This window comes from Ischnura elegans, chromosome 9 (assembly GCF_921293095.1).
Source record: "Ischnura elegans chromosome 9, ioIscEleg1.1, whole genome shotgun sequence".
In the NCBI taxonomy this organism is placed as follows: Eukaryota; Metazoa; Arthropoda; class Insecta; order Odonata; family Coenagrionidae; genus Ischnura; species Ischnura elegans.
The window spans coordinates 55,735,702-56,000,927 of record NC_060254.1 but is presented as its reverse complement, the minus strand read 5'-3'; the positions used below and the strand labels follow the sequence as shown (position 1 = coordinate 56,000,927).

Below are 265,226 nucleotides of genomic sequence, written 5' to 3'. Positions count from 1 at the left end.
AGCCAGGGGAAGGTCCGGGGGATCCAGGACCTCCCGTCCCCCAAAAAATAAAAACAATTAATTTTCTTCAGAAAATATAACAAAATATTGAAAAATCATGAATTTACAAAATACAATAGATTTTTTTGAAAAATGAACTTTTTCCCATTGTGAAAAGTGTTAAAATGAGTAAAACCCTCTACTTAGTACCCTGTCTTTAAAAATTTCCCCCCTAGTCTTGGACCCCACCAAACAAAATTCTTGGCTACCCCACTGCTTTCTCGGTACCCTAGGTCCAGGGTTTTATTTGGTATACCACAGAAGTTCATTTTTCGGTATATCTTATCAGATCATACCAAAACTCTTCTAATGGAGGGGCAACTTTTTTTATCTTTACAATCAAATAAACTCTGACCATTTACATCCATAATTATGAAAATTTTGTAGTAAAACCACTTCACACAAAATTTTGACATCTGCCTATAGCCTTGAAAATAGCTCAAGGGAAAGTAAGCTATGGATTGAAAAACACAAAAACCTCAGTCTCTTGTCCACAAAGATTTTCATAGACTATGATTGAACTTAAAAGGATATGGCTATGTATATATGTAAATTAATTAACCAAAGCATAAGGTTTAAATGCTGAAATAGCATCATTAAGCAAACACGTACAAAAATTGCATTAATTACATAATCATTCAATATTATTCAAGTCAAAACATGATAAACGGCATCCTGTTAATTGCCAGATAGTCTTAATTTGGTATTTTAGCCTCCAAAACACCATCATAAACAATGGATATCTTTTTGCCACATCCTGGGGAATAGCATCTGATGCGACGTCTCTGAAGATTTCGTTTGATTCGGCACCTATCCTCTTTTACCTTGTAGTTTTCCTATCTGGATAACATCCTAAAGAATTGAAATAATATTTTTTGTACTGAATTTTTATTTCTCGAAAAGCTGCCTCATGCCAGGGCTGGATTGAGGATGTGGGTGGCCCAGGAACCATTTCGGTGGGCGGCCCACTGTTTCAAGGTGTAATAATTTCTAACGTAATTACAGGAAATGCAAGTAACACAATTTTGATCAGAATGTATTAAATATAGTTGCTATAAACTCGATGAAAAATGATTGCTAAGATATGAAAATTAGAAAATATAACACAAATGGGAAAATGCATGTGATAACATCGGTATTAGTGCGCAGGATATATGCAAAATGATTATAAACTAACGAAAATTCTTGATGTAAACGAGAATTTTTTTTATAGGAAGATGAAAAAATATTTGATATTAACTCGAATATGATGCACGTGAACAAATCTATATAAAAATGCAGAAGTGAAAATTCGAGGAAAAAGCGGTATAATTATACCGCTTTTTACTCGAATTTCGAATTAAAATACAGAAGTAAAAATTCTTGTTGTGAATCCATTTTCATTGCTAAGATAGGAAAATGACAAAGTGTAGCATAAAGGGAAAATTTTAGTTATAGACTCGATGCTACGCATGAAGAAAATTGCGTAATGATAATGCAGAAGTAAAAAAAAAATTTATAAATGCGAATTAATTGCTAAGATAAGAAGATGACAAAGATGAGCACTAATGCGAAAATTCATGTGATAACCTCGGTTTTAATGTACAGTCGATTCATGTATGCGTAGCGATTAAAATGAAAAGAAAATTCTTCACATACGAGGATTTATTTTTTTGATGGAAAAATGGAAAAAAAATGTAACACGAAAGAATTAAATTTATTTGTTATAAACTACATCGATGAAATAACATCACTTTTAGTGGACTGGAATATATAATCGGAATGATAATATATGGAGGCAAAAATTCTTGTTGTATACTTGACTTATTTATATGACACGAAAATTTAAAAAATTGAAACAAAAAGAAAAATATCACGATAAACAGGATTTTAGTGCCCGCGAGAAAAAAATGCGATGTAAAATACGGAAGTGAGAATTTTTGTTATGAACCCGAAGTCGTTGCTAAGATTGGAAAATGAAAAGTGTAGCATAAATGGAAAATTTTTACTGTAACTCGAATTTAATAGGCGCGATGAAAACTGCGAAATAATAATTCAAAAGTGAAAATTCTTGTTATGAATGCGAATTCATCGCTAAGATATAAAGATGACAAAGTGTATCAGGAATGCGAAAGTTCGTGAGATAACCACGATTTTTATGCTCTGGAAAATACAGGGTTTGTATAAAAAGTAACCGGACTGAGCTCAGAAAACATATTTATTGGAAAAATGTCCACAATTTTCCTCTGGAAATCTTCGAAGTAGTCCCTAACGGAGTCGATAACCCTTAGGTACCGGATTATCCAGTGCTCCCTGGAAGTCGACAACCTATAAGGCGTCTAGAGCCATCGTTGTAGCGAGTTGAGCGGCTTCCACAGTCCCGAACCACGTCCCCTTCAGTACTTTCTTGATCTTGGGGAAAGAAGTCCGGTGGTGCCGTATCCGAGTTGTTTTCAGTGTTCCGAGTGCTTGGTAGGTTTTGGCACCAGCTTCGCACAGATCTTCCTCATGCCCAGATCGTTCTTAACAATATCGTGAAAGGTCGTCTTATAAATCCCGACGTCTTCTGCGATTGCTCAGATGATCAGACGACGGTAAGTGTTCAATACACATTGCACTTTTAGAACATTTGGGTCCATGTGACTGGTTGATGGACGTCCGGCACGCTGCTCGTCGTTGACGTCATCGCGGCCCTCTCGGAAATTCTCGTGTCTTGAGAAGAAAACTGTGAAATGATAACACCATTGAAAATTCTTGTTATTAGAGAAATATTAATTGCTAAGATGTGAAAATGAAAAAATATGACAAAAATGTGAAACTCCACGTTTATATTTATGTGTACAGGAAGATGCATGCGAAATGAGAATACTGAAGAGAAAATTTTTGTTATGAACGCGAATTCATCGCTAAGGTAGGAGGAAGTGTGGCACATATGCGAAATTTCATGTGATAACCTCTATTTGAGTGCACAGGAAGATGTATACTGAATGATAATAAGGAAGCAAATATATTGTAATACATTCGAAATTATTTTTATGATAGGAAATTGACAAAAAAATGAAACACATAAAAATATATGTTATAAACTTGATATTTGGGATAAAATGTGCGATATAAAAATACAAGTGAAAATATTTGTTCTGAACATGTATCCATCGCTAGGATAGGAAAGTGACAAAGTAAAACATAAAGGAAAATATTTGTTGGGAAGTCGATTTGACTACGCCAATTGATAAGATGCGAAATGATAAAATAATAGTGAAAACTATTTCTGTAAACGCGAATTCGTTGCAAAGTTATGAAAATGAGATAATATAACACAAATGCGAATATTCATGTGATACATTCGATTTTAGTGCACAGGAATACATAATCGGAATAATAATATGGAAGCAAAAATTCTTGTTGCATACTCGATTTTATTTTTATGATACGAAAATGAAAAAAATGAACGCATCCAAAAATAATATTATAAACAGGATTTTAGTGCACGCAAGAAAACAATGCGATATTAAAACACGGAAGTGAAATTTCTTGTTATGTACGCGATTGTTTTTATAATAGTAAATTTCAACAAAAGTGTAAAAACAATGAAAAAATATTTGTTATAAACTCAATTTCACTGTACGCAAGAAAAAAATGCAGTATAAGATTGAAGATGTGAAAATTCGTGTGTTGAACCCAAATTCATTGCTAAGATACGAAAATTACGGGACATAAAGGGGATATTTTTATTATAAAATCAATTTTACTACGCGTGAAGAAACAGCAAAATGATGTTATATAAATGTGAAAATCCTTGTTTAAAATGCTAAGATATAAAAATGGGAAAATGTAACACAAATGCGAAAATTCATAGCCTCGATTTTTATGCGTAGGTATATGCAAAATGAGGATACTGAAGTGAAAAAGCGAAAATAGTTGTTGCATCAGCGAATTAATTAAATTCATTTTAATGATAGGAAAATGAAAAAATGTACACAAATGAAAAAATATTGAAAATTCTTGTTATAAGCCCGAAATCATTGCTAAGAAAGAAAAATGTCAAAATGTAGCACAAGGAGAAAATTTTTGTATTAGACACGAGTTTAATACGCGTGAAGAAAACTGCGAATTTAATGTAAAAAAAATGAAAATTGTTGTTATAAATACGAGTATATTGCTAAAATAGGAAGATTACAAAGTGTAGCACAAATACGAAAATTCATGTGATAACCTAGATTTCAATGCACCTACAGATTTAGATAAATGCGTAGTAATTAAAATAAACGAAAATCCTTGTTATATACGCGGAATTATTTTCATGATAAGGAAATGAAAAAAGTTATCACAAATTGATAAATATTTGTTATTAAATAATTAAAAAGTAAAAAATGCGAAAATTCATGTTTCACACATGACCATTATTCCCGAGATAGGAAGATGAAAAGTGTAGCACAATAGCAGAAATTCATTTTGATATATCATTATAACTTCGATTTTAGTTCACAGGAAAATATATGCGGAATGATAATGAAGAAGCAAAAATTCTTGATATATACCCGAAGATATTTCTATGATAGGAAAATAAAAAAGTGAAATTAATTTAAAAAAGTTTGTTATAAACTCGTTTTTTAGTGTGAGAAAATATATTAATATAAAAATGCATACGTGAAAATTCTCTTTGTGAAGCAGGATTCATTGCTAGGATACGTATATGACAAATTTTGGCAAAAATGGAAAATTTTTGTTATTCTCTATTCTTTTGTTATAACTCTATTTTACTACTCGTGATGAAAACTGCGAAATAATAATAGAAAAATGAAAATATTTGTTATAAATAAGCATTCATTGCTAAGACAAAAATATGATGAAGTATGGCACAAATGGAAAATTCATGAGATAACCTCGATTTAATGCACTGGAGGATACATACGGCATGATATTAAAGAAGCAAAAATTCTTGTTATAAACGATAAATTCATTGCTAAGATATGAAAATGAGAATATATAACAAAAGTGCGAAAATACAGGTGGCAACATCGTTTTGGTGCACAGGAAGAAGTTGCGGAGTGATAATGAAGAAGCGAAAACTCTTGTTTTACAAGCGAATTTATTTTTGTAATAGGAAAATGAAAAGAAGTAACAAATGAAAATATATTATTTATTAACTCGATTCTTGTGCACACCAGAGAATAATACGAGTATATATAAGTGTAGCATAAAGGGAAATTTTTGTTACAAACTCGATTTTATTACGCGTGATGAAACTACGAAATATTGATACAAAAAGAGAAAACTCTTCTTGTAAATACGAATTAATTGCTAAGATAGGAAGATGACAAAACGTAGCACAAATGAGAAAATTCAATGGATAACCTCGAATTTAGTGCACGGGAAGATTTACGCGGATTTAATAAAGAAGCAATTTTTTTTAATAAACAGAAATTCTTCACTAAGATATGTAAAAATGAAAAAACTAATTTGAAAAATCATTTTTTTTTATTTGAAAATGTAACGCAAATGTGAGAATAAAAGTGATCACCTAGGCATTAGTGCAAAGGATTACCTATATTTGCGAAATGATTATAAAGAAGCGAAATTTCTAGTAATTTACACTATTCTTTTTATAATAGGGAAATGAAAAAAATGTAACACAAATGAAAAAATATTTGCTATTAACTCGATGATAGTGTATTCGAGAATAAAATGCGTTACGAAAACAGAGAATTGAATATCCCTATTATAAACGCCAAATCATTGCTAAATTTAGGAAATGAAAAAGAGTAGCATAAAGGAAAAATATTTGTTATAAACTCAATTTTACTATGCGTTAAGAAAACTGCTAAACGATAATAAAAAATAAATATTCTTGTAATAAAGAAGTTATAAGGGAGTATCTTGTTATAAAGGAGTAAATAAGATGGGATAATGGCAAAGTTTAGCAGAAATGCGAAACTTCATGTGATAACATAGATGCCTAAATTAACCTAATATGCGAGATGAGGATACTGAAGTGAAAGTTCTTGCTATAAATACGAAATCTTCTTGCATACGCGAATTCACTTTTATGATAGGAAAAAGACAAAAAACACAAATGGAAAAATGTCTTATTAACTCGATTTCTGTGCTCGCGAAAAAAAATGCGACATAAAAATGCGGAATTGAAAATCGTGTTATAAACCTAAATTCATTGCTAAAACAAAAATATGATGAAGTAAGGCACAAATGGAAAATTCATGAGATAGCCTCGATTTAACGCACTGAAGGATATATACGGAATGATATTAAAGAAGCAAAAATTCTTGTTATAAACGATAAATTCATTGCTAAGATATGAAAATGAGAATATATATAACAAAAGTGCGAAAATACAGGTGGCAACATCGTCTTGGTGCACAGGAAGAAGTTGCGGAATGATAATGAAGAAGCAAAAACTCTTGTTTTACAAGCGAATTTATTTTTGCAATAGGAAAATGAAAATAAGTAACAAAAATTAAAATATATTATTTATTAACTCGGTTCTTGTGCACACCAGAGAATAATACGAGTACATATAAGTGTAGCATAAAGGGAAATTTTTGTTACAAACTCGATTTTATAACGCGTGATGAAACTACGAAATGATAATACAAAAAGAGAAAACTCTTCTTGTAAATACGAATTAATTCTAAGATAGGAAGATGACAAAACACATACCACAAATGCGAAAATTCAATGGATAACCTCGATTTTAGTGCACTGGAATATTTACGCGGAATGATAATAAAGAAGCGATTTTTTTTAATAAACAGAAATTCTTTACTAAGATACGTAAAAATGAAAAAAACTTAGTTAAAAAATCATTTTTTTTTATTTGAAAATGTAATGCAAATGTGAGAATAAGTGTGATCACCTGGGCTTTAGTGCAAAGGATGATATTTGCGAAATGATTATAAAGAAGCGAAATTTCAAGTAATTTACACGATATTTTTATAATAGGGAAATGAAAAAAATGTAACACAAATGAAAAAATATTTGCTGTTAACTCGATTGTAGTGCATTTGAGAAAAAAAATGCGTTACGAAATCAGAGAATTGAATATCCCTATCATAAACGCCAAATCATTGCTAAATTAAGGAAATGAAAAAGAGTAGCATAAAGGTAAAAGAGAAAACTCTTCTTGTAAATATGAATTCATTGCTAAGATAGGATGATTTCAAAACGTAGCACAAATGCGAAAATTTAATGGATGACCGAAGTGCGAAATTTAATAACTCGATTCTACTATGCGTGAAGAAAACTGCTAAATGATAACAAAAAATGAGTATACTTATAATAAAGGAGTTATAAGGGAGTATCTTGTTATAAAGGAGTAAATAAGATGGGATAATGGCAAAGTTTACCAGAAATGCGAAACTTCATGTGATAACATAGATGCCTAGATTAACCTAATATGCGAGATGAGGATACTGAAGTGAAAGTTCTTGCTATAAATACAAAATCTTATTAAATACGCGAATTCACTTTTATGATAGGCAAAAGAAAAAAATAACACGAATGGAAAAATATGTCTTATTTACTCGATTAAGTGCACGCGATAAAATTAGCAAAGATATATGCAAATTATTTGCGAAATGATAATGAAGACGCGAAATTTCACGTAATATACTTGTATTTATTATTTTAATATGGAAATGAAAATAACGAAACGCTAATGAAAAAATACTTGTTATTAATTCGATTTTAGTGCACTCGAGAAAAGAATGCCTTTCAAAAACACGGAATAGACAATCCTTTTTATAAACGCAATATCATTGCTAAATTAAGGAAATTGCGGGATTTTAATATGGAAAATGACCAAGTCTGGAATTAAGGAATTTGTTTTTGTTATTATCTCGATTTTACTACCCTTAAAGAAAACTGCGAATTGAGAATACTAATGAGAAAATCCGTTATGGATAAAATGTTATGGATACGAATTCATTGCTAGGATTGGAAGATAACGAAGTGCCGCATAAAGGATAAAATTCATGTGGTAATCTCTATTTTAGTGCAGAGGAACTTATATGCGGAATGATAATGAAGGAGCAATAATTCTTTTCATATATGTGTGATTTTATTTTTATGATTGTAATATTTAAAAAATTTAATGCAAATGAATAAATATCATTTATTAACCAGATTTCTGTGCTCGCGAATAAAATGCGATATAAAAATACGGAATTGAAAATTCGTGTTATAAAACTAAATTCATTGCTAAGACAAAAATATGATGAAGTAAGGCACAAATGGAAAATTCATGAGATAACCTCGATTTAATGCACTGAAGGATAAATACGGAATTATATTAGTGAATCAAACATTCTTGTTATAAACGATAAATTCATTGCTAAGATATGAACCTGAGAATATATAACAAAAGTGCGAAAATACAGGTGGCAACATCGTCTTGGTGCACAGGAAGAAGTTGCGGAATGATAATGAAGAAGCGAAAACTCTTGTTTTGCAAGCGAATTTATTTTTGCAGTAGGAAAATGAAAAAAAGTAACACAAATGAAAATATATTATTTATTTACTCGATTCTTATGCACACCAGAGAATAATATTAGTATATATAAGTGTAGCATAAAGGGAAATGTTTGTTACAAACTCGATTTTATTACGCGTGATGAAACTACGAAATGATAATACAAAAAGAGAAAACTCTTCTTGTAAATACGAATTCATTGCTTAGATAGGAAGATGACAAAACGTAGCAGAAAAAAGGAAAATTCAATGGATAACCTCGATTTTAGTGCACTGGAAGATTTACGCGGAATGACAATAAAGAAGCGATTTTTTTAATAAACAGAAATTCTTTACTAAGATATGTAAAAATGAAAAAAAACTTAGTTAAAAAATCATTTTTTTTAAATTTGAAAATGTAATGCAAATGTGAGAATAAGTGTGATCACCTGGGTTATAGTGCAAAGGATGATATTTGCGAAATGATTATAAAGAAGCGAAATTTCAAGTAATTTACACGATTTTTTTATAATAGGGAAATGAAAAAAATGTAACACAAATGAAAAAATATTTGCTATTAACTCGATTATAGTGCATTTGAGAAAAAAAATGCGTAACGAAATCAGAGAATTGAATATCCCTATCATAAATGCCCAATCATTGCTAAATTAAGGAAATGAAAAAGAGTAGCATAAAGGTAAAAGAGAAAACTCTTCTTGTAAATATGAATTCATTGCTAAGATAGGATGATTTCAAAACGTAGCACAAATGCGAAAATTTAATGGATGACCGAAGTGCGAAATTTAATAACTCGATTCTACTATGCGTGAAGAAAACTGCTAAATGATAACAAAAAATGAGTATACTTGTAATAAAGGAGTTATAAGGCAGTAGCTTGTTATAAAGGAGCAAATAAGATGGGATAATGGCAAAGTTTAGCAGAAATGCGAAACTTCATGTGATAACATATATCCCTGGATTATCCGAATACGCGAAATGAGGATACTGAAGTGAAAGTTCTTGCTATAAATACGAAATCTTCTTGCATACGCGAATTCACTTATATGATAGGAAAAAGACAAAAAACACAAATGGAAAAATATGTCTTATTAACTCGATTTCTGTGCTCGCGAAAAAAAATGCGACATAAAAATGCGGAATTGAAAATCGTGTTATAAACCTAAATTCATTGCTAAAACAAAAATATGATGAAGTAAGGCACAAATGGAAAATTCAAGAGATAGCCTTGATTTAATGCACTGAAGGATATATACGGAATGAAATTAAAGAAGCAAAAATTCTTGTTATAAACGATAAATTCATCGCTAAGATATGAAAATGAGAATATATATAACAAAAGTGCGAAAATACAGGTGGCAACATCGTCTTGGTGCACAGGAAGAAGTTGCGGAATGATAATGAAGAAGCGAAAACTCTTGTTTTACAAGCGAATTTATTTTTGCAATAGGAAAATGAAAATATAAGTAACAAAAATTAAAATATATTATTTATTAACTCGGTTCTTGTGCACACAAGAGAATAATACGAGTACATATAAGTGTAGCATAAAGGGAAATTTTTGTTACAAACTCGATTTTATAACGCGTGATGAAACTGCGAAATGATAATACAAAAAGAGAAAACTCTTCTTGTAAATACGAATTAATTCTAAGATAGGAAGATGACAAAACACATACCACAAATGCGAAAATTCAATGGATAACCTCGATTTTAGTGCACTGGAATATTTACGCGGAATGATAATAAAGAAGCGATTTTTTTTAATAAACAGAAATTCTTTACTAAGATACGTAAAAATGAAAAAAACTTAGTTAAAAAATCATTTTTTTTTAATTTGAAAATGTAATGCAAATGTGAGAATAAGTGTGATCACCTGGGCTTTAGTGCAAAGGATGATATTTGCGAAATGATTATAAAGAAGCGAAATTTCAAGTAATTTACACGATATTTTTATAATAGGGAAATGAAAAAAATGTAACACAAATGAAAAAATATTTGCTGTTAACTCGATTGTAGTGCATTTGAGAAAAAAAATGCGTTACGAAATCAGAGAATTGAATATCCCTATCATAAATGCCCAATCATTGCTAAATTAAGGAAATGAAAAGAGTAGCATAAAGGTAAAAGAGAAAACTCTTCTTGTAAATATGAATTCATTGCTAAGATAGGATGATGACAAAACGTAGCACAAATGCGAAAATTTAATGGATGACCGAAGTGCGAAATTTAATAACTCGATTCTACTATGCGTGAAGAAAACTGCTAAATGATAACAAAAAATGAGTATACTTTTAATAAAGGAGTAATAAGGGAGTATCTTGTTATAAAGGAGTAAATAAGATGGGATAATGGCAAAGTTTAGCAGAAATGCGAAACTTCATGTGATAACATAGATGCCTAGATTAACCTAATATGCGAGATGAGGATACTGAAGTGAAAGTTCTTGCTATAAATACGAAATCTTCTTGCATACGCGAATTCAATTTTATGATAGGGAAAAGAAAAAAATAACACGAATGGAAAAATGTCTTATTTACTCGATTTAAGTGCACGCGATAAAATAAGCAAATATATATGCAAATTATTTGCGAAATGATAGTAAAGACGCGAAATTACACGTAATATACTTGAATTTAATTTTTTTAATAGGGAAATGGAAAAAACGAAACGCTAATGTAAAAAGATTTGTTATTGACTCGATTTTAGTGCACTCGAGAAAAGAATGCCTTTCAAAAACACGGAATAGACAATCCTTATTATAAACGCAAAATCATAGCTAAATTAAGGAAATTGCGGGATTTTAATATGCAAAATGACGAAGTCTAGAATTAAGGAAATTTTTCTTGTTATAATCTCGATTGAGAATACTAATGAGAAAAACCCCTATGGATAAAATGTTATGGATACGAATTCATTGCTAGGATTGGAAGATAACGAAGTGCTTCATAAAGGATAAAATTTAATATATTTATATAAATTTAATAATCTCTATTTTAGTTCAGAGGAACTTATATGCGGAATGATAACGAAGGAGCAATAATGCTTGTTATATGCGTGATTTTATTTTTATGATTTTAATATTTAAAAAATGTAATGCAAATGAATAAATATTTTTTATGAGCTCGATTTCTGTGCTCGTGAAAAAAAATGCGATATAAAAATACGGAATTGAAAATTCGTGTTATAAACCATTCATTGCTAAGACAAAAATATGATGAAGTAAGGCACAAATGGAAAATTCATGAGATAACCTCCATTTAATGCACTGAAGGATATATACGGAATGATATTAAAGAAGCGAAAATTCCTGTTATAAACGATAAATTCATGGAGGATATAGTAAAAAATTTCGCTTTTACGTAATACATAGTCATTGTCATATCCTAGCAATTTATTCGTGTTAATAACAATAATTTTCCCTTTTTGATTTTGTGGCAGCATTGTACATTGTGAAGGGCATGGATCTTTGTGAATGTCAATCAAGTTAATTATGAGAGAGGACCGTGCTGTCCTAAATTTGCTTGAAAAATAAAGACAAAATTATTATTATTATTATTATTCAATGGAAAGGAAAGGAAAACACGAAATAATAATATAGGAAAAATGATTTTTTATGAACGCGAATTCATTGTTAAAATAGGAAGATAATAAAAAATAATACAAAAGCAAAAACTCTTAATAGTTACCACTCAAAGTCAAGAACGCGCAAAAATAGGTCATTTCAATACAAAAGTTAATATTCTTGTTATAACACGAATTTATTGGTAAGACAGTAAAATGATAAAATTTCACACAAAAGCAAAAATAAATATTAAGACCTCCATTTTAGTGCACGGAAAGAAGAAAGCAAAATTATAATGCAACTATGAATATCTGGTTAGGAACGGTTATTTATTACTTCGATAGGAAAATGACAAGGTGTAAAACAAATGCGATAATTCTTACTACAGTATAACCTCCATTTAATGGCACAGGATAAAAATGCTAAATGGTTATACAAAATTTCATTTTCTTATTTTGAACCCGAATTCATTGAATGGGAAAGCAAAAAATATAACACAAAAGCAAAATTCATATTACAATCGACATTTTAGTGCACAGGAAGATAAGTACGAAATTAAAAAATTATATTATAGACTATAATATACTATATGTATACTATATTCTTGTTGTAAACGCGAATTCATTTCAAAGATAATTATATGACAAATTGAAAAAAAGGACAGCCTCGAAATTTTTGCACAGAAACAAAAACATTTGAAATGATATACACTGGAAAACATTCTTGCTAAGAAAGCGAATTAATTCTTAATGGGGAAACAGGAAAACGGAAATGACAAATTTTGACACAATTTCTAATATTCTTCTTTTAATATTCATTTAAGTGCGCTGAATGAAAAATGTAAAATGATAGTAAATGGAAAAAATATTGTTATGAACACGAATTGATTATTAATATTAAATAATGACAAAGTGTTACATAAAAGAAAAATTCTTGTCATAATAATCCATTTCATGTACAGGAAGAAAAATTAGAAATGGTGACGTAAAATTAAATTTCTTAATATGAAAAGAGAATTCATTGCTTTGATTGGAAAATGAAAAAATATAACACAATAGCAAAAATATTATATTCAAATCAAATGCTGGGAACAATAACAGGACTTCCTAATAAAAAATTAAATTATTGTTATAAACACTAATTCATTGCCATGATGGGAAAATGACACAAAATATTACTCAAAATCAAATATCCTAAAATAACATAATGAGGAATTAAAATTCATTTTATACTGTAGGCCCTATTTCATAGCTAAGGTAATTAGGTGAGAAAATAATGACACGAATACGAAAATTCTTATTATAATCTCGATGATGGTGCAAAGAAAAATAAGTGGGAAAAGATACTACAAAATTAAATTTTCCTGTCATAAAGACAAATTAATTTCATACAAATGGAAAATGGCAAAATGTAACACCTAAGCGAAAAATCTTTTTTTAACCTCCATTAAAATTCAGAGACACAAAATTCGGAAATAATACAACAAAATTTAATTTTTCATGTATTGACGAGATTTAATTCCTTGCAATACGAAAATGACGAAAAGAAACTCAGTTACGAAAATTCTTATTAAAGCCTCCCTACTGTTGAAAGGAAACAAAGTGAAAGTGACACTAACAGTTGAAATTTCCTGTCATTGACGCGAATTAACTGCTACCAATAGGAAAATAACAATACCTATATAACATGAATGCGACAATTAATAATATGACCTCCATTTTAATGAAATGATACGAAAATAGAAAAAATGCTACAAATTTTATAATTAATGTTATATACGCGAACGCTTACAATTAGAAAATGGCAAAATAAAAAACTAAAGTAAAATTCTTACTTTACTCTCGATTTCAATAAAGAGAAACAAAAATGGGAAGTGATACTTAATAATAGGGTGGTTTCCTATTATTTTTTTATTGCCTAAATCGAAAGATTATTACACCTGGAGTACGTATTTCACGCATTTAGATTTTTAAATGACGATATCTATTTTTCGCGATTAAATGAAAAGTGAAAATTTTCAAGCGCGCGAAAACGCGACGCGTAAGTATGAATGCCGGGAAATCTCTCCGTGAGACTTATTTCTGGTTCCCGCTGCCCCCCTGTGAGGTGACCTTGAGGCGAGGCTTAGCGCTGATACGACGCAGGCTGCTAGTGGGTAGCTGAGTATCCTGCTGGCTGGTAGCGCTTGTCTTAAATAAGGATTATTAATACCTTATCAAATGAAGAAAACTTTCCGACGTTAGCCAGTTTTAATAAGTGATTATTAAGACATGTTTCCCTGAGCTCTACGCCTCATGCATGCATTGGTAACCTTAGACGATGCATAACTCCTATCCTCTCGTGTAGAAACTAGGTCCCTGTGACGTCACGTGGAGTGGTAACGCATGGGCGCCAATTTGGCCCTTTTCAAATGAGGATAAAAATGGACCATTGCCATTCGTCTAAACCGCTATTTCTAAAACGAAATAATTTGTATATTATGAATACACTAATGGTGGGTAACCAATTGCAATCAATGCTTTTCGTTTTCTTTGATGAAGGAAACTACCCTATTCTAATTTTCTTTTCATGAAGCGAATGAATTGCTTAAATAAGAAAAAGACAAAATCTAACACAAATACAAATTTTCTTATTATAATCTTAAGTACATTAAAAGGTAGCAGGTACGGGAAATGATGAAATAAATTGAATTTTCCTCTTGTTGACGCCAATCAACTACTCTCAATAGGAAAATGACAATTTCAGTGCAAAGGAAGAAACTGGGAAATGATGCTACGGAATTAAATTTTTCCATTATTCACGCTAATTAATTGCTTACCATAAGAAAATGAAAAATGGTAACACGATTGCTTAAATACTTAGCATAACCTCCATATCAATGCAGAGGAAAAAAGCAAAATGATACTACAATATTTTATTTTTCATTAATTGACGCAATTTATTTGCTTGCAACAATCAATGATAAAATGTAACACATATACCAAATTCTTATTAATAGAGCCTCTATTTTAGTGAAAGGAAAAAAATGGGAAAAGATATTAAGTTTAAAATTGAATAATACAGTCATTGACGCGAATTAACTTCTTACAACAGGCAAATGACAAAATATAACACGAATGCAAAAATTCACAATACAACCTCCATTTTGATGAAAAGATACGAAAATGGAAAAACATACTAAAATTTAAACATTAATGTTATACACGCGAATTATATACTTACAATAAGAAAATGTCAAAATAAAAAAGATAGCAAAATTAATTTACTCTCCATTTCAATAAAGAGAAACTAAAATTGGAAATGATACTTAATAATTCATATTCTCTTTTCTTGAAGTGAATTAATTGCTTACAATGAGAATATGACAAAATGTAATACAAATGCGAAAATTCTTATTTTAACTCTCATTTCAGTGCAGAGAATCAAAAAAGAGAAATGATACTACAAAATTTCATTTTTCATTTATTGACGCGATTTCATTAATACAAATGTCAAAAAGTAACACAGGTGCCAAAATTCTAATTAAAGCCTCCATTCTAATGTAAGTAAACAAAAATTACAAAGGATACTTAGTAATTGAAATTTTATGACCTTGACGCGAATTGACTGCTAACAATAGGAAAAAGACAAAATGTAACACGAATGCGAAAAATCATAACATTACCTCCATTTTAATGCAAAGAAACAGAAATGGAAAATGATACTAAATTTTTAATATTGACGTTATTTACTCGAAATACTTGCTTACAATAAGAAAATGACAAAATAATAAATTAAATTAATTAATTAAATAAAGCAAAATTCTTATTTTAATCCCCTTTCCAATAAAGAGAAACAAAAATGGGAAATGATAATTTCAGATGGAATTTTCCTGTTGTTGAGGCAATTAAAATTTTTACAATAGGAAAAAGACAAAATGTAACACGACTGCGAAAATAATTCTTGTTGTAAACGCACTTTTGATCAAAGAATCAGGAATGGAAATCGTCGTACAAAATTAGATATTCCTTTTATTTACGCGATTTAATTGATTAAATAAAGAAATTTCAAAATGCAATTCGAAAGCAAAAATTCTTATTTTAACCTTCATGTTAGTGCAAGAAACAAAATATGGAAATGGTACTACAAAATACAATTTTCATTTATTGACGAGAATTAATTACTACTGATATAAAAATGCAAAATAATAAACCAAAGCAAAATTCTTATTTTTATCCCCTGCACAAAAGTTACAATTCTTATTATAACCTCAATAGTAGTGTAGGAAAAAAGAAAAAAGGTTTTATATTATAAAATTGAATATTCCTGTAATCGATGAAAATTAATTGCTTACAATGGGAATATGACAAAGTGTAATACGATTGCGTAAATACTTTTTACAACCTCCGTTAAAATGTAGAAAAACAAAAATGGGAAATGTTACTACAGAATTAAATTTTTCTTTTATTGACGCGAAGTAATTACTCACAAAAAGAAAATGGCAAATTGTTTCACGAATGAAAAAATTCTTAATACAACCTGCTTTTTAGTGCAAAGAAACAAAAATTTGAAAAGATACTACAATATTGATTTTTCCAGTAAATTGACAGGAATTCGTTGCTTAAAAAAGAAAATGACAAAGTGTAATACAAAATCCAAAATTCCTTTTATTACCTCCATTACAATGCAGAGAAATAAAAACTGGGAAACGATACAAAAAAAAATTTTCTATTATTGCCTCGAAGTAATTGCTTACAATGTAGTATGAATGCTCAAATTTTGAATATAACCTGCATTTTATTGCAAAGTAACGAAAATTGTAAAAGATACTACAAAATTGAGTTCCTATTTATTCAATTCCATTACCCCCGAAAACAGTACATAGAGAACTTTACATCGGGATATATTTAAACAGTCAACAGAGGACTATCACACATACCCATGTCCTGGAAGAGGTAACCTATCTAGGCGGGACTCGAACCCGCGATCTTCGGTGTGGTAGGCGAGGAATTATCCCCGCCGCCACGGAAGCCTACGTTTTGTAATTGACACGAATTTATTGCTAACAATGAAAAAAATGACGAAAATAAACATAAAAGAAAAATTTCTTATCATAAATTCCATTTCAATGCAGTGAAACAAAATTGGAAAATTATACTGAAACATTCTAATTTTAATTTATTTACGCGATTGAATTGCATACAATAGGAAAATGACAATTTAAAACAGGAATACGAAAATTCTTATTTAAACCTGCACAAGGGTTTGATACAAAAATGGAATTTGATTTAAAAAAATTTGAATTTCCCTGTCATTGACGCGATTTAATTGCTTAAAATTATAGATTGATAAAATGAAACACGAAAGCGAAAATTCTTCTTTTTATCTCCATTTCAGTGTAAAAGAAAGCAAAATGAGAAATGATACTATAAAATTAAATTTTTCTTTTATTGCCGCGAGTTACTTGGTTCTAATGGGAAAATGAAAAAATGTAACACAAAAGCGAGTGTTCGTATTATGACCCCATTTTAGTGCAAAAAAGCAAAAATGGAAATCATTCTATAAAATTGATTATTCGTGATATTTGCGCTAATTATTGCTATCAATAGGGAATGGCAAATTGCAAAAAGTAATCTTAGTTCTTATATTAACCTCCATTTTAGTGGATTAGAGTAAAACATGAGAATCGCACTCAAAAATTGAATATTCCGGTTTTCACGCGAAATAATAAATTAATAAAATGACAAAATGTTTTTCAAAAGAAAAATTCTTGTACAAGAATGACCATGAGAAAAAATTCACCTGGACCGGAAAAGGGAACCACGGACCTTTTGGCTTTCCGGGCCGATAGGATTGGGGAACATGCACAATTTTTTATAACCAGATGAATCGGAAGACCACTATCTAAAATGAATTTGGTAAAAATTTCACAGGTGACCTGCGGTTTTTTACTGAGATATCACTCTTTAAAAATAATTCTTTTTCGGCAGCCTGAAAACACTGCGTCATGGGGCAATGGACGCGTGACGTCACAGAACGATATCGCTAGAGACCATTGTTTATATTTAGACAAGAAAGTAAGTGGATGAATGATGGAACGACATTTCGAGTAAATTATTCCTTTTGCTTCTTAATTAGTGATTTTCACTAATATTAATTGATTATTTCATTCAAGCATAACAAGCATAATGGATGTAAACGAGAAAAAAGAAAGTTTTACAAATCTTGCGTCGTGCCCTGTTGCTCAAATACCTCAAATTCCACGCCGAAGAAGGTTTTCATTTATGTCCCGAAAGATTCGAAGAAGAGATTAAAATGGTTGAGAGCCTGCAGAAGAGACGTAAATTCTATCTCGAAATTATCAACAGCTTTCTGTTGTGAGGATCATTTCAGCGTACGTGCCAGTAAGGTTGCAAATCTTATTTTTGTGAGCTAAAAAAGATTGAATTGAGCCAAAGGATGTTATTGCCACGTAATATAAATTGAAAAGTTACAAACAATCACATCAAAGGAAAAACTTAATTATGTACGGAAAAAGTGTTATTATATTTCAAGAAAAGTATTATTATAAGATTTTTCTACCGTGTTGATGGAGACTTTCGCGGGGTGGTGCAGCATGCGCAGCAAGGTTTTCGGGTTGACCTTGCTGAGCATTTTTCTACCGGTTTAAGTGCGTGTGCATGGAGCTTTGATACTTGCATTTATATAATTGAGCACAGGTTCCAGTGGCAATGAAGCTGACAAACTACGTGAACTGAAGCTGAGTCAGAGGATGACCGGGAGAGTAGTTCAGGTATTTCCTCTCAAGTGTCATCAAGTGTTGGGGTTCAAGTACGCACTAAATTCAGGAGCAAACAAACGCAAATAAAGACATGTGTTTCTGATAGGGCGACATCACCAAAAAAATAAAATATGTAAATACCCAGACCCCCCATTCAAAGTTTGAAGAGAAGGAAAGTCAGTGAAACTTGTGAGGAGTCGAGCTCTGAGGAGGATGTGAGTGAAGAAGATGAGTACAGTTTTTCTGATAATTCATCTAATGACTCAGAAGCTGAATTTCTTAATGAAAATGACTCAGTTGAACGAAAGCAAGTAGCAATTGCACGAATAAATTTAGTTAATAGAAACCCTAAGCTATACATGGGTGTACCTGAAAACTGTTGCTTCATTCTGGGCACTCTTCAGAGAAACACAGATTTACATATGTCCATGATCATGCTAAATCTAAAAAAGATTAGACTTAATGAATGCATTACTATTCTCTCTGATGACTTTAGCATATCATTCAGCACAGCTAGGAGGGTGTTTCAAGATGCTGTTCCAAAAATATCCCAATGTATGAAACAGCTCATTATATGACCAGCCAAGAAAAAGATATTAGAGTTACTGCCCATACCATTTCGATCAAGGTATAGCCATGTACAATTAATTATTGATTGCTTAGAAGTAGAGATAGAAAAACCATCGGACCCTGTAAAACAAGCTCTAACATGGTCGGAATACAAGTCTGCAAATACTCTGAAGTACTCGGTGTCTAGCTCACCTGATGGATTAATAAATTAAATATCTAAGGGCTTTGGAGGTCGGATATCTGATTCACTGCTTCTAGAGCAATTTGATTACTTTAACTACTTGCCTTCTCATTGTGCTGTGATGGCTGATCGGGGTTTCAAATACATTGATAGCTTTCTTGGCACAAAAGGCTGCACATTAATTCCACCCCCCAGTGTTAAGTCTCAAGTGAAGAGCACCAAAAAGGAAGTAATGGAGACGAAAATATTGCCAGCTTGAGGATTCATGTTGAGCGTGTTATCAGACGCATTAAGGAATTTAAAATGTTAGTTCCTCATGCCTGTATAGATCACAATCTTATTACCTTGATGGATGATATCTTGTGGCTTAATTAATCTTCAGGCTCCATTAATAAAGTAGCATACTTGAATACAAAATGCCGACAATGAAAGGGAGTGCAAAATAAATTTATTACAAAAATATAGCAAGAAGGATATGGGGCCAGTTCTGGGGTAACTAAAAAAACTAATCATGTTTACAGCTGTTGAAAAGAATAGGAAAACTATTTTTCTCCCAAAACCTTGTGGCGGCAGCCACAACATTCATTACAAAATCATGGTCATGCTCAATCCATAGACAAGAAATATTCTTTGTCTTCTCACAATCAGGAGCAGCAACACAAAGTGCAGCTCCTTTTTTCTTTTTTTCAGAGATAGTGTTATATTATGAGACACATTTAGTTTGCTAAATGCCGATTCATTTTTTTGGTGAGTGAAGATGTTGTAATAATTCAGAATTATTAGGCATTAATCATACCTGAAACATATTTGTACATTAGTCTATTATTTCATTACTTATATTCTAACGACTATGGAGCTGATAAAAGAGAACCGCATGATAAGTTTGGTATTAAAATTATAGGCAACTAATAAACCGCTGATGAAGGATAGTTTATTTGATTTCAAAAATAAGTATTTATAAACCGGAAACAATGTTAAAACTTAAAATTTTTCCTATGCATTAAATAGCTTGCTTACCTGCTTGCTTTCACTCCACGCATCTCGGCGGCGACGAAAGAATCACTGTTTTTAAGGAAGGCAGCCACAATAAAGGAGTCAACCATAGGTAAATTGTCTGACTGCGCCTTCTTAAATCCCACTTCAGTCATTTTGTCAATCAGTTTTCTTTTCACCTCATTCCTCCAACAATCCCCCTCTTTTTCCATCAACAACTCCCTAACGACATTAAAGATCTGTATTCATTGAAAAACAGCAGTATTTAGACATCGAATTTAACGGAGAACTGAGGCCACTGAGACTGAATATTGTTCGGTGACGTCAAGCCAATGAGAAAGCGTTCCGGGTCACGTGACTTTCGTCGATTTTTTTTTAGAATTTCATTAGCATTTTACAGCATTTGTGATTGACGTAGACAACTTTGGCTTATATATTCGGATTGGTGAGAAAATTCTCTATAAGATAGGCTACAATAACGGGAGAAACAAAGTTCATGCATGTTCCCCATTCATATGCAGATAGTATCCATTGACAAAAAGCGACGGAGCGGTAGTCAATGGATACTATCTTACGGATAACGGATATTACGGATCTTACGGATACTATCTTAAGCGACGGAGCGGTAGTCAATGCATACGAATTAGATACGGAGGATTCTGTGCCGTCTGGGTACGCTATCCAGGTTCTTCAGTTTCTTTGGCAATTATACCGAGGCTAACGGTACTAGGGGTTCGTTGCTCGTGGTTCGATTACCGGTCCAGGGGGATTTTTTCCCATGGCAATTCTTGTATATTTTACCGCCGTTCACGCGGCAGGATTAGATAGCCTCAATATTTAACAGATTAGATATTCTTATTTTAACCTCCATTTCAATGCAGTGAAACAAAAATGGGAAAAGATGCTAAAAAATTCTACTTTTCTGTTATTGGCGCGAAACAATTGCTTCCAATGGGGACTCAGGCAAAAAAATCTGTACTCTAAATAAGCTAAAGCTATACTCTAACTGCACTTAATATCTGGACTGGGAATGCACTTAAGACTGCACTTAATTGAAACAATACAGCACAGTTGCCATAGTACAGTAAAGTACAGTTACCAAAGCAGTCAGAGTGCAGTGGCCATAGCACAGTCAGAGTGCAGTGGCCATAGCACAGTCAGAGTGCAGTGGTCACAGCACAGTCAGAGTGCAGTGGCCATAGCACGGTCAGAGTGCAGTGGCCACAGCACAGTCAGAGTGCAGTGGCCATAGCACGGTCAGAGTGCAGTCGCCTCAGCACAGTCAGAGTGCAGTCACCACAGTACAGTCTAAGTGATTTCTTTGGGTCTTCTTCCGTTTTATCCATGGCTCTATGAAAAATCACCAACATTCCAGCTGGCTTCATCAGATCCACTGAAGTAGCGATGCAGATTTGGCCAGACTGATATTTATGTCCAACCGAATCCTCTTTGACACTTCAATGAACACAAAGAAGCTGACTGGAAGTTTGACTAAATTTCATCCAAAGCCATGGATAAACTCTGAAGAAGACCCAAAAAACTAGCTGGAAAAGGGAATGATCTAAACCCTGTTTTGATATTGGATACAAATGACATGAAAGCCAATTCAGATATAAAATCATTTAATATAAAATGTAATATCTTACAATGAAATTCAATAATACATGGTGAATTTTACATGGTGTTTCATTTTACATAAATTCATGGTGTTACATTTCGCGGAGGTTTTCCGTAGTGGCCGAGTGGGACTTTAACGTATCATCCTCTGTTGGCTTAAGGGCCTGCAGTGTCTCTCACCTGCCTACACCGTCTTTAGCTCACCGGTGCACTGTCGTGCGTGGGGTGAGGTAGTGTCCTTCAATCTGGTACGCTATGGTGAGCAAAAACAAGTCACCAGCAACGGGGTCGGACGGGAGTCGATTCGCGGGTTCTGAGTAGTGAGGACGGAGGTCCACAGCAGCAAGTTCAACTCAAAAATCACTAAAATTTGAAAAATGATTTGTCGGCCTCCTAATAAACACAGAACGTTCGGAATAACACCAGGACCTTGACAATCCGATCCGGAACACAATTTTTGGGTTCTAAAGGGAGGTTATAAGGAGACACCAGTCGACAAAAACAAAGGACGATCGCCTTCACTACGAAAAACATCAAAAAATAACCCCAGATTTTCACTTTTCGAGATAAAAGGCACACAGAATAGTATAATTAGACAATATTGATATTCTACACTGGATATAAACACTTGGAAATGCACTGATAAGAAATAATAACGTATTATTGGAACACGATCGACAAATCGTCACATGTTCAAGCGTGAAACACAAAACTTCAAAAATAACCAAAAATAAGGCATAGAATGTCACTGAAGGGGTGAAATATAAAGGAAAAGTAACTCCGAAACACTGATTAACCTCAATCAGGACGGATTTTCAATTACACAGGGAATTATAACACAAAAACCAACTCGGTATAACTGAAAACTTAAGACACTTGTAATTGAAAGAAAAATGCACGTAGGGATACGAAACTTTCACAGGAGCAGTAGAATAAATGGCACTAGAAGCACATAGAATCACAAGGTAGGCAAAGCCACCCCCTAAGATTGGTGGGACTTTGAAATTTCTCGGCAGCGGCTAGATTGAGGCAAACACTAAAAACGCCACAAAAAAGCCAAAATTGGTTGGATCTTGAATATTTTCACAGTAGGCGGCAGCGGGAACATTTACGGACGTTACTGACATAATCAGCGTCAGTTAATCAATGATTTAGCCACTAAAACTGAGGTTATACGGGAGCGGCACATAGACACGTGTCCTGCTGTGGACCCCCGTCCTCACTCCACTAAATCTCTAAATGATGACTAGTTTAAGTCCAGCCCTGTCAGAGTGCAGTTTGAGCCATAGTACAGTTCCAGTCCAGTTACCCAGCCCAGTAACAGTCCACTTTTAGCCACAGTACACTTCCAGTCATGTTTTCTAGCCCTGTCACAGTCCAGTTTGAGCTATAGTACAGTTCCAGTCCAGTTACCCAGCCCAGTCACAGTCCACTTTTTGCCACAGTACACTTCCAGTCATGTTTTCTAGCCCTGTCACAGTCCAGTTTGAGCTATAGTACAGTTCCAGTCATGTTACCCAGCCCAGTCACAGTGCAGTCTGAGCTCTAGCACAGTTCAAGCACAGTGATCCAGCACTGTTACAGTAGAGTTCTTCTCAAATTCTAGCTGCCATAGTACAGTCTAGTACAGAAGAGTGTGCTGTGACTGTGATAAACGCATAGTTTAGTCCAGTTACAGTGCAGATTTAGTGCAATCACAGCACAGATTTTTTTGCCTGAGGAATGACGAAATTTACAAGAAAGCGAAAATTCTTATTAATACCTCTATTTTAGTAAGAAGAAACTTAAATGGAAAATCATGCTACAAAAGTTCTCATTATAAATACCATTATAGTGCAAAGATACAAATATTGAAATTAATACTGAAAAGTAGAAAATTCCTGCTATTGACGTAAATTAGTTGTTAACATAGGTAAATGACAATATGTTTTATAGAGCGGAAATACTTGTTATAACCTATTTCTTTGATAATCAATGGAGATGACAATATATTACACACAAACGAAAATTCTTATTACAACCTCAGTATAATGGTACCGAGAGAAAAATGGGAAATAATATTAAAAAATGAATTTTCTTGTTAAGAACGCGGATTCATTTCTTATATGGAAAAATAACTCCATATATTAAAAAAAAACAAAAATTCTGATACCTTCTTGATTTAACTGCACTTAATGAAAAAGTATAAATGATATCACCAAGGTGATTCATTCATCTTGTTATGATCACGACCCAGACGGCACAGGAAGTTTTCGTACCTAAATACGAGGGTGGACAATCAAGATACAAAAATCGCGCTTAGGAAGTTACTTAGAAGGTTTTGTTTCTTTATTTCCTTTAATGACGAAAAAAGATGCAAGAGGACTGGCAAATTCATATGCATCGATAAAATTGTATCTCATCGATAAAACTGTATTCGTTCTGGGACTATTTTCTTTCGCGGGTGGTGCCATCTGGTGCCATCGTGCCATATCCTCCTAGAAAGATCACATGTCTTCACAAGCCGTTGGAGCTGGCATGGTTTACGTCACGTCTCACCACATTTCAGGGATTTTTGTTGTTAAGTTTGTGAAAAATAGAGTGTCTGGTAATGGTGAAGTTTCCCTTATTCTTTAATTTCATTCTCTGGGCTTCAGAAACGTGTTTGTGAGATATTTTTGTTAAAAATGCCTTTCGTGTGTTTATTGTCGGGATGACGTAATGGAAACTCCGGGACATGGTTCAAGATTTTAGCTTTCCAAAAGATCCTGAGTTGAAGAAGAAGTGCATTTGGGCGATAAGAAGAAAACATTTCACCCCTACGAAAAACTGTGAGGTATGTACTCTTTCTCGCTGTAATTATTTGGATGTAATTTTAAGTTAGAAGTTGCTTCGGGATGTTGATGCATCAACATCCCGAAATATTCAGTACTGAAGTACTATAGTACTATTCAGTACTAAAAATGGTGATTCAAAATATTGTAGCAGCAATTCTTTTGAAAATTCTTGCATTTTAGTTGTCTTTTTTGTATTAATTCATTCGGTAAACGTGTGGATAAAGGAGAAACTAGGAATAAGCTGCCAAGTTTATAGGATCGAATATTGCTTCTTAGCTTGCCCTATGGTGTATTACACGTCGGCTTTCATCATTTCAAATTATCTTATGCTATAGTTTAAAACAATAAAAATATCAGGCATACAAATATTTACTATATTTACGAGCCTAGTAATTTGATTTCTCATGCAGAAATACCAAAAATTGGAAATGATTTGACCTAATAAGTTACATGGTATTTTATTATTTATTAATTTTAGGTGTGTGAGCTTCACATCGCACCTTGTGATATCAGAAAATAATCTGTGGCCTTGGACGAGAGGACGAGGAGAAAATTCTTGCTGAATTGAAGGTGCCCAGATTGGAGGAAGGTACCATTGCTTCACTGTTACCTGTCGCCAAGAAGACAGACATTGTGGCAGAAGTGACATATTTGTGGATGTGGATTTGATTTGTGCAAGTTGGTGCAGTGATAGTGAACGTTCATCGGAGAAAGTATTGACGATAGTTTGTATGTATCGACCAGTCCTCTTTTAAATAATTTTGTATTCGAAAGAGAATAAGAGTAATTGTTTCGCCATATTAGATGTGGGATAGAAGAGAAAATTGGAAATATTATTGTGGTTGACAATAGAAAATACATAATTTATGTATTGTATTTCTGTGGGTTTTTTCTTTCCTGCCTCTTTAAAATTTCTTGCGGTGGTGACTTCATGCAAAGTAAGTATAAAATCGGAGGTGTGATCTAAGAGATAACATGTTTTATTTTACAAGTGTTTATGCTGGTGATTTGGCAGGACTTTCATATTTTTAATAGGTTGATACATTTACTGCAGTGACCTAGGGACTTTTACTCATCCCAAATAATTTTTCAAATACTTTAGCGCCTGATATGCGTAAGTTTTAGTAGCTGAGACTGAACTATACGTTAATTTTTGCTTGCATTTTGATGAATTCGATCATACTAATAGCAGATGTGTCAGCAATCCTGTTTCATCGGCAATTTTTATTTAAAAATTTTATTTCGTCAGGCTTTAGGGTAAGCTTTTTAATGCTCGTGAGCTATGTGATGTCTTATTTAGTGTCAAAATTAATAAGAATTTACTCTCATTAACATCTCAAGGTTTCCAAGTAAGTACGAGCCACTTATCAATGCTGGATGCTGGGGGTGCGTGAATTAGCCATGAGAATCTCATTTTTCGCAGAGTTATTTAAGTGGCCGAGTAAGTTTTGTAAGTTCTCAATGGGTAAATAATACTATATCATGAATTCTAATTACCATGAAAAACTCACAACCGACAAAAACTTTGTCGGTCGTGAGTCTTTCATGGTAATTAGAATTCATGATATGGTGTTATTTACCTATTGAGAACTTACAATTCATAATGATTCGTATCAAGGTTCTCGCTACGGTCGGTAGTTATCGATTGTGTTGCGTTCGATACATTTTTCGATCGTGCGAGTTACGATATAACTAATTTCGACCTAATCGATTGAGATTAGCCTGAGTGCCGTGTTCCTGCGCGCTTTGTATCCAATCGTACGTGCTTAGTAGCGGACATTCACATGCTGCGTACGCGCTTCGTCGACAGGCCGCGAATGGAATGTATCCATTGACGAAAAGCGACGGAGCGGCATAGTATCCCCTTAGTCAATGGGTACTATGTACATACGAATTAGATACGGAGGGTTCTGTGCCGTCTGGGGAATTTCTTTTTATTGTAGGTAAATGCCAAAAACTAACAAAAGGCGAAGTTTTTTGCTTGAATTTCGATTTTACTGTACGAGAAGAAAAATTCCCAATGATAATAAAGAAGTGAAAATTCTTGTTATAAACGCGAATTCATGCCTTCTAAGTATAGTAATAGTGCTAAGTACAACACTAAAGTGAAATTTCTTCTTGTAACTAGATTTCAGTGCACAGAAAGAATAATTTGAAGTTATAATATTTCAGTGAAAATTCCTCATTAAAAAAACAAATTTATTGTTCTGTTAGGAAATAACCACGTGCAACATGAAAGCGTAAATTCTTATTATAACCTCGATTAAAGTGCACAGAAAGGAAAATACGACTTGATATTACAGAGGTGAAATTTCTTAATATAAACTGTATTAAAATAAAAATTATAAAAATGCGAAATGGTGATAGAAAATTTAATTTTCTCATTATGAACATTGCTTGGAATGAAAAATGAAAAAAATGTAACAAAATCGTGATAATACTTACAACAACCTCAACTTCAATGCTAGGGAACAAAAATGCGAATTCCTAATGAAAATGTAAAATTCTTGTTATAGACGCGAACTAATTGCTAAGAAATAATTATGAAAATAATCGTAATATGACCTTCATGATGTACCTGGTGTAAAAATGCTAAATGGCGATAAAAATTTAATTTTCTCATTATTGAAACAAAGTCATTGTTTGGATCGGATAGTGAAAAACTGTTACACAAAAGTGAAAATTCTTATTGCAACTCTATTTTCTTATTAAAAATTCTCATTAAAACTAGGGAACAAGAAGGCAAAATCCTAACACAAAAGAAATCTTGCCATAAATGCGTACTAATTGCTAAGAAATGATACTTAATGAAAAAATTATTATTATGACCTACATTTTATTACCTGATATAAAAAATGAAAATGGCGATAAACATTTAATTTTTTCATTATTAAAACGAATTCATTGTTTGGATCGGAAAATGAAAAACTGTAACACAAAAGTGAAAATTCTTATTGCAACTCTAACTAGGGAACAAGAAGGCAAAATCCTAACACAAAAGAAACCTTGTTATAAACGCGAATGTTTTACTAATATGTGAAAATGAAAAAAAAAATAATTTTCGTTTAATAACCTTCAACTCAGGAAACAGTTATAAAAATTGCGAAATAGCGATACAAAGTTTAATTTTCTTATTATGAACGCGAATTTTCGAATTATGAACGCATGCATTGGAAAATGAAAAAATGTAACAAAAGCGAAAATGCTTACTTTAACTTCAATTTTAATGCTAGTGAACAAGAATGCAATATCGTAATACAAGAGAAATCTTTTATCTACTCAAATTCATTACTAATATATGATAATGAAAAAACAGTTAATTTTATAACCTCCTATGTAGAGAACAGTTAAAAAATACGAAATGGACAGAAAAAATTTAATTTTCTCATTATGAACGCGAATTCATTAATTGTATTGGAAAATGAAAAAATATAATACAAAAGAAAAATACTTACCACAACCTCAATTTAATTCTATGGAACAAAAATGCGAAATCCTAATAAATAAGAATTAATTACTATGATATAAACTAAATGCAATACTATTATATGATAATGAAAAAAAGAAGAAAAATCTTATTATAGCCTTAATTTAGTGGCGCAGGTAAAAAAAATGGGAAACTGTAATACAAAATTTAATTATCTTATCATAAACGCGAATTCATTGCTGGATATGAATATAGGAAATAGAAAAATTCTTATTATAACCTTCACTTTAGTGCACATGTATGAAAATGCGAAATTTTTATGCAAAATTTAAGTATCTTATTACGAACTCGAATTTATTGCTTTCGTTGGAAAATGAAAGTACGTAACACGAAAGCGAAAATACTTAGACAACCTCAATTTTAATGGTAGTGAACAAGAATGAAAGAACCTAATGCAAAAGAAAATTTTTTGTATACGCAATTTCATTTTAAAAATATGATATTGAATTAGCAATAAAAATTTTTGCTTTTTAATTTTCATTTTAGAGTAGAGTTTTAAAAAATGCGAAATGAGGATAAAAAGTTTAATTTTCTTAATATGGACGCAAATTCATTGCTTGGATTGAAAAATAAAATGTGTAAAACAAAAGCTAAAGTATTTACTACGTCCTCAATTTTAATGCTAGGAAAAAAGTGCTTAATCTAAATGATCAATAAAATTCTATTTTAAACGCGAATTAATTGCCTGGATTGGAAAATGAATAATATGTAACACAAAAGAGTAAATACTTACTACAACTTCAATTTTAATGCTAGGGAACAAGAACTCAAAATCCTAACACAAAATAAATCTTGTTATAAACGCGAATTGTTTACTAATATGTGATAATGAAAAACTATAAATGTTCGCTTTTTAACCTTCATTTTTGGGCACAGTTAAAAAATGCATGATGGTGACACAAAATTTAGTTTTATTATAAAGGCCGTTTTTCACGGTACACGGAATTACGCAATCTGACGTACGTGCGAAGGCGCAATCAAAATGTCGTCGTGTAAAGCGGTGAATTGCTAGAACACATGCGAGAATGCGTGGATGCGAGACGGCAAAATAGCCCCTGTTCTAATTTCGTTCATGCATTCGCGCAATTCCACGCCATTTTAGAAATTAATGCAGCTCTAACCTTCGCAATTCCGTGTCACATGTAAAACGGCCTTTATGAATGCAAATTCATTACTTGGATGGAAAAATATAAAAATGAAATAAAAAAGCGAAAATATGTACTACAACCTCAATGCTAATTCTAGGGTAGAAAAATGTGAAATCCTAATACAAAAAATTTTCTATTTTAAACGCGAATTAATTACTTGGGTTGGAAAATACGTCACACAAAAGATTACACCAACTTCTTTGTAAACGCTAGGTAATAAGAATGAAAAATCCTAATACAAAGGAAATCTTGTTATAAATGTGAAATCTAAAACATTATAATGAAAAAAAATAAATGGTCTCTTTATAAACTCCATTAAATAGCACACTTTAAAAAAATGCGCAATGGATACACAAAATTCAATTTTCTTATTATGAACGCAAATTCATTGCTTGGATTGGAAAATGAAAAAATATAAAACATAAATGAAAATACTTAAAACAACCTTAATTTTAAGTATATTGAACAAAATTGCGAAACCCTAATGCAAAAAAAATCTATTATACATGTAAACGCGAATTCGTTGCTTGGAACGGAAAATGAAAAATGTAACACAAAAGCGAGAATACTCAATACAACTTTAATTTTAACGATAGGGATTAAGATGTAATATACAAGAAGCTTTCATGTAAACGTGAAATTATATCTTAGATATAATAATGAAAAGACAAAAAATGCTCTCTATAAGCTTCATTTTATGGGAAAGTTACAAAAAAATGCGAAATAGAGCCTCATTTGCAACCTAAATTTTAATGCTAAGGAAAAAATGCGAATTCTATGAAAAGACAATTAATGGTCTGTTTATAACCTTCATTTTAAAGCACAGTGTAAAAAAAATGCAAAAAAGAGGTAAAAATTTAATATTCCTATTATGAACGAGAAATGAATGGTAAAAAGTGAAAATACTTATTAAAACCTAAAATTTAATGATAAAGAAAAAATGCAATATCCTAATACAAAAGATATCTTGTCATAAAACCGAATTCATAGCTAAGATATGATGATAAAAAAATAAAATTTCTTCTTGTAACCTTCATTTAAGTGCACAGGTAGAAAAAATCGAAATGGTGATACAAAATTTAAGTTAATCATTATGAACGCAAATTCATTACTTGGATTGGAAAATGAAAAAATGTAACACAAAAGCGAATATATTATATATACTTACTGCAAATCTAATTCTAATACTGGAGAATACTGGAGAATAAGAATGAAAAATCCTAACACACAAGACTTGTTATAAACGCGATACTTGCTATATAAGATAATGAAAAAATGAAAATGTTCGCTTTAGGGAACAGTTTTTTTTAATCCGTAATGGAGATACAAAATTTAATTTTCTTATTATGAACTCGAATTCATGGCTTGAATTGGAAAATGTAACAACAAAGAGAAAATATTTACTACAACTTCAATTTTAATCATAGGGCACAAGAATGCAAAATCGTAATATATAAGAAATCTTGTTATCAATGCGAAATTATTTCTAAGATGTTCCCTTTGTAAGATTCATTTATTAGGACTTACAAAAAAATGCGAGATACAGGCACAAATTTTCTTTTTTCTTATTATGAACTCGAATTCATTGTTTAAATTAGAAACTTTAACACAAAAGTGAAAATACTAACAACCTCCATTTTAATGCCCAGGAAAAAATGAGTACAGTACCTAGTACAAAAGTAAAATTCTAGTTATTAACACAAATTCATTGCTAAGACATGATAATGAGAAACAATAGAATTTCAAATTATAACCTTCATTAAAAGGCAATGGCAAAAACTACGCGAAACGGTAATACAAATTTAATTACCTCCTTACGAACGCGAATTCATTGCTAAATTGGAAATTGAAGAAATGTATCACAATACTGAAAATACTTCCAACAATTTCACCTCTAGTGCTAGGGAACAAAAATAACAAATGTAACAAAAAAATGTCACAAAAAAGCGAAAATATGTACAACAACCTCAATTTTAATGCTAGGGAACACAAATGCGAAATAGTAATACAAAAAAAAATTATTTTAAACGTGAGTTCGTTGTTTGGATTGGATAATGAAAATATGTAACACAAAAGAGAAATTACTTACTACAACTTCATTTTAATGATGGGGATAAAGAATAAAAATCCTGGTACAAAAGAAATCTTGTTCTGAACGCGATTTTCATTGCTAAAATATGACAATGAAAAACTAATAAATGTTCGCTTAATAACTTTCATTTTAGGTCCCAGTTAGAATAAATGCGAAATGGAGATACAAATTTTAATTCTCTTATTATGAATGCAAATTAATTGGTTCGATTGGGAAATAAAAAAAATTTAACACGAAAGGGAAACTACGTACTACAACCTCAATTTTAATGTTAGAGTACAAAATTACGAAATCCTAATACAACGAAAACGTTCTTGTTATGAACGCTAATCCATTGTCAAGATATTATTATGGCAACATTTTTTTTATTCTAATAAAACTTTCACAGTAAATTCTAATAAAACTTTCACATAAACATCTAACAATATGTATTTCAACAGCAATAATACTTGCTTCAACCTCAATTTTAATACTGAGGAACAAAAATGGGAAATCCTCCAAGTCCAAGTATATTTCTCGTTGTTGTTTTCCGCAGTTCCCAGCTTTGCAGCTGTCTCCTGGGCGTTTCGTTTAGTAATGTTGCAGGCAGATTAGTTGATCACGTTTTACAGATTAAAAGAGTCATGGCATAATAATACTAGACAGGGAATTAGGAGATAGGGATATGGGAAGGGTTGAGGGCACATTTGGGGAGGCGGTGTTTTGGTTTCAGTGGAGGTTCGTAGTCCCAAAGATTTTTTAACAGTGCATTATTTGTTTTATCAAATGTAAGGGCAAATTTTTCTAGAGCAGATTTTAGTTTCGCTAGAATAGGAGTAATTTTGAGATCCTTTCTGATGTTTTGGTTCCGGATAAACCAAGGCGCGCCAATGATTTTTCTGATGATTTTATTTTCTGTGGTTTGTATTTTCTTCAAGTGAGTTGCCGCTGCATGCAGCCAAACCGGTGATGCGTAGCTTAATAATGGTTTTATCGTAGCATTATGGGAAATCCTAATACAGCAATATAATTCTAGTTATAAACATGAATTAATTGCTAAACTATGATAATGGCAAAAAAAATGAATATTCATATTTTAACCTTCATTTTAGTGCATAGGTAAAATAAATGTGAAATATTGATACAAAAAATGTATTATCTAATTATGAACTCGAATTCATTGCTTTGATTGCAAAATTAAAAATGTAACACAAAAGCGAATAAAATTACTACAGCCTCAATTTTAATGCCAGGAACAAAAATTCGAAATCCTTATGCAACAAAAAAATTCTTGTTATAAGCGCGAGTTTACTGCTAAGATATGATAAGGAAAAAAATCAAAATTCTTACTATAACCTTCATTTTATTGCAGAGGTAAAAAAAGTGAAAATTTGATACAAAATTTAATTTTCTTATTATGAATGCGAACTCATCGCTAACAAATAACAACTTCAATTTTAATGCCTGGGAACAAAATTGCGAAATCCTAATACAAAAATAAAATTCTTGTAATAACATTTATTTTAGTGACATTTAAAAAAATGTAAAATGGTGATATAGAATTTAATTTTCCTATAATGAACGCAAAAACATTTCTAGCATAGAAAAATTGAAAATTGTAACACAAAAGCGACAGTACTTACTACAACCATAATTTTAATTCTAAGGAAAAAATGCGAAATTCTTGAACAAAAAAATCATGTTATAATCGCGAATTCATAGCTAAGATATGATAACGGTAAAAAATATGAAAATTCTTATTATAACCTTCAATTTAATGCACAAGTAAAAATGCGAAATGATGGAAAAAATTAAATTATCTTATTATGAACGCGAATTTATAACTAACAAAAGAAAATGAAAAATTAGAACACAAAAGCGAATATACTTACTTCAACCCCATTTTAATGCTACAGAACAAAAATGCGAAATCCTTGTACAACAAAAAAAATTGTCCCTATAAACGCGAATTCATTGCCAAGATAATGACACAAAAATATAAATTCTTATTATAACCTTCATTTTTGGGCACAGGTAAAAAAAATAAAATGGTGATATAAATTTTATTTTCTTGTTATGAATGTGAATTCATTGCTAACATAGGTAAACGACAAAGTGTAACACAAAAGGGAACATTCGTGCTATTACTTCGATTTTATTGTGTAGGAAGAAAAATACGACATGATAAAACAGAGAAGAAAATTCTTAATATATTCAGAAATTCATTTCTAAGACATGAATTTTTTTTTGATGACACGAGAGCAAAAATTCGTATTACATATAACCTCCATTTTAGTTCTGAGGAAGAAATTTGTGAAATGATAATGCACAGGTAAAATTTATATTACAGAAGTAAAAATTCTTGTATTAAACGCGAATTCATTGCTAAGATAATAAAAATTGTAATAGGAGAACTGAAATTTTAAAATCGAAAATTTTAGGGCGTGGGAAAAAACGTGAAATGATATACATAAGTTTATATTCATGTTATAAACAGGTGTCTACACCAGCTGAGACTCTTACACCTTCTTTACTCTTTCTGTAGGCCTTTGTATGTGTCCCAGGAAAAAAACTAACTTTTTCGAGATTAGAACGCTTTTAATAGAAGCATGGTCTTCGGTCGTATCCAAAGAAAACTAAATGAACTTCAATGAAACGTGCACTTACCTCGGCTGAAAAACCTCCAACGTCTTCACCATAGACCATTTGAGAATCGGTGTCTTGTAGCAAAACATAATAACGGTGAATGCTGAGCGTTAAAACCTATAAAGCTTCTATAACCTTACCGCGTCGCGGCTAATCCTTCTCCCGACGCGCGGTGACGAACCCTGCCGCGCGATCGAAAAATCGATGTAACTTCCGGCGACGCAAACTCATTTCAAAGATAACTGCATAAGCACCTCAAGAAATCTTCAGAAAACGCTCTCATATAAGTTACTCCGCGTGACTTTGCCGAAAACTCATTTGAAACTCTACCTAAATGTAAAACTTTATCGAAAAACAGTGTCCGCCATTTTGAAACTGCACGGTAACAATTTATCGATGATATTCTTTAACATTACGGAAAATTAAAGAAAACACCCTATGCCAACAGATTATATGGTTTTTTATTCCGCAAGAATCCACCCATAACTTCACCATCTACTTACTTTGGAAGATTTTCAGAGAAAATTGAAGACGGGCGTTTTCATGGAAATTTGTTCACGTTTGAGCCTTTGTATCTCAGTAACGGGTGGGATCTATGTCAAATGAAGTACATATCCATAAATTTCAATCATTTTTTAGCATAATTGCAAAGTTTCAAGTTTATAACTAAAAAAAAAACCATTTTGTAATTTTGTCCGGCTTTTTCCGATTTCCGCCCACTGTGCGTCGATGGATCTCCAAGAATGTTGTTTAAAACGCAAATCATGATCTTTGGAAGCAATTGAACTCTTGATTGTGGACATTGTTTTGTTCCCTAACTCAGTTGATTTTCGGACTTAAGTTTTTGGCACCTTCTTTGAAATGCTGTATACAAATTGCATACAGTTTATATACATTTTATATATACTGTATACAGCAAGTGACTTTATATAGTTTATACAATTTGTATACAAAATGTTTACTTTGTATACAAATTGTATATAACCTGTATGAGTTGCATAGACATTTTATACGGGTTTTATAAAATTTTGTCATAGGGGTTGCTTTAAAAGCGAATTCTTTAAAAGATAGGAAAATTCCATGTAATATTAAAGCCATTACTATTTTATTAACTCGATTTTTACTCGCATTAAGACAAATTTGAAATGATAATATAGAGGTAAAAATTCTTGTTATAAACCTGAATTTCATTCCTAGAATTGTAAAATGACAACGTGTAACACAGAAGTGTAATACCTCGATTTTTTCATTGCCGCAAGGAAAATGTAAAATGATTATACGAAAGTAAAAATGCTTTATATCGCGAATGCATTCCAAGAATAGGAAAATGATAAAGTGTACTAAAAGCACTATTTTTTTATTAACTCGCTATTAATATATCTAAAACTTTTATTTCCTATCGCAAAGAGAGGAAAAGAACACGAAAATGAAATATCTTCTTGTAATCTAAATTTTTATGCCACCGAAAGGAAAATGAGAAATGATAACACAGAAGTGAAAATTCATGCCATATTCGCGAATTCATTCAAGATGGGAAAACGACGAAGGGTAACACTAATAAGAATTTTTTTTTTAAAAAAGCTAATATGTTTTTATGATAGGAAAATGAAGTAGCGTAAAATCGAAGCCATTATTTTGTTATTAACTCGATTTTTACTTGCGTTAAGAAAAATACTATGTAGACAGCCACGGGTCCCATTTAACAGACGGGGCCGGTCGGTCAAAAATTGAAACGTTGGTACATGCGGCAAGTTGCATTCCTTTGCCTTGACGCCACGACCGACGTCGAGTACCGAGCCGACGAGGACGGATGCGAACAGTGGCGTCGACTCCATGGGGGCCCGAGCCCCCTTAAAAATTTGTTAAGAGCGTGAGGAAAAAATGTGTCAGGCTTGGGGATTTTCCACGGAGTGTCCAGATATGGAGATTCGAGTTATCGGAGTTCTAATGTTGATCATATGACTCTTCGAAAATTCTTAAAAAACTCAAAACTCACTACTAATAAAATGTCACGGGGAAAGATCTCCGGCTTGGGCCCCCCCAATATTTTTTGTAAGTCGGCACCCATGGATGCGGACTCCACCGTGTACCGTACCCCCGTGAAACGGTAGTCGAGCTCCAGGGGCAAGAGCGGATGGAATGCACTGAGGACACTCACGTCCACGCACACGTTTGGCCGTCCAAGTTTCGTCTTATGGGCTCCGTGGCGAGGTTTTTCCTCTCTTTAGATTCATATTTGACTCACCGTTTTTGCCTTAAAATAGGTTAATTCCAAGCGAGGTAATTGCGGTGTAGTTCTGGGGGGGGGAGGAGTTGAATCCGAAATAATACTCTTTCCAATCAATGTAAAAGATGCATCCTTCACTTCAACACAATCAATACAGATGACTCAAGAAAAAGCTAATACATACTGAATTATTTCAAACGACCATATTTATTAAAATAATGACTCTATTTCTACGTTACGGCATTTATTTCCAAGCAGATTCATAAGCAGTGGAAGCGGCAGTAGCTTAGCCAGGGGGATTTACCGGTGATTTCGTGGATATGGAAAACACCCCAGGGCAAAGGGGGGTCCGAAGTTCCTTTCCCGGAAAATTTTAGGATTTTTGAAGTTGAAAACGTGATTTTTGGAAATCAAAATCAGTACATGTATATATTATCTCCCTGAAATTCTCTTTCTTATTGACATAATATTTAATGGGTTGGTTGGAGGCTTTTTATATCCAAGATTACCCTCATTATTGATTGAAATAACATGAAAATTTGGTTGATCAACAAAGCATCCCATAATTACCCATAATGCAAACATTTCACTGCTATAATGTCCTCTTTTTGAGAAGTAGTCTTAGGGGTGAATTTGTGCATTTGAGCTTTATTGCGGGAGCCTACGAAAATGAAGATTTGCCTTTTACCTTGCTATTACAAACCTTTTACCTTTTTTTAAAAATTTTACCTTTGCACTACTGACTATGATGCAAGATGACTGTTTCCTGTTTACTAGCAGCATGAGTTGACAGCAATGATGGCCCAATAACTCTGCTTTCCACCCATAATGTCACAATCAACTTCACTTCACATTTGACTCAACTGGAAACACGTTCATAATGAACATCTCACTTTACAGATCTCTGTACTCTTTAAATCTCTCTATACAACTCTCTTCAATCTGTGGATAAAAGTCGTTTTTCTGGGGAGCAGAGTCCATAATGTTCCGAGGTACCCTGGTGGTGTGCAACAACTCTCAGTGATAATGTGTTTCAGATCTAATATGCATAGCCATGCGGCTAAAAAATATTCATAAATTATTTTCAAATATTTTGTATTTCCTTGTTTCTACTTTATATTTATTTTATATTTTCTTTTTAAGCTGATGAAAGAAAATGTTAAATTGGTGAGCGACCTTAAAGATTGCCATCTTTTCAGTTTTTCCAGGAAATTCTGGGGAAGACCCCCTCTCCTCCAACCCTGCCTTAATCTGCCACTGTCTTCACTTCACTTACTTATAGGATGAGTGGAGTGTTGGATATAAATAATTTATCTATGAAATCTTCTGCTTCTGAAGTATAGAAAGTTCTCACAAAGATGACTTCTAGTTATTTTCTAATAATAGCGGTAACCCACAATTTTGTAGGGTGAAAGGAATTCTTAGAAAATATAGAATGCTAAAAATTAATGGAAAGCTTAGTAAAAGAAATGCTTCGTTAGAAGACAATCTCTTTATTACATCAATACTGTAAGCACCCAGTTTTTCCATGTAGCAAAGTGTTAAAAATTTTAGCCTAAATAGCTCCTCATCAAGTATGTTTGTAGTGATTGCTTACTGAGCCCAATAGGCAGGAAAAACTGTTTCTTTTTGGGCAGGAAAATCTCTTATAGAGAGATTGCTATGTCCTCTATTTCTTGTATAAAATCTAGATATAAAATTAACTGAAGTGTGGTAAACTATCTTGAGCCTCGTAGGGGATTTTTCATGGACTATATAAGGATTTCATAGTTTGGATTTTCTAGGAGTGTGTTACAGTACTTTTTTTTATTGAATTTTAATAATGCAGCCATTGTATTAAGATTGATGTAATATTATGGTAGCTTCCACAAGGGTAAGATTCCCTTAACATCATTATAAGGGCTTTTAAATATCACCCCACCATCCAGCCACCACCCCTGAAATTATGACAAAAACTAAGTAGGTACAATGGAGTGAATTAGTTTAATGAATTACCGGCAGAAGCACGGCTAAGGCATGCTGAGGTACCCTGTCACACGTATAATTATTATCAGAAAAATTTGTACGTGAAATATCATAGTGCATCTTTATCAAAATTATTTAACTTCAAAACAACTTGGCCCCCCACTAATCATCCATCCATCATCTAAAGTCATTTGTAAGATGGCTATTAGAGAGAGATAAGACAGCGGCAAACCCGAAAGGCTTAACCAAAAAATTCACTTAGGAGAGGGTTTGGTCCGAGGGCCCCTAAATGACTATATACATATTCAGTAGCACCAGAAGTCCCAGTGTGTGTTTTTATCATAATTCAAACATAGGTCCAAAAAAATTTAACTGCGTTCAGTTACTTTAATGGCTTATCATAATTAATAATTTTGAACATAACTGATTAAAGTAACTGAGTTTTTTGTATTTTTAAAAATTTGTCATCAATTACAACCTCCTAAAGCAATGAGCATAATGCAAATAATAGCTGATTTTTTTTAGATGAAGCTCCTATAGCAATGATTATTTCACATGTAATACTAGCTAATTTCTTAGATGAACCTCATGCTCATAGGATTTTTTTCAATTAAAATCTAACTTTTGAGTAAATGTCAAAATTTCTCTCTTCAATGCAATGTAGTGATTGTTAAGCATTTGCTTGGGAAACTTGGAGTGTTATACCCCTTGGAAGGAGATGGCTTGGAGCTAAGTAATATACCTAACTTATAATTTGGAGATCTAGGTTCCAATCACAGCCAAGTAAAATGAATTTTTGAATGGCAACTTTCACTCTTACATGCAGATTACTTAACCATAGCCTAAACTTGGCAACAAAATTTTCTTATGTATACATTTTATGACTTATATAGGAAACCTTGACAGCATCTAAATGATGACCACAGGTTGACCCCACAGAGACATATGTCAGCTGTCAGTCATCTCAACAGTGGCAGCCAACGTCAGTCAACAGTCATCATGATAATATTTAGCAACAACTTATATCAGCATCAAACAGACATCTAAAGAGCTGGAAATCCAGAAACCATGTATTCATGACCAGTGCCATATCCAGGATAAGGACTACATGGAGGGTAAATCTTCCAGCAGTAGAGGGGGTCTGAGCAAAATTACCATTCTATCTAGTGTAAATTGAATACCAAAGGGGGAAGCTATAGCCCCCTCTACCCCCTCTCTGGATCTGACACTGGATTGCAATATATCAAAAGTGTTTAAAACAGGCCCTAAGTTTAGAGCTAATTTGTATTTCAATTTTTTAAAGTAGGTTAATATATTGGAAAATATAATTAAATACTTTTATACGACATGGCAACCTCCAAAAAATTCGATTTTATCTGGTGTGTTTTGACCCAATGTGGGGGCAATAGCCCAGTGAGAAATGGGTGGTGGAATCCACGTGGAACCCACGTGGAATCCACGTTGAGTGGTGGATATTTGGTGGTGGTGGATATTGAGTGGTTGGACCCACGTGGAATCCACGTTGATTCCAAGTGGATTTGTGGTGATTAGCATAAAATGGTAAACAGAATTTCTAATTTGTGGAACTTAACTCTCTGGTGACATTGCGTCATTTATCATCCTGAAACCACGCTAGTTAGGTGAAAATGTATCGCACATTCTATTTTTATATAATTCGTGGAAAGGCAGCCATGAGAGCACATGAAAAATCGTAGACACATACATAGAAGGTTTAGCTATAGAGTGGTTGAGGTTTTAATGGTTTTAGGACAGCACCTACTGCTGTTTTAATTTTTCCACCATATTTCCACGTGGGTTCCACGTTGATTCCACGACCAAAAACACGTGGTATCCACGTTACATTTCCACGTGGGTTCCACGTGGATTCCACCACCCATTTCTCACTGGGAGCCCCCTTAGATCTACTAGATCCTCCACTGCCCACTGCCCGATCTACCGATTTGATCGATAGATTTTTCTTCCTCATAGAAAAATCTACTAAAATTGGTAGCATATTAATTGCGTAAGCTTGGTTTCGCTGATGGTAGGACCTGCCCGCCTTGTGACGGTGCAGGATTCCTCGTCCCCTCCCTTCCTTCCCCGTCCTTCCCCTGGAGGCGTCGCCAGGCTCTCATCGCGGCGGCGCCTCTTTCCTTATTCCTTCCCGTCCTTCCCCTTCTGGTGGCAGAGGAAAAAAGCTGATCACTTATAGTCCCTGCTCCAGGAGTGTATCCCGCGAGCCCGTCCTAAGGGTTTCGTTCCCACTGCCCACTGCCCGCTGAGTAATGCATGATATGCACCAACATGAGCTCAGGTCTGGGAAAGCGGTTCACAAAGATGCAACAAAACACTGAGAAACATCAGAAATTACAATTTCAAACACATTTCCATCTGTCACATCATACATATGATATGCACATACAGCACATTCCCGATTATCCAGGCTAATGCTGGGGAGAGAAGGCACGAATAATCGAAAAACAAGGATAACCCAAGCTTTCACTCAAATGTCTTGTAATATTCATAATTTATGTAAGGCAAACAATATATTATTACTTATGCAGTTATTCTGCCATTTTACAGTGCTTCCCAGACTCATTGAGAGCTTTCTTTGCCAGTTCTCGATCTTTTAAGCGGTGATAACATGGTTGTACTCGTATTATTAATGCTCCATGAAAGGCCTGGTTTCAAAAACCACACATCCGTGACTTAGTGAGCACAGATACAGGAAAGTATTTGCACGAATACTTCAAAACCACAACTCGACGTCGGAAACTACACTGTTAAGTACCACACCACCTAGTCGCCTCTAGCACAAGTTGCCCAGGTGGCAATTGTTCAATAGGCCAGCCCTTATTTTTCAGAATTGCGAAAAGTTATGTTTTCCTGGTCTCAAAATGGTCCAAATGAGGTTTATATTCACGTGTTAAAATTTGGTTACTTTAAAATAACGGCAACCCGTGCCCCAAGGGCCCTAAGTACTAAGGACCCTCAATTGAGTTTTTTGGGGCCAAAAAAGCGCTATTCCTATGTAAAACATAAAAGTAAATCCCTATAGAACCGATTTTCTGTTCATTTTAACCTATCTTAAAGCGTTTAGGAGATATCGTCCGTCGTAATGCAATCCCCCCCCTAGGGCACCACCCCGCACCGCAGCACCGCTGAGGTATGTCCCGCACCACTTACTAGAGACTTCCCCTCCACCCCCTCTCCTCCCTCGGCAAAGACTTTGCTCCTGATTGATGCCGTAATTCCGGTGATTTTGCATCCAATTTTTTTTTTTTATAAAGATCGCGGAAAATATCGAGGGAGAGTAAAAATCATCCATGGATAATCCCCAACACGGATATACCGCAGCCGGATAATTGGGAGTTTGCTGTATGTGATTGGGAGTATGTGATATGGTGTTGGAGGAAGCAACAGACAGCTGAAATCATTTGTGTCATGAGGGAGAGTTCGGAAGGGAAAGGTTAAGGGAAACCCAGCATCGTCATTAGCCGGCTCTCAAAGCAAGGCACCAAAGGGACCACAGCATAACGTCCCGCATGACGGACAGAAAACTGCACTTGAAGCACACTCCACAAAGCACTTAAGCAGGGATCAGGCAGCCTCTGAAAGATCTCTACAATCATCTCGGAGATTCGGAAGCTGTGCACTAGGCTTAGATTGCTTGAATTATTGAGAATGGGGAATTATCATCATTATCATTATGAATCTTTAGGAGTGACAGGGAGAACATCATATTAGAGCCCCACTATATTTCCAGGTCCGACAGAAGAGATAAATTAAGAGAAATATTTTGCCAAACAGATAGATATGGGTATTAATTTTTCCCCCAACCACAAAGGACTTTAATGAATGCTAGTCGTAATTTTGTTTGAGCACTTGCTTTATAAGTTAACGGCTGGTGTCCTAACATCCCCTGCCAAACATCTTTTCAGGTGGCATGCATGGTAGAATGTGGATGTAAATGAATCACTGGAATTTGAACCCAGATCCACAGCGTGGGAGGCCAAAACTCAAGCCTCCCCACAAAACCTGTTCCCCAGGCAGCTATTTCTTGAATATGGTACCTATAAATTGTGTACCCTGAAAATCTCAAAATGATATTTTATGTTTGAAAGAATAAATGCGACAGAAAAAAAGATATGGTGTGATCCTGTCACAATTTCAATGCTGACCAGGGTCAACTCTCTATACCCTGAAAATTTTAAGATGTTAGTACAATTTTTAAACAAATAATACGCCACAAAATACAAAATATGACTGGTAGTAATGGGGCCTCTTAAATTCTAAAACCTAGGGCATCCAAACCATGCAATACTTATATCGTCCAGCCATGTGTTCTAATGAAAGAAATTTTCTCGGGAATGTTAATTTCCTCCAAGTGACCTTCCACTGAAATATACACTCATACATATTCACAAAATTCCTGAAGAGAAAAACCATTCACAGCAAGGCAGTCATGAGGATTAAAAACAGCATAAATGTACAGATGAAATTTTACTAATTGTTCTGTATAATTGTGCATATATAAAATACAAACATTAACACAACTACGATGATAATTATGCATGAATATGCTTTAGAATCCCACAAGAGTTGAACCACTAACTGAAGTGGCCAAATTTTAAATGAAAAGTTTTTTTTTGTTCAGTAAATAATGAGAATATAAAAAGGATGTAGACATTACTATATCATTTTTATCATGTAACTCCATTGATTTCCATTTAGATAACTATGTCAACAAATTAGAAGTGAATTCTCATTCCAATACCTGGCAAGCTCTTTCTTAGGCAATTAATGGTGAAGTGCACACTTTAACATTTATCATGAATAATATTAATTGCTTTGGTTTAAAGTTTATGGAGGATCTGTAATTGATATTCTTTAACATTGCAACGAAGTGACATATCTGTACCTGAGCTCTCTACATTTTATTTCATGAATATTATTGCTGCAAGAAAAAATAATGATACCATCGCACACCAATGACTTGTATCAAGAGATGCATTGAATATATTCCTACATGCTGCCTAAAATGTATGGCCTAAAAGGAGAATATTTATTTACCAAGGTTCATACTTCACCATTTTGCAAATCAAACCATCCAAAGCTATTGTCCTGCCAATGGAATGATTTAGGGAAATATACACAGTTCTCACATCGACAAGGCGATAGAGACTAGATGGGTTCTCTCCTCACCGAGCCAAAATATAAAAAGAGTCATAATTTGAAAGAGTTCAAGCCACCAACATGACTCTTGATCAAAAAACACTCAACAAAGCTTAAAAGTGTTACAAAGTCTTTCTATAAAATGGCGAAGTTCTATAGGAAATCTCATTCCCGAGGTTTCCATCCTCTTTAAGAGAAAATGTCATAAAATTTAGGCTTCAAAATAACTTCTCGTATGCAATAGACAGTGTATTCACACCAACTGAGCTACTCATCCATTCAATCAATCCAGTACTTAACCATACTCGCGACCTTCGTCACGCATTCACCACTCGGAGAAGTCCCCATGTCAGCGATCCCACACCCATCCAACCCAACCAGAACACAAACCCATCGTGCACAAGCGTCGCTCAGCACAACGGCAACCCGATCTCCTCTTCAGCTGGCACAGATGGCGAGTGGGTGTCGTCCGATGAGGGCCCTTCAGGCGGGATCCTTGGTTGCAAAGCCGTACTGCCCGTAGTGGCCAAGGGAGACGAAGTGAGGGTTGTCCGAGGGTGCGCCGCACGGCACGCCGCTGCCCTGCCCTCCTGCGCCCTTGCTTCCCTTCTTCTTGCTGCGTGCAGGTCGGGTGGAACCGCGGCACCTCAGCGCCATCTTCAGCTCCGAGGCCATTTCTGAGCATAGAGAGGTGGACTATGGGAGACCAAGGAAAGAGGGCGTACAGAGTAAGGGAGTCCCTTTCGAAACCCAAAATTCCAAAGACAAACCATGATAGATACAAGCACTTGCATCATAAGCAGTGCCAGTTTGACACAGTCAATGAAAAGCATGGTTATTAAGAGGACACAACAATCAACCGATCAATTTTCAAGACATAAGTATTGGTTATTTAAAATTCATACTATCACCTTGAAATTTTCAGATTATAAAGAGATGACCACTTACTAGTGGTGTAACTATGTTGGGGGGGGATGAAGGGATGTATCCATGTATACCCCCCAAAGCCTCTGAGATATGAAAAATTTTTATGAAAATCTTGTCTGGATTTGATACATAAAAACTGCATCTACTAAAAGTTAAATTTCAAGTGCCAAAATGATGTAAAATGTATTTTCAGGCATGTTATTTTTTTAAACTTTTCCTGAAATCGCCGTTTCCTGGGGGGGTAGCCCCCACCAACCCCCCTCATCCCCCTACAAAGCCCCCACATCCCCCCCCCCCAAAGTATATCCCTGCCAGTTACAATACATGCATGTATCTCAACTAATGGGCCAATCAATTTTCAAGACATAAGTATTGGTTATTTAAAACTTATGCTATCACCTTGAAATTTTCAGATCATAAAGAGATGACCAGTTTCAATACATGCATGTATCTCAACTGGTGGTGGATTAGGGAGAGATAACAGGGGTCACAATACACCTCCAATTTTTATAGAATTTTTTAAATTTTTATTTGTGTGATAGTTTTTGTGTGCTTGTAAAAGGAGCAAAGTGAATGTGTATGCAAAAGCATGACTACAGGCCCGAAACGTGTGTGAATACAGAGTTGTAACTCTAAAATATTTTACACGGGGGAACACTCCTCTCTCCCATGGGGTGCTCCATGCTCCCCAGACCTAGGTCATTTGAATTTGATGCTTAATCCCTGATCTCAACTTAGAAAATTATACCTTTGTATTTTCTCACGTTTATAATGGGGCTGTTCTCTCAGTTCCAAAATTGAAATTCGTATAAATAATTCGATAGATAGAAAGTTATGATGAAAAATAAATCATCCAAAGTCAGCCATTCTCTTGAAACTTAAAATTTTAAAAATGTGAAAGTTGTCAACCACTTTTCATGAGCTGGCAGTGGCATAGCGATGGGGTGCAGTGGATCCGGAACCCCCCCAAAATATAAAAACACATTTACTTTGTTTCATGAAAGAAAACAAAATATTTGAAAAATCATGAATTTACAAAAGATTTCTTTGAAAAGTGAAGTTTTTTCGATAATGAATAGTGTTAAAATTAGTTTAAAACCCTCTTCTTTTTACCGTTTTTAAAAAATTTTCTCCCCTCAACCCGCCCCCCCCCCCCAACAAAATTCCTGGCTACGCCGCTGTGAGCTGGTAATGTCATTAGAGTTCTGCCTAAGTTTCTCACACAGAGACTCCATTGAGGGAGGGAATCACTTCGAAGAGAGTCAAAGACAATGAGCCACGTAAGACTGATACACAAGGCCAGGGAGTAACTGAGACATGGTGAACTTCTCAACATTAGCTTGTGATGTCATCAACTTATCTTAAGGCCATTTTACATGGGGCAACATAATTTTGCAGGTTAAACACTGCATTAATTTTTCATTATGCACGAATGCAAAAACGAAATTAGAATGGGCTATTTTTGCCATTGTACACATGTCAGATTGGGCAATTATTTGGCAATTGGGCCTCATGTAGAATATTCTTTAAAAAGGGTTAAAGCCTTTGATTTTCAATGTGAGTTACTCGAGAAGTAGGCAATGGATACAAAAATGAAAAATTATGGGTTCCTTTAATTTTCAAACTGCAGCCCAGTTTTTAAATTTCAGAAAGAAAAACAAAGTTACCATTTTCTATTAACACATTAAGGCCCGCTCACGTAAAACTTAATATTCCCACATCCAGCATTAGCAGTTTACATTGGGATTAGTATTTTGCATTGCGATTAGTGACTCCCCTCTACTGCATTATTTTGGACTAAGTTCTTGTTTTTGCAAAAAATAAGGAAAAAATTATTGTACATTTAAAATATATGTTAAAAATAAAAATTTATTTTCAAAAACATGTCTTAGTTCAGGCATTGCGCGAGTTTAATTATATATGTATTTAATTATATAGGTAGTTGATATAGTTTACCCACAAAAATTTAAAAAATTGCTGGCCTCAAGTCAAATGGAGCAAGTGGCACCGGACCAAGATGTGTTGATTGTCTCGAGTGTGACTTCATGGAACTGACTTAGCAAAGTAAAATGTAAAAACTTTTTAATTCCATGTAAATTTAATTCTGTATGACCTACGTTTCTAGTCATCGCCAAGAAACTCATAGCCGTCAGATGATTGTACAGTATTAACTTTATGTGGAATTACAAAGTTCTTACATTTCATTATATAAGAAGTGTTAACAGAGTGACCATATTTATAGAGAATATCTCAAGAAGTTTGTGATGGCTTGATAAATGTAAAAGTAAGGTCATGGTGTATCACAAAAGACAGTTAAAAATATGGTAAATTCGTCCATCTCTATACTTGACAAAGGCCTACTACACCTAAAAAAATTTCAAGATAACAGCAAAAGTTTCAGAAAAGATATACATTAAATAAAAGAGAAAATACAATGCCTTGAGATGGGATAATGTGTCCTTTTAAACCCCTCTTTACATTTGGTCAAACTTTTTTCTCACGTCAGATACAGTTCTGCAACTGCATCTGAAATGAGCTGCACAGCACAGCATAATGAAGAAGCGCTGGATGAAAGGCTGAGCATAAACATTTAAGTTGACTGCTATTTTAGCGGCTCAAAAATGATATCATACCATTATTAACAACACAGACAAGTCTCAAAAGATAAAAAAATTCTTGAATATGGCAGAAGTTGTAAAAAGGCTTGCCAGAGAGGAAAAAAAAATATTTCCATAACGTCTGGTTTGTGAAAAAATTTACTAGTAATATTACAGACAAATGCCACCACATTATTAAGAAATTGAAAATTAGGTAGATATAGTAGCATTTTCTATATGCACAATTATATGAGTTTTGCAACTAGCACTGTATAAGTTATCATCAATTCTTACAGCAGCCAAGGTTGAACTGCTAATAGATCAAATCAAAATTGAACACATAGTAAACCAATTTGAACTATCACACTTTGCAATGCTTGGTAGTCACTGTCCATAAATATGAGGCAAGCTGAATAGCTGTTTACAGTACACCACTAAAGCAGTAAACATTAATGGTTAAACCCAGATTTTCAGCCGACTAAGGAATTGCCTAAGAAGTATTTGGGGTGCACAGAATGGAGGGAGCAAAAGCATGCCGGGGGAACAACCACATCAAATGACAATACATATGTTGAATTGGACCTTGTCAATTGATGTGATCTGCACTGAATGTGATAACACACATTTCTCAATGACCAAAATAGAAAACTAATGCTAGCAAAATCAAAACATAGTATACAGAAAACAGAACTGTTTATCCTACTAACCAGTTATCTAATTTGAGGATCATCAACAACTACTTTCATCACAGTTTAAAATAAAACATTAAGAAGATTCATGCCTTCCTCTGAAACAGTCGTATTTCACCTTTGTTGGTGTCTTTTGAGGGATTGCATTTGAAATTATTTTATATTTTTCTGTTTCTCTAATGTAAAAAAAAATTATCCAAGAAAATACAGAGGCAAAAGTTTCAATTTAGGGATATAGGCAAATGTTGGCCTGTTATTAACTCAAATACCTTGAAGATATCAGGATGATAGGATAAGCTTTAAGTGAGTAATTTATCACCAAAAGAAACTGGTTAAGAGGGAGATATGCATCCTCATACCTACAAGATAATAAAACTATTTTGCAAGACAGGAGAACCATAAACACTGGTAAAATTCAAGCAAAAATAAATGTTTCTACTTTACTTAGCATAGAATTTTTTTCTTAAAAGAATAATATTTTCCAGGTATAGCTTTACCTACTTTGGCCCAGCTTTTTTCTGATTCAAACAGGGCACAACTTTTGTTGCTTGTTTATTTAATCAGATACTATCCACTCCCAAATTTAATACCCAAACGCATTTTTACTTTAAACGGCTGATCAATAATTTGAAAGTAATCAGTGTAGTAACGTTTAACAGATTAATAATGAAACTGACCCAGAAAGACTTCCAAGCCTAGAACTGCACCCAAAAACACAAATGTGTAGCCGTAAGAGGCCAATCCAAATCATTCCATATTCTCCCATTTATCACTGCATCTCAAAGCACTAACTGCCCTCACATCATACTTTATTCTGTTCACTTAATATGTGGGTGAGATAGTAGCAATAAATTTTTTTTAAGTCTGGGAGAGAATTGTGGAGTTCAATTTTATCATCCTCTAGTTAAAAGTCTGGTGCAAGTACAGTCGTTTTACATTCCGAATGGTCTTAAATTTGGATGGTAATGGGTCTGAGCTTGATCAAATAGTGCAAAAAATCCACAGAGAAAAATATCATTCACCTTGACCAGGATTCGAACCCTGATTCCCCGATTTCTGGTCAAGTGCTTTCGCCAGTCAAGCTACCAAGACATCATTCTCCCCTGAGGAAATTTGACATGAAAAAATGACACCTCAATAGTTTAACTGTCTAAAGCACTTCACCGGAAATTGAAGGACCCGGTTCCAATCCCGGTCAAAGCAAATGATTTTTTCTCTGTAGATTTTTCGCACAATTTTTCACATTGCAGGTGACTCCATAAAGTTATCACCGTGGCTACTCCCAATATACTTAAATTGAACAATAAGAATGATTCCAAAAGATAAAAATGCGAAGTAAGATTTAAGCGTTCTCAATGCACTAATTTATTAGCAGAATACTTTACAAGTTATGTGCACCTCCTAACTTATGAGACTTACCTCCTAAGTAGTCCATGAGTGAAAGCATTGTGAGGGAGAGATAGGGGGGAAAGAACTAAGAAACATATATGCCTCAAATGCACGAAATGCAACTCAAAATCAAGACAGACACAGAATAGCTGGAGGTAGTCACAGTAGTATAAGACTAACATATACATTCTCAAAATTCATTGATCAATATATTATAGAAGAGCACTTTAAAATGAAATGTAGGTGGTTATCAATTGTAGCACAGAAATTTCCAAAATTACAGAACCAGCTAGATGATGATTAGAGATTAAATATAGCAAAGGTAATAATAGAATAATTTTAAGCTATACGCACTCTGCTCTGATGTATTTATTACCACAGCTTTGCATTAAAACCTATACATGATGGCCAAAAATTTCCCTAGATTGATACCTGCAGAAAGTATTGTATTGCTGACTGATGAAACTATAGACTGAAGTGGCCTTGATCGATGATATAGAGGTACCACATCAAAGGATTTTCAACACAATAGCTTAACTGGCGTTACTGTATGACGGGAATCATGCATGAAGTTTTTCTATCAAGTTGTTTTGCGCCACAATTGTCATACCTCATGTGTAAGAAGAGAAAATTTATCACTTTTCAATTCAAAGATAAATTTTTTGAAAAAAACTCACTGGGCTATTTAACGATAAACTTTATTACATAACATGAAATTTGTATAAAATTTTGAGCATAAAAATCATTGTATGCAAATGGTTCACTTTCAGCTGAATGATTGTCAATTCACTTTCTAAAAACCCTGTAAAAGACATCAAAGGTAGACCACGACACGAGAAAACAAAACATTCTCACCATTTAAAATTCAGTCAATCAATGCGCTGAACAAATTTTAAGCTATAAACTGTTTAAATGTTTCCCTTTTAAAAATAAATAAAAAAACAGAGCAGATTCAATGAATAGTATACGCTTTCATTCAACTTGTATAAGTCAATCCGCTTGTTGCTTGATCGCTCACGGCTCACCACATATTCTGTGGCTCAGTTAAGATCCTATTCCCCACATTAAATACAACAGTGAGAACATGGCACACAATAATTATGGAAGAGGACAAGGTTTTCACTATGTAAGGGGGACGAAGAACATTCATTGATACCTACTATATTTATGGGGTTTTATATGATAAGTATATGCATATTATGTAAATTGAGTATAAAAGCACTTGGAATGTACAAAAGATACAGTAAATTAAGTCTTAAAAATATGATAAAATGTACCCATCAAAGAGTGATAATGGAGAGATGAATTTCCTACATTACTTGCGTCCATTATGCTACTGACTAAATTGAAAACATGAAATAGTTCACAAAGCACCGCTTAGGGTAGTGACTATTTACATAACCACCCGCACATATAAAAATATATGAAATACCTATGGGTTCTTTGGCGCTTACATCTTTTCATATGTGCATGAGACTATGTACAAAGTCACTTTGCAGAGCTTTAAATATGTCCATCATCACATTACTACCACATGAGGTGGGCCTTGTCAGTTTGCATTGTTTACAAGAACTCTCTCAATTTTATCAGTATAAACAGTACGTTTCTATATTCAGTTAAGAATAGATCTAGCTTCTTCATATTGTCAGTTATTGGAACAAATACTTCAAGGATAGCAAACACTCAAAGTTGGACAGAATTTTGCACGCAAGAAATGGGTACTCTTTAAAGAGAAAACTAGAAAAAAAGAGGCCAAGGATTTTTAAGCACCCTATCAAATGCAGAAATGAACTGTTATGCTTTTCGCTGCACGGCAACGAGTTTCTTCTTTTGGGCATAGATTGTTGCTCAAACTCTTTGTCTCGCCTTTTTCAGAAAGTAGTCATGTTTGAGTTTCCAATTAGTCCTTTGGTGCAACACATTCTGCTGCTGAGAATAGAGCGAATCGTCATCGTAGAGAAGAAATTGATAGCCCAAATAATATTAACTGTAATAATTCCCATACGTACCCTGATGCATGCCAATCATGCACCCTTGATTTTTCTGCATCTTTCAATATCCATGCATGCACGCATGGATATTGAAAGCTGCAGAAAAATCAAGGGTGGAGGGCATTCTAAATGTGGTTGGACAGAATTTTGCACGCAAGAAATGGGTACTCCTTAAAGAGAAAACTAGAAAAAAAGAGGCCAAGGATTTTTAAGCACCCTATCAAAGAATGTTGAAAATCAAATCGATCAACCAAGTAAGCAATGACGAAGTGATAACAAAAGTAGGAAAGAAAGGGAGCCTTTTGGAAATTCAAAGAAGAAAACAGAACAACTTAACCAGCAAGGCAAGATGGTCTGATGAAGACAATCATCAAGGGACAAGAGGATGCCAAGAATGGAAAAAGAATCTTCTGATAAAATTAACTGAAATGATGATGTGGAACAGAAGAAATACTTGAGAGTGAAAACATAAAATGGAAAGTGAATTGAGTTTGAGAGCAGTGTCAAACCAATCTTAGGTTTGTTCACCACTTATTATAGTGATGCCCAGAAATTCAAGAATATTAATGCAAAATTCCCAGTTCTGAGAACTCAAGAATATTTCCTGGGAATCCGGTTTTCAAGGGGAAACCCTGTATAAATGTCTCATGCTTTCAATTCACAGGTTATGAGGCAAATGGAATTGCCAAACTTAGTAAGCTTGCAGCCTTGCTTGCCCAAGGTTTTACCCTACATGATCCCCACATGATGTCCATAGGACATGCGCAACGACCTACCTAATGCAGTGGTAATATGCATCGGTCATTCATAATTTATGACAAAGGAGGCTCGATCCCCAGATTACTCAAGCCACTAATTAATCAGCTGAGTACCTTTATGAGATCACCTGCACATGTGTGTACTGTGCCAAAATCCCACATAGGAAAAATCATCTGCTTAGACAGGAATTTGAACCTGGATCTCCAAACTTTGTACCAGGTGATCTAAACTTTAAGCCACCAAAGCAACTTCTTCCTCTTTGGAATAAGAATAGTTTCAGAGCAGACAATTAAAGCCAGCAAAGCTGAGGGCTTGCTTTTTACTCTGTTGTTTGTTTTGGCTTTCAATAACAACTCTAAAGTCGACATAAATCTGCAGAGGAAGAAGGTACCTTGGTAGCTGAAACAGTAGAACACTATGCACAAACTTCAGAGATCCAGATTCGAATACTAGTAAAAGTAAATGATTTTTCCTCATTGGAATTTTCGCACATCTATTCCTTCAACAATAAACGTAAATCCATCAACAGTGCCATAACATGGACTTGCGATGCTAACAACCCGTAGAGTTTACCCCCTCAGAAATGCACTCTGAAGAGAATGACGGGATGATTGGAGGTGTAAGTGACTGTTATCATTCCTGACCCCGCAGTAGGGAGAGGGAACTTATATTTCGAATCCCTGTCGAATCGATAATGACTTCCACACTGCAATTCATCATTTCTTCCTCTTAAAGAGAGTGTTCACACACAGCGTGAGCGGGAGGGGGGGCACATTCTCACAGGAGGCCGTCGGTCATCGACCCCTCGCTGCCCGACTCCCTGACGTCCCGAACTGCCGCTGCTGCACACCCCCCTCCGCCCTTGTTGTGCTGCACGGCGTGGCAGTCCACCGAGGCCACCACCCGCACCTCCCCTCCCTCCCCCCTCCCCTTCCCCCTCCCCCCACGCCTCCTCCTCCGCCTCCTCACCCTGTCTTCCACGGCCACCTTCCGAGACTTCCACACGAACTCGCAGACCGCAATGACGCACGCCACTCCCATGCCTCCCATCAGCACCACGAACACACCGCCCACGTTGGCCAGGCCGAGCTCGTTGGCCGCACTGCTGCTCTTGGTCGTGTCATCCTGAGCAAGTGGAGAGAGAGAAGGGGAATAAGCACACCATAAGTAAAATCTTAGGTTTATATTAAGGATGAGTCGGTTCTTAAATTTTTTCGGTTCTCCCCCATCGGTTCTCGATACTTGGTTCCAAGGATGAACTCTTATTATCTGAATTATTGGCAAATATAAATGAAAAACTGCAAGAAGTGAATGAAAATAATTTCATTGAAGATGTAAATTAGCAAGAAAGCTCTGTAAAAAAAACTTAAGATTGTTTTGTTTTTTTACAGAGCCATTTGATTGTCCATAATTTTATTTGCCGAGCAAAAAAGTTTAAATAACATATGTTGTTAAAGAATGCATGATCGACCAATATGTTACATTACATCAGGCAGCCACTAGTTCTTTTTCCAGTTTTTGATTCAACATTCAATATTTTTACCCTATCTGGGTCTAATCTAAACTTTTTTTGGCAGAAATATTGCCATGAACAGACGTTCACTGAAAACAGTAGTGGCCGATGCTGATTTTGAAGGACCGTGCAGAATATGCTTGGAGCACAGTATACATACTACATATCATTAGGATCAATAGGGAAACTCCCTCAACTTCTGACGAAATCATCCGTTAATTTGTTGTAACTTGTGAGTGAGTTCAAAATATATTCTGTATTCTGCAATGTAGTTTAAATTATTACTGAAATTGACAACTCATTCACATGCTTCACTGTCACAGTACTTATAACCTCAATTATAAACTGCTTGACACACCGATACAGCAACACCGTGGATAAACTGGGCGGCCATGAGTTAATGCAAAATTGTACTGCAGTGTTTCATTCTGCAGGATAACCACACCTTTCGATGCCTAGCATAAGTTTATCAACTTACGGACAAAGTCTCAAGACCTATGCTAGTTGATAAAGTTCCAATTGGAACGCATCTTGCTTGTATGTCGAAGAATTACTGTATATCGATGGCTAAGTTCTAACAACACGTATCTCAAAAATAGCAACTTTTCAGGAGAGCAAAAAAACAATTAAAGTTTTTTTACTTGTACACTGAAATTAAGACCAAAAGTTCATAAAACTGAAAAAGAAGCATTCATTTGCAAACAAAGAGATGTTTTTTGCTTGTATTTTATTTTTTTATGTTATTACACTTTGTTTAAGATACCTGTCTCAAACCAGCCGAATTTGAGATAGATGTTGTTAGAACTTAGTCATCGATAAGTAAAATCTTAGGTTTATATAAAATTACTAATCATTGAAATATTTAGCTGTCTATTAATTATGATAGGATGCAATCAGTGCTGTAGTTGGGAAAAAAATGCAGGTGGTCCTCACCAAAATTTGGCAAAAGCTGAACATGTATCATACATCCGGCCGTGATTGAAATGTCAAATTCCAACTCTTATATTAGTTCCAAGTTGTGCCATGAGATATCTATTAACAAGTAAATAATCATTTCCAATTTTCCTTTCAGAAATCCACAGGACAATTTACAGTAGGGCTATTTTTTTACAGATTTAAAAAGGTAGTTTGACTGGTAACCTTATAACGAGTTTGGATTTTAGGGGGTACGCCGCACCGGCCCAACTACAGCACTGGATACAATAAAACTCACTTATAATGATCATGCATGTAGCGAAATCCCATCGGTAATGAAGTGAGTTCCTGGTTCCTTGGACTTTCCTATGATAGCCAATGTTCAGTTCCCTGCATGTAACGAGTACAGATAATACAGAATCCCCACTATTACATACATACAATTCTTTGGTCCCTTGGGAAATTTTTCCGGACCTGTTGCTTGAATACATACGATTTGTGGAATATTAGCCAGGAATCCTGTGATTTATATAGCAAAATCCTTCATTATGGATATAATGAAATCCCGTCTATAATAAAATAAGACGATGGTCCGCGGAAATTCATTCAAGCAAGGTTTACTGAATTTTTACTTTCTGTGATGCCAATAACCCCCTAAAGATTTGTAAACATTGTGCAAATGTAATGAACAAACCCATGAGCTGTCTCCCACATAAAAAGAATTCCTTATTTCCATTATCCTTCACCCTAACCAGTTGACCCTTGAGTCTCTTAATGGGACTAGTCACTTGGAAAAAGATGACAGCCCTCATTATTACATTAATTGCGATAGGAAATACATGCAGACGATGGTAGTGGAAATGACAAAATTATGGAGTGCAAGGGACACGTTTCTTACAATCGGCATACATGTAAAAAATGCAAGACTACTACACTGACAGCAAGTCAAGGGACCACTGAGCTCCTGCATAGCAAGGATCAGGGACATTATCCTTGAGTCAAATATAAAGCACCTTCATACAGGAATGAGGTGGCATACCTGGCTTGTTGACATTGTGCTGTCATACCAGAGAATTCGCCACACGTGCATTTTTAGTGGTGTGTTTAATGATGGTAATGAAAAGTCATACATGCAATTTTTTGAAGTAAATGTGACATAAATGCTATTTTTTGATGAAAAGGAATAAATCCTAATTTGTGCCATACATATTTTCAAGTTTCTCCAGTAAAATTTTAAACTCGAACCAATACTCAAAATGGCCCTCACGATGGCCAATGGTGCAAGGCCTTTTTAAAATTGACACACTTACCCTGCAGGATCCTCCACCTCGTTTCTCCTTCCACCATCTTGTCTTCAGAATGTGCAGCTTGCCTTCTTCCTGGAGCTTGAGAACAGCACCGCTGATTGCAGTGCGATATGGCGAATCTGGGGGGGAAACAAGATGCAATTTGAAATTCGAGTGGGTTCGTAAAAAGAAACCCTTTCTGGTAAAATGAAATACAGTGAAATTTCTTTAAAACGAACGCCAGTTTAACGAAATATTCAGTATAACGAAGTTATTTACCATCCCGTATAACGAACCTTCAGTTCAACGAACACATTTCGGAGGTTCGTAGGATTTCATTACACAGACATTTCACTGTAAACTCATGCTCCACAAAATATCTCCTGATAATTACAAGCAATGGTTGAAACTGGTGGAGTCTTACTAAGGGAGATCACTATGTAGAGGGAAAGCATAACTTGAGCTAACAAGCAAAAGTGGACAATAGTCAAAATTTGCCTGTACATCAAGCGTCAATTTTTGCTAAATATTTTCTTACATGCAAATGCATATTTTATACTTGAAAAACCTTAATATATTGACAAATTTTGACTCAATACACCATGAAATTTCAAGATGATTGCCAAGATTTAAAGGAGTAACCCATTACCAAAAAAGATTAAATATGATCTTTCACGTGAGAGCGATAAGCTTCATGAGCTGCCATTTTTTCTTAATGTATATATGATAACAGAGTGAAGCACAACATTTATCTACATACATACTGAAAGACTCCAAGACAGAAGTACAGGTTTATCTACATACAAACTGAAAGATTGGAATACATGTCAAAATGCAAAATTCTATAGCTGGAATACAGGTGCTGTCCAATTCATGTGCCCCCAAGTCATGCAAAGACACATGAATGGGACAACACCTCTATTCCAGCTATAGCATTTCGTGCACTGCCAATAACTAGGCAAGCATTTCCTCTAAGCCTGGACAGTTAAACATAGTACCGCAGACAACACTCACTAGGGGGCATGGCAATGCCATATCCTTTGGAGTCCAAGAGTCCTCCGACTTGGGTGAGCTCACAGTTGCGCTCAATCACGTATTCAATGGACGTCGACTCCATGAGGAAGGCATAACTGCCCTTCCCCTTCACCACACGATCAACTCCTTCAACATTTGAACTTGCAAACACACTCGGACGTGCTGACTCCATGAAAGACCACATCCTCTGATAAGTCGAAAAATTTGAGTCCTGAAAGAAAGAATAAAGTAAACAATGCTCAGAATAATTTAAATATACCTATTGTTAATGAATCCCTTAAAATTCATCATAGAAACTAAGAAATTGCTTGATTGATTTCCTCATCTGATGCACTAGCAGTGGCAGCGCGTGCGTATACGCATGTTAGCAAGTGCACACCCAAAGATGAATGAATTATAAAAGAAAACTATTCCTTTGCAACGAGAAGGATAAAAATCCTGTCTCCATATACAAGAAACATGAAGCTCTGAACGCTACAGCTATCTCCTTTTCGAATTCACCGCTCTGTAAGTGTGTGATCCCGTGGCATCGCGCCGGGCGCATTTTCGGTCTATGCGATCGCTTGAGGGTGCTCTGGCGGGACGAAGTAAGCGGGGGGGCATGTGCTGTTCAAATGGGTGATGGGAGCAGACTCAAAACGATGCGAGTGCGCACGCGCATAGTTTTGGTGAGTGACTCGCAGGTAGTGTAGTGGTGTAGCCGCCACCTACACTACCTGCGCCCAGGATCCTAGTCCGTCTACAGAGTCATCTGTATGGCCGTTTTCTACACCACTTCCTCAAAGAGTGTAAGGAAAGGAGAATGAATTTCACCTACCGTCAGTTGTAAAGGTGTGTTTAGAATAATTATTTGCATGCATGCTAAAATTATTTCTGTTCATGCAATTTTAAGGGAATATACCAGTGATATGTTTTGCTTGCTATGTATTCTATTACGACGAAATATGATGCTCAAGGATTAGTTTTAACATAATATAATTAAATCATCCTATATCTGCTCTAATGCACACCCTAGATAAATTACCACCAGCCGCCACTGTGCACTAGTCAAATCATTTTGATGTGTCACTCTCGGCGGTGATAAAAAAATAAAAAACTGCTCATGTATGTATAGCAATTCAAAGAAAAAACTTCTACATATTAAATTTCAGGCATCATATTGTGTGAAAACAATCAATATAGAATACATGAAAAGTATTTTAATAGGAAAATCGATAACCATGGCACAATTCCACCATTAAGTATTTTCTCCTAAATATACTGAGTGTATCATGGTCTTATTTATGTTTGTGCATGTCAAATGTAACTGATCCCTTGCTACAGAAGACCTCATCAGGGCTTATGATTCACATCACAAAATTTTCTGTCAATGCAGGCTAATTTACTACTACTGTCCTCGCAAAAGTCAAAATACCCTATTTTTAAGTGAAGTATCTCAGTAATTACCCAAGTGGTTGTAATGAAATGAACTATAAGGAACTTAATCCCTATGTTTCCTCAAAATTTTCAGCTATTCATCGCAGCAATAATGATTTTTTTTCATTTGGATTTATGTGAAAAATGCACAATTTATTAACCCATTACGAACGGATGGCAAGAATTCTCCTCATTAAGGTGCGTCAACTTAAACAATTTTAAAACATATTTGGTAGTATGTTTTCAGTTGTTGTTTGTTAATTATTATGAATGGACTTATTGTAGTGCATATTTGATTAAATACATAAAATTTTATTTTAAAGAGTATACATATTTCTAACCATACATAAACATAAGGTACTTCGCCCAAATTGGCACTTATTTTCAATCTCAACACCTCTACCCACAGGGATGTCGTTCCTACTCCATTAAAATACCCCGGTACACAACATGTTAAAATGGTAGCTCCACTTTGAACAGTATTATTATAAAAACTTCCCCACGCATTGCTAAAAGAGCCCATACAATGGAATAAAGAGCTTTTATAAATGCAATTATAAGATAAGTTTGTCATAATTGTATTAGTACCAAACTTGTGACCATGGCCCTTATATACTGGTAACTAATCTCCGGCTCGGAGTTTGTTGCCTGAGATTCCGCTTTCACCCCTCAAACCCCTCACATGCCTTCCCTCAAACACAACTATGGGCACAGTGCGCTGTCACTAGGGGAAATATGGAACTAACTGCGCTGTCGAAAGCATATACCGCCGCCGACAGTGCAGTTAGTTCCATATTTCCCCTAGTGACAGCGCACTGTGCCCATAGTTGTATTTGAGGGGAGGCGTGTGAGGGGTTTGAGGGGTGGAAGCGGAATCTCAGGCAACACTCCCGAGCCGGAATATGTCGGGAGATTAGCAACCAGTATATAAGGACCATGCTTGTGACAATGGCACAGAAGTGTTGAAACCGGTAGGGTAATAAATTAATTGTGAAATAGTACAAGTCTATTTTTTTTAGATACTTCTAGTCTTTTCTTGCCCTTGCTGTCACCACAGCTTGACTCACCCTGAAGAAGGCAGCTGTGGATCCTCCCCTGAGAGCACCATACTTGATCTTAGTCTGCTTGGCAAGATCCTCGGCTGATTCAATGGGTGAGTCCATTCGCTCGACCGTGAGGAAGGCAGCCAAGTTGGCAGTGTACGAGGAGATCATGATGAGCGTGAAGAACCACCACATGCCAGCCACCATCCTCGTGGACACGGCCCTTGCAAGGCACAAAACAATTGGAAGGAGAGAGGGTCCATTAGAGGAGAAAAAAACCTCTTGCGTGCAACAAGACATCACAATGATCACTTGGGAGCATCCATTCTACCACCTCATTCATGGACTGAATAGCAACATCTCACTACTCCACTATCAATCTGTAATTATACTATACTTGGTTCCAAATATCTTTGTAGCTGAGGGGGAAGAGCTCAAGTAAGTGGGGGAGGGGGAGGTTGCCCTTCGTTCCAGCCCAGACACTGACGGCAAGCTAAGTAAATAAGGGAGTACCGAGAGTGAGGCATATTTTAAGTTGCATATTATTATGTTGGTATTCTGTATCATCCTTGAATTGACAGCAGAGATTGTCTTGTGTTCTGTTTTATTACCCATAGTTCAACTTTGGCTGTGCATCTGCGTTTCCCTTGCATAATGTGAGTTATGTTGCTACACCATGCATATACATGACATAGTACCACATCAATGATAAGATATTGAGTGCACTTAGTGTTGCCAAATGTGCGTGCTTGCACCAACGTGTTATAGGTCTGGTTCTGAAACAAGAACAATGGTCCTCATTAGAAGAGGGATGAGGATTAGGCCTCCTCAGTAGCCGAAAAAGGGATGGCCAAACCACTGAAAACAGTTCCTAGGTGGGTAACAGGGTAGCCTCCACTATAGGTGTAGTTGGGAAAATGGCTAAGGTGAGGGCACAGATGAAAATTTTAGATTTGACAGCACAGCTAATACACTTACCAGATTAGTACAACTGAAGTAAGGAAGGGACTGGATTTCTGAGGCCCTATAAGTCACATCTTGTGTCATCTGATGGGTTACAATAAAACCACGTGCTGAGAAACTTCAGCTTACCGCCAATTGCTGTAGTCACACATCCTCACCCACAAGGATATTTAGAACCAAGAACATACAGAGATGTAATTTTTTTCTCCCTCATTAGTTGATATCTTTTCGTATGAAAATTTTGACAAAAAGCAAAATTGTCATCATTTAAGGACATGACCCCAGACTAGCCAACCGCTCACCAATAATTTCATCAAATGTAAACTCTAAATATTCCTCTAAAAGATAAAATTTATTTTGAATACCAGAGAAATAAGGAAAATATTACAGGAGAATCAAAATACAAAGAGTTGAGTCTTCATGGAAAACTGCTTTCAAACTGGGCACAAGAAAATTGTACAGAAAATTTTGCTCCTTATGCTTATTTTTATAAGGGATTGCTCCTTTATATTTGATAATTATCAAATGTTGAATATGAGACTCTCAAATGAATCCTCACTGATGCACTTCGCCTATGCTCAGACAAAAATAATAGTAGACATAATTCTTGAGGCAAACTTTATGGAGCAATAAGCAAGCAAAATCTACTTTTCAAGCAAACAAAAACTTATATTGTAGTCAACTACACCTGGATAATAAATCATAACAATTGTATATTTTTTTCATGGTGCCATCTAATAAAAATATTTCTCCACATCCATGATTAATCAGTAATTAAGAGATTTAAATTTTAAAGATGAGTAAAAATACTAAAGTTATAGAGAAATAACTAATAATCATAATTTTTCCTAAAAACTCAGTCGCCCAAATTACAATAAAATCCAATTGCCACTAAGCAGATAGTATAAAGCCAAGGCTTAATTTTTTACGTGTCCATTCCTTCAACTCAAATGCAATGATTTCACTAACTTGTTTTACCACTCAAAACTTTTAATAACGTGCAAGCACTATTTTCCAGCCAAAAGATTTAACTGCACGAACAGCAGCAACAGTTCACAACATCAAGTAAAAAATAATTACAACATCCTTAGAGGTTTCTTCAAAATGCATACCCAACTATGCGACTATGCAGCAGGGATGACTATCAAAACAAAATTAGAGACAAAACCAGAAGATGTTCAAAATTTTTGTCCTGGGAATAAAATTTATAGACCAAATGAAAAAGAACTTCATATAGACCAAATGAAAATCAACTTCAACTTGGGGAGCTAAGTGGTATATGTACTCCAAGCCCGAATGGTGGTGGAATTTACATAAATTGCCATTGGAAAATATTCTTCTTGCTTTAGAAGCCACTTCTTACACTTATGTTCCTAGCAACCATGTACAGATCTCAGGGCATGCAGTAAGAGATTACATGTGACACATAATGAATAATACAAATTCGTAATATTCTCACGCATGAGTGGGGACAGATCTTACTTGGGAGCGATATCGGATCCTTGCTGCATAAGCGAACCAATGGTGAACCAGAGAGAGTTGAGCAGCGAGAACTGGTTCTCGAGGACGTCGGGCACTTCATTGCAAGGGTGCGGATTATCCCACTCATACGGACTGAACCTGAGTCGAACAACAGCGTTGCATGCGCACCGCAAGCAATCCATCAGCAGTAATTCTCAAGACAACAATTGATTTGAATCCCAGCCAGCACAAAAGACATTTCTCACAGAAATCAAAGTGAAATATGTTATATATATGTGAAATGCGTTATAGGAAAAATTGCAAGAAAGATATTTTGCAACATCCCACGCAGCACACATGCCGATGTATAAATGAAATATTCATATAAATAGTACATTCCAAGTGCATCAGAACACTGTACATGATTGATATGTAATATTTTTACATATATTTCATGTGTACTGTAGAATGTGTGCTGTAAGGTATATCATGGTTTGATCCCTCATCAGTTTGGTCTAATGTGAATCATTTACTGGTACTATTTATTCACCGAATGTGATTAAAATATGATCATGCAAATGTGATTCTTATTTTAAGCAAAAAGCATCATAAGGTGTCCTTAAATGGAAGTGCTTAATCTAATATTACATTTATCCCGGACCTACTCCTTTCATCCCTAAAGATGTACATAATTTGTACTCACCACTGCTACCTTATTATACACTTAATAATTCAAGAGATTATGTGTTGTCTCTGACATGTGCATTACTTTTGATTAAATCAGTCATTTCTACACAGCGTAAAAGTATCTCATAATTTTGAATCAATAAGGAAAAGCAATAGATAGTCAACATAAGATGTAAACTGATCCTGAATGGCAGTCAGCAAACCAATGATGTGAGGAATATCTTACCTTCGAGATTTCCCAAGCAATATATTTACCCTATTTTTTCCCTTTGTTTTCTTTGAGAAATAATCACTGAGCAGGCTGGGCTGAGAACCAAATGAGTGATGATTAAGAGTGGAAAATTATTCTTAAAGTTCAAAGAAGTCTTCCACTGATTGAAAAAATGAACTTAAAACAGAGCTGAAAAAAATAACCACTAAGGTGAAGCAAATCGCTAAAGTCTTACATCCATCATGGATGTGGATCTCCAAAAATTATCCACCATAGTGATAAAATGGAGACACATATGAAAAAGAATGAAGCCTATTTCAGATAAAAAAAAGTTTTTCTTTAGCCGCAAAAAAGCATATTTATTTTAAAAAGGTAATTATGCTAGAACAATTCTAATGGGTACATATGAATTTCATCAATAAAACTGTAATAAGATAAAAACTCAAACACCTTAGCCTCTATTGCTCTATAAAACATAACAATAAAAAATAAATGTGCGCAGATGGTAATTGCCATCACCGCCACTGTTGTTTGTAGCAATGGGAGAGAGTGAGAGAGATTTGCACGATGTGCTCCTGACATCATTTTTCCCTGATGACACCAGCCAATCCTCAGAGACCTTGTTTGGATACAACTCAAAAGATCCAACTCTCAGTTCTGCTCTGATAAATACTCTCTGCGCAAGCACTAAACGACACATAATAAGAGCTAAGGATAGGTGGCAGCACAATCATGGTAAGGGAACGCCAATTAAGACAACTGGAAATGTGAAAACCTTCAATCATGAACATAAATGCATAGACATGCCCCTTCGTACACATCACCATTGAGGCAGATGGCCCCAACATCAATCTAGACCACATGTGTCGCAACATTTCCACCTGAGAATCCCACTTAATATATTATTTCTTCAAATTGCACATATGCAGTGCAACTCAGAATGTATGTGGTCTATGCTCAAGAGGTTGGTAGTATGTGCTGGTGATCCACTGAGAGGTGCACATGATTTGCAAAATTTTGTAGATCCATCCCTGTTAATGTTGGCAGGTGAAGCCAGGGGGTGTGGGATTTCATCCCATATCCTAAGTTGTTCTAACTCAGATGAAGCATAAATAATAACGGCTCTTGCGATAAATATGCCAAAGAAAATTCTAGGCAGGCTTCGGCTGCCTTCACGTTAAAGCACTTGTTTGCACCATAGGGAGTCTTATACTATAATCACCACTCACTTGGTTTGTTATTTGTTGTGCACCCTTTGGGCAAGAGTGTAATTGTTTAAAGTTATTGTTTTCGTGGTTGTTGGCCGTGAATGTGGGAGTTGTGAATGTGTTGCAGTGTAGGAAAGGTCTTGAGCCGATGTTCCTGGAGGAAGCCATCGACGGGAGCCCGACATTCAGGTGAGTGGTGATTGGGATAGTGTAGGACTCCTGGTGCATATACAAAATACAGTCCACTATTAATACTGTCGTATCGCGTGCACAACACTAAAGGCCTGTTTACACGGTACATTAACACGTACGGGTTAATGTCTAAATGTACGAAAGCGAGAATGAATGCCAAAATGCACCGTGTAACCACCCAACTTGTGCAAATGCAAGCACAGAAAATAGAACCTGTTCTAATTTGGTTCATGCATTCGTACATGTTCCGTTCAGGTCCACAAAAATCATTCACGCAAACGTACATTAACTCGTACGTGTTAATGTATCGTGTAAACAGGCCTTAATACCCTCTTTAGGAACCTCTGTGGTTGGAATCTATGCTATAAACTAATAGTAATCGTTTTCATGATTGAAGGTAAAAATGAAGCAGGGGGCAAGGAAAAGCAAAGCATGTATGAGAACTAAACAAAAATTGGGCCATGAGAGTGGGTTGCGCTCACATAGAACAAACATTCAGCATTCTTGGATTGGATTGATGCACACACACACACAGACAGAAAGTACATAGAGAAGGAACAACGAGAGAGAGAGAGAGAGAGACATAGGGTAGAGGGGGGAGGTGGTCAGGAAGTAGAGCTGATGAATATCAGTCCTTTGGTGGCAAGAGGCATTTTCATTCACATTGCACTAATAGATCTCAACAAGTGATGATAATATCACGGAAACATGTTGTTCAAATTTTTTCTTTAATACAGGGAATCAATACACACTAATTTTAGTGTATTGAGGGGTCATTCACTCCAAGTTCCAATTCATCAAAAGAATTTGGTAAATGGTGTTGTTTTTTCATTTGTTCTTTGAGTCAATCCCGCCGAAACTATTTAGTACCTATGTATGTCTTTTGTTTGTCTTACATGTATGTATTTTGAATTGTGGGTAAACCTGGAAAAGAAGAAATTTTCACTTCCTGTGTGTTTTTCAAGATGTCGAGTTGATTCTTTAGCGTGGTGATAAATATCATATGTGATTTGAGTTCTGGTTTATTTACTCACTCAGTGTAGGCTTTTCAATGAGGGAAGAAATAGCTCACAGGAGTTTGTAAAGAACAACAAACTACATAAATCCAATGGGCATGGCCGGGGAGTAGTACAAAAGTGATGAACCATTCTAAATGAGCTCAAGACCCTATTGACTTATCTGCAAAAAGGTTAACGCCATCATTTTTTGTGGAAAATGCATGTTATGCAAAAGAGACTATCGATTGAAAAATGGAAAAAATACAGGTCTCATTCAACCATGGTCCAGCATTGCTTAACTTTGGTGATCCTATGAGAACTCATGTGTCGATGAGGTTGGGTCCTTGCATTTTTAGCAACCACTAGGAAATGACTAACAGGACAGCATATAGGAGGTCCCAGCCAATCCTGTAGGAGCTTGATAAATGTTGCCGTTAAGAGCTCATTTCATTTGCGTTTCAAAAACGTTTTCAGCGGGGCAATGACTGAAGGGCAATCCCGTTATTCTCAAATTTGCCATAGAGTATTAGAAACCTTGATGAATATCATTGAAAAGTTATGAATTTTTATAGACTTTATGTTCAAAATATAAATTTCAGCCATGTGAGTGGTTACTTTTGAAAATGCACAAAAAATGTTCGGTGTGTGACAAGGCTGGACCTGGATCCTATTATTGTAATATTCGTGGAAATGACAGTAAATGTAGTCCTAGGAGTAATCTGAGTCATCAGTGCAATGTGAACGAGGGCATGCGAGGTCTAGGGTTCAGAGGACGGAGGAGGGAGGAGTCGCAATCCTTCCTTACTTGGGCAGGAAATCGCATCCCTGTTGCATGAGGGATCCAATGGTGAACCACATGCAGTTGAGGAGCGTGAATTGGTTGACGAGATGTTTTTCCGTGCCAGGGTCACAAGGGTGAGCTCTCTGCCACTCGTACGGGGTGAACCTGAAGGGGGGAGCCAAAGGTCTTTGCTTTGCGCATTGGTGTGCATTGTTGCTGAGACAGAGTGGAAGGGGATGATAGGCCAGAGTGATATGATATGAAATGTCACAACATTCAAATTTATCAGCTAGCTTTGAAAATTGGCAATAAATGATAGTCCAACATACTAGGCCAGATAAAACTACATGGCCCAAGTTTTAATAAGGTTCGATTTATTGTGAGGTCCAATTTTTTGTCGGATTCATTTTTTTATTAGGTCTGACTTTTTTAAAGCATCCAATTTTTTATTGGGTCCAATACTATTATCAGGCACGTTATCTATCACCAATTATCAGTTGGTTATCATTAACACGAATTACTGATGTTAAAAAATTTTTGCAATCTAGTGTTGAACTTTCAATATCACCCAGGCCTAGGCAGAGATGTATCTTGCACAGCAATAAATGCCTATCTCACTATGATCTTGAACATTGCGGGCACCATTAATGCCTCTGAGACATACTATTCAAGCTACAATTGATTTCTACACAGGAAATTAAACCAAATTAATACCTCTCACCCAATAAACTCAACACTATAACCCCCTCGGTGGCAATTTTCTTGTTCATTATAATTTCAAACTTATGAGATAAAGGATGAAAGTGAATTTTTTAGTCATCACTAATCTTTTATAGAGATATTTCAGTCAGTGGCTGACCCAATGAGAGGTTAAGGGGGGCTGTTGTCAGACTTTATTCCCTGGGTATCCAATTTAACTAGATAAAATAGTATTTTGTTCAGTTGTCGAATATTTACAGGAGAGAAGAGCCCCGTAGCCTTGTCCCTATCCTGGATCCAGTGCTGATTCCAGTAGTATATCAACTACTACATTCATGAGAAATCATTTGAGTGATTTCAATTATGTCAAAGAGGTATGTATTATTGCTATGCAAGGCTTGTTTCTTGAATTTTATGCTTCAAAAACATTTCAGAATTGTTGAAAAACATCTTTGAGATATCCGATGTAACTTCTCAGAGGCCTTAATGCAGGACAACTTATTGAGGTCTAAAAAAAAAATAATCTAAAGTAATCCGGTATACCTCTTAGACCCCATATATGATGCTCAATATATCACAGGTATGTACCTGAGAGGTATTTTTACTTTGTGGGAGGCTCAGGACAATGAGATGACCTTGGCGGCCACCACATTCACATATCTACACATCTCAACGGAAGATGCTGGAGGTAACAAGCTGACATGTTGACCCATTCACATCCACAAGTGTACTAGTACACGGCCTGAAGCTTGTCGCAAATACCACAAGTGTACCGGTATGCAGAATGCATAGTAATCAGTTGATCCTGCTGCTATCTTACGAGTTTTTTTTTGTAAGTTTTTGGCCAGATAGTGTACCTGAATAGTAGCTGCCTTCTGGTGGCTGTGTATTTAGAAAATTTATTCCATTGTTTATTGCCTTAGAAATATATATACTTCAACCAAATATAAGAGCAGCTAACTCTTAACAATATATCTAAATTTGGCCAAAATTAGTCAACAAATATGTACTCCCTTCAATGCCTTGCTTATTCACTACAAATGTGTTCAAATTCTTAAAAGTCAGCGGTGTTTGAGGTCGATTAAAATCACAAGGGATGCATGAGAATGGGTTAAGACTCTGCAAACATATCAACAACCTATTTCAGTTTTTTTGGTGACACTTTCTCCTTTTCTCCTAGTTAGAAGTATTAGTTAATGGGGAAAAAAAATGCTAAATCTAAAAATGAGGACAACAGTGAAGCCTATCTAAATACAGTAAAACCTCTATGCAGTGAACCTCTTTACATCATAAACCTCCGTACTTCATACCACCCCTACGGTCCCGTCAGATTTACATGTAAATTTATAGGCAAACCTCTTAGTAGTGAACCTCTTTATCTCATAAAACCTCCGCTTATCATACCAAGGAGACACCCCCAAGGCTACCTAACTACCACTGCAAATTGTACCGAGACAAATAGAGACCATTAATGCAGCTGTGGAATGGCATTTTCAGCGATAAATGTTTCACGCCTTTTTTTTTCTTATACACCTTTAATATGCTGTAATTTTCATGTTAACCATTATTTATGGCCATTTTGTTACATATGAGAGCATACCTAATAGTAAATAAGAAAAAAAGGTATCCAAACATCCTAATAATTTTAAGTAACTGTTGAATTAAGAGAGCTCACATCGTTTTCTCTCCAATCGTGGTAAAAATCACGATAGCGCTGGCCTTGTGTTATTTTTAAATAATAAATATGTGCTCACTAATGCATGCATGTTTGTTTAAACACATAAATATAATGGTTTAAAAGACAGTAGTGCCTTCCATTTCCAAAGGATATGAAAAAACGGTGCCTATCACTAAAACCTCTCTATAGTGAACCTCCATACATCAAATTGCCCAAATTTTGGTCCCCTCCATTACGACGTAAAGAGGTTTTACTGTAGTGGCCTCTCATCCTGCCGCTTCAGCAGCCACCTCCAGTATCATTCACTTATTCTCTATCCGAACATACAACTCTTTTCCACTGACTTTACTCCAACCTGTAGGTCATAAACCACCAGGTGCAGGTCCAAAATTTCTTTTTTGAGTCTGAAAGCAGATATTTAATGGGCAGTGGAAGAGGGGAGCTAGCGAAAGCCAGTAGCTGATCTAAGTTCAGTTTGAAGGGGAAAAATCAGGAATTCAGAGGTACACAGGGGATTCGTAGGTGCCTCCCCAAAAATTTTTAGATGTACAAGACTCAAAAACATCAGTCTAAGGCAAATAATTTCCACTTCTGGCATAAAATATGGAAGTCGTGTAAGATAGGCCCCCAGTTTAAAATTAGTTTCTGTTTTAATCCTTTTCTGTGCTATGTTAATGCACTAGAATATGTAGCTAAAGAGAAAGAGATAGGCTCAAAAAAAAAATTTTTTTTAACAGTAAGCTTCGTACAATGGGGGGAAGGGCTCTTCCCATACATATATCACTACCTGAGGGCCTCGCCCATGATTGGGACACAGCTGAGAGTGTTTCTCAGATACAAAGAATAGCACAAGCAAAAAGTCACTACGTTAAAAGAGTTACAAATAAAAAATGAGCTCTAACTTCACTGTACACTTCAAATGAATACCATAGAGCAAATTTTAAATAAAAACATCACAAATAATCCCCAAGACTTTTTTAGTGTACACATGTATATGAGAAAGGCAGGGATTAAAAGGAAAGGTTAATATAACATTAGATAAGCCAAAAGGTATGACAATATATCACTAAATAACATTGGATTTTATCTCCAATCGAGTAAAATACAGGAATAATTATTATTATGCACTTTTATCAACTTGATTATACATGCAGGTACATATATGATACCCAGATACCTACAGCTAGGTACCTATAGATACCTAGGAACTACAGTGATTCAGATTTGTCTTCTAAAAATCCACCGTAGAGGTATAAAAATACAATAAAATAGAACAGAAATGGAAAGAAAAAATCCAAATAAATAAGATAAAGTAATGATGAACACCAACTTAGAAAATAATTACAAAACGAAAAATGATAATAAAAATTATAGGATAACTATGTTACTCTTGAATGCAATCTCACTCTCTCCCATCACTAAACAATTAATTTTTTAATCAATAAAATCCCTGGAAAAAATAACAGCCCTAAACAAATAATTATTATATCTACAAAAACTAAAGGAGCACGTGTTATATCTAAGTGAACTAAAACTTCAAGCCTGAAATAAATGAGGCATTGATCTAATATTGATGTCAGCTCATTGTGCTACTAATTATATCATTCTTATATACCCATTAGAAATGTAGAATTTAAATCAACAAAAAAATATGTATAAAGGTGTATATGATCACAGAAGGATTAGAACCAGCACTCATTTGACGAAAACATCAACAAAACACTAACATAACGAACTCTCAAATTTAAAAGACTAATAGACAAATTCACAGCATTTATATATAATACTATTGAATAGCTCAGGAAATTTATGAAAAATCAATCAAATGCAGGCCCCTAATCAATATTGGCCATTGATTTATTAATTGCCAGTTTCAACATAATTCAATCAATGTAAAGTTCAAAGATTTGACTTAGTATCTGGTTGAATGCTAATTTTTAATCACTTAAGTTAAGCCTGGTTTAACCAGCACATAAAGTTAAACAATTTGAACTAACAAGACACATAATTAATGGTGCATAATTAGAGCAAAATTTGAAAGAGCGTAAATAAATGGGAGGCCAACTTCATACAAGTATCAAAATTTTCTTCCATTTTAAATTAAATTTGGTTAAAAATATACCTGAGCTTAAATTAAATGTATCGTGTAACCAGGCTTTCATATTGATCATAATTCAAACTCAAAAGGGATAGGAAATTGGATCCCTTTGATGATAAAATCTAGCTTTTGATAAAGTTGCAGCCATGAATTAAGACACAAAACAAAGACACCAATCCAACAAATATCAATATTAATGATGCAAATTTTTGGCCCCTTCAGCTACTTTTAAACAGCCACCTCCACAAATTAAAGAGCAAACTGAAAATAAAAAAGTATCCAATCTAATTTCAAGAATTAAAATGAAAGAGTCATACATAAAAACTGAAAATTTAATTTTTTTAAACTATTGGCCAATTTTTGAGAGGAGATTTTATTTGACTGGATGAACATATCATCTCTTGCTGAAATACTGCGGCAAAAGCCTTCCCGGGAGAAATGAAACCGCATACCTTGCCAAGATGAATAGAAGTACAGAGACCCCCAAGTAAGCAGTGGCCATGTAGATCCAAACATCCAGCGAAAGCGGGGAGAGGAAGGAAAACAGATTTGGTGGCTGCTTTATCGGCTTGCGATAGAGGATGCTGATACCTGAAATTACAGTAAAAGACGATTAGCTTGACAGAATATAATAAAAAGCCGATCATTTTTTTTCAGATTAAAAAAAAATTTTGGTTGTGAGCTCTTATTTTTGCAGACACCCTCAATTTCACTGAATGAAGTCCTCTCAGATTTCTAGCTCGGTGAGAGATGGAGGGAGGTATTATTATGGAAATATAAATATAGCACCATTGAGACCAGATTAAAGGAACACAGCCATGACCTACATCAAGCCCAACTGAGGCCAAGTCAGCGATTGCAAAGAATTTGATGGCATGTAAAAATAACATAACATCACCTTCACCCAAAAGAATAGCTGCAATTCCAATGACTGAAACTGAATTTCCAAGGATGCCATAGAAATGCAATTGGAAAACTGACATTTCAATCAATACTCATCTCATGGGAATCAATACTGAAGACTATGATAACATTGGAGAACAAAAATAAGAAGCAACCAAATGGAAGATGCCAAAACTACGTCACTAGTATATACCTATACAGGCAAAGTTCGTGAAACAAACATAATTCCCTGAGGATGAGGAATGTGACCAATATTGGAACATTGGACAAGATGAATTGCCTCATTCGGCTGAAATATTTCCCTCATAAATAATTCACTTCCTTCGGGACCAAAAAAATTAAATCTTCTCTACACCTTCTAATTGTATTTTTCTTCGCCTGAGTGTCCTTTCACCTATTGACACACAGCTTATTTTACAAATGGAGTGAGGGTTGGAAGAGCAAGGATGGCATTTACATTCCAGAAAAGTTAAACTACTTGAACTGGAGGGTAGGGGAACACCCACTTGCATGCAGTGCCATCTTTGGAAAGTAATGCCATGTTTATATTCATAGATGTGACTCTTAGCCTAGCCTTCATTTAAAACATGATTGTACAGAGGAAATTTCATGTTTTAATATAATGAAGCTGTTTTAGATATCTCTGATTATGGTAAAGAAAATCAGAAATCATTCACACCATTATCAATATGTTAATTCAAGTGATTTATTCAGCAAAAATTAATGTGCAGAAGGTACAGTATTTTATTAGGAGGATGAGACTAACAACTGAAATCATTTGTGCAAATGGGCAAGGGTGGGGAGGGTAAGTGGAAGGAAACCCAGCATCAGCATTAGTCCACTAAAGAAAAGGCACCAAGGGGACCACGGCTAAACATGACATCCAATGGATTGAGCGTTGTGCATGAAGTAAATCTCTACCACCATTGAGATTTGAACCTGGACCCACAAGGTAAGAAGCCAACACTCTAGCCACCACACCAACCCAACACCCTCAATCTAAAGAAGTATCTTTTCAAAGTTCTAAGGTGTTTAAGAAGCGTGCAAAAAAATGGTCACAATAAGGTATTTCAGAGGGATACGTCTTCAAAAGTCCCCATTTCCAATCTAAATTTCCTTATTTCAAGAAGAGTAGACATGGCAAGAGTGCCTATAAATTAGGTCATTTAAATATTTTATGCAACAATTTTTGTGGACCATACATGACTTATTCATGTTTATAAGGTTACTCAATTGCTCTATTTATATTTATATCAACATATGTTTCTTCTCCCTTACCAGGCTACCTCTTCAGGGCTGAGGGAAGGGAAAAGATAGCCCAATTTTTACACCAAAACGCGGTAACTCCAAAAGCATTAACATTTATTTATGCTCTCTTTAGTATCTCAGAGTAATTATTCTTTCACAAAGTTATAACATGTTACCCAACCCCACATACCAAAAACCATAATAGCAATAAATAAAATGAGCTGCAAAGCTGTACATAAAAGTTCACCATTTTTTTTATAACTTCCATACCTAAATTCATGAAAGGCATTGTGAAATCAACGGCCTGCTCTCGGTCATAGGTGATAGTCAGGTCAGCAATGGCCAAGTCAGCTTTCTGAAAGAAAAAATGAATCCCATATTACAGGTAATATCCACATAAGTACACAACAATCTAATTGTACTACTAAGCCTGTACATATGTACCTGTAGCCATTCTGCCATGGATGCAACTGGTGTTTTTTAATACATATAATAAATTCATGGTTTTTGCAATGCAAATGCAAACTAAAGAAAAAGATTTTTAAAAACGTATCTACAATTTTTTTTATAATACGTGTCCAGATGCACAAAGTTTTTACTTATAAACCTTGTTCATGCAATTTTTTTGTAACCAGAATAAAAACAAAAGTTAGAGATTTTCACAGAAGCTAAATAATATTCATCGAAAATTAAACAAAAAATTATTAAAATGATTGATTGAAAATGGCAAAAATCTGAAAAAAATTGACTAAACAATGGTCTTAGTTGTACTTCCCCAACATACCAGAGGAGGAATAATAAATGATCTAGCACATCTACCATGTACTCCAACCACAATACACAGAGGTTAGAAATAAATCAGGATCAGTACCCATAAGGTTGCCACAACGCATTGTGATATATGACGAGGGTCATTTGACCAGAAACTTATTTTTATTCAAAAGGAAAGAGAAAAAAAAATACTATCACTGAAAATTTGGTGACCATGAAAAATGATATTTTTGAAGACCATCAACAAAGGCTAAAAACCCATACCACAGAGTAGGGATATACAGAGAGGACAAAAAGGCGGTAATCAGCTCATTGCGCATTTCACCATGTTCTAAATAAGGAAACGTGGCTTGAGTTGCTATTTGGTTGCTATCGTTGCTATCATTTGCGCTTGGCGTGGAGTGTTGTCGCACAAATTTTTTTTTATTCCTCCACTCTTCAATGCTTTCACGTAGTGTGCTAGTGTTTTAAAGAACCATGGAAAATGAAGGAAGTGGAAAATAAGACGAGAAGAAAAGGTTTTGCTTGGTGTTCAGCCATTAACTGCAAAAACAATGCGGGCATGACGGTAGCAAAGTTGAGTTTCTTCAGTTTCCCTAAAGACCCTGTGAGGTTAGTAATTTCATATTTTTTCTGAGTTACATTGCTGATCGAAGAAACTAAACTTATATTCGAGTATTATTTTGCATGCGAAATAAAATTGTCGAAAAAGTTTAATAAGAACTTGTGGTGTTGGCGCAGGTCCAAGGAATGGGTGATTCGATGTTGTCGGTCGGATTTAGAAAACAAGACTCAGTTATATAAATAATAACTGCCGGATTTGTGCGTGCGATTTGGCGTTCCTTAATCTAACTTTATTAGTAAAGAAATAATTAGGCTACTTTGAATTTTAAACCCTCTTTTTTCAGTGGATGGTAAGTCGTTAGCACTATTTGGTTTGAATTTACCGCATAATTTTACTTATTTTCAATATGACCGCCGTGCGATTTTTCATTACAGAGAAACCTATGGTACAGCCACCTAATGTCCCCTCTGTATATATCTACTCTGTGCCCATACCAATATTATCCAACCCTCTGCAACATTATCAGCAATTCCTGACCTCAATCAATGCACCCTAGCATACATTACACCAATTCAGTACATAAAAGTTGATTCCTACCGCAGAAACTTTAAGGGTGACATAAGATAAATGATTTAAAAAATGAAAAAGTTAAACTCTTTGAATGGTGTGCCATCTGTTTGGGAATGAAGGAAGTACATGAGGTATTACAATGAAAAAATCGGATCACCTGATCAAGAAGCTCTTTCATCATGCCATCCCACTCTTTGGTTTCTCGGTTGAGGGAGCCATACCGTCCATCCGGCACCAACTTGAAGGTGTAATTGAAGCCTAGGATGCGGGATATTTCCTCCACCAAATCAACCCCATACCCCTCAAACTGGTCATTACCCGACAATTTCTCACTAGAATCCTTCCTCATGCAATATGGAGAGCTCTGAAACAAAAAGTATTTGAATGATAAAATTTAAACACAAATGGTAATTCACATACTTTAATATCTGACTCTGACTACTAATATAATATAATACTCTGACCAACTGATACATAATAATATTAATATATAATATACCAACCATGGTTTTGACATTCTAGGTCATTTTTAAGGTTCTTCTCCTCCTTGAAAATGACATAGCTCTTTCACAACAAGGCTTCTGGAGAAAATTTTTCTAATGGGTTAGTAATTTATAATAGGTATACAGTAGAACAGTGATTATTGGTCATTCTTTTTACCATTCACTAGATTATCTACAGAGAAATTCCCTTGGCAGCCCTCAATAAAACTCTCTCAATATTTTCAACCATTTGCTCCTCAAATTCACTAATTTTTCAAAGGAATAGGTGCAAAAGATGGAAAGAAAACATTGCAAAGGTACCAAGATAAAAATTACTGCAAAAATGATCAATATTTCATTTCCTTCAATAATTTGCTCTGGCCTTTCACTCCATTAGGTTGGATAATAAACCATACACACAGTATATGAATATTTTTTTGCATATTACTGTTATGTGCTATGTGCATAACATTACCCACCAGTATTGTGGTGACAACAAAAGTCTTGTTCTGCAGAGATTCCACGATTTGCGTGTACGCCTCTCCGTAGGTGCGCGTGAAGTTGACACCAGCCGTGGAGTTCCACGTGCCAATGCGCTGCAGACCTTCCCTTGTCAGTTCCACGACATCCAACATGAAGTTGCTGCGGAACCCCTGGTTGTCAAACTTGATCACGCCCGTCAAGCCCTTCATCTCCACCTAAACAGGGAGGGTGAAAAGCAAATGACTATCATAAGAACACCACTCAATCACTACAACCCTGGTTTGTCACAAGTCTCTGAAGAAGGCTTAGTATTTGCCAAATGTGTTGTGATCAATGAGCCCATAAATAAATTGTTTTCTCTGAGATTTAATACTACAATAGCTTAACACTTACGGAGATGATATAAGTACTGTAGATCTGTCCCTAAGTGCTGGTCATTTTCATGTAGGTGGAAAGAAAACATTAAAAAGGTACCAAGATAAAAATTACTGCAAAAATGATCAATATTTCATTTCCTTCAATAATTTGCTCTGGCCTTTCACTCCATTAGGTTGGATAATAAACCATACACACAGTATATGAATATTTTTTTTGCATATTACTGTTATGTGCTATGTGCATAACATTCCCCACCAGTTATTTCTTAACAACCAACCTTTGATGCAAGGAATAGGTGTTTGATATCATTTTAAAGAATGAATTTTTCTTTTGCGTTTTCATTTGTTTATTTAGGAGTTAGTACCACTTTGTTAAAAAATTGGCAAACTACGATTTTTGAAAAGACATATGGCATAATAAAATGCCCATAGCAAAACTCAAAGGGTTTCACATGGCATGTTATTACAACTAGAGATGTGCGAATAGTATCCGCGAATACTCGAATACCTCGAATATTAGAAAGTATTCGATATTCGAGGTTTCGAATAGTTATGCGAAAAGTACCGCCTCGAATACCTCGAATACTTTGAATTTCGCGTCATACACTGTCGCTCGCACGTCGTTGGTAGTTGATTCGGAAAAATGAAGAGAACTCTAGTCGTTTAGTGCTCGCTGCGCCGTTTTATGCAAGTTGACGAATTGCATCAAATTCGTGGATTTTAGCGGAGAAAAGAGTTCGACGAGGGGAACCGAAAATGGTCGGGTGAAAAAATCCGAAAATCCCCGATTCCCCCCACCAGGAGAACCTCAGTGCCGTGGGATAGCAACCTTAGGGCATTTCCCACGATCCGCTATCCCCCTCCATTCAGCACTTGCCTCACCCACCCTGACGCTTTCCTCTTCTCCGAAATCAAACAAAAGGCCCCAGATCGCGCAGGGATCGCATTACGAAGACCCCTGCTTCGAAAAAAATATCGAGCTACGAGAACAATAAAAACGTGTCTCACGCCCTCCCCCCTTTTCTCACCCACTGACCTTTTTCTGGCTACCTGCTTCGAAGTTCCCCATTTCTGGAGGTCAACAGCTGTGTGAGTAACGTGGGATACTTACATTAGCGCATTTCCCAAGATCCGGTATCCCTCTCCATTCAGCACTAGCCCCCCCTCTGAGGCTTTCCTCTTCTTCGAAATAAAAAAAAGATCGCAGCTCGCGCAGGGATCATATTACGAAGACCTTAGCTTCGAAAAAATACCAAGTTACACGAGAACAATAGAAACGTCTTTCGGGCCCTCCCTTTTCTCCCCCACTGACCTTTTTTTTCCTACCAGCTTGGAAGTTCCCCATTTCTGCGGAGGTCAACCGCTGCATGAGTCATCTATTAGCACAAAAGGTGTCTAAGAATGACTTTCGTCAATTGATGTTACACCTTTATTGAATTGAAATATTAGTAATGTGCGCGTAATTTCAAAAAGAATAAGACCAAACACGACGTATTTCTGAGTTTATTTAAGCATTTTACGCAAAGAAATAAATGTCAAAATACGACGGAGACTTAGCATTCTGGCGAAACTCGATATGAGCAGCAGAGCTTCTCGGGAGTTGATGCCGTATTTTTTTCCGAAAACATATACTATCAAGTTACAATTTATGAGTGGTGCTATAAATCTTTATATTGTTACAGTCCCAGACTAAGGGATATTTTCTCAGAATATTTGGTTTCTCCCTGATAGCAATTCCAATTCATCTTCTTATCTCGTGAGAACTCCCAAAGATGGACTAATAATAATAACTAACAAAAAAAACTAACAAAATAATTGAAGAAAATCCGGTGGAAAAGAGCTTGTATTTTGCAAAATGCCTCAGATTGTCAGCTAGCACTTGGCAGCAGGAGTGAGGGTAAAGCGATGTTAGTTGAATTAATTATATGCCAAATTGTTTCCATAAAATTAAAATATTCATTAATCAGCTAAATTCCTGTTCGAATCATTTAAAGGAAATCAAAATTACTCCCCAAAATCTTGTGTTTCCTGCTGCATAGGCAACCGAGTCAAACATACCAGCATTCATCATTTAGTATTCGAGGTATTCGAAATTCGAGGTATTCGAATATTCGAGCAATGATTTAATATTCGAATTCGATATTCGAATTCGAGAAATCTGCTATTCGACCCATCTCTAATTACAACCATAGCACACAAAGTGCTGAAAAGAATTTACTTAATGCTGGAATTTTAAGAAATGAAGAATGAGATATACAAAATCAGGACCAATTGTATTGCACTTACAATTTTCATGTAGTTGATGAGGCTGTATCCATGTGGCCAGGTGTCGGCGGCATCACAACTCAAAGGCTTAACGTCAATCCTCTGACTGCTGTCCAGGTCATGCAGAGCTTTTGCAAACAGGTGCACAGCATCGTACATGAGGGCAGTCTCCGTCTGAATGGGGGAGAGAAACAATGACTTAAGACCGATTTGTAAAGAAAGTTAGGGAAAAATTAAATCACACATTATGTTTTGATGGGCCCTTGCTGTGGTCCATGACAAACTGATAAAATACTGTGCCACACTTCAAATTTAAATATTAGCAATAGTAAGTGCTACCAATTGAAACATCAAGAACTTGAATATCAAGCTAATATTTCATGCTAATTAAAAATCAGGTCAACCTAACACTAATTATCAATTAAATTACACATTTGCTCAATTTCTTTTTCATTTGCTTAATACGCTAATTCAATATAATCAATATATATTCAATCTGTATTTTATTCTGACAAATCTTTGCCTTTTCTCTCTCAGTATGTTCACATCCTTAATGAAATACAATGCTTAGTTGACAAACTGCCATGAAAGAGAGCATGAGAGAGCTATCTCCGTAGTAAAATGATTTCTCAGTGAATGTAAAATCCACAAATGAAAAACTAGATTAGTCTACTTTCATTAAAGCATAAAAAAGATAATTTGATTTCATTTAATAAGTACCTTTATGAATGTGAGGTTTTCCTTCTTGATTCCAAGCAATGTTGGAGACACATGAAACACAAAAGTAAATATATCATTAGTGAGGAGATAAAGATAAAATTTAACCTTAACCTCCATTGCGTTGAAGTGTTTTGGGAGTCTTAATACTGGTGTAAGACTTCAAAATGAATGGATAGCGCATATACAAATGAACATCTGCTGTTGTGCGCTCGAATCTTAAATGATAGTCATATAAGAATAGTCACTTGAATGATTCTCAGTTGTGTTGATGCCCCAGAGAGGATGAGAAAAAGTGGAGAAAAAAATAGAGGCTGATTCCAGAACTAGTAGTAGAAAAAGTATCACTGATAGCGAACTGATTAATTAGTAATTACCTTATAATTATCATCATAGGTCCATTATTTAACACAAATCCTTATCAATTACATGCATGATTTTTAAAAAGTCAACAGGCTTGAATACACAATTCTTTAATCGCTGCCGCTGCTTCATGGGACCTCAGCATTGAGAGTAAGGTCAATGATAAATTTTCAATGATGAAAGATCATTTTGACAATACGTGTATGATCATTTTCAATTTTTAATCAATAACAAGTGGTTTAAGCCTCAATTTTTGGGTTTCGCAGAGCAACAACAACATTTTCTATAGAGGCCATATAATGACGGCAAAAATACAGCATCAAGTTCTTCAGTCTGAAGATGCCAGCTGGAATTCCAAGAATACAGGGGAAACAGTAGTCTCTTACGCAACCATGACACTATGAAACGCAAATTATGCATCCTACAATTAAAAATAGTGATGCGCAGCCTGTGCCTTGGAATCCTTCACATCAATCAGAAAAAGTATCCTAGATTGATGTTAGACAACTAAGGCATTTACTCTAATATAGCAGGTAATGTTTATTAAAAAAAACTTACAAGAAATAAAAGGAAAATGTAGTCATGAAAGAGAGCCGAAAAGGTCTCCGTAATCAAATGATTTCTCAATCAGAAAAGGTGTTAATGAAACTTGAAAGTGGAAAAGATGGACAATCCTAAAAGCTGCTAACCAGTACATCAGAGGACACATACAGAGTGCTACCACAACAGATGTGGAATTTAACCGCTACCTAGTAGTGTGATCACTTAGGGCCACTACTTGCTGGGCCACTCATCCCTGATTGGAGGACGCTTAAATGTAAGTTTTTGGTGGCCAATGGTGTGATGCTAAACAATTCAAAAGCTCCTAAATAGCACTCTTAACATTTTTTATTTAGGGAGGCTAAGGATATGCTACTTATTGCTAAATATTGTTGGGAATGAAATCAGCAATACTGACATTTTTACTCATTTTCTTCTCTGTGTTGATTAAAATCACAGCTTTTTTTTGGTAAAAAAATGAGAGTATTCACAGTGAAATAAATTTTTTCCTTTTTATTGAAAAGCAAATTAACTACATTCGATAGTCTGCTTAGACACTATCGATATATCGATGGTTGGTTGTAGCATGCTGTGCGATTCACACCATGTGCTCAGTTGAAGTCAATTCTGTTTCGTGTGAAGAAGAAGTTCTCATTGTATTTGTGTTTGATATTAAAATAACGTTACCACTATCTAGACGTCAATAATTTCAACAGGTTATGGACCCAGACTGCTTAATCACCGGAAATGTGCGGTCAGTTTTAGTGAGAACGTTATTTTTTGTGAACTCCAATCGCAACTTTGTTCTTCGGTTCTATGTTCCAAACGGACTATAAAATGGATTTCCGAGCCAATATTGAAAAACTGAAGGGTGCGGAAAATTGGAGTAGATGGAAACGGCAAATAGAATTATTCTTGAAGCATCACGAAGTGGCCGATGTAGTTCACGGAGGAAGACATCCCGGTATGCTTGCTACGGCTGCTTCTGAAGGTGAAATTACTGCGCATAGACTTGCTGTGCGAGAGTATGAAAAAGCCGACTCTCTGGCACAAATTATACTCGTGAGTAGCATGGGTGATGCTGATGTTGAATTGACGGCGACATGTGCCACTGCTGAAGAAATTTGGAAGAAGCTGCTGTCAGTATATGAGCAAAGTTCGGGCCAAAGAGTGGATCGGTTGATGGAGAAATTTTTCTCGTCGGAGAAAAAGGAATCCGAAGACATCGCAGCGTACGTTGCTCGTCTCCAGAAGGACTTCACGGACCTGAATGACGAGCTGAAGCGATTGACCGATGCTGTGCTCCCTGAATTGCTCTTGATGAGCAGAATTATGTCGACTTTACCCAGGGAATACTTTGAATTCAAAAGTGTGTGGGAGAGTATACCCATTCCTGATCGTTCTATCAATCTTCTGATTGAGAGACTTCGATTAATTGAGATGAGGCTTCCGGAAAAGGAAATAGACTCATCTGCTTTTGCTGTGAAAGCCGAATCGAAGAAAGGTAAAGAAGAGACTAGAAAATGTTTTAAATGCCATCAGCGTGGTCATCTAGCGAACAAGTGCCCTGAACAAGGTAAAAAGAGGAACAAACATTTTTCAGGCAAGGGTGCAAGTTTTTTATCTTTCTTAGTTGAGGGTAATAATGTGCCTAGAGAAGCATGGCTTGCAGACACTGGTGCCTCTCAGCATATGTCTAATAATAAGGGTTACTTCATGGACTACACTCCTTTTACTAAGCCTGTGAATATCACGATAGGAAATAGTGAAGTAATTAAGGCGCATGGCTGTGGGACTGTGAGTGTGAAGGCGTCAATAGACAAAAACCTTGTTTCATGTGATATTAGAGATGTTTGGTATGTTCCAGAATTGGGAAGGAATTTACTCTCTGTAGGAAGGACTGTAGAAAAGGGATTTAAATTTAGTGCGGATGCGAGAAAGTGCATCTTCAAAAGAAATGGGCTAGTGAAACTTGTGGGAGTGAAGACGGAGACTGGGTTGTACGAATTAAAAATGACTGTCCAACGTCCAAAGGACTCTGATGAAGTCAACGTTACAGCAGTCGATGCTAGTCTTCAATTATGGCATGAAAGGCTCTGTCATCAAAGTAAACAGCACGTAAAGAAGGTACTGAAAAGTAGGGGTATTGAAGTTCAAGCAAAAGAAGAATTCTGCGTTGGATGTGTGATGGGAAAGCAGCACCGTGATAGTTACAAAACTCGAGACTGCAGACCTGATACCGTTGGTGAGATCATCCACGCTGATCTCTGTGGGCCGATGGAGACCTCATCGTTTGGAGGAAGTAGGTACTTCTTACTGCTAAAGGATGATTTTTCCAGTTACCGCCGAGTATTCTTTTTGAAGACAAAAGATATGGTTCCTCATTACCTTGAAATATTTTTGAATGAGGCAGACAATGAAGGTAACAAGATAAAAACTTTTATGAGTGATGGTGGACTTGAATTTAACAATGCACATGTTAGAAGAATCCTTCAAAAGAAAGGTATTAAGATACGGATGTCCATGCCCTACACTCCAGAACAGAATGGAGTGGCAGAACGTGAAAATAGAACTTTAGTGGAGAGTGCAAGATCTATGTTGCATGCACAAAATCTTCCTAAAGGACTATGGGCGGAAGCTGTGAATACAGCATGCTTTGTCTTGAATCGTACGGGTCCGTCAAAGGTATATGGAAAATCCCCTCTGGAAGTATGGCTGAAAAAAGGTCCTGTTAATGTAGAGCACTTGAAAGTGTTTGGTGCAGAATGCTATGTACATGTTCCTAAGCAACGCCGGAGGAAGTGGGACAAGAAATCAACATATGCCAGATTTGTAGGATACTGCGATGAAAGGGATGGATATAGGTGCTGGCTGCCAAACTCAAAAAGAGTAATAATGAGCCAAGATGTTTTGTTTAAACCAATAGAAGTTTTGCCCAATAAGTCAGAGTTTAGAATCAGTAATCATCCTGAGAAGAGAAATGTGGATGAGAATAATACTGAACCACACAATAATCAGGAGGTAGGAGATCTTGAATCCGTGGACGACTCAGAAGTAGAGGAAGAACCATCTGAAGATGAAGAGATGCCCCAGCTGCGTCCCAAAAGGCAAGTAAAGCAGCCTGCATATCTGAAGGACTATGTCATGGCAGCAGAGTCAACATCTCCATCATCTTTTAGTGAAGCGATAAATTCAAAAGATGGAGACTTGTGGAAGAGTGCCATGGAAGATGAGATGAACTCCTTGAAAGAGAATGAAGTGTGGACTCTAGTTGATTTACCAAATGGAAAAAAGGTCATTAATAATCGGTGGGTTTTTCGTGTGAAAACTCATTCAGTCAATGGGGCAGTCCAGTGCTACAAAGCACGTTTGGTAGCGAAAGGTTGTACTCAACGCCTAGGTATTGACTACGAAGAAACTTTTAGTCCAGTGGCAAGATTCGAGACTGTACGATCGGTTCTTAGTGTGGCTGCTGAGGAAAGATTGAAGCTTCAACAATTTGATGTGAAAACAGCTTTTCTTTATGGAAAACTTAAAGAAGAAGTGTACATGCAGCAACCAAAGGGGTATGAGGATGGTACAAACCGAGTTTGTCGCTTAAATCGAAGCATATATGGACTGAAACAGGCGCCTCGCTGCTGGAATAACAGACTGGTTGCATTTTTAGCAAAACAGGGGATGAAGAGGAGCTCTGCTGACCATTGCCTATTTGTGAGGAATAGGATGGACAAAAAACTGTTAATTGTAATCTATGTGGATGATGGGCTGATTGCTGGAACAGATGAAGAGGAAATGAGTGAGTTTTTAGAGCATCTAAAGATGGAGTTTAAAATCACTATGGGCCCTCTTAGTTCTTTCCTTGGGATGGGAATTCAGCAGCTAAGCAATGGTTCAATTTTTGTGAGCCAAGGTTCATACACGAAGAAGGTTCTGGAGCGGTTCCAGTTTGCTGATGCAAATGCTGTCTCGACACCCGCCGAACCTGGTGCCTCTGGTGGTGACGATGGCACTGAGGATCAACCCTTGGATGCCAGTATACCGTATCGTGAGGCTGTAGGGAGCCTTATGTTCCTAATGGTGGCTACACGCCCTGATATAGCCTATGCCGTGAGTATTGTCTCCCAATCCCTTGAGAGCCCCTCAAACAAAGACTGGAAAAATGTGAAAAGATTATTCAGGTATTTGCGCGGCACAGCTGACTATGGATTGTTGTATAAAGTTGATTCCCCAGAGCAAGTGTTGCATGGATTCAGTGATGCAGACTATGCTGGTGATATAAAAACTAGACATTCACGGACTGGGGTGGTTTGTATGTACTCAGGGGGTGCCATTTCTTGGTTTAGTCAAAAGCAAAGAAGTGTTGTATTATCCACCACTGAAGCTGAGTATGTGGCAGCAAGTGAAGCAGCTAAAGAACTGGTATGGTTGAAAAGATTATTTTCTGAAGTGACATGTTTAAAAGACACACCAAAGTTACTAGTTGATAATATGAGCGCTGTAAAACTTGCAAATAACCCAGAGTTTCATAAGAGATCAAAACATATAGATGTTAAATACCATTTTGTACGGGAAAAGTGCAGTGATGGAACATTGAACATGTCGAGGGTTTGAAACAAGTGGCTGACATTCTCACTAAGCCATTGGCAGGGCCACGATTTAAGACTTTGTGTGAAATGCTGGGTCTAGTTGATGCAATAAATTTAACTTGTGTGTAGTTAGTTTGAGAGGAAGTATTGAAAAGCAAATTAACTACATTCGATAGTCTGCTTAGACACTATCGATATATCGATGGTTGGTTGTAGCATGCTGTGCGATTCACACCATGTGCTCAGTTGAAGTCAATTCTGTTTCGTGTGAAGAAGAAGTTCTCATTGTATTTGTGTTTGATATTAAAATAACGTTACCACTATCTAGACGTCAATAATTTCAACACTTTTAAATAATTAAAGGAGCCCATTTAGTTGAGGAAATAAGTTACAAATATAGTCTACCTTTCAATTCTCTGTGCAGAGAACTCTGAGTACTCACTCCCTCTGAATGCCCCCAGTTACTTTTTGTGCTAGGGTATATACTACAGAATGGCCATTCACACAATAGGGTGGTTTCCTATTATTTTTTATTGCCTAAACCGACAGATTATTACTCCTAGAGTACTTATTTCACACTTTTAGATTTTTAAATGACGATATCTATTTTTAGCGATTAAATGAAAAGTGAAAATTTTCCAGCTCGCAAAAATGCGACGGCTAAGTATGAATGCTGGGAAAACCCCGTGTGACGTCATGCTGGTTCCCGCTGTCGGCATGTGAGATGGCCTTGGGGTGAGGCTTTGAGCGCTGAATACGATGCAGGCTGCTAGCAGGTAGCAGAGTACCCTGCTAGCAGATAGCGCTTAGCTTAAATAAGGATTATTAATACCCTATCAAACGAAGGAAACTTTCCAACCTTAGGCAGTTTTAATAGGTGATTATTAAGACATGTTTCCCTGAGCTCTGTGCCTCATGCTTCTTGCATTGGTAATCTCAGATGATGTAGAACTCCTATTTACTCATATAGAAACTAGGTCCCTGTGACGTCACGTGGAGTGGCATCGCATGGGTGCCAATCTAGCCTTTTTCAAATGCGGCTAAAATGACCATTGCCATTCGTATGAACTGGGATTTCTAAAACCAAATAATTTGTATGTTATGAATACACAAATGTTGGGTAACGAATTGCAATCAATGCCATTCGTTTTCTTTGTTGAAGGAAACTACCCTATTCAATATATTAAATAATGCAAAATATGTATTCACTAACCTTGGGATTATGAGGTGCTATTTCAGGCTTTCGACCATATCGTTGCTCCCCATACATCCAATCCCTCACCACCTTCTGGACCTCTGGTTTCTCCGGATCCACCAGCCTGAATGCCGTAATATTGGTTCCTCCATACTTGAATTCCTCGAGATCCACAGTGTGCAGGTCCTGGGAACAGAGTGAAAAATAGCGACTCACTCACTACTGCAAATGATGAAAAAATAAACAATGGCAACTGCTGACACAAAATATTTAATCACTCTATTGCCTAAGATTTTGGCACTTTGTGCCTTCTTATGTGTGATGCATTTATGACAGTATTAGGTTCCAAAACCATGTTTTTTTCAGTGATTAAATACTTTTTGGACATTTACTGTGCATGAAACTTGTTGTTTCAGGTGAGATGTGGTGGATCCGTTCTATCATAAATGAATCTTGCTAGTTCCACTTTAAACCTTTATTTTAATTTACTACAAGGAACATTTTGATGCTTTTACATCATTTCTAAGTGCCCATTGATTTTTATTTTTGACATGGATTTGTGTTCAATGGTTATGTCAAATGTGCTTACATAAATATTTAGTACTTCAGGAAAGTAATAAAATTTTTCATTAAGCCTACAGCAAATAAATTGTTTCCATTCCTATTTGGTGGAGTACCTTCATTAGATCAGTAGAAAGGCTATCACATGGGCACGAAGAGTTGGATTATAAAAATTGTTAAAAATAAACCAGTTAGTTCCAAGGGCTAATTCAAAATTGACCCAAAAACAGGGGTCTGGTATATACTAAATGAGATATTTGGTTATAAAAGCCTTGACTGATACATCAGCTACTTGAGAATCCAAAGGTTAACATTAAAAATTAAAAAATATGAAACTAACTTCCTCAATTGATCTTGAGCAGATACAGATAACTATGTAGTCCAACAGGAGGGTTATGCACATTTTAATCAAACCTACCACACATGAATTTTTTTTATTCACACAGCAATATTTAGTGATCTGGCTTCATTTGTTGAGCAAAATTGAACCAAGAGTAGGGTCATATATCCATTTTAAAAAACTTAGTTAATATCAGGAGTAAAATAGAGACTTCATTGATGACTAATTGAGCCAAGGATAAGTGAAATTGACTCACGGTACCCACACAATCACCAAATTGAAGCAACATTTTGGGCTCCGACTAAAGTTGGATGGGCTAACTTAAGCACAGTGCAAAGCAGCAACCTTTGAGTGTTGATCAAAAGTACCCTCTTCATTAGGAAAGTGAAAAGAAAGAATTGAGTTTGCCCAGATGGATACTCACTAGTGAGGTGATCAGGTAGGAATGGTAGTCACTCATCATTCCAATCTGCTGAGCTTGCTTCAGAACGTCATATATTCTCTCCGTGGAGCAGTCCAAGACAATGTGTGACTCAGCAGAGTTCTTGATCTGCTTCAGAAGGGGCCTTTCAGTAAAAAGAACAAAGCATCAACAAAATCTTATTTTAATAAGTTATTTTATTTCCATTTTTATGTAGCAAATGATGCACCACCCTAATAGAATGAATTGACAATTTGCAGGAAAATTTTGAATAAATTAATAAAAACGAGTTGAAGGAATGAACCGCAGAGGACTTGGTGTAATTGATTAGGAAGAGTAGTCTTCAAAAACTCTTCTGTAATTACTACATTTTTTTTAAGGATCAAATATAAGTGCTGAAACTGAATGGAGTTTTCCAAATAAAAAGTTGTGTGGAATTTATACAGCTATAATCTATTTAATCCATGAAATAAAGGCTCCACAAACAGTGGCATAGCCAAGAATTTTGTTCAGGAGGGGGTCCAAAATCAGGGGAGGGGAATTTTTTAAAAATAGGGTACTAAGTAGAAGGTTTTAAACTAATTTTAACACTTTCCATAATCGAAAAAACTTCATTTTTCAAAGGAATCGTTTATAAATCCATGATTTTTCAATAGTTGGTTTTCTTTTGTGATGCAAATTAAGTGTGCTTTTATATTTCGGGGGTTCCGCACCCCCCAGACTCCCCCTCACTACGTCACTGTCCACAAAGCTATATTGCAAACTACTGAAGACATAGAAAGGCTACAATCTGAGCCAGGTCAGGAAAGCCTTTCCTCATTCTCCTTATGGATATAGCAAGAAAAGGAGCAGACCATGGAGCAAAATTATTACCACGCAGTATTTCCCAAAATGAAAGGCCTTTACATGCTTTGATAAATCTGATCAGTATCACATCCTAGTCAACAGAGAATGGGGGGGGGAGGGTTTGGAGACCTACCTGTAGTCAGAGCCCTCTCCCAGCTGACGAACTGCAATCGGGAATTCAGACGGCCCATGGGCCTTGAGGAGCTCTTGCAATCTCACCAGACCCTCGTTGCTCTCGTACACGATTGTGAATGACTTCCAACCCCAGGCTCGCACTACATCCACGTAAGCCTAGAATAAAAAAAACGATATAAATGTAGCAGTCAATGCATTGGATGCTAGTGTGGGAGGCCAAAAAATTTTTTATCGATAAATAGACTCTTCCATGAAATTCATAAACTATAAAATTAAAAAAAATGTAATTTTACCATAGCACACTAAGGCCAAGGCCCTTTTAGATCAAAACAGCGACAACAATAAAATTATGCATCATTCAAAGGAAATTTATTGCCTATTAAATGAAATATTACGGTTTTAGGAGGCGTGCGAAATTGACAACAAATGTAGGCAATCCCGCACACCACCCAAGCACATCCCCGAAACAAATTTCAAGTACGATCTATGTGATTTCATTGCTGCACTGAACGATTAAAAGTCCTTTTAGTTTATTCTAGAAGTTCAGTTTATCACGACAGTGACAAAGTTTCAAAATAAAAGTGGCTAAATGCTGAGACCAATATTGAAGCCACGTGACTTCACGGTGAATGACGGTAATAATGTGTACTGAATGAGATAGTTGCAATAAATTACTTACCCTCGAGAGGGCGGTGGGGTGTGGGTAAAGGTTGACGAGGCAGCTCTCCCTTCGTAGCCTGAAGTCCCATCGCGTCTCCAAATGTGGGATCTCCATTGTGTCGCAGATGGACTGCACGTGCGACGCCGTCTGACCAGATTGCGGACCAAAGATGGCTGCCACGCCGGCACGAAGAAGATGGCACACTTGAAAGGGAAAGAAAAATGTTAAAATTATCAAGCGCATCTTCAAATGTGATTTGCCTACGCTAGAAAGTTCATCTCACCGTTTGGATTAATATACTTTCGTAGAAAGTTGAAGCCAAAAATTTTTCCCAAACCTTAAGCCTGAATCGCAGACGGCACAGAATCCTCCGTATCTAATTCGTATGCAGATAGTATCCATTGACTACCGCTCCGTCGCTTTTTGTCAATGGATACTATCTGCATGAATTAGATATGGAGGATTCTGTGCTGTCTGAGATCACACGATCATTTTTTGCGTCCATCAGAATGACATGATCTGATCTCATCAGAATAAAATGATCACATCATTCTGAGGGACAGATAGAGAGATCACTTGACCCATCATTTTCTGAATCACACGGTCATTCCCACCGTCCTTTTTTCCATTGCTTTTTCCCTCGCTTTCCGAATTTACAACTGTCATTCAATTGAAAGCGTGGCGCAACAATCGCTGTTAGCGCCCGTGCGTCCTGATTGGTTAAAGGACGGTGCCAGCGATGGTTTCAGCGATGGAAAAAGGGACGTGCCGAGTGATGAAAAAAGGGATGAGATTTTCATCCCTCTAGCCATCGCGGAAAGTGATCGCGTGAAATAGTAATGTTTTCCGCCATCATTGGAGCGATCGCTGGAGCTGTCCCTCGAAAGGGATGTAAAAAATGATCGTGTGAATCAATCTTTACTGGATGTGCCTGCTCTGAGCATGAAAGGAGGTCTGTTTTGCGAAACCATGGTATGAGTCGAAACTTCGGTGATGTGTAATTTTATCGCTGCTTTGAACGATTAAATGCCCTTTTAGTGCAACGAGATTTTCAGTTTTTCACTACAGTGACAAAGTTTAAAAATAATTGTTAATACTTTGTTATTTATTAAACAGAATTAACAGAAAATTGCCTCCGAAATAGATGAGAATAGTAAAAATCTTTCGGCAAGAACAGATTTTTAGTAATGCTACGTTTAAAAATGTAGTTTAAAAGAAGTAGATACGTCATCACTGTTTTTTTAATTTATCAAAACGTGCTTTTCGGAGACAGCAAAACTTCAGAAAGACGGAAGGCGCCAGGAGAGCCTTTTAATATAGACGAAGCTTCTATATTAACTAAATATGAGCGAATACATTTTATTACAATTTTTCCGTACTTGCATAATACCAATGTATATTTACATATCACAAATGTATACTTAAAATATTTTTTCATAATTTCATACAGGAGTGGGTACATTTTATTTCGAATTTTTCCCGTATTTAGCGGAATATTACGAATATTGTTCCACCAAAGTAGATAATTTCGTCTCGCATGAGTTAAATGTGAGGTTCATATAATTTATTGGCCCAGATACGTATTAATTCCGTGTATTTCCTCGTGAGAAGTGGAAATCCATGACTGGTAGCGCCGCGAGTGGCGATTTTGAAATCTGATTTAAATGCGCGCGGAGCGACAACTATTTCAACGGCGGACTTAAAAATCCTCAAATGTAATACTCGTAGTTGTGACTTACCTCTTTTAGATGCGTGGAAACTGTCCTGCGGTGAGATACGCTCGATCTGAGCCGAGAGTCGAGACCTTGGCAGAAGACCGCGGTCCGAGTTGATCCTCTCGACGGCATAGCGGAACGCCACCTCCTGGCGATCGTCAGCCGGATGGAAGAGACCGCCTGCGAAGGAAAGAGCCCAATTAATCGAATGCAAATGAAGAATCTTCTTTCTGATGAGAATGGTAAAATAATTCTCGGAGTATCATCAAAAAAATGTTGACACAAAAAGGGTGAAAAATAATGTATATCATTGTATTTTATATTGTTCTTATGTTTTCTTTCATAGCCCTGAGGATAGTTCAAAATAAACAGAAACGTTGGCTGAAAATTTTTTGCATCGCATACATTGGCCTATACTCCGAGAACTATTTTACCATGAATTAAACGATGTCAAGATAAGAAGAAAAAAATAATTACATATGAGAATGCAAGAATAGAAGCAAGGGAACAATCCATCAGATGTTACATCTGGATCATGTTTCTCTATGGGAGATGGTCTTGGACGCTGACAGCAGCAAATTCTAGGCTGAATTTCTTCAGCATTTTCTGATTAAGATATTAGTATGCAGCAAAATAGAGGAGATTAGGACAAATATTAACATAGAAAAGCAAAATCTTGAAGAGAAGGATGAGGCTTTGCTAATAGATAGTTGAATTACCAACTATGGACGAAGCAAGGAAAAAAAAGTCAGTAGAATAGCGCAGGCAAAGACGGCCTTCTATAAAAATAAGTCTTCTTACAGTTGAGAATAAAATAATGGAAGTAAGGAAACAATTCATCAGATGCCACAGGTTGCCATCAGATACCACAGGCCAACAATTCATCAGATGGAGCATTTTTCCTTATGGGAGCGAGGCTTGGACGTTGACAGCAGCAGAAAAGTGAAGATTGGAAGCATTCAAAACGTGGTGCCGAAATTGAAGAATGATGAAGATAAAATGGATCAACAGTGTAAGTAACGAGGAAGTGCTAAAAAGAGAGGGAGAAAAGAGAAGTCTTCTAAGAAGCCTTCTAAGGTGAAAGGGAAGAAGGGTAAGGGTCGGCCCCGAATGATTTACTAATGGCAGGTTGTAAAGAATGTAAAAGGAAAGAAATACATCGGCATGAAAAGGCAAGCGGATAACAGAGCGGAAAGGAAAACTGCATCAAACCAATTCTAGGATTGTTTATTGACGACAATGATGACCTACACAAATAATGGAATTGTTATTAAAACTAATGGAGTATTTTCAATGGTCAAAGATAGTAGAATCTATAAACAAGAGAATAAAATATGGCTTCGAGGAAACCAAAAACCGAGACCATCGTTGAAATTCCAGCTTTCGCATTATTAATACAAATGGAAACAGTTAGCAAAGTAATTTCTTATAGATATATTGCATTGAAATCATGGTACTTTTCCGCCTTCGCGAACATTAATGCATATTGTACTGTCCACCTAATTTTAATTTCACAAAATCTACAGGTGAAATTCAAAATTAAGTGGACTGTACGATATCATTCCCAATAGAAGTAACACAAATGAAAACAAACGCTATTGTATCAGTCAGCCAATTAGAATAATCCGATTTATCACTTCATCTAGGTTTTTGCCGTTATGTTATCCTTATGCGCAGAAACCGATGCGAGCTCAAGTTTGTATTTACTCTGAGGGCTAGATTGGGGCAATGAGTGACTTTTCAGCGAAAATTTCTCCCTTAAGAGAGTCACTCCATGCGAAAAAGTTTTTTTTTAACATATTGTACATAAAATAAGTCATTAGAGATGTATTCGAATCGTTATTGAAGGAACGTCTTCGGCTTAAAAAAAAAGCCACATACATTCGCCGATATTCTGTCCTCGGCTCTTACCCAGCTAAAAGCCGAGTAGAAAGCAGGAGAACCCTACGCTAGACCCTTTTTACATCGAATACATAACGCCTGCAGCGTCGGCTTTTCCTTTGAACAAATGAGGTGTGCGGGCGATGGAACTTCACGGCGCTCATTCCTGTTATTTCGTTGCTCATTCATTTGGTTCATTTTGGCGTTCATTCTCACGTTCGTGCATTTAGACCTTAAATTGCACGAGCTAATGTACCGTTTAAACAGGGCTCAAGACAGTGCATGACGTACAGCAACTTTTGCAAGGGATGCCAGTAATTACTTTTCCTATTTGCAACCTCTTCAGAAATTTTTGAGCTGAAGATTAAAAAAAAATAAATTAGGATTAAGTCAGCATTTTCGGGACGGACCTGCAGGCGAAGCTGTTAAAATATGCGGACAAAGCCCGAAAATACTGACTTTATCCGATTCAACACCGCATAAACCCGCGAACGAACATCAAAACCAAATTGAATAATTTTCTACCGATTTAAATGGAGCGGAATTCTAGAAGTCCTTCTCAAGATGACCAGATGCGCAATTTCTTGGCTCCGCTTGGGAAGGGAGTATGGACACTACATTGTTTACATTATTGTGATGTCAGAAGTAGAAAAACAAAAGAAATATTGGCAGCGAAAGAGGAACATTTTCTTCCCTTCTTATTGAAGAATACATTACATTCTTTGGGATTATCGTCATAACATTGTTTACATATTGTGATGCCAGAAGTATAAAAATTAAAGAAATGTAGGCAGAGAAATAGAAATATTTCCATCCCCTCTTATGAAAATTACATTAAATTTTGATAGACCTTTAATTCCTCATAAGTAATAAATTGAAAAATCAGGCATTTGCATTGTTGCGTAAAGAGGATTCAGTGGCTTAGTATTCGCTGTCCACTTGTACGAGTCGTTACAGTTGACAGTCAACAGCAGTCAACTCCTACGGGTAAACAAGGCTTAAGAATCGCATCTGCTGTTTATACGATTCAGCATTCGATCTGGTTGTTTGGGCCTTCGTGGGGGGGGGCGAAATGGGGGGGAGCGAAAGGGGGTCGGCCCCCTCTAATATCTCCCTGCCCCCAAAATCATTCCTTCTGCCAGTTGACAGCTCCAGATTTATTTCCACTTTAGCCTTCGCAGCAAGACGCTGGGAGTCGTAACATGATTGATGGGCTCTCTCCATCAAAAGTTTCCCAGAAGATCGTATTTCTCCACTTCGACAATCTTCTTACGATCTGCCACTCAAATACACTCCAGTTATCAAAGCACTTTTCCAATGCTGAAAAAATGCTATGCTGACTCGATTAAGATGAGAAGGTAAAATTTCGGGGCAAGAGTACCGAAAGATTAAAAAGCAATCAGTAAATAACTCTCTCGTACTGCGACGAGCATTCTTCCTTTTTTTAAGCATACAAAGAACTTCCATTAGTAGACCGTGGTGAGTAAATAATTAAATTTTCGGAAAAACCTCACTAGGATGTATTGAATTATAAAAATACGTTAGAAAGTTTTAGGCATTTGTTACTAGCAAAGAGAATTCAACGACTTCATCTTATTTAACAGTCCAAACGCAATTTTTTTCCTAAAATAAAACATACTCGTCTACTTTCTATGAGCTCTTCAAGTAAATTTTGAACAAACGATATCTAAATGGACTAATGATTCCATTTTATTATGTTTATGAATTATTAGAAGTTGAACATCCAACCATCAAATAGAAGTAATTTGTGTGTTTTCACACATATAAATAACAATAAGATGACATAGATGTCGACAAGGATGGCCTACGGGTCATCCAAGATTTTCTGGAGTGGTCTGGCATCAAAATCAACACGGTAAGGCGATTCTTCGCCAGTTTCAACAGAAAAACCCCCCACCGCCTCCAGTGACGCGTCAAAAACGCAACGGTGATTTTACCAAAGGCTGAATATCGCACGATACTTGACCTCTTATAAGAAGGTGTATACTTGAAATCACAGGATTTTCAGTATGGCGCAATGCAAAGCTATCATTCTGGATTTTTCGCATCATCGCTGTCATTCTACCTCATATTGTGTTCTCATAATAGGTCCTAGTTTCATTCTTTTACCCAGAGGAACCTGGTAGCCGAAGACCAATCAAGTTTACTCTTTATTGAGTATGCACCCGGAATTGTCAATTGTTAAAAAAATGTGCCCATGCGGTTCTGTGAAAAGCAAAGCTTACTGTAGCAACGTAAAAAAAACAAATAAACCTTGTTTCAGTTAAAGGTGGGCTTAACGATTACTTTACGGAATTAATAATCCGTTAATGACAGCAGTGAATTTCAATACCAAGTACTGCATAGCAATTACGTAACAGAAGTAGTCTCCTACCAGTATCTACTTCCACGCACAATACCTTACACTCGCGAAGCCTCCTATACACACTAACACTGACGATTACTTGTACTAGCAATTCCAGTTGTATCCACGAACAAGCAGTATACTGGAGGTAACCGCGAGGACTTTGTACTCGATACTTCATTTATGAAAAATCTAGGTAAGTTTATAAAGGCGAATACCTATTCCTCTGCAGATATTGCGGATAACTCGACACATCTAGAGTATGTACAAGTTACAATATCGTGTGATTCAAGCAAGAACGGTTTCGAGAATCTAAGTTAGGCCCAGGAAATTCTGTACTCTCAACAATCCTCGGACGCAACAAGATCAAGTACATAGGGTGATAATAAGGCTTACGAAGTTTTGTTACCTATGGTTCACTCGACTTTTTTGTTGCTGTGTTTGGGGTCGTTTCACGCTTCAATACGAGAGTACTATCGCTCGTCTAAGTAAGAATGAAAATTACAGCCTACACTTTCATTGACGGGTGTTGTTTGTAAATGCAGACTACCGCCCCAGGTGACGTCACGTCAATTCGACGGCAGTTTAAAAACGGGATGTCCGCAGGAAGATTCGCAGAGATGACGAAAGGGATGGAAAGGGAATGGCAGGGTGAGAGGGGAGAAGGGGAGGGTGAGGTTCATATTGATTTCTGAGAGGCGGCCCTTTTGGGGGTAGGGGATATGGGCCGGAGGGTGGAAGGGGGCGTGCCTCGCGCCCTCTTCCGGCAAGAGAAAGGAACAACCCTCCTCCGGCTAATCATTCTCACAACAATGATGCTCGCCGCTGTTTTAAGCCGGTTTAAACGGAATCATTAGGGAATAATTAAGGAGAAATCTTCAATACTCCAGTAGGTGTAAGGGGAGACAATTTTCACGCCTCCAGTCCCATCGTATTTTATACGAGTGGGTGAGAAGCTAAGGGTTACGAGTGATTTCTTTTTTCTACCATGAGTTAGGTACATAAATTAGGCAAAGAAAACAAACGAGATCAATTAGATATTTAATAGTGCATTTGATTTTCCACTCGATGTCAGCGTAGAACAGAGACTCACTCGTGCCCCTTGGCAAACAAGTTTATGTGTATTTCTTCCAACAATAAACTATATCAAACTCTGTTGAGAAAAAAATCACTTGTATCCCTTGGCTTTTCAACCCCTTATATTGTTGAATTCTTAGTTATTTAAGTTTATATTATTTGAGAGAAAATAAAAACACCTTATTTCAATGAGTTAAGCAGGACAACAATGGACCTTACATTTTTTTGCTTAAACCAAAACATGTCTCCATGTAAAGAATCACATGTCAACCACAATAACATATGAAAACTGTCTAAATTTAATAACATCTTCCAACATATGAGTTTCTTTCATTTCCCGATCTAAGATTGTCTCCAAGTGCTGAGCGTCGCTTGTATCGCATTCTTTACATTCTGCACTTGAGCATAATAAGCTATTTCCCATCTTTCTCTTGAATGTCAGGCGTGGTTGATGACGAAAGATTCTAGTTTTGGTGTTATTCTACAATGAGTGGCATTTAGAAAGGGGAGTACCATTTATTGACACTATTTTACTATTTATTGATATTATTTCAATAACATGAACTTATATAACATCAATACTCTGCATGGAAAGGGAAGGGTATTTTATCAAAAAACCCTTTTCTTGTGATTTTTGCATTATTTTTACGTGTCATGGGTGATACAAGGGGTAACTATCACAAATATTACAATTTTTTAAGCTGCTAAATACTTTTAAGTTCTATTTATGTAGAAAAATGAGGCAAACGCAAATTTTCTTCGGAAAATGCATTCTTAGGTATGAAGAGGTTAAGCATTTTGAAGCCTAAAAATCTAACAAAAATTATTGTAGAGACAAAAAATTAAAAAGCAAATTCCAACAATGTAGGGTCAGGAAGGCGTCGCGACGCGCCGGCGCTGTTACAAAATATCATCAGGTGCGAAGCCCGCGAAACAGTTATAGCTTTTATCAGCATAGTAAAAATAGTGATCATAGCAGAGATGAATCATTGTAGTCCCTTTCTTGTCCGCTGAGTCACTCATATGAAATTTCAAGAGGAATCGGCAATACTTCAGGAGATGGTAGGGGAGACAATTTTAAGCATTTTTTGTCCATTTACATGGGGTCGCAACTCCTTAGTTACCTAGCCAAGGCAACGTAAACATTTTTTGGATGCACTTTGCAGTTTTCATGAATACGATTTTTCTTGTTTATCCAGCCTTTTCGACATTTTATTTAATACTCTGGATTTTTATGGCTATGGTATAATTAAGGTTGGACGAAGATTTGCGATTTTAATTGTCTGAAATTAAAATTGTCTGAAATTGAAATTAGTCTTTGGGTTTAGTTCAACGAGAGTTTTGAGCGAGTATCGACAATACGATTGCGCAATCTCACCCATTTTCGAGATGAATTATTTCAGATAATTATAGTCGCACATTTTCGACCGACCTTAATTATTTAATGTCCTTAGAGATCCAGAGTATAAAATAAAGTGTCGAAAAGGCTGGATACGTAAGAAAAACTGTTTTCATGGCAACTGCATAGTGCATCCAAAAATTGTTTGCGTTGCCATAGCTCAGTAACTAAAAAGTTACGACCCCATGCTTTTTATGGGCCAAAAATCCTTGAAACAGTCTCCCCTATCACCACCTGAAGTATTGCAGATTCCTCTTGAAACACTTTATATGAGATTAATCAAAATATTAGCTACTTGAACACAAATCCTTGGTTGTCGTGTGAATGGCCTACCTATCTAGTATTCTTGTTTGCACGAATAGAGACGGACATAGTTACTACTATGGCTTTTCCCTGCTCACCAGTGGACTCATTCATTATTTTTCTATTTTTGCGATTGTGATCGAGTTTGAAAAATAAATGTTCCCGATTATTTTTCTTTTTTCGAACCGTTAACCACCTCTCCAGCTAATCCCGGTGAAAAATGGACGGTCTTGATTCTACAGCAGATACGTTGATTACGTCACCAGCTCATGCTGATTGGTCACCGCTTCCCAGATACTCCCCGGCCTTGTGCATGGGCCTCGCGAGGTTCGTTGTTGTCCACACCATCGCAAAAGATTCCATCCCTTAATGAAACGTTCAGCATGAAAGAGTTAATGAACTCTTATGACGTCACCAATTCATGAAAAGTGGGTGGAAACTTTTTTCTCGTAATTTTCAACTTACGAGTGAGTAGCTGAATGGGGAGGATTTTTTTTTCGTCGTAACTTTACTATCCCTTTCATCTATCGAACTCTTTCATTGAATTTCGACGTGGAGTCGGAACGAAAACACTGCGACTAACAGACGCGCATGCGCACAAGATCACATACAGGTGATGGCGGCCATTTTGGATGCACGGATTACCTCAACCTCCAAGTATTATATTCAATATTTTACGTACGTAGCATAAAATACAATTATTTTGATATTAATTGGAAACGAAGTAGTGAGGGACATAGTTTTTATAAAATTGACTAATTAAAATTGATTTTTGACCGACTTGCTCGCTTATTATAAATATCGGGTAATTGTCAGATTCCTTGGATACGCCAAGAATATAATAAGCATCGTCATAGTCTAGATACACGGCATTTTTGTGCATGAACGCTCATTACTAGCTGGCAACTTTCCCGTAGTATTGCCACTCAAGTATATGCGACCCCAGAGACTACATTGAACAATATATAGCTTGAAAATGATCACGTAAATAGCTGAAGTTCACACAATGGAAGGCTGACGACCCCAAACTAAGAAAAGTCAAGAAATTGCGCATCTGGCCATCTTGGGAAGGACCTCTAGATAGCGCCCTTTCTAAACGTTTCGGAAATCACACAACTTTGTAAAATTTTTCTCATCATCTATAGTTTGCCCGAAATGTCGTCTTAGGAACATAAATTACTTGGATCTTAAACAATATTCTTCTCACTTCAAAAGTCAAAATCCTCAAAAATGATTTTCAACAATTTTCCCATTTAAAATACTTAGTTGTCGGTTATCATAAGAGGTCCAGTGCTGACTGCAGCTTCGCTACAACTGATTCTATACGCATGCCTAGCGACCAATGGTTTTGAATTCATAGGCCACAGCCAGGTTGAATACTTGATTAAACGCAAGTCGATCGCGTTAAGCCACCATTAACCTGCATATCAGTTGACAAAATTAGCGGAATTTTACGTTTCACGCCGATAATAAAAAAGCAAAACGAGAGACCCTGGTTCCCATCCCGTCTCAACCTCCGCTGGCCTTAGATGACCTTCCAGAACAGGCGGCAGTTCTTTTGCAGATGCTTTTTCTCAACTTACTTTGTCTCTTTGTCTGTTTCATCGATGGAATCTTGAAATTTATTTACAATGCACTTCCCATTGTGGGATCGGCATGAGATTTTGCTCACTTGCTTTCTCCTGACGACAATATAATATTCAATAATTAGACATTTGACATTTTGTTCCATTGTGATCTTATTAATTAACTAAATTTCCAAATGGAAAAATAGTTTTAAGTTTCTCAATAGAAAGCATCAGTTATACATATTTGGCAGAGATTTCATAGATAGCTTTGGCTTAATCGACTACATGATTCACCACTAAAAGTATACAGGAAAAAATAAAATAGATAAAAAACACGCTTTTTCCACAAACAGTGTTGAAGGCACTGAAAATAAAAGTAAGCTTTTCATCACTCGGGGACTGAAGAATGGGCGCTGATTGGGCTTGGATATTAATCCTGCGTGCCAATCCTTACCCATCTATCGCGCTTTTTCATACTTATTTCTAATAGACTTATTAATCACCCATGCTTTACCCTCCGAGCAATGAAAAGCTAATTTTGTTACTTTTTAGTGCATTTTCACCACTTTTTAGGAAAATCGTGTATTTTATCTTTTTTACTTTATTTTTAATCATTTAGTGTACCCCCCAAGCCGTCTCGATAGGATCGTGGAGGTGTGATAGGATGGTGTAAGGACATCTATCGTTAAAGAAAAAGGGAAAAGAAAAGCAGGTGTATATTGGAGTGCTTTCAATAATGAGTTCCACCATGCATTTATTCTTTCGCCTTCACAGTTTTAGGGGAAAAAAGGAATACCTGAATCTATCCGTTCGGTAAAGTATCTATCTTTTTTATCGCTTCTGCCAGACATGGAAGTATAGTGAGGCTCTAAGATTCTCACTGCTCACTGTTTCCCTCGGAATATATCTCTTCTTAATTGTTCAAGCAATCTTAGGCTAGAACGTCGTAGTCTTAGTCTCAAGCAGCCTCCAGCCCAGGGGTATCCAATTTACTAGGCCACGAGGGCCACATTCCAAGTTCCGAATCGCCCCGCGGGCTAGATAGCAAATTTGACGATGACTTAAGTATTTTATACCAATGTCTACTGAAGTATCCGGTGGCGTATTTCTTATTTAAGAACAGTTGAAGGCGACATTGACGTGTAGTACCTCAGAGTAAGGATAGGTGGGATAGGTGTAGTACAGCGTCTCACACAGTTAAACGAGCGAGAATCGCGTGCTACTTGAAACGAGTGCGGAGGGCCTAACGAAAGCCCCCTGCGGGCCGGATCCGACACGCGGGCCGTATTTTGGAGACCCCTGCTCCAGCCTAATTTGATTAAAAGCTGGCTAACGCTCTCTGTTAGCTAATGGTAGTTTTTATTAATCGCGCATTTTCCATTTGTACTCTATTTAGTTCACGAATTAAATCTTTCGGATGCTCTCTGAATATATTTAGTTTTTATTATTTTTTAAAAATGAAATGGACCCCAGATTATTACTTTGATTACTCAAAATATGAGACCATACTACATACATGTCACCGCTATTACAATGAAAAGGTGATTTCAACATTCCTTTTCCCAAAATTATGCTCGCCCTGAAGTTTTTTATCATCTGCATCAAACAATCTTAGGATTATCAACAACTGATTATACCACTATCGCACTGAAAAGGTGATTTTAGGATTCCTTTTTCCAAAATTATGCTTTCCCTGAAATTTTATCGTTTTTATTGAGACCACTGATATACAGCGAAGAATTTTTAATTTTCAGCCCGCAGTAGATACAACTCCTGATCATTCTCAGCAAATAGTTTAATGTGTCACCAAAAAAATTCAGCAAAATTACTGAAGATGACTTTTTCGAGTAAAATTTCAAAATATCGTCCAAAATCACAATCCAAAAGTTACCAGTGAGGTTAAAGGTCTTTGAGCCTCGTGTGAATGGGAGTCGATCTTCCCCTTTCGACATCGAAGAGCGCTCCTTATGTGTGTCAAGGGGTTTGCACCCAGTGGGTGGGGGATAAAGGGCATCGTGGGGTGGGGGTATGTGACACCCCTCCCTCCCTCTTTCCAAGCATCCGGGGAAGGGGAGGGGCGGTCAATACGATGCCGCCGACGCACTCAAGCACCAGTGGCGATCCCCCTACACCTGATGATAGTGCACTTACTTATATTAAATTGTACACCTATGAAAAATTATCTTCGCCCCTCTAGCGCGTTTATGAAATAATTAAAAGCGTCATGGAAGCCATCTATAACTCATCGTCAGTAGAATAGTTCGGGCGAAGAGATCTTTCCGAAAGAAGTTAAATTATACACCTGAAAATTGCCAAGTCAATAGAAAAACCTTTTTATGATGATTATGCACTTATTTATGTTAAATTATACCATACCTGTGAAGCAATATCTCCGCTTCTCTAGTGCGTTTATGAAATAGTATACAGCTTCATGAAAGCTGCAAAACATGATTATGCAAAAAATTCACCATTACGTAGAATAAGTAAGACATATAATACATATTGTAGTGAACTTAATTTGTTTCAACTAAGAAATGAGTACTGTAAGGCTTTAATATTGTTGATTGAACTATGACGACTAAATTTGATGTGTTATATTCTAAAAAACTGGGATTTATTTTTGTATTGTACTTATATACTTTCCATCAATTGTGTTTTTCCTGCAGTTATGTTGTTGGGAAAACAATAAAAACCAATAACTCAATAAATAAAAGCTATCTATCACTCAGTAGAATAGTTCGGGCGTATAGACCTTTCCAAAAAATGTTAAATTACATACCTAAAAGTTGCCAAGTCAATAGAAAAACTGTTTTCTGAGGATGATGCACTTACTTATGTTAAACGATAACGCATATTAACAATTATATCCGCTCCTCTAGTGCGTTTATGAAGCAATATACAGCGTCATGGAAGCTATCTATCGCTCAGTAGAATAGCTCAGGCGAAGAGATCATTCCACATAAAGTTAAATTATACACCTACAAGTTTCCAAGTCAATAGAAAAACCGTTTTCTGATGATGATGCACTTACTTATGTTAAACGATAACGCATATTAACAATTATATCCGCTCCTCTAGTGCGTTTATGAAGCAATATACAGCGTCATGGAAGCTATCTATCGCTCAGTAGAATAGCTCAGGCGAAGAGATCATTCCACATAAAGTTAAATTATACACCTACAAGTTTCCAAGTCAATAGAAAAACCGTTTTCTGATGATGATGCACTTACTTATGTTAAACGATAACGCATATTAACAATTATATCCGCTCCTCTAGTGCGTTTATGAAGCAATATACAGCGTCATGGAAGCTATCTATCGCTCAGTAGAATAGCTCAGGCGAAGAGATCATTCCACATAAAGTTAAATTATACACCTACAAGTTTCCAAGTCAATAGAAAAACCGTTTTCTGATGATGATGCACTTACTTATGTTAAACGATAACGCATATTAACAATTATATCCGCTCCTCTAGTGCGTTTATGAAGCAATATACAGCGTCATGGAAGCTATCTATCGCTCAGTAGAATAGCTCAGGCGAAGAGATCATTCCACATAAAGTTAAATTATACACCTACAAGTTTCCAAGTCAATAGAAAAACCGTTTTCTGATGATGATGCACTTACTTATGTTAAACGATAACGCATATTAACAATTATATCCGCTCCTCTAGTGCGTTTATGAAGCAATATACAGCGTCATGGAAGCTGTCTATCGCTCAGTAGAATAGCTCAGGCGAAGAGATCATTCCACATAAAGTTAAATTATACACCTACAAGTTTCCAAGTTAATCGGAAAACCGTTTTCTGATATATATACTTTTTTTTAACTTCAATTGGCATTCCGATATTATTCTCTTCGGATATTTTCATCAAGTCCAGTCGCTGAAAACCTGGTGACGGATGGTTGAGAACGGCCAGTGGACTCCAATCAATTGGGCTTTCTTTGTACTAGCAAATATACTACTATGACCCTAAGCACGAAATCGATGGAATTTTTACTTTTTTGTCATACAATTTAACTTTTTGTGGAATGCTCTTTTGCCTGAGCTATTTTCAGATGATTCCGAAACACACTAGCTATTAGCGTTTAGGATCGTCCCCAAATCTCCTGCTCAGTAGAAACTCACATGCAAAAGCTAAATCACGCGTGGTAGCGACCATTCGCGATGTAAGACGCTGCTCAACTTATTTCAACTTATCAAAATTATCAACTTATCAGCTGTGATTAAATTCTTGATAAATTTAAATTAAATTACTCCAATTATGATATTTATTTGTCTCCATACGTACACTGATTCATTTATTTGTCAGATTGACAATCGAATACTTATTCTTTCGTCTGATTGATTAATTGCAAATACAGAGTTGTCACTCCTTGGATACGCCAAATAACAGTTTTTCCAATAGAATTTGCACTGCGTTACCGTGGTAATACCACTCGTGTACGCTTAGCTCTTCAGCTGCGACGTTACACGATTATCAATAGAATTTGCACTGCGTTACCGTGGTAATACCACTCGTGTACGCTTAGCTCTTCAGCTGCGACGTTACACGATTATTATTAGAGTATAAACGTATATATTCAGCTTTTCCAAGTGGACAAAATCCCTATATCGTCAGCCCAAAGCTCCATTCTGACAGTTTTCAACACAGAATTCCCGAATACATCCATAACGCCTAGAGGGTTCGGAGAGAAACGAGGGTTAATCTTTTTCAGAGATCTTCATCCCTTTGGCAATTCGCACGGATTGCGGTCGCTTTTTAGCAATAATGCGCGCGCGGTATTTATTACGCGATTAAACGGGATTGCGCTGTCACATTAGCGTCACAGGGCTATCGTCCTCTGCGTTTTTTTGACAAATGAAAGGCGGAGCGCGAGTCCCGGGCTTAAAACCTGTATGATAGCATGGATTTGTGGGGCTTTCATTTTCACTTCAGCGGCCGCGCCCGCGTTCGTCTGACGCTCAACGACGGGAATACTCATTCAGTGAAATGACCGCGGACTAGGCATCTTCGCACCTTTGCGAAGTCACCCGCAAGTGGACTTAGAGCCACTTTTATAATGTATGTTCAACCCTAACCATAACATGGCACAGCTTTAAAATTTACCTGGCGGTGGCTGAATGTTCTGTTTAGATTAAAATCTGATATTATGCAGAAGCTGACCAGAACTTTCAACCACATCTAGAAAAATTTAAAGGATCTTATGGTTAGCAATAACCAGAGATTAAATAACCGTCCCTTGAAGCGCAAAAATTAGAAAGAGGAAAATATTTCGCCTTGACCGGGATTAGAGCTTGGACCTCTTGAATTCACCCAAGGTGTACCACCACTAGAATTACAAAGCCATCTTCTCCGTTTGCGACTTTACCCTTGGGACTTAAACGCTATCCGCGCAAAACTGCTGCCCTGTGGCTTCTTATTTTCGGCAGCATTAACCATCTTGTCCTCTTAAGCCAGCATAACTACACGGATAAACAAGATACCACGGTAGGTCAAGAATCCCGGTCAAGGCAATGATTTCTCCTCGGAGGAATTTTTACAATTTCACTGGAATACCTGTTGGTTGCACCAAAGATTGAAATTAATCCATCGAAAATTATATGGTTCCGCCGAGAATTGAATCCGGACACTCTAATACCTACTCTGGTACACACCAGCAAGCCATCTTTCTTCAACGTGAATGTCAGAGTTAGTTTTCGAGAGGAAGATTTTGAGTCTCAAGCCAACATTGCGGCGCAATAGACGGTGTTTGCGCTTACTAAGTGACTGAGAATTAGAAAAAAACCTACTTGGTTGATATTCCACGATGGATATTTCCCGAAGCACTGCACATAACAAGCACCTTTTTCAATAACGCAAAAAGGTGCAAAGTCAGCTGTAAAATCGGTAACTTTGATTCCTAGCGCGTGAATGCGTATAAAGACACTTGTCACATGCAGTAGCACTGGAAAACTGTTCAAATGGAATCATTGGACGACAAAATTATATTCCGCTTTTACGTTTCCAGGAACAGTAATTTACCAATTTCGTGCGAGGAAAACATCATAAAAAATGTATGCATTGTTAAGTTGGATTTCACATGTAGAAAATCAATGCCAGAAACATAGTAACTTGCCAATTTTATGCAAGTAAAATATTTTTTTTAAATTCCATTATTTATTTCAAAATTATTATCTAATATGATTAAAATCAAAGCCAGGAACATAGTAATTTACTAATGTCGTACGAGACACGTACCATTATTAAGTTGAAAGTAATTATTTAATATGAAGAATATTAACGCAACACTAAAACGCCCATTTAGATGTGACGTTCAATTCGGCACGGGTTAGCGACCAACTGACTTAAAATATCGCATTCGAGCTCAGATGTTCTGAAGGAAAGAGAAGGGTGATAGGAAGCATTTTCAAGAAAAAAAGTATTAGCCGAATAGGCTCCAACACTATCTCTATTTTATGGTCCGATGTGATAGAGTTTGAAAAATAAACACAAGTTTTTTTTCGTTTATCGATCCGTCGCTTACTCCTCGAGCCACTCGCAAAAAATCTAAGGCCTTGACCCTCTCACAGATAAGTTGATGGCCACATGATCCCACATCAAACGGGTCGCCGATTCTCAGCTACTCCCCAGCCTTGTGCATGGGCTCAGTATTGTTCTTTGTTTTGGCTACGACGGTTTCCGCGGTGTTGAGTTTCCAATTTCTCAATCTTCCGGTTGCTATCACTTTGGTTGCAATTCGGTTGCTACGACAACAGTCTCCGACACGAAGACACTGACAGAAGTGCCAGTGCAAACGTTGTCGTTACATAGCAACCGACGCGGAAGCTACTGGAAGATGGATAATTGAATTATTCTGTTTTGTTGTTTACACTGTTGCGAGCGATTACTTCACTCAATGAAAGGTTCTCCCAGAAGGAGTAAATAAATGACGACTCTAGTTACGTCATCAACTCATGAAAAGAGTGCGGCAAATTTCGCGTTACCATATTTAAACTTACGAAAAAAGGCTGAAGGATGAAATTATCTTTCCCTTCCACCTTACGAATTCTTTTGATTGATTGCGATTTCGGTTCTGTATAAAAGACTCCATCCACACCTTAGTACTCATACTTTCTACTGACTCTGATATATAAAATGGGAGCAACAGGGAAATCGGAGTCTACTGACCGATTCGGATGACGTCCGGCAGTCCCGAGGCTGAAGAGATGAGGAGCACGGCGGCCACGAGGCTGAAGGATGTCATGGCGGCGGGTGTCATGGCGTTGGGCGCAATTTTTACGGCACGAAGGTCTCCTCCGGCCGTACAATAGGGCTAGGGATGGTTCAGCTGAATGGGCGCCTTAGGCGCGGGGCGGGCCCGGAGCGGACTTCGGGGCTATGGTCATCGCCACTGCGCCTGAAATCAAGAAAAATCTATGACAACATCGACAGAAAAAAAACACAAAAATATTGACCCAACATGAAACAATTCCTACGAACAGGGGCGCAGCTAGGAATTAAGGCTAGGGGAGGTTTTAGGCACAAGTAATACTGGGGTGTCTGGGGGTGTGGAATACCCGCCAGGGTAAGCGGGGAGGTGCGGGGGCACTCCTTCAGAAACATTTCAAGATAAATAGTTCAAAATTGTGAGTTTTACGGCTTTCGGAGGGATATTTTATTAATATTTACACTATTCTGTAAGTAATATTAATCCAATTAAGTAAAACGGATTGAACTTAAAAACGTTTCTGAGCCCTGGGGGGGTTTTATCCCCCCTCCGCTGCGCCACTGCCTGCGAATGAAATAATAGGTTAGAATCCCAGCAGAAACAAAATTATATTTCTGCACTCTTTGTGTAAATAACTTTGCACCATTGTTCGTGACTGCATAGAAAATCTCTTGTTGAATTTCGCCAAGAAAAAATCATTTTGCTAAGCGGGATTCGAAACCTGATCATCGCTATAGTCGGTCAGATATACTGGTCGCTATCCACTGCGCACGGGATAAGTTGAAGCCAGGACGAAAACTGTCCGTACCCAACAAATATGGCTGTATATGGCCGACCATTTTAAATTGAAAATGCGCTAATTCTGTTGAAATGAAAGAGTATTTTGAGGTGTAAAAAAATTTTCGAATGGGATTCAAGTAATTTATCCTGCAAGCCGCATTAATTAGTGATGGAAAAATCGATTGCGATTAAAATCGAAAATCGAATTTAAAATGCAAAATATCGGGAGAATCGAGATCGAGCTTTGATCTTCGAGTTTCGATCCAAACTCGATTTATCAACATCTTGATCATTTCGCATGATATCAGCAGCGTCACTATAACGTCAGAACGTCACGCCACTAATACCAATGTACTATAACGTTGTCTTTCTGGCATGTAAAAAATTCTCTAAGGCCGGTAAAATTGAAAAGGCATGCCATCCATTATCAAGAAAGTACCTCAAGTTGATCCTTCGTAAAACTTTTAGCGACGACGAATCAATCTGTTTCTATCGGTGATCCCAAAACTTTAATGTGCGAGTATATGTAAATTTTATAAATAATGATTCTATTTTCTCAGTATATTTTTTCTACTGCTCAAATGTGTAGGTATTTTAATTGTTTTCAAATTAATACCAAACATGTTTTTTGATAAAACTGTTTTTCAAAGAACCGTCAATTTTTTTCAATTTATCAATCTTTCTCTCCAAATTTCGATTTCTGTTGAAAATTCGATCTTTTCATTTCGATTAAAAATCGATTCCTCGAAAAATCGATTTAGACAATTTTATCATCACTAGACGCAATCTCATCCCAATTACGTGTACTAAGAAAAATTCCAAACTGCGCGATTTCCAATGCATTTAAATGGAGCGCAATCATAGAGGTCGTTCTCAACATGCACGATTCTTTGGCTTCGCTTGGTAATGACGTATCAGCAAGTTTTATAGTTTCAACATTACATTATTTACATTTCAATACAACATATCGAACTAATTTACATGAAAATTCTTTCCTCATTTCTTCCTCCAAATTAACAAACTCATCTCCAGAGTATATTATCACTTAATAACCCTAGGGTATTCAAAGCAAGAATACCAGAAACTTTTGTAAATTTATATTCTATTTTTGATTATGTATTGTAAATATTACTTCTTCTGTTAATTGTTTTCTATCATTTTGCTGTCCGTATCATACACTGTACCGTTTTATGAATTTATGCGATTGGATACGCTCTGCAACAGAACCGATTTGTTAATGCTTAGCTTCAATGTCTTTTTTGTATACAAGAACGTAGGATGGAGTATTAAATTGGACAGTGTAACAAATGTATTCATAAGTTGTGTAAGCTTCTTCTGCTCTAAGGGTAAGGAATTATGCCCAGCGCTAACAAAGTTAATTATTTATAATTATTTACTACAGTCCAGTGTACCTGACCAAGAATCGAGAGATTTAGGTTCGAACCCCAGCTACACCAAATATTTTTTTTTGCGTGGCCAATTTCACGCTTTGTGTAGTAAATAACTTTACACCAGTGCTCGTGACTGCGTAAAAATTCATCGTAAAATATTAACTGGTTAGAGCTTAGGACATCCTCCTAGCTCAAGCATGGGTAAATGGGAAGTAGAAGAAGAAAAAGTAATGGACTGATGCCGCACGTGATGGGAGCTATGTGCAGACAAAAAGGCAAATGGCACAGGATAAAGAACGTTAAGGATACCCTGACATCTGGTTTAGGGCAGTTTTGATATGGATAGTACTTGAAAAAACACCTTCGTTATCAAGCCTAAACGTAACTTTAAAAAAAAACGTAAACAAATCTTTCACCATCCTCCACACTCGATTTTACAGTAATGACTTTCGTTTTTTATCACTTACCGCATTCATTTTTCGGTCTGTGAATTACGCGCATTGCGCATTCTTGCCGTCAAAGTTCCCATCAGATAACCCTCGGTAGGATTTGCATAATAGAACTCAACCTATCGTTAAACTCTTCGTCATCGTGATATCCACGTTATCGTGGGAGTTGAAGGAATAAAATATTGGCTTTTTCCACATGGTGATTTATTTTTGGACCATTTTTATCGTCACAGCGTAACATTTGGGAAAAGCTAATTTTTATGACCTTGAAAATGTTGTAACGAAACCATGGTGGGAAAAAATAAATCACCATGTGAAAAAAGACAAGTTTTTATTCACATTGAAAATGTTACGCTGTAACGAAACCATAGTTGGACAAAATAAATCACCACGTGAAAAAGGACGAGTTTTAATTCCTGCGATATAGGATTTACGTCAAGTTACGCCCGCTACCATTAATTTTATCCTTTTAGTTGACGGGAGGTCTAACCAGACTTTATAAAACTGGGCCTAAGACCATTAAAAACCGCTTTAACAGCTATATCCCTTCCAACTTTGATGGGTTGGCATTTGGACTTCCTGTCTTCAAACTTGAGCAAGGTGGTATTCAGGCTAAAAGGGTGGTTCTGCCGCGAAGAAGATGTAGATGGGAGGGGAAGAACTGGATGAGGGAAGAACAGGGTAGGGATGGGGTGGCTGATCGGGCTAATCCTAGGATGAGCCAAGGAGAGCCAAGATCGATCGGCAGGCAATTTCCTCCCGTTCAGCGAAAGAGGCACAGATTCCGACTACTTCCCATGCCCACTCACCTCCCACCCTCACGGCACCTTGAGTGTAAGTAAGTAGACGGAGTCATGGCGTCATCAAAAAGAATAAGAGATATGGGTCACGTGACGGGGTCAGATCCCAACGGTCAGGAAGTGACTTTTTTTAAATATAAAAACTGAATTTTCTTCGTTGAAATGCATATTATTTTTACCCCACCTGTGGCTGTTTATGCCTACGTGTTGCAAATTAACTATCAATTTTTCCTAAATGAAAATATATTAATACAACTGCATCAGAAAGTTTTCAAATCACTAATGCCGACTTGGACATTATTTTTAATTATTCCTATATAGCTCTGTTTTTTATACTTTGCAGATTGTAACTGTATTTAATTTTAAAAAAATAGTGATTTAGAAATATTTTTAATCCGCTGAAGACGATTTGATGTGATTTATACTATATCTTTCGCTAGCATTGGGAATCGCGTCGACTAGCTTGGGTTGCCATCAATCGAACAAAATGATTTCGTGACGCATTACGAATTAAAAATTAAGTACATGTATCGCATTGAAATTTTCCGCTTGCATGGAGTAAATTACAACGGATATTTCAGTGAGGACATCAGGAAGAGAATTGCGTTAGCAAAGGAGGCGAGGAGTTTATGAGGGAATGGTCATTCTGGAGTTTAAAGAAAAGGTTAGTGAAGAGTCTGATCTAGAGTGTAGCGGACACACGGGCAGGAGGACGAGAAAAGGCTGGATGGCGTTCAAGGCGTGGGTGTGGCAAAGAATGGAGAAGGTGAAGTGGACGAGGAAGTCCGAGTGGCTGGACATGGTGGGTGAGGAGAGGAAGCTTCTAGATGAGATTCGGAAGAGACAGAGGGCTCGGATTGAGGGAGAATTGAGGGGGGAGGGGATGTTCAAAACAGCGTTAAGGCCGTTTTACACGGTACACGGAATTGCGCAGTCTGACGTACGTGTGAAGGCGCAATCAAAATTGCGTCGTGTAAAGCGGTGAATTGCTAGAACACATGCGAGAATGCGTGGATGCGAGACCGCAAAATAGCCCCTGTTCTAATTTCGTTCATGCATTCGCGCAATTCCACGCCATTTTAGAAATTAATGCAGCTCTAACCTGCGCAATTCCGTGTACCGTGTAAAACGGCCTTTAGAAGGAAAACGTTTGGAGGGGAGTCAAGCTTGGATAACCAGCAAAGGGATCCGTGTTAACCTACCTAGTGATGGCAAAATGTCTATTGAAATCGATTTTTAATCGAAAAGAAGAGTTCGACTTTTCAACAAAAATCGAAATTTGAACCAAAATATTCATTAACACAAAAATATCAACGGTTCTATAAAAAAGCTGCTTTAACAAAAAACACGTTTGATATTCATTCTAAAAATGCTCAAAATACACATTTGAACGGCATAAAAAATTCTATAGATATGAATTGAAACACTTTGCACTTTTCAGATAAAAATTTATTAAACTACAGTCGACATGTTTCGCTCCACTGCAGCATTATCAAGACGAAACAAGTCGACTGTAGTTTAATAATTTTTTTGTCGAAAGTGCAAAGTGTTTCACTTCATATCTCATAATGGATCTCCACAAATTATCTGCCTCATCCATCCAATTCATGCAAAAAAATCTATTCGGAAATCCTGCACGAATTATTAGTAATAAAATTTACAAATTCACGCACATTAAATTTTTGGAATCACCGTTTGGAACCATTCGGCTTCATTAAAATTATTACGAAAGATCAACTGATTGAGATGCTTTCTTGATGATGGAGGGCATGGCTTTCCAATTTTAACGGTCGTGGAGATATTTTTCACGTGGGACGGATGAATTTATCACAGGCTCGTAGTGACGCTGCTGAGATCAAACGAAATGATCACGATCGATGTTGAAAAATCGAGTTTTTGATCGAAACTCGAAGTTCGTGGCTCGATCCCAATTTCCTCTATGTTTGACTATTAAAACTCGATTTTTTATTTAAATGGAAATCGATTTTCCCTCGCAAAACCTACCTTAACCGATATATTGCTTTAATAATAGTGCAGAAACTTGTCAACACTAGCCTGAATATAAAAATCGAAAATTTGACATGGTGTTTTTTTATAAAGTTTGTATTTACTTTTTATTACATAACAATAGGGGGGCTGAAAAGGTTTTCATTCCGAGATATCTTCCGTGATCCACTAATTGATTGAATAAACACATCATAAAAGTAAAAAAACAAACGACAACGAAATTTGATAAAATATATTATTATTATTTTTTTTCTCCTTTTTCTTGACCTTATTTTAATATATAAAATGATGTTTCCTGGAGTTTAGGTCAATAAATTAAAAGTTAGCAGCCAACGTTTCGTTTTATTTTAAAAACGAAACGTTGGCTCATTTTGGTTTTCTCATTTTTTTTTTCGTTTTATTTTCATCAAAATTAATGGTAACCTAGGTTGTGGCAATACCGTAGAAACCAAATATCAATAAATGTATTCAAAGTTTAGAGGTATGTCAAAATTTTTTGTATAATCCATTCTGTTCATGTATATATGTTTATATATATTTCTATAAATTATATTGTTTATAAAAAAAACCGATTGCTCCTTTTTTATGTATATATATTGTATATTGCCTAATTCTCTGCATTTTATATTGTTTCACATTTTTTTTTCTAACATAGCCCTGAAGAATATTTTAAAATAAAACGAAACGTTGGCTGCTAACTTTTAATTTATTGACCTAAACTCCAGGAAACATCATTTTATATAAAATATATTAGAAAATAAATAATAAAATAAGTAAAAATAAACCCCAATATTTCCCAAATGACCAAAAAACTGGGATATAATGGGGTTGGTAAATATTATCAAATATCGTAGCATTTGTTTCTTTCACTTTTTTATGTGCTTTTCAAATCAAAACACTGGATCATAGAAGATATATCGAGATGAAAAATAAAACATTAACTTCACATAGAATGGAGAAGAAAAATCCGGATAAAAAATCGAAAAACACTTGAATCATTTTCGCTACCTATTCTACAGTTGCGCATTAAGTTACGGATTTGAATGACACATTGCATACGATACGCGTTATTTTTTTGTAAAAGTCTCATAGGAATCAATCTGATTTTTATTCAAACTGTTTTTTTTTAGTTTCTCGCAATTTATTTCTCTAAACCGGCGTTAGTATTCATCTAAAAATACTTTCATGTTAGTGAACTAAAATTTTCAAGTTGAGGATATGAATGTTAATGAAGGATTTTTAAATTAAGAACTCGACCAAAAAGACAGAAGAGAAGGTGACAGAAGACAGGTTTGAAATTATTTTTTCTTTTCGTATGTAAGGTCAGAAAATTGCCGCAGAAGAGAAATTTTACGTAAAGGGTAAAATTTGATTAGGGCATGTTCATTTCATTTTGCAATCACGATTTTTTTAAGGAGACTAAAGGGTGAAGTTTTGAAAAGAATTTTTCACCTTCCCAATTGCTACGTTTGGCAGTGTGTTCATACATAAAATGATAAATAAGTATGGGTATTAATATATCCAAATTTTTGAAGGTGGTGATGGTTTTTTTTAAGTAAGACATAAACAAGGGGCAATGCTTTCATTTTAGCGTTTCCTCAGCGAATCAACCTCCTATTTTTCTATCCGCCGCGTCGCCTCTTTTTCGAGCAATTCGCGGCCGCCTTAATCCATACGCAAATACGCTGATGACATCACCGACTCCTGACGGGAAGGTCACAGCGTCTCAGCTACTTCTCGGCCTCGCGCATTGCCCTAGCGTGGAAAGTTGATTTAAGCATTCGTGTGAAGGATGCCTTCTTTCACCACTAATAAGCGGTTCTGTCCAAACAATTTAATGACGCCTTATCCCTTTTGTATTCACCAGCTCTTAAAAGCAAGGGCGACACCATGAACGATTTCTTATTTTAAACTTACAAAATAATGACTTATTGGAGATTATTTTTTGTCGTGACATATCTCCCTCTTCCAACTGCCGAATTATTTAAAAAACTGCGATTTCGAGTTTTTGCGAACGCTAGAGATTAGGATATATATACCTGGAACAGAGATATTTCAGAGCGTCAGCGACAACATCACCTTGGAACCTCTCTATTTTTATAGGTATGACAAGAACGATAAAATAAGAGATATATTTTTCCGAATGGATAGGAATGAGAATTGGTTATTTCCAGACAAAAAAGGAGCATAGAAAGTAGTTGCATATCTTCAAGGAGCATCTCTTTTTCCTTTTCTTTCGTAAACACCTGGTGACACAATCTGACGCACGCTTAATAGTATGCAGTACATAGATTTATGTAGTATATACATATATGTAGTATGCATAGTAAGTAGGATAGTACGTGGATAGTGCTCGTGATTTAACAACGTTTTTATTAAATCGCTTTGTTGTTTGTCATCGTGTCCGGGTCAAATCAAATAATTCAATTTTTAACTACATTCCGCAAAGTTATCAAGCTGAAATTTTCAGGATAACTCAAAACCAGATGACAATTTAATATTCTTACACTTCTATCATGATTGGAACTGTATCTCGATTTTAATTCAGAATTTAAAATAACACATTAAGATTATCTCAAAAAGGGGCCACCAAAATACGATAACGGCGCTGCGATCATTGAAAGGAAGGAGAATGGTGGCAAATCATAACGACGACTTTGTTTACATCAAAGTTTATTGAAAAATTGTCGCGAGACAAACGTTGTTTTTTATAAAAAAAACTATTTTTATAAAGTTATATTATTGGATGTTTTGTAAAAAAAAATCTGTCACATTTTAAGGGGGAATACTGTGTCAGTTCTTACGCCATTAACGCAGCAAAAAAAATATGTCACGAATGGGGAAGCGACCGGAAAACACGAGAGGGTTGGCAGCATAAATTTCCACAGGGTCTGACGGGTACGGGCATAAATTTTGAGTGGGGTTGGGAACTTCCGGTGGGGGAAAAGGGAATCCATACGCATTTACATAATTAGGACCCTTAATGAAGCGTTTTAGGTCCCTTGGGCGACAAATTTTGTGACTTCAAGTTAATCTTTTATTTTTCCCCCCTAACTCAGGGACTCTAAACGAGAGAATTTTCAGTGTGTCACCAACATAAATGATCCACGATTTCACTGAGTTACATACGGTGGCCTCGGTTGAGGACAATATTTCTCCTTGCTTTTGAAGGGGGCATGATTTCTTCTCCCTCCCATCTCTCATGAATACTCGCCGAGTTTGTCGTAATTTTTTTTACAATCCCTTGAGATAAAATACTAAATAAAAAAAGAGAAAATTGTGGGTTGAAAGGCTTGAAGCGCATTTTCTGAAGAAAATCTTATCTTTGAAGATAAGATTTTGAAGCAAATCTTATCTGAATTATTCCGAAGAAAATCTTATCTTCATAGATAAGATTTTCTTCAGAAAATGCGCTTCAAGCCTTTCAACCCACAATTTTCTCTTTTTTATTTAGTATTTTATCTCAAAGGATTGTAAAAAAAATTACAACAAACTCGGCGAGTATTCACGAGAGATGGGAGGGAGAAGAAATCATGCCCCCTTCAAAAGCAGGGAGAAATATTGTCCTCAAAAGAGGCCACCGTATGTAACTCGGTGAAATCGTGGATCATTTATCTTGGTGACACTCTGAACAACGAAAGAAAAAACTGCTTGCCATTAAATTTTAGAGGAAATTTTTGTATAACAGATTTGCAGATCCGGCAGAAAATAATATAAGAGCAGCTGCGTAGCCACTGCTCTTGAGTGGGATTTCCGGGTTATTATAACCCCAAACACCCCGGAAGGACACCAAAATCCCCTCCCCCATTTTAAAATCCTGGCTACGCCACAGAATAAGAGAGGGATACATTGCCGAACGTATTGGTAGAGCAATTCGTTTTTTCCTCAAGCAATACAAAACTTGCCCATAATCCATACAGAACGCACATCCGAATTATTCTCGCAGGTTATCGGCAAAAATTTACGTAGCTAAAACCAGGATCCCGTGAAGGGTCTGATTGGTTAACTTCGGCCATAGCTTTTCCTTCCCAATTGCTCTTCAGTATTAAAAAAATATGCTTGAAAGATCATGATTTACCATTTCAATTACCGATTGCAATAAGGAAGAAAGGTTATTTGACATCAGCATATGGTTACTTGAGTAGGTGGTTCAGTTCAACAATTTAGGCAGCAAATGATTGGAAAACGAATACATCAGTTGGGAGATAAGGAAGAGAATTGCGTTAGGGAAATTACGAGTCTGAAGAGCATGCAGGTGAAAACATCAAATCAATAACAGTATTAATTGAACATAAATATAAATATTAAACGTCACACAACATTAACTTTGAGGAGAGAGAACGAAAAAGAGACTATAAGTGTTCGAAATGTGGGTGTGGAGAAGAATGAAGAGGGTGAAGTGGACGGAGAGAAGGTAGAATGACGAAGTACTGGACATGGTGGGTGAGGAAAGAGAGATTTTTTGATAAGATTCGAGGGAGGCATAGGGTTTGGATGGAACGATTACTGAGCGAGGAGAGGGCGCTAAAAATCGTGCAAAAGGGAAGAGTGATTGGGAGGCGGGGGAGAGGGAGGAAAAGAATAGGAATTATAGGCAGAATCAATATGCCTTCTTGTGAATGGAAGACGGAAGTTCACGATGAGAAGGGAGATTAATGGAATCATTTGTAAATGTTCCGAGCAAACCAACCTTAACCGGCTGAATCAATATACAGGATGCTTCAGGACGAATCTGCAATAGTTGATGAGGTGGTAGGGGAGACAATTCAAAGCATTTTTTTCCATAAACATGGTATCGCAACTTCTTAGTTACTGAGCTATGGCAACGCAGATATTTTTAGATGTACTTTACAGTTATCACGGTACTAAAATGTGGTATTATAATATTTTTGAAACAATCTCAAAATGGGTGAGATTGCGCAATCGTATTGTTGATACAAGCTCAAAGCTCTCGATTAATTAAGCTCAAAGATTAATTGTTTCAGTAAACTATAATCTCATATTTTCTTTTAACTTAATTATTTTAGGTCCTTAAAAATCCATATTATTAAATAAAATGTCGAAAAGGCTGTATAGTGTATGCTCAAGAAAAACCGTGTTCATGGTAACTGCAACGTGCATCCAAAAAAAGCTTGGTTGCCATAGCGCAGTAGCTAAGGAGTTGCGACCCTATGTTTATTGACAAAAAAAAGCTTAAAATTGTCTCACCTCCTGAAGTATAGCAGATTCCTCCCGAAACACCCTATATATGAAAGAGGATGTCTGTTTCTTAGTTTGCCTGTTCGCTATTCGTGTCCATAAAGCTGCTCGTATTGCAACCAAAGCTTGTACATAGGTACACCTCAAAGTCCCAAAGCCCGTGGTGCTGCTTTCAGTAGCATCATTTTGCGTCATCTGCCCATTATTGTTTGTCATATCACGTCATGCAACTACTGCGCTTGGACATCCTGCCTGGTAGGCACACATATTGACACGCTCAAAGGAAAAACATAACTCAAAGGATACTACACTCTCCAATTAATCTTCTCGGTGCAAACCTTTTGGCTAGGAAATGCGTTAACACGACGTTTATGGCCTATGCAAGTACGGATGCACGCACCGATCAATTTTATGGAGCAGGGTATTAGCTGATCCCGTGCGCAGCATACGGAAACCGTTATTGCTATTGTTTGCTGTCTATCGTATTCTGCCCAACGTCTTATTTCAATTTTGAGTCAACCGTAAGATATATACTAAGGGCGGACGTCGAGATTATCACACATATACATAATGTCGCCATACCTGCTTTGTTCTTTTGCCTAAAAATCCCGCTATGTGACCATGAATTTCCTTTCCGGCCTCCTGATTATTCAGTTTTTATTACTTTTGATAAATAAATGTCAAAGTCAAACTAAATACAAAAATAAAAAAATTCCCTTTGGGTATTAATTACCAAAAATGAAATTATATTTTGGAAAAAGAAAATTTTTAAGTTTCCCATTTCTCTGGTGCCTACTTACCTTCCCGAGCAACGCCGGGTGGCCTGCTGGTATTTTAATAATAATTTGGTTACTGAGTCTATCTTGAGCGTTATGAACATATTTGTTCAAGTTTATAGCTTATATTCAACTTACTTAGGCTTGCAGAGTTTTATGTGGATGTAATATCGGCTTGTTTACAAACACGGAAAGAGAGTTTCGATATTGAGGTATCAATCTCGAGAGATACCCGAAGACCAACCGCCATGGAAGTATACCAATGAAACTATTCTGTTGACATTTTTTGTATTACAGAGCCCATACACTTCACTCGTACATGAAGAAGCAAATAATAAATTTGAATTGATGAAGGTGGATTTTATATGGTGTTTACATTCCTGCGTAATCAAATGGGCCAATATAATTTCCAATATAACAAAAACCAATCCTATTTGCTGCAACTATGCGGAAAAATAAGACATTACGGAAGTACGTCAGTATAAGTACGTCAAGTACTTCTAATCAAATAATAGAAACAATTTTAAAATGACTATGCCAAGGAAAACAAGCTATCGAAGAAATATTCGTTTCTTGTTCTCTTTCTCAATGCGTAACCTTATATATTAATGCCATTATTCACGATTACGGAGATAACTTATCCGCCACCGCATAGCTGTTAAGATACGAACCTATCGAAGCCTATAAGAACACCTTCTGACATGCCCTTTACCTCTTGCCTTTATTGATCTACTATCCATCACGCAGAGACTTTTCCCATTTGATCGGTGTTCGGCAACGGCATTTGTAACAGAATCTTACGAGTCAGTATTATTTATGCAACATCTGGGGTCGTGTTCAGCAGTGTAGAACCCCAAATATGCATTTTTACAGATTGCATTTTACACCATGCAACTCGTATGCGAGGAAAAAATATGAGATACGGATTGCAAAGATTTAATCAGCTTAAAAAAAGAAAATTCAAAGGAAAGCAATGTGATTCGACTAAAACTGATACGAGCAAACAGAGTTCACACAACTTTTCCACGGATTAGGTTGGAAGCCACTCAAGAGGCAAAGTGCAAGGCTGAGTTAGATTTCTTGAACGAAGAACGTTTGATAGAATTATAAACATTTTCGTCAATCTTTCAGAGTGACACACCTCAAAAGAACAAAAGAAAAAGACACATCTTGTGAGAAATGAGAGTCGAACATCATCTTACAACAGCGCTTCATTCGTAGGTGCAACATATATTATGAAATAAAAGAGCATTTGTGCCGAACAGAAAGGCGTAGGAATTCGTTTTTTGCCGAATAACAAAGCACTTGATAAATGTTGGGCCGCAATTCAAGCGCCTAAAGAACGAACACATTATGTTTTAGAAAATCCAAGGACGTTAGAAGCGAAGGGATGGAAGTGCAATATTTATAATTTCGGAGAGAACTGCAAATAATGGTTGGCGGGGTACACAATATTGTTGAGGCTTAGGGATACCAATGAATCACTGATAGGTTATAGATTCAATGATTCACTCGTATCACTTTCCCACCGTCATTTTGTGCACCTCACCAAGCATTATCTGACCTTACCTCCAAAATTATAAAAATTTCACTTGTACGCCATGGCTTCTAAGGTTATCATGTACAGATGACTGCATTCCTGACGCCCACGCTTTTACCACACGCGCATTGAAGCGGTATGTAAGTACGTAGATGTAGATTTTGAATGATATGGCCTGAGTACAAGTATGTTTTTATTTTTCTTAGATAAGGGTCAATGGATATACGTACTCATTCCTCAAAAACGTTGCTACAGCTATTCTGCCACCTTCTGGGATGGGAATTAATTTTAGAAGCAATAAAAAATCAATTATTTATTACTGAAACGATAAATGGCTGTTTTCTGCTTCCTGGAAAAATAAAACCACACACATACAAATTAGCAGTCGAGATATTAATTATTTTTTGAGTTCCAGCCCCCTTAAAATAACTTATGTTACTCTTTCCCAATGGTAAACAAAAGAAGTGCGATGAACCCTACACTCCGGCAGCCACGGATCGATTTGAGATGTTTGTAGGCCGGTGCACGGGAAAGGGGCCGATTTGGCTCGCGCTATTCCCAGATATCGGTCGGCCTAGGCCACTGTTGCGTTATTTACTTCAAAAAGCCGAGTAAGCCAGGTCGAACTGAGATCAATCGGTATATTTCCTAGCAATGATTACAGTTATTAGAAGTCAAGAATTAATAACCGAGAGGCGAAGTGCTTGGCTTTTCAAAATCATAAAATACTGTCTATGCTAATCAATCACTAACGAATCTTTCCGGCCAAATGCATTTTCAGTTTTTATTAAATCAAAGTCAAACTAAATAGGAAAAGAAATATTTATACTCATTGGGCGATGAATAACCAAAAAATGAAATAATATTGGGAAAAAGGGCTGCAGCTGGAATTTCGTGAAAAGGGGTTCACAAGAAACTCGTGCAAAAAATCTACTTGTCTACTCTAATCGTCTACTTTATTAATAAAATTACTCCATATTAAATGAAATTATACTCCCTCTCTCTCCAAGGGAGTGTCACGTCTAGTCCTCAAACGTTTTCAAAATAAAATTGAATTCCATTTTTATTTTCCTTGTAAAGTGATGACAAGGATATGCTTAGACTTTGAATCAGTATTCACAATCCCAAAAATGTCAAATATAACGAATATTTAACCATCCCAAAAATGTCAAATATAACGAATATTTATTATTATCCCATCACCTTATATTCGCGTTAAACTATTAAGATAATAATTGTAATTTCGCAATGCTTGGTAAGATGGAGATGACATGCATTAAATGAGCTATTGAACTTTGTGCAATGAACGAAAAATGTATGATCACAGATATATGTTACTATTCTTTGTTTCTGTTTGCAATTTTGATGGTGGCTACTTTTAAAATGTTAAAATTATGACTACGTACCTTGAATTGTCGAATGTTGGGTTAAAATGGAGAGGCTGTTTAAAAGACTTGTCACTCCGCTCGTGCGGTCTTTATTGTGTTATGTTATTCATCGAAAACATACAATAGCCTTAAAACTTTCCATTTTTATTGGATAAACCCTTGTCTATATTGAATTTGATCTAAAATACATAAAATCTATCTCAGTCTAAGGCTATATTTTCATATTTGAGATACAAGTAAATATTGATAAGCGTCTTCTTTATAGATCCTGAAGATTTCGAGATGATTGCGTTCGTTTTAAACGAGTGGCATAGTAAGGAAAAAGACAAGACATGACTGGCCAGGCGGGAGTGATGAGAGATAAATAGTGCTTGGAGATAACAGACAACTATTGTTAAAAATAAAATATACTGTATTAGTTAATCAATCAGTTTTTCCTTTGTCTTTCCGGCCTAATGCCGCTTCAGGTTTTATTATTGGTCTAAACCCATTGTCAAACTATACAAAAAGAAAAAAATATACTTCTTTGGGCAATGAATCGCAAAAATAATATAATAAGTAAAATAATATTGGGAAAAGAAACAGAAAAATTAAAAGTTTCTTATCCATCTGAAAATTGCAATATATGTTTAAAAAATCAAGTAATTACTTGACCAAATTGTATCCGCATGCTTTCTCATTTCAAAAAGCAATTCCATCACAGAAACAATGGAAAAAAATGCGCTATTTTCAATGAATTTTGTCAAACGGCAGGCTGGGGTGAGTTTTGAACTCACGGAAACAGCTCCGAATCGGTGCATTCGGTACATGCTTGAGTGGATTTCTTATTGATTGAGGATTCGGAAACAACAAAGAACGGAAGAAAAGGAGATTTAGAAATTTTTTAATAAAAACGACATTTAAAAGATAAGGAAATACTTAGAATACAAGGGCTAAGACATCATTGGGGTATGCCACCCACCACTACGGGGGACGTCAACACTCTGAGAGAAAAAAACATAAACAACCCTCTAAGGGAAGGTGTATTATTCAAGAGGCGAAGCGAATTTACAGTGCATGCGATCTGAAAACTGCAGATCTTAGAAACCGACGATATTTTCATAAATCAACCGATAGGACCACATAGAACAAGGACTCAGAAATAATGCACTTTAATCGAGGGAAATTTGATAATACGAAATTTCTCAAGCATGAGTGATAAGTTTGCCACTTTAATCTCTGCGCTCTTTGTTAGTGTGACAGATAAACTGCTAATAACAGACTGCGAGCATGAAAACGCCGATACATTAATTTAAAAGGAACTCCTAAACTGTTATAAATATTTTATATGATACGCGAATTGGTAATGTCAGTAAGAGGAGGCGACCGAAAGCTAAAGCCATTTGTGCGTGACTTAATGATAAGAAAGGAAGGGTCGAGAGAAACCCGTCGTCGACTTAAACCTTATCTTAATGAAAGGCGCCAAGGGGACAAAAGATTAACGTCCCATCCGACGGATGGAGAGGTTAACATGAGGTCTACTCTACACAGCACCCTAATCAGACATTAGGGCAGCCGATTAAAAATCTAGATTCGAAACAGGACCCACGGGGTTAAATGCCTTCGCACTAGCAACCACACCAACTAGATCTCATAGACATGTAGACCTTTATTAATGCATTTTTAATATGGTACAACCCTACATTCAAAGGGACATTGCATAGGTATGACAGCAGGAATTACGTAAGTCGTACATCTAACAAAAGGCCTAGAGGAGGCCAAAAAAAAATAGATGCATAAACTCACCATTTTGGGGTTCCCTCGCCATGGATGATTAACGGGCCCCTGATGGGGCCGGGGGGCGGCCCAACCGATCACCTACTCCTTCAAAAGTTTTCTATGAAAACCACCGTAGCACTTTAGTCAAACAATGAGAGAATTATGGGACAACAATCCGTGTATACGAGTCGGTTAGTCCGCATACGAGCCGCGCACTCACTCAGCGGAATATCACTGGACTGGAGGTTAGCGGATCGCCTTTGTATGCGGGGAGGAAAGGGGTTCTTCCGCGCTCCTGCACCCGGAGCCGCGCCCGGGAAGACAGACGGCGCAGCCTCCGCGCACCCTGGACCACCGCCGCCCGTTTCCATAGAAATCCGATCGCGTCGGCCGACGGTGGCGCCGAGCGAAGGGACGTGCGGCGAGCGGGTGAACCACGAACTGTCCCGCGAGAGCTTAAATCACTAGCGATTTTGTAATTACCTGATGGATTGTATTTATGAATTTATCTCCGGATTTACATAATTTCAATGAGAATTTAACATGAACATATCTGTGTCCAGGTCCGCTACCGTCTTCAATGCACAAACGTACATTTAAAACAGCTAGTTTCTGTTTATTAACTAAATTCAATTTCATCACCGTTATTTTTTTTGCAGTAGTCTCTGCGTCTTTTTTACCTTGTTGTTCCGTTAAGTTGCGTTGTTCGCCAATGAGCTTCTCATGGAAACCTATCCACCACTTATCTAAGGATGGGAGACGAATGGCAAGAATTAACGTGCACAGCAAAGGTCAGAAAACTGAATGTAATTTTTTAATGTCAATTTTTGACGGCGGAGGACTCAGTCCCAGAAACGAGGGCAGTTATAAAATCATTGGTGTTGAAATCCGAGTCGACTCCATTGATAGATTAAACAATTTTTTCACGTTACACAACTCCTAAAAACGATGGTTGCTACGGACTGTTTCAACTAAACAAATCTCTACTGCGATCAGAGGATGATGAGTAATAATCTGCCTAGCATTCCAGTGATGCAAAAACACCGTAATCAGTTGGTCTTTTTAAGAAATAAGCATAGAATGGTTAGAAATGTCGAAATAAAAATCTTGTGCCAATGTGAAAAAGCATGTTAAGGAGCCATATTAAAGTAAAATCGTCGTCTAGGAGAAGTGGTAAAAATAAAAGTGTCTATTCTTCTAAGTAATTGTGTTTAAAATCGGCACTGATACTGTTAAAAGTAAAAATCCGAGATAATTGGAGAAGCTTAGATGCTAAAAAAGTTATTCCTATGATTAATAGACATAAACACTAGCATTCAAACCACTACCTTTCGTAATAACCACCAACTACACCAACCTAAATTCCGTCTTCCTCACTGCCAGAGATCAATGTTTTTATACTTCCTACCTTGTTCAACACCATTTCGTATACCTACCCTTTCCAGGATCTCTCAACGCCCCACGCATCATTCCATTGGCATATTCGAAAACCCATCTTCTCCTTAATTTTTATGTTTTATTCTTTTTTAAAATGTCTTTATAGTATATATTTGTTGAAGATGCAGAGTATAAGTTTTATATTCACTAGCAGGCCACTAGGCGTCGCTTGGGCAGGATAGTTCCAAAAGAAATGGGAAACATGGAACTAGGAATTCATGGTCACATGCAAGATTCTAGGTAAGAGAACAGAGCAGGTATGATGACGGTGTACATATGAAACAGCAAATAATGGAAAAAATGATTTCCGTACACCGCTCATGGGATCAGCTTATACCCCGCTCCACAACATTCATCATTATGTGTGTCCGTACGTGTAAAGACCAAAGACGTCGAGTGAACGCATATCCCAGCGAAAAGGTTTGCACCGAGAGGATTAATGGTTAAGTGTAGAATCCTTCTCTAAAAGTTTTAAGCTGTGTGCCTACCCGGCAGTATGTCCAACTGCAGAAGTCGTATCTAACATCTATATCTACATACTACTCCGCGAGCCGCATAAAAGGCGTGTGGCAGGGGATGTTAGAGCACCAACCGTTTACACATAAAAATAAATTGCTCTAAGGAAATTACGACTGGCATTTATTAAAGTCCTTCATGGTTCTGCGGAAAAACGATACATTCCCATATCTATCCGTTCAGCAAAACATCTCTCTTAATTCATCGCTTCTGTCGGACCTGGAAATATAGTGGGGTTCTTGTATTATATTCATCGTGTCGCTCTTAAAGATATCCATTCTCATATGTTCAAGCAATCTAAGCCTAGCGCGCAGCCTCCGAGTAACCAGCGACGTGACGCAACAAACGGTAATGAGAAAACGACGAAAAGGACAAGTCGGACGCAATCAAAAATGGCACTACAAAATTTGAGAGCATCAGCTAACTCTGGTCGCAATCCGTGCAGCCGTATGGAAAATCAAACCGGACAAACAAACAGACACCATCTGCTATATATGTAGAAGGTAGATTTAAAGGCCCTACATTAAATATATTATATTAACACAACTTTCTTCGCCATAAACAGCTTAATAATGACTGCAGAGCCGTCAAAAAACACGTGAGGATGAATTGGGAGGGAATTTGTCTCGTTACCTAGCGTTGGGCTCCGCTATGGGGAAAAAGGCGGTTGCGCGCGCCGGATAAGATGAAGATAGGACGAAACTAAAAAAAACGTCGTGCATTTAAGACAGCAAATTTACGTGCTAACCCTTATAAGACCCATTTTGAAGCGAAAATCCCCGTTTTTTATCAGACTCCATGCTCTTAATACCTCGGTGTTAAGAACATTGTACGTTAAAATTTTTATATGTTTTTCTCTCATTAGAATTAACGTCTAGGCGGGTGGGACTTCTTTATTTTCGAAAACAAAGCTTCATCCTAATGATTATTCATTGCCTAGACGGGCCTTAATCAGCATCCATCATCATCATCATCATAATCATTTGATCCGCAGAAATAAAGGTGCAAACTTAGCAGTATTGCATTTGTATGTCGAATGCGTTTTGCGAGTTGGTATCTTTCCAAAACGATGTTCGCCCGGGTCAATGTGTAAACCCATCTATTCCAATACAGTTGCGCATATAACAGGTGGGTATTTGAAAAAGTTGAGCGAAAACTAACGTCATTGGCGCCATGAGGGTAGGATGGGTGGAGAGAAACCTGGCGTCGGCATTGGCCTTAACCCATTAGTGCACAGCGTCCGATATATAGGACGCACGTATTTAATTTTTTTCTGGGCTCTAATTGACTTGCGCTACATTTTCATACTATATTAAGTTCAAATGGATATCTGTCTTCACCGCCCCGCTAATATTTTAGTTGACTCCTTGAATTTATCGACTGGAGAAGCATTTATGCGAGACATGGCATTGAAAGAATTTTCAGCCACCCGCAAGGGTTAACTAAATTATTTTTTATTGTAGTATTTTTCTCAGTATGTTGATAACTTTTATCTCATTTTTCTTCTAAAGGTTGATCTTTTTTTTCTATATTATCAAGTTTTTCCGTAATATTTTGAATCTGTAATCGACACTGAAAAGTGACAGTCCGATGTATCATTTAAAAATTTATTTTAAAAATTGCAGAAATAATTTAAAATGAACCTTATTAACCAGAATAATTACTTTTGAAATGAATATTTGACAAAAACAACTTTATGCACTAATGGGTTTACGTAAATCAACAACAGGACCGCGATTTAATCTAACGTGCGGAGTGCTGAAATTGAGAAACCATTCACAAGGCGCTCGAGCAGAGACCTCACTTATCTCCGCACCGACTAGGATTTAAACCAGGGCCAAGGGGGCTGGCTGTCAACATTAAATCATCATCACATCGGATCCTCTAAAAATAACTGGTATATGGATAGGAATATAAGCCAATATCCGTCGTCACTCTCTCTAAAAGTACGGTCACTCTATTAACCCATTATAGCCCAGTGTTGCTTCTAAGCAACATAAAAAATTTATAAATTTCCTTCTCTATGCAGGAAATATCTTAACCAAGGATTACTTTGTGGTGTAATTTGTAATGACGAAATATTTAGCTGTCGCAATAATCATGGTTGAGTGCAAAATTTTGAAGTTTTCAAAATGAAAAAACTTGAAATTCGATTTCTCCCAGAAACAGCTCTGGGTTAGAAAGGGTTGAGAGAAAATGGTGACTTGAGTTTTTCTCGCCGAAATTGCGACACTTGATCACTAATGTCCGAGAGAAAATGAATATCCATTCATAGATAAAAATAAATTTGAAAAGATTTGAGAAACTTAACTTTTCCAATACCAGTTTAAAATGCACAAAATAATTGAATAAGCTTTTCATCCCTCGGAGAATAATGCGTTTCTGGCTAGCCGGAGGGCTTCAAAGAATAAAACATTCACGCTAAGGACATTCACGCTTAGGGCATTTGCGCTAAGTCCGCAAGGTAAGATTGCAGCGGAGGGTAGATAGTTCGCGGAGGGTATATTTCTAAGGGAAAATTTCTACTTAAAAAGGACAGCACACCGTCGCTGAAAACTCCCTCCACGCCCACAAAAATCACCATCATCAAATGACGAAGAACTCACACGAAAACACGCATACCTTAGAAAGCACATACACCATCTCAATTTCGTCTAGCAGCATCAGTTGATCGTTGATCATAAAACGCATAAGCAAAGTTCAACCGGAAACGAAAGATAAATGTTTTGAATTCCCGCCTTTTCGGAAGTGCCCTCCCGGAGAAAAAGGGAGGGTGTGATAGGTTGGCAGCCCTGTCTGGCCATCGCCCTTACCCCTTCCCCCCACCTGCCCCAGGATCGAAATCTCAACCCCTCCCCTCACCCTCGACTTCAATCCACTCCAGGAAAACGACCCTTAACTCAAAAGATTCCCTCCCATGCGAGAAAGACGGAAATCGCGAACAGGGATGACCTACAACACGAAGAGCCCGTGTTCAAACCTCGGATATTTCAGAGGACGCGCCATTCCTACTTGATCGATTGAATTTTTTTAATTAATTTGAGGTATTTCTAGTTTAAACTTTATCTCTCATAAAATTAATGAGCAGGCGAGATGCAGTGGAGAGGTATATTGACTTAAAAATAAAGAGATGTTACTTTTACACACATTTATTCAGTGACGCACGACGCGTTCCGACCGTTAGGTCATTTTCAAGTAAAATGTGTACTTGAGAATTAGCTAAACGTACGACGCGTCTTGATTGTTGGGTCTTTTTCAAGTACGGAGTTTACTTGAGAATGACCTAAACGCGTTGGATTGTCTTCTCGGTCCGAAACTTCTCGGTTCGGTCTGGTTTACATCCAGACGCATTAGGAACAATAAATATTTAAAAAATAAAAATAAACAAAAATCATAAACAGTTGAAATATTAATAATCCTAATTCTATATTATTATCCATTAAAATGTTATTTTTTCAGGAATGGTTTCTTAAATTTTATATTCACTTGCTAATAATTTTAAGTTTCTCTTTCTCAAAAATAACAGTACAAACAATTCCATTTAAAACAAAAGTCGTTTTGTTAATCGTTTATATCATCCTCAAGAAAATTGTTTTTGAAAATGACCTAACGGAAACACGCCGTACGTTACTGAATATGAAGAAGCGCCATCTATTTATTATTAAGTTAAGTTTAGCTCATCGTAGTTTTAAATTTGAGTTGTAGAAAAATGCTAACGAAAAGGTTTATTCTGGAGACTATGAAAATTTCAATACTATATCTAAAGTTTGAAATTAGTTTAACGTAAAAACAATAAGATCAGTAGAGGGCCAAACGCTTCTTATTTAGGATGGGATGGGATTTAACTCGTTTTAGGGACATGCGTTTACTTAATACATTGATTTATTTTCAGACGCTTATGCACTGTCGTTTACCTGTATAATTGGGCGCGAATAGGATTTTTTCGTGTGGGTTCCTGATGTGTTCATGAGCGCCTTCTTCCTTAAGTCATCAAATACATATAAAATTGAATAAAAATGTGCATAAATTTATATATAATTTATACATAAATGGGACCAAAATTTTATTTTATGTATTAATTACATAAAATATATTTTCGGTTTCATTCGGGCCCAACTGCTGGAGATTTATCAAAAAATTATTCAATTTTATTAACCAACGACTACCCTTAAAACAGAATCCTTTACTAAATCATATTTGTAAAACTACAATGATAATATTCCAACTACATATCTACTGTCTAAACACATCCCTCGTCCATGAGTCTTTCCCACGTTTTTCCATCTTATGTTGTATAAAAAGATTGAAAATTATGAAAGGCGGAAAAAAGGAATATATATAGTTAAAAAACACAAATACTAAACAATATACTGCCAAATCAACAAATTAATGAAAAACAAAAGGCTGGAATATTAATAAAATATTCCTATTCTGATAAACTGTTTTCTTTTTTAGGAATAATGTCTTAAATTCTAACTTGCCAGAAAAAGAAGTTTTATTCTCTTTTTTTCACAAAAAACGCACTAGAAAAGGCAATTTTTTAACTTAAGTCTTTATTTAACGCAGTCAACACACTAAAAGCGATGGCATAAAGCAACCGGAACGGTTTTACACGAACCTTAGCATAAATTTTTCCCGAGATTTTTCTGCGGTTGCCGCATCAAACCAAGAAAATTTCTTTTATCTTGAGTTCCAAAAAATGAAACATTTCCGCATTCACATTATTCCCTTCATAGTTAGGGTTTTCCAGGCTAATTTTGCGCTCACAGTAAAGCGCACGCGGTTGCCACGATAACCACAACAGAAACGCCAACACTAAAACACTCAATTTATACTTAACACCACAACATAATGAGACTACATAATGCAATTGATTTTACGTGTATATTGAGAGTTATAATGGAACATGTGCTCGGCGTTTTTTTCGTTGTACAAGAAGAAAATAATTTAGCGACTCTTTTAGACTCATTGAAAATTTATTTTATTCTTTCCAGTTCCGTAGAGAAACTTTACTTATCGTCATCGAGTTTAAAGTTATTATAACAACATTTTTTTAATTCCCAATTAGGTTACCGCGGAGATTATGACGGTAAGCAGAAATTTCTACATCGACACTTCAGTGGATCTGAGGAAGCCAACTGGAACGCTGGCGACATATTGTCCAGTAAATGCGTAAGGAAACCCGGAAGAATCCCTGCCTACAAACAAATTTTTTGCTTTGTCTTTTCCAAAATTACATGGAAAATTTCCTACCTTTTCTTTCTCGTCTTTTCGTTTCAGCTCCTCCTTCTTCTTTTCCATTTTTCCTAATTCACTTGTTTCTTTTGTTCGTAAAAACGAACTTGTTACGGTTTTCTATCATCCTCATTCCTTTTAATGATCGCAGCGCCGCCATTGGATTGTGGTTGCCATTATATGAACTAATTCACAATTTAATATTTTAATTCTAAATAATCTAGATAATAATCTAGATATAGTTCCATATATTTTTACGTTGTCATCTGGTCATTTCATACGTTGATCTAAATTATCCTGTATAAAAATGGGTATATTCAAATGCTATTTCAAGGTATAATAACTTGAAAAGCCGTTTTTTGCAACCATAATTCGATAAAGCAAAACTAGATAAATACATTTGTAATTGTTGTTGAAATCATATATATTTTTCTCCTGGAAAATCAGAAAATAAAAATCCGCCAACCACTTTAAGGAGGCTTGGTGTTAATTTGATACCCAGATTTGCGAGATACTTCGCACACGATTTTCATTTGGCAATAACCGAGGACGTGAAAAAAATTTTTACACCCTATCAGCCACGCCATATTGCTCTATTAAGTTGAAAAACTTAAAATCCAAATTTTCTATCACCTAATTATACCATGCCCTGCTCTATGTATAATAGTATTGGTGATATCCCGCGTACAACTTATACATATTGGTGAACACCCAGGAATTACGACTATTTTCAGCAACGTATAGCGTTGAAAATAAACCATCAATCATTATGCGTCGAAAAAAGAACATCCACCAGGATCATCATCGATAAAAATTTTACATATTTTTTCTGATAATTCATGAATGAGATACCGTTTTATAAAAGACTGACGGATTCTAGGGACACGGCTCTTCGCTATTTATTGCTTTGATTTAATTTTGATTGCATTTATTTTTTCGCTATGCCACATTATTTAGTTCGGGAATTTAGCAAACAATCCAGAAAAATATTTTTTTTTCGATAAAAAAGAATAAATAACATGAAATCGTAAAATTTTAAATTTACATAATAAAATATTATAATGATTCTATAAATTATATTTTTCCAAAACCTATAGTTTATGACCCCGATTTCCAAAAATAAACACCCCTTGAATTTCACAAAAAGTTTTTTTTAAACAGAAATCAAATGGTCTGAAAATAAATCTGGTGTTGACATTTGAGGAACTTCCCTTGTAAGACCATAACAAAAATTTCGAAATGAGAGCGTGAATTGAACTGAGGGCACAGGGATTGCAAGCCGGAATACGCCGGTCTAAAGCCAATGATACCTATTGCAACGGAAACAACTTAAAACTTGGCATTAACACACAAAAAAGTCACAGATTACAGACGTAAGCACTTACGTACATTACAGCCTTCTAAATCTCTCCGATAAAAAAACGTTTTTAAGCTTCCGGACAGCTATTTTCGACGTAAGCTCACAATGAGAAATCTCATTGCGACATAATCTCTATGAACAAGTTGTAATGCCACGCATAATTTGCCTGCTCACAACGAATTTATGGCGAAACGTTTTCGAAACGTATTAGAGAATAACGTACGCACAGTCGACAACAAGAACTCTTTCCACCTGTCCGTTACACAAATGAGGGAAAGCTCAAAAAAAGAATAACAATCCTATATAGTCAGCCGATTTCTAGAGATTTCTTCTCAACATTGTAAGGGTAGACTCCAAGAAAAAATCGGTGATACGCCATAATATGTCTACTACGATTATTATGAAGAAAAATCAACTCAATTAAGATTAAGATGATATCAAACCGGGTTCTGACTGTGCCACACTCATTATCAAATTTAAAAAATTGCAACTAGACTACCGCACTCTACAGAAACTTTTGTGGTCATATAGACCGTATTCCGTATGTTTAAATTGATAACGTGAACTGCGTGCTGGTGAATTATGCGTCTAACGCTAATTTTAGCTCGTTGTCATAGGGTTTTGGACCTGATGATAACCTTCTACATCGAAAGCATATTCGAATAAATAAGAAGTGACAAAATACCATTTCTTAGCCTTTCAAACATATCGTCACACAACCTTCTCAACATCACCGATAAAATAAACGTTTTTAAGCTTCCGGACAGCTATTTTCGACGTGACCTCACAATGAGAAATCTCATTGCGGTATTATCTCTATGAACAAGTGCTTTGCAAGCCGGAATACGCCGGTCTAAAGCCAAAGATACCTATTGCTCCGGAAACAACTTAAAGCTTGGCATAAACACACACAAAAGTTACAGATTACAGACGTAAGCACTTACGTACATGACAGTCTTCTCAACCTCTCCGATAAAATAAACGTTTTTAAGCTTCCGAACAGCTATTTTCGACGTAAGCTCACAATGAGAAATCTGTAAAAAAATTGTTACATAGAACAAGTTGCATATACATAATACTAATGAGTAAAAACAATAAACTAAAGTTTAATTTTTCTCTACTTTTACTTACTTTTTACATTTTTAATTACTAATTAAACTCAGGAATTTTTCCGTTGTGATGATAGAAGAACACGCAAACTTTTGCAGTTATCCACATTTGAATAAAACTTACAACAACATAAGCTTCGACCCTTATAATGACGTTTATGCGTAGAAACCTAGGTTGGTATAATTTTGATTACAGTGTGGAAAATTACAACTTGCAACTGGGCTGCCGCACTGGTCTGCAGAAGCATTTATGGTTCGTCAAAGTTAAGGTCATTTAGACCGATATCAGTGATGACAATTTTTACATAAATTTTTGTGATTATTAATGAGTGAGAACCCGCTTCATAAAATATTGAATCATTCTAGGGATACGTATGTTTATATCTTTTATTGGTAAACTGTGCTGAATTGAATGAACTTGGTCACTCGTTTCAACCCTGAGAATGACGGTTATCCGTCGAAACCTAGGTTTGTGTTAGTTTGATTAGTGTGTGTAAAATTGCTACTTTGTGTGTTCATCATGTTCATTGAGGAATATTTTGATTGAATCGCCGCTCAAGTCAGGGGCGTAGTTAGGGGGGAGGTCAAGGGGGTCCGGACCTTCCCCCCACCCCCGAAAAATTAAAACATACTTACTTTGCTCAAGAAAATATAACAAAATATTGAAAAATCATGAATTTACAAATTATTTCTTTGAAAAATGAATTTATTAAGAAAATTGTTAAAATTAGTTTTAAACCCTAACTTAGTACCCTGATTTTTTTTATTTTCCCCCTGGTTTTGGACCCCCTCCCCCCGAACGAAATTCCTGGCTACCCCACCGGCTCAAGTCCGACGTCACTGTGCGTAGAAAAATGCTGATATCATTTCGTACTAGAAGTTTGCTTTCGAGAGATTGAAGCCGCCGGACTTCGCTTCTGAGTGATAAAGCGAGAGTGACCTCTGACTACGACTACAAAAAAAACATGATCGTAGGGATGCTGGGAAGCGGAGAGGGGGGGGGCGAGAGTTCTTTGGCGGAGGCAGAGCCATCTGTCGGTGGGGCATATTGATCGCCCGGGTCGGAGGGGAGGGAGGGATGGAGTGAAGGGAAAAGAGGGGAAATAAAACCTCCCCTCACGTGTTGCAAACAAGGGATGGCCGATGCACATTTAATTCAAGGGTGTCCAACAAAAAATTCAAAATCTATGCATATCTTAGAGGCTGTCTGTTTGTATGTCCGCTATGCGTTTCCACACGGCTGCACAGATTGCAACCAAAGTTCGTACGTAGGTGCATCTCATGCTATCAAACACCGTAGTGCTACTTTTGGTTGTCTCCGACACTTCATTTGCGTCAATTTCTCATTACCGTTTGTTACGTTACGTCATACAGCTTCTGCGGTTGTACATTTTTCCGGGTAGGCACACCTCTTCACTCGCTCAAAGGGAAAACAATTTTGGTCTGTGCACGTACGGACACAAATAATGATCAATTTTTTGTAGCGGGGTATAAGCTCATTCCGTGCGCGGTATACGGAAATCGTTTTTTCAATTGTTGGATGTTACACTTGTACACCATCATCATACCTGCTTCGATCCTTAACCTAAGAATCCTGTCATGTGGCCATGAATTCCGAGTTCCAAGTTTCCTACTTCTTTGGGTACCACCCTTCCCCGAGCAACACCGGGTGGCCTGCTAGTAAGCAATAAAATTCAAGTACTATTCCATATTTACAAGGATTGATAACAATAGACATACTGAGCATCTTTCTGTATGGGGGCGAGGAGTGGACGTTGATAGAGGCTAAGAATTCACATAGACGAAAAACTTCCCTGGGCCGGAACTCGAACCACGGATCATTGGCTTACCAGGCCACTGCGCAGAACATTACGCTATCCAACTTTCTCATATACCAACAAGTTGTAGCTCATTTGAGGTCCTTTCTCCCTCGCGTTACCATCCATCATGGACCTAGTACCTATGAGCCTCTATAAAATTGCAATGGGAATTCAGGAACCTGGATAGCGCAGTGGCCCGGAAAGTCAAACATCCGTGGTTCGATTCCCAGTCCAGGGGAAGTTTTTTTTTTCACCGCCGTTCACGCGGCAGGAACGAAAAATTTCGCATAGAAGCAGAAAAGTCAAGAGTGGATGCATTCTTAACGTAGTGCTACCGAAAAATGATGAAGATAAAAATGGATCGACCGAGTTAAGTAATGAGGAAGTGCTAAAAAGAGCGGGAGACAGGAGAAGTCTTATAAAAGTCCTAAGAAGAAGACAGGACAACTTAATCGGCCACATAAGTACTAAGGCCGTTTTACACGGGGCACGGAATTGCGCAGGTTAGAGCTGATTTATTTCTGAAATAGCGTGGAATTGCGCGAATGCATGAACGAAATTAGAACAGGGGCTATTTTGTCGCCTCGCATCCACGCATTCTCGCATGTGTTCTAGCGATTCACCGCTTTACACGACGCAATTTTGATTGCGCCTTCTCACGTACGACAGATTGCGCAATTCCGTATACCGTGTAAAACGGCCTTCGCCGTAGGAAGAAAGGAAAGGGATGGCCGTGAATGAGTTACATAGACAAGATATTAAGGATATAAAAGAGGATAATTATGTAAATATGGAAAAGTTAGCAGATTAGAGAGCGGAGTGGAGAGCTGCGTCAAGCAAATATTCGGATTGTTGACGCTGATTAAATAATATATATTCCGGTAAATTTGACTGCACTAATTATCCGAAAAATCGATTGTTTACGCAATAATTTTACTACTCTACCATTTTTGAGAACATTGTTGATGAATACATAAATACTGGATACTCATTAACACAGCTAGTGTCTGTGACTTCATGTTTCAAATGCATAAAATGCTAGTTGAAATTTTAAAAAAGATGACTGTTCGGGTGATAAAATGTATTTCTGGTCTGTAACCTAATATTCAAGCAAAAATAGTTACGAAAAATAAAAATAAATTTAAAAAAATAATTTTTGAAACTTCCCGTTTGTATCATAATTAAAATGCATAAAATAAACCACCCTGCTTTAACTCATGGCCCAACGTTTAAATTTCACAAATAAAATACTTCATTTTCAACCACAAAAACGTAGTGCGATTCCCTTTACATTTTACATTGGAGTGATATAAATTCATCATCATATTTTTGAGATTTTAGTGGTAGAATCGTAATTATTATTGGGGGAGAAATAATTTGATTTAAATTGTTTAAATTGATGTCACAACAATATTTATAATAATTTTACAAGAATAATTTACAAAAAGGTCAAAACAATACTTATAATAACGTCACAACAATATTTATAACGGTTAAACATTTAATCTTGCAGTGGCTGCATATTTTAGGCATTGAACGACGCGACGTACCATAATACTTATTTTCGTAGAATACAATATCATTGCACTATTACTATGGCGTGGCATACATAAAGAAACTATCGTTATACTATCGCCAATCATTACCTGGATTACGTAGCTGGATTCAAAGAGAAGCAAATTCAAGAAGCAAAAGCAAGAATTCAGAAGCAAAACTTACTATTTCTATCAAACCTTTGACCCGGAGGTTCAGATTTGTTTTTCACTTTATGTACCTGATTTCAAACTGACGTAAATAGCGGAGGAGCTTAGTTTGATTCACAGTTTAGGTTTACTAATCCTTAATTCTCAATTATATATCCCGGCAGCCGCATGCATAGGAAGCTACAGTACTTCATCTTTTTTTTCCGAAATTAAAAGATACTTTAAATCCAAAGTGTGAAATGATAATATCGTAGTTCACGAAATTGGTAAGATATTTTCAATTTTGGAACTTAAATAGGAATTATTCTTACTCACCTATTGGGGTAGTGAATCTTGGAAGTAGCAATGTAAATAAGCTCTCATTAATAATTCCTTGCGATTCCAAATTATTTATGATAAGAAAGATATGCTCCACGGGTGATATATACATCTTAAAGAATTTCTTAGACAGATCCCGCATTATACACAAGAGTTCTCAAGGAAATATTTGTCAGTGAAAAAATACCGTTGTTGCCATAGAAAAGAGATGTTTTGCACATGCGATAACACCGTATTCCTCTGAAAAGTGTCGTGCTCTGTTTATCTTATTTTTTTTTAATATAGTTGGATTCCGAATAATCATTCGGAATAATTATCCGAGAACCTAATTAACCTACACTGTTAACTTCTTCCTGGGTTATTTCTACAAGGTGTGCAGTCTGGATGGAGATAGGAACAGAGAATATCTAACTTATGGGCGAGTTGCATTCGCGATTTATACGCGGCAACATGTCGATCAACATGTCGAAGATATTCAACGCCCGGGCCGGTCTTCCACGTCAAGAACTGATGAAAGCGTGGAAAAAAATGGTGCCCTTGAGTACGAGGATAGGATGCGTTCTACTGATTGACTCGCAGAACTATCTGGTTTTCGTGGAGTTCTGTATTTTAGCAGAAGATTTGCAAATGAGATGAATTGCGGCGAAATTCAGAAAGATACTATGACGTTTCAGTTTTTGTACTCACTGTACACAAACTTGATAACAGCCATAAATGTTTAGCGAGCTTCGAGTGATGTTTCGTAACAGTGCATACGCGTCGCGACGCTTTCCTAACCCTTCATTGTTGGGAATTGTTATAGCATTTGTCGACGCGTCTATAATTATTATTATTGTTACTTCGTTGGGCTCCTTGACCCGTAGCCGCTATAACAAAATATCACCCGTAGCGAAGCCCGAGAAAAAAATCACATTCAATTCACCGGGAAAATCTAAAATCATTTATTGATAACAGCTATTTGAGAGCAGTTGGACACATATTAGAAATACACATTCGCTCCATATTCTTTAAGTTTCAAACTTGCATCTCATACAGAGTAAAATTTGTGCTATATTCCAGTCCTTCCGCAATGAAATGTGGTGAAATTCACATTAATTTCAATCGAAAAAATTGCCCAGGGCCGGGAATCAAACTACGCACTCCGGCTTCTGCGCCGCTGCGCCGACCACTACACTATCCTGGTTCCTGGTTTTCGATGACAATTTTATCAAGGCTCATGTTTGTGCCGAGGCTTAGTAAACAAAAGCAAAATAGAGCCATAAAATATCAGAAATGCTTCTACGACAGACAACTCAACTTTGAGAGCAATCCAAGTGAGGTAAACTGAAGTTAATAAATGAAAGAGTAGTTCTCAAAGAGCGCACTAGTAAGTAAATCAAAGATGTTCACAAGTAGAAGGCTCGAGGAATATACTGAGCCTCACAGTGAATGCCATGATTTTCTAGCGTAAAGGCATCTGAAAACGCATTTGAAGCTCTCTCGGAAGATGGCAACGTGGTGCTATAATTCCGATAATTCCCACAGGAAATTGGGAATCTCGATAGCGAATTGGTCAGGAATGCCAAAGGTCCGCGCTTTGATTCCTGGTCCACAAAATTTTTCTCATCGATGTCAGGAAAAGGGCTAGTTTCAGTTTGGTCGGGACATTGTGTTCAACGGACAGGCTACAAATTACAACACAGGCAAAGAATGCCGTGGAATAAAAAATATAATCCGATTCGTACAGAGAAAGACGGGAGAGGGTTTCAAGGGACTCACCCGAATTGTGGAACCTCTTCGTCTCTTTTGCCAAAGTGCGCGATCGTTTCCAATCGCTTCTCTTTCAGATGAAGGCGCGCTTCCTCGGTCGTGCTAATCGCGAAGGCGGAATGTTGAATACTACCCGCGATTGGCGACGGAATAAGCGATACCAAAATCCCCTCCACTCCCCTCCTTCATCCTCTTAAGATCAAGTGGTGCCACCTCCTCGCACAAGTTATCTAGCTTAATAGAATTCTATTTTTCTAATTACAAAGAAACCACCACCACGGACAATATCACTCTGTTAGACCCCTATCCCACTCCAATTGGCTTCGACACATTTATTTATTTATTTATTTTATTTAAGGAGTTGCTCACATACAGCATTTCTGCCAATTTAAAGTGACGCAGTAACAAACATAACATTTTAACATAAAAAATTTGAACAGAGAGCAGTGGCATAAGATAGTAAAGAACAAAATAGAAGGCACGAGGAAAGGGAGGTGGAGAGGGAGGTTTATTTATTAGCCGAGGAATGGGACATGGCGAGTTTGATAAATGAGTTTAAGGGCAGAAAAAACGGGTCAATATTGCCTGGTAATGAATTGAGCAAGGAGAAAAGGCGGTGTTGGAGTGAGCGCTTAACGAGGGATAGTCTAGGGATAGGCGTATGGAGTAAGGAATGTGTACGAGTGGGTCGGCAAGCCACTCTGAAATTAATTATTGAGAGCAAATCAGGACAATCAATGTGTGAATTTAGAATATTGTGAATAAGCTTTAAGTCTGTTTTAATTCTTTGTTGGGAGATATCAGTCATTAATAGGGAAGATAAGAGTGAGCTGGTGGACATGTCACGTAAGTGGGGAACTCTGCGTCTTACGATTCTGGCGAAGAAGCTTGCTATACTGTCAAGAGAGGTGAGGTTAAAGGGGGCTGCGATGGACCATATGGGAGAGCAATATCCGGTGACTGGAAGGATAAATGCCGAGAAATATGATTTTAAAGCTGTGGGATCGGCTATTTCTGTGCAGCGGTAGAGGAGACCTAAAAGTGACATAGCTTCGCTCTTGATTAAATGAATGTGTTCCGAGAAGTTTGGTGTCAATATTGCATTATCTTAGATTTTACCAGGGTATCAGGTGCAGAAAAGTTTCTCGGGTTTTCCAACGGGTTTATGCTACCCATGTCTCCCGACGATTCTAGCAGGGGGTACTCATCATCCTATTCATTCTCAGCAGGATGAACAGCAAGACGCTGCTCGAAACGTCGGGAGACATGGAGAACATCAACCGGTGGAAAACCCGAGAAACTTTTCTGCTTTTCAATATTAATAGCATTATGAAAAATAAAAGAATGAATTTTTTTTAGGTTCACTAGTATATTAAAAAAAGGCATGATCCCGGTTTCGTAACATAGTTAATTACATATTCAGGTCTACCTGAAGAAGTTTTAATCTGAAGAAACCCGAAAATGTATCGAGGTTATGAAACCGGCGTCGCCCATTTTTTTAGATATACCAGTGAACCTCAAAAAAGTCTTATTCTTTCACTTTCCGTGATAGAAATTTTTCACAAAGTTAAGCCAGAAGTTATCGGTAATATTATTACCATTTAAAACTTTTTATTTCCTCTAAAAATTTAAGACAACCCTTCTTCCTAAGGAGTCATACAATCAAGATTTAGAAAAGTAAAAGATTATACGGGTTATTAAGCTCTTATAAACAGTTATAAACTTATTACTGAATTTACTTATTCCCAGTCTCTCATATGACCCTTCATTTTCAACACTGAACATTAGGATAGCATTTTTTAGATTTTAAAGAAAAAGACATTTCCTCCATTTCTCGGTGCAACGTCATTAACAATCAGTTCGACTTTTAACAACGATAACCGCATCGCGTAAATAAGGACCATCAAAAAATGAGTTTAACCTGAGATCCATGAAATACCGCGTTCATTCAAATCTCTAAAACACTTAGGTAGAATAAACGTTTTCCATGCGCGTTATTTCCAGGTAATGTCTCGAACTGAGATGAACCTGTTTCGACCAAGATATTGCGGAAATATTCTTTTTTTTATTTTCAGACGGCAATTAAAATTCTAGCCATTAACTTTAGTAGTTTTCTCGTTTTAATTTTATTAATTCCTTTAATTTCTCAAATGGCAACATCTTACTATTTTGGGATATTCAATGTTGGTTTGGGTTTCTTAAATTCTGTACCATAATAGTTTAGATCTCTTTACTGTTGAGCCTGAGTCACATTATACATGAACGCGTAGAAGCCATAGTATTTTCATCTAATAAAATTATATCCTTATTTATTTAGTTAGTATTAGCCAAAATATTTTCTCGGGCTTCGAACCCAGTGATGTTTTGTAATAGCCCCGACGCGTCACGACGCTTTCCTGACCCTAAATTGATGGGCATTCTTACTTGGCAATTGTTTACGCGTCTATAATAATTTTCATAATAATAGGTACTATACAATTATTTTACACGTTATAAATGTTAAAATTATATTTATTATACATAATATATTAAAATTATAAACATAGATACCTCCACTTCACAGACGCTCAACAATCGCTTACCGAATCAAATCCGCTCATGTAGTAGCCCGTGTAGTTCTAGATGTGCGGAATAGATTTGGTGGACGATTGTTGGGCGCTTGTGCAATGGAGGTATCGATATATTATAGACGTTAAAAACTATTATGTATTCATACTCACTATTTACTAATTGTAAGTTGATAACACCTACAAATGTCTCTCGAGCCTAGCTCCGGGTAATGTTTTGTAACAAACGCCTGGCAACGCTTTCCTGATTTTACATTGTTAGGAATTGTTTAGCAAATTTTGACGCGTCCATAATAATTTTTATAAAATTACATTGTTGGGAACCATTGTTGTCACGTCAGCGCTATAAAAAAAAAACATCACCTGAAGCGAGGCATAAATATTCTCGGAACAAATCTATGATGCTCGAATTTGTATTGTACCTAAGCGAGGAAAGGGATAGAGGAGAATAGGGTTCATGTAGGTATACGCAATAGTCTTCCACGCAGTTCAAGTAAGAGAATCAACGTGGGAAGGGGGACGGGCAGCGGTAATTAACAAAATGTCTACCATATAAATCCACTTCCACACGGTAGATTAGGAGAGTAATTACATGTAAATTGGAGATAATCCAGAGGGTAAAGGTTGGGTCGGTCGGCTGCGGATAAGGGGTTATATTAGGCAATAACCATATAACAACTTCCCATTAAAAAGCCTTTCGCTCGGATAAAATTAGCTGGGTGCTCAGGTGCTCATTATAACCGCGGTGGATGCCCCGACACGAGGATGAGAGCCCTTTGGAGCAGGGTTGAGGAGGAAGGTTATTTAGAAGATCAAGAGGAGATATCAAAGAGGCTCCACCCCACATATACATGACCCCATCACAGATCCCTAGAAGAGGTTCGCACGATAACATTTCGACCAATACTCGTAGGAGCGAGCTTCTAAGCCTGGGGCCAAGATTTGGGTAAGGAAATGGCAAATATATAGACCACGTGATAGATAGAGTTTTCTTTCGTGAACGAATCGTTCAAAATGATTGATTCATTTTAAATGAGTGGGTTGGAAGCCAAGGGGTACAAGTGATTTTTTTCTCAACAGAGTTAGGTAAAGTTAATTGTTAGAATAAATAAACAAAAACCTGGTTGCCAAGGGAAACGAGTAATTCTCTGTTCTGCGCTGACATCGAGTGGAAAATCAAATGCACTACTAAGTATCTAATTGATCTCGTTTGTTTTTTATACATAAAATCTGTACCTCTGTATGGAAAAGAGAAATAACTTGTACCCCTTGGCTTCCCCTCAATTACTATAATGATTTAAATCATTCTCTTCATGATAATTCAGAATGAACGACTATAACGAACGGCATGATTTGAATCATATTGCTCAGGGAAATCTGAGAAATCGTTCACGATGAACGATATCGTCCTCATAATGGTCATCTTACCTCAGCCCTGAGGATGCCAGATAAGAATTCTTACGAAACTTCGGCCAACATGGACCATCTGACCCGGTGTAACTCCCGAAAAGAATTTATTCCAATTTTAAAAATTAGCGAATGAGCTAATTTTCCATGACGGTTTAGAATTTAATTTCCACGCCGAGACGCTAAGTTGACCGTGACATGTGCTCACCATTTCTAGGAGACGATAATATCTAACGTAAACATTGACAATCAAACTTAGGCAATACACTCAACGGTTGTAAACACGTGATGCGGCTAGTGCTTCCCTTGAATGGGACAATTTTTTGCCTGAGCACACGAACTAAGCGACTACATGATAGAGGTTCAAATTTATGGCTACATTTTTGAAACGTCAATTTTCTATAAATCCTACGATTTCTGAGATCCAATTTTATCTTAAGCCTGAATCATATGATCATTTTTTTCCATCTCTCAGAATGATTACCCAAGAGATAGCTTTTCAGGGACCAAAAGAGTGATCGATCGACCCATCATTTTCTGAATCACGCGATCATTCCCACCGTCCCTTTTTTCCATAGCTTTTTCCGTCACTTTCCGTACATATAACTGTTGTTCAATTAAATCCGAGCGCGGAGTTACAATCGCTGTAAGCGGCCGTGCGCTTTGATTGGTTGAAGGACAATGCCATCGATGGTTTCAGTGACGAAAAAGGGACGTGCCGAGTGAAGAAAAAAAGGGATAGAAAAAGGAATGCAAATAGATGGGCAAAGGGATGGTATTTCCATCTCTGAAGCCATCGCGGAAAATAATCGTGTGAAACTGTCTTTTTTCGCCATCATTGGAACGATCGATGGAGCTGTCCCTCGGAAGGGATGGGAAAAAATGATCGTGTGATTCAGGCTTTAAACGCATGTTTTAAGTTTATCATCGCGACTGTAGAGAAAAAATTTCCTGTATTTATTATTTATAGGGTGATCGAGGTAAGCGCTATATTTGATAGCTCTTTATTACAGTGATTCGATTACAACAAAATCTCAGTATTTGTAATATGTATATCGTTGCTATAAACAGGCTACGTTTCACTTAAGTGTCTTTCACAGAAAATACTTGTCATCAAATTTACAGGCTTTCTGCTTGCTGCATTCTGATGCATAATTATTCTACTGATGAAAATTATGGTCTTTATGGTGCTGATATGAGAATTTCACAGAATACAGTCATCATAGAAAAGCTTTAGCATTTGCATTCTGATGCATAACAATTCTATTCACGAATAATGTCATTATGGTACTCATATGAGGATCGCCTTCTGTGACGCACCTACTGCGTACATGACCGACGGCGATATCACAGGCGGGGAGTCCCCGGCAAAGTACTTGATAAAAATAAATCAAAAAACTAACCCATAAAAATTCCCATCGCTGTTGATATTCGCCCCAAGGGGGAGGAGGGGAGATCGAGTGACCCCAAGAGGGCGCATTCCTTCCGCTATCGCCACTATTCGGAGGTCAGACAAACGATCTAGTGTTGGACTACCATCGCCCATTAGACCGCGACAAAGACCACATTCAAAAACCTCTACGGGACGGACATAGACGAGGTTTTATTTTTCCCAAGGACGTTCTCTTCCATAGACGTGGTCATCCCGCAGATGCTTCATTTGTGTTGCCACTTTGGCTCATTTAATCGGTAAAATCTAACATGTCCGCAGGGTGGCGACGAGCATAGAGCGATCCATTTATTTTCATAAACTAGCAGGCTGCCCGGAGTTGCTCGGGTAGGAGATCATCCAGAACACTGGCGCAGCGAAGGGGGGGGATAAATCCCCCCCCCCCAGAGCTCAGAGAAACTTTTATGTTTAATCCATTTTACTTAATTTGATTAATATACTTATGGGAGAGTCTATGGACTAATAAAATATCCCTCAAAAATCCATAAAACTCACCATTTTGAACCATTTATCTTAAAAAATTTCTGGGAGAGGGCTCCCCCACCTCCCGCTTATCCTGGAGGGTATACCACACACCCCAGGTCTAGTTGCGCCTAAACCTCCCCCCCCTAGCCTTTTAGCTCCTTAATTTCTAGCTGCGCCCCTGATCCAGAGAAGTGGGAAATTCGGAACTTTGAATTCGTGGTAACATGCAGGATTTTTAGGTGAAGGAACAAAGCAGGTACGATGATGGTGTACAATATGCTACATGTGTAACAGCGAGTGATGGAAAAAACGATTTTGGTACACTGCGCACGGGATCAGCTCGTATCCAATTCCCTAACATTGATCGTTATGTGTGTGCGTGCGTGTGTGTTCCAGAAACGTCGTGTGAACGCATTCCCCAGCAAAAATTTTTGCTCCAAGAGGATTGATAATTAAGTGAAGAATCCTTTGAGTTTTCTTTTCCCTTTGAGCGTGTCTAGAGATGTGCCTACCCTGTAGGATGACTCACCACAGGAGTTGTGACACGTGACGTAACAAACGGTAATTAGAAAACAACAAAAAGGACGCGTGGGGCACAACCAGAATTAGCACTACAAAATTTGAGAGCATGAGCTGCACCTACGTACTTACTTTGGTAGCAATCCGTGCATCATATGGAAAAAGCATAGCGGACAGGCAAACAGGCATCCCTTTTCACACGTATACAATTATAGATATAGAATACAATTTGTAGTTAAGTGAACGTTCTACGACCGTTAAACAATTGAAATAAAATGAATTCCACAAGGCCGAACTCTTTGCTGAGCGAAAAAGGTGGGACAGGAAAGATTAGAGAGTGAGCTTGCATGCACGCGTGTTTTATCGTTTTTTTGTTTAAATTTGTTGTATGTCACCCTACTGAAGCCCTCACTAACCTACCAACGCCCTACCCTTCCCTTTCCTGTCCGCCCCTTCTTCGCCCACTACAGAGAGTATGGCCTTGAGGAATTCATCTTATTTCAAACAGTTATTCTCATTGTGTATTTCCAATACTTCCGTATTCCGTACTAGCACTCGCGAAGAATACCATTGAAAATCCACAATAGGGTAAATCATCTACATATCGATACCTCCACAGCATAAACGCTCAGCAATCGCCCACTGAACCAAATCCGCTCATCTAGTACTACTAGGGCTACAAATGTCGGCGTCAAAATGATGTGCCGCTGTACTTTGAAAATTTATATATGGGCTTGTGCGCATGATAAAATAATGAATAATATGCCATTTTTTTTCTTAATTTCGATGTACTTTTTGTTTATGGAAAAATCAAAAATGAAGACACACCAACGCAATAAGCGACTCCGCGCACCGTAATATTAGCCGTTTTGTCAACTTCGTGAACTTTGTAACTCAGCATAGGGAAAACTACTATGTCTACAGAATTCATCTTCCACAACAAGTTGCAAACAATTACTTAGATCAAGAAAATGGCTTTTGCCTATTTTTTGAACGCACATTTTGTCATTCATTAACGAAAATGTTTAAACATTATCTAGTCCCACAGTTTACCCCGAAATAAAACTGATAGAAACACTTTTTAACTTATTTGTAATTTTTCGTAAAGTGTATCGATATACTATATCGACACCTCCACTGCACAAGCGCTCAGATATCGCTACCCGAATCAAATCCGCTCATCTAGTAGCCCAACAATACGTATCCGCTCGGCTGGCAGTGTCCGGAGTGTAAACGCTCATCTCCGAAGTTTGGGGAATAGGAGGTGAGCGTTTACGCTCCGACCACTGCCAGCTGAGCGCATTCGTATTTTTGGGCTACTAGATGAGCGGATTTGATTCGGTGGGCGATATCTAAGCACTTGTGCAGTTGAAGTATCGATATAAAACCGATCCGATATATCCGATCACTGACTGACAGACTGATTCGTACAAATGGTTGGAGTGAACGATACGAGATACGGAAAAAGTCATAGAATCGACTGTAACCCTTGGAAAAATTGTCGAATCGCTAAAATTTCCATCTATTAGAGTTGCCGACAGTTTCTATGCCCATACCGTTTTGGGGTATTAGCGGGTCAAAAAATCGATGGTAATGACGAATTTAAATATCGCAGATAAACTTGTTAATGGCACCAAAGTCATTGTGGTAGCCATTAGTCCACACCTTGCAACAGTCAGAAATCTTGGAAGCCAAGGACATTTAAGTATTCCTAGTATTCAATTTAATTAGGTTAGATATCACAGAAAAAAACGATCTTTAAAGAAAAAACGGTATAAAAAATTGTAAGAACCGGTAGACTGACAAGAAAAGGCCGCAGGCGAACTTAAGCGAGGCAGAAATATAAATTTTACTTTACAACACTTAGTTATAGCTTATTTATTTAGGAAATTTGGATCGCTCTGCCAGCAGCGACGCGAGAGGAGATTTTATGAAATCCATTTAAATACGCGACGAGAGACAACGTAACTGGTTGCCAACAGGACTATCCTCCATTGTACACTTCATTGCATATTAGGATAGGGGAGCACCTGGTTTATCAAGTCAAGTGGTGCAAAAACAGGCTATAAACAGGTAGACAGGCTATGATGGCGCAAAAAAACGACGCACGAAAGAAAAAAAGATGAACATATATACTGGAAACTGGATACAATAACCTATATTGTAATTACAAAATTGTAATTATTGTAATACCCGTGACCGCAATATGAGTAATAAATTACGAACGCTCAGTGAAAGCATCAGCCGCTTCGAAACAATCTAAATTATTAAGTCATCGCTAAGTAAGCGCTAACTCCTCAAATCAAGAGAAATTGAGGTAAATCAGAATATTTCATAAGTAAAATAACTAGCATGAAAATATTTAGTATCCGTAAATCCTACTTTTTTGGACAAATTACAATTGTAGAGGTATAAAATCCAAAAGCATTCGTCGACGTCAATCGTAAATAATATTTCACATCGCAAAGAAAAAACGGAGTATATAAGACTAATACATGAGTGCAAATATCCACTGATCGATGAAAATATTTTAGCAAAAGTTTCAGGCCACAGGCAGTTTCGGTCAAAATGCAGATGCAGCAATATTAATTTATATTAAATATTTAATTTTAAATATTAGTCCGCATGAAACGTCAATTAAATGATTACTCAGATGAAAATAATTTCAAACCAACGTAAAATGTTTTCTTTTAATGAAAAAATGCATTTTTCTGTCAGATCTCAGTTAATTGAACGTTGATCGTTGATTTAATATCATTTGAATAAGATTTTTTTAAATACTCAATGCAAGTCGTAAACTACAACTCCTGCAGACACAATGATCAAATTTGTGCTTTATTTAATACGTAATGAAATTCCACAGGGTCACCACGCCGACGATTGAATTAAATACCGGTATGCCCCGCGTTATGCATTGCAGAGAGTGTAATAACAGTTTAACAATTAACGAAATCAATTTTTTGGCTAATCTCAGGAGATTCCTAAGTTATTCCCTTTATATCTGCGGGCTGTATTCCGGTTTTCTCCTTTGGGACGGCTAGCTTGAAATATACGTCTATATTGCTCGTGCACCGAAAACGTGAATTGAAGGATATGTTTACCCAACGTGACAAAACCGCGAAGTGAAGAATATATCGCACCAGCTATCCCAAAAGAACAAAAACGCAGCGAATGACGCATTCTTTCCGAGATGCTGGCTTCTGCGCCTCTCTCGCCTCGCAGTTACGCAATTCGCTATTATCGGGTTTCCAATCCTCAACTCCCGATATCCCCTGACCCCTCCGTGACACCACGCGCCCTGCATCGCCCTAGCGAACCCCGTCCCGACTTCGCAGAATCCCGTGCATCTGTTGGGACAGCGACCCTTCGATCGCGAAAACAATCGATGCGTTGCTAGGGCAAAATAATGATACTAACATCAATATTTTTTCGTGAGGAGTTCCCTAGACCACTACCGCTACACGTCTAATGAGTCACGAGTTAACAAAATAAGATGAAAACCATATTATGAAGGGATCTTGGAGTAAGGACTACTTACAATTGGTATAGGGTGGGTGACATCACTACTTTGGTCCCAACATACCGCGAGCGGCTCAATAATGGTAACGTGATTTTGGGACACGTGACTTGCACACTATTAAGGCCTGTTTACCCGGTTCATTAATACGTACGAGTTACTACTTAATATGTGAATGCATGAACGATTTTTGTGGACCGGAACGGAACATGGACGAATGCATAAACCAAATTAAGATCTGGTCCTATCTGGTCACACGGTGCATTAACGTGCACGAGTTAATGTACGTTTGCATGAATGATTTTGGTGGACCGGAACGGAACCTCAACGAATGCATGAACCAAATTAGAACAGGTTCTATTTCCTGGTTTATTTTTAAGTCATTCAAATCTCTACAACACTTAGGTAGAATCAGGGATGCCGACTTACATAAAATATTGGGGGGGCCCAAACCAGGGATCTTGCCACGGGAAATTTTATAAGAAGTGAGTTTTAAGTTTTTTAAGCATTTTAGAACAGTCATATGATCAACATTAGAACCCTGATAACTCGAATTTCGATATCTTTTACTTTAAGTATTTTCCCTCGTTTTAAGTTTATTCGTCCTTTTAATTTTCCGAATGGCAACGTCTCTCTCTTTTGGAATATTCAATGTTGGTTAGGGTTTTTGAAATGTACGTACCGTAATAGTTAAGCCTAGTTTATTTAAATTTAATTCTAACACGTTATGGAAAATGGGCTCATTTTGGGCCGATTTCTAAAATTGGAAAAATTCTTTTCGGGTGTTACACCGGTTACAGGTTCTTCATTAACTTGTACGTGTTAACGTACCGTGTAACTAGGCCTTTAGAAAAGGTTAAATTTTCTTTACATGCATTCGCACCAGTTGGGTGGTTACTCGGCGCATTTTCGTGTTGATTCACACGTCCATACTAGACATTAACTCATACGGGTGAATGTAACCGTATAAACAGGCCTCTAGAGAATGGTACACTAATTCCGTGCATTTGGCTGCCCAGACAGATCATTCAAGGAAAGTTCGTGACCTTTCATAGGTGACTAAACCTAAAAATATTTTCATATGCTGTACTTCATTCAATATGCGCCTAAATTTTCTCGCGGGCTCATTGTTGATTAAATTCCCAAGTCACGTGATATACATGATGGGTACTGGTGCTTGCCGAAGAGGGCGCTAGCTACCCGCCCTCTCTAAACCCTACCCTAAGGAGTTGATTCCTCGGATAAAAACATAAACAGTGATATTTAAGTGGTCGGAGCTGATGTTGACACAACTGCCTCAATGAGGAAGTGAGAAAGGGGGCGTAAATGTTTACGTCCAGAAGCGGCGATCCTCCGATCTCATAAACAGTTCCCACTGTCTGTAAAAGAAAGCAAGAAACCCGAGTTTGAGTAGCTCTACCGTCTAAACGGAGAAATCAATTTCAATGCAACAAAATGCAAACGAAAGAGAATTTATTTCTACATTGGATCATCTACTTTAAAAATTCTTCAGCTCCATAGTAATTCCTGTACTGGGGAACACGGGGTAGAACGGGGGCCGAGTCAGATCGAGGTTCGGGGTTTTTTGGGTCTAGGAGTTGCTGTCAACCATCACAGAGTATTATAAATATATTACCCTGTTATTTATCATCTTCTGCAGCCATTTTGGTTCATTTAATTGAGTGTTAACACGTGAACTATTAGTTGAGTGAATTTTAGCTGTTGTTTTCTATCTTAGGATGATTTTGTATCCATGGTTAGTCATATTTAAGTGTTTAATTTAAGTTACAGTAATTCTTGGCATGCGTTTGAAGTACTACGTCTAATTATCGTTATTATGTAGTTATTTCTCGAAAGAGTACCTGTATTTGTACGCATAAAATGATGTTGCTCAACTTTGAACGCTTGGTACTCCCATAGTTTTCTTTCCAGTAATTTTGCAATTTTAATAAAAGAAAGCCAGATCTACTGTCGGCGTCAAAATGATGTGCCGCTGTACTTTGCAAATTTATATCTGGACTTCAGTACATGCCATAATAATGAATAATACGTCATTTTAAAGGAAATTTTATTATAAATTCTTATTTATTTTTTGTTTTATGAAAAATTCAAAAATGTAGACACGCGAGTGCAATAACTGACTCCGCGCACCATCAGATTAGCCGTTTTGTCAACTTCATGAACTTTGTAACTCAACCTAGGGAAAACTACTCCGTCTACAGCATTCATCTTCAGGGGGGGGAACAATCCCCCTTGATCCCCCCCTGGCTACGGCCTTGCGCGTGTCTACATTTTTGATGGAAAAGTAGACAAACATAAAATTATTTTTATAAGATAAATAAAATAACGAATGCAGTTAAATATACACATTTATTATAAAACCTTAAAGGAAAATACAAATATATTATTATAAAATTAACTTTAGCCTTCTAGCTTTCTTTGTAGTGAACAAATTAATTAACTCCTCGGGGTCGATGTCAATTCTGCGGTGGATTGACATCAAAGCCAAACCACTTAGTCTTTCTTGGCCTGTAGAGTTTCATAAATACGTTTTGAGGCGTTTTAGAGGAGAGAAAGTCCTCTCAGGAGTACATGTGGAAATAGGCAGTGTTGCGAAGATTTTTAGAAGTTTGTGAATACTTGGAATCTCTAAGCCTATCGACTTTTCCTTAATTCAATTCGAACACGACCCCGAAGCTTCGTTGCTTGCGTAGTTGGCGTAGTACGTGCTATCTATTGACATTTAGTAGTGAGTAGTGATACTACGTACTATCACCACTCACTGCTAGATGTCATTGCGCCGCTATATAAGATCGTCATGTGAGCACAGAGCGAGCATACAGTAGGTAATATCTAAATTTTTTTCATTTCGGGGGGGGGATCAATCCCCCTTGATCCCCCCCCTGGCTACGGTCTTGCGCGTGTCTACATTTTTGTATTTTTCATGAAACAAAAAATAAATAAGAATTTATAATAAAATTTACTTTAAAATGACGTATAATTCATTATTATGGCATGTACTGAAGTCCATATATAAATTTGCGAAGTACAGCGGCACATCATTTTGACGCCGACAGTGTTGACAGTTTTCCAAAAACTCATTGTTTATACCTCAAAATTTATGGATTTGTTGCAAACAACGCAAACCTCTGCAAACTTCGAAACCAATGGGTCAATTGGAAATTGATAGGCACTGATGCATGCTATACGGTGAATGAAATGCTGTTTCTTAAACCATTTACATTAAATGTCACTAATAAAGACAATATCGCTTATTATTTATCTAGATGTTTCTATACGCGTACCGGCAGCTCCATCATGGGAGAGGGAGGAGAAAAGTCGTGGTAGCAATTGCGTTGGCAAGGCAATACTATGAAAGGCTCGAGAGGGACACTGATCCTCAAACCTAATAAATATAAGAGCTTGCATGTTGACTGCGCAACAGCCAAAACAATGACAGGTTTGATACCTCAACTACCATATCGTAAACGGTAATGAAAAAAGTTATCAAATGAAGTACCAATCAAAATATTTCATTAAAGTCTAACACTTTTGCTTCTTCGCGAGTATTCAATTTATTGGGCATAAAAATTCCAATAGGGTGGTTTCCTATTATTTTCTTATTGCCTAAATCGAAATATTATTATAATCCTGGAGTACGAATTTCACGCTTATAGATTTTTAAATAACGATATCCATTTTTCGCGATTAAATGAAAAGTGAAAATTTTCAAGCGCGCGAAAACGCGACGGCTAAGTAGGAATGCCGGGAAAACTCCGTGTGACGTCGTTCTGGTTCCCGCTGCCGCAAGTGAGGTGACCTTGGGGCGAGGCTATGATCGCCGCTAGGATGCAGGCTGCTAGCAGGTAGCAGAGAACCTTGCTAGCTGGTAGCGCTTGGCTTAAATAAGGATTGTTAATACCTTATCAAACGAAGAAAACTTTCCGATCTTGGCCAGTTTTAATATGTGATTTTTAAGAGGTTTCCTTGAGCTCTGTGACTCATGCATGCATTAGTAATCTCAGACGATATAAAACTCCTATCTACTCGTATAGAAACTAGGTCCCTGTGACGTCACGTGGAGTGGCATCGCATGGGCGCCAATCTGGACTTTTTCAAATGGGGTTAAAATTGACCATTGCCATTCGTCTAAACCGGTATTTTTAAAACCAAACAATTTGTATATTATGAATACACTAATGGTGGGTAACGAATCGCAATCAATGCCTTTCTTTTTCTCTGATGAAGGGAACCACCCTATTCAAATAAGCAACATGAAAAATAACGCGCTATCGTCGCACTGACGTGAGCCAATCAGCCCCATCAGGATTCATCACGTAATCTCAGATTTTGCCAATCAAATCTTTGCCACAAGGGCATGGTTGCCGATGAGCGCGCTAGTTATCTCTTACGCACACTGCACTCTTTATATATTAAATTTGAATCTTGGAGTGTAATTCTTTAAATTGAAATTCAATTTTTTCCGGCACTCCGGCCTATTTATAAACCATAATCAGGGCTTCAAATGAAAATGAGTATATAATTTTGCTACATTAACAAAATAAAAGGTTACATCAATTTTTTTACAATAATGCGATCAAAAAAATAAAAATTCAGTTGTAAATTAACAAAAAAAAAGAGTCAAGAATTTTGACATGACTTGAAAGTATCTTTTTCCAATGTTTATTGATGGTAACTATGCTAATACAATTCATGGTTACCAGTGAAATTTGGATTAAATAAAAATAAAATTGCTTATAATTTTAACGTTTGATCTTTTATTACAACCATTTTTGACGTCGGAAATATATACAATTTCTTTAAATAATCTTTTTGTTAAATAATTTCCAGTATCAAAAACTTTTGGTAATTTCAAAATCGAAATTGAGGCTATTGTTTAAACAGTGATTTGCAAGGGCACAAGGCTGCATTTTATTCTTACAGATGATTAGGGAAAGTCTGCTGTTTAAATATTATGATTTATTGTACTGAACCTTTGAGAGAGGGGGGCCCGGGCCCCTTTACCCGGCGTCTTTGTCACATCTTCTACCAGCCATCGAATAACCTTCTCTGCGCTAAACAAGAAATTTGTTTTGCTATATTCAATACTTTAATGATAATATACATGACTAGATGACCCGATGAACTTCGTAACAACTTCATCTATTCATCCATACAAAAATCAATTGCTGTTCGCTTGTCTAGCAAAAACTCGAAAACGGCTTAACCGATTAGGCTAACATTGCGAATAACCTTAGAAAGAGATGCAAAACTACATAAACAATACTGACGGTCGTCAGAGAGACAGTAAGCGGAAAAAGCTCAAATTTAAGCATTTTTATGGATTTTTTTCTTCAAAATTCACCGTCAATGACGGGGAAAACGAAACTTGATTGCAAGAATGGGTATTTGTATTTATTTTTATTTCCAATGATATATGTTTAGACTATTACCACTAGTTTAAATGTGCAAAACAAAAAAGTTCTGAAGGCCTTTATAACTAACTTTACATGTATTTCTTATGAAAATAATTCAGAGCATATATATATATATAGATCTTCAAAGTAAGGGAATAATAACCACCCAATGATCGTCACAGAAAGAGAGCGGTATTTTCCACTGATGATAAACCATGTCCTTTCTCATAATTTTGTGCCATAAATAACAGCCTCCCGCTTCTTTTAATTTTTGTTGTAATGTTGATATGAAAAGGACGTATTCCTCTATCTCCACCGGTCGAAGTTGGCTTTTTGGTGACGCAATACTCCTTCAAAACTTTTCATATTGCTTTGACATTTTCTGGGCATGTATTTTACAGTCCGTTTAAAACTTGGTGGCCTCTGCGCAGACTCCGGTTCTGGGAATGGGCGAATCTATTTGAAGAATATTGAAATAAATGCTTGCAATTTTCCACGATTATAAAATGTATTACGACCTTGGTTTCAATGTTTCCACATAATATTCAAGATTGAAGATTCGCCTCGAAGATGATGTAGTAGCAATGAAACCCAGGTCGTAGTAAATTTCGTAACCATGGAGAATTAAAGTATTTATTTCAACACGGAAAAATTCCACTCAATCACGCTCGAATCCTTCGATTGAAGAAGTGCCGTTACACGAGGGTGCAGGTTAAAATTACCATTTATACTTGGGACTTAACTATATTCTGTTGGAAGTATTAGTAACAGCTGTCATTCGTAAACAGTTTGTTAATTATTGCTGTCGTTGTCACCATTCTTTGAGGGAAGAAAATAAAAATGTGAGAAAAAATACGCTGTACATTTTATCTTTATACCGCGCAATTCCAATGCATTAGAAAGGCCGCTTATACACGGCATGATCATTCACCGTGTGTAATGGAGCAATTCGCGAATGAACCTTCATGCGTATGATCGATCATTCAGTGAAAATTAGAACATCTATTTTGCTCTAATGATCCTGTGAATGATCACGTGACCAATCAGCATGATCATTCACCGTGTATAGAGGCCTGAAGTCTACAGGGTGCGTTCTGAAGGTATCGTAATTGAATTTCCTGCGCTGCTCCCATTGGTCGGATCGGGATAGCACTTGGAGTAGGTGGGGTGGACGCTTAGCTTTGCCACAAAACTAGTGATCTCTAAGCTGTGAAGGCTGAGGGACGTCAGTCATTGTAAATCTCTACGCGCCGACCGTGTCACGAAAACAAAATTAAATCGACCATCGACTAAAGTTTAAGTTTCGCGCTAAACTGAAAAAAATCTCTTGATGAGACTAACAAAATCATTCGTGAGGCTTTGGGGGATTCTGATCAGTCCTACTCATCAGTTTTGATGCGGTTAAGCTCTTAAAGGAGTGCCGGGAAGAGGTTTACGGCCAAAAAGGCAAGAATGAACAAATCAAAAGTTAAACCAGCGCTCATTGTATTTTTAGGCAGCAAAGGAGTGGTATGCAAGGAGATTGCTTCTGAAAATAAGATAGTTAACGCTGCCTATTAAGTTTATTTGCTGGAAAAACTCCGAAAAAGTGTAATCAGGACGAGAAAAGACATCTTCACTACCTAGAAACTCCATCTCGACAACGCGCCTTGCCACAACGTGCTATTGGTCCGCAAGTTCCTGGCCAAACACAGGTTCAAACGCTGCCCCACAACCCGTATAATCCTGAAATCGCCCCAGCAGACTTCTTTCTGTTATCTCGGTTAAGACAGCCCGGAAATGAATCCATTTTTTCCATATAGAAGAGAAACAATCAGTCGTGACGAAGACCTTGCGAAAGGTTCCCGAAGAAATCCTCATGGGCGCGCGCCGGTAATGACAAGAGTCGCTCGAAAAAATTACGCGGGGAACAAGGGCAGTACTTCGAAGAATTTAAAGAGTTTATACAAATTTTTCCATTGACTTACTTTGAAAAAAATAATTGGATTACTTTCGAAACGCACCCTATATGATTGACTCAGTCCGGAGCACTTCGCCTCCCCTACGATGTTTCCCAAGCAGAGGCACTTTCCCCTTTATTCGCTGGAGTTCTGCGGATTCAGGGACCACCATGATTTAACCAGACCTTTATCAACATTTGACTCTTTTGCCTCTCAAATATTAAAATATCGCATCTAATAAAACTATGAGGAAGAATTTTCAAATCTGAGATACCGAGAAATGTTAACAAAGCTCTACTTCATATATAACTTAAAAATAATAATAATTCTTAATTACGGGTAGATGCCTAATTTAAATAAGTGACATAATTAAATTAAGCAAATGTCAAATATAAATTATAATACATCACGATATGATAACACAAAAGAGAGGGAAAAAATTAGATACACAAATACAAAAAGTAATTGCAGGAATAGAATATTAATAATAATAATAATATTTATTCAACGGGATTACACCCTTTTTCAAGTATACAGAAAGTTTTACAAAGAAAGAAAAAAAAAGAAGGATCAACAACTTTGCTGTTTCCACATAGTAATTTATTGACACCGACCATGGTTTCGTTACAGAGTAACATTATCAAGGTGATCCTAATTTTTAATAAATTTAATAAATTTATTTTTAATACATTTATTTTTAATTAATTAATTAAATTTAAATTTTCGGTTTTAATAAATTACTATGTGGAAACAGCGAAGTTGTTGATCCTTCTATTCCTGCGATTATGGATTTCCACCAAGTTACGCGCGCTACGATTAATTATAAAAAGTAATTGGTAAAAAATCATAAACTTTCCATGAAAAATAATAAAATAATAACAACGAGTCATAATTATTTATAAAATAATGAATTAATTAATTTTTTATGAAGCTCAAGGAAGGCTGCAAGAGCAAAAAACGTAAGTACAAATAACATTCTGCTCAAAACAATGATAATAATAAAATAAGAATAACATAAAAACAAGAGTAATTGAGTACGAAGATTCAAACAAAAATCAAAATAATCAACACAAATATTCTTAGATTTTAAAAAACAACAGTGCTATCAAGGGAGTACCCGGGATAAAAACTAGGGGGGGGGGGGGCAAACCATGGTCGTTCAAGTTGTCATTCAACATTCAACATTTATCATGGAAAAGTTGAATTAAACCAACATTTTAAGGAAATTATAAGAGCGTTATATTAGCTTATAAAATTATTTGCTTATATTTTTATTTTTATTACATGTCTTATACTAACATAATTTTTCGTGGGTTTAAACTTTCGTGTTAAAATTTCGTTTCAATCCAGAACTGAATTTCCTTAAAACTTTAACGATTTTTGCTTCTAGGTGGGGAGGCAGCTCCCCCCTCCTGCCCCCGGCTAGGTACGCCCATGAGTGCTATAGTTTTAAACAGGGATGCCGACTTACAAAAAATATTGAGGGGGCCAAAACCGGGAATCTTGCCCCAGGAAATTTTATAAGTGGTGAGTTTTAAGTTTTTTATGCATTTCAGAACAGTCATATGATCAACATTAGAACCCTGATAACTCGAATTTCGATACCTGTACACTCCGGGGAAAATCGACAAGCCTGACACATTTTTTCCTCACACCCATAACGAATTTTTGAGGGTGCTCGGGCCCCCTCAGGCCCCATGGAATCGGCGCCACTGGTTTTAAATATTTTCAAAATTGCCTAAAAGATTCTGGGGTGGAGGAGCATTTTATTGAGGGAGGTAATGAAATCCAAAATTTGGTTGCTGTAATCGGGAAGGAATTTAGGTACTGGCCAGTACGGGCTTGGTGGAAAAGGTCTGCCCGGGTTCTTCTGACGAAAACAGTGGTCCTGAGGATAAATAAATTTTAGAGGTATTCCGGCATATGGGGCAGAAAGAGGCAAAACAGAAAAGAGGGAAGTAATTTTTGACATTTTAAGTAGGAAAGGAAGTAATTTTTGCTAATAAAAATCCATACAAAAGTTACCTATTCTACCTAGCCTATCTGCCTAAGTTACCTAATCTATTTAATAGTCCAAATAAACATCTTCTCAAGTAGAAATCCAATCAATCATGGCGTAAGCTAAGCACACAATTTTAACATACGGACAATAGGCTCTATAAAATAATAATTTCTACGACAATAGTTGAAAATAATATAATTAGTTCTGCTGGTGCTTATATAAATGATTTCTTATAAATTCAATAATGCCAGTAAAGGTGAGCACTTGAGAGTATTATTAGCTGCCCTGATGCTTGTAACTGTTACATCGAAACTCAATAATGCCAGAAGAGGTGAGCACTTTACAATATAAGAACACAAATTACATAAACAAATACAACAACCCCCAAGTTGTCTCCTTACAGAAAATGTATTCAAATTAAAAAAAACATGATTGAATGTTTCGGTAAAATTTATAAATTCACGCACGTTTAAGTTTTGGGATCACCGTTGGGAACCATTGGGCTCCATTAAAATTTTTAAGAAAGATTAATTGATTGAGATGCTTTCTTAATAATGGAGGGCATGCCATTCGAATTTTACGGGTCTTACACAAGTCTTTTTCTCGGGACAGATGGCGATATCATAGGCCGGTATTGACGCTGCTTAGATCTAATGAAATGGTCAAATTCGAAATTGAAAGATCGAGTTTGGATTGAAACTAGAAGATTGAAGACTCGAAGCCTGATTTCAATTTCCTCGATCTTTGACGGTTAAAACTCGATTGAAGATTTTAATCGAAATCGATTTTTCCATCACTAGGTTTATCGTACCCATGGTCCTTACATACGGACCATGATCGTGCCATCCAAAGGACTATGACCTTATTATCTCAATCGATTAAGAAAAAACTCTGCCACTTACGAACCATTGCGTGCCGTAATCTTCTCATTCTCAGGAGTTGAAACAATACTGCTGCATATTTCTGCCATCAATGTGCACCACTTTCTTCATTCAATGAGCGGTTCTCTCTAAACGTGCTCATGACCCGAAACTCTTATTGACGTCACCAACTCATGAAAAATGGGTGGAAATTTTTTTCTCGTTTTTTTTTCAAATTTAAAATTATGAGATAACAACACAATGATGCGCATGTTATTTCGTCGCAACTTCCTCTTCCATATACCGATTTTTTTGTGATTTCGTGTCTGACTGAACGAATCTCTGATTAAAGCTAGCGATTTGCCGGGGTCTTTCCCGATTGATAGTTTTCCACTGCCGTATTTGTCGGCGTCATCCCCCCCCCCCCCCCCCCCCCCCCCAACCCTCCTGTTGTTCAGTGCGGCTTCGGCGGTATTAATGAGGATGTTGATTTGGTGGCTAGTGTTGGCTTCCTACCCGTGGACGTTGGACGGAGAAAAGCTATTTCAATAGGGTAGTTTCCTTCATCAAAGAAAACGAAAGGTATTGATTGCGATCCGTTACCCACCATCGTTAGTGTATTCATAATATACAAATTATTTGATTTTAGAAATCCCAGTTTAGACAAATGGCAATGGTCAATTTTAACCGCATTTGAAAAAGGCCAGATTGGCGCCCATGCGATGCCACTCCACGTGACGTCACTGGGACCTAGTTTCTACACGAGTAGATAGGAGTTTTACATCGTCTGAGATTACCAATGCATGCATGAGGCACAGAGCTCAGGGAAACATCTCTTAATAATCACGTATTAAAACTGCCTGTGGTCGGAAAGTTTAATTCGTTTGATAGGGGAATAATAACCCTGATTTAAGCCAAGCGCTACCTGCTAGCAGCCTGCATCTCAGCGGCGCACACATCCTCGCCCCAAGGTCACCTCACTTTACGGCAGCGGGAACCAGAATGACGTCACACGGGCTTTTCATCATTCATACTTAGCCGTCGCGTTTTCGCGCGCTTGAAATTTTTCACTTTTCATTTAATCGAGAAAAATAGATATCGTCATTTAAAAATCTAAAAGTGTGAAATTCGTACTCCAGGTGTAATAGTCTTTCGTTTTAGGTAATAAAAAAATAATAGGAAACCACCCTATTGTCTGAAACAATCTTCGAGCTTCATTAAATGAGAACTTTGAGAGAGTTTCATCAATAAGATTGCGCGATTCACCCATTTTGAGATTAATTCTAACCTATATTTTAGTAATAGATAATTATTTTTCCAATAAATATAAAACACTGAAAGACAATTTTCATAAAATGGAAAAGAGGAATCTATACCAATAAAAATCCCCAAATGCTTCAATCAATACGGTGAAAAAAAATGGTGGTTACCGTTCCTAAATTGTTTAACAAATTACCTAAAGAAATGCATGGTTTAACCACATATTCGGCTGTCAAAAGTAAACTTTTAAATTATCTACTCGAGGACTTTAATTTTTAATTTTAAGGCATTTTAAGTTTTTTTATCGTTTCTTTTATTGTTTTTAGATGTTTTTAACTTCTTGCAAATGAATTATGGAGAACCTGCTGATGAGCCTGTTTTGGCTCAGGAGGTCTCCTCCTAATTGTAAAAATATATTTTTATTCTAAAATATTGTAATATCAAGGTTTTTCTCTTTTATCTTTTCTTGCCCAATAAGTCAAAATATGTGTTGGTTATATAGGGAAAAGCGTGTTAAGAATTTGTAAAGGGAATGTTTTTAATGTATTATAAGTATTTTAATATTTGAACTATGTATTTTTAATGTATTGTAATGTGTTTATAAACAATAATAAATTATTTTTTTTAAATTATTTCAGATAATCATAATCGCACATTTTCGACCAACCTTAATTATTTAATGCCCTTTGAGATCTAGAGTACAAAATAAAATGTCGAAAAGGCTTGATAAAAGTGCATCCAAAAATTGTTTGCGTTACCATAGCTCAGTAACTAAGGAGTTGCGACACCATGTTTATGGACCAAAAATCCTTAAAATTGTCTCCCTTACCACCTCTTGAAGTATTGAAGATTCCTCTTGAAACACCTTCTATGAGAGTACTCAAAATAATAGCTACTAGAGCACAAATCCCTAGTTGTCGTGTGAGTGGCCTTTCTAGCATTCTTGCTTGTTGATCGGGATGGTGTGGTAGCTAGATTGTTGGTTACCCAACCCGTAGGCTCAGGTTCAAATCCTGGCGGCGGCAGAGAATTTTCAGGCTGCCCGATCCCTGTATGAATGTGTGTGGAGGCATGGCCCATTAATAATAGTATTAAAGATGGCCATGGTGGAGGACATTTCAAGCACAACAATCCGTCCGTCGGATGGAACATTAAGCCGTGGTCCCCTTGGCGCCTTTCGTTAAGAGCAAAGCTAAGAGGCGGGTTTCTCTCCAGCCTCCCTTCCATAACCTTCCCTTATGGCGCAAATGACCTCAGCTGTCGGTCGCTTCCTACAATTACCATACCATACGGCACTTATTTTATTGCAATACGTTATTTTTTTAGTTAAAACAATAACGTGGTTTTTAAGATAAATTTTTAGATCCATGGTAATAATAATTTCTCAAGTTAATTTTACAAAAGTGAGGCGTATCAGGCTACCAAAAACTTCTACATAGAAAAGTGCGAAATAGCAAAACGTAAAACGATAGAAGATTCCCAATGTCAACAAATAAAAAACATATGGAAAAAGTAACCACAGGGCTAGGATTCGAACCCGAATTTTCTGGTCAGTAGTGCGACGCTTTACTTGTTGTGCCTCAGAACATTGCCTGGCAATGAAATAGTATGGATCACGATTTATTACCACGTATGTTGAATTCACTTTATTTTCTGTTTGTTTGTCCGCCCGGGCAAAATCTTACGATTCCTGAAAATTGAACCCACTTCCCAACAAGTAATCGACTCGACATTTTCAATACTAATCAGAACCAAATGACAATGTATTCTTAAGGCCGTTTTACACGGGGCACGGAATTGCGCATGTTAGAGCTGCATTAATTTCTAAAATGGCGTGGAATTGCGCGAATGCATGAACGAAATTAGAACAGGGGCTATTTTGCCGTCTCGCATCCACGCATTCTCGCATGTGTTCTAGCAATTCACCGCTTTACACGACGCAATTTTGAATGTGCCTTCGCGCGTGCGTCAAATTGCGCAATTCCGTGTACCGTGTAAAACGGCCTTTACACTATTTATATGTCTTCAGAGGCAGTCTGAGACACAATTTCCGACAGTTAAGGTTTGATTTGAAATTTTAATGATTTTATTGTGGAATGTAGATAGGTTATGGTTATATTGTCTCTTTATTTTTCATACGCAACCAGAATCAACAATTAAATAAAATTGGTGGAGGACTGCAGGGGTGTCATGGTGCCGGAATGGGCCGGAACGCCGTTCTGGTACTGGTTGACAAACGACATAATAGCGAAATAACAATTTTATCCATTTTGTTACCTCAAAATTTCAATATATACATTCGAAACCAAAGCAAAACATTTTGCGATAAAATTAAAATCATAATTTGACATTAAAAAAACAGACAGAGTAATATTTCACTTCCAAAAAACTGCGTGGTGGAAAGTGCGTTCCGGCACTGCTAAATTTGCCATGATGTCACTGTGAAATAGACATTATTTGACACCCAGTCATTAAAATCTATCATCATGAATTTATATCTAGTCCTCATCAATAATTTTAAGCTCTTGAAGTATCTCAATTCAAGCAAGGAATCTGACAAGCAATCGAAATATATAATCAAAAACATTTCAGACAGAAAATCGTAGATAAATGGATCTCCACTACACCAAGCATTTCTAGAAGTTACTCTCAAGGATATGTTATTTCAGTGTCTATAAGGAGGAAACAGTAGGAGGGGATGCAGAAAACAATGTTTGAGTGCAGTATGATGGGGAGGAGGATAAATAGTTAACAAAGAAATGTAAGGAAATACGTCTTATTGTGATTTGAAAAGAAAATTTCACTTAGGTAGGCGGCATTGACCGCAGAATTCTTAAAATTCTTCATGAAACATCCAATATTGACCAATAGCCTGCAAGTGTCCACACTTTAAAATTCCCTCTTCGACTACTGCGCCACAAAAGGTAGGTGATAAAACGGTAAACTAATTGGTAACTTAACGCATGCGCAGTAGCGGTACTTCAAAATTTGGGCGATCCGTGAAATATTTGATGTTATCATATATATAAATGTGATACCGATGAATATTTCTTCATCCTCAACGGTGTATTTTGAATTTACTCCGCAGAAATATCATCTAGGCTCGTAATATCACAATTACCTATAATGAAGTTAGCTGATGTTCTCTTCCCTAGGGTACTCGTCCACTGTGTTTACTGTTCATCACGTTCCAGAGGGAAGGTTCGACCCCTAAGGATTTTTAATGTGTTTTGAAATTTTTTCTCCAGAAAACTGGAAACATTTCAATGGCAAAAATGAGTATGGGACAAATGAAAATGGAGAGATTCTCCATGGACGAACGTTCACTGCTGATGAGTTTGATTGACAAGTACATTCACATCTTGGATGTTAAAAAAACGGATGCAGCTAGTAATGCAGCGAAAGTGAAGAGTTGGTTTGAAATTGAGAGACAATTCAATGACCACGGGTTCGTGATAAAGGTAAGCATGAAGTGTCCTCCAGTCATTCCTGCTAAAATAACTTGCGGTGGTATGCTGTACTATTCTCTTATATACCCTTGTTCACTGGAGCTTGGAATAAATTCTGAATGAGACGCACATTAGATGTTAAAGGTCGAGTCTTTTCGATCTTTAAGTTATTTGAAAAATATCTTGGTCCTCTAATTACCGTCTTTTCACAAAGCTGAAGGACTTCTTTGGTAGTCAGTGCTTTAGAAACAATTTAAAGGTCAATTTGATCGTGAAAGAATGGCTTCAGGATTTGGAGCGGAAAGTACGTTATGACTTTGTACAAAATCTGGTATCCAGGCATATGGATATTGACCTCAACGGCAATTATGTGGAGGAATGGCAACATATTCAGGCACATACTTGGTCAATTTCATAAAAATAGGTACATTTATTTTGTCATTTTTTCATAAACTTGTATTCCTACTTTCTGGACATCCCCTCAAGAGCATTTCACAGGACAATCAAATAAGGATTTCAACAAATCATGAAAGTATCCCATTTTTTTAAGAATCAAATTCTTTAGAACCCTTTATTTGTATCGCAGAGAGGGAGAGAGACAGTTTGTTTTTAAACCCTTTCATTGCCAGCCTCTTTTACCTGGAGCAGAAACGTGGGCAAAGATAAGCGTATTATGCTGGGGGTCCAGCAATCCTGCCGGGGTTACAGGAGCTATGGTATACCCACTAGTGAAACAGGGTCCCTGAGGCCCTTCCCTGGAAAATATTTAAATTAGCCTGTGAAAATAGCACTTCAAATACCATGTAAGGTTAATATGTTTGGACATTTCTACTGGTTTATTACTTTTTTTTTTTTTTAATTACCTATAACAGGGGGGGAACAGGCTACCCCTGCCCACCCCCCAAAACTCTACCCATGTACAGACAAATGATGCCATATGGCTATAATGACTAATTTATATCATTTTACTATCAATTTTAAAGTTCCTAATTTCCGAAAAGGATGAGATAGAGCTAATTTTTTAAATTTACTCTGCTTATACTTACATCACAGAAAAAAAATTTGCCAATTTTGTTAACTGATCTGTACAATATAGGCAGTAAATTTGATTTATGATTCATTTTTTGACATCATGCTGATAGATTGGCCTGTGTCATTCTTCGCACATACCCCTCAGACCGATAGATTGACTGGCTGGTGCTAAAAGGGTTATATACCATCCATAATAGACATTTGTATACTTTCTAAACACAGCGAAATTGGAGACAGCTTCGGAAAGCATGGGAGAACATCAAGTGCAAGAGGAAGAGGGAGCTGGCCCACAACATCCATGAGAGAACACGAATCGGAGGAGGGCCTTGCACCTCTACCAGTGCAGACATTTTCTTGGAGGCAGAAGTCACTCAGCCTTGCCAGATGAAGAGGGAGGAGGTCACCGGTAGAACTGAAGGACACGGCCTGATGGTAAATGACCCACGGGAGTTGGCGTACGAGGTACTCCGGGAAGAAAATGAACGACTCATTATGGGTGAGTATATTCATGTGAATACCACATGTTCAGTCCTATTTTATTTTCATCTTTATTCCTTAGCTAATGCTGATTTCCTTCGGTACAGTTTCCTCTCATCCAGGTTATCCCTCCAAATTTCTTTTTGGTCGACCCACATTTTTATTCCCCTTGGGAACATTGTCTCTTGCTGCTTTTACTATATATCCTCTGCTCATCTGTTCAGTCTTTATGTCCATGCCATTCCACTTTCCTTTGACAAACCTATCAATTAATATCTTCCGTACCACACTCATCTCTTTTTGCTTCACTCCATTCTGCTTCTGAAAAAAACTCTGTCGAGGAAGAAAATGCTGAGGTAGTTCAGGTGGAAGAACACCTGGCATGAATTATGGAGATTCGGGTCCAAGTTCTGGTCAGATTTTTACTCTGTGGAATTTTCACGTTGCACTTTTTATTGGTATAGTTAAGGGATTTGGCAGGAAGGAAGGAAAAAAGTTCACTACCGTGCAAAATTCCTGAATACATAAAGAAAAATATTCACTCAATGATACCTTGTGGCATGGTTAAGATGCTATCTTTCCTTCATTCATAAATAACTCTCCAATTATATATTTCCTCTTCCTCAACTCACTGGAAACCAAAATCAAATTGACATGGAGCAACTCATTTTCCTTTTACCTACCTGCTCGCAGATCTAATGTTCCAGAATGAAAGAATAAATATTAATGTGAAAGCACAAAGTTCTTCTTTTTAATTTAATTATGAATCGCTTTCACCAAGTTACACCTCAAACAATCAGTTCCAGAATTCATTCATAGTCAGAATATTCCAAAAAAAATGCGATGGTGGTTGGCGTAACATGGTGAAACTCCTTCATGATGCACAAAGGTTAAGAAAAGACTTCGCTGTTTCACAAAATAAAATATATTTGCGACCGGTTTCGATACAGCGTATCATCATCCTTTACCTTTGTACCTTTGTGCATTCCAAAAAAAATAAAAAGTTATATCTACCAGGACTCACTTAAGCTCAGATATTATACTTGCATAATCCAACGTTAACAAAGATTAGTCTTTGTCTCACTAAGAAAATTATTTTCTTCTCATTTAATCATTTACGTCTGTTTTTAGGTAAGCTTTATGTTAACCTTAAAATATGCTTTCTTCACAGTATCAGTCCATTTCCTGATATACCTACATACCCTGTTTTCTAACTGGCATGCTGTTCTCAGAGGTTTGTGCCCAAAGCATTTTATAAAGTTTTATTTTCATCCATTATGGATTAATGGAATTTGACCATACTACACCTAAAACCATATTCACTATTTTGAATGAATAACCTAAACTATGTTTTTCCACAGAATTTTTTAACAGTGAAAAAAACAGTGGAAAAACAAAGTTTAAGTTACTCATTCAAAATGTTCTGTGAACTCCACCAAGAATCGCCAAAAACCACCAACTATATTCACTAGATGCGTACTCCCCATACCAGATAACTCAATAATTTGGTTAAGAGCCTATCCCAGCAACCTAAAAACTTTGTCCCCTAAGTGTTTTCACTGATATTGTTTGTGAGTATTCCCCACTCAAGTAATTTATCCCTCCATGAACGAATATCGTCATTTGGAATTTCCTCTCTACCAAAATGCAAAAATTTCAAGATTTAAATTGCTTATACTCTATCATCACCTGTAATTTATCTTCCAATTGTATTCTCCCCTTGTTCTCCCTTTACACTACTGATCATATAAAACCCACAGCAGTGACCTTCTCCACTCACCCAAATTTTGTCTTTTACTAACCCAGCGATCCCTTTTTCATAGACTCCCGAAACCGCATAACACACTTTCTTGTATCCACCCTCATTTGACCTCTCCTCTACCTATCACTCATTTGACCTATTGACCTCTTGCATTAAAAAAATACTTTCATAATATTTGACATTTCATTTCATTTATTTCATAATATTCCCTGAGGCAAAGCCTCCATAATTTTCAATTGTCAGGGAATCGCTGTTGTTATTCCTCTTTGTGTCTATGGTATGTAGTTATTTATTTTTTTGATCGTTCTTTAGCCATTTTTAAGCCATGTAGTTGTTTACTTATTTGATAGTTATTTAGCCATTTTTAAGCCACTTGTGGCTGATTTTTAATGTCTTCGAAAAAAATAGATAAAAGGTACTTAATTGTGAAATTTGCCTACCTGTAATTTTTTCAGCCGAACCGCAGCGTCCATCAACTTGTCTTCTTACTCCTGGAGATGGCAGCTCCTCTTGCGACTCCGAGACGACGCAACCCCAGTCCATCAGTTGCCATGCCTCTGTCGGTGGGGAGCTGGAATTGAGAGTGGAAAGCGTCAAGTCAATGAAAGATGCCGTTAATTGTAGTGGTGATGATGATGTCAGTTGGATAAAGAGAAGAACAGCCGAATTGGAACTTAGACTGAAGGAAATTGAAGTGAGCAAGGCCGAGAAACTGAAGGAGCTGGAGGTGACAATGGCTGAGAATTCTCTAGCGCACCAACGCAAGCTAATGGCATTAGAACTTAGGGAAAGGAGAAGACAACACCACCACCAAGAGGTAAGATGCATTCTCTAGGTATATAGAGGTATAGAGACTATAGGTTCGCACACTCAATCACATGGCTGCAGCCAGAAAAACTATTCTACCCTGTAAAGATTTGGGCTCCTTATGGGCCTCGGGCAAGTGTATTTTGTCAAACTGTTGGGAGGAAGAGGTGTGGATGAAGAGTAAGCATTCTATTTTGGGACTTCATTGAGAATATTAACATGCATTAAACACCTCACCGCTTTTGATTCCCTGAGATAAACAGCTTAAAATTATCCCTTTTTGATTTGGCCATCCTGATAACTGCCGCAGCTTTATGGGTAAGGATTGAGGATTTCCGCTGCATCTGAACTATCATAAGCAAATTCTTTAGGCACATGTATTGAAAAAAAGTTTTCATAAATGACATCAGTTGATTTTATAATGGTACATTTTACAATGGCTTGTGAATTTTTTTCCATGACAAGCCATACATCCACATGCTTATGTGTTCAAGCTAATCCTTTTTGAACCTTAATGAGCTGACTGTAGCACCAATTTCATGGAACTGACATGATTCAACTTCTATTACAGCATTCATTTGTTAATAAATGTAAAATTAATATGGTGACACACCTTCATTTTATTTTTATCGTGATTCTAATTCTTGGACTTTTTGTGAGAATAACATTTCCTTCTTATTTTAGTGCAACCTTCGTAAATTGAATTATATCATTAAACTGTAAAAACAAAGTATGTAGTAATGAGTGTAATATGTAATCAAATTTATCATTACAAGCATGTAATGCAGTAAGTACAAGCATTGCCTCTCCTCACAGAACATTCAATATTCAATTATTAAGCTGGAGACAAAATTAGATGTATTGAAGTTGGGTTGGGTCAGCTGACTTCATTAGTTCGAAACTCCACCATATCTTGAAATTGGAACCAGAATTGGAACTAAAGCCAAAAAGAATTGGAATCAAACCAGAATCATAACAAGATAAAAAAAGGAAGCAACCCATCCTTACATCTGAGCTACGTATGCCGATTGGTACAAAAAAAGTACCTATTCTACCTCTCTCTAATTAACCTATCAATAACAATAAATTACCCTGCTGTTTCCACCTATTTCAGGAAATGCGCCAACGAGAAAGACTCTCCTATTCTTCATCCAACATCTAGTACTCTAGGTACTAATGGTTTGTGTTGTTTTTGCAAAGAGAAAAGACTTATAGTTCGACCTTGTTGATGTCTCATAATGCAATCCAGCCATCAACATGGAAAGAAGAAAAAGTGATGTTCACTGAAAAGGTCATTACTAAACTAAAGTATTATTATTGTTGTTTGTTATTCCATATTTATTTTTATTAGTATGATATCTCTCTTCTGATACTGCCTGTAACAACATACCTTGCATATCACTGCCAAACTTGTCAAGTGTTGGTTTGTGAATGTGTGTATGAAAAGAAAATTTATGATTGAATTTTGGTTTGAACAACGTAGAGACTGGATTTATAAATCAATTGTTTTTTTTAATCTATTTTTATAATAAATACCTACAAAGATAAAGTATTTTTTTATCCATTTAAGCCTAGAAATGCAAGAAAGTCTTAACTCTCGTTGCAGATGAGGGTTTCAAGTTTTTTCCACAGAATGATTACCAATTCTTCCATCTATCTCCCATCAGCTTTCATAATATAAAGAATACCAATGGCCAGTGGATCCAATAACCAGCAGTTCCCTACAGCTTAGGTGTTCACCTTCTTAAGCAACTTATTTCTTAGATGAATAATAAGTAATACTCTGCAAATGTTGCCTTCCTTTATCCATCTCACATATTTGATTTCATTTTCAAATTTATCATTGTCTTCTGTTAGAAGAGTCAATAAGCCACAGAATTTTCTTCAGTTAACCTGGACCTTGATATTAAAATAGATATTGTGTCTTTTCCTTTCCCAGAAACCTAATGGGAGCTAATCATTATTTTAACATTTAGACGCAAGTAACCCACAAAAAATAAGTGAGAAAAAATTGCATTTTTCTTTCAGTCCAAGTGGTCATATGTTGATTTTTGGAGACTTCAATTCTTCTTTCAATTACATTGATAAGTTGTGCTTTAGGAAAACATTTTTAGTTCTAGCACAACAGGTTTCACTGCATGGCACAATACTCAGGTACAACATGAACATTGTACCTAAGGCCTTAGCCGCTAAGTTTTTTCAGGGGGAGGTGAAAATAAATTTTGAAGGAATTTCAATGGGAGTGGGTACAGCTAAAGCCTGAATCACACGATCAATTTTTTGTCAATCTTAGTGCTCACTTGAGCGATCACTTTTCAGGTCCAGGAAAGTGATCGCTCAAGACCTCAATTTTTTTAATCATACAGTCATTTCCGTCACTCTTTCCATCACTTTTCGGCATTCTCACAGCTAGTCATTCATGTTTACCTATGTCTTTCCCACAATTGTCAAACGTTGTGCTGCAATAACTCTATAGGACAATGTATTCTGATTGGCTGATTAATGAGGTTTCAGTGATGGGAAAAGCAAAATGCCAAGTGAAGGGAATCCTCAACACTGGGAGCCAGGAGTGATTGGGGGCTCATCTTACGAAGGTATTCGGGGGGCCTCCGCCCGAAAAGTTTAGGAAATTGCATAACTGTTATTGGATTTTGACTCTATTCTGGCTCTAAAAACTGGGTAAAAGTTGACACAAAATTGCAATTTCATAAGCAAAAATACTTAGAAAAGTGTAATTTCACAGCTTATAAAATTTAATTATATATAATAAAATTTTATAAAATATATAGTAATAATGCATGTATTATGGTTCCAAAACATTTTTAGTGAATTTACTCCTTGAAACTTAACTGAAACCTAAAAAAAACCTTTGAAATAGCCTTTTCAAAAAGACATTAGGTTCTCTTTTATCGTCTGACACCTTTATTTTATTTATTTTTTGTACAATCTTTTTGCACAGAGTATGTTGTAAATAAAGGAAGTAATGAAAACGTATAATTTTATAACTGCAGAAAAAATTGATTGAAGTAATCTAAGTCCTTTTTATTACACCTTTCATATGCGCTTCACAGTACATGCAAGCATTGTGGAGGGCCCCCTCAGGGCCCTCGGCAATCTGCCCACCTGACCAGACCATCCCTGACTGAAGCCATTGGGAAAAACAATCATGCAAGACAATCATTACCTAGAGTGATCTGGACTCGTAGGTAATGAAAAAAATTATCATGTGATTCAGGCTGAAGACTATCTTCCAATCATTTTGGGATAGGGGTAGAACCTTTCCTGAGAGGAGGATAGCTACACCTCCTACCAAAACATTTGCATTACCAATAGGGTGGTTTCCTATTATTTTTTTATTGCTTTAATCGAAAGATTATTACTCCTGGAGTACGTATTTCACGCTTTTAGATTTTTAAATGACAACATCTATTTTTCGCGATTAAATGAAAAGTGAAAATTTTCAAGCGCGCGAAAACGCGACGCTTAAGTATGAATGCCGGGAAATATCTCCGTACGTCGTATTTCTGGTTCCCCCTCCCGCCCGGTGAGGTGACCTTGAGGCGAGGCTTAGCGCTGATACGTCGCAGGATGCTAGCGGATAGCTGAGTACCTTGCTGGATGGTAGCGCTTGGCTTAAAAAAGGTTTATTAATACCTTATCAAACGAAGAAAACTTTCCGAACTTAGCCAGTTTTAATAGGTGATTATTAAGACATGTTTCCCTGAGCTCTGAGCCTCATGCATGCATTGGTAACCTCAGACGATGTATAACTCCTATCCTCTCGTGTAGAAACTAGGTCCCTGTGACGTCATGCGGAGTGGAATCGCATGGGCGCCAATCTGACCTTTTTCAAATGAGGATAAAATTTGACCCTTGCCATTCGTCTATACCGGTATTTCAAAAACCAAATAATTTGTGTATTATGAATACACTAATGGTGGGTAACGAATCGCAATCAATGCCTTTCGTTTTCTTTGATGAAGGAAACTACCCTATTATGTGTGTATCTATGAAGCCAGGGGCCCACCATATATATACTGAGAAAAGAGGAAGATGAGGCTTTGTGACTGTTTTTCCTATCAGAATTTGGCTGATGAATAATATGCCATCAGAAATGAAACTGATCCTCTTGCAGACTTATACTGGCATCACAAAATTTGTCAGGATATTTTTTCTCCCATGGTATATGCCACGTTGTGCACTTTGCGATCTTGCATTCTAAATCCAACAAAAATAATCCACTAAGAAGATGACGGGTACAGTAGATAAAATGGTTATAGCGCAAACCAGAAATTTTGTGATAATGGCCATTACAAATGATTTTTCCCCTTTGGAACTAAGCAGTTCAAATTTGTGCAATCCATTAATTTCTGGAAGACTGGTTTCAGATGTTAAAAAATAATATTTCATTGCCTTTAAACCTCGTTCAACCTTGCACAACACTGAATTTGCCAAAAATCCATTCTTTGTGCATAGATCTTCATCAGTGAGATTGCAGCTCTAGAAGGAGACTTTCAGGAAGGAAAACTCCTTCCTGACTTTGATTCTTGGAAATTCTGTCGCTCTCAAACCTCCATCCTGTTAACTTTGCAAATCTACAAGCTGTGCAGTCAACATAATATTTCCAATTTCTGCTCTTACCTTTGCCGCTTTTCCATTAAAACCCATTCATAACCAACTCCCAATGAAACTTTTCAAGAAGCCTTTCACGATCTCAGGGTGTAAAAATCACCTATGATCGTGAATATGGACTCACATTGTGAAAGCCAAGGGAATGTGGGAGGATGGGGAGGTAGGTAGGACCGATGCACCCAAGCTGACTAACTGCAGTGAAAGCAGTTAGTTTGTATCTACTTTACCCACTCTACCTTTTTAGAAGTACGTATCCTGTGCCAAGTCTGCCAAGCTGGAATGACTTTCACTTATGGCTCATTTTGAAAATGCATTGGGACTACTCATTGAGCAGTGACTGCCCTTAGTGACTATATACACTATTTTGAGATGAAGTTACTCCCTCACTTCAATATGCCATCGTGGCCTGGACTAAATTTTCCAAACAGACCACCTTAAATTTCAAGGAAGCTCTAAGAGCCATCTCGAACTGCTACAAAGCAGGTATGGTGTCATGAACTACTGTGTACCATGTTTTAATTCCAAAGCAGTTCGAAAGCACATACGAATTTCTAATGCATCCCATCAGTGGTTAAAAACCAGATAGATGACAGTTCCAAATATCTAACGCAGCAGAAATTTTTCCCTGAGTAGTATTTAAGATGATGCACCAATGTCTTCCTTACCAGAAGATGATGTTAAACGTTGAAACCATGACCATGTTCTAATAAATATTCTGAGTAAAAACAAAGTTAAAATTTTATACATCCATAACTATTTATACATCCATAACTATTATCAGCACACGGTCTTCATGAGGTAACCTAACCAATAATAGGTTTTAATATTTTTTGCTGTTTTTTTTATTCATTTGAATTTCAATAAAGTTACTATGTATTATCTGTCTAAATAGAGGAGAAGTCCGAAACCAATCATCAAAAGACACATGCCTTCATGATAATATTCTCATGAATTTTTACTTCAATTCTGTGCCATGCATTCTCTGCATTCATAAAAAGTTGCTTTGAGAGGTGATAATGATGGTATAAAAGATGAGTAGATTAAGGAAGCTTGATATGACAGAATTACAAATTAAAATCATGTAGAATCTCTGATTATTTTTGATTGATTACAAAAGTTATTGCAGTAATTCTCTTGTGAACTTTACCAGTGCAGAGAAATCCAATAACCTTTAGTTCAAGATTCAGGCTTTAGCTACAGGGCTGTGGTGCCATGCGCACAAGTGTGAACATAAGTTTTTTTTCTATGTAAAATTTTTGTCTGTGTGGGTGACTCTGTACAGTTATGCCGCTGGCTATTCCACATATATTTTCCCACAGCAAAGGACTTAGCATTGCTAAAAAAATGCATTATATTTAGTATTAATCTTTGAGAAAAAATTAAAATAATTTTTGGGAGAAAGAGAATTTAAAACTAGAGTTCAGATAAATTAAGCAATTGGGAATATGCCGGCTCTTTAATCCTTTCCTGCCGGCGCCTACATTAAGAAAACTTTTTTTTTCCTACAAGTAGCATAAGAATATTTTAAACCTCTCTGTGCAGAGTTGTTTCTTAGAGTGGAGGTACTCGGTCTTTGAATCTTTGTCCCTCAGATTTAGCACCCAACCCAACCCCAGCCACTGGTCTAGACCCTCTAACCCTATCTTAGAACTAATCCACCATCAACTTATTGCATTACTAGTGTTTTTCTTTCAACCAAATATTACATTTGATTATTACTCTTCTAAAAGAATTGTGAACATTTTTTTTGAGCAAGTGGAATTTTAAACAGATTTCTAGCATTAATAATGACAAAGTTAGTGAACATAAGGAATTAAGAATATAAGCCCAGAAGTCCATTATTTTTAATGCTAATCTTTCGTTGGGAGGGTCGGGCTTAATTGCCGTGGAGTGTCCCTAACGTCTCGTTAAGCTGGGTCTTAAGCCAGGCCTGAATGCATCCTAAAACAGCTACTTCAGTGGCCACCACACTTTCCTCGCATCAGCTAGAGCCGATGTCTGGTCGTTTGAGTTGAAAAATCCACAACAGTTATACCAGATGGTAGGTCTTCTGTGAATGAAAATGCCTGTCGGCTCCACCCAACGTTCCTCACGAAAAGTTTAACAAAAGGCCAAGTTCAGTCACCCAACAAGTCACCATCTCCCTAAGTGAATTGGTGAAAATAAGAGGGAGAGGGGTGGGAGAAATAAGCAAGAAAATAACTCCGGCCCCTAAATACCACGCTAAGATAAAAAAAACCTTCATAAGAAGCACATGAATACAAATAATTTTTCGTCAAGTTAACATGGCCATGATGAAAGCATCCAAACCAGCCACCATTAATGAGTACCACTAAGGTCAATTAATTTTTTAAATTCTCTACACTAACAATAAGCGACAAGCTTCAGTTCCACTTGCCACAAAACTTTAGAAAAATTCATCAACATAATTGCTAGAAAACACTAAAATCTTTGATTACAAGAATAAACATAGTAATGATCCACCAATTCCCAAAGATAACAACACAGATACAAGTAAATTACACAATGGAACAATTCTTCAACACATCTGATATTCACCGTTCCATTTGGTTTAATTCATTTAGATATTCAGCTACACAATATAGACGAAACTTCATTACAAATCCAAACTAATACATTATATTTGTCAGAAAACATTTAATGAGATAGCGAGAAACTACAGTTACCTAGATGTCCAAGGAATTTAGTGTGATACGTCGCCAACTTTGTTAGTGCACTAATACTACCAACTAGCACAAAAAAATTAAATGACAGTAAAAAATATAATTCCCACATCTAACTTCGAGAGGGGATTAGATAAAAAATACTTACTAAGTGTTGAAGTTACAGGACAGGAACAATAGAAAATTTAACTGGCTGTTGCAGCATTTCGACAGAAAAATCAAAGCAATGACTGACAAACACTGCCAACAGTAAGACATTATAAATTAATTAAAAATTTATTCAAAGAAATGTGATGAGGCTGGAATATGAGCAATTAGGCCTTTCTACCTCCTTCCAAACAAACATTTGTACAATTTTATGAAAGATGTACTTGCATCATCCACACCATAATAATATTTTAATTCAAATTAAGGCCTCCCTATATTAGGACCATCAACACTTTAATTTCTTTCAGCTTCTGATGCTTTGTAATGAGTCTTCCCATCACATTTTCACTTACCTGATCCCTTCACAGGATAGTTACAAGATTCCTGAATCAAATTGTTTTACTTTCCCCAGGCAATTACCTTCATTTCTCCAGACATTGTCGCACTCTACTTTCGATCATAACATATTTTGCTCAGCTTGGCCAATCATGGTCAGCTTCAACTCTGATTTGAGTTTGCCCAGGAAATACAAATCAAACTTCTTACAGGCTATTCAGAGTAACATTAATTCCTAGAGTGCTTCTACATTGCTGAGGTGGGATCTGCCAAAAGGTGATGATATCTGATTTGTCCTTGCCTGGACAGAATGCTCTAGTATAGGTATTTTGGAGTTTGTATGAGTAAGTAAATAAGTAGGCCAAATTCTTTAATAAGCCTTGTTTATTACTCTGTAGTCAGTAATATAATAGCTCCCATGAAGTTGATTCAAGGTCACTATAATTTATGTTGTGTACGAGTTGGGTTGATTCCTGTTCAGCTACCACCAAAAGATTAACTGTTAGGTACTGCAGTGTTCTTATAGGTGGCTTTTCATTAATCTTCTGATCTTGCCGATGTCACTCAACTGATACTTTTAGATTATCTTCCGGAATAAAAAAACTTCGCAAAATACTTCGCTTAGTTTAAAATACTTCGCAGTCCACCAAATACATGAAAACAATTTCACTCATACTGTTTAAACTACAGAAATTACTGGTTACATCTCATTATTACATTACCAAAAACTGCAGAACATACTAAACTACATCACAGTTAATAAAATACTTAGGAATTGTGCTACTAAGAGGATAGGCAAGAGGATGAACATTCCCTTCACCGATGTAATTGAGAACAAAACAGACCAAGACTACAAAATTACCAATCTCATAGCCGAGGGGGATTTAAATGGATATTAATTTGATGACAGGAATTCAACATAAACAAACGCAATAATCACAACAAGTTAAAAACCGTGATTTAAATAAAGGATGTGATACACAACTAATTCTTGGATAGGCTTAGCTAAAATTGTTCTACCAACCGGCTTGACAAGCCCTGCAGTTTCTTCACGCTCACTACAAGGACGGTCAATTAATCATGAATATATGTATGCTATACTTGCCATGGGACAATATCATGGCTTACTGCCACATTTGATGAGAGCTGACAACTCATAATGACGAAAAAACCACAAAAATAATTTTCCAATAGCATTAACTGCACCGACGGCCCAGCGCCATTTCCAAACGTGTGTGAATTTTTTGCAAGCGAATTGGATTGGTTGATGGCCCGTTTACACAACGATCGTCGGGACGTTGATCCGTACGATCGTAACCTCAAAACGTCGTGTAGACGCGCAGAGTTACCATCGTAGGCCTTAGTACCTAACACTGCCGAACTTACGATGGTTAGCGCTAGTGCGCCAAGAAAAAAGAGAGCTTCCGCTTCCTCTAGCGGATTAAATTGACGCGCGAATTTGAACAAAGGACAAGCTTTAACAAAACAAAGAACAAAGGCAAGACAAGCTTTAACGTAATTCATTCACTTTAATTGGGCGGAAACATCGTACCCAGAACAGATTAATAAAAGAATAAAATATTCTAATTTCAAAAGTAAGTCATCTTTTACAGTATTAATATATTTATGCCCTGTGAGAAAAATTTAGGAGTAAGAAAAAAATGGATGGTGATAAAGGCAAGATTTTTTCGGAAGAAGAGGTGGAGGTGCTACTCGCTATCTTCTCTGATGACGATATTCAAAGAAGGTGAGTTTATTGTGCAATATTTGTGGGTATTTAGTGACTTTATTTTTCCGAAATCAAGTAATTTTAATCGCTACTTACGACAAATTGTGTTGAGCACATCGTGTCGTTTTTTAAAATACTAATTTGAGGTATGGTGCTTGCATGTAGAATGCTCTGATGGTTGTTCGGAAAATCATTTACCACTTGTAACAAATGTGTGATAAAATGTTGTACAAGTGGATAGAATTACTCAATTCATTTGAAAGTCTTAGGTCATCAAACCGTAAAATGCTGAGTGCCTCATTGATATTCGGGATTGATTACGCGTTCATAACGCATGGATTCATACGTAAAAGGTTACCGTGTGATCTACCCTTCGTAAAATGTCTTGGTGAATAGCAAAGCGTAGTAGTGTTTATCTTTCGTGTTCTAATTAAACGCTGAAGTGTAGGTTCTTACGCTGTCCAGATGTGCCTACGTGAATTATGTGTATCCTGAAAGTAATTACGTTCCTACACTCAACTATCATGGGTTTCATCTTTTTCCTCGTTCCTCTTCCTTTATTTTTGGTGTCACTGTTATGACTTCCTAGTTGCTGCATAGGCTTTGAAATTTCTTTCCTTCCTAACTAGTATTGGAACAGAAATTTCCATTCTAATGAAATGATTTAAATTAAGTTCTCCTCGTATCGGAAAACTTCTAATCAGAATATCCTATTGAGAGCAAAAGGTTTCTGGGGCCCTTGCCTTGCTTATGTTAATGGCTCATCTCTTGTAAATGCTGAATTTCCATAACTTTGTGGATGAGTTTGGGCAATAACAATGGTACATTTTCCCTCTTATCATAAGAAATACTATTTTAAGTCAGTTGTTGCAAAGTAGTTGATCACTTCCTTTACTTTGAATAGGTTGCAGAGCAATCAGAGGAGTCATGTGGGAGTGTGGGTGGAGCTGGCGGAGCGGCTGTCAACCCTAGGATACCCTAGGTCTGCTAGCCAGGTCAAAGACAAGGTTAATAACCTTAGGCGGAGGTACCTAGGGTTGAAGCGGGGGATGCGGTCAGGGGACTCTCCGCCGGAGTGGGTGCATTGGGATGTACTCCATAAACTTTATGCCACTGCTCCGGCGGGGACTCCTGAGGCAAGGATGGACTCCCTAATATCATCGTAAGTACTAACTAATAGAATGTAACTTGTGCTTCAATCACGTAATCAATTTAATGTTGCTTAGAGATATCTCTCCGTGGTAGCTTTTCATTCCTTTTAAACAATATTATATGATGGTAAATATGTAATGCGAATAAGTTTGTTGCTGTGAGCTAAGGCATAATTGAAAGATGCAAATCATCTAACTAATGTAAGTGAATGCTTGTTTGAATGAGTGTAACCTGGCATTGCACAGAATCACCGTAACTTGGTAACCCATTTGCTGTTTAGTTTCTTAAGGACCATAGGGAATGGAGTCCTCAATCGGTTCCCTGTGTTTTCCCATTTGATATCATAGAAGTTCTAAATAACTGGCACGATTCCTATTCCATTGTTTGACAAGTAATGCTTCCTTAAAATTGTGTTGCAGACAAGTGATCTCGGGTGATGGTGGGGGTCTATCCACCTCAGCTGGCCCATCCACCCCAGCCGCTCCAGCCACTCCATTACTATCGCGAAGGAAGAGGAGGAGTGAAGGGGACATTATAGCATACCTAAGGTCTTCCCATGAAGACTACATGGGGATGCTGAGGAGGCAGGAGGAAAGGGAGGAGAGGGCCCTGGACTACATGAGAATGCTTGTGGAGTCGGTGGTGAGAGGACCTCCCTCCAACTACCCTCTCCCATTGTGCCACCCTAATGCCAACATCTCCCCTCCTTATCCAAGCCCCCCAATTTCCATACCTTCTCCTAGCCCCCCCATTCCCACACCAACCCCCAGCCCTCCCATGCCCACACCAACCCCAAGCCGCTCTATTCTCATACCAACCCCAAGCCGCTCTATTCCCACACCAACCCCCAGCCCTCCCACACCAACCCCAAGCCGCTCTATTCTCATACCAACCCCAAGCCGCTCTATTCCCACACCAACCCCCAGCCCTCCCACACCAACCTCAAGCCGCTCTATTCTCATACCAACCCCAAGCCCCCCCATGCCCACACCAACCCCAAGCCGCTCTATTCACATACCAACCCCAAGCCCCACCATCTCCCCAACAACCACCAGCCCCACCATCTCCCCAACAACCACCAGCTCCACCATCTCTCCAACTGCCAGTCTATGTATTAGGAAAATTGTTGTGTTGCATCCCAAAAACCTGAAATAAAAATTGAAAAACTGAATTTTATTGTGTCTCAGTTGCTTTCAACCCATTCCTCCCCAACAGTGCTAGTTTTCCTTCTAATAATTCGATGATAATATTTAATTCATATCTTTTGCTTGTGTAGCTCAGCGGTTCGTGAGGCATAATGATTTTTTTATTGAAGGTATTTCATTAGGTTTGTTTCTGCTGTAACAATTTCCTAAGGTAAGAGTGATCTAGTTACCACAGTTGACAGGCCTCCTAAAAGTGAGTGAGTATGTAAGGGTTAGGAAATGGTTGAAGGATGGTCCATTCTCACAGCGGGGTTCGCGAGTGAGGGGAAAGGCCCATGAGGGATCACATAATTGCAGTACTATGTTATAACTTTACATAAACTGGTTACTGTTGATTATGAGCTAGGTACTAATGTAAAATGTTAGTGCTAGTGATAATTTACTTATGCAAAACTCATTTCTGCTCTATTCTTCCGTTAGTACTTGGGAAAGGGTCTATGTAATTATGATAGAATTGCTTAAATACAGTGCCTGCTGGCGGGTTTTACAGCAAGGTTAGAAATGAAGGGCATAACTTTTGGCTGTTTTCCTTCAGGTAGGAACAGGGTTGTAAGGAAAGCTTTGTCATGGAGAACAATCACCCTTGAGTAATTGGAAGTCCTGAAAAGGACTGGTTTATGAGTTGAGGATTTCGTCGAATTATTGAACAGCATCATAAAGTTGCTGCGCGAGAACTTCTCTCTTCTCTTCCCCATCAACAAAATTGTCCCCACCAGCTTCATCTTGGGGTTGCGGAAACATATTCTCAGCAGCATTTGCTTCTTCGAGCCAATCCGCCCAGAACACCTCCCTATTTTCCTCACAGATGTTGTGTAGGATGCAGCAGGTATTTATCACTTCCACTAGCCTTGCAACGTCCACTTCAGAGGCTTTAAGGAGGACTCGCCATCTGCCCTTGAGGCGCCCAAAAGCATTCTCCACTACCATCCGGGCCCTAGAGAGTCTGTAAGAGGTTACAATAAATTAAAATTCAGAGGATAACATGACTATGACTTCATGATGGGTATAAAACAGGAAACCCACCGGTAGTTAAAATGCTCTTCGTGGGGTCCATTTGGCCTCGGGAAAGGCTTCATCATGTTGGCTCCCAGGGGGAAAGCCCCGTCACCAATTAAATGGTACTTCTCAGGTAAGCCGCCATTAGTGATGACATCCCACAAGGCACTAGCCCGCAGCACACCAGCATCATGGACCCTCCCCGGATAGCCACTATTGCAGTAAATGAACCTGCAGAAAATAAAATGTTTTTGAATATATTTATACGTGGTCAGAGTGAAGTATATAACATTATTTTTAACCATTAATGACTACTTACCTATACTGACTGTCCACTACAGCCAAAAGGATGACCGAGTGCCACCCTTTGTAATTGAAATAATCAGCTCCTCCGTGGATTGGGGTCTTAATAGGTATATGGCACCCGTCAATGGCACCGATGGTTCCTGGAAAGTTCCACCGGGTGCGGAAGCAGTTCTCCTTGGCGGCCATTTCCTCCTCCGTCGACGGGAACACTATAGATTCCATGAAATACCTATCAAGGACAGCTCTACAGAAGTCCCTAACAATGACGTGGACAGTAGCTTTCCCCACGCCGAAAGCAAGACCTACCACTCCAAAATCAGCCCCAGATTTTAAATAGAAGAGGGCTACAGCGACCCTCTTCGCCACTGGCACGGCAGACCTCATTGCCGTATCCTGTCGACCGATGAACGGTGCCAGTTCCCGGCATAGCATGTCAAATATGCCCCTAGAGACACGAAATGTCTGGAGAAATCTATCCTCCGGCCAAGCAGGGACGTCTCTCTCCCATACCGCTTGGGCTCGAATATAAACCCAAGCTCTTCTCAGGGCTCTTCGTCGCCTAAAATTCACGGCAATTAACCGCTCCAAGCGAGCAATTTCCCTTTCCATATTTTGCCTCTGGTTCCGTATCATAAGATACCTTTGGTAAGCAGCTATTGCCGCTATAACGTTACCGAAGTCCATGGCGGTTTCGACAACACAAAACTAAAATGAAAATTTAGAAATAATTGTCAATCAATGGAAGGCCATTCACAAATATTCACAGCATAGGCGATTTTCCTTTAAAATATTATTACAGGTATATATACACAGTTGCAGTTTTACAACATGAAATCGTTAATATCATTCACAAACTATCTTTCTAGATTTAAATTTACCTCCGCGTGGTCACTTGCAGTCACTTGTTATTAAACAATTCCCCAACGACGGCAGCACTGAGTTACGATGGTAACTTTTAGACGTGTAGACGTGCAGTAGTCGCGATCAACGTCCCGACGATCGTTGTGTAAACGGGGCATGAAACCAGAAAACAAAAAAGTTCGAAATTCATCAGATGTAGCCAATTAAATGTTTCCAAACAGATTAGGAAAGTACAGCTTGTAGTCACCATTGTCAGGGTCATGTTGATTCAAAGCATTAAGGAATTTTAGAGTATGTTCAGGTGTTAGTTCGTGTAATATCATGTAAGCCTGTTTCCCACAAGGAACATAATGGTGGATCCCTTGTTTGAATACCAATTTAGGCTCATACTAATTGGTGATAGCACCGTTGGCAAAAGTTCTTTACTTAAGTATTTCACGGAAGGGAAGTTTGCACAGGTGAGTTTAATACGCACTAACTTAATTAATTATCCTGTCATTAATTTTACTCCTCAAATGGTAATTTATATTCCTAGGTGTCCGATCCAACTGTTGGCGTTGACTTTTTTGCTCGATTAGTGCAAGTCAAGGATGGGACCAGGATAAAATTGCAACTGTGGGATACTGCTGGACAAGAAAGGTTTAGGTGAGGATAGCAACATGCAATTACGCATTTTTTGTGTAGCATTTTCCATTCTCAGTTTGTAATTAAATTGAATGATGCTGCCCCTGAAGCTAACATGTTGCTTTGGATATATCAATCAAAAAAGAAAATATCCTTTCAAAGGTGTTAAGAAAATATCCTTTTAATGTTTTCTCGGAATTATTGAGAATATTTAGTTCCCCACAACAGGATTTTATCAGTTTTGTTTTACCTTTCGATAATGTATTTTTTCAAGGTCCATCACGAAATCGTATTTCCGTAATTCTGTCGGTGCATTATTGGTATATGACATTACCAATCGCAAAAGCTTCGAGAACCTGCCAGCCTGGGCCCTCGAAGCCAGACGACACATCCAACCCCACGAACCTGTATTTGCCGTAGTTGGCTGTAAAGTTGACCTCGCCAAAGACGATGAGACCGTAGAGGCGAGCGACGAGGATCAGGATGGAGCAATGAACCAAGGTATGGTGACAAGACGTTTGGATGTCATTGGACGTGATGTTTTTTATTTGACACGTGAGCGTCCGGCTGGTAATGCAAAATGATATCCGATGTGGCATCAGTATTATCTTGTTTTATTACGAACTTGATAACATGCACGTTTAAGTGAACTTTGTTGTTTGTAAAATGCCAGGTTTCAGTCTTGCTTCCGGGTTTTCTGGCACAAAGCTCGTGGCAGTCTTGCTAAGGTGGCCTAGAGATCAATTTTCACTCTCAGCTCTTGTAAACCTATATCTCATTTAACCCATGATAGCTCAAACTTGTTTCGTAATCAAGGACACGAGTTTGCATACATTTTTATGCCATCTCCAAAGCTACTGAAAGGAATTTACTCTTCTTCGTATTGGCAATATAGATAATAATATCAATAATAATGGAAATATTTAGTTGCGTGTTATTTCGGAAGTCATTAGAAAATTTATTAAGATTTTGGGCATTCTTGCAAAACAACTTGTTTTATTTCCTTTTCTTATGTCCTGCTTTTGAATATTTTCATCTGATCACCCTAATTATCAAGGTAACGGCAGTGCCAAGGTGAGGGGAACAGTCAATGCCAACTACAACCCAGACTTTGCACGGGGGTCAAGGAAGATGGGGGAACATGAAGAGGGGGACGACTCAAGGGAGAGCATCCGAGAAAAGCTGTGGCGAGCATCTGCGACCAGTCCCTTCGGGGTGTCGCCCCACGACCTCGGTATTGCAGACGTTGAGGATGATGAGGATATGGGCGGGAGGAGGGGAGCGACGCAGCTGCATCCGTCAGTTAAGCAGGTCCCCAAGAGGGTGGCCTTTGCATCCCCAAAAGGTGCCCCAAGGAGGGAGGTGACAGCACAGGAGGCACGGGCTTGGGCCGAGCAGAACGGCATTCGCAATACGATCGAGGCTTCAGCACTGACCGGTGCCAATGTGGAGGAGGCGTTCCGGATGGTGGCTCAGGAGGTGTACGACCGTGTCAAGGCGGGAGAGTATGAGCTGAAGGACGGGTGGGATGGGATCAAGGCAGGAGGGTTTGCGCAGCCTCAATACAGTGACATCATGTCGTCGCTGCGCAGTCCATCCGGTGCGGGGCTGGTTGAGGGGGAGCCGGCAAGGACAGGTTGCTGCTGATGTCCACTATTGCCACTGTGATCGATGTAGAGAGCATTGCGCTATAGGTAGGGGCATGCTAGGAGCACTTAAATTCATTGCCATTTGAGCGCCCGAAAGAAAACTTTGATACTTGAGAGCTCAGCAGAATACCCAGAATTGAATGATATGCTAATAAGTACATTGAATGATATCTCAGAATGCACTTGCATACCACAGTGAAAAGCTCACCCAGATGAGTAGTATAAATTCAATTAAATACCATAGAAAAGGATTGCCGACAATGAATCCTCTTAAAACAGTATGAAATAATTCAATGAACAACCACACTCTTGGATTTTAAATGTCTGAATGCAAAGTCCTTGTTTTCCTCAAATAATCATCACAATTCAAATATTTTAGGGATAACTAGTATGAAATATATAGGTGAGGATGCATGATAGTTTTACCTCCTTGGCATGGTGGATTTCAAAATGCAAATGAAAGAGATTGTGGTTCATTATTGGTTTGGTTCTTCGTGAATAGATATACCACTTTGTTTATTATAGTATTCATATGGGTATTCATGTTATGGCTTTCAATCTATCATTGATTTATTTGAGTATTCATTCATGCATCTAAGTTTTCATTTTTCATTCTGGTACTCAAATAACTCTGAATAAATATCAATGGCAAACCCCTACCAAATACCATGTGTGTATGCTTTTGAAGCACTTTCACTCACATATGTAAAAAACCTCAATTTAATGAGGATTTTTTAAAACTTATAATTTACAAAATAACATTTCTTGTTATGATATTTTATCACTAGCACTCATTAAGTCTTTTTTTTTAACTTTCATAATCACATTTTCCCCTGTAATTATAAGTCTTATACTTGAAGGCCAGACCAAGTGAGGGGAATTAATTTTATTCCTTAAGTTTATTATATACGAACTTCCTTGGTTGGGTATGTCACCTTAGAGTCCCCAAAGGTGTAATTGGGAACTAATGATGATTCTGTTTTTCACATATTAAAAGGTTTTATCTAGTGTATTCTCAGGTTTCTTTTAATTTGCCGGGCTTTGTGATAGTAATGCTTGATTCACATTGTTAAAAAAGTTTCCTGAGGCTTTCCTACCCGAATCCTTCTCTTTGGCTTCAGTAGCAAAGGGTTCAGGGTTAGGATAGACATAGCTTTTCAATGTAAGTGATTCAATCTGTGAATTTCATGCAAACTAAAGTTGCTCAGTTTTATATAGGAGGACGTGTTTATAAAGTGACGTTTGGTTTTAATATTTTAAATTCCATGGATGTATTTTCTGATCACTTAGGCATTTTACTTTTGTGCTAGGACAGTTGTCACTTTTGTGAGCCAAATGTGGGAACTAAAATTAAATTAATAATAATAAGTGTAACAAAAATTATGGCTGTGAAAAGGGTTGTACGATTGTGAGTGCTGATTCACTGCGTTTTAGTCCCTGAACATAAGTTGCATAAGTCATTGAAACCTTTCAACAGATCTCTCTCTCTCATCCAAATTGATGATTTTTAATTGCTTCGAGTGACATTTGGTTCTCAAGAACTCAGAACTCAAACACAGATTTCATTTATGAAGTACTTTCCCTCTAAATGTCACGTGCAACATGGATGGGAGCATACCTTCTTATCTAATGATGGAAGATTAATCAAGGCTGTTGCATTAAGTGATATACAGAGGAATAGTATCCAACTTGCTCATTTAGAGATTTCTATTTTAAGGTGGTTATCTTTAAGATATCTACCTTGCCCTGGTCCACTAGTCGCAAGTTTAAATATTTTTATAAGAATATAAATAAGTTATATGCTATTCATCCTATGGATTAAGGATGATTTTGTTACAAATCCTTTCTTTGGTACCAGGTAGTTAAGAAAAGGAAAGACGGAATGGAGGCTGTCTGAAATGTTCTGCATGTAAATGTTTATCCTGCTCACTGAATTATGTATGGTCAATATTTCTATGATTAGTTCTGCAAAAAATTGCAATGTTATTTTTCCTTTTATTTGCTCATTGTGGGTTCAAAAAAATTCTCTTTGGGTTTAAGGAAGTGAAGATACCTATTAGTGAGTAGATTGATCAATTCAATTTATAGTTTGAAATGCCCAGGTAGGAAGGTACATAGTAATCCGTTTTGCCTTAGGTTAGCCTTGTACTCAAAGGGGAACTTAATACCTCATTCTTGTTAGTCTTGCCTTCTCTCTGCCTATTTTTGTGAAGGTGCACTGACAATATATAGTCATGGGAAATATGGGTGCACTAACTCATTAAGTTTACTTCAGGTATTCAACTAGTTTTTTATGTACAAAAATGATTCTGTATCATTATTTTCTCTTTATGGTTGAGCATTAACATGCAAATATATAAATATGTATGTATATATGTGTGTAAAGACTATCTCCTATGTATTACCTCTAGGTTTTTACTAATCTACATATTTTTGTTAAACACAAAAAAATATAACTGCCATGGTAGGAGGCCAGTTTAATTCCTCTGGTTAAGGGAAGTTAAAAGTTGCCTAAGAATGTTCTGCCTCTCATTGAGTAGTGGGCTGACTCATCTGGTAACCTTCGTTATTTATTTATCCTCATTTATGGGCGCTTTGACCAGCATCACAGAATGGTAATACCGTATTACTCAATAAAAATGGTAAAAAGTCCGAGGTGAATTTTGGATTGGAAAAAAATTGCAGAAAACATGGAGAGGCCATTCCTTCCATAAAAGAAATCCAATTGCCCAAAGCAAATCACTACCATGAAGATATAAATTGAGATTCAGCATGCAATGATTTCATTGCACTATTGATATTCAAACGTGGCATTTTTTCAAGGTGCTTTGTGGTCCAATCCATTTATGCTTATGTACACCAACTGTACCTTAACACTGAATGAACTTCTTTATTTTGATTCTTGAAGTATGTATTTAAGTTCACTGTTTTTTTAGTGGTGAATGGGATTACTGAAAAGATGATTTGAGTGAAAAAATACTGTTGTGTAGAAAGGATAAAGTAATGTACGGAACATTAAGCCAATGGATATGTTATCACTTTGGGCCTTAACAAACTGATAATAATGTGATTATTTGAATTGGTAGTGAAAAAATTGTAGCAAGTGAGTTATTTTGCTAACACATACAGATTAATAGCACCTTCAAAGTGATGCAGGATTGAATTGTAATAAATGACTTTGGTAGAACTCTTATATTGGTTGCTGCTTAAGCCTAGCATGTGTGCTTCGTGCGATTCACAGAATGGAATCTGTATTTCTTTCCTAATTGTTTGAGTAAGTGTACACGATGCAGGTTTATATAAGTTATATGTACAACATGCTTTCTGTGGGAACAAGGAAACTTGATCATAACCTGCGTGTCACCCTTTCCTACTAATGTTTCCCTGAATTTCCCCGATATGTATTTAGTGATGTTTTGAGAAGACTTAGGGGTAGTGAAAGATTTTTTCATGGCTGAGTTTTCAGGGAATATGGGGAGACAGCTTCGTAGGATCAGGTCACAGAAAGTAAGTTCAAGTTGTTGTTGTTGAGTAAAGTTTCATTTATGAAAAACAAAAACAAGCCTATCCCACTGTAAGTTTTGTAACTAACCATGCATATGTATCTGTGGGTAACTAGCATGAAACTTTCTGTAACTATGAAAATAAAAGAATAAACCAGTCTGAAAAAAATGTATGTGGAGAACCTTTTTCATAAGAAAAAAGCGACCCTTTTCGTTAAGTAATGAAGGAATGATTACAGAAAAATCACACTGAATCACAGGCTACTCTAGAGCACTGAAAATTTACCTGTAACACCTCTTATGGAAAATATTATAAAATGCAAAACTTTAACAAGGTCTAAAGGACTTAAAATGGCATTTGATAGTATGGAAGGAATAAGATTTTCAGTATTTATTATGGATTGAATTGCCTGCAACTATAATAGAAGAAGTATCAACTAGCAAGATTATGTGGCTGCAATAAAAATGCAGGAAGGAGGAAACATAAGAGGCACAAGTTAAAAATGGGGTCTATAATGGATATTACTCATCACAAACACTTCAATATGTATGTGAAAGAAGCAATGATAGAAATTGGAGAGCAAGGTGGACGAAGATGAAATCAATATGCTGTAATTTGATGATAAAATTCTGCGGTACTCAATGAACATATTTGAGTACATAATTATGGAAAACAATATAAAAATCAATAAGAAGATAATAAACATACTTGTGTCCAAGATATAGAAAGAAGTGGTCAAATTTAATCACAAAGACATAGGAGCTAGAAGAAGAATAATTCCACAGGAGGCATTACCAGGGATAAAAGAAACACAGTACATATTCGTAAAGCATCATATACCCTAAGCTAGGCAGCATTAACGGCATAAAGGCTACTACTTTGCCATAAGAGCATAATATTGGACACTTATGGGAACGTGCCCTTCCCAACACTTAAAAAATAGACAAGAATTTTAATAAGGCCCCGTTATCATTATTATCATAATTTTTTTGTATTATAGAGTATGGAAATGAAGCATGTATTTCGTACAGTAATTGGCGAACATACATTGTTCTTAATCCCAAATATGAGAAGACCATTTGTCTTTCACACCCATGTGCCCCGCTCCAGAAAAAAATCCGGATCCGCCCTTGGTCAGAAAGTGACATGGGAATTACATGAAAACATCCATCGGGGCGGTGGCACTCCACATTAGAGACTTGAACAAACAGAAAGGGTGACCAGAAAATACTTGGAAGCCTCGTACACCTGGTGCTGAAGATACAATGGATGGATAGGGTGTTAAACTAAGGGGTGCACGTAAGAATAGGAAAAGAGAGGGAACTGAGGAGCACATTATGCTGGAAGGACCCAATAGATATGTAATGACTTAATAAGAGAGCAATTATGCGAGGGATCTAATGGAGAGAAAAGTCATGGATGATCTTAAATTTAGCACATGGGACATATATAGAAATACAGTGTGTCCCAAAAAGAATGACCCGATTTTAAATAAGATTATTTATTATGAAGAAGGGCTTAACATCAACATATTGTATACTACATTACTCACAAAAGACAAAAGTTTATAAAAAGCCATCATAGAAGTTCAATATGTCGTCGATTGGTTGCGCGGACGACATCTAGCCGATAGTTGGATTCATCCCAAACTGAGCGTAAGGTGTCTTCTGTCACTGAAGCTACAGCAGCTGATATTCTTGTTTTTAGTTCATCAATGTCAGGAGGTAAAGGAGGAACATAAACACGCTGTTTAACATTTCCCAAAAGGAAAAAATCGCATGGTGTTATTTCAGGGGACCTAGGAGGCCAAGAGTGTAAAGCCTGGTCTCGTGGTCCTGTACGTCATCTTCAGCGAGACTGGCTGCACCTTATTGTTAGACCAGTGGTCTAAGGGTTGCACGCTTTACATCCGCGCTCGTAGTGACATTCAGCGGATTTTTCTAAAACTCTAAACAATGCCGATAATATCTGGCACTGTTTCGCTTGCCTAGTGACATTTGTTTCAATATTATTACAAGTTAAAATCGGGTCATTCTTTTTGGGACACACAGTACAACAATGAAGGACATCATGGCAGTGAATAAAATAGCTAGGAATAAGGAGGGCTGCATCGTACCAATCTTAACCCATTTAACTTAACCGCACAGAAAAATGTCTGAAATTCCAATTTTCACCTGCCTCTTTAAGCAAGTGGAATTATGCATACCAGCTTCAAAAATAAACTAATAGATAGGTCGACAAAACAATTAGCAGCACATTTTTAACAATTTGAAAACAAAATAGATCCCAGTTTTTCCTCAACAGCCTCACATACTCAGAATAGTAGATTGTAGCTGTATGGCAGAAATGGGTTAAGATTGTTCTTCTAAAGTAATATTAATTATGCAGTGTAAAAAAGTTTTGCCAATCATAGAAGACATCCATTGAGATATTAGGGCAATACATAATATGGATAATTCAATCACTATGTATGTATTTTAGTTTAAAATTTTTACAGGAATTTGGGGCAACCAAACCATTTAGTTCATGTAAGGGTCCTGGGTCCTTTATGAATTCATTCCAACCATATCTGATTTCTTTCAAATTTAGCACATATAGTCACGCATGCAAGTAGTCAAAAAATAACAATTAACGATCTACAACAATTAACCCCTTCCACTTAAATTTATTTTCTTAATATCGTGTTCCTATCCTCTATTTCTTTTTTCTGAGGTTCTTTTGAAATTGATTGGTAGGTAATGAAATGATATTTTGTAGTTTACAATCAACGTAGAACAGTGAAATTAAAAGTGATTATTAAACATCGAGGACATAGCTATTGCTACTCGTATCAAAATCATTTTATTACTTACAATGCATCATATCTCCTGAAATATGAGTTCTGTATGTACATTTTGGATGTTTTAACATCATTAAACTTCCAAAATATTTATGTTGTTCCCCTGATTAGAGCTAAAATGATGAAAATCTGATGTAGGGCCACACTCGTCATTGTGGGATTTGGCATCAAAAGTTCATGACGAGCTAGATTCATCATATCAGAGCAAGGGGTTGACAAGTAAGGTACTGGAAGCCAAAGTTAGGAAATTTTGTTGACTATGATTTTTTTCTATTTACATATGACATCTATTTGAATTATGTATAGATACAACATTTAGGCACATGTTTTTGAAAAGGTATTGAGAAGGGCTTTAAACTGAAGTCCAATATTGCCTGTTCATGCAAATATTCAAACCAAGGGTAATTTACCTTGAATAGCACAAGGCAAAAAATTAACAACTTCATCATCAAAACTTCATGAGCAGCAACACCATTTATTGATGTACACACTTGAGCCTGGTAGATGAAGTGTTTTCTACTCACTGTACGTTTACTTACAATAGAGTCTATCACACAAAATATTTTTGGCATCACTTGAATTTAACCACTACAGCCAGAGCCCTTACGGTAAAAATGCAGAAATTCTGTCTCAAATGGGCAAAACTATCTATGACACTGAGATACATATCAGCAGTTGATGACAGTGGTTTAGAATGTTCAAAGTATTTTCCCTTTCCATGAAGCCTGTTAAACTAATATTTATTTTGTGCAATCATGCCAGGTAGGAGAAGTCCAAAACTTTTTCTTGAAGAAATTATTTGATCAAGAAAAAATCCTCAATCTGGTAGCACGTCATCATCTTCATCAGCTTGGGTGAACTTTGAAGTTGGCAGTGAATAGTTACACAAAATTGTAACCTTTTTCATAAGAACCAATGCACATAACTTCATTGCCATGAATTGTTGAATGTATACCAAGGGTGATGCAAGGACTTTTTAATGGGAACATGTACCGGAAATATATTCTGATATCAAGGTAAATTCCCGACACACATGAGTGAAACCAGTCAGTATACTTAATAACCTATAAAACCATTTAATTGAGACACTCTTAAGTGTAATGTGAAAATTTCAGAGGCTTCATCACACAGAACATGTTATTTTAGTAATGCTTTTGGGCAAAAAACACTTTCACACACGTTCATTTCTACCATCTATTTTTTCATAAAAAACATCCTTATAATTTATGAGTCGAAATAATAAAAAAGAACCTTTTAAGCAGCCTACTCCTTTTAATAAGCCAAAGTTATTTGCAAAGTGTTTTGACACAAGGCATCATCAAGTTCAATTAAGAATCTTTCGCCATTAAAAATAGTGAACAGTACGATGTGTTATTTTGTTTTGATTCCTTATGCCAGCGGTTCCCAAAGTGGGGGTCGCAGGCCGTTCGGAAAGGGGTCGCGAGATACTAATAATATGGTGAACAACGTACTTAAACTTGGACGACCATTTTTAGGGGGTCGCGGCTAAAAAGAATGAGCTAAAATGGGTCGCGGAAAGAAAAAGTTTGGGAACCGCTGCCTTATGCTGTTTCATCATATCTCACTGACTACAGTTGAACACTTCAAATAAATAATATTTAATTATTCTACCAACCCACTTAAATCCTTATTCGGGCAAATGCTTGGAGAGATTGAGAAACTTTTTATTCTTAGAAACAGAATGAAAACAGAATGTGCAATGACAATATATAATCAAATCAACTGAAAAATACCTTATAAAAATTGTGACCATATGATAAATATCACACTGAAACATTAGAAACCGGGTCCACAGGAAATGAATTCCTCTCGAGTAAGCCAGTAAGGCTCACCGCTACGGTGTGCACGAAGGTGCTGCCTTGACTCGGAACCGGCTGCATCCTCTGCCACAGAAATGGAAAAAAAATACAAGGTGAGTGAACCACAACACGTAATCAGGATGGACATTGTTCAGTTTTTTATTAACACTCACACTAAATTTCTAGGTAAGTAATGCACCAGGGCGAGGAATTCAAATATCAACCTGAATTTTCAAGGTCATTAGAACCATGGGATTGATTGACTTTAAGAGGCAAAAATTTCATCCCACATCTGACCTCATAGAGCTGACATCCGAAGAATCCTTCTGGACAGGGGATAAAACTGCTTTCTCTTAAGGCTGTTTTACACGGGGTACGGAATTGCGCAGGTTATAGCTGCATTAATGTCTAAAATGGCATGGAATTGCACAAATGCATGAACGAAATTAAAACGGGCTATTTTGCCATCTCATTGTGTATTCCATGTACCATGTAAATCGGCCTTTAAAGTAAACAAAGAAAAACAGGAGTGGCGGAGCTTTTAGCTTGAAGCGTCACCACCAGGGACAGCCACCTGGCCGAAGTCGTAGCCCTGAGGTCCCTGTCAATGTCGCCAGGGTACATGAAGCCTAGTGCCAGGAGGGCACCACAAGAGAAAGACTCACAAAACAGCGACCAAGAAAGGACTTCCTCGGCATGAGACCAGCAGTGCATTGAGGGACTGATAATTGTATCTCTTGCCAGGTAATAGATGTAGTCCTATCTACTTTCGTTTTACTTCATTGAAGCGAGGTTAAGCACCTTATATGCCAACCCCTTCAACAGGAATAGGCCCCATTTAGATAACTTGGATTTTAAAGTTAGTTAACATGGAAGCTCTACCAACTTCCTGAATAGCTGGCAATTAACCATGGTAATGGCAGCGGCAACATCTTTGAACTTAAAGAATTAAATGAAGTAACCATTGCCCTCCTGTTCGCAAACAAAGATTGAAAAATCAAGTTGAGAATGATTTTAATACAACTACATACATATTCTGTGTTCCCAATGTTTTTCATTTAACCTTCTGCAAGGTGCAATATTAGAACTCCCGAGTTCAGGTGCAATGTGCCTGATAGGCACATATACAAAAAGAAATTATTAAGTCAAAGTATGGCTCAGAGCTGCAACTTGAAATGTTAATGCACTATTATCAGTGTAGTCTGACACTTAAATGATGTCTTACGTGTAGTATATACACCCCTATTCACCCCTTCATACAGCAACGAACTGATCCAGCTAGGTGTGATTTCACGTGCTCTTTAGGTAATTATGTTTCACAAAATGTATTCAAGCATTAAGTAGTAAACATTGTAGAAGCATCGAGTGAAAATGCCTAATAAAATATTCTGTCTAGCAAAAATACATGTGTACCTTTAAAATTGTGATGAGTTTGGGTGCAATCAGCTTCTCTGATCCAAACTTAAACAACTTCCCGTGGGGATGGCCGAAGTCAACCTAAGTGAGAAGGCTGCACAAAGCATTTCAAAACAAACTGCTATTATGAGCGTCAAGGGTCTATGCCACCTAGTAGTGCAAAGAAATGAAAAAGTACTCGCGCTGTGCCATGTTAGATCCATTGCGCCCAACGGAGGGTTAAAATAAATGGAGACCATACTGGATAAGTGATATGCATGAGCAAAGTGCAACCTCAACTCATTCACATCCTAAATGCATACGAAAACCTTCATCATAGGTTATCAGTTGAGGCCTGATTTCATGAAAATAACATCACATATGCTCTTAGCACACACATTACGTACACGCGTTCTCACTTACATAATTTAAAATCTTATCTACATCTACATACTACCCTGATAGCCAGCTCAATAGGTGTATCCTTGGGGGTTTTTAAGGATACCAACCATTTAGAACATTTAGGGTTCCCACAATAAATATATTATAAAATTCACGGTTTTTCCAATTTTTCACAGTTTAAATGTGGTCAAATTCACGGTCAGTTAAAAAGCCATTTTTGAAATAAATATTGACCAAGTAACAATTACAAGCCGCATGTTAACTAAAAGCTAAAAAAAAATGCGACAGAGGCAGTGAATGCAAACGCAGCTCTGAAAGTGTTACCTCTAACAACGTTACCTATCGTTGGCAAAATTCAGGGCCGGCTAAAGGTTGTGAGTGGGAAAATCAGGGGAGTGAAGAAGCGCGTGATTTTCCGCCAGGGTTAATGAAAACTTTGGCTAGTGGTCTTCCAATTACAGGCTTAAGGTCAGTGGCAGATACAGAAAAAACTCAAGGGGGTGCGCAACATATCTTGAGTTGTCTTTACTTTTATCGTAATAAAAGATGATCAAGCCGCAGGCAAAGAATATGAAAATTTTATTTAAAGTGATTATAAACATGTAAAAGACAATGCGATCTTATGATATAAAAAAGTTACAATTGTGGTTTTGCAATGTTCGGCAATACAAGCAGACCCGCAAGGGGGGGCGCGCGCCCCCTGCGCCCCCCATCTGTATCCGCCACTGCTTAAGGTTAATGTATCGTCATGTCACACACAGCAATTACTGCGCTTCGAATTTACGTGTGCAGATAAAGGGGTGAACAGCGTCCGCGCGTGACTCGGCCTTGAATCATGATTGAAATATCGACTTTTCTTTTAATCTGTCAATCCTAGTTCTACAATCAACTTTGAGAGATTTTTAAGGTTCATTGACGAAATTCACGGCTTTTCCCAGGTGTTTGCATGGCAGACGAAATTCACAGCTTATTCACGGTTGAGTGGGAACCCTGTAGAAATAAAATGAAAATGCTCTAACGAATTTCTGCCTAGCATTTATTCAAGCCTTTCAATATTCAGCAGAAAAATTAATTCCCATATCTATCTATTGGGCAAAATACCTCTTAATTTATTCTTTCTGTCAGACCTGGAAATATAGTAGGGTTCTAATATGATGTTCACAGAATAACTCTGAAAGTTATCTATTATTGTTCGCCCATATGGTGTTCAGCCTGTCCCTCAAATCTCAATATTCTTAATAGACCTGTTAATTTCTTTGTTAGCATCGTGAAAAACCGTAACCCCTCCCTCCGTAATCTCACTGCTGATGATCTCCTCTCTCAACTTGACATTGTGCCCTTAAGGCGAAGACGTACTCTTAGTGACCTCAGGTTTTTTTCCACAGAATCATGAATGGCCACTTCAGGTCTAACGACATTCATTCAATGTTCTCCCTCCGTGTCCCTTCCCGTAAAACACGGAACTCGTCTCTTTTCCATCTACCTCTCCACCGTTTATCTGTGACCAAGAGATCCCTTACCTACCGGCTACCTCTTACCTACAATTCCATCAAAGCACCTACTGTTGATATATCATCATCAATTTCATCATTTACGACCGCCATCAGGAAACTTCCTCTTTAAATCCCTCTTTTCTTTCTCCACCCTTCCCAAAATAACAAATGAGCGGTTGAGGCGTTCATAGAAGTGTAGTAATACATGATATCTGAGTGTATTTAATCATGTTTTTTTTGCTGTTAATGTTTCTTGTTACAATTTATTATTTAACCATTTGTTTAAAAATCCAATGTAAAAGGTCTCAAGCACTGTTTTTTTTTGGGTTTGTTGCAAATAAATTCTTAATTGCTCAAGCAATCTAAGCCTATTGTGCAGCCACTGAGTCTTTAGCAGCTTCAAGCCTCATTCGTTTAACATTGCTTTCTACACACCCACTTTCCTTTGCAGTACAAGTAGAAAATAGCACTACTCTTTTACTTTTTCACCAGATAAATTTCTCAAAACATGCTTGGCTTAAGCATCATGAAAAATTTGGTATGTGTTAGAACTGTAATCGGTCATCCAGAATATACTTGGTTTCAGCTATTCAAGGATTGCCAAACATTAGCTGATGCATTAATCAACACTGCCTACCTCTCTTCAAATTTTCACAGAATTTTCTATGAAACTAAATAGTCAGAGGAAAATATCATTTCATGACAAAATAACATGGCAAATCAATAACTTTTCATACTAACTCTTGCCAAATAAAGTAAACGAAACGTGAATGATCACAGGTATTTGACAAAACATGCATATACTGGACTTGATGCAGAAGAATACCTGCCTGAAATGCTTTCCCTTTTATTCGTGAAATGAGATTTTGAAACAAATAAATAATTTCCGCAGATAACAAAATGGATTTTTGCTATACAAATTTTATAACGACAGCAGTGGAGTTTACGCGTTAATGTGATCAAGAAAAATATCTTACTGCCATTTTGTGTCATTCAAAAATATTCCCTTGGACAGGATCGAATCACCACATTCATTCGTAACTGCCATGAAAATCTACTGCTTTACGGCTAGGCCAACTTGAACATTGATTTTTACTGTGTCTTGTTATGTGTTTTCTTAAGTCATGCACGGGAACAAACCAGTCTTCTAGTGTTACCAAATCAAACTGAATTTTGATTTAGTGATACTTGATTTGTATGGCATTATTTGCAGTGGCATTGTGGCAGATATTTTATATATTTTACATTCGTTAACTATCATCATAATGCTACTGTGTTAATTGAATGAAAATATACTTTGATGGATCGGTCAATTTACGAGAGAAAATAAATTGAAGTTTTGGAGGTATATTTATTTTCAAGCATGAGCTGCACAACTCGTGTGGCATAAAACATTAAACATATCCTGCATATGTTGCCCCTTAATGATGCAGTAATAACAATAAAGTGGGAGATGAGAATGTTGTTCATACTTCCCTCCTACTCGTACCATAGAAAATACCGAAACTCAATTCCCAAACTGCGGCGAAAGTGGCTTAGCTCAATTTGTGAAGAAACTTTTGGAAACCACTGTACATACGTAGCTGTATAAAATTAAAACCTCAATATAAAATTATCTTTCTTTTCTTCATTTTTACACAGCATTTTTACATCGTACAGGCGGTCACAAATGGCCCTGGTAATATTCTTAACTCAGGTATCTAATTACTGAAGGTTGTTGTACAGCCAAAAAAATGTTTTGCCCTATGCTTCTTTCATGTCCTCTCTTGTGAACCGTAATGCAACGACAAACTCAAAATATTGACCATTTCAATGAGGATATTTCAAGGTACTGCTTGTTGAAACAAATGAGTGAGAAATCTATTATCAAATGTAGCACAGAGAGCAAAGTACATTCCTCCATTCACTTCACATGATCATCTATGTAAAAAGTATTTTTAACCTCTAACTAAAAATAAATGCTGTCCATCCAATATCTCTACTTAGGCAAGTAACGGCTTGTTTTGACTCGCGGAAATATTCCATGAAAATATCATCATCGTATGCGAACACATTAAACAGATCCCTCCTCCTTCTACTCCTCTGCAAATGAAATCAACTTCTTTCTTCTATACATGAAGCTAGTGCCCATTCAATCCGCAAGTGCTCCAACATAATTAATGTTTTCTTTAAGCAATGGCTATAAAATCGACGACACTTTATAAATTCCTTTTTAACGCCTTAGGTATGCAATTTTGTTTTCTAATGCCCGAGTTATAACTGCCTTCTAGGCAGGTCATAATATTTTGGCCCTGAGTCCTTAGCTACGTGAATTGAGAATTAATGAGACTTATGGTCTTTAGTAGGGATGAGTCGATTCCAAATGTCGATTCTCGATTCCACCGATTCTCGGGCACGGAATCGGAATCGAGAATCGATCGCCTAAAGTCGATTCCGATTCCATCGATTCCAGGAAGATAAATGTTTTGAGCATAGACTATAAGTTTGGGGCATAAATGCTGCCACACACCTAAGCGGCCGCGGTGTCAGCCTTGCCCGCGCGGAGGATACGCCCCGCACGCGGGTGCTGCGACGAACATACCTAAGCGGCCTCGGAAACATGAAAATGTCGGCAAGAGCGACAAACCGACGAACCCTGAAATACCTCGTGTTCATGAGCAACTCTCAGAGAAAAAAAATTGGAAACCACGGGATCGGGAAGCAACGCATGCGTTTTCCGTTCTTTTATTAACCGCTGGTCACGGCAAATCAAATTGTTACGATTATGAATCACATTCGGAGAATTCATCTGGACCACCAATTTTAAAGTATAATAGATCGAAATATATTTTTTTATTTTCGAATGATATTTGAAGTCTGATGATAATAAAAACGTGCAGAGAGCGAGTTTTTCTGTGAAAAAAGTTTCTTATGAATACGCGCTGAGAGCGGTTTTTTTATATACGTAACTTTTTTGGACTAACACGCGCCTGCGTCAATAATAAAAAAAATAGACACATTCGCGTTTGTATAGCCCAGTTTCATCAATGCAACCCTTGAGGAAGTTTATACTTGCTTGGCATAAGCCGCCGCGGCCTCCGGGCGGACTCGACAGGTTGCGTTCGGCCGCCACCGCGCACCCGCCAGGCTGCTCTGGTATGTATCGACGCCATGAACGCTACATTATTGTTTAGCCACCGCGGCCAAACGAGAATGTAGCCACCGCGGCTATTGTTATTTTTAGGGATGGTCGGATCGGATACCTCGGATCCAAATACCCGCGGATATTGCCCTTCATCGGATCCAAAGTCGCGGAAGACATCGGATCTGGATCGGAAATTTTAAATAATAGCTTCAGTGAATGTAACGCCCCATAAGAGTGGAAAGATTTCCGATTCTCTCTTCGAATGCGCCGTCGCATGCGATTCTTGTCCTACTCATGAACTGTTTTGTTTGAAAGCTCTCGCAGAGGTTGCAAGTAGAATTTCAGCTGTGGCCAGGATTTTCAGCATTTCAAAAGTAACTATGTCGCAGATTTCAGAAAACCACCCTCGGCCGTCCATCAGCCCGTGCCTCTGTTGTTTTTTTTTTCGCATCCGAAATCACACGGACCAAAAATCATTGTCTTCTAAGGAAAATATCAAATCACACGAAAACAATTGAAGCGTGTTTCATCCCTACCTCGTCTCACCAACTGACCTTTTTTGGCCTACCTGCTTCAATTCTCCGTTTCTAGACTACAAATGCTAGGAGAGTGACTTTCTGGGAAAGTGTTAAAATTAGTTTAAAACCCATTATTTAGTGCCCGGTTTTTTCAACAATTTTCCCCCCTGGTTTTGGATCCCCCCCCCCCCCAATTGAAATTCCTGGCTACACCACTGCTCCTTCCCCTCCACCTCTCCTTTACACGCTTTTGCTGCCCACTCCTTCCTCATGCTGAGCGGTTGAGCACCTCGTCGCACGTGACGTTATTACCATTTTAAATACTTTTAATTGTGTTGCTGATTGCGCAGTTGCAATTTAATTTAATGATGCACCAATAAAAATGTCTTTCATTGTGTATAAACATTTCCATTAACAGGAGAACCAATGAATGCAGTGTGCGTGCACTATGGCGTAAATTATTTGCGAGGATGTGCTAAATCCACCTCACCATACTAAAGCATTTTCGGATTAAACACAAGTCCGTATGCGATGAGAAAGTAAAATTCGGGGGAAACGCGTGTGAGGAAAATTTGAATTCAGTCGATAGCAGGGGGGTAGCCAGGAATTTTGTTAAGGGGGGGTCCAAAACCAGGGGGGAAAATTTTTAAACAACAGGGTACAAAGGAGAGGTTTTCAACTAATTTTAACGCCCTTCATAATAGAAAAAACTTCATTTTTCAGAGATTCATTTTTTTTTCATTTTTGTAAATTCATGATTTTTAATATTTTGTTTCCTTTTATGAAGGAAAGTAATTGTGTTTTTATATTTTGGGGGGTCCTCTCGCTACACTACTGGTCAGTGGTTCATCCTAAGATTTTTCCTATTTTCATTTCCAAACCCAAGCGTAACAGTTTAGGCCCTGAGTATGTAAAGATGTTTTTAAAAAACAACTTGAAAGCCCATAAAATAATTTTTAATTTATAAAAATATAAAAATGTGTATGAAAATCTAAAAAGCATTCCATTGATAGTATGTATCCACAATAAACTTGAATAATGACTTTGTTTAATGGCAGGAATTCGAAAATGCATTTGGAATCGAAAATATCCGATTCGAAAGATCTGGCTCCAAAAATCCTGGATCTCTCCATCCCTAGTTATTTTATTCCATTCGATTCTTAAATTTTAATGACTGCAATACCACAGATAAATCAAAATCCCACCTGCTATAAGGAGTAAGAATCGATGGAATCGGAATCGAGAATCGGGAATCGATTTGAAGGAATCGAAATTGGAATCGGAATCGAAAAAAAGTGGAATCGACTCATCCCTAGTCTTTAGTTCAGATGAGAATCACCAGAAGCCATACTTATGTTCCGAGGAAATAGTTATGGTCGATTTTGACTTGTGGCCTGGCCATATGATGAGTTGAATAGCCCTGCAGGTGTCTTCAGGCCGATGCAATCTTATGCCCTCATCAATCGGTGCCTTAATTTAGATGGTGGCTGTGGTGGAACAGTATCAATGAAGATAATGTCACCAGATGGGGAGATACAAACATTCTTTGCTGCTCACAACAGTACTGGGACCGCATAATCAAGGAAGTCATCAAGATTCGCCTCAATCAAAAAAATTATTTCAATTGTGATACTGGCTTTCCTCGAAGCAATACTTGGACACCTGTCATCAATTGCATAAAAAATATGCATAGGAAAGTACATAAAGAACTTCCAAAGACCATTAGCCACTCGGAAGACACCTGAGCCTTATTGCTGTACTCGCCAGAGGGTCAATTCAGTTCAGAGTGAATTTGAACATTCTGACACCAACACACCATAATGGAAAACAAGTCGTTTTCCGAAATGCCCGCCAACACGAACAAATTAACCTCACATAAAGCCAGAGAAGAATTCCTAAAATCTTATTCACCAGGAAAAATTAAAGTTTTTTATCATTATTTTTCTTTGTAGTCTTTAATTTATGGTAAGAAAACCACAAAGGGTAAAATGTGCAAAGTAAAATTTCTTTTCCAATTTATAGTTACCATGACATACAGCTCGAAACCTTAAATATTAAAGGCAGGAGGTTAATTTGGATATGCAGTCACTTCACTCACCCTTAGAGAGCCAAAATGGCTGATCAATGTTGTTTTGCCTGTGATGAGAGCAGTACGCCTGGAACTCTTCATTGTCCTCATAAAGCAGGGGACGATTGTAATTAAACTCCATCAAGGATGCCCCCATCACGGTGTGCAGCTCACTGGGGCCAAATGGCAGGATCACATTGATATTCTCATGGAAATTCGGCAAGATGGCTCGAAGTTCACAAGACAATCTTGAGACTAGTCCATTCAAAGAACTGTTCCCACCTACAAGAAATTGTCATTCAGGAAATTCGTAAGTGCATACATGAGTTTTTTTTGTTTTAACAGGGGATGGATAAAAATAAACCCTTCTACATCCATCAGTGTATAAAATTGCATAAAAAGCAGGTGACAAAAATGTCACCTAGTGGCAAGACTTTGTCACCAAGTGACAGCACCTAGTGCCGGCAGAAGAAGGAAAAAAACTAAAGGTCTGCAAGTGCTAAATTGAAATAAAGAAGCGTTGAACCCCCAGCCTCTACTCCACAGGTGAAAGGTAATCCCAAACCCAATAGATTGAGGATATAGTCATGCATTCAGTTACCATGGCTACAATGCTACTCAAGGCAACCTTGTCTCTACTGCTTCAGGTTATTCAACAATTGTTCTGGTCGGATGTTGGGTATGAGTGAGGAGATGCCGCAAGTTTGGATACAATGTTGCTTTTCATGGAAAAAGTTTGGGAAGGCAGTCAGCCCATTCTAATATTTTTCTGATGATACTGTTTACTGGCTTACAAGCTTTCTAAAATAAGTTTAAGGTCAAGAAATGCATAAGATACTACCTAATTCTGACAAGTGGTTGATTTCATTAGTATTCCCATTCACTAACTCACCCAGGAAGAACCACTAATTGACGGAAAAAAATTGATCAGATGACTGTAAACAACAATCAACATTTTGGGACCAATTCATGGCCAAGGAGTATCTGAGAAATGGTAACTCATATGAATGCAGCAAGTGACATCATCAACTTACCTACAAAAAGTTTAAGGCAGGTTGGTAGCCACAAGGTGGAGCATTTGGGGGCTTCAGCCTTAAGCCAAACAGACAAGGTTGCCTCGAGCAACATTGCAGCCATTCTAACTAAATGCACCACTGTTTCCTGATATAAAATTTTCCCCTAGTGGAGACTACCTACGATACATCTCCTGAGGAGACCACTTAGCTCACGGGGACCTGTCCTCTGACCCTCCACTCTTTGATACAGCTACATTTCATAATTCCTGCCAATAACTAATGATGAATTTAACTTCCAGCATTATGAAAAAAAATATATAGCTGGCTTAAGTAATGTATGGTTTTCCGATTCATGCAAATTGACAATAAAATAACCCAAATACAAATGTACCTCCTCAGCACACTCCAAGCAAATTTCCTGCTATGTTCCTGACTTAAGACCATCTATTTTTCATTTTGTATAAGCTGAGAAGTAAGCAACGGATTTAAAATGAAAAAATATTTATCTCTTTAATATCCAAACAGTAACATACTCCACAATTTAAAAAAAATATTACAAAACCTACACTGAAAGACAAATACACCCCCATATTTTCAGATAAGCACCTGCTACAGGCTCCATGCACACTGATGCCTCATAAAATGACGATTATTCCATCAATAAGTCTTCTCAATGCTGATTTATGAGCCTTGTCTGATTTGAACTCAAGATTGCTTACACAAGACAAATAAGGTTACATATTATTTGAATGGCTGATGTAAACTGTCGATCACCGACTTATTTTCTTGTCATCTTCATTTTTTACATATTTCCACAAAGATTTCCAGACGTTATGTCACTTAATGTCAGCCTTGAATGAAATTAAAAAGAGTTAACATTTTGCTCTGCTTTCATTCTTCAGATAAATTGTTAAACATGTAGGAGGGTTTGGCATTGTCTAATTATGTTTTTTCTCAACATGAATATCAGAGAATGATGTCTTCCATTTTAGGCCACACTTTCAACTCAAGGTTATAATGAAATCCTACGCTTTACTTCAACTTTCAAATGAGTAGGTGAGAAGCCAAGGGGTACAAGTGATTTTTTTCCACACAGAGGTACAGAAATTAAGTATAGAAAACAATGGAGATCAATTATGTAGATATTTAGTAGTGCATTTGATTTTCCACTTAATGGCAGCACAGAACAGAGACTCACTCATATCCCTTGGCAACCAAGTTTTTGTGCATTTAGGGCCCCCGCGCACTGGCAACTTGTGCAAAGCAACTATTTAGTTGCTTTTTGGAAGTCCCAATGAAACACACGGCATTGAATGTGGCCCCGCGCACGGGCAACTTTTTGCAGCAACTAAAAAGTCGCCTGTGTGCGGGGCCACAGTCGATCCTGTGTGTTTCATTTGAACTTCCACAAAGCAACTAAATAGTTGCTTTGCACAAGTTGCCAGTGCGCGGGGGCCCTTATTCTAACAATTAACTTTACCTAACCCTATTGAGAAAAATATCACTTGTACCCCTTGGCTTCTCAACCCCTCAAATATTCTCAAGTTAAGGGTATAACGGTACATATAATGTTCCAGTTAATGCTAATTAGACATTATAAAACCAGCTCATAACAGAAAAAAGTTAACCGCAACTTACCTGAAAGCAGGATGTTGGATAGGCACTGCCTTTTAAGACTGTACGGAAGTCCTTTGGTCAAATCACAGATAACTTGGGGAAGACTGAGGGCAGCAAAGTGTATCTCTGGTCCAGTGGTGAACTCATTTCTCAAGCACACCTAAGGAGAAGGGAAATGAAAAAGTGCATGGGTTCTGACTCGTCACCCATTCTCAATTCATTCATTCTCACAGTAGCCTTAACCCCTTAACTGGGAAGAGCGACTATAGTCGCAAGCGGACTCCGCTCCCCATGTGAGGAGCGAGACTATAGTCGCGCGTGATGTCGCGTCGCAATGTTATGCGGAGAAGGCGTGAATATTCATTCTTTATGCATCATTGCATGTTTTTTGCTTTGTCAGAGGTTCTATACCAATATATTTTAAGTATATTGCCATTTTTGTACAATAGCTTTACTATAAATTTTTTTTCGAAAACGGCATCTCCGAAAATCGGTGGATTTGCTCCCCACCAGGTGAAAGATAAGGAAATTTCTGCCCCCAACCAAGGGGTTAAGAATGGGTGACAAGTCGGAACCCAAAATGTCGGGGCTCTTCGAATATATTAATATATTACCTGTGCGGAAACCCGAGAAAAGTTTAAATATAAATGCTACGTAGTATCAAATTGCTAGCATGGCTACATTTGAAGGACTTACCTGGACCAAGTCCTTGGAGCAGTCATTATGACTACATGCTCTGTTGAGGTAAACAGTCTGAGTTTGACTAGGAATCATAAGAGTCTTCTTGCTATGCAAATTTGGAGCCAGTCGACACATGGATTTAACAGAAGCCTCATCGAAGGAGACCACAGGGACTTGTGGTGGTCCTTCAAAACTCCACCGAGACGACTTCGATCCGAGAGAGCGATGGTGGACACAACCCTAAAGGACACAAAACAGTTTACACATCAGGCAGAACGCATGTTAAACATACTCAGCAAACAGCTTACAATCCTATATCAAACCCCAAGATATTTTATAATGCAATATAATGGTCTTTATGTATGAATATGTTATGCTATACATTTTGTATAACACTCTGCAACCAAGTATTGTTTTCTCATCATTTCATTTGTAAAATTGAAATAGTGAGATTTTACTTTAAACAAATTCAATGTTGATCATTTTCTGGTATTTGGAGAAGGCAACTGACCACTGAGGTCATTAGTGCCTTAAGGGAAAGGTCAAAGGTCAAGGAGAATTTGCTCTTAAAGAAAGGTACTGAGGTGACCACAGCTTTTGAGTCTCATTTGATAGATGGAGTGTCGTGCTTGAAGTGTCCTAACGCAACACTCAAAAGGGATAGGGTAACCTCTGAAAAATCTCTTCTACCATCAGAATTTGAACTCAGACCTACGGGGAGAAACCAACACAATATCCACCATATCAACCTTATCCTCTTAAATCCTAAAATTCTCCTATTCAAGTTTTGTAAATTGCATAGTACCTTGTTAGTGTCATTTATTATGATATATTCATTTTCGGTTTCATTTTCAGTTACATATACAAACATTAAGTAATACTCAAACTCTGGACAGCAAATGTCCCTTTAGTAGATAACTATACACAAATATCTAAACACAATGAATGATCGTATGCTATACTTTTTTTGTAATTCCTCTTCCATCGGGGAGATTCTATTGCTTCAGAGGAATAAAATTGGCTATGTAAACCAACCCTCGTGCAGATATGGGGAAAAGAACTACTTTCAATTCATGTCAATAATGAATCTTTCACATGTTCATCATCATAAGTTTTGGTTAAAAATCAAAAAATTCTCCAGCAAAAAGATCTCCATCACAAGCTTTCTTTTTAACTACAAGACCATACACATTGTTACCACAGGTAAAAATATTAACATTTACCAAAATGCTTTACTCTTGAGCATTAAACAAGTTGCAAAACTGAATTAAGAGGAAGTCTTTCAGTATTCTTCTTATTTGTCAGGCTCGTCTAATAAATTTATTCACAGATTTTTTTCAACAAGAGAACAAAATGTCTTAAATACATAGAATATAAATGGGCACACGCAATGGAAACATTTACCCTAGCATGGCAATATATAACAGTTCAATCAAGGCACTAAGCACTGTACTCTACTCACAATACATTAGTAGGAACTCCAAAAATACAAAAATTAATTCAAATGACTTAAAACTGTAAGAGTAATAATTTGATTTGCATGCATGAAATATGAATTATGGAAAGAAATTATGAAAATTGCAAAAAAAAATTCATATGGGCAGGGCCGGATTTAGATGAAAAGAAGCATTATGCTAGCCGTCATTATGAGGCCGTTTTATCTTCCATTTTCAAGTTTGTAAATTACATGAAAGATGATAAAATACATAATTACTGTAATACATATCAATATTTTAAACAAAACATGTTGTGATTGCCACTAACCATTATGAAAAATAGATTATATCGTTCACGGTTTTTAGAATAGTGTAACTTTAATTTTGCTAACAATTTGAATGCAAGCCCCTCTTGATCTTGAGGCCTTGCTAGGCTGAAGCCTACTTAGCCTAAAGGAAAATCTGGCCCACCATAAGGGAGTAAATATCCTGATACACAATTTCAAAAAAGTCTATATTAGAAATCTGCAGGTAAGGGATGGTGGCAATTAAGAATTTGCAGGTCCATGTTATTATTTCTACAGTTCCTCAAAAAGTAACTTAGCCTTCAAAACTCCAACAAGAAAAATTAAACTAACCATTCCACTTCCTTCAGGAGATATGCATCCCCTCGTCACCAGGGAACTGTGTAATTCTTTAGAGAGGTGCCATCCGCCAACAGGAATGTCCTTCACAGCAACTACTCGCTCGTCAACCACAACAGCCACCGATGTCGAGAAAGCACCACTGTCGACAGTAATACAGCAACTGGCTGATTCAGACTTGGCTAGTCCCAGTGCTTTTGGAATTAGACACACCCTAAATAGAAGAAATGAAAATACCTGAGAACTAACGACCATTAATTAAGGAGAGCCAAAAATATATATGCAAATCTTAACTCAATTTTGAAATTCAGTCATCAAGTCAAAATATTTCAGAAGTTTTTTGCAAAGGGGATATTAAGGAAGTGAGCATTCTTCTCATGTAGAATTCTTATTGTAATGGTTAAGTTAATGAATGTAAATGCTTTCTGCAAAAGAAATTAATATGTACCGAATTACAATCTTCCAGAGAATTGATAATACTTATTTCTACAGTAGTTCTTCCGGCTTGGGTAGGTGCATATGAATATGATACCTCAATATAATTACATCAAGTTATTCCTCATTCAATACCTCTTGATTAAGGGGTACCATGAGCCCATGGTATAAGTAGCAGATCAAGGCTTATTATGTTAATATAGTGTACTTAATCTAGTAGGACAAATTCAACACATTTGCACAACTAAACATTCATTCGACAGAGAATTTCATCGCCTAAAAGAGCAATGACGATGCATTCCGTGAACGAAAGGGTTCTTATAAAATCAGATTCAACACGAGTAATAGATAAACAAACATCCTATTATAAGCCATTTTACCTTCCAACTTTCATTTCCACGAAGAAGAAGTTTAGAATAGAGCGACAAACGTTGGGTGGACTGCCAGAATTCGGTATGCACATGAACACAGTTGACCCAGGAGCTCTCAGCACAAAGGGGTTGATAATTGAATTGATGAATTTTCCGATCAAAACCTCCCTAAGGTAACTTGTCACCAAATACGGAAAACCAACAGGGTTCCTCATGCCAAGACCTGGGCTGAATAAATGACTGGCACTGCCAGTGCCCTCCTGCAGAGTAGAACACAATTCGTTCTTGAACCATTCACAATTGAAATTAGGCATTCGAGACTCCTCATTTGCACAAGGAGAATATTGTGCATGAATCGATGAGCACACCGCACAATATGACCTCTTGGCAGCCAAAAGAGATTTCTCTTCACGGACATGAACGCAATCCAAGTCTCTGAACTCGATGGCACTATAACCGTGTACATGTCTCCCCAAAGACATGCCCCCAACACATTCACACGCTTGATCTCCAGACGCACCGATTGATTGACCTTTCGGCGAGTGTTTTTCATCCTTGCTTTTTTGAAAGAATTTATCCTGAATTCTGTACACAGACAAATGATTCCTAACTTCTATTGTAGACGCATTGAATATTCGTGTTATTTTGGACCCCAAATCAACCACTAACTTAGGTTTCCAATGTTCGACACATCCATGAATACAGGAATAAGATTTACAACATCTACATGACGGAAACGCATACTCATCACCTTCTTCTCCACCAACTACAACATGATATCGTATACAAGCAGTTTTGAACTGTGATGCCACGCAATCCAAAACCGCAGGTAAGGTAAACTTGGTCGTTGAAACGATTGTTTTCCATTTTTGCTTCCTGCAAAAGAGTCAAATTTAAGTGAGCATGAAGACAAAAACTGTAAAAATTAAGCAACCATCTTATGAAATGATACTTTATGTTATTACCAGAAATAAGTATTGTCGATGGCATGATTTAAGTGCTTGCTGGTGCAACAAAATGATAAAATATCAATTACATCACATTGTAAAAGTATCTTGGTGAGAACCTCCGTAGGGATGTTAAATATATTTACTGATGTATTTATGTTCGAAGAACACATTTATACACTTCTACTTCCGAAACATCAGTAGAGGAATCAAATACTTCCTTTAATAATCGGAATCTCTGAAAAACACAACACAAATCAAATCCCACGCATTGAAAAATTGACGAATGAAAACTTATCCAAATGCTCGGTATGAATTTGACCGCAAGGTGGAACTGACGTACAACCCATAATTCACGCGGCAGGTTTGAAATAGTCAAATTTTTTACTATGCATGCATTGCGCTAGCATAGGTATGACGTTCAAATATTGCAAGTGACTTACCAACAGCACTATCTCTTTTCTTGATGCACTGCTTAGATAAATATCATTAGCACGATGGATTTTCGTAAAATTGGCATGATCTGCTTGGTGTCTCAAAATGCAATGGGCCTGCATAGTGGTTTGATATACTTTCCCCACCACAAAGATGGTTATTAGTCTGTATCACCCCACCCCTAAACTCGTATCACCGATAAAAATGTAAAGACACATACTTTTTCCACCGTTACACATGAAATTGTAACGCACATAACTATCTTTATAAAGAAATACATATATATTTTCCCCTTCCGTAAGGAATGTTTCATTTCTATAAAATTTCTTCATTACGTTGTACTAGATGTCACATCTCAGCTCCATTAGTAATTATTGGCCTCATCAGGGCGTTTTATAAATACTCAGTTTTGTAATCCTCAACAAAGCTGGAAAAATATTAAGTTTAATTTTTGAGAAGAGGTAAACACTAATTTAATTCACATGATATGATATGTTTCCTGTCATTATTCAATAGTCAATCTTTTGTGCCACTCATCTCTTTATTTCTCTAAGTCTAACATCTAATAAGCTTAAATCTAACATCTATTAAGCTGTAAAACATACTCCTATACTTATCACCCATACAGGGGCGGATTCAGCATCAAATTTGGGGGCAGCCATGACCTGGGTATGGGGAGTATGGAATATCCTCTGGGAGAGAAGATTGTCTTTAAAGTTAGGGAGTGCTACGCTTCATGAGAAATACATCTCAAACTACTTTCGCATTTCGGGCTTGTAGCCATGCACTTGCATACAAACCCCTTTTACTCATTTACAAGGATACAAAAACTATGCAACTAATAAAAATAAAAAGTTTTGAAAAAATTTGGAGTGGGGTGATGACCGCAGTGACCCCCTTCAAATCTTCCCCCGCTCTCATACTCCTCAACGCAAATGGGCATGAGGGAGTATGGGAGTAAGCATGTTTCAAAAATATTATTTGTAGAAAGTGTAACGAATGATTAATTAATCATGTATGAATTTTACAATTACCAGATTCATCACATTTTTTCAGGCCTCAGTGGTGGCAGAGTACAGTCCTTGTCTGCCAAATCAAAGGTCGGGGAGTTGAGTCCCACCTGGGTAGGTTGCCCCGATCCAACACATGAATGCTCATGATGGTCTATTGTGACCTGTTGTAGCTCCCAGCTGTAAAGCCCTAATAATGCTGTTTTCTGGTGATGAATAAAAAAATAAAATAAAAAGTAATGAATGTCCACCCATGAAGGCTAAGCCTATTTAGAAGAAAATCCGAGATTCTAGTAATGAAGTAACTGATTTTTCCTGCAATATATTAGAAATAGTCAAATTGATTTATAAATAATATATGGATGATGACAACGTAGATTAAGAGAGTAAACTTTTGAAACGAATCAAGCCATCACCATCCCAGAAAAAAGTGAGGTGTAAAAGTCAGACAATCATATGTGGTTGCACTAAACTTTTAATCGATTGCAGAATTCTTCACTAACAAAACTAAAAAGTCTAAAATAATCTTTAAGAATAAAAGATAACATTAAAAACACGTTTTATTAAGAGAAGAAAATAACGGCCTATACGACCGTATGCACGGCTTATCATATTTCAAATATGATTGACGAAAAAGTAAAAAATAAGTTTTTCGAGAATATTTCAGAAATTAAAAATCGAAAAATGTAGTGCGCATGTAATATTATATGCATGGCCATTACATACCCGTATATAAGAGCCATGATTATATGTATTCACTTTCGTTAAAAGGTAAGTCTAATAAACATTATCCAGCAAGTATTACTTTAATAATCTTATATTCGCACCACTAATATATAGCATAAATTTTAAAATCTCATAATCCAAGTGAAGAAAAAAATTCTTCGTGATGTAAAGTTGTCGCATTATTCTTAGCCATTCCTGAATTATCCTGCATTTGAATGAGCGCCATCTTCCCGATCGATTGTACTCGGTGGACCATCTGATGAATCGATTTAGAGGTGAAGAATCGATTGAGTGGTGGACTCGATTGTATTGTATTTGCAATTTCGTTGTGATGATAATATCAGAATTGCATTAATTGTCGAACAGAAATAAACCATCACCTCTGAACGAAAATTTAAGTGTTAAATCTACACAAAGCCTTGGATTTTATAGGGCAATAATTTAGAGACTAGTTGACGTCATCGATCATATGTACACATCAGGGTCACGGGGTATTGCGTATCTTAGGAAAAGGTTTGGTGGACGAAGCGAGTGCTTGTTTATTGCTACTTCAGTTCTGCGTTGTCTCTCGTTGAGTGAACAGCCTTCACGGTGAGACTGAAAGATGTCCCAGCCAATTTGTGCGTTGGAATTGTAGGTCGACTAGTACTAATTTACGTCCTTCATTTACAGAGTTCACCATGAAGCAGTTAACAGTAATCTTCGCCCTACTGGTGGGATGCCAGGCAGTGTCTTTCTTTAATCTAGTTGCTCAAGAATGGGATGCTTTTAAGGTAAGTATATGCCGTGGAGATATTATATCGGTGGAGACTTCGTATCCGATTTTCGCAGTGAATACATGTTTCCTTTGATTCTGTAGCTGGAGCATAAGAAGGCATATCCCAATGATATCGAAGAGAAATTTCGCATGAAGATTTTCATGGAGAATAAGCGGAAAATTGCCAAGCACAACTCCAACTATGAGAAAGGTTTGGTGAATTACAAACTGGCATTGAATCAGTTTGGCGATTTGGTAAGTTTTTTTCATTCCATATGCATTTTTCATGCTTAAGTCACTACGTTTTGCTAATTGTATTCACGTAATTTATGATTTTGATGCATTTCAGCTTTCACATGAGTTCAGAGGGTTAGTGAATGGATTCAACAGAACCAAAAATGGAGGTCATCTGAAGCGAAGGCTTCTTAAAGGGTCTACATTTATTCACCCAGCCCACGTCGAGTTGCCCGCAAGTGTGGATTGGAGAGAGCACGGTGCTGTGACGCCCGTGAAAGACCAAGGCCACTGTGGTTCTTGCTGGTCATTCAGTGCCGTAAGTTGGCTGTGTTTTCACGAACTTTGCGGATTGGATTGCCCCTTTGAAATGATAATGGTTTTACAACTATAACGCTGTGTTATGTGTCAAAAAGCAGTTGATACTACGGTGATGTAGGATTTTGGAAAGTTTTCTGCGTTATCATTGTTTTCCTGTTTTCTAATTGCAGACTGGTGCTCTAGAGGGTCAACATTTCAGAAAAACTGGAAAACTGATCTCTCTCAGTGAACAAAACTTAATCGATTGCTCTACCAAGTACGGAAATAATGGTTGCAATGGAGGTTTGATGGACCAAGCATTCCAGTATGTGAAGGACAATGGAGGAATCGATACGGAGAAATCATACCCATATGAAGCCGAGGTTTGTATACATTTTGTTCCGTTTTGGTCAGAACTCCTTAAAAGTAACTTGCAAAACAGAAATAGTTCAACCCGCGGGTGGGTTCAGGGCAATTTTTAAAAATTTATTTGAATTCATCTGATAAGTGCTTGAATGTTACGCATTGCTTATTTTAATTGAATACTTTCAATGGTGGAAGATTCTGCTTCAAGTCTCTGTGTGCTTAGCTGAACCACCATTTTTAGATAATTCAATAGTTAAATAGAAGCTCATGGCAAGCCATTCCTCTACCATGATAATTATTTGTTTACTACTTCAGTTTAGTCTGGGAAAGAACAAGTAGCTATTTAGCATTCGACTGATTTTGGTCTTTGTTGAAATTATGGATCGTGTGAGAACGTGAGTGAGTGTTGCCACTTCGTTTGTAGAATTTTCACGCATATTCTTGTCTACATCTAAACAATATGCTTCATTCTAGGGAATGTATTCTTTATTATAAATGGACATTGTTACCTTTCGCAGGATGATAAGTGTCGCTACTTAGCTGAGGACTCCGGAGCAACAGATTCTGGTTTTGTGGACGTCCCCGAAGGAAGTGAGAAGGACCTGAAGGCCGCAATTGCTACTGTGGGCCCCGTCTCAGTCGCCATTGATGCCAGCCATGAGTCTTTCCAGTTCTATTCTGAAGGTGTGTTCATGTCGTGAAAAGCCCACTATAGTAGTTAATCCATGCATAGGAAATTAGAGTACATTTTGTGGTAATCCTACACATGGTACTCTGCAGTCCTCCATATCCACCTATTCCATGCCAATTATTTTATTATCTTATAGTTCCCCATATCCCTATTCATTTGGCCCAAATTATTTTCTCTCTGTCTGGAGGAAATTGTCTATTGTGCCATGATGAAGAATGGGTAGTAATTTTAAATGTAAGGTGGTGCATTAACATTAGTTTGGATTATTGTTGTCTGAATTTACGTAATTGAAAAGCAACAGGGTCATTCACTCAGCTCCAAAATCTTAATTCATTAAAAGAATTTCATAGAAGCTATGGAAAGAAAAGCAGTGGTGCCGACTCCATGTGGCTTGAGGGGGCCAGAGGCCCCTCAAAAATTTGTATGGGTGTGAGGAAAAAATGTGTCAGGCTTGTCGATTTTCCCCGGAGTGTCCAAATATTGAGATTCGAGTTATCAAGGTTCTTATGTTGATCATAAGACTTCTGAAATTCTTAAAAAAACTTATAACTCGCTACTTATGTAATTTCCCTGGGCAAGATCCCCGGTTTGGGACCCCCCCAATATTTTTTGTAAGTCAGCATACCTAAAGAAAAGTTACGATGAAAAACATTCTTCATTCAGCCATTTTTTTTTTGTTTTAGTGAAAAATATGAACTAGCCAGAAAGTTGGCACCTACTTTCATGAATGTTTAGGCGTTATTAGGCTTCTGGTGCACTAATTAGCTCGGGGTGAACCACTCATTGGGGTTAGAAATTGCTCTTAAGATTGTCAACAACAATAAAATGCACTTGGCAAACGAGTGGCTGAAGTGGCCACTAAATGTATAGGTATTCATCACATTTATTTATCTAGAAAAGGATTAAATCCATGACTTTCCACCACCAATAGATCCAGTAGCAGGTGATGGATTAAAAAAATTAAGTGCTTACTTTTCTGTCTATGTCAATCAAAACCCCCAAAGCTAGCTCCTTCATGAGTTGTTAATTATCTTACTAGAGATGACTTTTCATGCATATATTAATCTGATTCAGGCGTGATATTATAGTGGTTCGGCATATTGAAATAAAAGGTAGTTGCGCTCTTCCACGATGATTTTAATGCGTACGATGTGCCTTAGCTCAGAGAGCCATCACCTGTTACAGTACAATCTTGTCCTATGTGATAGCTCTGAATTACACGATTTGAATTATCAAAATGAATGAAAATGACTACTCATACCCACCTCTACTGACTGTATGCAGCATGACTTTCACTTGTTTTCTTCCCTTCTGATCAGTCGTAGAGATATTGTAACGGTATTACATGCTCATTGTAAGTGGTGATCGGAAGTCAGCTTAGGTGTTTCCACAATCACAAAATCACTGCTCAGTGCTGTGGCATCACTCTGATTGGTCCCATGATGTCAGAGTGATCAATTACTCATTGTCATTGAGGTAAGGTGAGTGCTGAATGCACCCACTGAATAAGGAACCTGGTCACTAGTGTATATAATAGCGAACAAATTTCCCTCTATTCAGTTTCCAACATTTCAGCTTTCATACAGGTAATTTTGTTCTCATAAAATTCAGGAATGGCTAAATGGGAAGATTAATTTCCATTCCATTAAACAAATTCTCTTCGTGAATATGCGATTTCAGACCTGACTGAATGGTCCCCAACCTGAAACCATGTACTCTCTCAATTCCTTGTAACGGTGCAAGTTAAGTAATATCAGTGCTTATTCTCTCTTTCATCTGGAATTTCTGTTGTTTTTAAGGTGTGTATGATGACCACGAGTGCAGTTCTACTGAATTGGATCATGGAGTGCTTGCTGTAGGATACGGCTCCGAGGTGGACCCTGATGACCCCGATGCGGAAAAGAAGAACTACTGGCTGATCAAGAACTCTTGGGGAACCAAGTGGGGACTTGACGGATATGTGAAGATCGCTAGAGACAAGCGCAACCTCTGCGGAGTGGCTACGCAAGCCAGTTATCCCCTTGTGTGAAATCTGTCTGGATCCATGACAAAAAGTGTGTGTGCAGGACTTCCAGATCTCTTACCACTCAAGTGTTAAATGTGTGCATATGTTTTTTTATTAGGCGTAAGAGATTGTGTTGAAGTATTTGATGAATATGTCGTGAACCATTTCCATGAACTCAATAATGCAGTCCTGTATACAATCTATGTGCAGTTTGTATGAAAGTCCTTCAGCTGTACAAATTAAAGTTAAAATAATGTGATTTCAGATAAAGCTGTCATATTTGTCAGTAAAATGCAATGTTTGCATTTTAAAATACGTCATGTTTACTTAAAATCATTTTTTGTAATACATTGTGATTGAAAATTCAATCTCAATAATGAAGAATTCTTGCATTTTATGATTTGAAAAGAAATGGTTGACTCATCTTTTCAACAGTGACAATTGTGATATTAATTAATCTACTGAGAGAGGAGAGTGACTTGTGGAAGATACTGTATTGGACTCTTTAATCGTATTACATTTGTTATGTTCCAATGCTGTGCTAAAGAAAAAGCAGCTTGAAGATGGTTGTACAATATACATACTAATGGTGCAGAAAAGACATCTGCAGATGGTGTCGTGAGGAACTGACACGTTGCATCAATTGTGATATGTTATTTAATTTCAATTAAACAGTACTTTTCTTAATTTCCTGAATTTTCATTCTTTCTATAATCCCATCACCATGCATGAAAAAATTATGACTCAGCATGGTAACCTTTTTTAAGAATGTGATTATCTGCTAATTTTAAAAATAAATACTATATTGATTTATTTTATTAAATTATTCTGCCAATTAAGTAAGGAGAAGCTTGAGCAATAATGCTTCTTAAGGCATCCTCCCATTCCTTCATGTACTTCCCTCTTCAATTAACAGCAAGGCATACTCCCTGTCATTTTATCTAAATATCATGGTTTCTTTAGTGATAGAGTAAAAGAGAGTGGCTCTTATTCCCCATTTTAAAATCCGTCCGCCTATATCTCGAGGTATTCGCGGCGAAGAATCGATAGCTTTAACCCTTTAGCAAATAAGTTGATGACGTCACGAGTTCCTGCCGACCGCGTCTAAGCTGCTCCTGCAGGTCATCATTATGTAAATGACAAAGGCGCCATATCTACCATTATGATGACGGAGCCGTCAAATAAGTATGTGCACGATTGACCATAGGATATACAATTGTATACACTACAGCTGTTTGAATTACTACTATCCATGAACTTTACGAAGTCAGCTCGCGACGGAACTCTTCTCGGACATCCTCATCAGAAGGCATGTGTAATAGTTCGATCATAAAAGCTAACGCGGCTAAATTGACTTGTATCATCGCTAAGATACCAATTATCTAGTAAATAATGCACACTTTAATAAGTTTTTTTTCTGTTATATCTAACGAAGACACAACAAACTATTTTCATCTTCCATGATGATGGTACCTAAGTACTGAAACGTCGGTCAATAACCAATTCATGGAGAACATGAGAGAAATACCTTCATTTACCTGAGGTTTAGCTGTAAAGATGATAACAACATAAATTGCATTCGTGGATGAATGGCTAACTTAAAAACAAAAGATAAAAGAAGGATTCGGCAATAAAACGATCAGTATTTATCAACATGTTGAGTCGCACTTGGCTGTTTTCCTCTCTGCATTATTTCACAGCTGTTATTTTTTCCGTCTTATCTCTCCCGTTAAACACGAGATAAACGCACAGGACCATTATTGTCTCCCCTATCGGTATGGACCCGTGACTTCAGGGGCGGTCTGGGGTGGTTGGGGGCCCTCGGCTGAGGATCATAATGGGGCCTTCGTTATCGGGGTATTCGCGGGTCCTTCTCCGGATTGTACTGGGAAATTGGGCGCCCAGAGATAGATTTTCACGCTGTTCTGGCTCTTAAAAACTAGATGTAAGTTCATTAAAACAGCAAATTAGTAAAAACAATACCGTCAAAAGTGAGAATTTCACAGCTTATAAAATTTAATAATTTTTTTATAGTTTACCGATTTAGTGATTTTTTTATTGAATCCTCAGTGAAATCTAAAAAAATACTCTTAAAATAACCTTTTCGAATTACCCTTTCAAAAAAGCATCAGGTTCTCCTTATTCTTCTGACAACTTAATTTGTGTATGAACGTTTTGCACTGATTATGTCGTAAATAAAGCAAGTAATGAAAACGTAGAATTTTATAATAGCAAAAAAAACATTGGTTCAAGTAACCTGAGTCTTTTTTATTCCACCCTTCGCACATGTTTCACGGCAGACGCGAGTGTTGTGATGTCCCCCTAAGCTAGGGGCCCTCAGCGATCGCCGAGCAGCCGACCTGGCCAGGCCCCTACTTGACTCCTAAGAGTTCCTTATAGTGGCCTCCTTCTTTTCTTGGAAAAAAAACAACGCAAATACTCTTGCGTCACACGCCCATCTCTTTTCTTTTCTCCAGTTGTAAACGAGGAAGGCAATGCTGGTAATTTCTCCGAAATACATTCAAATGGGGAAAAAATAAAGTGGCGAAGTCTGGACTAGTTTAATGTATCATGTGCGAGAGGGGGTGCATGTACCTCTACAGGTAGTCATGGGCGCAGTGAGGGTGGGTTTTGGGGGATAAACCGCCCCCTCTCCCCAAAGCTCAGAGAAATGTTCGAGTTTAATCCATTTTACTTAATTGGATTGATATTAATAATAGAATAGAGTAAGGTTTAATAAACTATCCCTCAGAAAGCCGTAAAACTCATCATTTTGAACCATTTATCTTAAAATTCTGGAATTTTTTAATCTCGCACCTACCGCTTATCCTGGTGGGTACTCCATACCCCCACACACCCCGGTATTTGTTGCACCTAACCCCCCCAGCCTTAATTCATAGAGGGAAAAATCGCAAACCATGATTGGATTGAAACGAAAGCTTTAAACAAATCTTCTTTACACATGAAAAAGGATATTAGCAAAAGATATGTTGCAAAAATAATTTTTTTTTTCGAGCAAATGATTTTAAAAACTAATAAAGCGCTGTTATAATTTTCTTAAAATGGTGGTTTCATTCACCTTTTCCTGTGCTATGTTACCACTTGAACGACCATGGCTTGCCTCCTCCCCCCTTGTTTTGCTTCTGGGTGCGCCCTTGGATGTAGTGATACTATTTCAGTAATAACGTAAGTAGCATTACTTTAAATATCATTCTTTGGTTTGTACTTTGTAGAAGGAAAAGAGGAATACCCAAGAATTCATGGTTTGTGGAAGTAAGGCAGGAAATAGATAGGAAGAGATTAGGCGAGATATAGGAATTTGATAGGAGTGTGGGAGAAGCATTTGATATAGGTGTGGGAGAGGCATTTGATATGTATGCGTAGTGAATGGGGTAATAAACTTGGGGAAACATGAAAGACTTATTATTATGGATGATGATCATGTTGTTTGGCCACGGATAATTACTATTAAGTGCAGTGGTGGATACAGATGGGGCGCGCCTTCCCCCCTTGTGGGGCCGCCCGTATTGCCAAACATTGCAGAACCACAATTTTTACTTTTTTATACCATAAGATGGTATTTTCATGTATTTTTACTAGGGATGGACGGATCCAGGATGTTTATCGGATCCGGATTCGGATCGGATCCTTGATTTTCGAAGCCGAATCTTTCGGATCGGATACTTTCGGATCCAAATGCATTTTCAAAATCCTCTCGCTGAGATTCCCCCGATGATTGTTCAATCTCTTGGGAAGAGTCACACTATGTGCCAGTCGTATTTTACTATTTTTATTTTCCACGGCTGAAATTCTCCTACGTAACCTCTGCGAGAGCTTTCAAACAAAACGGTTCATGAGTAGGACAAGAATCGCATGCGACGGCACATTTGAAGATAGAATCGGAACACTTTCCACCCTTATGGGGCGTTGCATTCACTGAAGCTATTATTCAGAATTTCGGATCCAGATTCGATGTCTTCCGCGACTTTGTATCCGATGAAGGGCAAAATCCGCGGATATTTGAATCCGGGGTTTCCGATCCGACCATCCCTAATTTTTACATAATCACTTTAAACCTTCTTAAAATTTGCTTGTGACTTGATTATTTTTTATTACGATAAAATTAAAGGTAACTCAGGGTATCTTTTGCGCCCCCCCTTGAGTTTCTTTCTGTATCCACTACTGATTAAGGGGAATTTACAATTCAAAAAATGTTTTGATATAAAATGTCATGGGGTAAATGTAAGGGAGGGAGGAGGAAAGCACCCCCGTAATGACTATCTATAAACGCCAAGGCCCCATCATCATCTTTAGTCGCCTTATCGGGCACTGGACCCAGAAATTCTCGCTAAATAAGCTGAGGGAAGCAAACTGCGATGCGACCACGCTAATTTCGCATGCGTGAAGATAGCCGGGAAGGACAGAGGACACATAAAACGACCTCACACGTCGCATTGATAGCCAAGCCTCACTGGGGAAGGGAGAGAGTCAAGAGCGTTTCTCCGCGATAAGCATAAATGCCTCGACGTATGGCTACCCCTCGTCCCCATAGCTACCAGCTCAGCACTTCCGCAAACACTGGCGCCCAAACAAAGACAACGCCGATGACTAGACTGCCAAATCCATCCTTTCAGCAGTCTTCGAATCTGCGGTCAAGTTCTCTTATATCTACACTACCCTCCAGCACTAGTCATCACCGGAGAAGATGCTTAGGTTGAGCTACAAATTGGCTAAGTGATTGTGAAAGAAGATAGGAAATTTAAATTCTAATTGAAATCGGGAAGGAATCACGAAGCCTCACATCTTCTCTACCGGTCGTATAATGCCTTTTTTCGTGAAGAGTTTGATTAAAACTCACTCCCTCAATCAAATACGTATAATGATATGCATATTTGTAAACTTTTCCATCGAGGCAGTAAGTTTTTTAAAGCATTTAAGAAAAGTCATATGATCAACATTAGAACCCTGAAAACTCGACTCTCAATAACTGGACGCTCCGGGGAAAATCGACAAGCCTGACACATTTTTCCTCGCCCCCATAACGAGTTTTTGAGGGGGCTCGGGCCCCCTCAGGCTCCATGGAGTCGGCGCAACTACTATGATGGCAAAACGTTATTGAGATATCATTATTAAAATACAATACAGCAGCGAATAGAAAGAAGAGATTAAAATAGAGAAATAGACTGGAGAACGAATAGGTTCAGAAATTCATTTCTCCCTATAATTATAAATACCACAACATAATTCACAGCTCTTTAAAAAATTGTATTTCTTTACAAAGTTTATTTATTTACAATAAATAGATTTCTTGATCAATTCCAACGAATAATATGCCCATTAGCACAAACAGGTCGATAAACGTGTACACATAGGCACTTACACTAAGCGTATGCATGGCTTTCCGTATCGTCGCGCAGACAAAAATAACTAGACCACGTATTTGGATTCATGTGATGGAGACAACTGAAAAAAAGATTGTGTAACTCGAATTCACGATATATTGGACGACAATTAGCATACGAAGGACATTTGCTATTGTGTTACCATGTTCAACGACTCTTTCGTATTCACAGCGTGAAATACGGAAAGCTATCCATTAGCGCGTCATGTATTCATGATCGAAACCTTTTGAACCTTGAAACTCAAGGATTAGCGAAACCAACTTAACAGGATCTAATGGATCATGAGGGTTGGAGTCATGGTAATCGAAACACCAAGCACTCCGTTCTCACTTGGAACAATATCGGGCCGGTCTCCACTCAAGTACGATACGGGAATAGATAAATTGGTTGTAGATGCACGCGCAGAGTCTATTGATTTTACGATATATTTACAGACATGAGTAATCATTGATCAGATCATAAAAATAAAATAAGAGAGATAGACTGTAACGGCAGCGTTAGAGCTTACTAATTATTTAGTTGACTTGTAGTGTACTCTACTAATTTATTTATTTCTTAATGCATGCTTCTGAAATGTCCTAGTATTTCTAGCTACATGTATAGTATATTATAGCTTCATAGGCAGATTGCCTTCATAAATAGCTGGCAAGTTTTGCCTTTGCATTCATGTGGAAGTGTAATTTGTTAGTTCCTGTACATTTTTATGACCGTGTGGAGTGAATGTGAGAATCCATGTTGCAGGCCAAACCAAACAATCACCCATTGCCAAACACCCTAGAGGTGGCTCGAAGAATATTATGTAGATTTTGATCTATGTCATATTTGATCTCTAATGTAAAGCACTTTAACTCGAGCGATTTTAATATAAGTTGGCACACAATTCAGAAAACGCTGTAAGTTTTTTTATGCTAAATAAATTATCCAACTATGACCTTTTGACGACATAATGGAGTCTAAACGTAATTCAGAATTACCTCATGGGGTTTCAACGTTAAAAAATTCTAGATAGAGATAAAGCCGAAATTTTCGGTGAAAATGTCATTTCGTAGATTTATGGGCATTAGAAAAACAATGGAACCACTGAAATCAACGGTGTGAGGCGATATGTTGCGTAACAAAAGGAGGAATAGAGGAAAAGGACAAATGAATGACGATGAATATCAAACCCATTCCCCGATACTATCCCTCCTGCCTTAAATCCCCCTGTTTATACTTACACCAGGTATAAAACTATCGCAATCGGGAGCCATGAGGAGTACCAGAAGATAGCGCATGAATACGTCGAAACTAATGGTATGTAAATAATTGATAACGTGAAGTGGACAGGCATTATATCCTTTAAGTATTTCAATTAAAACGGATCCACTTTTAATTGAGAAAAATCTTACTCCCTGACCCTTTTGGGGTCTGAAGGGTGGAAAAAGGCAGCCATTTATTAGCGACGTCTCTATCTTTCATCAGCAATTTCCCAATTGGAATCTCTAAAGATGTAAACTGTGATGTAAATTTCCCGAGTAACACATTACGTTAACAAAACATAACGTCTACTTTATTTCAAATTTCACGCGAAAATGGATCCACCATTTTGTGTTGTAAAAACATGCAGATGAGAAATAAAATCTTCAAAAATCATGGATAATACAGCCAAAGCATCCGGTCAAATGAATATTGTGTTTTTTGCGCGTTTTTGAAAAATTGGTCATGTTTAGGCTAATGTATCTCAGCAACGGATCAAGTGCATGTAAAACGGCATATAAATACATAATCGGAAATTATTTATGAGTGCTTACGCTAAGTTATAATTATCTATCTAAAAAAAGTTCATTTTGGACTCTGGTCCGGCTTTTTCCGATTTCGGACCACTGTGCGGCGCGGCGTTTTGAAGATGGAAATGTATAAGGCGCTTCATCCGGTTCGATGACCGCCCATACTCTCTGTTAATCTTACGGATTCTTTAAGTTTGAAAACTCTTAGCAGTGGCGAATATAAAACGTAACGGTCATCAAGTATGAGCGCATGTCATAGGTTGCGAAATATGATATTGCTTAAACGGCGCGATGACTTTTTTGTCTCGGCATCCGCTCTGGTGGAATATCGAAAGTGACCGGTTGACGGCATTATTGAGACGAAAGATTTCTCCGTCGTAGTGCTTTGTGCACCGTCTCTCTGGCGATCACTGCTTCGCCGTGACCTCGACGATTCCGTCGCGGTTATTCACGCGCCTCGCGCACGTGTACTGCAATTCGCACCTGGCGCTATTACTCCCATCTGCTGATATCTGGAGCTGCAACGCAATTCCATTGGGAATGGTCATGAAGTATAATGGAAGATTAAAGGGGGAGGGGCCTCCACCGTGCATTCTATAAAAGTTGGAAAATGGTAATATTTTGGGAGGCTGTCCAATGTAAGTTCTCATTCCATCAGCTAAACAAACAATGCTCAAAAATAATCGATGAATATCTAAATGCCACTTGTCTCCGCAAATCAAACCTGAGCCAAACAAAGAATGAATTCAACTTTTTGCGGAGACATTTCGTATATAATGTGAGGTTTCAGGCGAGGTGGAGTGGAAACGGAACATAACAAAGAAGCAGGAGCAATTTCCGCAATTTTATATTTATTATACGACCGGTTTCGCTTACAGCATCATCAGATGATTACATTTTTAGTACTTAATTAGTTAGCAAATCTTATTTTACTGCCGATAGAGATTGAGTTTAAAAAAATAAACCGGCCCATATTTTTTCCGTTTCTCTGTCCGTCGCATACTTCTGGAGTTATAGAGAATTTTTAGCGTTAATAAAAGTCAAAATGGAAAGGTGTACATAGGTTGAAACTCCATTATGATATTTTTAAAGTATTAAATTTAACAATATACTGGCCGCTAAGTCATTTTCACGTCATTTACGCCGATGCGAATGCGTCACACATTTTTTTTTCTCAGTATAGGTATACCAACACATGTCAAGGAAATGTACTGGCTGCTTCACGAACAAAAGGTTATTTTCCTTGAATTATTACGTTAATGAGAAGAAAAATCCATATTTTTTTTATTGACAGAGACCTCGATGGTGCACTGGCGTATATGATCTAAATGGGCTATGACGCTGATCGGTGGAATATCTCTTCACTCCCACAATGACCTCACGTTTTTCATGAATTTCGCACGAAGCCTCAACTGACGAAAACCGGATTCAAGCCAGAGGTCGCACCACTACCGCTTGAATGGTGGTATTTTGCCTCTTAAAATGGCACACTACTTATTAGGAACCTTGGAACTTTCGGGGTATATCGACAATTTCAACCTTTTGATAATTTTTAACGTACTTTATTAACAACTTTTGTTAACCTTTTTAACAATTGCCAGTATCTTATATGTGTAAAATTTTGTGTTTTAGATGCAGGAAAATGTCGGCACAGATTTTCTAAAAATACTGAAAGTTTACGGATGATAGATTCAATTTTAAACAAGGAACATGTAAATATCGGTCGAGCTAAATGGATGCGTCCTCTTAGCATATAATATGCAGATGATTGCATATAATATGCAGATAATACACGAGATTTCCACCGGGTCAGGTTCTCCATCTCGCCCATCGAAACGTCGGCCGAGATGGAGTTGGAGAACCTGACCCGGTGGAAATCCCGTGTATCCTTCCAAAATTCTATACGCCGGGAAAGCCTACGATCATTCTTCATGCAGATAATTACTTAGGCCAGTTTGTTCCATCATTTAGACAGCATTTCTGTTCGTACACAATTATTAATTGCATCGAAATACATCTGCATGGCATTCAAATAGACGTAGAATGGTATGGCGTGACCTCAAGGTAGCTTACCTGAGATCTGAGTTACATATATATTGCTCATAAATATATTACTTGAACGGCAAAAACATAATTATTTCCATATATCCCCAGATCTCTCATTTTTAAAGAAATGATAAATTACGGAAATGCAACGGAGAAGGCATGGGTGAGAGGATTGGGAATTTGATGCGGTTTTGAGTAATTTCACTATTGAGTCCCGCGTAGCCGTTATTAAAGTCATCCATTGTTCTGGTAGCGTGGTTCATGAACTTTGCCATTACCAGAAAAGTTAAGATTGGAAGCATTCAAAATACGGTGCTGCCAAGGAATAATAAACATCAAATGGATCGATAGCGTAAACAGGAAACATAATGAAATACACTTTTGTATGTTCCACAAGAGTTTTTAATCCCGACCTAGGTTTCGGCAGTACACACTGTCATTATCAAGGTGAATATACAAACATTTTGCGAGCTTATATAGCTTAGGGAGAGGGGGTTAAGGCAGGGAGGAGGTGGTGATGGTGGGAGGGGAAAGCTAACATATTCACCTTGATAATGACAGTGTGTACTGCCGAAACCTAGGTCGGGATTAAAAACTCTTGTGGAACATACAAAAGTGTATTTCATTATGTTTCCTGCGAACAAGTTCCACCAAATATCGCCATCCAACCTTAAGCGTAAACAGTGTGGAAGTCTTCAGATGAGTAGAAGAGAGTAGGAAGGTTTCTCGGATTTTCCACCGGGCGACTTTCTCCGTGTTTCCCTACGTTTCGCAAAGTAACTTCTTAGAAGATCCTCAGTGAATCCATTCGAAAACTTGAAAAAATCCACGGCTACTTAATCGGCCGCATCACGAGGTTGACCTGGTGAAGGCAAGTGGAAGTGAAGAAAGGCAATGTAAAGACTCGGATTATATGAACGTCCCCAAGAACCCTTTAAAAAACAAACAAATATTACATCCCAGGATTCTTACTTTCTTGAAATACAGCAATTAAAATGTTTTGGATTAAATTTGGCCACTCTCATTCATTCAAATCAGTAAATATATATGTAAAACATTAAATGTCGCCAAGATTTTCTAAAGTACAATTATATTACAAGGCAAACTTTCCTGTATTACTATCCGTTGTGATAGGCTATTTGACAGATATGTACGTCCCGCACAAGTGGAAGGAAAGAAAGGCTTAGGAAAGCCTTGGATTTCGTGAAAGGAGCAGGTGGTGACGATTACAAAAGAAAAGAATTTAAATCAGCATATATACGATACGTAATAACAATTATGATAATCCAGAGCAAAATACTATATATATATATACGTATATGTTACTTATGAAAGACACCACAGGTGATATGAATATAAATAAATGCCATGATAGGCCACAAAAACATACACACACATAAAAGAGAACTCACACGTTAGTTTCTTTCAAATTTTCGACCTCTTAGGGTCTTCGTCGGGAAGGAGACAAGGAGATACTGAGGAGGAGGACAGAGGATGCCCAAAGGGCTATATTTATATATTCATCGATTTTTAATCAAAATGAGAAGCTCGACTTTTCAATAATAAAAACGGAAATTACACCAACAGAAATCAGAAAATCCAATCAAGGTCTCATCCAAGAAGCATAAATACGATTCAATAGATATTGAAGAAGGATTTTTACGGATGTGAAACTGAGGTAGTAACATTTCTAATGAAGTGAGAAGGCGTGGTGACAATACACTACAAAATATATGTGAGAGTAATGGTTCTTGTTGTTCAGTGCGTCAAGATTTACTGATGGGAGAATTGAGAAGAGAGCCGCGTCAAACCAACCTTTAGTTTGATAAGTATTTATAATTATTAACAAAATACATCATGCTACGAGTCGTCGAGGGAATTTCTCGATGGAAAAACAGCAGCCGAAATATAACTCTCTTCTTCGGCCGTGACGATTTCTCGGCGCTGGCTACGTGGGCAAAATACGCGAATAAAAGTTCGTCGAGGGCAGAGGCGTGTAATAAAATTCGGGTTGTTGCCACCCAACACCAGTATCGGCTTCTACTTCGCTTCCCAGCAGCACCAAAACAAGGTCAGCAGGACGAGAGAAGGTCGCGAGGCTAAACACTCAGCTAGGGTCCGGCGTTCTCTCCACTTCACACACCGATCTAAGCTTACATTAGTGGCTCCCGAAGGCGCAGGATAGTGATGGAAAAATGTTGGTCGAAATCGATTTTTCAAGCAATCGATTTTTTTATTGAAAAGCTCGGCTTTTCAATAAAAATCGAAATTTGAACAAAAATCGATTTATCGAAACAAATCGGCGGTTCTTTGAAAAAAGAAAAGGTTTGTATAAAAAAATGTTTATCGTTAATTTGAAAAAAAAGCTCAAAATACACATTTCAGTAGTAGACAAAATATACTTCGAATACATGCTTGAATTACTTTACAAATGCTGGCACATTTAATCTTTGGGATCATCGATTGCAACCATTCGGCTTCACTAAGATTGTTAAGAAAGATAAACTGACAGAGATGCTTTCTGATTATTGAGGGCGTGCCTTTCCAATTTTACCGACCTTACAGGAAAGACTTTCGCATGGGAAGGATGACGTTATCGTAGATCGGTAGTGACGCTGCTGAGATCAACCAAAGTGTCAAGACCGACGTAGGAAATAGCGTTTGGATCGAAATTCGAAGATAATGACTCGATCTCGATTTCCCCGATCGTACTCGAATTATAACTCGATTTTCGATTTTAATCAAAATAGAATTTCCCATCTCTAGCGCAGGACTTTAGCGGGTTAACTGGAAAGTGGGTGAGTGGGAGAACTACGGAGGGAAGGCGGAGGATGTAGTCAAGTCCCACGCAAAACTGGCAATTTTAACCGTCACTCCCGTGTTACATCTTCAAAATAGACTCGCCCATGCCCAAAACCGACGACTGCGCAGGGGCCACTATGTTTTAAGCGGACTGTACATCTACATCTACGGGGCACTGTGCAAGCCATCACCAGGGTGTGTGGCAGGGGGTGATTCCACACCAGGCATGCAGCACTCATCCTAGCCTCAATCAGAAACGGACACAGGCCAAGCACACAGGACGACACCGGTCAGACGATAAAATAGGATAGTGCTGTGGACACGAACATGCTACCATGCAAATAAAACTGTTCAGTGAGATCGTACACGATTAAACGATTCCTTCTTCATTTTGAGAAATTTTCCTGTATTTCACACAGTTAGAACTTAAGCTCTGTGAAATGCAATCGCCACTGGTTTCCTGACGCTTACGTGATATCCGCTGCATTCGCAACTTCGGAAAAGTACGGAAGCAGTGTTTGCAGTCGGATAAGAGGCTTGAACGAAGATTAGAAAAGCATCGCTTACTGGGATCCAAAGTTTCCTCTCATCCATATCTCGGCCCAAATATTTGTAAACATTACCATTCGCTGGATACACATTTCTTGCCAAATACTACTCTACAGTGCACCTAACCTTCAAACGTTCCTATCACAACTTCGCTTCGCGACAAACGTAAAAATTGTGACAGATGGCATTTCAACAGTAAAATCATTGTCTGACGTCTTTCGTTCAAAATCAAATATTTTCACGCACTCCACCGCAAGGTTAACAAGAGAACTCAACCTCGCTGTCACCAATGAGATCGTTCATCATTTTTTTATTACCGTCGATTGCGATAGTGTTTGAAAAAATAATTAGATCTATTGAGTTCTTTCTTTCTCTTGTGCTCAATTTTTAAAGTTGATTAGTGTCTTGGAGTGTAGAGCTTTAATAATTAAACGCAAAATTTTTGTCCAACGTTTCGGTATAAATTTATACCTTCGCCAGGGCTTTTTTGCATTGAATATGGTCTGTTTATCGACCAAATATAATTAAATAGTTTATAATATTATGATAAACTATGATAATTTTTAATAATAATTTATAATTATTATAAAAACAATTTTTATTATAATTTTTAATTAATAGTAAACTTATAGTAATTTTTTGATTTGTATTTGCATGGTAAACAAATCATATTCATTGCAAAAAAAGCCCTAATGAAGGTATAAATCATACAAAAATCAATTCTTCACTGGATATGTTCATTCAGATCCGAAATTGAACTTTATTAAAAGAATGCGGTTGCAGGAAGGGAAAGATAAGTTGCCACGGAGAGAACCTTCTTCGTCATTCAGCAATTCCATCACAACTTTATACGCGAATGTTGTCGCCCATAAAGTTGCCATTTTTTATGAGTTGGTTTATTCATTAGAGTTCTGGTTCTTATACTCATAGCTCATTGAAGAATGGAATACCTCAAAAGAGTGCATACACCAGGGAACGAATTGCAGCCGATGCACGAGGTCAAAGAGTAGCAGAGAACGGCGAATCGCTTGAACACAGTTCATGACGACACCAAATGATCTTGGAGAGAGTTAAGCCGTCGAATTTTCATCGTAATCAGCACGATAAATATTCGACGGAAAGATATAGGTCTGTTTATTTTTCTAACTATCTTAAACAAAGAAATATCGGTAAACGATCACATGTAGTTCAAGTTTCAAGTTAAATAAAAATTTCGCAACGGTTAAAGTTGAAAGGAAAAGGTATAACTTAAAATGATATCGATTGAATGTTGTAATGGCTTACGCAACCTTTTTGTGTTTCCAGTCAGGCAGTTGCGACGGAATCTCCTAATAATGTGTTATTTGCGGTGCTAATGAAGTTTTTCCAAGAAATCGGCGACGATATTCTCATTACTAGTCCCAAAGAAAACGCATACGGACTAAAATCGAACAAAGGACCTTAGACTTTCCTCTGAAAGAAAAGTGGGCAATGTTTTCCTAAATTCATGTACACGGGAATGGGTGGATGACAAGGATCCACTATTATGAAAAGCATTAAAATATATTCGCCTAAGCGAGAAAAGTTTACTTCTTCCGTCCAAGTTTCTAATTCGAAGAACGCTCTAATTTCAATGAAATTGTCATTGAAGTGTGTTGAAATAAAACGAAGTCCCCAAAAAATACTAGCTTGAGTGCGCTAATTTTTTTAAGGTTAATTATCCCCGTGACACGTGGGAGTGATAACAGAGCAATGTCTTTGGTAGGCGGATTTTTTTATCGCTCAGAGAGCCTTGATGCGCGTCAGGCAGAACCGAGAAGCGGAGAAATATAAATAAACTTACCCGTCTGTCATAGCGTAATGAAAACAAGGTCATTGCTGTGAAAAATCTTATAATTATGGACCGCGAAAATATCACCTCAAATTCAACGAATACCAGCCAATTTTACTACTTTATATACTAAGCAGGAACTCGGAACTATGGGAAATGACGTCCTTTGTTCTTTACCTATATCCGGCAAACGAGCACGTGCCTGATCAAGTCCAGGATGAGTGCTGCATGGCTGGAGTGGAATAACCCCGTGCCACAGACCCTGTTGGTGGATGTAGAATACTGATTTTGGAGTTTATTTTATTTTATTTTTTATTTTTATTTTATCCGCAAACCACAAACGTACACAAACGACCATGCCCTGGACCGGGGAAACCTACCCAGGCGGGACTCGAACCCGCGACCTCTTGTTTGGCAGGCGAGAACGTTACCCCGCCGCCACCGAGGCCGGCAATAATAGCACAGTAGTAGCAAAATCATGTTTATTACTCGAAAATTGCACTGATTTACGCTCATAAACTTGTTAAGGCATTATTTTGAAAACATATAACCAGGGGTGGTCTGGGGTGATTGGGGTCCCTCGGCTGGGGCTCATGATTGAGCCCCTCTTACCGGGGGTCCTCCCCCGGAAAATATTAGGAAATTGCATGCCCAGGAAATAGATTTTGACGCTAATCTGGCTCTTAAAAACTACATAAAATATAATAAAAAATTCAATATTGTAAGAAAAAACACCAAGAAAAGTGAGAATTTCACTGCTTATAAAACTTAATAATGTATTATGGCTCTAATTCCAATTATCTACAATTTTTTTACCTTGAAACTGCGCTGAAATCTAAAAAAAAACCTTTAAAATAACCTTTTCTAATTACCCTTCCAAAAAAGCATAAGGTTCTATATTATCTTCAGTACACTTTTATTTATTATTAACATAAATTTTGTACCTTGAGCATGCGTAAGGTGTGAAGCAACTAGGAAAACAGATGTTTTTCGAAAAAAATGGTTCAAGTAATAATAGTCTTTTTTTTTACGCTTCGTGATAGATTTGAGCGTTATGGGGGCTCCCTAAGCTCGGGGCCCTCGGCGATTACCGACCTGGCCAGACCGCCCCTGCATATATCCCAAACATCCTGCCAGTCCAATCGCATAAATGTAGAGGTCGATGTAAGCGCGGCGCCCAGGTTTCACCGCCGACTAGGGAGAGTCACGAGCTGTTCCTTGGCCGAGCAGAAGAAGTGTCTTGTATATCCAATTAGGCTGATCGTCACAAGACCCGCGCCTCTCTCTTGGGACGTTTGGGAAGGGAAGGGGAGTGGGTGACGGATGGAGGCCAGGGACGAATTAGGCGGAAGACAGCAGCGACGAAAAGAATCGCGAGTGTGTGGACACGAGAGACGTTTAAATCTTATTCGTGAGAGCCGCTGCACAGTGGGCTGAAATCGGAAAAAGCCGGACAAAAATACAAAATGGCTTTTTTTATTAGTTAGACTTTCCGAAAAATCAATGTAATTTCCGGCGCCGCAAACTTATTTCATAGATAACTGCATATAGACCTCAATAAATGTTCAAATAATGCTCTCATATAAGTTACCACGCGTGACTTTGCCGAAAACTCATTTGAAACTCTACCTAAATGTAAAAATTTGTCGAAAAACAGAGTCCACTATTTTGTAACTGCATGGGAAGAATTTATCGATGATATTCCTTAAAATTTCGGAAAATTGAAGAATAAACACCATGGAAACAGATGTGTTTTTTTATTTCGCAAGAATCCACCTATAACTTCACCATCTACTTACTTATGTTCAGTTTTAAATTTCATCGGTGGGTATGAATAAATTTGAACCCGTTCGTGCGACTGCGTACAAAGTCTTTGTTTTCATTCAGTGCTTTGGATAATAAATAGAGTGTTAAATACGCATCAAATGCGTCGTGAAAAAAATCGCTCGAGCAGTAACCACAATAGACACGCCTATGCTCAGGATCCTATATATTTTCTGCGCTTCCAAATGAGACCAATCAATGAGAAATTTTCTTCATTTTCTAGACTATCTTCAGAATTCCCGAGAACCCAGGGTTACGAAAGATGCCAATGCATCCCAACGCGATAGTTGCAGTACACACGAGATTATGTCCCTACCGGCCTTATCTTACTGCACGGGAATAGATCTTGTTACGGCCGCGCATCTTGGATAAACAACATTCGCACGGAAGGATGATATGCGGTTTCGGATCAGTTGCTGCGATTGTGGTGCACGAGGCAAGGGAGTCGTGACTCAAGAGAATACGAGGCGGAAGTGTATGCACATGAAGGCGTTGATTATTACTCAAGTATTACTTCACTGCCTCAACAGTGGGATCCTTCACTCAAACTCAATATACCTAATAATTCATGAGAAGAATTCATTACCATAAGTTACGATTAAAAAAAGCTTCTTCATCCAGCTTCACTTCTCAGAAATAATAAAATAAAAAATGCGCCCGATTTTTATTACTTAATGACCTCAATAAAATTCTGGTTCATTTTCTCGTTCACGGAGGAACTTGATAGGTAAGTAATCGTAAACAAGAGTGAAAACAACAATCAGCCGCGCGATACTCTTGCACAAGCCTGAGATGAGAAGCGGTGACCCGCTTGATAGGATATCGTGACGGGTCAGCGCTGGTCAGATATTCCTTGCCTCTCGTATTGGCCTCTAGTTTTTCGTTAATATTTACACTTTCTGTTGTTTTTGAAGGCTCACTATAAGCGATTAAATGAACTAGTGTTTTAGTTATGTACATAACAATTCAAGTTAAGTATATTTTCAATTAGATAATAAACAAAACGAAAAAGTATTCACTAAAATCTATCAGCTTAAAAAAGTTCATCATAAACTCTTAATTAAATATCCTTGCATAACCAACATACTCCTTTCACATCACCCCAATCAAGAGATTACCACATGTTATGACCTCGCTATAGGAGGCGATGCATGTAGAGATATTCCGTTCCGATGAAGAAGTGCACCAATTGGTGCATGAAGGAATGCTCGCGTGACCTTAAAACGTTTTCCGTAAGGAACTCTTGACCATAGTACGCACAGGTAATGATGATGCCGACGCATACCAGAACGTATTGCTATGAATAAGCTGTATTGATACATACGCAGTTATTTTCGAAATACCTCTCCCCGATGAAGACATCGAAGTTTGAGTAGTCTGGTAAATGATTTCGAAGAGGGAGTTTTGCTGATAATTCAGAGTGAAAGGACAAAAGACGATAAAGCTTCAATTTTTTATACGGATTATGATATCGATGGCTACGTTCTAACAACACGTATCTGAAAAATAGCAAATTTTAAGGAGAGCCAAAAAACGTATAATTTATTTTACTTGTACACTGAAATTAATAACCAAAAGTTCATAAAAATAAAAAAGAAGCATTTATTTGAAAACAAAGAGTTTTGCTCGTTTTTTATTTTTTAAATGTTATTACACTTTGTTTAAGATACCTGTCTCAAACCGGCGGAATTTGAGAAACGTGTTGTTCGAACTTAGCCATCGATATGCTGATTACTACTTCTACGATGTCTACATATACTTACTACCCCGCAAACCGCCTCAATAAGCGTGTGGCAGAGGGCGCTAGGACACCAGCCGTAATGAAATAAAAAAGAAATGCTCAAACGAAGTTCCGCCAAAGATTTATTTAAGTCTTTTATCGGGAGAAAAACGAATCCCCATACCCGTCCTTTCGGCAAAATATCTCTCTTAACTTATCGCTTCTTTCAGATCTGGACACATAGTAGGGCTCGAATAAAATATTTCAAAATGTATCAAAAAGTTTAATGCATGTTTCTGCAAATTGCAAAATGCATGTTTCTTAATTTTATTATTATTTCTAACAGCATATAGTAGTATAGTTTGTTAGTATACGTGACGTTTTTTGGACCGTGTGGTGTGCATGTATGGGAGTCCAATTGTATGCTGCATGCTGGCGATTGATCACCCCCTGTCAAACACCCTAGAGGTGGCTCGCAGGGTATTATGTAGATGTAGATGAAAAAGGTTCAAAATGATGTTTCTTTAGTTGCTCTGAAACATACCCATTCCCAATCATCTTTTTTTCCCAGCCGATATGAAAGGTATCCATCGTTTACCGTTGATTTGTGGTAGACCTTATCACATGAAGAAAATAAAAGAAATGGACCGCAAAACAGAGAGATATAAAATGTCATTCTTTCCTCGAAGTATTTAGAAAAGCAACGGTGTCTCCATTAATAAATTAAATAGTGTCACTCGCTAGGACTACTCATTGCATTTTTTTTGTTTTTTTCCATTCTTCTAATCTTACATCGATTTTCAAAAGGAATTTCTAAACGTTGGCACCTTATGCCATTAATAAGTGTGGACGTATATTTTGTTATCATACGCAATAGTTTTATGGCCTTACAGTGTGCATGCGGGGATCCTCTTGCATACAGCATGCTGGTGATCGGTCACCCCCTGCCAACACACTAGAGGTGGCTCAAAAGGTATCATGTAGATGTAGATGAATTTTAAAATAGTTCTGTAGCAGTTACTTCAGTCATATGTATGTATGTAGGGTACTTCGTAGAGGTAGATAATAGGGTATTTTCCTTCATCAAAGAAAACGAAAGGCATTGATTGCGATTCCTTACCCACCATTAGTGTATTCATAATATACAAATTATATTGTTTTAGAAATACCGGTTTAGACAAATGGGAATGGTCACTTTTAGCCTCATTTGAAAAAGGCCAGATTGGTGCCCATGCGATGCCACTCCACGTGACGTCATAGGGACTAAGATGCTATACGAGTAGATAGGAGTTTTACATTGTCTGAGATTACCAATGCATGCATGAGGCACAGAGCTCAGGGAACGTCTCTTAATAATCACCTATTAAAATTGCCTATGGTCGGAATGTTTCCTTCGATTGATAGGGTATAAATAATCCTTATTTAAGCCAAGCGCTACCTGCTAGCAGGGTACTCAACGCTACCGCCATGCTCGGCAGCAAGCAGCCTGCATCGTATCGGCGCTCATATCCTCGCACCAATGTGGTCTCACACAGCGTCGGCCGGAACCAAAATGACGTCACGCGGGCTTTTCCCAGCATTCATACTTAGCCGTCGCGTTTTCGCGCGCTTGAAATATATCACTTTTCAACTACTCCCGAAAAATAGATACCGTCATTTAAAAATCTAAAATGGTTAAATACGTACTCCAGGAGCAATAATCTTTCGACTTAGGCAATAAAAAAATAGGAAACCACCCTATTCTCTGAGAGCCACCTCTAGGGTGAAATATGCTGAGACACTCGAAAAAGATTTTATATAGAGCTGCAAAATGGAATCACGAGAAAGGATGTTTAATAGCTCGTCTGAGAAATATGAGAGAGTGACGATTGATGACTTCATCCTAAATGCCGCAGAGAGGCAGGAAGGTGATTTCTGTTCGCAGTCATTCTGATGACTAAAAAACCGCCCACATTTGCGACAATGGGGAACATGCATGGAATTTGTTCATCATCCTAGTTAGTCTCATTTAATAGACAATTTTCTCACGAGTCCAAATATATAAGCCAAAACGCTCCTGGTACTCCAAAAACGTAAATAAATGGTAATTAAAAATGCTCGAATATCGCTTGAAGTCACGTGACCTGAAACGCCTTCTGACGTCATCGGACGGTACACCATTCACTTCGCTAAGAGAGTAGAGTGTTAGAGGCTTGAATGCAAGATATTTAAAGTAAAAATTGCAATTATTATCGCCAAATTTGCATTTGAGCCCTCGTAGATCGATTTTCTATCCACTTCCTCAGTCTGTCATCAGTGAATACCGTTCCGTGACGTCACGCTCCGATGACGTCGTGTTTTCAAGCAGCCGATGAAGATCAATTTTTAAAGACTCATAACTCAACTAAAAAGCATTATTCATACGCGAAATTTTCGACGAGGACATTTGAGGTAGAGGCCTTCTTATTCCAGTACTTAAAAAAATTGTGCATGTTCCCCATTGCAACTCACTTAAGACAATTTCCTCTCTACTCCTGATTTTCATCTTCTTTTTCATTGCACATTTTCCAGTTTCCCCATCAGTTTGGCTTTGACTGAATGATCATAAAATCTTCTTTAATGAAATAACAATTCCTGGAGCATTCGTGAAAATATTTTCGTTGCATTTTTTCATATCTTGCGAACTTCTCTAACGATATCCACTTGTTTAAAAATAAATATAGGATCTTTAGCTCTTCAATGCACCTTAGGCCAACTTATTTTTGAAAAGTCGTTGCGATAAACTAAAACTGTTATGTGAATTCAAGAGCAATTTATTTTCCGACGAAGTAAACCATATTTTACGAACCCCAACATACTACTGTAGATCAGTTCATTAAAATAAAATGAGAGAGAGACTGCAGAACAAATAGATTCAGATTCTCTTTTTTTCCACTATCAATAAAAAACTATAACGGCAGCGTTAGAACTCACAAATAGACTAGATGACTTGCAGTGTAGCCTTATGAATGAATTACTAATGAATTCCTTGATGCATGTTTCTGAATTTTCTTATTATTTCTAACAGCAGGTATAGCATTTTCTATCTCCATAAGGGTACTGCCTTCGTGAGTGGGATAAAGATGAATCCCATAACTTATATGTTATATTTAGCATACATGACCAGTAGTGCATATTAGTGGAAGTAAATATTAATCCCCTGGTGCATGTTAGTGATGGTTCACCCACTGTCAAACACCTCTGTAGGTGGCTTGCAGGGTACTATGTAGACATGTGATACGTAGATCGCAATCTATGTTTTTAACAACTTCCGTCTAGGAGTAAACGCAGGCACGCAGTGTATTTCCTTGCATAATTAAAGTACATATTTCCCAACCTTGGGCTATCTACTACTTGTTTATTTCATATTGGTTTAAGTGTATATGTTTTTGATGAATCATTATGGTATACAGGTAAAACAATCGACTTTTCCACGACTCGAATCTGTAAACTTCTGGTTGCCACGCAGACGTGGGCATTCATGTTGAATGTATACGAATCGTCTTTGCGATCGAGGCTCGTGCATACGAACTCATACAGAGCAGCGAGCTGGGGATTCTCGTTATTAGCTTCGTCATCACCACTGGAGGCAGTGCGTCATGCGGAAGTAATTTCTTCTTCTCAGCACCACGAGAGGAGAGGCATGGGAGCTGCTCGTCCTCTTCCTGCCGCCAGATGGCCACAGACGGATCAGGAAAGACCCCAACTCATCCGGACGCAGGCTCATGACAATGAAAAGGGGACAGATAGGAGGAGATCATCATAATCACGGGAAACCGATAAACAGAATCCCTCTCTTTCATACCGCAGAGATGAATCACGACAGTTGACTGTGGTTTTGCGAGTGGGGACCATCGGGTTCATGGGCTAATAGCTTCTCAACAACCCATTATCTCCGCTCTACCGCGGCCTAACGGTCTGATTTCCTGAGATCTTACCCGTTTTAAACTTAGGTCGTATACTAGAAATTTTCAGGGTGCATTAACGAGAAAATTCCCGGTATCTCAAATGTGAAAATATTACCTACTTAATCAAGGAACTTTGGTTTTCTAGAAGAATATACGGCTAGTCGAGTTTTTGGGTCCCCGTCGGATCCAGGGGTTTCATGCGACACATGTGCCAACAACGCTCCGAAGGCGTAGCCGGCCATCGTCTTCAGAATGTATACATACCAAAAATGAAATTCGTAACGAAAAAACATTTGGCTTAGCCGGGATTCGACCTCGGGTCTCGCGATGGCCGGTCAGACGTGCTAGCCAATTACACCATTGAGCCATCTCCCCAGAGCGAACTTCTGGATGGCTTTTACCGAACAAGGTGTTGACGCCACAAGGCCACGGTGTGGAAGGAGGTTATTCCTAGATCCTTGACTGTGTCATGTGAAACAAAGGTCGTGCTTACTAAGCCACTGTCTGAGGAATAAATCCAACTTTGGGGCTATTCAGCGACGACGAATTTCAAAGCACTGCATGAGCACAAAGTTACTTGATTCATGCAGTGCCTTCAGAATGAGCTACATAATACCCAGCGAGCCACATCTAGGGTGTTTGAACGGGGGTGATCAATCACCAGCATGCAATAGGATTCCCACATGCACACAACACGGTGGGAAACACGAGAACTCTTTTTACATTAGATTCGGACGTAAAAATGTTTCAATTTTGAAATCCTGGTAGATGTATAAAAGTACATGAAGGTGGCGGTGGGGTAAAGTTCTCGCCTACCATAAAAGAGGTCGTGGGTTCGAGTCCCACCTGGGTAGGTTTCCCCTATCCAGGGCATGGTTGCTCATGTACGTTTAGTTGTTAATTTGTTGAATACCCCGATACATTTTATACACGATACCCCGACACACGAACATTTTATATACCATACCCCGATACACGAAGTTAAGCACACTAACAAAGTATACTACCGCAATCATTCAAAGAAAAAACTTGTACCAATAAAGCTAGAACCCACAAAAATACTGTTAGAAATGCCATGCCAGAAACATGCCATTAATCGTCTTTGCGAGTGACGCCATTAATTTTATTAATCGAAACACAATATCTATCCCTGATATTACGAGGCAATAATGATGTTTTAAATTCTATTTATTGAATTTTTTCTTAGGTTTTCTTCTCGCGGTCTACCATTGTCCTACGGTAAACGAAGGATGTTTTTCACGTCGTCTGAGAAAAATCTTCCCTCAATTTTCTCATTAAATTAAGCCTATGGAGATGGTTGACCTTGTTGAGAGGTTGCATTTGTATTAGATTGCCTAGCCTTTTGAGGAGCTGGGTAGCAATGAAAAAAGTCTGAGGTTTTTTGGCAAAACCTCGTGAAATGTATGACAGTAATGATAAAAAAATATGCAAATTTCCATACCTAAGTTTTACTAAACTGACCCAGATTTCAGCAAGTCTTTGCCCTTAGAACCTTTATAGTGGCAACTATTTACCTTAAAAATTATGCTGGTAAAAATAAAATGTGATGATGTGTAAGATAATACGCATTAGTGACTATTTTTCCGGAAGCCAGTAGTCCTACATCTTCAAGTCCTTCGAATATTCACTTCTGGGCACACAATTGATATCAATAAGATCAATGAGAGACTAGCGGCAGCGTTGGAACTCGCAAATAGATTAGGTGGCTTGTATAGAGACCTACTAAGTTAAGTATACCTTGATGCATGTTTCTGAGTTTTCTTATTGTTTCTAACGGCATGTTTAGTGTGTTCTAGCTTTGTTGGAAGAGAACCTTCATGAGTGGATGGCAGGTTGTGCCTTTGAGTGACTGTGGTAGTTTAACTTTTTAGTGTACGTAACGTTTTTTTTGGACCGTGTGGTATGCATGTGGGAATCCTACTGCATACTGCATGCTGGTGATTGATAACCCCCTGCCAACACACTAGAGGTGTGCAGGAATATTTCTCGGGTTTCCCACCGGGTGTCGTATCGGGTTGTAGTTCCCAACGTTTCCATGACTTAATCATGGAAACGTTGGGAACTACAACCCGATACGACACCCGGTGGGAAACCCGAGAAATATTCCTGCAGAGCATACGCCGGGAAAAACTCAGATTCTGCACCCTAGAGGTGTCTCGCAGGGTATTATATAGATGTAGATGAATTCCTCGCCGCTAACTCCTTACAGACCACATCCAACTGACCCCAAGTAGAAATAAAAGTGAAATGATAGAGGCATACGAACGAATTTCGTAAAGATATCATTAGTCTATTCACGATAATTTACTATATACGCTGACTTTTTACAATCACTATCAAAAAGATGAGCGTATTAGCATGAAAATGCATGTATTTACTACAAAAGATCTTTGAATCTTTGGCTAAAAAAACAGAAGAGATATTGATTCCTCATTCGGTTTTGTTGCTGCAAAGCCGTAAAATCGATGCATCCGTACGACAACCAGAAAATAAAACTTTTGTTTCCGAGCACGCACTGAAATTTTAATTTTCATTTAAATTATAGTTCTCATGCCATCAGTAATCGCATAAATAAACGAAATTTAATTTCTTGTATGATTTTGGGCACGATATAGTGAAAGTTCTTAATATTATTAAAATAAGACATTGCAATATTTCCAGTGAGTTTGAATTCAATGGAAATATTGCAATGTCTTATATTAATAATGAGATTTAATTTAATGCCCTACCTTTTAAAAATCGAAGGAACAGTCTTAGGGGCATTTATATTCAAACTCTGGTCACAGATTTCGTAAAGGATAGGTATCAATTCCTCTGACCAGCCATCTCGTGAATAATTTCTCTCCACAGCGGTTGTACGTTGCACACACTACAAACAGTTTCTCCGCTATAATGATTAATAATAACAGTGGCAATATAAAGCAATTAAAATATTATCCTAACTGATAACTTGAATACTCACTACATATTCCACAGATCAAAGAACGCACGACCAATAAATTTGATGCCGTCTTCATCGCATGCTTCAATTACGCCAATATGTACCACGATTGCTTGTTTTCCGAAACGCTAGATAGGAGGTCATCCGTTCACAATCGAGACAGTGAATGCAATATGAGGAAACTTTATTAAAACTCCATTACAGTAAAATCAAAAAGGCACGTTTTAGTCATTAGTATTCAGACGAGATGCCATAGTGTGAGTGCAGTACAGAGAAACATCTCCATAGTAACCCCCTGTGACCTCGAGATACAACAGCATCTGTTTTGCCGTTCTCGTTCTCAATGGCTTTAGATGCTTTATATCGGGTCAAAGTGTACGGTTTTCGCACGACATCTAGCAGTAAGAATATCTTGTATGAATTGCGGCATGATTTGGTGGAAGCATTGGTGGAAGCTTAACATTTGATAAATGAAACATTTAAATTTATCCACATAATTTATTACAACATTAATTAGTTAAATTTAACATTGCCACATTTTCACAGACTTTATTCTAACACGACGAGGTTCTTTGCTATAACAACATTGTCAAGTAGCCAAAATTATCAAATAGGAATAAGAAGCTGATGAAAACGAAAAATATACGCTTTAAAGCCAGGATTCGGGCGATGGAATTAATTTATATTTAATAAGGAGTCTCCGCTGATTAAAAAAGTTATTTTCCCGTAAATTACAACATAAACTCATGAAAATGACCTCCATCGTCTGGCGATAGAAGCTATTGGGCTCTCCTTTCAACAGTTATGCGATAGATAATTAATCTGAAATTCAGATTTCTTATACGACGAATTAATATATTTTGTGATGACCAATCTGATCTATGAATAGGAAAAATACGAGTAGATCTAAAGATGAGATTATGTGTCAAAATATAGGTCGTCACAATAAAACTGTGGAGTTCAAAAATATTTTCCTCTGTAAATCCATTGTGAAAATATCGCTGGAATCTACTTTATCTGATATAAAAAAAATATATATTTATACGAGTACATAAACCTCGTGGCAACAAAAAATGATGACAATTTCTAATTATGTCTTCTGATTTCCTCACAGGTTGGTCGAATTTTTTTCCTTAATATATAAAAATTCGTTCTGCCAAAGCTTCGGTTTTTATATTAACCATATTTAAGGCAATAATTCGAACATCGGACTGTATATAAGGATTATGTCAACTGTATTTTTTTTAGTAAACCATGAATTTGAGTGAATGCGAGGAAAGAGGTTAATCCACCGCTTGATTAACATCTTTCATGCTTTGATAAGAAGAGAGAAAGAAAAAATTATGAAGGTATACGTCGATCTAGAATGAGAAATAATAGTCCCGATTGACATATTAAAATGCAAATAACAAATAAAAATTTGCTTATGCATATTGCATATAATTCTATGATTAAAATGATGGGGAGAAGATAAACTTTTATGCACAGGTGATACTTTAGTTCGATTTTCGCTATTTGCCCTAAAATTGTTTTCTACAAAACCCAAAACTTTGGCGGAAGATATTATAACTAATTGTTACGGAAAAATTCGACCAATATTCGAGGAAAGTTTATGATAATACAATGGCCGAGATAAACATTTATTTTGAGATTTTATCAAAAAATGGTTATACGATATCTCTGTACAAGGAAATTAACATGAATTAATTGACTCTTTGTTTCGAATTGCACGGTGTTTTTTGTGTTTGAGTTAAACTAAATACGTGACTGAATTTATAGCGTCTTAAATCTGTACTATCTTTCACCCTATTGTCACTCAGGATTAATTTCCCTACAGCACCTGCGTAAGCTTCAAATACATACGTTTTTATTCTCATAATTTGGTATTTCCTTGGCAACGGAGAGGGATTAGGCATTTAAGTGTTTCGTCAAAACAGCATTTATATTTCTATTGTAATCAAGTTTTCTTCTACCTATTTCACGCATTACTATCATGCCTATGAAATGTTTATGATTTTAAATGCCATTTTCATGTAACATGCTTAGCGTGGAAAGCCCAGTTTTTTTTACATCCGCCGATTAATTCTATTACGAAGGAATCATTCTGAAATTCTCAAATAAATGGCATCAACTCTTTTTCCGTGGGACCACCTCAATTATTTAAGTTTTCACTATTGCAGTCAGTACAACGACTTCCTCAATTTTTTTAGGAACATGGAAGTGTATTTAAGGAGGTTGCACCAAGATATAAATTGTTGTCATTATCAAGCATACACCCAAGTATGTTCTTCTGATTTTACCTCATGGAATTACTGACAAAAAACTATTTCCTGCACTATACCTTCCGGTAATTGCATTTGATTGCATCATAGCATCGCAATTTTCTTCGGATGTTTATTGCAGTACTTGAAGAGTGAGTCGCAACTAGAGGAGTTAATGCAAGAAATGTATTCTCGAGACGGGACTTCAAAGGAGTTTTGGGCAATTTCCAGGTATTTCCAAAGCAATTCGTTATTTAGTTCATTGGGTCAGGGTTTCGTTCCAGGACGCAAAATGTCAATAAATGGTGGAATGATAGTGATTACGCTAATGCTTCCTTCGTTTCTACAAAAACACAAAAAATTTTAGTCATACCCAATAAAAAATGATAAAAATTAGGTTCTTCGACATACTACTTTTTCTTATTAGCGGCTGAATGCAGAAATTTAATTGAAAGCACGTAGCTAACATGAAAATGGTGCCGCGTGCAAACAACGGGAAAAATGTTAAATAAAATCGTAAAAATTGAATTATCCACATTCACTTTACCCTTGCTTTGCATCTTACCCTCGGTAGTTGCCATCTATATAGCAAAAAAATACATTAGATAGAGTAAGAAATAAATGCTACATAATAAAAATATGGGACAGTATTTCTATTTTAATTGCACGGTCGAGAAAAGCGGATTTCCGTGAAACTCGGGTGATCAAAAGTTCATTCGTGCCCTCATTTGTCGAAGATCACGTGCACGCTTATAGAACTCGCTTCACGGTATCGCGAACACACTCTGTCGCAAACAAGTGCACGAGTGATTTCGACAAGGAATCGCAACCAGGCTGGTAAATGCAAGAAATTTATTTTAGGGACTGGAGTTTCAGGAAGTTTTGACTCATTTACAGGTTTTCCGAAGAAGTTCGTCGTTTAATTTTGGGCCAAGGTTTTGGGAGCGTTCCAAATCGTATTGTGCCGAAATGAGGTTTCGATATCAAGACAGAAGGACCGAAAAATATGAGCGACGAGTTAGCTTTTTCTTCAGCAGTAGATTATGAAATTGTTTGCACAGAAAATGGGGCAGGGATTGCAAGACGTGGGTTGCCGGACGATGTACGGAAAATCTACGCCATGCCTAAAAAGTAGGAGCTTCCAGAATTTTGTCGAAAACATCATAGTCTGGAGGACCTATAATCAGGGCCGGATTTTCCTATAGACTTGCCGCTAACTGCTTCAGCCTAGGGCCTCAAGATCAAGAGTGGCTTACATAAAAATTATTACAAAATTAAAATAACACTTTTATAAAAAACAAACATAAAAATAGGAGGTGAAATGGTCTCATGAGTGGAATATCGTAAGTCCTCTTTTCATCTTAATGCGGCCCTGCCCTTAAATATCCACATCACCGAAATAAGTCATTCGAAACTTCATGAGGTAAGTATTGAAACTTGAAAATATTACGGGGTGATTGTCATCCGAGGAATATAATAAACTTCCATGGTCTGAGACTTATGTTTATAGAGATTTCTTGAATTTTTTCCCAAGAGACAAAAGTTCCAATTGACGCAGTCCAAAAACCTCCATGTCTCATCGGCTTACGTAACCCCGCATAGCCTGCAACCTCGGATACGTACGTCCAGTCACTATTTGTGCATCGCTATGCGACCAAAAGCTAGACCGCAATCTTGCTTGTTGTGCTCATATCTTATACGCTTTCTCTCAGCAAACAGTGCACTGGGCCCACACTCTCGGACGGTAGTTCTACGTGTTTCTTTCACTCTTATCTTTCTCTAAATATTTGAATCCTTTCTTCCCCACTGGTTTCAACGGCTTGTTTACCACCACCAATCTCTGAAATTGTCTCGGAAACAGTTACATTTTCATGTTCGACAATCGAAATAGATCAATAAACTCCAACACGGAAGTAAAAGTATTGGGCCGATTTGAGGTTCTCATCGTCCACACCGCGGCACCTAACACAAAGCGGACTTAAATCGAAAAAAAAAGAACTGGATCTAATTCCAAAATTTACTTTTTTGAGATAGAATGGTAAAACTGACGAGGGAAGATACCCCGGGGTCACCACCAGATCGCGTTCAGACTTCTTAGAGGGATTGAAAATGAAAATTTAAAAGATGAGTGTTTTGGCTCATGCGATCAATGGGTCTAAGTTTCCGAGATATCATTAATGAATGGTAAGGACCAGTTAAACGCCTATATTCATGCAACCTGCCTCATACGGACCGTGGATTGAAAGATAGACTAAACATTTTGGATAAGTTCAAGAGCGGTGTCTTTTCTAACGAAGTTAACCATATCTTACGGACGCCAACATACTACGGAAGATCAGATCATATAAATAAAATAAGAGAGATAGACTGTAGAACAGACAGATTCAGAATGTCATTTTTTCCACGATCAATAAGAGATTATAACGGCAGCGATAGAACTCATAAATCGATTGCATGACTTGTGGTGTAGCCAACTAACCTCTGTAAAACTTAATGCATGTTTCTTAATTTTATTATTATTTCTAACAGCATATAGTAGTATAATTTGTTAGTATACGTGACGTTTTTTGGACGGTGTGGTGTGCATGTGGGAGTCCAATTTCATGCTGCATGCTGGTTTTTGATCACCCACTGCCAAACACCCTAGAGGTGGCTCGCAGGGTATTATGTATGTGATGTAGATATAGCCTCATACCAATCGACGGAGACTCTTCGATAGTTCTACTCCGTTGCAAAGCTGGAGGAAGAGCGCCGAAGTTTTACCAGAGTGGTTTGTTGAGAGCACTTCAAGTACAACACACCGTCCATCGGATGGGGCGTCAAGCTATGGTCCCATTGGCGGCCTTCGTTAAAGGCCGTTTTACACGGTACACGGAATTGCGCAATCTGACGTACGTGCGAAGGCGCAATCAAAATTGCGTCGTGTAAAGCGGCGAATTGCTAGAACACATGCGAGAATGCGTGGATGCGAGACGGCAAAATAGCCCCTGTTCTAATTTCGTTCATGCATTCGCGCAATTCCGCGCCATTTTAGAAATTAATGCAGCTCTAACCTGCGCAATTCCGTGTACCGTGTAAAACGGCCTTAAGAGTAGGCTAATAGCGACGCCGGGGTTCTCTCCACCCTTCTTTCCCTTCCCTTGCCTACGGCGCAAATGATAGGAGCTGTCGATCTCCTCCTCCAAATACCTGTCCTACCCAACAAACCTCGTGCAACCTCAAGAACCTACCGTGTGTAATTATGGTTAAATGAAGACATTATTGAAATTAATTTTAAGCTAGTGCGCAGTCGATGATATTTAGTTTGTTTTATCGGTGCGTAACTGATTAATCGTTAATAGTTGTGTTCATTGCTAAGACATAGTGAAGGAGAATGAAACATTGAAACAAGCTTTGAAAGTTCGTACTTTTATGGATGAAAATATAACGTTTGTAATTTTTTCTTCGAAAAACCACGTATTACTGCTAAACCACGCTCTGTAGATATTACATATTTGACCTGAGAAGTCTCCACATTGCACAAATAAATTTTTTTGAGCCTTTTGTGATATGCCCGCTACATTTTCCATCTTCGCCATGGTTACCTGAACATAAACAAGAATTTCTTGGCAACGATGTTAAAGATGATTTAGTCATTTACGATCGCAACACGTGTGATTCAGGAAAGCATGAGTCCAAAAATTAATGTTAAGCAGGTTTTGGTCCTAGAAATCGTGTTGTCGCTCATCATGGAGGGACTTGATCAAGGTCAAGACTTGTGAGACATCCACGCTTTAGAATAAGTAGCATGCGATCAAATGACAGTTTGGCGTACTGACAATGAGTGACCGTTCCCAGCGTGAGTAATCCCGTCCTTGTGATCACCGGGGTGTTAATCTTTCACTTCCACGTGACGGCTAGAATGAGTGCCAAAGGCGCACAAGCTGAAGGAAACTGAGATGCATGTATGCTTGAGTGACACCAGTGAGGAGAGTTACTTACCACGATGCCTCGTTTCACCACTCTTTGTCACAATACGACAACTGAGTCCAATAAATTTCTCATGGATGAATCCAAAAGCGACCTTAATTCATCCATCACGTCATCTATTACAAAAATCTGCAAAAAGTAAAAAAATATGTTCATGTTTTAATTACTGAGGGGAATCGTTTTTTTTTTTTTTTTTTTTGCAGAGATGGATAAAAAACTTCAATTTGCAAATGGCGATGGCGCAAAAAAAAAAAAAAATCGCCGGAAGCAAAAAATCTAAGGGATAAAATTTTTAGTAAATGTAATATGCCTTAGTTCTAAAAAGCGGAGTAACTTCTGAAAAGTTGATACATTCCGAGTGTTGGGAAAATTAAAAAAGAAGTATTATTCTTAGTTTTATACATTTTCTTAAATATTGGGTCGCAATTTTTTAACAAACTATAAGAACAATTTCAGCGGTGCAAAAAAGACATAATTTAGAGAGGAAGAAAATAACCCTAAAACTTTCCTATCCAGGTCGTTTTTGACGACATCGTGACTGGTTTACATGACACGTGGATGCTCCTTGATAAAAAGACATTGCGGCAACTAGTGGCGAGGAATTGTAGATTATTATTAAAGTACTCTACCGATTAAGGTAGGTTTCCATGGAGTACTTACGAAGACTCCCTTTCCATCAAGCACTCCCCATATGCATAATATACCTAAGGCCCACTCCCTTCTATCAAAAATCCTATTCTGTTCCTTCCTCTCCCTCGTATACCTAACATTCTTCCATCTAACACTGTTTTCAACATCCTCTTCCCGCTAAGTACTCGCTCCATCCATACCTTCTGTCTCCTCCGTATCTCATCTAAAAGCTACCTCTCCTCACCCACTATATCTAGCACTTTGTCTTTCTTGCTCCCCTCCGTCAACTTCACCTCCTTCATTCTTCACCACACCCACATCTCGAATGCCTACAGTCTTCTCTCGTCCTCCTTCCTAAGTGTCTACGTTTCTGCAACGTAAAGCGCTACACTCCAATTCAGACTCTTCATTAACCTTTTCTTTAAATTCTTGAATTGTAGATTACTAGTAAAAATTATTGTAGATTAGATGAATTAAAAGTTATTTACTTTCTTTTTATCAACTTTGCGCCATGAAATTTTGTCAGCATAGCTCAAATTCAGGTCAGGCACCCCAAAACAATATGGAGAGAAAAATCCACAATATTCCCACACTTTCCAGGCAAAACTAAATTTACTTGACTGGATTAATGAGCAGTGAAGAAAAGAAAAGGTTGCTCCACATCTGCAATGGGGCCGTCCACTCATTTTCAGACTCAAAATCGCATTATATTAAAAGAATGTGACATTGGATAAGGAAAAATATGTCGCGAAATAAAAATATTCCCCCATACAGCCATTCTTTCCAATTCTAGTACACCAGGACTAGCCACGGTGAAAACTTAGTCCTAGTCCTAGGTCCTAGTCAATTCTCAAAAGCGCGAAATTTCACAGTGGAATAATAAGCAGTGAAAATAGTCCCGGCATACTAGAATCAGTCAAAAGCTAACATCTCTAGTGCTCAAAGTTCGGACTTTGCTTTCCGGCAGTGTCGTACGACTTGGACTGATAGTCGCATGATAGTGCTCAGCATTCCCGACCATCTCATCCGGTTAAGTCGAAAAGTTTCCACAATAGAGATTGACGCCTCAGTAGCTTACTGGATGAAGCACTCGGCGGGAATTTATGGGATCCGCAGGTTCGAATCCCGATGATGGCGAATGATTTTTCTTCTGCGGAATTTCGCACATTCGTTCCAAAGTAGAAAATAAGAAAACAGGAAAGTCGCCACCCACTTTTCATGATTTGTTGACGACGTTAGATTTCTAGTTCATTTACTCGTCCATGGAGACATATTATTATGGGAGGGAATCATAAACAAAAGTAGAAACAACAATGAACCACCCGAGGCCCATGCAAAAGGAGAGGAGTGGCTGAAAAGAGTAGTGATGGGCAAAGTCGATCATTTTAGTGATTCAATCATTTTGACTCGAGTCACATAAGTGATTCAATCAATTGATTCAATCACTATGATCGAAAAGACTCAAATGAATCAAGGGGGCCGATTGTGTAACTTTACGTTCGAACGTAAAGATCCGGTTCCCGTGGAGTTTAGATCAACAACTCGAAAACAATTGAAGGAGCGATTGTGTAACGTTACGTTCGAAAGTGTTTCGGCTCTCGATCGAAAGCATCTATTCGTCAACACATCACTTGACGATAAGGCTATCGAATCGTTCGCAGGTGAGGTTTGGGATGGAATTTAAATGTTTATTACCTTTCATGGCCACGTTGTATGTCCTTTTTTTTGGGATTAAGTGAATTATGCAATCAATTATATTCATAAATCGCAGTGTTATGTTGTTGATTACGTGAATTTGTAGTGAATTGACATAAATAATTGCAATTTGTGCGTATTAGTTCACTATGGTATAAAGATGAGCAAGTTTACATTTGCTTCGCTGTGTAATGTGTGTGCATTTGAAATGAAATTAACTCATGTGGAATTAAGTGAATTAAACTCTATTTAATTTATACATCATTGTGTTATGTTTTTAATAACGTGAATAAGTAGTGAAATTACATCGATAAATTCAATTTATACGTGTTAGTTTACTATACGATACAAAGATGAGGACGTTTACAATTGCTACGCTATGTAATGTGTGTGCAATTCAAATGAAATTATCCTTTTGTATGCTTGATTTAAACGTGGTTCCACTATAGTATATTAGGTAAATTATAGTTGTGCTATAATACATTGCCAAAATTATATTCTCTACAATGTTTAATTTAATTCGGATCATCGGGCAGTTATTGACAAGTAAATGATTTAATTTATGTATTCAAATAGTTTATTCTAACTTCTCAATGACGTCTTAAATTAAGTTGAATTTATATGGTTTATGTACTTCAATTAATGTCTCTGATGCGATATGGTTTCCTCAGAAAGGGTAAATTTTTTGAAGTGATATTCGGGTGTTTGAGACGAGAGGAGATATCAAAGATGACTCTGCATATTTGCTTTTTCTTTCAAGTAATAGGTGAAAGGTTTGTGATGATGAGAATGTTTTTGATTGAGAATATTAACGTACTTATTTATTTCATGAGTTACGTGCTTTTTTAACTGTTTACCTTACGACTATGATTAAGACGTCGTACTAATTCACACTCGTCAGTTTTTATTTCTTGCAAATATTCAATATTCTGTGGCATTGCTCCTTGCAGACACACAAAGGCGAAGACGAGAGCCTATCAATATCGAATATCCGCTCATATATTTCCTCTAAAGGAATTAAGTCAATTACAAATGATACAAGTTATTATTTAGCGAATTGCAAAAGTAACGAAATGGAGACTTACCACGGCATTTCTAAATAGTCAGCGATATCTGAGTAAAAACTACTTATCCCAAATATCAGCTACGCTCCAACGGAAAGGAAGGTATTTAATACTGAATTGAGAAAGATTGATTTATACGCAAAGTTAAATTCTTTCAATAATATAAACTTAATTGGCCGATTGTATCTGAAACCAATATTGTTAACATAGTTTCGCTTTTCAAAACAAACACAGCCACTCTCGGCCTTACTGCGCATGCGCTCAAGGAAAACAATCGCGAAACTTATTCCCAATTCCAAGTAAATATGACAACGTCGTAACTTTCGATTGCTTGTTGACGATCGTCCATACACAATCGCACTTACAGCTAACGTTCGAATACCGGGAACTCAATCGAGAGTGAACGGATCTCTAACGATCGAAAGGTAGCCAAGTTACACAATCGGCCCCAAGATCGAAAAGACTCAAAGGAATCAAGATCGAAAAGACTCAAAGGAGTCATGATTGAAAAGACTCAAAAGGAATCATGATCGAAAAGACTCAAAAGGAATCAAGATCGAAAAGACTCAATCAATGGATGTAATAAATCACTTTGAATAATCGAATAAATATTGCCTCATCTGCGAAGAGCATTGGTAACGCTGATTGCTATCCATATTATCATTTCATATACTATTTTGATTGTGAATTCCTAGATAAGTAAATTAGATTGCAAAAATGAAGGAAGTAGTGTCATGAAAATATTTGGGAAGGCAAAAATGCTTCTTAACACTTATAAAATAATTTCTAACTATAGTTGATCAAAATATAACAAAAAATAAACCACACACTATGCATGAATCTGATCTGCAGGATAATTTTATGAACGGCACAATAAAATGTAACCAGCTTTAACTTCTACTTCTTAACGTTCTCCTACAGGAGTCATCTTAATATTTTCCTTTTACGTGTATTGGTGTTATTAATACTGATAACTGCTGGAAAACATTTAAAGAAAAAGATTACACAAGTATTCAGTTCTTCATAATATAGTATTTAATTTTCTCACAACTATTTCTGCCCTGAGGAAAAGAGATCAAGCATCGATCGTTCCAAATTTTGAAACAAACCGGAAACCGAGATGATTGATATGAAACCGGAAGTCGGAGTGATTGATGATTGATGATCGACTTGTTTAACGAAATGAATCATGAGTCATTTGATTCACCTAGTGATGCAATCTTTTTGATCGAATCGTTCATGATCGACCCATCACTAGAAAAGAGGCGCGACGCTCGGCCTGCGCTCGTGACAACCTGCACGTATTTGAGTAAAGCCTAGAGCACCAAATCATACTTTCCCTCTCTTTCGAAGGACAGCTCCAGCGATCGCTCCAACGATACCGGAAAAATGACCGTAACAGATCATCCTTTTCCTGTATGGCATTTCCTTGTGGTTTACGCTAGTAGCAGGTGTGCTGTGCGGTGGGAATGACCGCGTGATTCAGAAATTGATGATTCGAGCGATCACTCTTTTGGTCTCTGAAAACCTATAGCTAGTGCTATCAGTCTGAGGGACGGAACACTAATCGTGTGATTCAGGCTTAAGCGATAATCAGGGATGTTAACCACAATTTATATATGTGATAAAGTAATCTATCAGAGTCATACATTTCCAATACTCTCACTCGCAATTGCAAGTACTATCCTGCAAAATATTGGAAAAAAGTGGATCGTGTCAAGATAGCCTTGAATCGCATTGGACTCATCACCGCGCCGCGGTCAATTTTGAAAACCGATTACAATGTGACCGAAGTGGCAACAGATATTAACCTCCTATGGCATGGAATTGGACCTCCTCTTTGCAGTCCCTTTGGTTAATATTCTACTAGAATTGACGATAAAATTAAATTGGTGCACGAATACATTCGTCGTGCTCGGCAAGGGCGGTCCTGCCAGGTCGGCTGGTCGGCGATCGCCGAGGGCCCCGAGATTTGGGGCCCCCCACAAATACTGCGTCCATCGTGAAGCACATATGAAAAGTGTAGCAAAAAAGACTCGGATAACTGGAAACAAATTTTTTATGCAACTATAAACATTCTAAGTTTTCATTAGTTGCTTCAATGACAGCATGCTTAGAGCAATGTTTCATATTATAAAACGTTAATAAAGTAAAGGTGTCTGAAGATAAAAGAGATCCTGATGCTTTAATGAAATGGTTATTTGAAAAGGTTATATAAGTTTTTTTTAAAGATTTCAGTACAGTTTCAAGGAGCAAATTCACTAAATAGATAATAGAACCGTCATACATTATTACATGTTATAAGATGTTAAATTCTCTCTTTTTATAGTATTTATTAATACGAAATTACTATTTTTTATTAACTTTAATCTAGTCATTATGAGTCAGAATAGCATAGGAATCCATTTCCTGTCATGCAATTTCCTAAAGTTTTCACACGGTACAATAACCCCCGCGCAGTCCTATGGATGACGACGAGCAATGGCGGAGGTAAACAACGCAGAGCAAGTCAGAGAGCCAAGGAGTTGTTGGATCGCTTCCACGGCCTTCACACATCTTCCCCTACCTCCCTCCCCCTTCCTCTTTCCACTACCGCCTGTCTTCCTTGTGAATCGCAACTCTCCCACTAGGTTACTGATTAAACACTCACGTATCAGCTGGTGCGTGCTTAGAATAAACAGGCAACAATCGCCGAGCGAGTATTGGAACCAGCCCCATGACACTTCCTATCCCAATCCATTGGGAACCCATGGTCTTTTATTGAAGTCGTTTCCTCAACCTGCCGCACGTTTGCCGCGGCGGCGCCACGTATTCTGGAGGGCAAGAATTAGCGGGTAAGTTAATTTCCGTATTGTTGAGCGCATACTACAGGTGAGTGGAAATAGTCATTTTTGTAATTAATTAAGATTTAGTTTTCATTTATTTTCGAATTTTAGTCTTCTGCATTATTTCCTTATTGTTCTACATTAATATTTCGTGGATATATATCGCGGATTTACTGAAAAAAGGAAAATGCCGTGGACGTGTGTGGTACCGCGTTGACCACTGGTTATGGCCACAAGACTTCGGGGATTTCGCTTTTTAGAGTCCCCAAGGACCCTGAGAAGCGATGAAATAGCTGTACGATTCCTTTTTTTGGTGTGCTAAAGCTCCAAAATTTATACATATTTTAAATTACAGGTTCTGCTGTTCCAGTGGTCAATGTCATTCACAGTGGAGGAATGAAGTAACACTGAGACAATGGCGACGGCTTTCATCAACTATTCATCATTCTCTCCTACTTAATTGAATCTCTTAGAATGATTATAGTAATTAGAAATAGAAATTAGTAATCGAAAGAATTAATAGAAATGTTAAATTGTGAGTACTTAAAATTTATTTTTCATGACATTACCTTGCATTGATTGTATATAAATAATCTCAGTTTCAATAGCATTGTGTAATCATTCTGGAAATGTAGATTTGATGTGTGTGTATATAAGTTGGAAAAATGTGAATCGTTTTCATTCTTAATACCTCTTTCGATGATTTCTTTTAATGCAGCTGTTATCGATGGTGCGTGCAACTCTCATGAAAAGTACATTTACCGCGTATTAGCAGTATTAGCCTGTGGTTTCTGTCGTAATACTCATCTTATTTTTGGGCGAGGGATAATATTTCAGATTTGCCAGCACCTGAAAGTGATCAGACATCCGCAAATCCCTCGGATTATATCCATTGCACTGTTTTCGTGGAAGTTTATTCGGAAATTATTTGCAAAATCTCTTTCGTTCTTATCTTTCATATGGTATTTAATTCCTTATATCTCAAATTATTCCTTTGGTGAGTAGGCAAGCATCGTTATAAAATAGCCTTTAACGGTAATAATGGTACTTCCGGAAATTATTCACCCTGTTCAACGATTAAATATGCCTATTCTATACCCGCAAAACCTCCCTAGGATAGAATCATTTTTTTAGGTTTGCTGTGCCCTGACATTATTATCACTTGATCGAGACTCAGGAGATTAAAAACATTAACATACGTCACTTCATAAGAAGTATTTCACTTCGGCCTTGGTAAGAAGCCGTTTGCGTTTCTGATATTATATTTGTTAATAGTGTTTGAAAGCAAGGAATAACATCTATATTCTTATAAGGCCGTGGAAACATGCCGATGGGCTCAGAGGCAATGGTGCGTACGTAGCTTCTATGACAACTTATATTAACGTTTACCACAAGATAGCTATAAACAATTATTTCCTTAAAAATACCTTTCCTCACTACATAAGGTTTTAACTGCTGACAATCTTTCGTTATGGCTGTAACTGATTTTACAAAGGTATGGAAGCAGACGAAGCTGAAATCCAACGCCTTCCATTTGATTAATACTCACGTATGAGAACGATTTCTAGGTATTTTTCGCTATAAGATGTTAAGTGCATATGAACTTGTTAACTAGTAACCACTGTCGATGTGTTTATATTCATTTTTGCCATAAATTAGTTCGTAATTACTGAAGTATCGTATACAGATACGTAGGAAACTTGCCCTTCAGGATAGGTGGCGCCCCTACCGGCCTCAACGGGAAACGGCTTCATTAAATGACCATGCCTGAACGGAGAGTGTCCAGACCTTCTCATATTCTAAGACCGTGATTGGAACGATGAGCTTAAGAACGACAGAAATCCCTCCAGAGTTCAATCGAATCTTGTGACAAGTCAATTTAACCTTATTTGAAAATGTGTCTACCAAATGCATTCGTTGAAACAGGGGCGGCTTCTGTATCAAATTTGGGGAGGGAGGTCATGACATGGGTACGGGGGAGTATGGAATATCCCCCGTGAGATAGAGGCGTTCTCCCGCGTAAATATTTTTAAATACCCATTTTTAAGGAATTCGGAGCTTAAAATTACATTTTTTTATTCTTTACAACAGATGAAATTGAAATTTTTTTATATAAAAGAAGTTAAATGATGGAGAAGAAAGAAAACCTAAAATCTATTAAACTAATAAAAATAAATACTATTTGATAACCTTTGGGAGGGTCGTGACCCCTGTGCCCCCCCCCCCCCTAATCCGCGAATATTGATGTATTGTGACCTTATTGTTATTTGTGTAGTGAGAACAACACCTCTGCTGAAAAAATATTCTTTTGAAATTAAATTTTACCCAAAAATTGGAAAAGTACGTTTTATTTTGTTTAGTCACGGCGGAACCTCCTTAAGGAATAATCTTCACAATCTCCAGGTGAGAAGCAAGAAAGAAGCAGAGATAAGGCACGCTGAATTTTAATAGTATTTATAATAAGTTAAATAAAATAAATTAGATAACATATACGGCTATGACCCTTCCCTATTGGTACAGTGGCGGATACACATGGGGGCGCAGGGAGCGCGCCCCCTTGCGGGGCTGGCCGAACATTGCAGAAGCATAATTTTAAATTTTTTATGTCATAAGATAGCATTGTCTTGAATATGCGTATAATCAGTTTAAATGAAACTATCTTAAACTTTGTATGTAACTTGATTATATTTCATTACGATATAAGTATAGATAGCTCAAAATATCTTTTGCGCCTCCACTTTGAGTTTTTTCTGTAACCGTTACTGCATTGGTGTGTGTTATCGCTTCGTAATGTAAGTAATCTTACGCAAATTATCAATTAATAAGGATTTATTTCGTATACATGCTTCTAATTTTGAGAAAGTACTAAACCTCTTGGACGATCAAACTTACTGCAACTGTCAATATGTACACGTAAGGTTATGTAATTCTATGTCCATATCTTTTTTTTCATCGCTCTTGCTTTTCCGGCACGTGGCGTACAGCGTGTCAAGAGGGAGATTTTTGTATCCGCGCGTGCTTGTGTGGTGTTTTATTAATCATTCACCTTACGTAACCACAGTCCTGGCGAAAGCTATCCGCACTGCGCAGTGGACGGTTTTGAGACTTGAAGTGTAGTAAAGGCTTCGATCTTGGGAACAATACTTTGCGTTATCAACTCATCTGTCATTTTATATGATAGAAGTCGTAGTCTCAGTAGGTAGTATCGAAGAGTATCCTCTCAAGTAGTATGAACACCCCACATTTAAAAAAGGACCATCATTCCAACCGAAACGCCAATAATTTTTTTTAATCGTTTCCTCTGAAGGCCGTATTCCAGAAGTGCTAAAACACATTAATAAAAACGTTGTACCAATAACTACATGTAATCCATGAAATCCTGTAGCTACATAAAATGTAGATCCATAAACTGAATCTGCAATTGTAAATGGGGCTTCAATGTATTCATAAGCTTGTAGAATTGTAAAATGAATTCCTAGAGGTACAGTAAAGAATAGGCCTTGCATTCCTTGTGAATGGTTATTTTCTATTAATCCGTGATGAGCTCACGTTACTGTCACTCCTGATGCTATAAAAACCGAAGTATTTTAATATTGGAATTGACATAGGATCAAAAGATGAAATTCCCTTTGGTTGCCTCCTGACTGGAAGAGGCTCCATTCAATCCCATACGAGATGAATTTCTGTCGCCACTTGCTCACTTATTTTTATTCAGTTTCCGAAAATGTCCGCACCGCGGCGATGAGGGCAGAGCGATCCACTTTTTTTCCAATATTTTGCGGTATAGTACTATAGCGATCGATATCATTCAAAATGAAGTCGTTCATTCCCAAAACGCGTTGTCAGACCCAATTAATTAAAACAATTCATTTAAATAATTCGGTATATGAAAGGAAGAGATAGGTAATGACGGAAAACAAATTTCACCTATTCAACAAGCGCAAAATAAGAGTACTTTTACGCCAAAGCTTCCGTTCATATTTCATGAGTCGGTGACGTCATTAGAGATCTGGCTCATTTCCACGTTCAATGAGAACTCTTCACCGAAGATAAGGATCGCTAAAAATAGAGAAAACATTGAACCACGCGAGCCCCTCGAGCAAGACCGAAGACCGAGAAACAGTGACGCGCTCAGCGTGAGTTCGTAAGGTCATCAACAATATAATGTATAACATCAACATTACGCACTTTAGTACGAAAAGTAACAGGGGCGGTCTGGCCAGGTCAGCTGGTCGGCAATCGCCGAGGGCCCCTAGCTTAGGAAGACCCACAACGCTTTCGTCCATCGTGAAGCGTATATTAGAGGTGTAATTAAAAAAAACTCAAGATCACTTCGTTAAATTTTTTTGCAATTATAACATTCTACGCTTTCGATAATCGCCTTAATTACAAAATACTCATCGTAAAAAGGTTATATTAAAATAAATAATATGAAGTTGTCACAAGATAAAAGGGCACTACTGCTTTTTTGAAAGGGTTATTCCTATAGGTTATCATAGAGGTTTCTTAGATTTCAGCGTACTTTCAAGGAACAAGTTTGCTAAATAGATAATAGAAATACAATGCATTATTCATTTTTATTAGCTGTGAAATTCTCATTTTTCATAGTATTTTTTTCGAAATTGCTATTTTTTTACTAAATTTCACCTAATTTTTTAAAGAGCCAAAACAGTGTTGAACTCCATTTCCGAGAATATAATTTCATAAAAATTTGACTCTAGGGGCCGATTTTATAACGTTTTTTAACCCTAACCATAGGATGATACAACTTTTCACTTTGCCTGGCGTTGGCTGAAAGGTATGCTTAGCTTTTGTATATGGTTAGGGTTAATCAGAGATTATAAAGTCGGTCCTTGAGTCCAGCTTGAGAATCCCCCATTTGAATTTTCGTGGTCGTATTTCAACCGAAACGCCAATAAAAATTTCGAAAGTTTCGCCTCCGTGCCCACCCTGCCGTAGCAAGAGAGAAAACAGGCTTTAAACTTGATATGTGACCTTCATCGAGCGAGAGAGAGGAGGTTTATGAGGTATAGCGGTCAAATAATTACTTTTGCAGACACACTCAGATCGGGTGCACCTACGTCACGACACAGCTGTGCAGATTACTGGATCTTGACACCCAAGGCATGGGCACCGCAGTGGACACAGAGACTTTCCTCTATTGGCGTGAACGGCGACTTGAAAAGCGCAACCTAATAAGGCACAGGCGATGAGGTGATACAAATCTACAAACGGGAAACATCGACCGCTGCGCCACAAGGAAATCTCTTTTACAGAGTTCCTTGCCCTGACTAATTGACTGATTCATTCACTTAAAAACGCACTGCAAACATTGAAATCAAGATACAGGCATACAATTTACAGGATACGATTCCTGTGCCAATTAGTATAGCCGCAATGAGGAAAGATGTTCTTAAATGCGATATCCCACTTTTCAGCAGTTTTCCCTAACCAAATAGCATATCCATCTTCCAAAATAAGAAGTCCTTCACATTTCCCACACATTCAACTCCCGATCCCCATTCTCCACCCCTCCCTAACAAATACCTATCCCACATATATCCAAACCAATTCATTCCTTATCAATAAATCAGATTGGGAGTATCGCGAATATCTAGGGTGATTTTTATTGTAGCAATATACAAGGGCGTACCCAGGATCATAACAAGGGTGGGGCAAGCCATGGTCATAGGGGGTCAAGCCAAGTTGTGACATTTTAGCATGGAGATGGTGAATTAAACCAACATTTTAAGAAAATTATAACAGCGCTTTATTAGTTTATGAAATTATTTCCTTGAAAAAATTGTTTCATTTCTGTTAAATATCTTATACATATCATATATACATATCATTTTTCGTGGGTTTAAATAAAATTTGTTGATTACTTTCGTTGCAATTCAGTACTGATTTTGCTTAAAGACTTTTGTGATTTTTGCTTGGGGGGGGGGGTGCAGCGGCCCTCCCTGCCCCTCGCTGGGTGCGCCCATGGCAATATGATAACTAATACAACATCAACTTTTCACAAAGTCAATTGTACAAATCGGTGAATTTTAAATAATCAGCGATCGATATCATTTAAGATGAAGTCGCGTTCACTCCCAAAACCCGTTGCCAGACCCAATTAATTAAACCAATCCGTTTAAACAATCCGGTAGATGAAAGGATGAGAGAGGTAACGACGAACTGTTAAAAAGGGAGAAAACGACAATGAACTCCGCGAGCCCCACGACCAAGACGGAAGAGCAGCCGAGAAACAGTGACGCGCTCAGCATGAGTTCGTAAGGTCATCAACATTAATGCGAAAAGGTTAAAGCCCTCGATTAACCGGTCAAGCTAATCGTTAAATGGGTTTTGTTAAAAGAATAATAGGAAAGTGTGACGACGACAAAGTGAGAGAAATTAGCTACTTTTCCCTAGTTAGACCCCATTTAGAATAGTGTTTGGGACCCTCATGAAAAAGGCTTAATAACAGAGTTAGAATGCGTGCAAAGAAGTGCCAGGTACGTGAAAGGTCGTTACTATATTCTTGTTAATGTAACTGACCACTTAGATAAACTCGGATGGGAATCTCTGTCACAGGGGCGCAGCTAGGCTAGGGGGCATTTCAGGCGCAACTAATACTGGGGTGCCTGGGGGTGCGGTATACCCGCCAGGGTAAGCGGTAGGTGCGGGGGCCCTCCGCCAGAAAAAAATTAAGATAAATGGTTCAAAATGTTGAGTTTTACGGCATTCTGAGGGATATTTTGTTAATCCTCACACTATTCTATAAGCAATATTACTCCAATTAAGTAAAATAGATTACACTTAAAAATTTCTTTGAGGTCTGGGGGGTATTTTATCCCCCAAAACTCCCCCCCTCGCAGCGCCACTGCTCTGTCAGACCGTAGATTGAAAAATAGACAACCTTTTAGATAAATTCAAGAGCAGTGTCTTTTCTAACGAAGTTCGCCAGATCGACGCCAATATACCTACTGCGGAAGATGAGATCATGTAAATAAAATAAGAGAGATAGACTGTAGAACAGACAGATTCAGAATGTCTTTTTTTTCCTCGATCAATAAGAGATTATAACGGCAGCGATAGAACTCATAAATAGATTAGATGACTTGTAGTGTAGCCTGCTAACCTATGTAAAACTTAATGCATGTTTCTTAATTTTATTATTATTTCTAATAGCATATGCTAGTATAATTTGTTAGTATTCGTGACGTTTTTTGTACTGTGTGGTGTGCATGTGGGAGTCCAATGCATGCTGCATGCTGGTGATTGATCACCCCCTCCCAAACACCCTAGAGGTGGCTCGTAGGGTATTATGTAGATGTAGATTATTCGCCGCGAATAGCTCGAAGAGTAAGAGACGGATCGAGGACTGGAAAAAATACAGGTCTCTTCAATTTTAAAACTCTGTTATAATCGACAGTGAAAGAATATTTGCGAACGAGCCCACAACTCATGGAGAAGAGGATTGTGAGGAGGGAGATCTCGAGGAGGGACCTGTTTTTTTACGACGCAGTTACACTAGCGGACAAAAGGGGAAGGAAATGTAAAGGCAAGGGAGGGATAGGGATGCTGAAGTTGGGGTTCACGAACATATTCACATACAATGGAAGGGAAAGGCGGACTACGAGGAAAGACCAAACAGATCTTCCGGAATGAAAGAACCCGGTTCAGAATAAGGCGAGGAAATGTTTAAACAGGTAAGAAACTTTAATTCGCCCAACGCATAAACCCAGGGGCGCAGCTAGGAATTAAGGCTAGGGGGGGGTTTCAGGCGCAACTAATACTGGGGTGTCTGGGGCAGGGACGGCGCTAGCAGGTGCGGGGCTAGGGGCGAACCTTCAGTGCGGGGTCCTTCACTTAAAATATTTAACTCTATACCCCATCTACAAACTCGAGCATTTTGAATCCCTACCACTCTCTGGCTAAGTATGTATTCCCCTCCCAAATTCAGACTTCGTAATTACGCCGTTATGATATCATCACGCAGTTGAGTTCAAAATAATATAATACAAATAAAATTTATAATTATATTTATTCATAAAATTATAACGTAAAATAAACATAAAAAGCGTGCTTTTTACTTTATATTACTGCATTATTATTCCTTTTTCATAATATTATTTTTAGTCTAGCGCGGACTTAACAATACAGTAATAGTTGAAATTGCGTTTTCAAACTATCGTATATTTTAATTTTTTTCACGAACGCGGGGACCCCGAAGCGCCCCGGTCGCCCCACCCTAAGGCCGGCTCTGGTCTGGGGGTATGGCATACCTGCCAGGGTAAGCGGGAGGTACGAGGGCCCTCCGCCGGAAAAAAATTAAGATAAATGGTTAAAAATGGTGATTTTACGGCCTTCTGGGGGATATTTTATTAATCCTTACACTATTCTAAAAGTAATATTAATATAAATAAATAATATAGATTAAACTTAAAACATTGTCTGAGCTCTCGGGGGGGGGGGGGGGTTGGGGGGGGGGGTTTATCACCCAAAACACCACCCTCACTGCGCCCTGCATAAAACCATAAGATGGTTTGGATAGGGCTCATCCAAACCAAATCCACAGATCGTGATGCTCACAAAATTAATGGAAAATCTCAACTTAGTATTCAGTAACAATGACAACTGAGTCACCCAAGGGCTTACCCAGGATCAAACCTATCCCTTGCTACCTATTCACTCCATTCTTGTCCCCTCCTCCTCCTCCCGACAATATATTCTTATACGCTACCGTAGACTAGACAGACAGTTGATGGAGTACAATTATTAAAGCTTATTTAGAAACCTTCATGAAAACGACATATCGATGGCTAAGTTCTAACAACACGTATCTCAAAAATAGCAACTTTTCAGGAGAGCAAAAAAACGATTAATATTTCTTACTTGTACACTGAAATTAAAAAGCAAAAGTTAATAAAACTGGAGAAGAAGCATTCATTTGCAAACAAAGAGTTTAATTTTATTTTTTTTATGTAATTATAATTTGTTTAAGATACCCGTCTCAAACCGGCCGACTTTGAGATATGTGTTGTTAGACCATAGCCATCGATATGCGTCATTCCCAACACCAACATCCTTACCGATCAAGTTTCGACCGCCCCCTCCCCGGGTGTCCTGGCGTATAAGCCTCGGGCTTGGTCCGGGGCCCCGGTGCGTTGTACCCTTAGAGGGTTCGCCTTGAACCCTCATAGTTCTTGGTATGTGTGCCACGTAAAGCTGAATAGGAGAAGGAGGATGGATGCAGGGGGAACTTGTACAATGGATGTTTGTGAAAGGTGGAAAGCGTTTTTTGACGACGCAGTTACACTCTCCGACAAGAATGGAGTGAATAGGTAGCAAGGGAGGGGTCCGAAGTGACGAGAAAAGGGCTCTTTTTTCAAGCGGACCCTTTCAAGCTCAGCAAGACCCTTCGGGGTGGCCTGGCAGGACGCAAAACCGAGGAGGCTTGTTGTAACCTTAGTCGAAAAATGTGAGCTATAACAAGGTAGCCACTGATAGACTGCACTTTAATAAATATTCATATTTATGCAGTGGTGGATTAATAGGGTCATCAAATGCAGTGGCGAAGCGAGGATCTTGAAATTAGGGAAGTTTACCGGAGATTTCGGGGCTCTTCCAGGGTTTATGGCCAGGCGCACAGCTAGGAATTAAGGCTAGGGGGTTAGGCGCAACTAATACTGGGAGGTATAGAATACCCGCTAGGGTAAGCGGAAGGTGCGGTGGCCCTCCCCCACAAAATTTTGAAGATAATTGGTTCAAAATGATAGGTTTTACGGCGCTCTGAGGGATATTTTATCAATCCTTATATTATTCTGTAAGTAATATTAATTCAATTAAGTAAAATGGATTAACCTTAAAAATTTAAACTTAAAATCGCAAATGTCTTTAAGAAAAGTAATATTTTTTCAAGCAAATAATTTTAAAAACTAAAAGAGAGCTGTTACAGTTTCCTTAAAACGTTGGTTTCATTCTCCTTTTCCATGCTTAAATCTTACCTACAACTTGGACAACCATGGCTTGCCCCCCCCCCTTGTTTTGATCCTGGGTACGCCTTTGCTTCAGGCGTTGGTAGGGGAGACAATTGTCTGCAACAATTAATCTCAAAATGGGCGAGATTGCGCAATCATATTGTTGATACTCGCTCAAATCTCGCGTTTAATTAAGCTTCAAGATTAATTGTCTCAGAAAATTATGATGGCACATATTCGTTCTGCCTTATAATTATTTTATTTACTTAAAAATTCACAGAAATAAATACAATATTGATAAGGCTGTATAACCAAGAAAAATTGTTATCGTGGCAACTGAAAAATGCATCCAAAACATGTTTGCGTTGCCATAGCTCAGTAACTAAGGAGTTGCGACCCCATGTTTACAGACAAAAAAAATCTTAAAATGCCTCCCCTACCACTCCCTAAGGTATTGGAGATTCCTACGGAAACACCCTGTATAGAATTAATTCCCCTCCAAAATATAAATTGTACAACCTTTTTTTCCAACTTTTTTCTCATTTCCGAGAATTTTTTACGAGCTCCCATATGCTCTTTTCCCGAATTTCCAGTCTCAACCCCACTCTTATCCACAACAAAATGCGGTACCTATTCTTGGGAGCCAGACACTTTTCAAGGTTGCCTCACTTCTAGCAAAAATAGTTCCGACAACACAAAGGAATGGGCGGAGCTAGGAAGGTATAAAGCAAGCATAGGGAAGTAAAAGAAATGCCGGAAAAGTTAGCGAAAGGTGCCGCCACGCAAGAGGCAACTAGGGTTATTTTGAAAGGAAAGAACTTTCAAGATACACGGAGCAAATGTTGGAGGTAATATAAAGCTGCAACTCTTTCACAATCAGTGTTGACACCAGGTTTGCGTGTTTTCCAGGTGTAAACATTATATTTGGAGGGGGGGTCACGATCTGGGTCCGGGGAGTATAGAACAACCCCGGAGGAGAAGGGCGTTCTCCCGTGTAATTTTTTAAATACACATATGATACGCTCTCCGATAAATAACGGGGTGAGAAGGCAAGTGATTATACTTTCTCGGCAGAGTTAGGCACAGAAATTAGGTAAAGAAAACTAATGAGATCAAGTAGATATTTATGGTGCATTTGCTTTGCCACTCGCTGTCAGCACAGAATAAAAACTCACTCGTATCCTTCAGCCGCCAAATTTTTGTGTATTTCTTCTATCAATTTCTGCACCTAATTGAGGTTAGAAAAAAGGTTAATGTCGCTCTGGTGGGGACTACTGATGGTCAGTCCCTCTAATGAGGGTGCACCTTCGACTCCGAGCCTAATCCGGCCCTTTCCGGAGGACCCAAAACAATGGGAGGCTCTAGAGGTGGCAGGCATGGGCCCGAGGGGCCATGACCCCTGTGATAGTGACCCCTTTAAATACGTCACTGGTAAACTCTGTAAGTTGGTTTTGGTAGGTTAGGTGAAGCTCACACTGGACTAAGCAAAGACCGTAGCGAAGGAATGGAGAGATTTAAGAGGTTCAAGCCTCCAAGAAATTGTTGGGAGAAGCGGTGTTAAGTGTACCCTCTCCAAACGAACTCCCCTAAAATGTATGTCTCCGTAACCTTACATTTCCCTTTCCTGAACTTTTAGTTAATAACTCAGAAATTTTAAATTTTTTATGCATAATTTCTCCATTCAAAATCAAATAAATTCTAGCTTCCCTTCGATTAAATCTAAATAAAATCAATACCTCACTGATTTTTCTCCATAAAGATCTGCTCAGTCTCCAGTGTCACTAGAAAAATAACGTTTTCTTTTTGCCTTAAAAAAACTGAATTTTTCCTTAGTTAATAAAACAACCCAACGGTGACATAAATTTTACTTTAGCAAGAAAAGGCTCATAATGGGAATTCAAAAGGAAGATAGCATAACGAATATTCTGATTAAATCATATTTTGATAACAAATAATGGGTTAGTAAGTCTGAAAAGCATAGGGGATGGCTAATAGGCCTCCTAATAGTGATAAAATTTCCTGAAAATTAGCAAAAATTTATGATGAGCAACATTTTCCAATTAATTATATTTTGAGCATGCAAATCACTACCACTTGATCGCTCCCTAACATATCCAGGCTAACCTATTTACAATAGACTAAAAGGTTGTGGTAGCATTCACTCCCCCTGAATGCACCCAACATGTATTCACATGGCAGGATAAAAATATTACACAAATACATAACTTTTCATTAGTAATAATCAAGTAACAGCCTTTAGCTACCACTACAATAGTACACTGGAAGCCTTCCCAACACCATTAGATTACTTATAGTGAATTTTCATTAAAAAAGAAAAATTACCTCTAAATTTTGAGCTGGGACAGCTTTCTTCTGACAGCACAGCACCTGAAGTCCTTGCAGAACATTGAAGAGGTGGTGTGTCACATTCAGAATAAAAAGTGATACACAACTTTTCACTTTTCTGAAGGCCATCACGCTATTTTCCTTGTGAATCCAGCCCATTTCACGGAATCATTTAGCGTGCACTAGCTGACTAGGTTAACTTGAGGTTTTTTTAATTCCACAAATATCTTGCAACACTGGACTGCTCATATACATATATAATTACTTCTCTCAACTGAAAGATTTGATACCTTTGAAATATCTCATCATATAAAAAGAACTTCTATCCCATTTAATTTCTTAAAAGACTCATGCATGTGCCCTGAAATGATATAAATGGACAAAAATTCTATTTAATACTGGAAATAACAGGAAAGGATGTAAGTTGTACCTAGTACTATGACTTATGAATGAAATTAATGGTGAAGGCTGATTGATTCTTTTTGGGATTCTGTAGAAATTATAAAAAAAACAACAGTATAAATTTCAAAATATAAAAATTAAATGTGGGGCAAACAAGTTTCACTAAATTGCATCATTATCATGCTGGATAACAACTATACATATTCAGTATTTCTTTTCCCTTAAGAAGGCCACGATGATGCAGCAATGCAGTTTAAACGTTGACTCCTCAATACATTTCAATAATAGGAAAATAGTGCACAGTATGTATATTTTTTCCAACATGACTTACGAATGCTCTTATTATCCAAATTTTTTATACTCTTTTACGGAGGAAACGGTGCATTCCATGAATTAGAGAAGCTTGAAAGAAAATTTGTAGAAAGAAAATACATTTCACTTTGAATAGGAGAGAGCTTTGATAAGCTTCAAATGTTAGCTAATAAACTTAACAGTGGACCTAATCTTTTTGGTTCTAATCCATATCATTGAGCATTCATAAGATGAATTCTGTTCTTAAGTAGAGCAGCATATCATATAAATGGAATATCCATTCAAAACATGTTGCTATGCATGAAAAAGTATGAGTATCTTTCGGGTGATCCTCCATAAATGTTCATCTTTTTCTCAACAATAGTTTCTCTGACATTATGGGCATGGGTCCTCTTCAGGATCCATAAGTCCTTTGAAATACAGGCTTTATATTAAGGATCACAAAACACATGTGGACTTGAACACAAAATCAACTCCTATGAGGCTATATTAATTCCAAAAAAAGGCCCACACTTCACACAGATATTAATTCAACCATTGAAATTATAATAAGAACATGTAACCAATATACATATTATAAATAAAATCAGAAAATAAAATTGCAAATCAAATTAATGGTAGTAGTAGGATAATAAAAGAAGTACAATTTAACCTCCATCACTAAAATTGTTGCTGTCTGAAAAATAATGCCTATATATCGAGACTGAAGCATATAGGTTAACATTGTAAGTTGGGCCCAATATATCTTTACAAAGCTCTAAATATTGGTGTCGCTTATTTATAGGAAGGTTAATTTCTCATTAAAAGAGTGGTGTTTTCATTTGTGAGCAGCATATCAACAACCATCAATCCCTTCAGCAAAGAGGTAAGCTTTTTACGTGTTTTTTTAACAATTGGGGATTAATGAAAACGTTCCCTCGATAGACAAATGAAAAATTAGGGATCTTCCCACAGGTCCACAATCCCCAAGTATGTACTTCAAATCTACTTCATTTCCTGAAGTGTGTGTAAGGCCCAGCGCACACGGAGCGACTATTTTGTAACCACAGTTGGGAATCAGTTGCATCTGCAACCAGTTTGCAACTGAAACAAAACTTCTGTCCGCACACGGGTGTAATGACAAAGGGCTGTTTTAAATCAGTTTCGTCTATTTTGCAATCAGTGGAGTGTTTATTTAGTGCGGTACGTGTTGTTTTTTAGCCCTTGCATTGGCCGTCAGCGCTTACTATCGCTGAGTCACGCGAAGAAGACGCTGTGAGCCATTATCAATACCAAAGACGTTACATAGTTTGTGTTTGTTCAGGACTTCATGCTTCTCTATTGCTCCAACGAGCTTCATGTTGAGTTCTTGATCATTCATTTTGAGATCGACACTATACGGCCGTCAAAATACCACCAAAACACCAAGTGGTCTCGCGCAACTGAGGTCTGCAACGCAACTGCAACCGCGGGCCCACGGTTGCATGTGACTGGTTTCAGACTGTTTTGAGATCGTCAAAAACCAGTCGCGTCGTGTGCGCCTCCCCACTCAATTACATTGTCGAGGTCACAAAACAGTTGCGCGCGCAACTGGTTTGCAACGATAGTTGTAAAACAGTCACACCGTGTGCGCTGGGCCTTAGACCAAAAATTATTCGCACTTCACACATACCTAATAGGGTAGTTTCCTTCATCAAAGAAAACGTAAGATGTTGATTACGATTCATTACCCAACAT

The 265,226-nt window shown here is 37.3% G+C and overlaps 6 protein-coding genes across 12 annotated transcripts; 3 read left to right on the top strand and 3 right to left on the bottom strand.

Moving 5' to 3' along the window:
• Window positions 1-43,038: 43,038 nt before the first annotated feature.
• On the bottom strand, window positions 43,039-165,731 carry LOC124165356 (glutamate receptor ionotropic, kainate 2). Of its 5 annotated transcripts, none has more exons than XM_046542724.1 (19): window positions 165,710-165,731; window positions 105,771-105,999; window positions 90,028-90,183; window positions 88,307-88,491; window positions 87,626-87,783; window positions 86,650-86,791; window positions 85,343-85,510; window positions 78,644-78,667; window positions 77,945-78,097; window positions 75,278-75,496; window positions 74,474-74,680; window positions 72,681-72,765; window positions 70,712-70,850; window positions 61,729-61,866; window positions 59,308-59,506; window positions 56,804-57,035; window positions 55,814-55,929; window positions 53,045-53,200; window positions 43,039-44,419 (listed from the first exon to the last, which is right to left on the bottom strand). In XM_046542724.1, the coding sequence occupies exons 2-19, from the start codon at window positions 105,859-105,861 to the stop codon at window positions 44,207-44,209; spliced, it is 2,781 nt and encodes a 926-aa protein (XP_046398680.1). In that variant the 5' UTR covers window positions 105,862-105,999; window positions 165,710-165,731; the 3' UTR covers window positions 43,039-44,206. The 5 variants fall into 5 exon arrangements, with proteins under 5 accessions (XP_046398680.1, XP_046398678.1, XP_046398681.1 ...); XM_046542722.1 differs by lacking the exon at window positions 165,710-165,731 and adding an exon at window positions 137,155-137,282; XM_046542725.1 differs by lacking the exon at window positions 165,710-165,731 and adding an exon at window positions 137,155-137,282 and having other exon boundaries at window positions 78,644-78,664.
• LOC124165357 (myb/SANT-like DNA-binding domain-containing protein 3) lies at window positions 161,530-167,625 on the top strand. Of its 2 annotated transcripts, XM_046542727.1 has the most exons (6): window positions 161,530-161,705; window positions 161,798-162,010; window positions 163,253-163,526; window positions 164,679-164,741; window positions 165,725-166,086; window positions 167,191-167,625. In XM_046542727.1, the coding sequence occupies exons 1-6, from the start codon at window positions 161,676-161,678 to the stop codon at window positions 167,236-167,238; spliced, it is 990 nt and encodes a 329-aa protein (XP_046398683.1). In that variant the 5' UTR covers window positions 161,530-161,675; the 3' UTR covers window positions 167,239-167,625. The 2 variants fall into 2 exon arrangements, with proteins under 2 accessions (XP_046398683.1, XP_046398684.1); XM_046542728.1 differs by lacking the exon at window positions 164,679-164,741.
• A 10,975-nt stretch (window positions 167,626-178,600) lies between these two features.
• LOC124164932 (putative nuclease HARBI1) lies at window positions 178,601-179,695 on the bottom strand. Its single transcript, XM_046542171.1, has 3 exons — window positions 179,277-179,695; window positions 178,985-179,188; window positions 178,601-178,904 (listed from the first exon to the last, which is right to left on the bottom strand). The coding sequence occupies exons 1-3, from the start codon at window positions 179,693-179,695 to the stop codon at window positions 178,601-178,603; spliced, it is 927 nt and encodes a 308-aa protein (XP_046398127.1).
• A 627-nt stretch (window positions 179,696-180,322) lies between these two features.
• On the top strand, window positions 180,323-186,069 carry LOC124165287 (ras-related protein Rab-39B-like). The gene is made up of 4 exons (XM_046542629.1): window positions 180,323-180,582; window positions 180,660-180,769; window positions 181,023-181,249; window positions 181,806-186,069. Exons 1-4 carry the CDS (start codon window positions 180,475-180,477, stop codon window positions 182,393-182,395), a joined length of 1,035 nt encoding a protein of 344 aa, XP_046398585.1. The 5' UTR covers window positions 180,323-180,474; the 3' UTR covers window positions 182,396-186,069.
• LOC124165285 lies at window positions 185,857-207,002 on the bottom strand. Of its 2 annotated transcripts, XM_046542627.1 has the most exons (8): window positions 206,726-207,002; window positions 205,770-206,636; window positions 204,949-205,168; window positions 202,890-203,114; window positions 202,215-202,353; window positions 199,591-199,842; window positions 190,495-190,644; window positions 185,857-187,155 (listed from the first exon to the last, which is right to left on the bottom strand). In XM_046542627.1, exons 1-7 carry the CDS (start codon window positions 206,878-206,880, stop codon window positions 190,538-190,540), a joined length of 1,965 nt encoding a protein of 654 aa, XP_046398583.1. In that variant the 5' UTR covers window positions 206,881-207,002; the 3' UTR covers window positions 185,857-187,155; window positions 190,495-190,537. The 2 variants fall into 2 exon arrangements, with proteins under 2 accessions (XP_046398583.1, XP_046398582.1); XM_046542626.1 differs by lacking the exon at window positions 185,857-187,155 and having other exon boundaries at window positions 190,410-190,644.
• A 2,171-nt stretch (window positions 207,003-209,173) lies between these two features.
• LOC124165286 (procathepsin L) lies at window positions 209,174-213,918 on the top strand. The gene is made up of 7 exons (XM_046542628.1): window positions 209,174-209,469; window positions 209,551-209,651; window positions 209,738-209,890; window positions 209,985-210,188; window positions 210,361-210,552; window positions 211,054-211,219; window positions 213,026-213,918. The coding sequence occupies exons 2-7, from the start codon at window positions 209,559-209,561 to the stop codon at window positions 213,253-213,255; spliced, it is 1,038 nt and encodes a 345-aa protein (XP_046398584.1). The 5' UTR covers window positions 209,174-209,469; window positions 209,551-209,558; the 3' UTR covers window positions 213,256-213,918.
• The last annotated feature ends 51,308 nt before the right edge of the window (window positions 213,919-265,226 follow it).

Coding starts and splice junctions, on each gene's coding strand:
- LOC124165356 (XM_046542724.1), bottom strand. CDS start 105,861: ATGACACCCGCCGCCATGACATCCTTCAGCCTCGTGGCCGCCGTGCTC. Junction 86,792..87,625: donor GGAGAGGGCTCTGACTACAG/GTAGGTCTCCAA, acceptor TTTTACTGAAAG/GCCCCTTCTGAAGCAGATCA. Junction 78,098..78,643: donor AAAACCTCACATTCATAAAG/GTACTTATTAAA, acceptor TCCCCCATTCAG/ACGGAGACTGCCCTCATGTA.
- LOC124165357 (XM_046542727.1), top strand. CDS start 161,676: ATGAAGTTAGCTGATGTTCTCTTCCCTAGG. Junction 161,706..161,797: donor CTGATGTTCTCTTCCCTAGG/GTACTCGTCCAC, acceptor TTTTTTCTCCAG/AAAACTGGAAACATTTCAAT. Junction 162,011..163,252: donor ACCACGGGTTCGTGATAAAG/GTAAGCATGAAG, acceptor TTCTAAACACAG/CGAAATTGGAGACAGCTTCG.
- LOC124164932 (XM_046542171.1), bottom strand. CDS start 179,695: ATGCTATGCCGGGAACTGGCACCGTTCATCGGTCGACAGGATACGGCA. Junction 179,189..179,276: donor GTAGTGGACAGTCAGTATAG/GTAAGTAGTCAT, acceptor TATTTTCTGCAG/GTTCATTTACTGCAATAGTG. Junction 178,905..178,984: donor GAAGAGCATTTTAACTACCG/GTGGGTTTCCTG, acceptor AACCTCTTACAG/ACTCTCTAGGGCCCGGATGG.
- LOC124165287 (XM_046542629.1), top strand. CDS start 180,475: ATGGTGGATCCCTTGTTTGAATACCAATTTAGGCTCATACTAATTGGT. Junction 180,770..181,022: donor GCTGGACAAGAAAGGTTTAG/GTGAGGATAGCA, acceptor TATTTTTTCAAG/GTCCATCACGAAATCGTATT. Junction 181,250..181,805: donor GGATGGAGCAATGAACCAAG/GTATGGTGACAA, acceptor CTAATTATCAAG/GTAACGGCAGTGCCAAGGTG.
- LOC124165285 (XM_046542627.1), bottom strand. CDS start 206,880: ATGTGTTCTTCGAACATAAATACATCAGTAAATATATTTAACATCCCT. Junction 202,354..202,889: donor GCTCCAAGGACTTGGTCCAG/GTAAGTCCTTCA, acceptor CCTTCTCCTTAG/GTGTGCTTGAGAAATGAGTT. Junction 199,843..202,214: donor ATCCAACATCCTGCTTTCAG/GTAAGTTGCGGT, acceptor AATTTCTTGTAG/GTGGGAACAGTTCTTTGAAT.
- LOC124165286 (XM_046542628.1), top strand. CDS start 209,559: ATGAAGCAGTTAACAGTAATCTTCGCCCTACTGGTGGGATGCCAGGCA. Junction 209,891..209,984: donor TGAATCAGTTTGGCGATTTG/GTAAGTTTTTTT, acceptor GATGCATTTCAG/CTTTCACATGAGTTCAGAGG. Junction 210,189..210,360: donor CTTGCTGGTCATTCAGTGCC/GTAAGTTGGCTG, acceptor TTCTAATTGCAG/ACTGGTGCTCTAGAGGGTCA.